The sequence below is a fragment of the Condylostylus longicornis genome, unplaced genomic scaffold, assembly GCF_029603195.1.
Source record: "Condylostylus longicornis isolate FDR11 unplaced genomic scaffold, ASM2960319v2 ptg000110l, whole genome shotgun sequence".
Classification (NCBI taxonomy): domain Eukaryota; kingdom Metazoa; phylum Arthropoda; class Insecta; order Diptera; family Dolichopodidae; genus Condylostylus; species Condylostylus longicornis.
The window spans coordinates 64293-352650 of NW_026578078.1; the positions used below are offsets into that span (position 1 = coordinate 64293).

At 25.1% G+C, this 288358-nt stretch overlaps 6 protein-coding genes across 12 annotated transcripts in view; 3 read left to right on the forward strand and 3 right to left on the reverse strand.

Moving 5' to 3' along the window:
- Window positions 1-20667: 20667 nt before the first annotated feature.
- LOC129614513 (dipeptidase 1) lies at window positions 20668-26906 on the reverse strand. The gene is made up of 4 exons (XM_055529161.1): window positions 26782-26906; window positions 25739-26661; window positions 23482-23657; window positions 20668-22426 (listed from the first exon to the last, which is right to left on the reverse strand). Exons 1-4 carry the CDS (start codon window positions 26813-26815, stop codon window positions 22081-22083), a joined length of 1479 nt encoding a protein of 492 aa, XP_055385136.1. The 5' UTR covers window positions 26816-26906; the 3' UTR covers window positions 20668-22080.
- Window positions 26907-28489: 1583 nt separating this feature from the next.
- On the forward strand, window positions 28490-29669 carry LOC129614511 (ribosomal RNA-processing protein 7 homolog A). 2 transcript variants are annotated; one of them, XM_055529158.1, is made up of 2 exons: window positions 28490-28541; window positions 28845-29669. In XM_055529158.1, exon 2 carries the CDS (start codon window positions 28895-28897, stop codon window positions 29621-29623), a length of 729 nt encoding a protein of 242 aa, XP_055385133.1. In that variant the 5' UTR covers window positions 28490-28541; window positions 28845-28894; the 3' UTR covers window positions 29624-29669. The 2 variants fall into 2 exon arrangements, with proteins under 2 accessions (XP_055385133.1, XP_055385132.1); XM_055529157.1 differs by having other exon boundaries at window positions 28539-28655.
- On the reverse strand, window positions 29632-31270 carry LOC129614510 (integrator complex subunit 15). 2 transcript variants are annotated; one of them, XM_055529156.1, is made up of 4 exons: window positions 30870-31270; window positions 30367-30817; window positions 30190-30298; window positions 29632-30131 (listed from the first exon to the last, which is right to left on the reverse strand). In XM_055529156.1, the coding sequence occupies exons 2-4, from the start codon at window positions 30777-30779 to the stop codon at window positions 29664-29666; spliced, it is 990 nt and encodes a 329-aa protein (XP_055385131.1). In that variant the 5' UTR covers window positions 30780-30817; window positions 30870-31270; the 3' UTR covers window positions 29632-29663. The 2 variants fall into 2 exon arrangements, with proteins under 2 accessions (XP_055385131.1, XP_055385130.1); XM_055529155.1 differs by having other exon boundaries at window positions 30885-31268.
- A 1833-nt stretch (window positions 31271-33103) lies between these two features.
- On the forward strand, window positions 33104-35613 carry LOC129614519 (THO complex subunit 1). Its single transcript, XM_055529168.1, has 5 exons — window positions 33104-33278; window positions 33345-34013; window positions 34070-34344; window positions 34397-34696; window positions 34760-35613. Exons 1-5 carry the CDS (start codon window positions 33201-33203, stop codon window positions 35460-35462), a joined length of 2025 nt encoding a protein of 674 aa, XP_055385143.1. The 5' UTR covers window positions 33104-33200; the 3' UTR covers window positions 35463-35613.
- Window positions 35614-36251: 638 nt separating this feature from the next.
- On the reverse strand, window positions 36252-163059 carry LOC129614498 (homeobox protein 2). 3 transcript variants are annotated; one of them, XM_055529131.1, is made up of 7 exons: window positions 162836-163059; window positions 143752-144022; window positions 142126-142336; window positions 47426-47578; window positions 40791-41442; window positions 37297-37559; window positions 36252-37149 (listed from the first exon to the last, which is right to left on the reverse strand). In XM_055529131.1, the coding sequence occupies exons 3-7, from the start codon at window positions 142201-142203 to the stop codon at window positions 36541-36543; spliced, it is 1755 nt and encodes a 584-aa protein (XP_055385106.1). In that variant the 5' UTR covers window positions 142204-142336; window positions 143752-144022; window positions 162836-163059; the 3' UTR covers window positions 36252-36540. The 3 variants fall into 3 exon arrangements, with proteins under 3 accessions (XP_055385106.1, XP_055385104.1, XP_055385105.1); XM_055529129.1 differs by having other exon boundaries at window positions 143683-144022; XM_055529130.1 differs by having other exon boundaries at window positions 143683-144022; window positions 162832-163059.
- A 25083-nt stretch (window positions 163060-188142) lies between these two features.
- The window catches only part of LOC129614505 (uncharacterized), a 130740-nt gene continuing 30524 nt past the window's right edge, over window positions 188143-288358 (forward strand). The window contains exons 1-5 of one of the 3 annotated variants that reach the window (XM_055529143.1): window positions 188143-188518; window positions 197275-198433; window positions 275293-275340; window positions 282482-282555; window positions 285518-285720. In XM_055529143.1, the coding sequence (XP_055385118.1) occupies window positions 198376-198433; window positions 275293-275340; window positions 282482-282555; window positions 285518-285720 (383 nt within the window). In that variant the 5' untranslated portion in view covers window positions 188143-188518; window positions 197275-198375. Of the gene's footprint in view, window positions 188519-193029; window positions 193096-197274; window positions 198434-275292; window positions 275341-282481; window positions 282556-285517; window positions 285721-288358 lie in introns of those variants that run through there. The other 2 variants (XM_055529142.1, XM_055529144.1) reach the window with 2 other exon arrangements.

The window sequence follows — 288358 nt, forward strand, 5'->3', positions numbered from 1 at the left end:
AATTATAACACAAAGTAAATTTTATAATTTGAATTAGAAAAAAAATTTACAAAAAAAAATATGTTTTTACCTTGATAAGGTCAAGTCTGAGACTAAAGACACATTTAATGTATAATATAAATGTAGATAAATAATGGTCACATACTACATATGCAAATTTTTTTATAATCTAAATTTAATTTGACCAAGAATATTATAAAAAGAAACTAAATTGTATTGAGCATAGTATTTACGATCAGATTAAAATATTTTATAAGGAAACCATACCAATCGAATACATAGTATACTTGCGTTCATATTATAAACTATAAGACCCATTTAAAAAAACCCAATTCTCTTTAAATACTTAAACTATAATAAAGAGAAAATTGAAATATTTCAATATTCTATAAGTTGTTATAAAAAGGATTCTAAGAAAAAGAGACAAAAAAAAATATTTTGCAAATTTTTTTCATGTACAACTATAAAATTTTTCCAAGACTACATATACATAACATGCGTACATTATTTTTATATACACGTACATGTATGTGTAAATAGTACTTGGAAATAATTTAGGATTTCGAATATAATACAGAATATGTCAGGTGTCTATTGATCCTAAGGGATCTCATTTTTATATTTAGTAAAAAAAAATAATTTTTTTTTATATAGAAAAAATTCTTTTTTGATAGTTTTTAGATTTATACAAGACTATATAGGATTAAAAATTCAATTACAATGACAAATGTTATAATCAGTGTCAAAACTATATTGTACTTGTACCACAAAATATTTTCCATATACGGTGTGTATAAATGGTGTACGTTATACAATAAGATATAATGCGACCATTTTATATACAGCTACGTACAACACAGTTGTGTTGTTTATAGCCGAAATAAATAATTTAAGAGAAGTAAGTTTTTAATGCTTATATATTTGTACACAATACGAGTACTATACGGGTATGCATTCAACTATTCTTTATATAAGCAAATATTAAGAAGTGAATATTAAGATATTAATGTAGGTACAAAACTTTTCTCTTTAACAAAGGAATTTTCAGTTTTGTGTACTTCAATATTTTGTTTAAATAAATTGAGGTGTAGAAATGAAAATTCAAGCTTTTTATTCCAACTTTCTTGAATTTTATTTTTATCTAAAATATTAATTCCAATCACAATTTTAAAACGAACGATGACTATGGCTATCTTGCTTATGTTAAAAGCAAATATAATAATAAACCGCTCAATCTTAACACATCCCATGTATTAAAATACACATTTATTGAAATACAGCTGAAATATGATTTCTCTGAATTCCTACTTGAAGTTTTATACAAAAAAACAAATATCCAAATTATTGACCCCTATTTTAGTAAGCAGTTCGTAAGTAATTTAGATTTCCTCTTGAAATAAATCTAAAATTTTTTCAAAAATTTTTATTTTTCGGTAACCATAGTGTTCAATTTTTTGCTACAGTAAGTATATCTATGAAAATATTATAAGATGAACTCTTCGCTTGAAAATAATTATATAACCCATTTCATAACCGAGTAAGCCACGCTAGTTGCTAGCATAACACAAGTTTTTCTAAAAAATACACGGAAATATTTATATAATAAAAATATATAATTAAATTTCAAATATTTTATAGGTTATTATTGAACTATACATAGTGGTCAATCCAATCTTTAAATATTTATTTATAATTAGAGTCAATAACCAATCAATGAGACCCACTAGATAACAATCTAAAAATAATATTAGTATATTTTTTTTTGGTCTCCAAGGAATATTTAATTTCGAATTTAAAAATGCATTGAAGCAAATTTATAAAATTAAAAATATTTACACTACATAAAAATTTTTAACAATATCTATAATATATACATATATGTACATACGTACATAGATAAAAATTTAAAATGTCTCTTAAATGAAATAAAATTAAAAAAAAAGAAATTGTATCTGTAAAAATGAGAAACATTAAAATTCTTTCTTAAGACAAAATTAACATTCTTTAAATATTTTCTTTCCTTAATTTATAAAATATCTTAAGCATTATGCTTTTTTAAACTTCTTAATAATATTTTAGAAGCTATGTGGGTCAACAAGAATTTATTTTTGTTTTTTATTTAGTGTTATTATTTTTTTAATATTTCACTACATATTATTGTATTTTCTCTTTTCAACTTTCAGATTTTTATGGGGTCAAGGTTTTTAAAATAAAAACATAATATTATAAACAAGTACAGCAAAAAGTACAGTGATGAAAATATACTTAGTCCAATATAACATCAAGTAGAACTACAAGTACAATATACACACTCGTTAAGTCATTTTCTGATCCTGTTCTACAAATTTTTAAATATATAGCAAATATACATAACTTGATACACATAATATTTAATCATAATCATAATTACCTAGGTAAGGGGGATTTTGATTTTTTTTAAGAGTATTTCTCCAAACAAATATTATGTGTATGTACGTGTATTCATATAAACTTTTTATACGAATATACATATACTCACATGTGCGTTTGAATTTCATTTTAAATAATTACAACGAGGGAAAGAATATAATAAATTTCATATAATTAAGGTTGATGTTAAAGCTTTTCCCATTTGAAAATCTTAAACAATTAAAAAATTTTTTAAAATTTTTAACAGTATAATTAATATTATTATTAAATTTAAAACTTGTGCAATGTGTTGTGCGCTTAGAACGATTAATAAATTTAGTCATTATTGTTATTATAATTGTATAGTTTCTTTTTAAAGTATGTATTTAAAAAATTTTACTAAATGCTTAAAATTAAATAAGAAGTGAGCATTTTTTTTTAAAAATACATGCATTTTTCACTATTAAAGATTCAGGATAAGTAGGATTGGTTAATTGGTTTCAAAGTCCCACCTGGCCTTTGCAAATTCTTTGTTCTAATAATTTCTTTCAAATTTATAAATTAAAAATTAAATCAGAGTTCTTTAAAAATTATAAAATTATATAAATTTTAAAATATCTATAAGAATTATACAACCTATAGCAATTTAAGGTTTAATTTAAAACCGATGCGTAGCAGGAGTTTTTTTTTAATTTATTCACATACATATACAAAAATACAAGATATTCTAAAGGCATATTTGAGCTATTTTAAATAAAATACATTATGATTTTTTATTTTGTTTATAAAAAATTTTTGTTTCCTATAAACCACATCCTTTTTTAAAAAGGCTAATATAATATCGAAATATGCACCTTTTTTTTATTATATATTATATTAGAGAGCCACAATATATTCTTAATAAAAATAAACCAATATACTGCATTTTTTTTAATAGCTTATAAAGAAAATTAATAAAAGAAAAAAGAATTTTCAAACATGCAACCCTTCAAATATTGCTCGAGGCGCTGAAACTTTAATAATTTGAAATGTTATGTATTTGATATAAAAGTCCATAATATTATAAAAACTTTTATTGATGTATGTGAACGTATATTAAAAATCAAACAAAAGTGTTAAGGTAAGCAGCAAAAAAAATCGATTAATAAATATGAATTTTTCTCAAAGTAAAGATCCTGTTGCTAAAATCTAATATAATATTAAAGTTAATCTATGACAAATTTGTATTTAAAACTAATGACGAATTGAGAATATTGAAAAAAGATACCAAGATTCCTAAAAATTTCATTTTGTGATTACTTATTATATCGGATCCATTACTGACCATTTTTTCGTGACAGTTAAATTTAAATTTCTGGTGCATTATATTTCGGAAATAACCAGTTTTCCCGAATTTCTATAGACGGGAAAAGTTGACGGCAATACGCAACCATTATAATATTATTATTTATCTTAGCTAACACATTCAACAGTCGAATTCGACGATTATATTTTCATTTCTATTAATTTTTTTGTTTTGCTCATCCTAATTGTAAACATATAATATTTTATATGTTTATTTCAACCATGATCACCTTTTGGGATATATCAGGCCTCGGGAACTGCACTTTTTAGCGGGCCTGTATTATATTTTTGAACATTTTAAAGAAAATATTCAACCGATTTATTTGAAATTTCATATATAAGTTTCGATCGACCTTCTGTGAACCCGCCTAACTTTTAAAAAAAAAAAGAGGTGTCAACAATTGGGCGTTTACTACGGGCCAAATATTCATTTTTCCGTATATAAAGAGAAATAAACAAACGATTTCATTGAAATTTAATATTGAAATTCTTTGTACTACAATAAAGAACATATAAATTTTTTGGAAAGATCAGGGCTCGAAAACTTATCTGCGGGCCGATTTTACATTTTTCACCATACCTACGGAACGAATCGATGGCATTTCTTGAAATTTGATATTTGAGTTTTGATGGTTACCGAAACTAACTAGCGAGCATTTCAGAGAATTCGGGTAGCACAAAGCGAAACTCTACTAAGAGCCAAATTTACATTTTTCTAGGTATGTTAACTATAAGCTTACTAATGTCCTAAAAATTGGAAAGAAGTATTTAACAGACATTTTTATATTATTCTGTAACATTTTCACTTAACTGGACACTACACATTGCAGTCGGTTATGTACTGACCAAATCAGATTTTTTTTGTATACGATCCAAAGTAACTTAAACAATGTCACAGATTGTTTTTAGGAGCAGTGTTTGCATTTGTTCAAGGGAATAGTGCTGCTTTACAAGCAATTGGTTTGATTTTTTGATATAAAAATTTAGGTACTATATGATTTCTTTTTGTTTCATTTTTATATATGCCCTTAAGTTATTGGTATATCTCTTAAATACCTTGGTTACATCTAATATATATATCTAAAAATAAAGAATACAAACAAAGATATTTAAAAATGATAAAATTTTTTATTTTTAAGAAATTTGCTTCATTTTATTTCAAAAATTTCCAATTAAAATTTAAACATGAATTTTTTTTTTTCGTTTTTCTGATAATAAAATTATAGATACATTTAATTGGACTGGCCATCGCCCAACAATTATTCTTTGATTATTCCAAAAATCTAATCTGGTACCTACTTTTTCTTTTTAAAACTTTCAATAGTAAAATACCAGCAAAAGAAAAAAATATTTTTTTCTCCTATAATAATTGTAAATTATCTATATAAAAATAAGAACAATATATTTATAATATTTGTTTCAGATATCCAAATATTTTTGAATTTAAGATTTGAAGCCAAAATCTCTTAAAGGTACATATGTAAGTATATTTGTATGTATCTGTACATATATATTCTATTAATAAAAGATGTTTATAATTTGAATTCTTTTTTTGTTAAGCAAAATTCCATATTTATGAATAATGAAATTTATTGGGTTTTGCCAAAGGCTTTTCTCCTTGGTAATAAAATTAAAATCCCATTATAGATTTTCCTCCCTCCCCACCCTGAAAAAAAAAATAAATACTTTTATGTTATATAGGAAAACAAATATAAAAAAAAAAATTTTTTTAAACTTTTCTATCGAAGGTCAAATTAACTTGATTTTTATATATTTTGACTTTTTTTAACTCTCTTTTTCCTTTATACAAGCTTTACCCTTAAAAATTAATGCCTTATTATAATAACTTCTTCATACCATTATATTTGAGATCCTGTTTCCTGGAAGGAAGCCAATTTCATACATTATTTTCCCTTTTCTCTTTCTGTTTTTTGTTTTTCTTTGGTTTGCCATTTTTTCTATGAAATTTTCTTATTTTATTTTATTGGTTGTTTTCTTTTGTATTATTGACCATTCACTTTTTAATACGTTATTTAAAAAAAGAACAAATAGAAAATTCAATAAGGAAATTCAAAAAAAAATATGAAAGTAATAATTTGTAAATTTCCAAGGTATTTGAATAAAAATCAATTCAAAACAAAACCATGGTTTGAAAAGTTGGAAATTATGAAATTTAATATTCCCTTATAATTTTATTGTTTTTTTGTTTTTAAAAAACGCTTTAGAAGCTTCTCTTCACTGCTAAACTTTAAAAAAAAAAAACAAAAATTCATTATAATTAAAATTTTTTAAATATTTTACTTAATTAGTATTAGTTTTCATGTTCCCGGTATGCTATCACAGTTGAAATATTTTGAATTAATTCAGGGGAAATACACAATTAATCCAAAATATAAGGTTATTACTTGTATTTTTTTCAAGTTAAATTTTAAGAATTAAATTTTTAAGAATTAAATTTAAATTCTCCTAGTTATACCAATAAAATTTATCATTAATGATTATATGAGAATTTTTTTTTTTTTTTCCTTTGTTCACTCCTAGAAGGAGCATAGGGCTAGTGCATGATTTCTCATCAGAGGAACGAGTCAATGCAGAAAAATTTATTAAAAAATTGTTTTCCTCGAACTGAACTTGAACCAGCGACCGGCCGCTTTCAAGGCGGACGCTCTACTAACTGAGCTACAGAGTTATAAAGAAATTCGCGGGAAATTACCTTCACATTGCTGTGTACCGTTATACACATGATTACCAAATGTTGGCAATCATATACATCGCTCGTTCCTTTAATTACTTCATCCATCTTTTCAGCAGTTGTCCGAACAAATTTCCATTAATTATTTTAATTCTGCTTTCATTCAAAAAAAAGTGAAGTACTGAATCAAAAAATTTGAAAAATGGTTATTTTAATTAAACAAATTTGTAAATAAAATTTTGCGTTTTAATTATTAATATTAAAAACAGATTAGTTGAAATTTGAAAACGAAATTGTATTCAAAATCATCACTCAAACAGGTTAAAAAACAAATTCAAATAATTTGAATTTTTCATTTTTCGAAATGAGAAGATCTATAACAACTGGGTGGAGGCAAGGATAAGTGAAAAAATTGTTTTGGAGAAAAATTAATTTCCCGCAAAAATTTCCGATCTTAAGGGTACCATTAATGTTACGTATTCCAACGGATAGAGAAAATTCAAAACAATCATAATAAAATGATAAAATTAAATGCACGATAAACACCACCTTGTCTTTAAAGTAAATTTAAACAACAATGAGCCATTATTATACTAAACTGTAATCTCCCATCAAAATATTTTGCAATACAAAATTTCTTAACAATTTTAAAGACTGCTATATACATATCTAAGTATCTCTAAGGAATTAAGACAAAATTTAATCTTAATCTTAACTTTTTTCTGAACTTTTATTACAAAGGTTTATGAGTATCTCAATGTTTGCAATAAAGTGTAATTTAAAAAAAAATTGAGATATAAAATGAAATAAATTAATTTTATAAAAATTCTAGTCACAAATGTTTTAGGTATTCCATACGTGGAAACATAAAAATTTTTTTTGATAATTTGAATTTTTATTATGTAAATATTAAAATGGAAAGGCATAGGTAAGTAGCAATAATACTTTTACTCACACGTCTAATTGTATTCGAGTGATTTATATTTGAATTCACACTCTCTTTTTAATTACATTTCATTCATAATAAAAAGAAAAAATAGGGTTATATGGGTTGCAAGTAAAGACCGAAATATGCATTTACACACATATTTTATCTGCGAATTATTAACCCCAAAACTATTGTTTTCCTGTTGAGTAAGTAATATCTTTGCGCTAAGAAATTATAATAATTTCTTAATAAGTTTATATTTACAAAAATTTGCTATGTCGGGTTACTAAAAAAATTATTAAACAGGTAAATGTAAAACACCTACTTTGTGTATGTGTTCAGTATGACTTCATTTGGTTTCTTGGAAATAATATATTCTCAAATTATTAGAAAATTATAGTGAGCTTATTACACAAAAACAATAATGCAAAGCTATTAAAGGTACTCATAATTAAAAATCAAAAACAGGACACGAAGATAAAATATTTCATATTTGATTCAAACTCAATTTTACTCTGAATTCCAAACATTTTTTAATTTCGTGTTTTCATTATGTAGCTAAAAGTCATGCCATTTGAAAACATATAGATGAACCAAATCTTTTGCTTTTTATAAACAATCGTTAAACTTGCAGAAATTTTAATTTTACATAATGCGTTTACCTTTTCTCCCTCACTTACCTATAACGTTAATATGTACAATAAATAATTGACATTTTTCCGACCAAAAAAAAAAAAACAAACTCCAGAAAAAATGTTCAATTTATTTTACCAAAAAAAAAAAGAAAACAATTACGCGATAAAGAAAAATATTTTAATTGTTGAAAGAGTTCAACCACGGTTACTGCTATTTGTATACATATGTATATACTTATATGTATTTATATTAAAAACAAAAGGAAAATAATACAAAAGTTCTAAAATAATATTCAAAAATATTCATTCTAAAATGCCAAACACAATCTCAAGCTTCAAATAACTCAATAAAATGTTTTATCATCGCTGTATAACCTCCATTAAACAGAACAAAACCGAAAAACAAAAACAAAACAACGCATTTAAATCAGTTAAAATTCTACCCTTAAAACTTAAATGTCACCGTGATAATGTAAGATAAAGGAAAATCAAGTATCATTCTATATGCGTTATGCGTATAAGCTTTAAAATCATGTCTTTAAAATATTAATTTATATACACATACATACATACATGTGAACACGTATATCACGTACATCATTATATAATTGATATGTAATATATATTTTAAATCTTAAAGATAATAAAGTTTAGTGTATTTGTATATTTTAATGTGGCATTTTAACAAATAAATGTGTACATAACAAAAAATTGTTTGTTGTTTGATCATCGGTATACCGCCCTTTTATATACATAAGTATATATATATATATATATATATTTATATAGAATATGTATATTTTATTAAATTTTACTTTTCATAACATTTTGCCATCATAAAAGTTAAGTTTACATTCCTATTACCTATGTTTTATTATTACTTTTATTCTTCCTTTCTTTGTTATTGTATATAAAAGGATATAATAATATTAATAAAGGATATATATAATAATATGTACGTATTATCAAGGATAAAAATGTAAAATATACAAGCAACTTTATTTTTCACGTTAAAAAAAAAAAACATAAAACTAAAGTTGTGTGTACACAATTTCGGGAAGAATTTTTTATTTTTCTTTTACTTTTTATGTATGGCATGTCATTGCGAGTTATTTTAAATTTTAAATTCTTCTATCTAATTTTTACTTGTCATAACCACATACAAGTACCTGTACGTAATTTTTATTCATTTTCTTTTTTTTTTGTTTTAGACTGAAAACATACAAGAAAAAAAGAAAGGATTACAGAACATTTAATCGTATACCAAAATGTTTTAAATAGAATATCTTGAGATCTATGAACTTTAATTAATAAAATAATCTAAATACATTAAGAACAAATATTTAGAACAAAAAATAACTAAAAATTAAAATAGTAAATGACGATTCCGAAATGTTAACTGAGCGCGTATAGATTAATTTTCAAACGCCTCAAAAACTTAAAATTTAATTATTCATCGACTTAATTTTGTGTTAGTTATCATTTAGGTAACTTATTACCGCATCTTATGATCGCTGTTAGAGTTTGTGCAAAAACGCCTATAAATCTCTATGGTTGTGCAGAAACCGTATATACAAATACTACATAATTAAGTGTTAACAAATTATTAACATGGACAATAATTATTGTGTTAGTTGGATTGAAATTAAAAAATAAATATTTAATAACACAATTATTGTTTGTTTTTTTAAGCTAAATTTTTTACAATACACGAAGACACTCTCTAACAAAATTATTCAGATTTAAGTGATTTTGACTTTGATGACAATTGTGAATGAGACTATTAAACGTTAATATTGGGACATGATTTATTAAAGTGTAAGAATGAGGAAAGTGAGAAAATAGAAATAATTTCAAAACGTTTTTAATCAAAAAATGTCGAATAATTTAGAAAATAAAAATTAATATTAAGGAATATTACATCGTCCCTAAATAGCAGGCTTCCATAAATAAATATTCGAATTATTTATTTTTTAAATATAATATTATAAATTTTGATATTTAAAAAATAATAAATTATAAATTTTTATACTTAAATAACTATTCTTGACACTGTGGGTCCTGTTTCTCTTGATGTAAGAGCTAAAAATTGGCTTTCCTATTAGCAGCTTTTCCACAAATTTTAAGCATGTCCTAAAAAATTGTCCTTATATTGTCCTTATATTAGGACGTATTAGGAAATATGATGAAATATATTTTACAGGTTTCTTTTCCACAAATATGACCATTTTATATAATTCAAATCAGCCGAAATGTTTGCCATAATATTTTATAAATTTTCCTAAATAGGAATATAAGAATAATTCTCATATTATTACGTAAAAAGAATGTAAAATTATTGGAACTCTCATTTTCTAAGATAAAACACTTGGAAAGCTTAGAAAACCTATACGTTTCCAGAAATATTTATTTCAGTCCTTAACACTTGGAGATAAAGCGAGAACTCAATTTTTTAAGCGCGCAAAGAATGAAGTGACATTTGATCAATTTTAGAAGCCTCATAAAAACATAATTCTTAAAGAATGAAAAATTTGTTCAATTTCTAATTAGACAGACAAAATATGTACACACCAACTTTAAAATTTTTTTTTGTTTCGAAATTAAAAAAATTTAAACCTTGTTTCTTCAAATTCATAAAATATAAAAAAGATTCATAAAATATATAAAAAGAAAAAAGATCCTCTTTTTAAATCCAATAAAATTAGATTGATGTCGCAACTTTGCGTACAAATTTTTCCTTTCACTTTTAATCATATTATTCTTTTTTTCTTATTAGTGTAACCAGCATCTGAATTCTAGGTAAGTACCTACATATTTTGTGGCAACTTCAATAACAGTCATAAAAAAAATTTGATTAGTATTATAAACTCAAGTCAACGCTCATACACATACACGTATAAGTTTATACCTGTATGTGTGCATTCATATTGGAAAAATAACGGAAACAGATACGCAATATTATTAATAAAAACATTCTCATACATAATTTTTAATAATATTTTTGTTATGTGTTCTAGATTACATCTACTTTATAATATTCCTTCTGATTTAAATTAATGAGTAATAATAATTTTATATATCTTCATAATTTAAAATATTATCTACAAAAAAGGATTAAAGTATCTCAATATCAAAAATTTTGAAAATATTTATGATTAGAATTTCTTGAAATTGTTGACAACCAGTACTTTAGATCAGAAGTAAACTTCATTTTGAACACGGCTGTGAAGAACGGTTATTCTATTGAAGGTATTAAAAAACTCATCAGGTTGAAAAAACGAAAAATTGAGCGGGAGAATGTGAGCACATTATTTAAACAAAACAAAGAACAACCTGGGCATCTTTAACTTATGATCATCACTCTACAAACTTAATAAAAAAAAACTAAGGAAACACAATATTCGGACATCGGAAACCAAAAGTAAATACTAACTTAGGAACTTGTTAAATTCGTCTAAGGATAAATTGAAGAAACATGAAAGATGCGGTGTGTACAAAATCAATTGTAATAATTGCGACAAATTTTACATAGGACAACGAAGAGACCCGTTACAACAAAACTTAAGGAATATTTAAGTGAAGTAAAACGTGCAAGAAGAGTAGGATTTAACAGGAACTTTAATTCAATGGTTGCAAAACACATTTATGAAACGGATCACATAATTACGGAAGATAACTTAAAGGTATTAAAAGTGATAAAAGAAAACCACAGGAGAGAAGTTCATGGAAGAATGCAGATATACAAATCAAATAAGGACTGCCTACTGAACACGGACGAAGATAACGCGGCTACTTGGCTCTTTAAATTAATTATTTGACCAAATAAAATTATACCTGTTATAATTTTAGTTTGTAATTAATAATTATTTTGTTAAATTTTAGATTAAGTCAGCTATAATATTTCTAATTTTAATAGATTTTAATTTTATTATTGTTGTCTTAATTAGAAGAAAATCAGCTTTGATAAAGTGCGTATGTAGCGCACGAAATATATTAGCAAAAAAAAAGTATTTTATTCCGAATAAAAGGGAGTTTTCTTTTTATACACCTAAAAAAAAAATAACTACACGAATTCTCATTGAAATAAATGCACTTAACACCTCTGTAGAGACAACATGCATTTACATAAATAACTACGTCTTCGTATTTAATGCGTGCTTATACAAAAGTTGAAGGAAATGAAATAAAATTTTTAAAAAATACCCAAGAAATTTGATCACTAAAATAGACTGTAAGAAATGCATATCAGGATTTGTTAATCAACTAAATAGCTTAATCAATTACCTTAATTCTTTACTTTTAATTTACTAGAGTGTGATAACAAGGTCATGGAATTCATTATAAATTAATCAACTATCATAGTTAGCTAACTAACAGTGCTATTATTTGTTCCACTCATAAAACATAAAATATAAAAAATCTTATGTCAAATTTTCAGTCAATACTGGATGACTTTAAGACTAAGATCCATACACAATATAATATTTTGTATAAAATATGAAATTAAAATTCTATTAATATCTAATGATTTTAAAAGTTTTAATATTTTGTGTAACTTTTGACTTTTACATACTTAACTATACATATTTTATTTACAAATGCCTGATTTCCTAAATATATATATCAAAGAACCCTTTTACCTTTTTTCCCAAAATTATAAATACATGTATACTTTAATATCTATACATACATATAAAAATATAAAGTATACAAAATTAATAGAATTATGACTTTGAAATTTTATTTATTTCCTTTTGCTTCTTTAGGACGATTTTTTAAAAACAAATTTTAAAAATTTAAACGATCAAACCTACGTTTTGTAAAAAAGCATATAATTCCTATTCTGATAGATTCATCACATTTAAAAATTTAAATCCGGTATACTTAATTTCGGTGTAATATAGAAGTTACTTCAAAAATTAAACAAGTTTGTTATAACGTTTAACAATTCGACAGCGTGGCATTTTCAGAATTTATAAAATTTTCTCTAATTTGGACTCAGTAAATTAAAAAGAATACCTTAAAAATATTGCTCATTCAGATTTTGTTGTGCGGGACATTTCAGTTCTTTCCACCTTCAAAGGAATAGAAGCTTTGTAACCAAAAAGACTTACGATCAGATATAATGAAACTAATTTGAACATTTTCATATTTTTATAAAAATTTTTTTAAATCCATATTTTTTCAATATTTCTTGGAAGAAGAAGATAAAATTAGTGCTCGACATTATTAATGATATGCAATATACATTAATACATATAACATATAAACGTCTATGTTAATATGTAATTAGGGTAGGTCACACAAAATTTGTATGATCCTATATATTATAATAATATAAAAATGAAATATTTTCACACCAATCAATAGTATATCAAATATTGATTAATGTTAAGTGTTAATGAACCCGTTAATGTATTCACAAGTTTTCTATAAAAGCTTCAAATGAAAAGCTGAACATCCTTTTATATAATGGCCTTTCTATTAAATATTTAAAGTAATTTGGTTTCCATCTGACGAAAGTTATAATTAAACAATTCTTGTTTAGTGTGTTTTTGACATGCAACATAAATATGTGTTTTTTGTGTTTAAGTAGCTGGCAGTTTATTATGGGGTTAAGTGAAACAAGTTTTTTATAAATTATAATGGATTCTTAACTAATGTATCTAGGTTGAGCCATGTATTCTTAAAAAACCTTCCGAAGATTATTATTTTGGCTAGATCTAAGACGGTATTATTACAACGCAATCAAAAATTTTAGTTTTTTCCCACTCTAATTTAAAAAAATTCATTTCTAAGCTTTATACATAAATATTAAATATGTATGTGTTTAAGTAAATGTATGCATGTAAATAAAAGTATACACACTAAGTCCTCGAGATGCGACATTTTTAGTTCCAGAAATTCATGTCGTAAGTCGGATTGTCGCTTGAGGAGAAAAAAAATGTATGGAAACAAAAAGTGAACAAAACAATTTAATTTTATAACAAAAATAAATAAAATAAAATATAATTAAGTTGATATGATACGAGTGTTAGATTAGAAATAATTCATTGTTGGAGGTGCTTTAAACTTACTGTATTACTAAATTCGGTATAAATTTTTATTCAAAAATCAGTAAAATCTGTAAAACCCATAATTTAACAAAATTTTTGTTGTCGTATTTTGTAACAATGTCTCAAGTCGAATGAAAATGGTCCAAATTTATATCACGTCGTAACGCAACTCGAAATGTCGTAATTCGAGCACTTAGTGTAATTTATTCATACTTACTTATACTTTATATTCATACAAATTTTGTTAAAGTTATAATATTGTTATTATTGTATTTAGTTTTTATTATTGTTGAAAGAACACGCGCTTTTCATCCCTATAAAACTTTTGTTATTTTGTTGTTTAGAATTTGGTTTTTGTTTCTTAACCAAATTATAATGCTCTTTTGATTTTAAAATTAAAGGTTTAACATAGTCAACCGCAAGTACCTAAATAAAATGTTTTTCTTTAATATTTCAATAATATACCAACTTTTAGAGAAGTAATACTGACGGGTTATGTTTGCGAAGTGAAGTACAAGAACAACAGATTTTCATATTTAATAAAACCAAAAGTTTATATACTTAAATCAACTAACGAGAAAAACTGCAAGTATGTATATAGGGTGATTCAGAAAGTTATACAACACCATATACCATTGGTTAGAAGATCGAAAATGTGTAAAACTTTTGTTCCGGACTGGGTGCGAAATCTCAAGGGTTTTCGAGAAAGAGGGATTTTAACGAATTTTCACGAAATTTCTAGTTATTTATAAAAGAGTTTTTGATTATAACTTTCGTTCCGAAAAAGATAGGACTTCAAACAAACAGTTTCTGAAAAGTCTAGTGAAGGGCTTAAAATAAACATCTTGCTTGATTATGTATTTTGTGTACTTTCGAAATACCAATCGTTCGAACTTTAGGGAAAATCAAATTTTTCCTTCTTTTATTTTTTCAGTTTTTTTCTAACTAAATAATTTCGTAAGAAATTTTTTAAAACCTCAAAATTTTTTTGATAAAATTTTTTTCAGCTGTTTAGACTTTAATTTAACTCCTCAAATATTAAAAAAATTTTATGTTACAGAAGATATAGTACCAAAACCATAAATATTGTGAGCCACGAATTCAATTAAAATCAAACCAGTTGATAAAACCAAAATTAAATTCAATTTAATATTCTTTTATCAAAATCAAAAAATTTAGAAATATACGAGTTCCTTACCCTGAAAGTTTACAAATTTTTTAAAACAAACACCAAATTCTCCTATGCATTTCACCGAGTTCGGCAAAAATTTATGTTTTTCTTCTTTCAAATCTATTTCTATTCAACTGCATATTTAAAGTTAATTGCTTTACTGGAATTCCTCTTTAGTTGCTTTAACCGCATACCAATTTTAGTTTTCGAAAAATTTGTTGAAAATTTATTAATTCCCTAAAATTAGTTATTAATTATTTATTTGCTTCATAATGTAAATAACATTTAGAATATCATTTACATACTCCATTTTGTTCAAAAAAATTTAATTTTCTTATTAAAAAAATTTTTTTTCAATTAAAATAAATGTCAAAATTTGTATGGCATACCTTTAAAAATTCGCTCCAACTGGATAATTTTAATAACTTCATATGGCAAATAGTGTCTAGATTCCGAAAATTATTTTTTTAAATTTTTAAATTGCACCCAATCTGAGAAAAATGCATTTAAAAATTTCAAACCATATAGGTACCATTTCTTATAAAAACTTGGAAAAATAAAAAACCTATCAATTTTTTTTACCAAGAAAAGTTTCGAAAAAAAATTTTTGATTACTAGATTTTGTTTTTGTTTTTAATAATACAAAAATCTAATTTTTACTTTTCAAAAATTTAAAATTTTTTTAAATAAATTTTTGTTTTTCAAATTAAAAGTTTGTAAAAAATTTTGTTTCAATTTTTTCATTATTTGTTACATTTCAATAAGAATATTTAATTCAACGTGATGTTTATCCAAAACAACACTCTCGTCATTCAAAATTAATGATAGTTGATAATTACAGCGCTTAAAATAAGTACAAATCAAAAATAGTGAAAAATAGGGGCTTTAAAATCTTTACATAAAAATGGTTTTTGTGCTAAATTTTCTTTCCAAAAAAATTTTTTTAATGTTTGAGGACTTAAATTAAAGGTTACGCAGCTGGGCAAAACTGTATAAAAAAAGAAATTCAAGGTTTGAAAAAATTTTTTACGAAATTATCTAGCTTGAAAAAATATGAAAATATTAAGGGAGAACTTGGGTAAGTAAAAATTTTGTGAAAATTCGTTAAAATCCCTGAAACTCGGAAACCCTTGAGATTTAGCACCCAGTTCGGAACAAAAGTTTTACCCATTTTCAATCTTCTAACCAATGGTATATGTTGTTGCAAAACTTTCTGAATCACCCTGTATATACAAAAATTTAACGAAAAAAACATGTAGGTACTCTTATTTATATTACATAAATGTTAGAACTTTTTTAATTAATTTAAAAAAAATTATAAATAACTTTATAAATTTCACTTATCACATTTAACACGTTTTACTGGCAAAACTATGAGAGATAAATGAGGGGCTCAGAAGCAGAGTGGCGTAAGCCACAATATCGGTTATGCCACTTTGCTTTTGAAAAATCAAAAAATTTTACAAAATCAGAAAATTTTTACAAAAGAAAAAGTACTTTTGTGAAAAATAAATAGGAAAAAAGCTATTGCGAAACTGGAAACTAATATTACTGATTTTAGAAGATGTACATAACCGATTGCAGCAAAAAAAATTTTTTTTTTATATGTGGCTTACGCCACTCTGCTTCTGAGCCCCTTATGTTATATGGATTAACTTTTAGTTCTCATCGTAGCGCATCGAAAAAAAAAACAAAATAATAACAACAAAATTTTTCGAGAAATTTAATTTTTTAAAAAATAATTAAAAAAAAAACAAAAATTGTTACTTTGACGAACTTAATCGCGAAAACTGTGGTTTAGATCAAATTAATTATAAGACCAATAAGTTTTCTTCTGCACATAAATTGTTGCTTATCAAATTTCATTAATAATCAATTTCCATGCATCTGTAAAATAAAAATATTTACATTAGAGGACATATTACTTATGTAATATTTGTTCCTGCAACTCTACTATTTATAAAAACGCGTAAGATCTATTAAAGTTTTAAAATTTAAAAACCTTTAAATTATTATTTTATTTATAAACTCTCATACGTACTTCTATAACCTTTTTGTACCATTTATGGTAATTTTTTTTATTGCGCAAAAAAAAATTAATTTTCCATGATGTTAAAAATTATATTCTTCTTATAAGTATACAAATTTTAATATTTTCATACCTCTGACGGTTAAAATTAATTTTTTTTCTATATTCCGTCTTTTCCAACATTTTAAATGATTATTTTTTCTTCTTATAACTCCCAAAGGTTAACTTTTAATATGTTCATAGGTTTTCCTTTTCGTTCTTCTTTATCATAAATCTAGAGTTTCCTCTATCACAAACGCATATTTTCATAACCCCTTTGAAATCTGTTCTTTAATAAAAAAAAAGAAACTGATTGCAATTATTTTTTTTTGTACATACGTGTACATATAATAATATTTTAACATTTAAAAAAAATTATTAAAAAATTGGAAAGTTGAATGTACAGATTGTATTGAAAATATAAACATAAAGAATTTAATTCTAACTGGAAATTTATAATGTTTAGAAAAAGTTCAGTTATAACTGTAATATATTATGTCAAATATTTAACAAATTTTCTGAAATAAATCATTGTCAAATGATTTATTTAATTTAAATGTACTTGAAACAGCAACTGGGCTGACTGCGTTAACTGCAAAATTTAATATTTGAACATTTCTTAAAAATTGTTCAAGCCAATTTTCAATATACTGAAGTTACACACAAGTTTATGTAGTAGCAGAGTTTCTTTGGATTATAAATATTTTTATATGTTACAGCATCTCATAACATATACATACATATGTCATTATACCAGTACCATTCACTAATAACAGAATATTTGAAACCATTAGGATTAATACCTTGATTTTTTCATAATTCCTGCAAAATCTCCTAAGCAACAAATTATTTTTTTCGATTTGCGTACCACAGATTTCCAATTAATTACCCTTGTATCTACCCTTGTATTATTGGAACGATGTTACAATATTTTTACCACACTTTGCAATTTATTATTCATAACTGCAAATCTATTTTCATATAAATAATATATAAAAATATCAGAAATCATTAAAATTATGAATAAATGTACGAAAAATTGTTGATCATTTTAACCCACATAAAGATAGAAAATTTAATAAAAATATTTTTTGCTCATACTTATAGACATGAATGCATATATTATATTACAGTGTACCTATACTGTTTGTTGCTATTCGGATAAAAAGCAAAATTTCGAAAAGATTTTGTAACATAAATTGCCGTAATTTTACATTTATAAATCATAACATTGTATACTATGCCATGGTTAAAAAATTTAAAAAATAGATCTTCTTTAGAAATCTATAAATCTAGAAGAAAATTATTAACTATCTGCCTGTCTATAAGGGTTATAGCCCTTCAAACTCTTAAAAATGTCACTTTTTGACTATATTTGACCAGCTTGTATTATAACAATGATAAAATGGGAGTTGATATTAACACTTATCTAAAACCTTTTTTTTCAAATTTTAACAGTTCTTCGAAACTAATAAATATCCACCTTATTTCATTAGAAGAAAATTTTCTTCCACATTCCATTCCTCTCAAACTGCCACTTGAAATTTGCCAGTTTGAATTTGGAAACTGCCAGCTTTTCTAAATTACTATAAAATCAAAAAGCTAATGATAAATCCGATTCAACGTTAACTCTTAACAAATTTTTTTTTCATCCTAAAGTAGACAATAAATTGATATATTTTTGTTGTATATGATTGAAAATGTAGTAAATTCTTTTTAAAAACAATAATCTCACTTGTTCAACGGAATAGTACTCTTTCTCAAATTATGGGTTTTCTCCAATAGAAGTGTGCCAAAACTAATACACCAAATTTTACATTACATACTTTATTTCATCTTTTTATCATTTCCTCAGGCAATAAGAAAAATTTCATTCAGACTGGACTGTCGAATTTTTTTCAAATTTTATTTTTTATATCTTTTTTTGCATAATTCAGAAATAATTATGTTATGTATGTTTGTGTGTATGAAATTTTTATGAAGCTCAAAGAAAAAATATTTTGTATACAAAGTATAAAAGTAATTGAAAATAAAGATATTTACATAAATATTTAAAAAAAAATATGATCCATATATTAATTTTTTTTCATAAAAATAGCAAAAATATTTTTCAAGCATTTTGTTAGTACAAAAATCTTTATTTTATGATATGCATTTTTGTAACTTCCATAATTAAGTTAATAAATGAAAACCGAATTCACCTTGGATAACCATACAATTTTGTTGATATGAGTAACACATTTATCGTTAAGGAATTTAAAATATTTTAAAATATACTTTATTTTCAAAATAATCTCATACCGATATTCTTTCTATATTATGCCTTATCGCACAAGCCTAAGAGAAATGGCAGATATTCGACTTGTTGCCCTTGTAGTGTTCAAATTATTAAGGGTCAAAATTATTAATGAAGCACCAAATGATATAATGGTGCATACAATTTTATTTAATATTTCATTTCAAAATTTTGAAGTTTATTTCGCAACTCATTGTGCTGCATCATCAGGTTCCTTGGGAAAACAGGGATTGTGTAAAACTTGTGTCTTAAGGGAGTAATTAGATATTGTAGATCCTCTTAACTAGTAACGTACAATCTGCTGCAAATTTTAATTTCCATCAATAAAATGTTTGTTTTTTATTCTCTGATAAAATTCTTTAATTTATAATAAATAAATAAATCTATTGGTGATTTGATCGATACAATAATTAACTACATTATTTAATATTTGGTATTATGAAATAACCTTATTTAATTAAAAATTTAAGGAAAAAATGAGAGTAAACTTTTAAATGCACACACATATATGTGAATTATTATATTTATGAACTTATCTTAATATATAAAAGTTAATTAATTTTTTTTATTAATAAGAAATTTTGTATTTAAATTTTTATTTTTTTTAAACTTAAGATATATTGTATAAAACTTAATAAGTACATAAATAATAAAATATGTTATTTACCTCATAAAATTACATGTTAAATTCTTAAAAAAAAAGTACAAATAAATTCTTAACATTTTAAACATCTTTGAAGTTATAAATTGTTTTTGAATCACTAAATTAAAATGTTAAAAAACTATATAATAAAATTTGAATACATTCTAATATGTTTACAAAATGTTAGGAATCTTTTTCATTTCTAAATAAATTAATTTCTATTTGAAATTTTTCCCAAAAAAATTCTTTATTTAAGATGAATTAAACGTTTATTTCAAAATTTCTGTAATTTTAATAGTTTACAGAATATTTGATATTTAGCCATGCATACAACATCTGATTTATTTATTAATAAATTAAACATTAACTTACTTTGGTTTTTAATAAAGTTTGTTAACACTAATATTAACGTTATGTAAAAATTAAATTACTTCACTTCTGTATTACTTCAATTTTGCTTTTATAAAAATAATATTTTTTCAGTAATTGCACTATACGAGTAGAAATATAGAATAAAATACTTTTCAAAATTATTTTAATTGAAAAATATCATAAATATAACAAAAATTACTTTATAAAACTAAAATAATTTATTTATCTACATGTACATAAAATATTCAAATTTATTATTTTAAATTATGTATGTATGTATTATTTTCATATATATAGCATATAGGTACATTCTATTCCAAAATGGCTAATATTGTGTCTAAATACACCATTAGTTTATGAAATTCAGATTACATGTTGAGAGTGCTAAATAGCAAGGACAACACTACACTGAATAATTAAATTTAATTCAATTAAAAATTAGTTACGGCGATAATAAATAACATTAAATGAATAAATTGATGCATTTTTGAACTGTAATGATAGAATATTATTCTTATTAATATTCTAATAACTAGGGAAACTCAATCAATTTAAATGAATTTTTTTCTAATTTTAGTTCAGTTATTTTAGCTCTTATTTTACAATTTTGAGTTTACAGATAAACAAATAGAGTTGCAAGTTTTATGATATCTTAAATTTTTCAAATTCGATTATGTTACGATTGTTTACATTCTTAATTTACAATTTATTTTATTTACTCCCATTCAAATTGACTATTAGCATGTACTATACATACATTGTTACATTCTAAAATTTCCAAAATACTATTCTTTTTTATTTAACTTAAAATTATATAAATGTATGGAATTTATGTTTTCAATTTGAATATAATATTTAAACTTTTTGCCAAGTTTTTATTATTAAAGATATAGACGAACAATAATTTTTTATTGATTACTTTAAACCTTTTTATTATTTATATAAATTTTTTGTTTATATTTTAATTTATACATAATATGAATATTAAGAATGAATATTTTTATGTATTGCTTCATTTGTGTTAAACACAATCCTTATGTACAAAATTTTAATGATATGAGTGAACTTAAGTAAATAAATGTTGAAATGATGTTCGCATCTATTTATGTACTTAATTAACTTTCACATTTCCTTTATTTCTTTTTTTTGTTTTTAAAACAATATTACAATTATTATTACTATTGCTATTATTGTTATTAGTATTACTATTACTATTTTAATTATTATTATTAAGTACAATTGTTATTGTTATTATTATGATTATAGTGAGTAAGATTATTTTCTTGTATCCGCTCTTTAAATTTTGTATTTTTTGCTTTTTAGCACATTTCCAAAAAATTTGTGCTTGTTACTTTGAATATTTTTTATTACTACCAAATATCTTTTTTAAATATGTACACGCATATGTGTAATATATTATATAATTTCTGTTTTATCCTGATTTTCTTTATATTATAATTCTAATAAAAATTTTAATCATAAAAAATCTATGATTCTGGATATCTGCAATACGATTTGCTTTCAATCAACTCATGTGGTATCCAATTTTCATATAGCGGTAAACGATTTTTTAATGTTTCAATTTCACGTAATATTCTAACAATATTACCACCGACTAATTTTTTAATTGCTGCATTACCCCATACACGATCACGTGCTAATTCAGCTAAAAGATAAGTATAACTATTTGGTGCTCCACTTAAACCAATGTGATCAACTCCAGCAATTTTTCGCACATAATTAATTGCATAAATTGCCTCACGTACTGTTAACTGCCGTTCTCCACATTTTTCCATATTTAACATTATAACACCACCATTGTCTGAGAGTAATCTAAATAAATATACGAACATAAGAAATAATAAATAATCATATGAAAATTTTGTTTTTCGTTAAGTAAAAATTCTTTCCATAAGAGAATTTACACATGTATGTATGTAAGTTTATAAGCATGTATGCTAATTACAAAGAAATAAAAATTTAATTTTTTTAATGCATACGAAAATATGTATATGTACGTATGTAAGAACAAAAATTTAATAATTTTAAAATTTAGTTTTTTTCTTTTCATGAAGTCATGTATAACAGAAATTTTTCATTTACATACATACATATGTACATACAAAATGTAATTTAATTTGAAAATATCCATGAGGAAGTTGTTTAATTTAAAATAAACAAGTTAAGAGAAATGAGCGAATTGCGAAAATATTTAAAAAGTGTCGTGAGACACATTAACTATGAAATGAAATCTTTAAACAATGTACGCTTACAATTTTTTAAATGCAGACATGTACAAATCAAAAATTCTTACCATTTTAAATTTGAAAATTTAATAATATAATTTCTATGGTACAGTAAAAATTTTAAAAAAATGTGATTATCTTCTTATTTTAAGAATTTTAAAAAGAACTAGAATAGGTACATAATATTGCATAAAAAGTTTATCATAGGATCATAATCCTTTAGTAAGAGCACTGAAATCGTGTTTGGAATAACTATCACATAAAAATTAATAAAAGTGATACATTTGAAATATGTCTGTAGAAAAGTTGTATCGTACATATAACTACAAACTTTAAAAATTTTCTGTTAATATAATAAATTTATTATAACTAGTTTAAAACGCATTAATATAACAAAAAGTTAACTTTATTTTAACTAAACCTACAATTATTCGTATTTGGAAATACACGCTTGCATATGTTATTTTAAAAACAACCCAATAGGTTAATTAATCATTATAATTATAATCTATGAATTTTAAGTAAGTAAAAATAATATAATGCAATTGTTTAAATTCTACTTAATTAATACTTTTAATGGTTGCAATAAAAATAACAACGTATTACTCATAATAAAAATAATTACGTATTTTGGACACTTACCCCAAAATATGATCAGGAATTGATGCTAAATTAGAACTATTACATAGTGACAATGGTGCCGCATTTGATAGAAGAACGGGTGCTTTAGCTGTTTTTATTGCAATTTCCATAGCTTGCTCCGATAACTGAGATATTTCAACAAGCATTCCCAGACGATTCATTTCAAAGAGTATACTCTGTTATCAAAAAAAAAAAAAATTATAAAAATTAATCTCATTAATTTTTAAATCATAAACGAAAAAACAGTTCAAAATTTTTTTGAATATTTAATTCTAATAATCTGTTAACGCAGGATTTTCATTTTTATTTTAAGGAACAATTTTTTATGTTTCAATTAAATTGATTTTGCAATTAACTCGGATAAAAGAACTAAAGACGACGATTTTGAAATTCAAAATAGGATAATACAGACTCTATATACATAAGTATGTGTATTCAATTCAATTATGTATGTATCTTGAACTAAAATTTCAATGCCGCATAATTTTTCCCACATGATATTATTACCAGGATTTAATTTCTGTAATCCTATTAAGTAAATAATAACCAAATTTTGCTGTTAATCAATAACTTCATAATAATTTATATTATCATTTTAAAGTTATTAAATAAAAAGAACCTAAATAAAACCATTTTCTGAAACATATAAAAAAAATTTAACAAAAAAACCAACGAATTAAAAGGATATTTATGTAAATCTTAATTTATGCATATCAGCTCATCTCCAAAATTATACTCTTCTATTATATTTTTTTTTTGCTTTAAATTTATATTCTTCTAAAATTTGCTTTTTATTATTTCTGGACTTCCAGACAAAAAAAATTTGCATACAAATTGCAATTGTTGTAAAATGAAAATTATGAAAGTAAATTAAATTTTATTTTACAAGTAATATTTGTATGTGGACAAACCTCATATAAGTACAGTTGAACACGGATATAATACATGTATGCACACTGAAAACGAAACACTTATGTGCAATTATAAAAAAACGTACATATATTTACAAAGAAATAAAAATTATGCAAACTTGCTTTTTTTAATTAAACCAAATTAGCTTTTTGCTTTGAATCGCCAAATCTGCAGAACTAACTGCAACTTGCAAAATGCTGCTTTGGTAAATATAACTTCAGGGAAACCTCACATTATCTTGTACATACAATATTATTCATATAACACACTTATTTAAGTAATTTCTATAAAAAGAAAATATTCTACATAATGGTCATAAAAGTTCTCATAAAACTTGGCTTTTAAATTTTCTAATTGTAACTCAGACGAAAAATAATTTTTATATTTAATTTTATGCAAATATTTTAACAAAATAGATCATTGTAATGAATATCATATTTTTAGGGTTTTCTGTCAGAACATGATATCTATATTTTTGCTACATTATTATTAATAACTGGTGAAAATTTAGTGAAGATGGTTTAAAAAGTTAGCATTTTAAAATGTTGCTACTAAATACTACATAGTATTAAAATTTTAACATACTTTTTAAAATTTTAACATACATAATTTTAACATACTTTAGGTATGTATATCAAATAGGATTTACAGTTTTTTCAATTGCAATAAGTATCAATCAGAGTTGAATAAGTTCACTGGTCTAGTTTTAAATGTTTTTAAACGTTTCACTTATATGAAAATAACAAACATGAAAATTTAGAAAGAAAATGTAGAAATGAACATGTGCAGATGTTTTATATATTTCAAAGCCTTCTTAGAAAATTTTACGATCTCGAGAAATGAATAACTGTTGATATCTAATTTTGTCAAAAAAATTTTTTGAACAATTGATTAGTTATAATGTTCTTCAATGACCTTTTTTTGAAACTACTGAAAAAATTATTTTTTTTTTCTTCTATTAGAAAGTGCTTAAAATTTTGCAGCATTCAGAACTTTTTTTTTTCCAAAAATGTAGATATCATGTTCTGATAGAAAACCCTAGATTTTTCAGAAGTAGTTTGCTACTCTATAGTACCGAAAAAAATTTAATTAAATACACTATCCTAATGCAATGTCCACTATCCTATAAATAAACGTTGAAGCAATGAAAAATTTCAACTAAGACTTCCAGGTTCTCAATATTTAATTCAATTAAGAATAAAATTTCCTTTAAGAAGAACTGGGAAACCTAAGTATAGTAAGAACAAACCTTCAATAGGAAAAAAGTGTTTAATGATATAAGTCAACTCATTCGAAACTTTACATAAATTATACATATATAAAATTATACTTTCAAATTAGTTACCTTCCCAAATTCAGTTAGGGTGTTAGTTGAATTTTCTTCAATAATTCTATCGTTTCGAATTGATGCTCCAGCCCAAGGCGTAGTACAACCTAAACTCGTTATTGATACAAATCTGGCGCTTAACATATACATACTCCTTAGTACGGCCAAACTTGCACCTAGAGTATGGCCACCAGCCAAACCTAAAAGAACTGCAACTTGACCATCAGAGTGTGCTGCTTGCATTTCATCAGCAGTTTCAACTATTTTCATAGCTGTTTGACTTTTAGAAAGCATTCGCCTAGCTTCATCAATACCTTCTAAAGCTAACTGAACCGCATCCAAATATTGAGCTTCACATGGAACAGTAATAGGCCATAGAACAGCTCCAACCAAATTACTTTTGACTTCATTTATGCTTACTGTCAAATTAACATCTTTTTTTGGATACCAATAGCCTTCAACTAGTGGCGTTTCAGACAGCAGACGTCTTATAAAAGAAAGTCTGGCTTCCAATAAAGATGAAGCACGTAATTGAAGTGCTAATGGAATACCACCAGCTAGACATATGCAAACTAATATTGCGCTCAGTATTGCTACAACTTTTGGTCCTTTGGAACTATTTTCTGGAATTGGCGTGATTGAGTTTTCCATTTTATAAGATTGAATTGAAGCGCTCTTCAACTTTTCAGTCGAATACTTATTTGTCAATGTAATTTCTGGCGGTAATTCAATATCAGCTATTTCAGTGAACACAAAGCATCGTTGTTTACAATGCGGTTGATGCTGATGGTGGACGGTTGGCAATTCCATAAAATCATGATTTGGCACAGGATTCATTTTATTCGACCACTGATTTTCTTGATCTTCTGTTTCAAAGTACGAAAACTTGTTACTTTGCGCCAGCCTGTAAGTCGAATTTTTTTCCGTTTCGACTGTTTTTGCTAAAATTTTATAATTGAAATTTTCTGGAATTACCTATGTATGCATTTGTATACGTATTTACAAGCATTCAAATTTAAATTTGCAATAGAATATTCTAATTTTTATAATAAAATACTTACCAACAAGTGAAAATATTGTATTTTCGTCACCCATATATTGATTTTTCGATAATCCAAAATTTATTTTTATGATGAAAGAACTTCAAAACGAGAGTTGAGAATGCGCAATATAACATTGAATGAATAGATTCAAGAAATGAAAATTCAATTGTTGCATACATTTTCCATATGATTGTCTTTTTGATAAGGTAGAAAAAAATTTTGCGAATGACTCGCGAAACGTATTGTTTAGCAAATGTACTAAAAATTATTTCTGCTCATTAAAATAATAAAACCTAAAAATTTTTGGCGTTAATTTACCGTTATTAACATCTATCATAACATAACCGTTATAAGATCGTCATATTTAATTTTTTACGTCAAAATAATGCCAAAGATAAACGTTTACAATTTTTCTGTTCATAGAAAAAAATTTTATTTGAAACCTATTTGATAATTTTCTGGCTTTAAAAAAAAAAAAAACGAAAAATAAAACTCGCCTACATTTTTGGCAGAACGACAAGCGTAACTTATGACTCAGCTGTAGCAACTCAAATGTAATAATTAAATAAAACAGTTTTTGCTTTATATTCTTATAAGATATTAGGTTTGAAGGAACTTTAAAAAAAAAAAATGTAACTTGTTTCAAAAAGCAAAAATATTATAATTAAAAAAACACAAACCAAATGGAAAAGTTGAAAAACTTTATAAAATAGGTAATAAACGTCAAAAATATCAAAATATTTATCAAACATAAATAAATAGTTTTTTTTTATTTATGAAAAAAGATTTTTAGTTATAAAAAAAGACAAATTTTGATTTTGAATTGTAAAAATGTGAAATTTAGAAAAACAAAAGCCTGTCGAGCAACGAACAAATTTTAAATTTAATTGTTGCAATTTTTTAAAACCTTCTGACACAATAAAAAAAAATATGTTTTGACAGCTTTACGAATTTAACAGTTTTCAAAACACTAAATCTTTCTTTATAAAACTTGAAGAAACTTTAAACATTGAGAAAATGTTTGCTGTCGTCATTATTTTCTCTCATTTTTCAAACTTATACCAGATTATACCAGACCTTCATACTAACACTTTATAAAGTTATATCAAGTTTTATATTTTACAAAAACTTTTTTGTACCAGAACGACCTATTTTTTGATTCTCAATAAAAATTTTGATTTTCAATAAAAATCTAATATATAAATTGACAGGCACCCTTTTCCTTTTCAATATCTGATCAGGTCAGTCAATTGAAATATATCATCGATGTATATGAATTTGCTTTTTTGCAAGACAACTTTTGCATCAATGGTTGACATACGTTTTATTCCGCTTACCAACAAAATTTTCCTCCAAGGGGAATGAGACGTAATATGTAAATTTGACTCAAAATCTGATATTAAATTGATTTATTTACATCAATATTCAGGCTATAAAAAATTTCGGTTATCACATGCTGTATATAGGCATTATCCATATATCTTAATAATCAAAAAGACAAACTGACTATTACCATTTTACTTCTTGCAAAACAAAATTTTGGATACAGTCTTAATAAATATTTTAAAAGAATATAAAATAACAACTTCCAGTTCAAATAACTTCTCGTTCCCTTCAAAATAAAAATTGTTAAAAATTTTCCTAAAATTTTGTGTAAACGATACTATATAACGAAGCGCTACCCAATTACTATTTGTCAAAATTTCGGTTTGTATCACGGCTAACAGAAATGTCAAAGCTTAAATGGATGTAAAGTTATACCTTTTCTGACAAATTAAGTAAGTAAACAAATCGCACGTGAAATTTTATAAATAAATTTTTTTAGAAAATAACACATTAATATAATCCTTATTGTATTATGAAAACTTCTGAAATTTTTCATGGTTATAAAGGTAAAATGCTTAAATAAATCATATTTCTCTATGATTATGGTACGTGTCAATATTCAATTTAATAATTTGTAAAACACAGTTTTGCATACCAAAATAGTGAGTTTACTTGTTTTTACTTGTTCCATAATCATGCTCAAACATTTTATAACTTATATGTACAGATAATTATAATAATATACAAAATTTTAGTTGTACCTTTGAAAGTGAATACAAAATATAAAAATGGACATCAGATATATATGAAGGAACACTATATTCGTGTTATAGATGAGGAAAAACCAAGAGGAAAAACATTGTTTCTGTTAAACATACCACCGTACATTCACAAACAACATTTGAAAAGTTTTTTTGAGAAAAAAGCAGGTGAAGTAGTTTCCGTAATACTTTCAGAAAAACCTGGTAAAGACGAGGAGGGCACTGCAAAATTTAAAATATCTGAAGATGTATTTCTTGGAAGAAAGAGTCCTTTTGTATTTAAATGTGCATATATTGTATTTAAACTTTCGAAATCTATTCAGCAAGCTTTACAAATCACAGAAATTTCTTTTTGTGATACTGAACTTAAATCGGTATTCAAAAGTGGCGTAGAGAAGTGGGCAGATGAATATATTGAAAGTATTATACCAGAAGATGAATTGCAAACTGAAATAGATTCATTTATGAGAGAATATGATGCTAAGGATGCAAAAGCAATAGAAGCTGAAAAAGCTCAAGAAGCTGACAATGACGGATGGATAACAGTTGGAAAACATGGAAAAAATGTTGGATTTGAACAAAAGGAATCAATTATAAATAAAATTGAGGATAAAATGCAGAAAAATAAGAAGAATCGCGAATTGAAGAATTTCTATACATTTCAAATACGTGAATCAAAAATGAAAAATATTGTTAGTCTAAGAAAAAAGTTTGAGGAGGATAAGAAAAAAATAGAAGCATTAAAGAAATCGCGACGTTTTAAACCATTTTAAATTTTATGAATAGTTATATATTAATAAATATACTTTTTTATTATAAGTTTTTGTTTGTTTTTATAATAATACTCATTAAGTTATTATTAGGTAATGTTTCTAATAAGCACAATAATTGTGGGATGTTACCATAAATACATTTTGAAGCCAAAGCAATTTGAGTAGCTTGAGCATACCTTTCTAAACTTATTTGATAATTTTCATCGCTTTCCGGGTCAATATTTTCAAGAATCAATTTTCTGGCATGGTTTTTAAGAGGGTTGACAACTTGAGCTAAATGTTGGGCATTTAGTGCTGTTGCTGGACCGCTTGATGATGGAATTTGTAGTAACGTCTCTAATAAAGCTAAATGAAGGCGATTGTATATTCCTTTCTGGTTTATAATTGGAGCTAAAACTGACCAGCGTATTAAGCCAGAAATAGGAGTGGAGGATGGCATAGCTATTGCACCAGTTGGTAAAGCCAAAGTTTGTTGGGCAGCCAAGCATAAACTAGGATTGTCCGTAATCTAAAATATATGATGAGTAACAGGTTTATGAAATAAAACATAAACAATATTTACTAACCCACTCCGTAAATAACTCTAAAATCATATCTGGCGGTGCCACAAGTACTTCACTTTTTAAATCATTTAAATATAGATCAGCAACGGTTGTCATAAAGTTTGCGGCAAACCTAAATATCATGAAATAAATTTAAAAAATAACTTGAATACATTGTGAAACATGAATGTTTGTGGCTACCTTGGAGCTACTAAAGGCAATTGTTTCAATTGTTCAGAAGTTATTTTTGAAAAAATTATAAAATCCTTAATAAGACATTGAACCAGCTCACAACTGGGACCAGATGTACAGCCAAGCTGTTGCATCCATGTACCTGCGGCACATAATAAAGGTGGAATAGCAACGGATATTGACACACTGATCAGCTTAACCAAAACACTTGTTCGTCCAGGTGTAATATTTCCACCAAATAAAGATAAAAATACCGCATTCCTTGTGGCGTCAGGGCCCGGATGAGAAAAAAACTCGCTGAGTACAATTACTAACTGGAATTCTTGTATAAGAGACAAATTAGGTCCTTGTTGAAATCCAGTCTTTCGGACATCAACTTCCTTTGACTTCTCTAAAAATATTATTTCAGCTATTAAATCCATTGCAACATCTAATTTATTCCGCGTAGTTATAAAGTTTTCTAAAACCATTTAAATAATTTTTAATAAAATATCAGATTTTTCAGTACATACATATTAATTCCGAACCTATTCGATTTAATGTTTCTTTAACTGAATCTGCGTAATCCATTTTTCGCAGTGAATGCTTGAGCTCTAAGGAAGACATAATTTCATCGTTTCCTAAGTACTCCTAAAAAGATTATTTAATATTTGCTATTGTATTTGCAATTTTTTAGCTTAAATGAAATCAAGTTTGTTGTGTATTTTAATTTCGGTTTTAGATTTGTTTACATTCTGTTGCTTGGCTTGACAGCTTAAAATTATTTAAGCAATAGACTTATAAAACCGAATGCAGACGTATAATATTCATCTAGTCCGCCTATGGTTATAGTTTAATAATAAAGTACTAACCAAAATGAAAGCGGTATACGGCACGCTATTTACTCATATTCTAGCTGCAAAATACTGAAGTTGAACGTTGCAAGAAAACGTATTTGTCTTACGTCAGAGATTGAATATGAACAGATTTAAATTTTCAGAGTACTCTGATTAGATGAAAAAAAAAATTTGTAATCTGAAACCTGTAATGCTCCGTACGCCATTTTTTTAAATTTTTATTCAAGGGTGGTTTTATAGTTTTGACGAGCGCTCTTTCACGTGACGCAAACCATTTTTTCCTATCCCATTTGATCCGGTGCCGTTTGCTCAACAAATCACATTTAAGAGATTTTCGTGCTTATTTGCTTCATTAACCATTTTTTTGTTAATGGAGCACATTTTACATGAAAAAAGCATGATTTATTTATGTAAATTTTAGTACTCGTATGCTATGTAAAAAAAGAAAAAAAGCAAAAATTCATTGAAATTGAAGAAATTGATAATTTTATTGAAAAGGTGAAACATCCATTAGAAAATACTGAGAAAATACTATATAAAAAAGCGAGGTACACGATCATTCCGTAAGTTTCACTTCTAATGTGCTCCATTTGCAAAATTATTTGCTTCATGTGCAAGGAGGTTAGTTAGTATTAACAAGCTCATTAAATATAGAGCAATAGCAAAAATGATCAACTTAAAAAAAAATTGAAGATCTCCAAAAAATCTTGGAAGGATGAATGGAATTTTATTCCGTTGTTCATAAATAATTAATAAACTGCAAAATTTAAATAAAATTGTTGCAACACATTTTTTTAAGGTTCAAACCTTCTTTTTCAAATTTCTCAAATTCGTTTTTGTGGCAAATGGAGCAAATTAGACTCTGCGGACGATTTGTAATTTGACGGTAAAACTTTTTAATTTTGTTTGCGCCACTGAAACAGCGATAGTCACTTGAAATGTCAAAATATTACTCAATCCACAGATTTAAATATGGCAGATTCGCAGATTATTTTATTGCGATATGCGACACTGACAGAACTTCTAAATACATAATTTAAATTTTAGTGGACAGAGAAAACAAACTCTACAAACCAAAAATTCACCTTTTCTTTACCTTTGAATTCGTTGTGAGAAAAAGAAATCGAAAAAAATCTAAATAAACTCGAAAATTTAATTTTTATGTAAAATATTTGTTTTAAATATTTTACATAAAAATTTTCTTCTCTTATTGCCAATTTCGACTTTTTTATTATTGATATAATAGATTATCAAAAACATTTGAGTTAACAAGTTTTGATTTTTTTATGAAAAAGGAATAGAGGGCAAATTCCATTAAAAAGATAATGAAAGATAGACTCTAATGACAATTTATTATAAAAATGCCTACTTGCAATCTAAAACAAAATGCATGTCAAAAACGTGTTTTCACATACATTTTGTCGCGAGGGTAGTTATAAAATAACTTAACTAACATATTACTGAGTTACTTTTTGGCAAATTCAAAGTGTATATTAAAATTATTTTAACTTGTCGAAATATAAGCCATGATTTTCGGTGAAAAAAACGCGAGATAAAACTTATTAATTTTTATAAAGATTGTTGAGAAAATATTTAATACAGTCTACTGAAAACTTGTAATTAATTTAAAAAATATAGTAATTATAAATAGGTACTTATTGTTTATTAAAATTTAAATGAATTATTTTTTATTAGAATTTTTATTTTTTGTCAGAATCACTTTGAATAAAACGTGACATATCAACCGTTGATAGTTGTTGTGTAAACACACGTATTAAATACTGTACAAATTTAAATGAAAAATCAAAATTAATTGTTTGGTGAACAAATGTACTTTTGCTTGATTTTGTAATTTTATGCAACTGTCACTTTAAAATTTGACAGTTTTTTGTTTATTAGGAAAATTAAATTGTAACACTTAACTTTACATAAAATTTGTATTAAAAATATTGCAAATAAAAAATTTAATTTCTTTCACTACAAAAATATTATGCTATATAATTAAATATGAGCAAAATAGCAACCAATAATTCCTCGCCAAAATGTTCTCCTGCAAGTTTTGTGGAAATACATAAAAAATTTAAAGTAAAAAAACATCCCCAAACCTAATTGATACATTTGGCATTTACAATAGCATTCCATTATTTTTAGGAATCATTGGAAATAGCGTTTCAAAATGAGCATTTAAGCTGTGTGAAAATTGATTATGATTCTTTTAAAAACAATAATGATGCTGACAAAAAATCGGCTTTGGATCAAGCTTTTCGAGAGTTACTTTTGCTGCAACTGAATGATATTTCGAAAGTGGGGTCTGTAATATCACTTTCAATTGAAGCGGTGCGACAAGACATTGTCTCTGTTACTATTCCAGTTGTTCTTTTAGGCGATGCATTTGATGCTGTAACTTTGGAAAAATGTGAACAGATTTTTACTTTTGTTGAAGATAGAGTGAGCATTTGGAAAGAAGAAATATTTTTTGTAAATTGCAAAAACAATATTTTACGTATGTGTAATGACTTGCTACGTCGCCTGTCGCGTACACAAAATACAGTTTTCTGTGGAAGAATTTTATTGTTCTTAGCAAAATTTTTCCCTTTCTCTGAACGATCTGGCTTAAACGTCATTTCAGAATTCAACTTAGATAATATAACAGAATTTGGTGTAGACGACAAAGATTCTGAAGAAGTTTTAGCTGACACACTAGAAGATATTCCTGTAAAAATTGATTACAACTTGTATTGTAAATTCTGGGCTTTGCAAGATTTTTTTAGAAATCCAAATCAATGTTATAATAAAGTTCAGTGGAAGGTTTTTGCAAGTGTGAGTTACACTGTTATGTTAATAAGGTTAAAAATTAAAAATATATGCACTTTTAGCATGCAACCGCTGTTTTGTCTGCTTTTAACAGTTTTAAATTAGATGAACAAAGAGGATCAAGTTTGAAAAAAAGGAAACATGGTCTTACCAACGGAGAAGTTCCAATGGAAGACAACGAAGAAAAAAATTTTAAAACTGAGCATTTCTTTGCAAAATTTTTGACAAATCCTAAACTATTAGCTTTACAACTTTCCGACTCTAACTTTCGTCGATCGGTGTTGGTGCAGTTTTTAATTTTATTTCAATATTTGACTTCAACAGTCAAGTTTAAAACGTAAAAAAATTTGCAAATATAATATAATATGTTATTTTAGGTTTATTTTTAGAGAATCATTAACTTTAAACCAAGTCCAATCAGATTTCATTAAAGAAACTGAAGCAAAAATATACAAGCTTTTGGAAGAGACTCCTCCACAGGGCAAAAAATTTACCGTCACAGTACAACATATGTTGCAACGAGAAGAGATTTGGAATAACTGGAAAAATGAGGGTTGCAAAGATTTTAATAAGCCCGATCTAAAAGAAGAAACAAACGAAGAAGAAGTTTCGAAACCGAAAAAACCAAAAAAATCGCTGGGAGAAGCTATGAAAGAAGCCTCTAGAAAAGGACAATTTTTTATGGGAACGTTAGTATTAATAATAAAATTAAATAAAATTACTTAAAAAAAAAAAACAAAACTAAATTTCAGAAATGAACTTACACGTCTCTGGAATATCGCACCAGATAATCTAATGGCATGCAAAAGTGAAGATAGAAATTTTTTACCGCAACTTGAAACATATTTAGAAAATCCACGAGAGAAAAATGATACTTCATTTGAATGGCGTGCTCTAAGGTTACTGGCGCGACAATCTACCCTTTTTTTTACATCAGTTAATTCTCCATCACCAACTTGTAAAGTTGTAGATTACTTAGAAAGTGTCAGGCGTAAAATTTTAAAAGATAAAAATGAAATAACAAAAGTCCAAGAAGCCGTTAATAATACTGTTTTGGAACAACATGAACAAGAAAGTGTTGCATTAGAAGAACAGGATGATGCTGAATTAATGAAGACGGAAAACTTAACTCCAGATGATCATAACGCTCACAAGACGAGCACTGTAACTAAAGAAAATATTGAAGAAATAGCTAGTAAAATTGGTTCAGAATGGAAAAAGTTAGGCAAAAAGTTGGGATTTTCTCCTGATGAATTACTGTATTTTGAAAGTGAAAACTCAACGGTAGCTGCTCAAGCACAAGCAATGCTTACAATATGGTTTCAAGATGATGAAGATGCAACATTGGATAATTTAGCATATATATTGGAAGGATTTGAAATGCAAGCTGCAGCTGAAATTTGTAAAAGCATTATCGATCCACCGACATCTAAAATAGAAGAAGTTTCTGATTAAAATAAGAATTTATATTTCTTCTTATTTTTTATAAGAAGGCAGTAAAACGATATACATGTAAATGAAAAATTTAATTATAATTATAAAATAATTAAAAGAAACGTTTGTATGTGACAAACACAATAGAATTAAAAATGATATTAGAATATAATTCTATAATAATTTTCATTTTGCCATAGTCAAAAAGAAAACAAAAAGAAGAGATTAGCAAATTGACTTATGAATTTTCTGATTATCGACCAAATATTTGCATTTTGCGTGATTTTTATCTATAAATGGAAAGTTTAAAAGAAAGATTAACAGACTAATTTGAATTTTCCAAGAAAAGCTGTTTAACTAAAGTTGCTACTGTTGATAATCACTTTATATGAAAAAATATTGCAGAACTTTGCACTTGGATTAAGGGAACAAGAGAATATTATGAGAACAACCTAGTTAGTATTATTTTCTCTTATAGTAATGACTAAAATTCTGAGTTTTTCCGAACTTCTTACTTACCGGGTCGAAACAAAGTGTGTAAGAGTCATATATTCGTGTAATATAACTTTGAAGTGAGAATTCTTTTCGTATTACGTGACTGAGAATAGAGGCTCATAATGAGGCTATGATTCATAAATAGGAATCAGCAAAAAAAACACTTAAGGCTAGATTTAAAAATTAATAGATTGCAACTAAATTTTTTTTTGTTTTATATTTTATACAAAGTATCACATAGAAAATATGAGATTCCATACATAACGTGTTATGTAAAAAGATTAATTTAATATACATATGTATTTATTTTAAGATATTTAGTAACTTTATAAAAAAAATGGTTAGTATCAATATTTTTATTACATTTAATTTTCATCAATGTTGAAATAAAATGGAACTTTTTTTTTTAAATAAAATTATGTTCAAAACTACGGGAATGTTAAGTAAAGAACCTGAAAAAAAATTATGTGTACATATTTTTATATTATGTACGTACGTATTATATTTTTAGATTTTATTTCATTGATTTAAGTCGCGACATAGTTTGCGTGTAAAAATTTAAGTATATAAAGAATCCTTTATAAATAAATATTTTTAAGCAGGGTTAGTATCGCTTTTTAACAGGTTTAGGTTTTGGTTTATTATGTAGCATATTAGCACATTTGGGTATATGGCGATTAGCTGCTGCTTCATTAAAACGACGTGAACAATGTGGACATTGTATATAATCAGGATTTTCAGATGGTGGTGGTGGTGGTAAATCTGATAGTTTACCACCTTTTGCTAAATGTTTTTGAACTTCTTTGGCAGCTCTAATAGCAGCAATAAATTCTTCATGTTTTTTTCTCCAATTACTTTTTTTAGAATCAGAATTAGAATTGATAGATTTAGTTGGACCTGATTTTACAATTGTTGATGTTACAGGAGTTTTTAATATTGAATCTGATTTAATTTGACCTTTAGCAATACGTCTTAAGTATACTTCTGCTTCAGTTCCTTTAACTCTATGTTTTGTTGAATCAAAAATTTTTCGTTTTTTATTAGATGCTTTTAAACATATTTCTTCATGTTTTTCAACACGATCTGAATTAAAATGACGTCCACATATTTTGCATGCTGCCATCCCAGGTGGTGGTGGTCCAAATGATGGTTTGGCTGTTTCATTTGTTTTAATTATTTCCGCTTTTGAACTCAAAACTTTTGTATTATTTTTCTAGAATTAAATTGAAAAAGAATATAGTTTTATTTCAAAAATATTTAAGTTCAAGTATTTAAAAAAAAATATTTTTATAATGTTTCGCCAATCAAAATCAAATTATTTTTAAGATTTAAATTGTTTTAAATAAAATTATTTTTATACCGGCACATTTCTTAAAGATTTCTCAGGAGTATTAGATTGAGTTCTCCTTGTTACATTTTCAGATGAATTTAATTGTGCACTGTTCTTCTTTAAAGAGTTAGCTGAAGATTGTGGTAATGTTTTGCGTGTAATTACTGGCTTCAATTTAATATTATTTGTTGTTTTTAAATTTCCTTCAGAATTATTGTTTTGTTCATCAATACTTAACTTTCCAATATTCGGTAGTTTTCTGTTGATATTTTCATTGTCAAAATTCATTTCGTCTAAAAGTTTAAAAAAATAAAAGTTTTTTAATATTATTTTATTATGCATGTAATTATGTGTGTACATAAATATTGAGTAAAATTGTTATTAATTTTATTTTAAATTGACAATGAAAATTATGATATCAAATGAATTTTTTTTTAAAAGTTAAAAACTTTCATTAATTACAGAAACATTAGTATATCAAATTAATCAAAAATATCGAAAATAACGTGATTTTTAGAAAAATGTGTTATAAAAAAACATGTTTTAAATTGGTATTTCATTGTTCTTACTGCTGAAAAGTTTAAAATATGATTCATATAATTGAAGATATGGAAATTTCTAAAAAATTAATTGATTTTGCTTTGAAAGATTTTCGATTTCTAATATTTTTATAGATTCCATTATATTTTTATAATTTAACTTGCAATTTTTATAGTGAAATTAGCGTAAATATATATAAATAAATAAGCTTGGGTATGTTATCGAATTTTAATTAATTTTATTACAGCATTATGCTATTTAATATACTTAATATATAATATTTTACACCATAGAAGACAAAAGGAACGCAAATATTCAATCTTACTCGTTATCACCCTTACAGAAAACTGCATTACAACTTGATTTTCTTTATTAGTTTTAGCGTCCTTACTCCTTATATTTTCAACATAATAAACATATATAACTGTTTACATTGTTTAAACAGTTATATTGAATTACCAACAGTTACTTTGTGAACTTTATCGTTAGACAAAATATTATTTTGACAAAATGACAAGGTGTTTTTTTTTAAAAAAATGTTGTAGCAGCAATAATTTTTAGAATTCCTAATGACTACTTAAATTTTCATTAATATTCTGTATGTTTCTGAGCAAATGTAACGGGGTAGGTTCAAATATAAAGAACATAATTAAATAAATTTTTGAGAATGTTAAGTGAATATAAAATATTAATAAGTATGATTTAAATACAAGTTCTTCTTACGCAGACTTTGAATAGAGTGATTGGCTGCGATTTTTATACTCTTGGGCATAGTATAAAATGAAAGCATGGCAATGAATAGAACTAGTAATGGTATTTATTATAATATTGTTATGGAAAATAATAAAAACACAAATTCATATAGCGCTAATCTCCCTGTTCTTATGTTGCTACATAAACACAACATAGTAGATATATACAGGCGCGGTTCTGATGTATTCGTCGCCCTAAGCGGTTCCTAAAAAGTGCGCCCCCCCCCCCCCCCCCCCCCTTCAACCTTTTCACCTATTTTATTACTGTGAACAAAATTTAATAGGCATTGCACATTGTGCATCATAAAACAGTTTCTTGTAACCTTATTGTGCTGAATTATAGAATTAAAGTCTGGAACTAAACTTTCAATTTTTTGTTTTATAAATTCAAAAACAAGGTAATTTATTTAACTGTACGTTTTTTTATGAAGTTATGATCAGATTTATATCAATCACTTAAACTTGATTTTTTGATTTTAACAACCAAAAAATTTACTTTTTGACGTAAGTGAAACTTATTGTAAAAGATTCTATGAAAATTATATCAAATGAACTTTTTCACAGCTTATTTGAATATGGAAAAAAGTAAAAAATTATTTTTATTTTTATTCGTAATTTTATTTTTATTTTTATAATTATTTTTATTTTTATTCGTAAAATTTGGCTTTTTATTTCACAAATCGCCTGAGAAATGAAGCAGCGTATAAAAAAAGTTTCGACTTGCATTCAAAAATTTAAGGAAAATCAAAGTTTCGTTCTAAAATTTGTGACTTAAAAACTAAGCTTTTCATGTACATAGCTATAAGCTTTTATACTGTTCATTATATTTTTTAGATTTTATTAAAATAAATGCATTTACTGGTATTTATAGGCTCGTGGTTTTGAAATTTCAGAATGTCGTTTTGCTTAACTGTTTTAATTTTGGAGATAAATGTGTGAAGCAAATTATGCGCCATTTCATTTTACTCTTATTTTTTGGATGACTTACACTACATCAATTCAGCATAAAAATTCTTAACATTCGCTTGATTATTAAACAACATTTTTTCAATTCAATATAAGTAGTAGATTTTATGAATTAAAATTTAATTCTATGATTGATAACAGTTTTTTCAAAAACGAAAGCAGAACATAGTAGTAGAAATTCATAACGATCATGTAATTTTAAAATTCATTCAAAATTTTTTGTTGTTAAACAAAAACAAAATATTGGTATACACAATCTCAATATCAAGCTATGCTTTCCATCATTTAAGAATATTGTTCTCATTCTCTTTTTCTAATTTCTTTCTATTCTCATTCTTAATTTGTGTTTTTTTTTGTTTTGTTCTTGTTGTTTACTAATGCAATAGTATACAGAAAAGTAATACATTATAATAATGTGTTTGTTTGTTTGGTGAGTGGGCGACAACTAAGCAAAAATAAAATTTTGCATGTATGAAACAATTTAAATATAATGTGTACGAACGAGTGTAGCCACTAAGCATAATAAAAACATTGCTTTGTGATATAATTATATGTGTACGAGCGAGTGTTGATAGGGAGCAATCTCAGCAAAATAAAAATTTTGCTTTATGAGATAATTATATGTGTACGCATGAGTGTTGATCTTATTCATATTAGACAATATAAATTATGTGTACATGTGTATTTTTGAATATTTTTATTTGTTGCGTACATTGCTTCTATATATGTATGTATATTATATGAGACGATTTCACTTATATATATGAACGTTTGAATGTATACAGCTGTGTGAAATAATATTCTGTGTTTATAGGCATATACAGTACATAAAAAATAAGAATGAAAGAGTAGTGTAGAGTAAAGAAATGTATGAGTAATTTTAATTCTATGAACATTTTTTGTTATATGGTGCAAATAGAAAATATGTGTAGGAACAAAATATTATGTTTGCATGTAGGTAGATTTTATTAAGTTAATTTCGCTATAAATTGATGTATAAAAAAAAACTTGGAATCCTTTTTTTTTTGGGTGAAAATTTTTTTTTTTTAAATTTAGGGGTTTTTTAAGTTTTCAATGGCGCCCCTATTTTTTATCGCCCATTGCAAATGCATACTTTGCATGTATGATAAATCCGGGGCTGGATATATATTTAAACATTTATTATTTACCTACACAAACTTATTTATTACGTTAAAAATTAAAGACGTGATAAGTATATGAAAATAACTGTGTAGAACATTCTTATTTAAATTTATATTTACATACCAGGAAAAGTTTCGTCATCCAAATTATTATTATTATTATGATTTTCATTTTGAAAGTTTTTTCCATTATTAATTTGTTGTTTTTTATTATTTGATTCATTCATTATAGTTCCTTCAATAGCAGAAACATTTTCATTATTAATATAATCATTCTCTTCATCATGATCATCATCATTATTATAATTATTATCATTATTATTATTATTATTTTCATTATAATTATAATCAATGTCATCAGGATAATCGTTTCCACTATTATTATTATTATTATTATTACTGTTATTATTACGTATTGTTGTAATATTTCTTTCATTAATTAATGATGCATTTAAGCGACCATTTATAGGAGTTTTCTTTAGATTAGTTGAATTAACAGATTGTTGTTGTTGACTAGAATTAGGTATTACTTGTTTACGTAATGATTTCGTTGCTGCTGTTGACGATGATGATATTTTATTTGTAACTAAATTTCCATTACGATTCGTTGAATTTATTGTCGTTGTTGTTTTTTTTGTAATAAAACCACTACCGCTACTGCTATTACCACTGCTACCGGATGTTGAACGTTGATTATTACTATTCGATAATGGTTTCAATGGATAACTTTTATCAATTCCAGTACCACGACGTCTTTCATCGAACATTTGTCGTACCTTAAACGAAATTGAATCGAAGATGAAAGGAAAAAAGATTATTAAAAATTTTGAATAATAGAAAAGGGAAAACAAAATCTATAGAAATTAAAAATAGTGGCTTTTAATTTATTTTTTAAATTTTTGGTTTTTTTTTTTTTTAAGAGAATTCATAATTAACAGATTAAATTTTGTTTTTGTAATCTGTTTTGTTTGTAGCGTGCTTCATTATATAAAAAAAATATTACAAAAAAAATAGGGAAAAAAATTTTTTTATGTTTTTTATTTTGCATGCAAAAAAATTTCCTTTATTTAAAATAAAAAGAAAAAGTGAAAAATTAAAAAAAAACTTGACGAATTGCACAACAACGTAGAGTTTTTGTTTCAAAACCTTTCCTTTTTTTTTGTATTCTTCTTTTTAATTAACAATAAAGAATGGTGTGGTTTATTTTCTTTTGAGAAAAAAAAGGATAACACATTGCTTTTAGGGACTTTTTTGTTGTTGTTATTGATAAGGTGTTGATAAAAGTATTTTGTTAATTTTGTTTTAGTATCTGAAAGACTATTAATGACTCTATTAAGATTACTTATAAAAAGTGAAACTATATAGGTAGTTTAGGTAAACTTTATCACATAATTAATTTTCACTTTTTAATTAGATTAAAGACTTTAATGATGTGGTGATTTTAGGAAATTAATAGATTTAGGTCTACCTATATTTAAACTAGTTTAAAATTCATTTTAAAAATTGGTTGTCCTTATAGAGTTTCGAAAATTTTATATTATAAAAAAAATTTTGGATTCAGCATAAATTCAATTAGTAAGAGCGGTAATTTAAAATTTAATATGTCATTAAAAATATTTGTTTTAAAAGAAAATTTGGTGTAGTGTAACATTGAATTTAGGGACTTGACTAAATTTTTAAAAAGCAAATTCGAAGAAAAATCTTGAAACAAATATTGAGAAAGCAGTAATTTTTATTTTTAAGTGGTTTTATAATAAGTCCTAAGTAGCTGCTGAAGTGATCATGTATTATGTATTAGGAAATCCTGAACCTGTTTCTATAATTTGTCTATAATTTGAAGTGCTTCACTGATAGTGTCTGAAAGTGAAAAAGATAAAATTATACAAACGTTAATCAATAAATTTAGTATAGATTCCCAAATCCCCTAAATGAAAGCAAGGGTTGAATATTTACAGTAAAAATGATAATGATTCTTTTCCTTCCCATGAAATTGCATCGCAATAACAGTCACGACTTTCTATTAGTGAACGATAGCAACTCGTTTGTACTGTTCTTTCCGAAGGTAATATTTTTAGACCTTCCTTGACATTTTTATAGAGCGACACCATTTTGAAAATTTTTTCGATCATAATAAATCCAAAAATTTATAAACGTATCTCACACATATAACAAGAAAAAACACAATATAAGAATTATTACATTACTATAGTACACAGTTTAATAAAACAGAGAAGTAGGGAGAAAATAATATTATAGAAAATGGGAAAGAAAAATGCCTTCTTATTCCTTATAACAAATTAATCATTGAATACAATAATTATGAATAAGAAGGGAATAACAACATTTATTGCGTGTCAAGGTTACTATATGTATACAATATTAATGTTCAAAAAATTTTCTATTGATGATGAACTTTTTACTTATCAATACAAAGTATATTTATATAATACCGTTATATGTATGTACATATATACTATGCATTACGTTTTTTAAAATTGGGAAAATTTTGAATTAATTATAGAAAACTTTTTACATAAAAATAAAATTAAAATAAACAATAGAGGAAACTTATTTGTGTAACTTTATACTTAACACAAATATAATTACAAATATGTATGTACATACATACGTATATATAAAAAGTTAATAAAAGTTCAAGAATAAATTGGCATTGAATTAATAAAATTTTTCGAAAAATTTCAGGAATTTTATTTTTTTTTATGCAGAATTCGGTTGATTTTTGGTAAAATTTGTTTGCTTTACGAAAAGAAATGTTGATCTCAAAATTTGTAAGGCTTTAATTAAAAAACTTAACCTGTACACATTACTTAGTATTTTTTTATCTTTTGAATATTTTTATGTTCGGATACAAGCTAGTAATTCGAATTTGAACCCGATAAAATATTTTGATTTTATGATTCCGATACATGCCATGAGATATAGAAATATGTTCAAATCAAATTCTATGGGTTTATAAAGTCTTTGTTTAATGTGTCACAATAAAACAAGTTTAAATTTCATTTTAGAAATGTCAAATATAGCTAATAAGGCGGCTTTGAGAAACATTTTGTAAGCCTTTCGATCGGAAAGGTTTGAACCTTTCGGATCGGATCTTACGTCCAACCATTTTCTACTCCAAAATATTTGAGGAAAGAGGAGATAGCATAGAACTTGTTTTTATCGGAGGTATATAACAAACAGGATTGACATGGTTCCTTTAAGATGTAGGTCTCAGTCCATAAGAATTAATCTAATATATGGAACTCCTCATGAATTTCTGAAATTTCGTTAGAGAAATTTCCAATCTACATGTCAAATTTCTTGAGTTCAGTTGATAAAAATCTAAGAAAAAGGAACCGTAGTTTAGGTTTTTAAATCTGTTGCATTGTGACAATGATCCATATTTTTAATATTTTTTATTTCGTGCACCAGTTTTGAAATTATTTTCTTTAATAAAGAAACTTCAACATTTTAATTTTAACTTGTCTTTACTATCAATGTGTGTATATGTGATTATTATCAATGTATGTATATGTCTTTATTATCAATGTGTGTATATGTGAATATAATATATGCTACCTGGCAATCATTTCATCAAAGCTCAATATGAATAAAGTTGGGTCAAACTAATGGTTTGTATTGTAGCAGCTTTCCCTTGAACAATTAGGGAAAATGCTGCCTTTAAATACAGTTTGTGTATATCTACCACACTATTATAATTATTTTCATTCATAAACGAAACTATTTCTAGGCTTGCATATATGTAGGATGAACGATTTATGTAGTCTTTGAAATAAAGCGAAAATTAATATAAAGTGGGGTTAACATAATGCTCGATTTCAAGGTTTAATTGTGTGAGTTAAGAAAAATAATTATATTTTTTAATGTCATTGAATTTACCGTTAGCTTTTTCCGTTTTTAGATAACGGTAAATTTGAACGGCGATTTTGTTTTTTTAAAGTTTAACTATAGTATGCCACGATAGCAAGCCACTGCCTTTCTGCGTTTGCAAAATTTGAAAAATGCTTATGGTTTCATTACAACAAATAGTTAAAAAAGGCCATTTTAAGGTTTTGGAGGGGTATAACTTTTAGAGGGGATGAGAGAGGTAAAAATTTTGTTCTACGGAAATAAGTTTCTAGTAAAGATCTATGTACATATTAAATTTCAGCTTTCTATCTTCAAGGGTGTAGAAATTTTGTAAACAAAAAAATGTCCACGGACGAACTGGCGGACAGAATGAAACTAATAAGCACTTTTTTCGAAAAATTTTTGGAAAAGTGCTAAAAGGTGGATTTTTTGAAAATGATTTTAATTTAAAGTGTTTTTAATTAAGTTAATTAATTTACAAAGCAATAGTTTTTTTTTGCTGCTTGATATTTTGTTTTAGAAATATTGAAACAAAATTAATTAGTTTGCTGATAAATTTAGGTCTTAGTATAATATAAAGGGGAGACATTTAAAACATATTTTGAATGGTGCGGTTATCTTGGTTTTTAAATATTCATTGATGAAACAATGAATCTAAGTAAAATGTTGGTTCAAATTGATTTTATCTTTCTTAATTTTCAATTACGAATTTTTTCTTCTCGCCGTTCTCAAAATTGATTAGGGTAAAGGTTTTTCAAGTATCTATATTTTTCCTTTTCTTCATTAGCCAAGGAACAAAAAAAATTTTGGAAAATTAATAATATACCCGGTAAAATTTGTGATTATTTATTTATTCATCTATAGGAATGAATGCAAAGGATTTTAGATAATGTTAGAGATTTTTTCGTAGAAATTCGAAGTTTCTATGACAGTTCAATGCTGCAAAGTTGTTTTTTGGTATAAAAAATTTATTTTTGGTGCAATGGTTGGTCATTAATTATTAAATGGATTCGAAATTGAAGTGAATTGCATGAGAAAAATTATTTTAACTATTTTAATGAAAATATTTTCATTTTTTGTACTGCATTATGCATATACTTACATAATGTACTAAATCAGAGCCATTTTGTGCTCAAATTTGATGTTTTGTGCTTGAAGTTTCTTAAAAATTTGAGCATATGTTGAGAAATTGAGAAAATTATTTCGGTTTCTTCAAATTATTCTTATCGTTGTTAAAATGTAAAAATACATTCATAGATTATAAAATATTAAAATGGAAATGAAAAAATATTTACAAAAATTTGCACTTTCAAAATAAATATGAGATTTTTTCAATAGTTTTTCCTATTGTTTTTCACATTTCTTGTGGTATAACGCAATAATAGTTTCAAAACCAATTTGAAGAATTGACTTGAATAGCGGTAACAGGACGTGATATGCCTTATATTCATATGACATATAAGATTAAGTTGTAAAACACTGGGCATAAATGAACAATGAAACCCCAATTGAAAATAAAAAGTTATTTTATGATTCATTCGGTGGTTTGAATTTAATTAAAGAAGCGCACTTAGAATAAAACATTTTTAGTAGAGTAAATTTTTGTTTACTCAAATTATGATGCCAGACTAGAAATTTACACAAATTTTACTGACAAATTTTACTGGCTGGAGTTTCAAAAAAACCAGCTCAATTGTTGCTACAAATGTATATGTCGCGATGATTCATATCTATTCATTTGATTGGTGAGGGAACCCTTATGAAATTACTTTCAAAGTATACTATTGAAAACGCAATAGAAATTATACGTACTTGTATAAGTAGATTTATATTTAAAATTACATAGATTTTTGCGATATTTTTATACACAACTAATTGTTATATTCTTAATTGTTAATTGTTATATTCTTATTTGCTTAAAATCGGTTTAACTGTAAAATACATTAGGTAGCTTTTTTAAGTCAAATGAAATTAAACGAAGCAAGGTTTAAGAGCTCCTGGAAGGCTTGATGGGTTTTCTAAAAGATAAGTGTACACGAAAAAATTTAACTCGATTTAATCTAACACAATGTTGTTAAATTGTTTTTTTTTAATATTCGTCCATTTAAATTTTTCAAGTTCTTATAAAAACCGTCAAAGCTGACAAAAAACCAGTTCTTATTTTATTCTCTTATTTTCATTTTATTTTCAACTTCTGAAAAAAATTTTAAGTATTCTAAATAAAAAATCTTTTGATCTCAATTTGTTTAAATGAAAGCAATTTTAATTTTGTTTTCCTTAAAGGCAATCGTCAAAGATTTTAAAGAGTTGAGTGAATTAAAGATTAATTGACAATTAATTTCACAATGTTAACAGTACATACACATCTATAAATAATCAAGTTTCCCGATTAAAAAGATGAGTTTCTTTTCCTCAAATTTTTATGAAAAGAAAAGAAAAAACAAAGTCATTTTTTTTTTTTGTCAATTATTTAGGATTACGATGAAAAATTCTAATATTTCATAAATCGTATATACACAGGGAGAATACAATATAAAATTTGTCTTCAATATAATATCCTTTTTCATATAATCTAGCTCTAGAACCTATATATTATACCTTTTTCTGTATAAAATAGAGTGTAGATTGACATTATTTGAAAATCACTTTAAAAAGACATTTGAGCAATACAAATACAAATTTTTCAAAAAAATGAAAAATCTATTTTACCTTTGTATACAAAATCTATCGAATATACACCTTTAATACACTAATATTTACGAGCACACATATAAGAGCGTTTGTATATAACTTTGTATATTTAATTATAATTCACCTTCAATATAAATATATATATGTATATATATATATATGTATGTAAATACCATAAAATTTTTCTTATAAACATACCTTTCCAGGAGCAATATTCGAATTCACGGCTTTTGTAGAGGATGCTGTTGATATCGTTTCTGTTGTCGTTGCTTCTTCCATTGCCAATTTACTTGATGTCATTTCCACTCGTCGTTGTTCACGTTCCAATTGTTGTTTTTGCTGAAATCTCATCTATATTGAAAGAAAACAAATAAAAAAAAAGAAAGATCAGTAAAAAATGAAATATAAGAACATAAGAAAAAAAAAACAACAAAATAATAAAACAGAAAAATTTATTCGAAGACATACCGGTTAAGGAAAATCGAAAATTCGAGAAAATTATAGAATATAACCTTATAAATTATATTATAATAGAAAAGTATTTTTTTATTATAATATAGTAATTGAAATTCTTATACAATTTTGAAACTAATCTATTTTTCTATTCTCTTACATTTTCTACGGTGAAAATATGGACGAAATTGAGTGCAACGTTTGTCCATTTAAAATGCTTTAGTATGTTAAATCCCATTATATTTTTAAAAAATGTACTTATTACCAATTAAGATAAAAGCAATTCTCGCTAAAGAAGAACAACCTTTTACTGCCGCGATATACGTAAAATCCAACATAAACTTTTTGTGTTCATCATATATCAAGGGCCTAAAAACATTCTTGATTTACTCAGCTATGATTTTTTTCCACCGACGAGCATTAGACTAAACGAGTTAAATTTTGAGTAGATTTCTTAAAATTCCTTATTATATGCATCTAAAATTAATTTTATGACTTTATAAATCGAACTTTTCTATATATTGAATTTGATTCTATTTTCTATACAAAGTTGCCTATTTGTAGTTCAAAACAAGAGCTGCTGTTAAGTTAAATAATCAAATATTTATTACAGTTCGTTAATAAACAAAGAGCTGTAATATCACTATAAGATTGATATTTTTTGAGCTAACAGAATTTCAAAAATTTTGTATTTTCTGTTTATATACCGCTAACCCCAACATCCGCAGTATGATCCGCAACTGCAGATGAAATGCCCTGCTATTATTTCCCGCTAATGAAAAAATGTTCACAAATGTTTCACAGTAAGTTTGAACGGTTCTGCAAATGGTTATTAAGACTACAGTGGCTCTAGTCGTAGAAATCCAGAAGACAAACTTAAAAGCGCAATTTTTTTTTTAATGAAAGTTTTTTGAAAATTAAATTGCCCCATTTCAGATATGAAAGAGACAACACGATTTTTTGTTTTTTAATTTTTTACCGAATTGAGATAAATAGCTTTAAAAAGTAATAATAATAGAAGAAGAAGAAAAAATATAAAATAAAAAAAAAAATTTCTTTTTTTTTTATATCAACATTTTTCCATTCGAGAAAATTAATTAAAGGGAAAACTAAGATAAAATACCAAAAAAAAATATAACATTGGCAGTTAAAAAAATGTTTGTTCTTAAAACTTTTTTTTTTCTCATTTCTTAAATATTCCCGGAAAACAAATATAATATACATAGATACACACGTACGTACATACATTATAAAAATTTTTATAACCTGAATGGAGAAATTAAACCAAAATGAAAACAAAATGATTTAAAAATTTTCATGAATTTCCTTTAGAAAATTTCTATGCATTTTTACATAAATGAATGTGTGTATGTTTTTATATACATATACGTATGTAAATTGTGTATATCTTATATAAAATACTGTAATTTAACCTCAACATTTTAGTATTATCGTGATGATAGCAAGCACTTCTATATCTAACGATCTTTGAGTAAGTGTTTGTACTCAAATATTTTTTGAAAATTTTTCTTTGTTATTGTTGTTGTTCTTGTTTTTTTTGTAGTATATAACAAAATTTAATTGTTTTAAAAAGTAATAATATTAAATATACCCCAATGTGTGAACATAAAAGAAAAAAAAACTTTTTACATAAGAAAATATTATACAGGATTCTAGTGCGGGTAGGTTATCCAATATATTGTACGTAAATAATATAAGATCTGAAATTATTTATAAAAGAATTTCTTAAACATATATAAAATATTCACAGGCACATAAGAGCATATAGAATGTAAACATATAAAGTAAAAATATTCACATACACACATATGCAATTTTTAAAGAGAGCATAATTATTATTGCGATAAAATTTTTGAAATAACGAGATTGTGCTTTATATACATATGTATGTATAATAGAGTGAAATATTTTATATTGTAATTTGATCAGATGACCTTGAAAATTTAAAGTCATGATAAAAGGTAATAAATTTCGAGTATATATGAGTCGCTTCCTTTTGATATTTCATTAATGTATATATATTGATATTTTACACTATACATGTAAATCTGTATGAAAAAATATATATAACATGCATATCAGCATATGTATTGGCTCTGATATACAGGGTTCAAAATTCGTATGTAAGATTTTTTATTGCTTTAAAATGAAAGAATTATGAATAAAATATTTTTATTTGAATTATTTTAATAAATATAATTTAAAATATTCAATGAACTGAGTATCATACCTTATTAATATATATATATGTACATTTTACAAAATTATTTACATAATAAATGTATATATGCATGTTTTTCATTGAATAGAATTTCAAAGATATAGTGAGCAATGAAATTGGATCTTGATTTAATAGTATGAAGGTATTTTGATTTTACAAAATTTATATACGAAAATTTAACAAATATTGGCGCAGACAATTCCAAAATATTGCATTGAATTAAACCTTGAACCAGAAACTATTTATGTTTAGTATAACTGAATATTTTATTCTATATAGTCAAAAATTTCATTTTACAAAGATTTTACTTTTAATTTCGTTCGTTCTCTATGCTTGTATAATATTACGAACGCAAACATGTTATTAGCTGTAAATCAAGAAAATCCCAATGTCAATAAATTCGAAATTAATGAACTTAGAGCTGAGAAATATAATGTATAAAAAAAATTACCTAATATCTAACAAAATACTATTTAAATTCTTCTTCCCTAAATACGAGTAATCCTTATATACAAAGAATATACAAGAAAATTATTGGAGAGAAATGAAATTTAAAGAGAAAATTCCACCCTTGTAATGATTGCTTTTTTAAATTTACTTAAGTTCAATTACAGGCAGGTAAGACAAGGTGCAATTAATGCTTAAAAGTTGAAATAACGAAAGTTAGATAAAAAAATTATAATATTATGGAAACACATGAACTCTGTTTCATTTTTAGTTTTCAATTTCTTTGAAGTGAAAAGTTTTTAAGAGAATGTGTTTACGAACATATCTAAAAATGAACAATTAAGCCCGTATATTAGACATGGCTATGAACATGTATAATAATATATCGCAACGTATAACATTCACGTATAATAATATAAGAAAAACATTTTTATAGTCATAAGACAACGAACTGGAATGCAAGAGGACGAAGGATAAGGAAAAAAAAAGCGGAAATTAAAATTGTATATAGATTGTATGCTATGTCTTGTATATAGCTGTAATATGTGTATATGGGGATAACAGAACTGACATAATGGCTAAAACGTGGGTAATGTTTCTAACGATATAATTGGAATATATTATAAGAATAGGGAAAGAAATTTCAAAATGAAATGTTAAAGAAAAAAAAAAGTTTTCTTTTTTTTCGTATTCTTAATGAGAATTTTGTTTTCCTTCAAGATTTTAATGATAAAAATATAAAAAATTCCTTAATTTTGTAAAAAGAAAATTTTTTTGTCTTTTTTTTTTGGAATTTTTTTTACCAATTTTAATCGTATACTTTGTCACCTTTCAGATTTTCGTTAAAATTTTGGAATTTTAAGTATACAAGAAATTTTTTATTGAAATTACGAATCACCGGTCAATATTAATGATGAAAATTTTATCTATTTATTTACATATACGGTATGTATATGTGTTCATTTATAGAGGGTGATTATTTTTTTTAGTATAATGAGAGGAATATTGTGGAATATTGGGGCGAACTGAATTACATTTGATGTTTAAGTTTGAAATTTACAAAAGTACAAGTGTATTTGCTTATTAATTAACCCCGAATATATTAGAATTAGTTCATTTGTTTTAATAATATTATTGCCAACATGTTTTGGGAAAACTTATAAAAAGTTTAAAATTTTCTAAAATATTAAAAACTTGAGTTTCAAATTTAATTTGCAAACATTAATTTTGATTTTTAGAGCTCAATTTTCTTAAGATTCTGTAATATACGTATATTTTTCTAGAATTTAATCGATTAGTTTTGCCTAATTCTGAAATTATAGATAAAAATGATTAATTCTGAATTAAATTTTCTTGAATAATATTTTTGGTATTTCGAGCAAGTTTTTATTTAAAATCATATAGAATTTTGCAATGAGTTCTATTGAGGTCTTTTAATACAAAAATGCTGACCTTTTCCTTTTTTTTGAGATTTACTACATATACGCACCATTCTATAGGCTTGTGAAAATTCATATAGCCATTGCGATAAAATAAATGTAGGAATAATATACTTCCTAATATTAGGAAGAAAAATATGTAAGAGTTATTTTGTATCTGTTGACAAAAATGCTTTTATTTTTCAATATTTGAAATTTTTTTGCAAACCACTTTGCTTTAAAGAATTATCAAAATTTTCAATATGTTTTTAGTTTCATTTTGACAGGTTTTCTTTAACTCCCATCACCGATTTTATAAACGCAGACAATTTCGAAAATAAAATTTGAAGATTATCCCTATTACCATCAAATTATAACTATATATTTATATAAAATTTACTAACAAATCTTTCAAGAACATCATCCTTTTGCATAACTAAAAAAAATTCCACCATTTTTGAATCTCGATACAGTTTTTTTCTTTTGAAAATGTTTCATACACTGTTTTTATTTACGTAAAATTTAAAATTACAATTTTTTATTTATGTAAGTGTACAATTTTGTATTTATGTACAAAAGTATAGAAAAAAATCACTTATACTTAATTAATTTATTAAAATTTTTTAAAATATTAATTAATATTAATTAATATTTAAAGTTATTTTTTAAAAATTTGAAAAACAATTTTAATCATTTTTTGTCTACAACTTAACATTTACTGGCACTTGATTTTCAATATCAAAAACTTTTAAATAAAAACAAAAATAATCAAATTATATATATTTAAATATTTAATATAAATCAATAATATTATAGAAAAAAGAAACAATACACCAAAAGAAGAAATTTTATGTAAAAAAAAAATCAGAAAAAAATGTCACAATTATTTAAACAGAATTCTAATACTTTTCTTTTAAATTTTCCTATACTTTCTCTCTCTATTGTCCTCTAACACTACACTCTTTCTGTTACGTGTTCTTTTGTTTTTACAAAATATATTAAAAGTATTTTTCGTTTTGTTTTTTTAAAGTTGAAGAGCCGCACATTTGAGGTACCCAAAAAAAAACAAAATGAAGTAAAAAATGAAAAAAATACCAAAACAAAATAAAAGCGGAAAGTCAATAATAAATTTTTTTACTTTTTTTTTTAAATACCACCAATAATAAAATAAAATCCTTTTTGAAGACCATATACACATACACATATACCGCCTATATTATATTATATTGCTATTATTGTATAAGTTGCTATTTGTATTAGAACACTATAATTTAGTTGATTCTATTTAAGGACAACACATATAGTATGTCCTTTAAATATAGTTATGTATATATGTATGTATAAAAAAGAAAATATTTCATTCTGTTTTGTTGATCTTCCGTTGTGTTGCCTTATAACTTATTCTTTTTTTACAATATGTAGTTCATTGTGTATATACATATGTATATACAGTTTTTACATTTTGTTATATATATAATATGTATACATGTATGTATGTGTATTTTTTTCTTTTTTACTTTTTCAATGAATTTCTAATGAAATTTTCCCAAGAGTCCATTAGTTTTCACTTTGTACACGTTCGTCTATTTTCTTGATTTTATGAATATATTTTGTAAATAAATAAATTTAAATGGAATGGTTTGTAAGGTAGCACATTTCCCTTAAAAATAAATGAAACCACTTTTTTTTTAAAGAACATTCTGAAATTACTCTTATTTACCTGCTATTATGTAGTGATTATTTAATAGCTTCGGAATTAGAATATAGATTAAAAAGAACCGTTAACTAAAATATGATAGAAATCGGTGGATAATCAAATAATATGAAAGGAGAGGTAGAAAGAAAAGGTATAAAGAAAAAAATTTTGTCCCGTCAAAATAAAAAACTTCTTAATGTTTATAAATTTATTGTTAAAATTGAATAATTTCAATAACTTACTGAGAGAGAAAACTATATTGAAAATTTGAAAAATGCGGAAGTAAAATAATGACTATTCGTTTAAAGGGTATAGATAAGTTTAGTAAGTAAACACACGGAGAGACAGACAATCGTCCAGTGGACGAACTGACAAATCAAAACTTATTAGAAAATTGCTTAACAATTTTGTTGGATTCGTGCTAAAAAATGGAGAAAAGTATGTATATATATATATAAAAATATTACTGTGCATGTCTTATTCGCATACATATATATTTCTACATTATGTATGCATATAGGCTCCCTAGTCAATAGCAGTAAGTAAAAGTTAGTAAAAAAAAAGGAAAAAGAAAAAATAATGAAAAACTTTTTTATTTCACGTTTTTGATTGTCACCAATCATACTCTACCCCATCAGTTAAAATTGAATTGGTTTCACTTATTTCTTTTTCACTTAAATTTATATATGTACATATATGTATACATATGATTTGTATGTGGGTAGTGCGATTTGTTCATTATTTTTGTTATTTTACTTTTTAATGAGATGTTAATAATGTCCTTTTTCTTTGGTATAGTTTATCATAATATGAAAATATTTATAGCTAGCTCTTTAGTTTTTTAAATTTCAATTTTAGTTTTGAAAATTTAAGAATTTTCTTTAAATATCTAATTGTATTCAGGAATATCAATATTTAAATTGAAAGTTGTATACTATACTTACCTGAAATTGAAGATTTTTCAATTGAATTTATAAAACAGTTAATTTTGGTTCGGTATGACTGGCAAAATTTAAAATTAAATTTTGATAAAAACGAGAAAAAATAGAGTTGGCAGTGTATCTCTGTAATACACTGTAATACCCGTAAAAATTTCTTATCTTATGTGCGAGTTATGAATATGCCATGGCTGACTATAGGACAGATCATGACTTTAAATTGCCGTATTAATTTATGCAAAATTTCAGTACTGTGCTTTTCAAAATACTGTGTGTGCCAAACTACTATTGAAGTTGTACGGTAGCTACCAGAAAGAGCCAAGATATTTTAACGAATTTTTTCAAGCACATCGGCCCTACTATATTCGCTTGTGTATATTCGCTTGTGTAAAATATCAATATTACAGCTTTTATAGTTTCTGAGATATAGTCAAATAACTTTTGAAGTTGTATGGTAGCTATCCTAACCAGTACCTCGATCATATCCAATTTAAATAGGGTTCTGGCTCTTACCATAATAAATCATTTGTGAAAATTTGGTGAAGTTAGCTTAAATAGTTTTTGAGTTATCGTTGGTTATCGTTGGGACGGGAGGACAGGCAAAGCTAAATCGGCTCAGAATCTGATCAAAACGATACTGATCAAAAACATATACTTGAGTCTATATCTCAGACCATTATTTCTTAGCGCTACAATCGGTAAGATAAATTTGGTATAAAACTCGAGCATACGTTCGTACGGGTATAAAAAAAAATCATTGCCGAACTTCAGAATATATGATTCAACAAGTTTCAGCAACTAGTTTTATTATAAAATATAAAAGGAAGAATATGAAATTTTATTTTCTTAAATACGAAATGAATTACGAAAGAACATATTAAATTTTATTTAGTATAAAAATGGCTATTAATTTAAGCAAAAGGCACTTAAATTATATACATAGCAGTTTTAACTACAATTATAATTTAATTTTGTCCATTTAATGTTACAAAATTATAAGTGTATCGCTTTTTTCCCTCCCCAATAGCTAATTGAAAATGTATAAACAAAAGGAATATAAACTTATTAATTTTGCTTTTATTACGATTTTTTGGTACGCAATACAGATTTCATTTTTTCTTTTTAACGCGAAATCATTTTTGAATGTCTCAATATCGCGTTCATTAAAAGCAAAACCCTTCACAATATGTAAACATTGTATAACAAGTAAAATGCGTGTTGCAAATATGTATGACGTACTATAATATAATATACATAAATATATAGATATACTATACAGTATAGTATATAAAAGAGTCTACGATACATATTCAATTATTTTTTAGGCAATATTTTAAAATAGGATTTGGGAATTTTCACTTGTATGCATTTTACCCTTAAATAACATTCCTGTGATAGTACTTTTAGCATTAAATGAAAATTGAATTTACAAATTCTATTAAAAATGCCTTTTAATGGTTTACATCGATGTAATTAATTTTCAAAACAAGTGTATAAACTGTAGTGATTGCTTACAGACAACTTTATTAGGGAAAATATCGTTTTTATAGGGAGAATATTGTGTACATTCAAATTTTTGTATACTTATTTTATATACGAGTATGTATATACTCTTGATATAAGGATATTTTTGATTTTCATTTATTAACGATATTGAATCCTCAAAAGAACATGAATTGTGTATTATATTATGAGTGGTTTTGTAATTATATTTCAGTGTTTCTTTCGTATTTACTACAAATTTTTATTATAAAAAATGACTCACAGTTTTGAATATTTAAAACGAAATATGTATCGATTTTTAATAAATAACTAAGTTATTTAAAACAATAATTATTATTTAAAAAAAAAATATATATTGCGTAGAAAGAAATGAAATTCAAATTTAACTAATAAATTTTTAATTTTGAACGGGGTGGGGAAAACAATTAAAATTGTATTCTTAGTTTAATTAAATTGATATTACCTTTGTTACCTTGGTTCAAAGTCCTTTTCAAATTGTCAAATTAACAATAATATTAGTTAAGTTTGATTAGGACAATTTGTTTAAATTTTTTTTTTGTTCATTATAAAGAGTTTTACTAATAATCATAAAAAGTTCAAATTTAAATCAGAAAAGGCGCTCATCTAAGTGGCGAATTCATTTAAGTTTTGAAGTTCTTATTCAGCGTAAATCTTCTTATAAGTAATTCAGCGTAAATTATGAAAATTGACAATTTTCTTGAATTCGACAAACAAAACCCCTCAAAGTATGCAATTTTTTAAAGAAATAAATTTTTTTTTGTCCATTTATTTAATTGTAGCGTTATTTTCTATCATTCAATAAAACTAAGTTAGTATTTTTAATTTTAATAATTAAAGTAAAAAAGAAATAAAAATCTTTTTAATTGGTTTTTTGCACGCATTGCATAAAAGCAATTTATATACGGTGGCACAAACAATCATTTCTATATTTACCTATATAAATTTTTAATAAATAACAGAGATATTTCAAACATCGAATTTTCAATGATTGTTTAATTGTTATGTCATTGGTATACTACATATATATATATTTATACCCGTACGAACGTATGTTCGAAGGGTATACTAAATTTGCCTTACCGTTTGTAACGTTGAGAAATAACGGTCGTAGATAAAGACTCAAGTGTATGTTTTTGATCAGCGTCGAATTCTGAGTTGATTTAGCTTTTTCTGTCCGTCCGTCCGTCCGTCCCAACGATAACTCAAAAACTAATTGAGCTAAGTTCACCAAATTTTCACAAATGATTTACTGTAGTAAGTGCCAGAACGCTATTTAAATTTAATAATTACATGATCGGGGTACTGGTTCGGGTAGCTGCCATATAACTTCAAAATTTATTTGACTATATCTCAAAAACTATAAAAGCTATGGTATTGAAATTTTACACAAACGAATATATTAATAGGGCCAATGTGTCTCATAAAAGTCGTAGAAATTGCTTGACTCCTTCTGGTATCTGTCATACAACTTCAAAAGTTATTTGACTGTATTTCAGAAACCATTAAAGCTATGGTATTGAAATTTCACACAAACGAATATACTAGTAGGGCCAATGTGTCTGATAAAAGTCGTTGAAATTACTTGGCTCCTTGTGGTACCTGCCATACAACTTCAAAAGTTATTTGACTATATCTCAGAAACTATAAAAGCTGTAATATTGATATTTTACACAAGCGAATATACACAAGCGAATATAGTAGGGCCGATGTGCTTGAAAAAATTCGTTAAAATATCTTGGCTCTTTCTGGTAGCTACCGTACAACTTAAATAGTAGTTTGGCACACACAGTATTTTGAAAAACACAGTACTGAAATTTTGCATAAATTAATATGGTAATACGGCAACTTAAAGTCATTGTCTGTTCCATAGTCAGTTATGGCTTATTTATTCGCACATAGGATAACTAATTCGTACGGGTATCACAGAGTTGACAAGGTCAACTTTATTTTTTCTCGTTTTTTCTATAGATAAAAAAATAGAAAAAAAAATCCACTTTAACTGAATATTTTAAGAGTTTGACACTATTCAAATAAATATCCTTTGATATTTTTATGTAAATGACAATAGGTATATTTTTTTTCCCAAGGAGGGAATTTTTATGTATATGTGTGTAGAAAAAAAAATTATGTATGCATATATATATTATATAAGGTGTTTCAAAATTAAAATGTTAGACGCATAATAAAGAATTCGGAATTAATTTAAAATTGAATGTTATATAAAATATAGAAGGAAGAGATTGTGACAGTAGACGAGATTGTAAATTTTAGGAAAAGAAAATTTTATTTAGAATAATTTTAGAATAATAATTGATATAATTGATTAAAATTTTCAATCTTAAACAAGCATCACCAATTAAAAATTATTAGCCAGTACTAAATTTCTTTTTAAGTTTTAATAGAAAACTAGTTAAAAATTTTCTTTAAAATTTACATTGCCTACCTTTGGGCATGGTCACGAGGCGGATATTTATGAAAAATTTCTTAGATTTATTGATTTTATTTGAAATCCTTAATTCTTTGCAACATTTTTTTATATTCGTAATAAATAATGTCACGTTGGAAACCCACTACACTATACACCATGTTTAGTTTATGTTAAACTTGTGTAATACATAAATTTATTGACAGGTGAATTTTTTTGTACCTACATAATGTTGTAGGAATAAAAATAATAAGAAAAAAAAAAATTTACTGACCCAGTTTTTCTTGTTTATCTTTTTTTTTTGGTTTTTGTTTCTTTTTTTACTCAAATTCCATTTATTTTTTTATCTATTCGATTGTCCCAATTTTTATTTGAAAATTTCAAGTACACTTTTATCCCTTTTTAATATTATTCTATTTATCGTATATTCCTTCTTCTTATATTCAATTCTATTAAATTTTGTATCATACGTGTCATTACGAAAGGATAAAATATAGAAAGAAGAAAAAAAAACGAAGCCCATTATCCTTGAAACTTTTTTATATGGTCTCTATGTATAATATTCATATTTTGATATTAAACTATAAGAAAGAACAATTCAAATATTGACTTTGTATGTTTATATAATAAATAATATTATGTATAATGAATATTTTTTTTATATACTTGTGTTTATATGTACCTGTACATACAGTGGATGCACTTGTATATTATAACGTTATATACTCTAATTCATATACAAATTTAAATAGCCTATCTACATTATGTTTTTTTTATGTAAAGTTGTGTATTATCTACTTATATAAATATACATATATGTATGTTGTATGTAACGGTGTGTTTATAAGTAAAAAAAATGTACTTGTTTTTGGTAATATTCAACTTTTTTGATAAAAATCAGGAACCATACGAATAACAGCATAATGTAAGACAGAATTCTAAAAATATTTTAGAAAGTCAGAATTTTTAAAGAAAATTTTATATGAATATGAAAATTTATACATATACATGAATATAATATTTATTCACTCTTTATATGTTCATATTTATGCAGATTGTAAATGTAAATAAAAATTATATTAGGTTTAAGAATTTACAGTATTGTTTTTGGTATGTTAGAATATGTTTAAGGCAAATAGATGAAAATGATGCACGGTCACATGTACACTACGATACTTATATACGTACTTGGGTAATAAAATTCTGTGGTGTTAAGAAAAAATGTGCTAAAAAAACAGTCGTTGTTAATTTGCTTACATTAAAAACCACTTAAAATTTTTGAATTTTCAGTAACAACATCTAATCTAAGAAAAGTACAAAAAAAGAAATTAATATTTTACTTGATTTTCACAAAAATGGCAAATGAATGACTTAAGAAATTAATTTTTAATTTCAAATTCAATTTTTTATAAGAACAAAATTTATAATTTTTAAATTAATTAAATTACAGTCCCATAATTTTGACTGGAATATAAATTAAAGAATTGAGAATTTGAAATAAAGTAAGAGCTGCAAAAAAACAAATTAACTAGTTCTCGTTTGTAACCATAGAATAATATATAACGTAAATTCAAGTACATTCATATTGTATGTAATATCCTTAAAAAAAAATAAAATTTTAAGATAAGGACAAAAAGGTATACACAAAAAATATTTTTAAAAGAGTTTTTTTTTTATATTTTGTAAATGCTTCGACACGTGTTTAATTTTAAATTAAAATTAAATTTAAATCTCATTCAAGATTTTTTTCAAATTTAAATTAAATTCATATTTTAAAACAATTGTACTCGTGTAGGTTGTTGTTTCTAAAATCTGGAACATTTTCATTTCTATATAAATGTAATATTAAATTTATCAATTCAAATATTCAATATTTGTACATAATTATACTATATGAAAATTCGAAAATCTGATAATGGAATGTTTGTGTGCACATTTAAAAATTTGTGGAAATTGTTGAACTGAAAATTGTTTGTTAAAGAGCAGTATTCAAAATATAAATAATATTTTTATCTAGCATCACCAATATATCCTTTATTATGCAGATATACTCGTATAATATATATGTGAAGTAGGTGTATATTAAATTAAATATTTTTGCAATTTCATTAATGGCAATAAATAGCAACTGCAAAAAAATAGATTAATAAAAGAAGATATATCTGATGCAAGCCTCATTTTATAGTTGAAGAATATTTGATAAAGAAACAAACATTACTATTTACAGTACTGACCGTAGTTTTGTGTGAAATCAAAAATAATTAATTTTTATGTAGTGTACATAGAAAATTCGTTTGAATTACGGAGAAGCTACTTCCTTGATGAAATTCCTCTATGGAAGTGGAAGAACTGAAAACTCCTTTTTTATTGTAAAGAGTTCATTTGGTTTTATTACCACAAGCTTATCATTTAAAAATTCCTTTATCGTGATATTTATTAAAAGATGATTAATTTATAGTGAACACTAAAGATCAAATGATTCAGTGAAAAGTTTATTACAAAGCCTGTAAAGAAATTTCATAGTGTATTGTAATAAGCACGCATACTATGGAAAACATTATACAATTATAACGCTTGATTTACAGTTTTACATTATAGTAGTTAATTAAACAATATTTTTATTTTTTTACCATCTCAGTATCAAATTTTACTAACATAGTTGTTTTGCTTAGTGTAAAAAATATAATTACAGCCTTTGAAATAGTTTATATATGCACGTATTCTATTATTATGATGAATCACCTACTAACACATTTACATATGAAAATTTATGGAAAATGAAGTTTTTCTTTCGGAATTTTCTCGTGTCAGTTTTATATTTCCATGAATTTTGTAAAAATGTTTAGTAACTTTTTTATTTATTTTCTCTTTTTTTGATTATTACCGTAAATTTTACCGCAATACCAATTAATTTAAATAATGGAAATATTTTCCAAAAAAAAAAAAATAAAAAAAGGATAAAAGCCATAAAAAATATATAAAGTAAAATGAAAAAAGAAAACATAAAAATGAAAGGTGAAAACACATGTTATTTAAAAAAAGGATAAAAAGGATATTATTTAGGTCATCAGACTAATGCTTGATGTAATTTTTTTATTGTATAACATAAAACAAATTTTCGCGTTATCATTCTGTATGAAAAAGCGAAATTTGATGTGGTCATTATAGAACCGAATAAAATCGAACAAAATGCTTTATTCAACGGTAGAAATGCAAAAAATGCTTTAAAAAAGTAAGAATGTTATATTGAAGTGCAGCTTATATAATATTCGCAGATTGTGTCTTTCACACAACAATTACCGAATATACTGGGTATCTGAAAAATTCCCGTACTTTTGGAAATACTAATTTTTTTCAATTTGGTTTCATTATTTTTGAATTTGATTGAAATTTAAATTTGTTAATAATAAAAAAAGGTTATTTAAGAGATTAGAATTAATTAAAATGTTAAATTTGCTTGCACGACACAAAAATTTAAAATTTAATAATTGGAATAATTAATGTTATATTAAAGATTTTATATATGTATACAATTTGTACGTAGAATATTATAAATACATTCAGACACTCTTTAACATTCAGACTATTTAAAAAATGAAATTCACTAAGTACAAAAACTAGCTTTGCTGTTGGAATTGGTTAATCTTTTGATAATTACAAATTATATGTAATGCAGCTTAAGTAAAAATTGCTAGTTCTAATTCATAGTTTATGTCTCGATTTTATAAAATTATAACTTGATTAGTTTCACCAGCATTTTTTAAAAAAATAACTAAACAAAATATACCAAACTTAGGAAGTAAACTAACGAGAATATTTATATTTAAAATTAAATTAACTAAAAGTTGAATCAAAAACTGTGCAAATTGTTACCAAAGAAATGCATAGACTACTATGTAGTAACGAAAATTTCATTAACAGAAAAAAATTATGCGTTACTATTTGAAATTGGTTAAAAAAAAAATTTAATTAAAACAAATTTTTAAAATTCATTAGAAAATTTTCTTAAATTTTAAAAAACATGTTCCGGAACGCATTTTTCTCTCCTATTAAGTAGTGGAATGGATTTCCAATTATTTAAAAGTACTGGGATGGCATCCCACTCCATCCCGCCTCACTTCGAGCACTGCTTATATATATAGTTAATTTTATTAATATTTGAATTGTCTTTGCTAATTTTGTTGTTTTCGAATACTTGGGATTGTATTTTATTTGTATATGATATTATTAAATCAAAGCAACCGAATTTGTACCGAATTCATTTTCTGTTTAAGTCGACAAAACATTTAAAATTTTAGAGTAAATAAAATTTTGTTTTATCAAAGGGATTCAGCAATTTTGTTTTCAAACCAAATGCATTAAGGGGTACACAATTTTGGAAATTCATAATTTGAATTTTTTTTGAAATTTTAATACCATTTTCTTATATAAGCGTACGTGCATAATTAATTGTATTAATATAAAAACTATAGCTTATGTATATGTGCCGTAGTATGCTGTATTTATATACAAGAAAATGTCACAAAATATGAATAAATTGAAAAAAAGCAATTTTTTTTTCATATATCAATTACACTTATGGGAATGTACACAAGATGAATAATTGAAGATTGAAATATCGATTTGGGAATAAAATTTCGTACACTATTTTGTATTTAAAACGAACAAAATTTCAATAATATGTCAAAAGTAAAAAGATTTTTTGCACAATGTGTGTATATGAAGCTAATTAATTAATAATATGGATATGAAAAACGAATCAGTCAGTCATTCATAATGGAATTCGGAGAAAACGTGCTTGATATAAAAAAAATTTGAGGACATAAACATAAAGAATTTTAAATGAATAAAGTCCTTTCTTTTTTGCAATCAAGAAGAAAAATTTTTGCTTTCAACAAAGATTTACATAAATATAAGTTCCACTTAGTTAAATTGATTTTACTTTGCATTCTTTCAATTGTATGGGCTTAAACTCAAAAATTACATATATGAAGTTATTGCTATCAGTCATTTTTGATTTACTACAATTTTCATTTCATGAAATTTTTCCATTTTTGAAGGATATGAAATATTATGAAAAAATGGCAACAAGAAAATTTATTTTAATCTCCTCGGAATAGGATTAAATGCTATTTAGTAATTATTATTGGAAATTTTTGTGACGCAGTTTATATTCGGGATACAACGATTGAAAATTGTAAAACGATTTATTGCTTATAAATCCTTCAGTTAACAACCAGGTGAAGAACTCATTCGCGATAACGATTTTAAAATATTGTCAAAGGTATGTATTAATTTGACTATAGAGTAGATAAAATTATGGCCTTCAAACAAAAATTAGAATCTTTTATTTAAATTATACATAGGTATATATCTTATAAAATCTAGAAAAACATCTATAAAATATTGGATTGGATTTTGAAGAGAATTCAATGGCAAAAGTTGATTTTTACTAAAATAATAGTGTGGTTTTCCACGAAATTATTCACTAAATTGTTTAGTTTCTTTAATAGCAACACGATCCGTAATTATTACTTTCAATTGAAAAAAAATTAAAATGCAGACTTAAAAGAGTTGCAAACGGGTATGATTTCCTATTGTTTTTCAATTTTTTGCATTTTTCGCGTTATGTTTTGTTCTGGCACATTAATTGAATTGTCAATAACATTTGTGAGCATTCATCCGCATCAAGGTTGTGTTTTTTTTGTTATTTTTTTTTCTGGTTTTATTTAAATTTACAGCAGAATAATAGAACTCAGGGGTAGATAAAAATTTCATTTCATGTGTACGAAATTCTTCAATAGATTAATATTAAAATATAAGATAAAATATATGTACATATGTACGAGTAAGAGCTTTATTTTGTTTTTATATATAAAATGGATTTTACAACGGATTCAGCCAAAAAGGTATTACAGTTAGATGAAAATATGTTGATCTTTAAGAAAATTTCGTTATCTTCAAATAAGAAGTTAGAAATAATTTATTTTGTTTCCTGTTTTTAAATTTTGCAAGCTTCTGGTATATTTAAAAATTGTCAGTTTATGAATTTTAATTTTTGTGAATTTCTATCACCCACAACGGGTTGGGAAAGTCTGATTTATAGAAGAAATATATGAGTACTATATTTGCTTCATAAATCCTTTAAAGACTCAATATACTTTTTCACAAAAGTCAATTGAAAAAATTCATCTGCAATCATTTTACAATTTTCTTCAATTCTAAATTGTCTTTTCTTTGTTTTTAAAATAAATTTTTCTACAGGAAAATTTAATTTTCAATTAAAGCAAGAAGAAAAACGAATGAAAAACAAGTGATGAGAAAGGAATTTGCTTCATAACAACTATAAGATTTATATGAAATTTTTTTAATATTAAATTTTTTATTTCTGCTATAGCTGCATGAGTCCTGTTAATGTCAACTTTCTAATAATCTGAGAGTCATATAATGTTTGAAAATCATAATCAAGCGAGACTTCTTGAGCTTGGGTAAGTTAAATAATGTACTATAGTAATACAATTCAAATATGTAATATAATTTTAGTTTAAGATAAAATAAATATGAAAGAACGAAAAAGAACTACAGAATGCCTTTTGTATTCAATGCGATAAAATAATAAAATCAATATAATTGAAGTACCTTAAGTGATATTTCAGATAAAATCATCCTTTTTCACTTAAAATTTTGTTTAAATAATCAGTATTTAAACATTGTTCTATCATTTTAGTTGACTCTTATATAAAATAGACAAAAAAATTGAAGCGAAAACCGAACCCACGCGAAAAAAAAATTTCCGATAAAATTATTAGAATTCTCATGGTGGAATTGTGATGGAATTAAGAAATGAAAAAATCATTTTCTTTGCATATTCAAATTGATTCAGAACTTCGCAAGGTTAAGTGAACTTTTTCTTTAACATATACAATAGAATTTTCATTTTATTAAAATTTTTTTTTTTTATTTTTTAAATAATATAAATCAAGCACATTTAAAAATTCTTATTTGGAATAAAATATTGAAATTCTTAACAAAAAATTCTTTAAATCTAAAATTATATCGGATAGCAAATTATTAGCACTATATTTTGTTAATAAATTCCGTATATATTATTTGGCACTGTATTGTATTCTTATAGAACAGTAGTCTTTTTAGCAAATTTCTGTGAAATTTAAGTAATGCAGTACGAACAAATTTTGGGATGAGGTTAAATTAATTATTTAGACAGATACAATATAATGACTCCCACAGTATCCGTAGACTTTATTAATGACTATACAACATAAAATATGAAAGTCAAATTTTTGTGAATTGTAAACAACAGTTTCTTAAACATTCATTTTAATTTCATCACATTCTATTGTCGAAACTAAATTTTATTGTATAGTTTAATGGATTAATGAGCTCTTTGTCAAATTCGTTCATGCAAACATTCGTTTGTGAGAAGATTAAATTTTTTAATTTCGTTTTTAATAATACTGTTTACTTTTAAAACTTTTCATACGTCTCGAAAATTTAATATTCAAAAATTTGTAAAACAAATTTCGATAATAAGGCTATGACAATGCAGAAAGCCTGCATGAGCTCCTATTTTAAAAATCTGACCATGCATTTACAATCAAAACGACAATATGTTTGTCTATATCTTAATTGACTTTATATTTGCCAGCCTTGTAATTTGAATGGTTAATTCATAATATTCCCAGGCCACTTGCTTGTGTAAGTATAATGGAGTCATAATGTAAAGGACCCTTTTTTGTAATCTTGACAAAAATACTTTTTTTGATTGAAAAAATTTCGCTATTGTTAAGATTCTTTAAAATTTAACACATTTTATGCCTCTCTTTATATTATCACGTTCTACTTCTATGACAAAGTCACATGATAGTGAAAAAAATTAATAGAGTCCATTACCACGCCATCATTGTTACATTATAATATGTTCAATTAAAATATAAATGGATTTATTTTAATTTAATAATTAAATGAAATAAAATTTTGAAATGGAAAACATTAAGGAAAAAATAAAATATTCCGAGAAATTTAAACATAATTTTTATTGGCTTTTGTCTAGACATAATAATTAATATAATGATTGCTATGATTAGGATTAAATCATTTTAACAGAACAAAATCTTGAATTTCGTAACATTAAATTTGGGATCGCATTACTTAAAAATGTCATTTTATATGTTTCATAAGTTATCATATGAGTTAAAATTATTTAATTTAAAATTTTGTACAACATTCCTCTGATTTAAAGCTTTATTTATGAAGACACAAAGAAAAAATGTTCTTATATAGAAAATTATTTGAAAAGTGGCAAAGAGATCTACTCAAATATTTAAAAAAAAAAATTTGTAGGTAATTATTGAATTTTTTTCTATAGGTTCTTTCAAGTTTAAAAAACTTTTTGTTCTCAATTCATAATTCTTTTTTTTTTTAATATGATTCAAAAATTCTTTTATACTTACAATATTATATTTCACGTACTTATGTAAAATGTGCACATTACCGTGTGGCATGTATGTAGAATTATTGATCAATTGAATTGGAAATTAAATTGAAATGATTTCTATATCACACTTTTATTTATCTTTATTTCCAATTCAATTCACTTGTGTATTATGTTAGCTATATAATATGTAGCATAGGAAAACATATTTATGTACATACACATGTATTCGGGAAATCTATTGATATCATCGTTTAAAATGAAGTTTGTATATATGTAGGTGCATGTTAGTGTTTTCGTGCATATACTTTGTAATGTGAGGCGTGTTCATTGGAAAATTTTAATTTTTTAATGTTTAGTCTTTTCTTTTTGTATATTCTGATTTAGGCAATTGAATAAAAAATTTTTTAATATAATTTTTATTTATGAACAGAATTAATCGATTAATAGATTAATTAAGCATTTACATTACATTCATATGTTGTACATCTTCATGAGAATTCGTCAGAAATTTAGTTTGCAAAAGATTCATTTTCGATATGATTTTAATAAATTAAATTTAATATTATAACGAATGCAAACTTTGTTCCATCAGGTTTTTTTCCACGGAACAAGGTATTGATTTATAATGAATAAATTTTTTTTTATAAATTCTATAATGAATTTAAAATAAAGTTGGGTCAAACCAATGGTTTGTATTGTAGTTCTTTTCCCTTCAACAAGTGAAAATTCTGCTTTTAAATACAGTCTAGGTATACCTATCACACTATTAAAATTATTTTCATTCATGGACAAAACTATTTCTAGGATTGCATATATTTAGGATGAACGATTTATGCAGTCTTTGAAATAGATAAAAATTAATATAAAGAGGGGTTAACATAATGCTCGATTTTAAGGGTTAATTGTGTGAGTTAAGAAAAATAATTATATTTTTTAATTTCACGGAATTTACCGTTAGCTTTTTGCGTTTATAAAAATTTGGAAAAGCTCGCGGTTTCGGAAATATAAGGTGTCAAAAATTCAAATTTTACGAATTTCAAGAGGTGATAACTTGAGAGAGGGTGGAGATGGAAAAAAATTTTCTTGTAACAAAATAAACTATTTGTTAATGTCTAAAAGCCCTCTAATTTTAAGCTTCTACAGGCTGGGGTCTTGAAGAAAAACGACATAAAAAATTTGGAAAAAACGGACTTTAGATAACGGTAAATTTGAGCGGCCATTTTGTTTTTCTAAAGTTTAACTATAGTATACCTCGTTTGCAAAATTTCAAAAATGCTTATGGTTTCATTGCAACAAATAGTTAAAAAAGGCCATTTTTAGGGTTTTGGGGGGGTATAACTTCTAGAGGGGAGGAGATAGGTAAAAATTTTGTTCTACGGAAATAAGTTTTTAGTAAAGATCTATGTACACACAAAATTTCAGCTTTCTATCTTTAAGGGTGTAGAAGTTTTGTAAACAAAAATAGTGTCCACGGACGGACGGACAGAGTGAAACTAATAAGCGCTTTTTTTCAAAAAATTTTTCGAAAAGTGCTAAAAATAGGTAAGAGCTGACAGATGATTTAAGACATTGAAAATTTGGCTATATGAATGTGTTTCTTTGGGTGGATGTTGTGGCTAAAAACTAAAATCTAACAAATAAATTTTTCTTAAAGTTCAATAAGATCCGCGGCATAATAATCACAACTTTTACGATTGAAAGAATTAGGTATAAGTTGAACTTTATGTACATAACAAAAAAAACTATCCAATTAATTTTTAAATTATGAGTAAATATTGAGTTTGTTAAATTTAATAATATGAAGTTTGCATGTATTTGCATTTTAATAATTATTCAACATTTATACAAATCCTATATTAAATTTTTTTTGTCACAATAAGTTAAATAATCCATGATTTTTTTTTAATATTTAATTTTTCAATTGAAATTTATTGTGAAAAATTTTTTTTTTTTGATTATTGGTAGTTAACCTTTTGACAACCTTTTGTTATCCTTTATCTCCATTATTTAATTAAAATATTATCTTGTAGTACCCTTTTATGTATCATATACTCGTACAATGCTGCCAATAATTATAATAATATTTGGGTTGTATTTAATATACTCAATTATTATTTATTCAATTTATGAATAAAACTTTTTTCAATTATTATTTATTCAAATTATGAATAAAACAATTATTATTTATTCACACAAAACTTTATGTGAATTGTTATAATGTAATGAGTAATATTCATTGTTGTAGATTTGGACTATGATTTATTTGTATTATCATATATGTATGTATTTATAAATATTTTATTTAATATTGAAAATGCATATTAGTTCGCGTTGAAAATACGATCTCGGTATATTCGCATTCCAAACTGTGTAAATTTTTCAACGACTTTTCTGCTTCATTTTTTCTTTCTACACTAGAAATTTATAAATACACTTGGTAGCTTTATTTTATTTAGTCTTATATAAAGTAATTATAATTACATATACACTGTGTACATAACGAAAATGAGTTTTATAAAGAATGTGAAATAAAATAGTGAAATATGTTATTCAAAAAATGTTGACCTTTATAAAAATATTTGAAATCAAACATTTATTGAACCGAAAAGGTTTTATTAAAAAAATGAAAAAAATTCTTACCGTACACGTACATGCAGTGTAATTTTACTATGCTTGAAAATAATAATAATATTTGCTTTACCTAATTTGTAATGCCAAAATTAAAACTTTTGGAGAAAATTCTTAACAAAATGAGAATTTTCTATTCCACTATGCATAAAATAAATGAGATTAAACCTTAAGAGGATTACAGAAATGAAATTTGTAAATCTTAAACTGGACTTCGGTATTAGAAATTGAATTTGCAAAATTTGATCAAATACAAAATATGGAAATTTTGTGCCCGATGTAATGAAGTACATTTCTGAAGCCATGTCTTCTGACTCAAAGGAAAATGTTTGGAAATATTTTATTTATAGGGCATTTAATCAAATTATATTAAATAAATTTATCGACGTAAGTGTGGCATATTTGTTCACGTGTGCATATTAATTACATGCTCTATGTTAATGCATATGCAATATCAAGAGAATTGTCAAGGTTTCACTTTTTTTTTTGATATTTTTTTTTTCATAATTATATATAAAATTTATTGTAATGGGAGCCGTTGAGTATTTTAATTATATGTTAAATGTCATCAACATTTTCAATTAATAAAATTTATTAATATATATAAATATACAACATTAAAATATTGATTTTTGGCAATAATGGGTTTTTATATCAGTTATCTCCGTAATGTATAACAAATACACATGTACATATATCGATTTGGACTATAAAATGTAAATTTATGTAATTGAATTAATATTGGAATTATTTAATGGTGAAAGGAAATAATAGTTTGGACATATTATGGATATCAAAAAAATTCTATATATGTAGCTGAAAAGTAACTTGGAACTGATTTTGGGATTAACTAGAAACAATCTTATTTATATACAATAGGATATATTGTATGTTATATATATATATTAAATAGTATATATTCTAATATATTATATTGGAATATTATCAATATTCAAAGACGAGCTTACTAATTTTTTTTAATAATAGTTTTGAAAGAAAATAGATAAGCTCATCAACGTATTTTAATAATTATTTAAAAAAAATAAAATGAAATTTAGAAAAATAGTAAAATATTTTTCAAACTGATAAGAAAATGTTGGTTGATTAAGAAAATATAAAAAATTCCATTAATTTTCAAAAACGACTTTGAATTACTCGTACGTATATTTAGTTTAAAATATGCTTGAACTACAGTGCTACGGAATTTTTCAAATAATAAATCCAAAACTTGATTTTATAAATATTTTGAGTATAATGAACATTTTATTGTTGCAAACAATTTGCCAGGACTCAAGGACATTTACAAAAAAAAAAGAAAATTATGAATGTCATTAATTTTGTCTAATAATTTATTTATTTTACAAGGTAAAATGTTAACACGCACTTACCCGTAACAAATCTGATCTTTTATGAACAATAAAAATTTGAATTTTTCAATATTTTAGCAGTGAGTTTGTTTTTGATTTTAGCGTAAAACAAAGTTTCATTAAAATAGTATAAGAACTAAATAGATACGAAATCTCGTTGGAAGAGATTTCAAGAGAAGAAGAGAGGCTTCAAGTAAAAGCCCTAAGGTCTCAAGTTGCTGAGTACAGGAATATACAAAAAAATAACGGATTTATTTAATAATTTTATTGTTTTTATTTTTAGTACTTAAATTAAATCTAACTTAAATTTAAATAATATTGTAGTTCTTTATAAAGAAGCACTTTATGCTCCATATATATTTTTTATTTGCCCATGAAATTATTACATGAAAATTGTCGCGAAACAATTTTTGCATATAGTTTTAAAAAATGTGTACCCATTTGATGTCTAGTCTTTAAAATATAAAAATTATTATTAAATTCTTTTAGATATTTAATAACATTAATCAAAATATTTGATTTAATAAAAATTTCGTATATTCACATCATATGTCAAAACTTTTCATAATAAGTATAAATAAAAATATTTTCAAATACGTCATTGACTATATTACCTATTTGTAATGCATATAAACAAACATATATTTTTTTATTTTTCAGTTCTAAATATTAACGACCTTTAATAAATCAAATTTCAAGGAAATTAACAAAAAATTCCCTGAAAATAAATTACATACTGTAGAAATTTTGACTTTCGTTTGTTATTTTTAAAGGTTAAGGATATTTCGTATTAGATGTCATTGAATTTTATATTTACTTTGAACTATACCTATACACGTGTGTAGGGGGCGGCAATTTGTTAAACTGTGCTATTTGAAAACTATTTATAGTAAAGTAAGTAGTGTTTAAAACTTTTTATCATATTTTTGTTTTTTATTTGTGAATGGATGATAAAAATAAAATTTATTATTAATTTTCTAAGAAAATAATTTAGTCACATGTAATATAATTTTAGTATTATCCCGATATTAATCCAAATAATTGGAATTTACTGGTAAATTTTTGTAAGTAAAAATCCCGACAATACGAAAATTCTTTATAATTTGAAGAGATTTTCCGGTGAACATTTTATTTTAAATTGCTTATAATTAATTAACATGAAAATATTATGTTAAATGCGATTATTACATCTCGAATATAATTTAATTTGGAATTTTGAAGTTCTAAACAGAAAATATTTAGAACAGAAGAAAGTTAATTATTTTGCAAGACAATCTAAGAGCCGCTTTGAGTGTAATTAAAAGAATTAAAAATTTTTAAAAATAAGGTGTTGTTTTTATTATTTAACAGATTCATATGAAAATATAAAAGGAATAGAATCAATTTCTTTTAAGGTCCTTTGATTTACTAATGAAGAAAAGAAACGCCAATTAAAGAAACACATTTGGAGAATTCTGTTTTTAAAGATTTTCCACACATATTTTTTTATTTATTTGAATTGTTGACTTCAAACTTCTGTAGGAGAACATGGGTATGTATGAACCGAGCCTCATCTGTATGGCAATCTTACAGCCTCATCTGTATGGCAGAATTTTGTACGATTTTTGCATTTTTTTCCTCACATCCTTTATCGTCTATAAATTGATTTTTCAAATTTGCATTTTAGTGCTAATATTGAATCAAAAACAAAAATTATTTCCGATTCGGGAAATTTGATTTTGTATCTTTATGCAATTAGTTCCCAAGTTTGGAATATTCAAACACATATATATATGGGTATACAAACAAAAAAATATATTGCAAATTTTTCAAGGCTAAATTTTTAATTACACCTTAATATTCTACGCAACAGAGTCCTTTTTTCCCTTTTGTCTTAGATAAATTTGCATAAATAAAATTAAGAGAAATATATTTAGGTTTGTACCAGTATGAATGAATTTCTAAAATTTCAGGGTGATTTTTAATTAGTATTCATTATATATCAAAAACGTAATTATAGAATGCATAGAATATACATACACATTCTTAGATTCTAGAATGTAAAATTATTTCATTTACTTTTACATAACATTATGTTGGGATCACACAAAAAAAAAGAGGACCAACGGTATAGACCGAATTTCTGTTTCTTTGTTTTTTTTTTTGCAACTTGAATATTCGTTTGAAAAAATTCTAGGTTCGCCATATTTTCTATTCTTTATTTTCAAGGATATTCAAGGTAAAGTCTTTGACCAAATTTATATGTATGTAAATAAATTTATAAATTTTTCATGATAAAAATAAAATAATATTAAATTATAAAGAAAGATGAAATTATTCTTTATGACACCTTTTGTACTTTTGAATAGAAAAATTTCTAAAATATTTGTTTACTTAATGGAAAGGTGATACTTGCTTTCAAAAAGGATTGAATCGTTTTGTGTTAAAAACTTTTCATATATATTCACAAAAAAGTTTTTAAGATCAAAGAACATATTAATTATGGTTATTATATTTAGAAAAATTATTTAAATAAAATATTTAAAATTTAATTTGGTGTGCAAAAATAAAACAGGTTATTAAACAAATAAAATTAGGAGAAATATTAAATTTTTCATAATGCTATTATTAAACGTTAAAACTTTAATACAAAAGAATAAATTAAACGAATAAAATTTTACTTAAATTTCTTGTGAATTTGAAAATTTTTGAGTTAGTTACTTGTAGCCTATATCTTTTTGCTTAGTATATAATATGCAAATTAGATAGAATTTTAAGAGAGTCTAATAATTTTATAATCGTTTTTCTTTTTTAAAGTTTTGATAGTTTTTTTAAATTTTAATTTTTTGTAATTTGATATAGAAGCATATTAAATTATAACCTTAATCATAAAGTATGCAGATAGTGGAATCCTGTTGAGTTTTAATAGTTTTATTTTACATTGAAATTCTACAAAAATGTAATTATCTGCTTTTAGTTTTTCTGATGAAATCTAAATGCACAATGTTTGTCTTCTCTTTAATCTACATCTAAATGCAATGCTAACGAAAATCAATGCCTGGTTGGAGCTATGTAGTAGAAAAATTATTAAATCCTTTAAAATCTCTTCAAGGTATTGCATTTTTCCTCATAATAATAATCATTCTATAATGGTATGCTATAATGGTTTTCATTGATGATTTTTTTGGTTTTAGGTAATAAAGCGCAAATGAATTTTAATTTTTTATAAAAATTACAGATTGTAATTTAAAATTTGATTGTTATAAATACTTTATATAATACTTACTGTATTTAAAATTGTAGGTATAGATAAAACAAGTAATTCAAATTATAATTATCTATTCTGATTCACATTGCTTTGAAGCAGAAGATTTATGTGTGTCGATTATCAGTTGGGTACTATACATGAGTCCTTCCATTCAAAAATTATTTAACATTTAAATTATAATTAAACTTAAATTTATTTAACAATAATTTTAATCAAATTTGGAAAATAATTTGCATTATATTTCTATAATGTAAAAGGTAATGAAATGTGAAAGGCCATTTGTGCTGTGCATATTTGTTCCGTAACAAATCAGAAATTTTCTACAATTTTGAAACAGTAAAATAACAATGAAGCCCTTGAAATATTTGCTTATATAAATTTTTTTTTAAATTATTTGTTGATTTTCGTTTAAATTTATAAGGAATAAAAGGAAAAATCAATAATTCCTCTGTGTGCATAATTTAAAACTAAAAATTTAAATGAAATGAAATGTATTTTTTGTTCTTCATTGCCTTTGCTTCATATTGTCAATCATTACAATATTTCTGAAAATTCAAAATCTCTTTCAATTTAATGGAAAATAGCTATAGAATTGGAATAGCTCAAACAATGCGCATATAGTTTTTTTGAAAATAGTTGAACTGCGAAACTCCGTTATAGGTACTCAGTTTTTTGTAACAAAAATTTATATGTGCTTACATTTTTCAAAGTATATATATTTCTGTATGTACACATATTAAAAATGTAATTTGTTGAAAATACACAAAAGATATCCTTGAAAAAGATTTATTTGTATTTGAAATAAATATTATTATTAAAAATTTGTTAATTAACGTCTGATGAAAAATTATTATTCATTATAGACTCACATGCAATGTTTATTTAACACTAATTAATATACACCTATATATACATGGATTTTATACATGCATATTATATTTACATAACATTAAATATTTGTTTCTTTTATTTTTATTTATTCATTACTATTCTCTTTTGTGCCATGATTAATGACTCATAAATCCCAATAATTCATAAAAATTGTTAAATTATATCTTCATATAATTTCATATTACATATACTATGCATATATGTATATAATATGTACATATTTTCCTTTATATGGTAATAAAGTAGTACTTCTATACAAAGTATATTGTATATATGTAAGCATTATAGGAGCTTTTTTGGTTTTAACATTCTAGTAACTATATATTAGTTAAATGTAATTTAATAAAAAAATATAGCAAAATAATTTAATTAAAAACTGTTGTGTTGGGAACATTTTATATTTTATTGAATTAATTTAAAAAGATTGATGTAATGAATTATTCAATTAACGTATACTTGTAATTATTTCACATTCAATAATCCGTATTCAAATAAGTTGTTAAAAAAAAGTTATTACTCTTATTTTTAACAATTATTTTTCTTTTTATTTAATAACATAAATTATTTTTACATTCTAAACAAAATGTTAGTTTTACATTTTTGTATAAAAATATTTTCACAATATTGCAGGAATGCCACCACAATTTAAATGGAAAATTAAAAATTATACTGAGTGCACATATGTGATCATAATCGCATGAAAAAAAAATTCTATAATAATATTTTGAAGTAATTAATAATTTTAATGTTAAATAAATTATTGTATTAATAAAGCTACCCAGCACTTATATGTTGTTGCTCGTTGTACGCAGATGTAAAAGAGTCAAATAGTAGTTCTAATAATCCAAGGAGTCTTCACAGTTCTACAAGTTCAGAGTTTTTATAATGGACGCACGATTTTAAATTATTAAAATGAAAACTTTCTTAGTAATATTTACAACATGCGGACTCAAACAACTACTTCGTAATCATGTATATTACAGTATAGAGCGATATAAAGAACAATTTGCTGGTAATTTTTTCATACCTTTGTAGCTCAGTTGGCAGAGAGTTCCCCTAGAAAGCGGTAAGTCACAAGTTTAATTCGTTCATTTGATTACGTCATGCATCTGTTATACGAAGTTGTATGAACGAATTTCTATTAGTCCTGCTTATTCAAAATCACAGTTATAACATAAATTGAATATTATTTAAGGTTAATAATGACAAATTTTATAATATAATTCAAATTAAATTGAAAGTTACCTATATTAATTGCGAATAGCTGATAAGCGAAATTTGCTTCTCTTCAAAAGATTAAGATAAAAAACAAATCTCTTCATAAGATTAAGATAAAGCCCCTAAAAGCAGGCAATTTTTTACCATTGTGTAGGATTTCGTTACATTTTTTATTGTGACCATGCGAATTTGTATTTTTATCCTTTCGAATAAATTTGTAATTCTTATAATATTTCACATATAACACATATAATAAATATTATCCTTTCCGCTATTTTTTAACTAAAAACAAATATTAATTTAAAAACCCTAAATGTGAAGGATGAAAAACCTTAGATGTATGCACTATTGTGTATGCACTATTTAAAATTTTTTCTCCATGTTTTCATTATAAATCAATTACTTTAGATTGAAATTGATTTCACTTTCACATGAAAAAACGCACATACATATATGCACATATAATAAATGAGATCAAAAGAAAAACAAAAAATTTTTAGATTAAGTGGGATTATTGCAGTTCTGGTTTAATTTTGTTTTTGTATTTTATTTAGCTCAACAAAATAAGAATTCTTGCAATTTGCATCATCATTATTATCCTTACAATTATTATTGTTATCATATTATGTGTAGTTAAGCCAAGTCAAGTATAAAAAATAATGATATAAAGTAAGTAGCATACTTAAAATTTTATCTTTATTTAGAACAGAATACTTATATGAATTGTTTTATGTATATGTATGTATGTATATTTAAATTTATGTTCTCTTTTGGATTAAAGAGTTTGATATTATGTATTTAAAGTATCTACACATATATACTATAGATGCTAGATGCTAATAAATGCATAATAACAATAAAATTTAGTTAGAAATTGCAAAATTGAATATTTTAGCTTGAATACAATTTTTTTTTTGCTGACATAATAATAATGAGAGTTTGAAAATTGATAATGATGATAAGCATCTATTGTACTCGTATAAATACTTGTCTACATTGTATATGGAGTGTTGATTTATAAATCATGTAAAAGAAAGTATACCAGAAATATTCATTTTTACATTTACATTTTATTATGTTTAGAAAATAATGGGGATATACAAAGGCAGAACTATGCTTTGAACATTTTTTTTGTATTTTCCTTTGTATTGAATTATCATAAACCTGGATACAAATTTCGAGATTGTTATAATAAAAGATATTTGTGTGTTTATAAAGGAATATTTGTGCTTGATTAAATTCTGTATTTGTGTCAATTTCAATTATTTTGATGAAGAAAAAATATTTTAGCATAAAAGAATTTTACTTGAATTTTTCTAGCAAATCACTTTAGAGAATTTGGTTTAATATTATACATTACGTTTTTTGTTATATTCCGTAATGTGAAATCATTTTTGTAAATTCAGTATACAGAAATATATTTTTGTAGTATATAGAAATATATATTTGTAAGTTAGAAATACTTTTATGACCGTAAGTTTTAAAAAAATTATTGTTGAAAGTTTGCTTCTAATTTTTCTTTTAAGTGATAACAATTGCACTATTAGCCATTAAATGTTATTGAATACATTAAACTGTAAATTTGAAATTACATAAATATTCAATTCGATTTAGTTCCATTTAAGATAAAAGTTAGGGAACTGATTAGCTGGTTAGCGTAAAATCTATGTAATTTGATGATTTCACTCTTTGAAAACTTTGTTTTTTTTTTATAAAATTAAAAGCAATATTTCAAACCAACAAATATTTTTATGATACTAAAATCGGGACATATAGGTACATCGGATAAATATAGGTCCGTGACTCGTAAAGTACTCCCAAACTAAGTACAAAGAATGCATCTAAACGAACAAAAATTAATAATTTTTTCACCCTGTTTTTCGAATAACCGAATTTTGTAATTCAAGAAATAATAGAGCTATTGAACAAACTCTGTTGACTTAAAGTCAACTTTCCATTTTCGATTAAGATCATCGATGTATTACAGACGTTTGTGATAAATAAAATACTTAAGTGCAAAGTCAAAATTTTAAAAAATTTTTCCAATCATTATTTGCTTTAACCGGCTTTAACACACACAATTACATGTTTGGCCATGCTCTTTAAAAGCTTTGTTTGACAGAGGAAAAAAATTTGGTTGGCACACGAACATATTATTATTATACATAATTGTATTTGCCAAAAATGTTTTGTAAGTATGTATACATTGACAAACTTTCAGTTACAAAACAATTCAATCAATTCTTATCTTGTAAACCTTTTTTTCAAGCGATTCATTTTGAGTCTAATATCATCTTATGTTCTTATTGAATATCATCATAAAATCAATATTTTCACTTATTTTATTTTTATAGCTTTTAGTTCAAGTATATTTAGATGCAAAGATATTCCATCCATTCTATAAAAGAAAAGTTTAATCTATATATGAAAGGATTTACGTGACTTTAGTTAACATTTTCATCTATTTTATAAATTTGTATACTTTGTAGTTTTTTTTTATTACAAACCGCATTGCATTTAATAAGGGAGGTTATGTGATGGCACCGAATTTCACATGTGGAGTTTCCGACGAAAATGCGTTTTTCCATGCTAGGGAAGCATAATTAAACTTTGCGAACACGAAAATAAATACCTAAGTTTTTAACGAAGATAAGACGGTTTGATCAACTTCTTCTGGAATATATAAGGTCTATATATAATCTTAGTCTGATAGTACAAAAAACCACCTAACTTTTGGAAGAAATCTGGTGCTAGCGATTTGACGTTTTATATGTGACGGGCAAATTTGCATTTCTGTCACATATGATGGGAAATAATTAGTTGATTTCCTTGAAATTTAATATATAAATTCAGAGTGTTAAAACAATGAAATTGTAAAATTTTTGAGAATATCAGAGCTCGGAAAGCAAACTAGATGCCGAATTTACATTTTTTAGCATATCTAAGAAACTTTCCAAGAAATTCAGATAGCACAAAGCGAAATTCTACTATAAGAGCCAAATTTTACATTTTGCTAGTTATATTAACTGACACCTTACTAGCGTCTTTGAAATTCGAAAAAACTGGTTAAGAAGCATTTTCATAATCTTATGCAAAATTTTTACTAAACTAGACAATACACTTTGCGGTCGGTTATGTGCTGGTCGCATCAGATTTTTTCGTTTTCTTTTTATTTATTTTTAAAATTACAATTTTTTTACTCTCCATTTTAGTCAAATGGATTTTTTCTGCATATTTTTAGGATAAATTTTGACTAACATTTTCATTTTTAGTTTTCTTTCAAAAAACTATATATTAAATTTTCAGTAAGGTACCTAGAAGTAACAAGGCCTAGTGCCCTAGTGTAGTACATGGTCAAAGCAAATGAACGCTCTTTTTTATTTGCAAATTATAAAGTCGTTGTGTAGAAAATTCCATATTGTGATGACTCCCCTTTTTCGAAACTTATAAAAATTGCTCAACGAATTATTTAGAAGACTTTAGTAGATGCTTTGAATATTTAAAAGTTAAACAAAACAGAAACGTCGTATATAAAAGAAAGGAAGCGATAACTCTTACTAAAGCTTTATTTACCCGTTGGTAGTTAGTTGGTTGAAAAGATTTTACTTTATGGGAATTTAACATCAAATTTGATTTTTTAATAATTTTCATTTTGCTGGGTCTTATTACTACCATGTATCGTATATATGAATACATAGATAGTTTTAAATTAAAATAAAATTAAGAGAAGGAAAAAGGAACGAATAAAATATGTAGTATAATATTATGTACAACATATAGACTAACATATACACATAATATGTATGTTTATATATAAATGTGTACGTGTTTGTTAAAAAAGAAAAAATGAAATGTATTTATTTTCTTTTTGTTATTTTACTCTTACATCTTTCTCTGATCCGAATGAAGTCAAATATTTTGTAATATTATTGTTATTATTATTATTACTGTTATCGTTTGTTGGTGACAGTTGATTTAGTACTTCAATTAATCTTTTGTTTGCACCAGATTCATTTAAATGATAACGTTTTAAAGAATTTTGTTGTTGCTGTTTTTGTAGTTGTTGCTGTTGTCCACTATTAATATTTTGATTATGGTTATTACCACTCGAATTACGAATGATACGTGAATCATCAGATGACTTTGTTAATGGTGATCTTTTATTGTGAATTAAAGCACCATCTGATGCGAAACGTGTTAAAGGACCAAAATCCATATCATGATTCATATTCTTTTTTTTTCAGTACTTATATATTGTAATTTCCATTTTTGCTTTAAATTGCTATAAGGAGTTACAAAATCCACATTATTTTTATGTATATCTATTAAATTTTAACTTTATCTTTAATATTATGTACTACATTTCTATATAAAATTTTAGATTTATGTATATAAACACAAGCTTATTACGATATTAGTTGAAATTTACTGTGATTGCGGTTTATTCATTTAATTTTTTGATAACATTTTAATTAAGGAACATTAATTTTTTCTTGTTTTTTTTCTTTTTTATATAAACAACTTAATTATTGTAATAAATTTGATTGATTGTAAAGAAGTCCGCGGCCACCAATTATAATATTCCCGCGAGATATTTTACGTTCTTTCTTTTTTTCTTCTCATTTAATTTATATAAACCAAAATAGAATTCATTTTGTTTTTAATTATTTAATTGCATTTGTACACTGATATAGAAGTAAAATTTTATTTTTATAACAATAATAAAAATTTCATTATTTAAAATATAACACACACACATAAATTTTATATTATGTAAACGATTAAATATATCTGTATGTGTGTATTTATATAACTTGCATACCTAATTGATTTATTGTCCTTGAAAATTTAAACATACTTTAGTATTCATAAATAATATTATACTTATGCTTCACAAATACATAGAAGCAAAATGTTAGAGTATATTTATAAAAAAAAAAAAGAAAAAAAGAAAACAAAATTTAAGCAAATATTTTTCAGTAATCAAAGGAAACGTGTATACAATGCTTACTCTTTCGCTATAACTTTTGTACTAAAAATGTAATTGTGCTAAAGGAAGTTAAACACCCCACAGTAGGTAATTTTATTATCATTATAAAAATCGTGGAATTTTAACTACAATTTTCATTGTCTATTCACTCCATTTTTACTTCAAATTCCTCTTTTGCTGTAGCTTTGCATGAAAATAACTTTTGTACGACTTTTGTATTTTTTTTTACTATTTTCTGTTTGTTTTTATATCAACATTTCTTTTAATTTTTTTTTGGTCAATATTGTTACAACAATTTTAACATAATAAAACTGTGAATAAAATTACACTGCCATTCCATTGCGTGGTATAAAGGATTGAAATTTTAATACTTTTTTCAAAGTCCAAAATTTGAAAGGTTCGAGTCAGATAAGCTCAAAGTTTAAACTTAAATAAAAAAAATCAAAATTGTAGGTTCTTATACCTGACATGAGTATATTGCAGTTGTTCTGTGACTGGAGATATATTTCCCGGAACGTAAAGTGAGTATTTTAAAAAGTCTAACCGAAATATTATTTAATGCCACCATCTCTCGTATTTGTTTTTCGCTGTTTGGTTAAACCTATAGGTGAAAATCGAATTTACAAATTTAATATAAAATAAAATTTTGCTGATTATTTATTAAAAGTACATTCAAACTGTACTGTTCATTAACGATTGTATTTCATGTTCTTTCTGAACTATATATAACTTGTGTCCATTAATATGATGACGTTAAGAGCGGAATATTTTCTTTTTATCTTTAACCTAGTATCTACTTTTGCTTTATACAAATATATAAACAATTATATTGTGTGTTGCATAGTTGTATTAAATAAACAATATTAAATAAATATTTTTTGTATAATCATTCAGAATATTTAGTGAATAAATTACATGAACGTAATGTTTCACGCAAGGAAAAACTAGGGAGACAATTAATTCAATTACGTTTTAAAGATTTGTTTTGTTTTGTGAGAAACCAAGCAATTCAAACATTTAACTGCACGTCTTTTAGATTACAAATAAAAATAGATTGGACAGCAAATTGGATAAGACTTTTAAAGTTGCGTCCCCATATGAGTTTCCTGCATTTACACAGGTTATGAAGGTAATCCTGCTAGGGTTACCTTCATTGACTTTGGCTAAATAATTCAGAGTTTGTGTTTAAAACTGTAATTAGAAAACGCTTTGAGATTTGTGTGCAGAGCTTGCCTTAATTTTTGTGATAATGCATATATTGCATATTTTTAAATACTCAATATTATAAAAGAATTTGCCTAAATTGAATGTCTTGGATAAATGGAATGGACTTAAAACTACCACCTTTATACTATTCTAAACAGAGTTATTTCTTGGGTCATTCACATTCATAAAGCCTTTGTTTTACGATAGTATAAATTTTAATTGGTTATTTATTGAATTCCGAAAATAATTCGAATTATATTTCTATTTATTAATTGTTTTATATTTTATTTATGTCTCAATTAAAAATTCTAGTATTACAATTTCTAAAATTAATGCCTGTTAAACTTTTATGTGTTGTAATAAATTCCTAATAAATATATTCATAATAATGGGTTTATAAGGAGGAATCTCCTCTTCATTTATAACACTATAAAATCGATTACAAATCTACTGTATAAACAAGAATTTTAAGTTATAGTTGATCTACTAAAGGACATTGTTAAAATATTTTATTGTTTTTTTCTTAGTTACTGACGTAAACCGATTTATCATATTCATAACGTTTGTAGTATATAGAAATATGAAAAATTTTTCTGTTAAATTAAAAAGAAAATACTATTTTAATAATTCTCTTGCAAATTTTCGAAATATAGAATATAAATCAAGACACGCGCTATTTTATTATCATACTTAGAAAATATTTAAGAAAAATATTTTTTATTTTCCAATGAAAATCCTTTATGTACAATAATATTTTGGAATCTGGATGTAGAACAAGTAATTTTATGATGAAAATTTCATTGTGATACAAAAATATATTGTATGATTGAAATAAATTCTATTGATGAATTTAATAAAAAAAGATTCACAAAGTATAGATCGAATTATTGAGGAAGAAGAAAAGTGTTTGTTTCAGTTTGAATTATGTACATGTGTATAATTTCAATTCTGAAATGGAATATAATTGGAATATAATTGGAATATAATGGTGTGTTCAATTTTCAGTCACTTTATATTCAACAAATATTTCAGGTTTCACGAATGTAGTCACTAATCCACTTCACGTGGGGAATGATTCTTTAACACTAGATTACCCAAGGAAGTCATTTTGACTGCTTTTTAATTTCAATTAGAAAAAAAATTATGTATGCAATGATATAATTTCACAAAATTTTATGACTTTTTGTACAACATAAAAATGCATTCATTAGTAATTGTAGTTGCCTCCCCCCTCCTTCATTTCCGGTATATATATGTGTATATGTGTTATACCTATATTGCCCAAAAGCAGTCATTTTGACTGCTAGTGAAATTTAAAATAATCAAATGACGCATTATTGAACTGAGTAAATTTCTTATATGACAAATTCGGCTCTGTATTGAAATAACATTTTATTTCGATGACCGTTACATAATGGCATGCAAGTATATGATAAATTGTCGATTTTAACGTGGTCTAACTAGATAATTTGCAGTGGCTCAATAATTTGTTTTTCGTATATTTATGCAGTTATACTTGTTCTTACAAGTTGTTTATTTTATATCATTTGCTCCCTAAATATTTACTAATAACTTGTTACTTAACTGTAAATAATATAAAAAATATTAAAAATGAATTTTAAACAAATTTTTTCTTACATTAGTTACTCTTACACAATGCAGTCATTTTGACTCCTTTTGGCCAACATAGGTTTATACAAAATTTCAGTCTTTCTAGTATTAAAATACAATTTATTTAAACAATTAGTTGCCTTTGCATAGACCAACACATTGCCATACATTTATTCACACTGATTTTTAGGGTATTATTTGACAAACGAAATCGAGAATCATTTCAAAGAATTATATATGATAAAGACAACGGCATGCCACTATAAATTTATTTTTCTTTCTGTTTTGTGGTGCATAGGGTCCTGATAAATGAATTGCTCGATTATTGACTTTCATTTATAACGAAGTGTGAAGGTTTTGCAATTCATTCAGCTTTGCTTGCATATCTGAATGCGTGTGGGCTAGTAGAGCGATGCCATCTGCGTCATTGTGATAAAATTATAGCGGCCTCTCCTGGATTTGGAAATATTAATTTACTTTTTAAGAAACAATGTATGCACTTACTGTCAAGGTAATCAGAAATAAATTATACTATTAAAAAAGTTCTATGCTCTTTTTTTACATGTAAAAAATTAAAATTTATATTAAAATATAGAAATTAAAGAACCGAAGAATAATGAAATACTTATATAAAAATATATCAGAAATTTAGACTGATTCTTTGAAATAGGTGATTTTTGCTACGCTGGAAATTACAACAACCCTTTTGTAAATTTCTATAATTTTCAATATTTTATTCAGCAACATCTCAACGCTAAAAATAATATTTGACAATTCCTGATGAAGAAATTCAACATGTGTTCTCTCATGTGTTAAATTGTTAAAAAATCATTCTTATTTTTTCAAATTTATCATTTTCAATATGATTTTTATTTTCAGATTTTTATTTTTTTTTTTAAAGAAATTTAGCAAATCATTGACAACAGAAATAAATCCTAATATTATATAAATTGAGATTACCCAATATTATGCACATATAAAGGGAAAAAATCTTCTTTTCAACATTTCACGACAAATTTTCCATATAAAAAAAAGCATTGTTATTTCCTTTTGTGAACACCCTTAAGAAATATGTGAGACATCATGCACTTCTAGATTTTAGATAAAATAAATAAAAAATGTTTTTTGTTGTATAAAATAAAAATATTTTTAAAGAGATTTTGTCACGTAAAAAAGGGAAAATTCTTATTTTTTTTTATAATTTTCTAGTTTTTTACTTTTTATGCAGCTAAAAATATTTATATATGTACAATACACTTCCTATACATATTCAGTCTACATCTATCCTCAATTTCAAACTGTTTTTCAGAAAAATACAATTTCTTTTTTTTTTTTTTTACAAATTGTCAGTTATTTAAAAAGGAAATTCTCAAACAAACAATGACAAAAACCGTTAACAATCCAAAAAATTTCTTAAAAATTGTGATATTTTATTTTTTTCTTACTTTTTCTTATTATATAAGTTTTTCATTACAAGGATGTTAAATGAAAATGCAATACTCTGCAATAATGTATAAAAATTTTGTTTTTTATATTGGAAGGCTTGAATTTCAAATTGTAATAGGAAAATTAAAATGTAAAATCTAATTTAAAACTTTATTCGCTCTTATTTTGTTAAAAAATTTTTGCAAAATTTTTTTAAATTTAAACTATTTGTATTTAAATTTAAACATTTTCTGAAATTGCAAAATGAAATAATCATTAAGCATTTAGCTAATTTTCGATGTAAAGAATTTTTTAGGAAATTCTTTGAAAAATTTTGATTTTTTCAAATTTTAAATAAAACTTTAAATGGAATTTGCAAAAATATATTTGATTCACAAATTTGTTCTAATGCTTATTGAGCCCTAGAGAGGTAATAATGCCTTGCAAAGGTCTGGTTAGAGAAACTAATTTTGGAAAATATTGAATGCTTTGTATTTGTATAGTTTAAATGTTTAAAATGTTTGAATGTCTCAAAAAAAAACAAAATTTTTGCGTTTTCAAAAATTAGAACTAATTTATTGCAAGTACTTATTTTTTAAATCGTTGAATTATTTATTAAAACATTATTCAGTCTCATTAAATTTCAGATTTTTTAAAAAAATCTTTTAAAATCTTTCAAAAACTGCTCACCAGGAAATTCTGCTGCGTGTAAAGCTAACCAACAATCTTATAAATTGAGCCTAATTCCAAAAAAAATCATATTTCTTCTTTTATTACGAAAAGACTATTTAAATCTATAGAAAGATGTTTTAGGTCGATTTTATAACATTTGTTCTAGCAAAAAACTATTTTGGCTGAGTAATAAAATCCATTCAAATGAGAAACATCATAACAAAGGACATTTTCCACATTTCTTCGCCAATAATTGCTTCACAAAATTCTTTCGTAAAAAGTGTCCTGATGCAGGGCCCTCAAAGAAGAGGTCGATGAAGGGCAATGTTGAGGAAAAGGTCCCTGGGAACATTCCTCAACAAAACCCGAAAATGACTTCTTATCGGGATGCAGTAGCACAGGTCAAGGTGGCCATCACTCATAGACTGCATCCAGAGGAAAGGCTATCCGAAGTCCAGATGGGGAAAATCAAAGTAGCCATCATGGATGAAATGGATAGGGTTGTGGACTCTCATCCACAATTCACTGCAGCGTTGCAAAGGGACGGATGGATATCCGTAACATGCAACAATCAAAACACCAGGGAGTGGATAACCAGTGTCTGCAGGAAAATAAAGCCTTGGGACGGTTGCGATGTCGTGGTACTGGATGGCGACAGCATGCCCAAACAGCATGTCTGCGTCACCTACGTACCAAAGGACGAGACAACCGTCAGTCTCTCCAGGGACAAATTTCTAAGTAGGATAGGGAAGCAAAATCCCAGCCTCAAGATAGGTTCCTGGAGGGTGCTGAGGATGGATAAGGAAAAGGACGGGGGCTGCTCCATCACCTTTTCCGTGGATGATTCCGGATTGGAAGATCTACGGAAAGCGGAGTTCCGACTTTTCCTGAATTTCTTCCGTGTTACCGTTCGGGTTAAAGGAAGAAAATCCTCTCAAGGTGCTGGCGGCAGGGCAGGACAAAATAAAAAACCAGTGCCCACCGCAACAACGACGAGCACTTCAGGCCAACCAAAAGAGCCAAAACTCATTGGAAAGTCTGAAGTCGCTCCGAAAATGGCGGCAAGGGAAACGGAAGGACCATCGACCAGCACGCCAAATACAAGCGTCCCGGGGGAACCAAAAGGGCTCAAGCCCATTGCGAAGCCCGGAAATGCTTCGGTATTTGCTGCTGGAGGGGCTAGCGTGGCACCTGGGGCGGCAAAAGAGGCTGTGGCAGGGCAGGCGCCCACCAAGATGGGTAAAAAGGCGACAATGGGAGGTAAGGCTCATGTAAAGCCTTTGTCTAAAGGGCCAAAGCCCATAGACAAGAGCCGGAGGAAATAATATGGCTGTGAGGTGCATCCAAATAAATCTACAGCATGCTAGGGCATCTACTGATGTTCTGGCTCATAGATTTATGAAGGATCACCTCGATATCGCCCTTATCCAAGAGCCTTACATAGTGAAGGATCAAGTTAAGGGCCTAACAGGTGAGCTATTGTATGATAATACAATTGGGGGCAGGCCTAGGGCTTGCATCTTGTTTAGTAAAAAGCTAACGTATTTTCCCATTCCAGATTACTGTTCTAAGGATCAGGTAGCTGCGTTGGTGAAGGTGAAGTCCTGCGGGGGCTGGACAGAGTTCATTGTGTGCTCATCCTACCTCCCGGGGGACTGTGCCCACCCGGACGAGCAACTGAAGGATCTAGTGGACTTTTGTGGAAGGAGGAACTTCCAACTTATAATAGGAAGTGATGCCAATGCCCACCACACCGTCTGGGGAAGCAGCAATATAAACAAAAGAGGTGAGTGCCTACTTGAATTTATATATAGCAATAAATTAATGATTATGAATGAAGGCAATAGGCCGACATTCATAAATGCAATTAGGGAAGAGGTCCTTGACATCACCCTTTGCACTGAATTTATCGGCAGTAGGGTTGGTGGATGGCATGTCTCAAATGAGACATCCATGTCCGATCATAGGCAGATTAGGTTTGATATCATGGTCTCCGGAGGCCTGGCAGAAGAAATTTATCGGGTGCCCCAATCCACAGATTGGAGTTAATTCGAAACGCTCCTCATGGATGGGATTAGATCCGTTCCTGCTTCTGCCAGAACGGTGATGGATATCGAACTGGCCAGCGAGGCCCTGACGGCGGCTATTACTAATGCCTATCACGGGAGCTGCCGTGCTAAGCCGAGGCGGAGCAATAGGAAGTGCCCGTGGTGGAATGAGGAGCTTTCAAGGCTTAGACTAAAGACCAGGAAGCTATTCAATAAGGCCAAAGCGTCAGGTTCGTGGGAAGAGTATAAGGACTCACTCACAAAATACAATAAGGAAATTAGGAAAGCGAAGAGAATCTCGTGGAGGGCGTTCTGCAAGGGCATTGATGAACTCCCCAGCAGTGCGCGTCTTCACAGGGTGCTTTCCAAAAAGTATGCTAGCAGGTTGGGCCTAATGGAACGTCCTGATGGCTCCATGACTGAGAACGGAAGGCAGACGTTGGAGCTTATGGCGTCAACGCACTTTCCTGACTCGGAGATTCTTCGGAATCACTCAAATGCAGTCATCGAACCGGGGGCACCCTGGCCCAGGAGGGATGACTGGCAACGATCCCGTCTAGTCTTCACGATGGGCAGGATTAGATGGGCTGTTTTCTCTTTCAGGCCCTTCAAATCTCCAGGTGATGACGGGATATATCCTGCATTTTTGCAGAGGGGTTTCCAACATATCGCTAGAGCACTGTTGGGAATTTTTCGCGCCAGCTATGCGTGGGGTTACATCCCTCAGGCATGGAGGGTGGCTAAAGTGACGTATATTCCGAAGGTGGGTAAGCGACCAAGCAACCACCCAAGGTCTTTCCGTCCAATCAGCCTTACTTCTTTTCTATTGAAAGCAATGGAAAAAGTGATTGATAGATTTATACGGGACGGTGCACTGGGAAGCAATCCCTTGCATGAATCTCAATACGCCTATCAGTCGGGAAGGTCTACTGTACTCGCTCTGCAGAGTCTGGTGGGGGTCCTTGAAAACTCACTGGAGGTGCGGGAGGTAGCAGTTGGCTGCTTCCTTGATATAGAGGGAGCTTTTGACAACACCCCATATCATGTCATCTGTGAGTCGTTGCACAAACGAGGGATTGATGCGACGACTAGCAGATGGGTCAATCGGATGCTACAGGATAGGATTATTAAGTCCACCATAGCTGACGATATACTCTTCATCTCCGCTGCAAAAGGATGTCCGCAGGGCGGGGTTCTTTCGCCCCTCCTGTGGTCCATTGTAGTGGATGATCTAATAGCTGCTCTCAGGGGCTCCGGGGCGCGTGTCTGGGGATACGCTGACGATGTGGCCTTCGTCGTGCGGGGAAAATTTGAGAGCACTATTTCTGATCTTCTACAGCAAAATTTACGTGTTGTGGAAAGGTGGTGCAAAGGCGTTGAGTTAAATATAAATCCAAGCAAGAGCACTTTGGTCGCCTTCACCAGACGCAGAAGCAGGGACAGGTTAACGAGCCCAATTTTGTTTAGTGAACGTATTAGTTACTCGAGGGAGGTGAAGTATCTGGGGGTAACCCTGGATGATCGTCTCTCTTGGAATACCCATATCGATAGAGTTATCGGGAGAGCTACGGCGGCCTTGTGGACGTGTAGGAGTTTCATCGGGGGGACCTGGGGAATTAGTCCCAGAATAGCACTGTGGCTATATACGGCCCTTGCTAGGCCCATCGTCACCTATGCGTCGATTGTATGGTGCCGTAAGGCTCAGCAGGCGGGTGTGCGGGCCAAGCTGGAAAAGCTACAGAGGCTGGCCTGCCTGGGAGTGACCGGGGCGATGCGGACGGCTCCCACCGCTGCATTGGAGGTGATGATCGGATTGCCGCCACTGCACCTCCATATATTGAAGGAAGCTCGGCTGGTGACTTACCGACTTCTCTCTGGCGAGGACGGGGCAGGGCTAAAGTTGGCCCACAGAACTCACAGAGACTTCATTGAGGGCGATCCGATTCTAAGGATAACCATGTCAGATACCTGTCTGCCGCGGTACAACTTCGACCACAAGTACAGGGTTCTGTTTCCTGATCGATGGACGTGGGATCGGGGTGGTCCGGTACTTAGGTCGGGTTCGAGCGTGTGGTATGCGGACGGGTCCAAAACGGAGTCGGGGGTGGGCTCGGGCGTATACGGTGTCCGCCCGGACACGCGTGTATATGCAACCCTTGACCCGTATTGCACAGTGTTCCAGGCCGAAATACATGCAATAGAAATCTGTCTGAGAATCAATTTGGAAAGGGGGTATAGAAACCGCACCATCTATGTGTTCTCAGACAGCAGGGCTGCACTGCTGGCGCTCCGTTCAGCTCAGGTTACATCCAAGCTGGTCTGGAGCTGCCTTGCTGCACTTATGGAATTGGCATCGGAAAACAGAGTGATGCTCATTTGGGTGCCGGGCCATAGTGGCCATGCGGGCAACGAAGTTGCCGATGAGTTGGCGCGGAGGGGATCTGGGGCTGCCTTTGTGCAGCCGCTGCCTTTCTGTGGTCTGCCTTCTTCCGCCGTGGGGGCCAGGCTTGCCTGCCTACTCGCGGCGGAATGCAGTCGTCACTGGCGGGACACGAAGGGGTGCTCCGGCGGATTCGCTGCGGAGTTGCTGGGGATGAGCAGGAGCCGGGTTCGCACTATTGCGAATTTCTTCACGGGGCACTGCCCGGTGAAATACCACCTGCACAGGCTGGGGAAGTCGGGCTCCCCCCTGTGCAGATTTTGTGGGGGTGGCGATGAGACCGCCGTGCACATTCTCTGCGACTGTCCGGCACTGGCTGTTCGGCGCCGCAATTGTCTTGGACATGGGTCCCTAAGTGTTCGGGAACTATTGTCCAACTCCCTTAGGGATATCGCCGGCTTTGTGATTGGGACGGGGATATTATAGACGGGAGAGTGGGGTGGCTACAATAAGTCAAAAATGGCTGCGGTGGCTTGGGGGGATGCTCCTGTCCCACTCGGTTCCCTTAGAATCTACGATCTACGAAAGTGTCCTGCCTTCTATTACATTACATTACACTATCCCGTTTATTATTTTATGTTAAAATATTAAAATTCGCATTTTATTAAATTTTTGAAAAGGAACATTTAATGGGTGTAGAAAAATATTTTGCAAACACACTCAAATTTGTTCTTAGGTCTTACGTTCCAATTAATAATTTGTACATTTAAGAAACCTTGATGTCAAAATCAATATTCCTAATTAAATTTTTCTTCTTTCTCTACATTAATTTTTTAAAATTCTCAATCATATTGTAATAAATCCCTTGTTAAAACTTTGCATATTGTATGATACTTGAAACATATTTCGCTTTTATAAAGAAACCCAATATTCACTTTGTATTTGTAAATATAAATAAAGTTCTTAATATTATATAGGTAACCTTTTATGCTTATACTACAGTTTAATATAAAGGTTAAATAGACTTTAAATAAAATTCCATGTAAGTTATCGAATGAGTTAAGTTCCATGTGAGTTATGATATACTTTTATAGAAAATAATTGAATTTATTATATGGTTTTAAAAATTGATGTAAATTTCTTGTTAATGCTTGAAAACCTTTCATCCTTGAAATTTAATTTAATTATAACAGTGACATCAAAGTTATGTGCAGAGTAAAATGAAATTATGTCAGGATACATTTAACTATATATTGAGATAATTTAATAAAATTTCTTAGAGCTTGTACTACATATAGAAGTATTAGTTGTATATGTCGTATAAATATCGTATATATTGTATATATGTATATAAAATATGTATAGTCGAATATGTATATAAATAAAGTTGGGTCAAACCAATGGTTTGTATTGTAGCACTTTTCCCTTCAACAAGTGAAAATACTGCTTTTAAATACAGTCTATGTATATCCACCACACTATTAAAATTATTTTCATTCATAAACGAAACTATTTCTAGGATTGCATATATTTAGGATGATCGATTTATGCAGTCTTTGAAATAGATAAAAATTAATATAAAGAGTGGTTAACATAATGCTCGATTTTAAGGGTTAATTGTGTGAGTTAAGAAAAATAATTATATTTTTTAATGTCATGGAATTTACCGCTAGCTTTTTGCGTTTATAGAAATTTGAAAAAGCTTGCGGTTTCGGAAATATAAGGTGTCAAAAATTCAAATTTTACGAATTTCAAGAGGCGATAACTTGAGAGGGGGTGGAGATGGAAAAAAATTTTCTTTTAACGAAATGAACTATTTGTTAATGTCTAAAAGCCCCTTAAATTTCAAGCTTCTGCAGGCTGGGGTATAGGAGAAAAACGACATCAAAAATTTGGAAAAAAAGGACTTTAGATAACGGTAAATTTGAACGGCCATTTTGTTTTTCTAAAGTTTAACTATAGTATACCGCGCTAGGGAAAGCAAGCCGCTACCTTTCTGCGTTTGCAAAATTTCAAAAATGCTTATGGTTTCATTGCAACAAATAGTTAAAATGGGCAATTTTAAGGCTTTGGGGGGGTATAACTTCTAGAGGGGGGGAGATAGGTAAAAATTTTGTTCTACGAAAATAAGTTTCTAGTAAAGATCTATGCACGTATTAAATTTCAGCTTTCTAACTTTAAGAATGTAGAAGTTTTGTAAACAGACACACGGACAGACGGACGGACGGACGGACGGACGGACGGACGGACAGAGTGAAACTAATAAGCACTTTTTTTCAAAAATTTTTTGGAAAAGTGCTAAAAATTTGTATTTATGTGAATAAATAGAAAAAATTTTATTATTGAATTTATGCAATGTTTCTTGTTTTTTTGTTATTTTACGTAACTTCTGTCTCATATTTTCTAATCTTATTAAAATATATATATATATATAAGTTAAGAAATTATCGTTCAATTTCTTGTAAAAAAAAATATTTTCGTGGACTAATGTCCGTTTTATTGAGTTAATGTGTTTAATTGTAATAACAAAACTTAACTGGCCTTAATTACTAATTTTGAACATATTTATAGTAAATAATTGATTATTAAGCAAAATATTACATTTATAAAGTTAAAGCTAAATTATAAAGTTAAAAATGCTTATTAGGCATTTATTGTGGGAATTATAAAAATAGAGTTTTCACAGGTAAATTGCTAAACAATATTCTCATGAAAATTATGCTGACCTCAGCGTCTGATGTTATGCGCGTGTATCATAATGTCTTAACTCTTCCCTCCTTTAAGATCCGCGTCCACGTGGATCAGAAGCTCAATTTTACTGGTTGGAGTTTTGATTCCAGTTCTCCTAGTTCTGACGTTTTTAGAGAGATGTTAATTTTTTTCCGGTTTTGGTATTTGTAGATAGCTGCTGCTAGTAAAATGGCGATGATAATTAAGGTAAATGCGGCATTGAATGTTATGCTAACTGCTGAAGTTGTAGTGAGCTCGCTCAGTTGTTTGACGTTACCCAAGTGCAAATTATGCAGATAATCGAGGTTGAGTTTCATTTTTCCTGAGGAATGGTTGTCGCTCATTATAGGTGGCAAAATGATTTGAGACGATTGGAATTCTTTGTTGGTATAGGTCTCGTTTTTAATTTGGATTGTTTCATTGTAAAATTCTATGACGAAGTTACCGTTTAGGTTTTTTGTTTTGTTGTTAGCTTTGACTGCTCCGTTGAAATTATTGAGAAATATCGTATTTTCATTGATTACTTCGACTGATTCCCTTCTGTTGAACTCGTACTCGCAAGTATTGTTGCTGTTTCTCAGAATTTGGGTGATGCAGTGGTCATCATGTAATTCTTCTATTTGATCCATTTTGCAGATAAAGGTGTTTTTATACTTATTACACTCGTTGCTAATGCCAAAAATTTGTTTGAGGTTTGTTAGTAGACTTTTGTAGGTTAGATGCAACTGCTTATTATTTTTAGTGGTGGCTCTGATTTTAATATAGTTATATTCGACACCGCTGGTTTTGGGTAGTGATAATATGTAGAGTAGAGTCATGTTTTTGACTACTACTGTTGGTGTAGCGTACTCAATTGCATCAATAACATTGAAATATGGTAATGTTTGCATTTCAGAAATCAATTGGTTGATTTCCTCTTTATTTAATAAGTTGGTGTTCACTATTTTCCCTTTGGCTAATTGGACTGCTCTTACGATTTCTTTTATTTCTTCCTTTATCGTATTAATTTGGTTGAAAAGCGTTTGGTAATTAGCTTCTTTTGAATTTTCATCGAACCTTTGAATAATTCTATTATATTGCATCAGAATATGCTTTGTTGTATTTGTTAGAACTTGATTTATATGATATTGCTCATTATTGTTCCGGATCAAATTGTTATTGCTTCTAAGTATTTCATCCCAATCGGTTGCATCAGGGTTACCTGCTAACCATTTCCAGGCGCTGCCAATCCAATTTATCGATCGTTTTCTTATGGCGGAGTGTTCCGTCAGCTCTTTAATCAAATCTTCGGCTTGTTGAATTTGGAAGGTGAGTTGCGTTTTGGTGAACTTGCTGAAATTTAACTGGTTTGCTTCTACTTTTGATCTCTGTAGCACGTCCTCGTAATTGGTGAGGTCGATCCTGTGAACTAATTTTAGATTTCCATTTAATATTCGTCCCACGCCTTCCTTTATAGTCATGATAGGTGACTTGAACTCATATATTTGTAAAGCTGTTGAAACCCTAAATAATAGGCTGAAAAGAAAAAAATGTTTTGTTAGTTGGGAGAATTCTTTATGTGTGCCTTGTGAATTCTTCTTCCGCTTTCGGTTGTGACTGTAACATTGTTATTCCTAGCTATTATTTCCTTTTTATAAAGAGGTTTGTTCTTGCTCTTTATTTGTTTATCGGCAACGAAGATAGCTTTTCCAGGCTCATATGATTTAGGTTGTTTCCTTTTATTCTTTTCTCTATTTATTTTGTCCTTTTGGCTTTTACGAATTCTTTCAGCGAGATCTTCATGAACCTTGTCTTGAAAGTTGGTTAGATTTTGGTAATTGATTCGTTGCGTTCTTCCATAAAAAATGTCTGATGGTTTCTTTCCTGTAACGGAGTGAATGCTGTTGTTGTAGCGATCGACGGCAATGTTAATTATTTCTTTAAATGGTAAATTCCGATGTTCCTGTTGTAGGCATCTGGATATTTCCTCTATTGTTGAGTGGACTCGCTCTACAGCACCATTTGCTTCGCTTCTTTGCGTTGGAGTGAGGTATACCTCGATTCCCAATGTCCTCAAATAATCGACTATAACAGGGCTTGAAAAGCTAGGTTCTCTATCCATTACTATCATTCGAGGTACTGTGTAGTAATGTACAATTTTCACCAATTTTTGTCGTAAGTGCAAGGCTGATCTGTTTCTTATTTTGAAGAATTTTGCAAATTTACTGAATTTATCGATACAAGTGATGAATTTTTCCTTATTTATTTGTATGAGATCTATGTGAAGGATTTCAGATGGATAGGTGGGTACAGGTGTTTCTGATAGCCATGGATTGTTGGGATGGCGGTCATATTTACTGGTGTTACATGTTTCACATTCGGATGTGTATTTCTTAATGAGGCTAGCCATTTGCGGAAAGTAGTATTTCTCCATTATTTGTTCCTTATTTTCCTTCCAGTTCCTGTGTGCTCGTTTGTGTTCATGGCTGATGATTTGGTACTTATTCTCCTCATTGTTGATATCCTGCACGATTCGTTGTGTTATGCGAATTTTGTATCCTTGCAGATGGTTCTTATATAAGTCCTGCAGCAACTGAATTCGATTTTCGGGTATTTTAATGCCATTGATGATTGAAGGTGATAGTGTTCTCTTTAATGCTTCTAATAGACTCGTATTGTTGATATCTTGAAGACCAATATAATGGCGGTGGTAATTTGGATGAGGATTTTCATAGGCAGAAGGTATTGGTCCTTGTGAAACGATGATCTGATTTTTGAACACGTTAAGCGGAGCTTCGCAATGTGGTATTAAGTCGCTGCTGTCCTCTTCCGCGCTGTGCACTGTTACTGTAGTTTCTGTGTTGTTGAGTTCTTGTTTTAGTCTTGAAAGTGCATCGGCAACCTTGTTAGTGACCCCCGGTTTGTATATTAACTCGTAGTTGTATTCCTCTATTCGTGATTTCCATCTCTTAAGCTTGGCGTTGTTGTTTCTGTTGCCTAGGCTGAACGTTAAAGGTTGGTGGTCTGTTAAAATCTTTACCTTTTTTGCTCCATAGAGGTAACACCTGAACTTGTCTAGAGCCCAGACTATTGCTAATAGTTCTCGCTCGTTGGTTGCGTATGCTTCTTCTGTCTTGTTGAGCGCTCGTGACGCATATGATATCGGACGATCTTTGCCTATGTCGCCTTGCGACAGCACTGCACCAAGTGCTATATTCGAAGCGTCGGTCGTTAGGATAAAAGGTTGTTCAAAATCGGGGAATACTAATAACTCTGTTGATGATAAGGCCTGTTTCAACTCCTTGAATGCTCTGAGTTCTTCTTCGTTGAATGTGATGGCTATTTTCCTTGATTGATTAGCCCTTACTTGGGCATTTTTACCTCGAGTAAGGTTGGTAAGTGGTTTAGCTAATTGTGAGAAATCCCTGATAAACCTTCTGTAATATGATGCTAACCCCAGGAAGCCTTTTAACTCCTTCAAATTTTCTGGAATCTTCATTTTTTGTATTGCTGCGATTTTTTCAGGATCTGTTTTTATGCCTTCACTTGTGATAATGAAGCCTAAAAATTTCGTTTCTGCCCTCATAAATTCAGTTTTATCTAAATTCACTTTCAAATTGGCCTTCTCTAGTGTGTCGAAAATTTTCTCAACGTTTCTCAGATGTTCGTCCTCAGTCTTTCCTCCGAATATTATTATATCATCGATGTAAACGTAGCATATTTTCCCAATATATTCTTTTAATACGTCATCGATCATTCTCTGGAAGATCGAGGGTGCATTTTTGAGCCCAAAGGGTAGGCGCAAAAATTCAAATTTACCGTTCAATGTGGAGAAGGCGGTTTTCATTATATCTTCGTCCTTCATCTTGATCTGGTGGAAGCCGGAAGTTAGGTCTATCGTGGTGTAATATTTAGAGCTTCCTAAACTCGCTATTGTTTGAGTAATATCCGGTATTGGATATGCGTCGGATATGGTAACAGCGTTGAGTCTTTTGAAATCTACGACCATTCTGTACTTTCTTGTTCCTGTGGAGTCCCTTTTCTTTTCGACGACCCAAATTGGTGCGTTGTATGGACTTTTTGAAGGCCTGATGATTCCGTTCTCTAAAAGACTCTGGATTTGGTTGTTCACCTCGTTCCTCATGTTTACTGGGTATGGGTAAATTTTTGAATAGATTGGTTCGCTAGTCGACGTTTTAATTTCTGCTCGATTTCTTACTTGCTAAGAAGACTGATGACCTTGTTCCTGGATTCTTGGTTTAGATGATCCATCCTTGTTTCGATATTGTTTACTTGGATCGATTTTTTGCCTCTTAGCGGTATCGTGATGTTCGGCGATATTTTCAGCGTGTTTTCTTTGCGATCGATGATTGCCTCCTTTTGTTTTAAAGTATCGTCGCCGATGATCCCATCGAAGGACTTTAGTCCTGGTAGTAGGAAGAAGTCTAATTTTGTGTTGTTACCGTACGGTTTAAAAAGTCTCGCACTGACTTTTTGTGTAATAGTAATATCTCCTCCAGCTGATCGTATTGTAAATGGGCGTACTGTCGGCCTTGGTCTCTTGGCGTGTTCTGGCTTTATGAAGTTTTTGTTTGCCCCCGTGTCTACAAGAAACTTGAGCATTTTATTGTCGGCTGTGTTGTATACTATGTATGGAATGCTCGAGAGGCTGGGAGTATAAAATTTAATTCGTCTTCTTCTTCGCATTCTGATCCCTCTGATTCGTGCTCGTAATTTGCTCTTAATTGTTCTTCGTATTGTTCTGCGTCTTCAGAAGTTTCCAAGTTATAAAATCTCTGCTGCTTGCGATTCAGGTAACTTGTGTCGCTTGGTCTTTTGAAATTTTGACTGGGCCGGTTTGTATAGTCCACCTGTTTGGTTTGTACCGAATGATCCACTTCCATCGGGACAGGCGGTTTCGGTTGGCTTGGTCTGGCTGGTGCCTCTTCGTTCGTTCCCCTGAATGCGTATCTATTACCGTTGTATGGCTGCTGGTAGTAAGTGCTTATTGGCTGTGGTTGGTTAAATGACGGTTTTTTCCTTGAAAGAGCATTGATTGGAGCTACCACTCTATTGGTTGAGCCCTTATTGTGTATTGGTATGCTACGTACGCTGGCATTCTGGATTTCGAGGCAAGAAGAATACGCCTCTGGTAAGGATTGAGGTCGCTGAATGATGAGCATTCTTGATAGATCTCCGTTTAGCCCTCTTATGAACACATCTAGGGCAGTGTTCCGATACGTTTCGCTTAGTGCTTGTAATGTGTCGATAGTATAATTTTCGGTTTTAATTTTATTGATTATTAGCGACAGCTGATGATTGACGTTGGCGTAGAATTCGTCAATTGTGAGGTTCTTCTGAGTTAGATTGGACAGTTGGTGTACCAGTGTCCTGACATCTCGTTTATCAGCATAATGAAGGGATAAACATGCCTTTATTTCATCCCAACTGTTGTCGAAAATATTGTGCGATATTAGAGCACCATTCGCATTGCCTCGAATCTTCTGGCGAATGTTTTGTAGTATTGCTCTATATATGGGTTTGTGCTTTACGATTGCGTAATCTGCCAGTATGCTCTCGACGCTATGAACCCATGATACGTACTGCGTCGGGTTTCCATCGAACACTTGCAGTTCCTTTACTGCGTCTGGCAATTTACAAATGTCTTTTAGGTCCTGCTCTGTCTTTGGCCCTACTGGTCCTGACGAGGAGGGTTGTGGCGTTGATTTGCTCGAATTTTCTAATGATTCTATTTTTATTTGCAATGCTTTGATCATGTTGAGTTGAGCGTTAATAGCCCCAGTCATCTCTCTCATTGCATTTTGTATTTCTTCGATTTTTTCCTCCATATTTAATATTATTGTATTTTATTTATTTTATTTTATTATTTTTTTTATTTTTGTAAATAATGCTTCGCTACTTTTTAGCTTAAAAAATGTTTGTCACTCGTAAAGGTTTAATGAAGAATTCTTATTCTTGTGTTTTGTTGTACTCACGTTATGAGTAGAATGCTTCGCATTGGGTTCTTTGGATACTTCGTAGTGGTCCTTTTTAGCTTAGAGCGTTGATAATTGCGGTAAGCCTACTGCGGTACGATTGGTATCACTTTTATATGGTCTGCAACTAACTCGTTATGTTCCCACGGTGATAACGTTCTTGTAGTTCCAGGTCCCTGCTCGGGCGCCAGTTAAGAAATTATCGTTCAATTTCTTGTAAAAAAAAATATTTTCGTGGACTAATGTCCGTTTTATTGAGTTAATGTGTTTAATTGTAATAACAAAACTTAACTGGCCTTAATTACTAATTTTGAACATATTTATAGTAAATAATTGATTATTAAGCAAAATATTACATTTATAAAGTTAAAGCTAAATTATAAAGTTAAAAATGCTTATTAGGCATTTATTGTGGGAATTATAAAAATAGAGTTTTCACAGGTAAATTGCTAAACAATATTCTCATGAAAATTATGCTGACCTCAGCGTCTGATGTTATGCGCGTGTATCATAATGTCTTAACTTATATATGTATATGCATACTATGTTTAAATTTATTTAAATTCAAACGTTGTATCATCACCAGCAATACCATAGATAATGGATTACATACAGCATATTTTAGTTACTTAAAAGTTTGTTGTGTTGTGTTATAAAAATACTTGTATACAAAATACATAATATATATATTAATATGAAAATAACAAATAGAAACAAGAAAACAAAATTTAAGATACAGATCCTTACATTTTCACAAGTTGTGTATATATATATGTTTATATATATATATGTACTTGTGATAAATAGATATGAAAAATAAAAGGTCCTTAAGGATTAGATTAGTTTATGATTATAAAATGAACAGTACAAACTTTTTTAATTTGTTGATCAACAAGTTTTTGGCCGAAAATTGGCAGATATTTCGAACAAATTTTTATATTCTATGCAGCTTGTTTCATTTTAGTCTCAATAAAATTATTTACTAAGTGTCCTGTAATGACAGGACACATCAAACTAAAAAGAAAATATAATAAGGATATTTTAAGCAAATCACTAATCTATTATATTGTATATACAATGAAAAATATATGTATTCCTAAAATTATTGGCCTAAGACCCGCTTAATTCTAAAAAAACTTATAAGATGTGCTTAAATCCAGTTTATTATTTTTTGTAAATAATCTTATAAACGGCTATACTATTATTAGAACAATCAGAAATGAAAATCAATTTTAATCATTTCGAGTTTTTAAAAATTTCATTCGAAAATTTTCAAAGTGGTTATAAATTTTATGTCACAAATATTTAATAGAAGTCTATAGTTTTCTTTAACGGTTGAAAATGTGTGAAATATTTCCCAGTTTTTCTTATTTTAAGCTTTTAAATTTGTTATTTTTTTGTTTCTGTACTTATTTCACAGGATTAATTTTTTATATAATTTTTTGTTTTTCCACATATTTAACAATATGCATTTACTCTAAGATAGTGTCGTCATGAAGTCATGCTTGATATTGAATTTTTTATAGAATCGGGTGAGGAAATTGTACTGGTTTTAAGGACACAATACGTACGTGCGAGCATTATTAGATATAGAAAAGTTACTTAGATTTTTTTTAATATTTTATTTTTCTTTTTGTTTTGGTTTACAATTCATGTCCTTTGCATTATATGTATAATAATGAGTATATATTGCATCACCGATTTGAAAATATAACGTAAGCATATTGAAAAAATTACCATTCATATATCATTATTATATTAAGATAAGTAGATATTTACATAGTATTCGTGCATGTATTTGTATATAATTACATCTATGATTACATTTATTAGAAAGTATTATGAAAATATATTGCATATATGTGTGTACATATAGAATATTGTATGAAATAATAATGCAATTTAAAATAATGTAGAAATGGAATAATGAAAATTGTCTCATTTTTTTAAATAAAAAAAAAACCAAAAGTAAGAAATATATATATAAATATATATTTCTACAAATGCATGTTTATGTATATATATTCGAATATTATTTAAAAAAGAGACAGATTTAAATTGCATTACGTATGAGACAACAAGTAAACGATTCAAGGATATAATATAGCACGTTTCACTTGTTGTACTTGTACAGTTGCATATGCATAATGTTATTATTATATTATATATGGATGCACATATTTATTGTTGATGCAACACAATTTCGAATGTTGCATAAAAAATTTATTAATGCATCATATGAGTTTCTTTTTTCCATTCATTTTTGTTGTGGTGAGATTTTCTAATCATTTTTAAATATACAATAAAATAAAAATAAAGACTTTGCTTTCATATATAGATATACAAAACAAAATTAAGATAAAATATTAGCAATCAGGAATGGTATTGTGTGACCAAGCAATATTGTGTGAACTTTATAATTACAATATGGAATAAGAAATTTGTATACATAACCATATGACGTACACTTATAATTAAGTTTTCCGCATTTAAAATATTTAGTTTGCAAGAGTTTTAGAATTAAAGAAATTGAAAAAAAAAAATTTTATAAAATTACAAAACCGGTAATATTTTTAACATGATGCTGTTATATTCAATTTTTGAAAGGGTTTCTCTTTCAGTGCCAAATTTAATAATTAAATCAATAAACATTTTTTTCGATTGTTATTATTTATTAAAGGATTGAGTTGGAAACGGAAGACTATATCTTAATTCGTGTAGTCTGGAAGCGAGGTTTTCTTAAAAGCAATTAATGCCTTTAAAAATTTCATAAAAAATTTCATACTTTTGTACAATTGCAATGAATTTCATTTGGGAAACATTCATAACTTAGATAATGCATTTGAAACAAAGGCAATTAATGATTGTAATAATTAACTAGCGTTTTTAAGATAATCAACCTATAGTTAATTTTGATTAATTTTATTCGATTATCGTGAAACATTAACATAATGAAGTGTTGTAAATGTTAATTTATGTAAATAATAAGAAAAAGTTGAACTAATTCACTATCATCATAGTAATACAATGTTATCAGTTGCAAAATCAAAATTTGCATCCCGAAATGTAGAAATGAACTTTGCTTTTTCTTGACAATACGTTATCATTATATTTAGTTTTGGATTCAAGCATTTTTTTTATAACAAATGCGGTATCAGAACTTTGTTTGAAATAAGCTTGAAACCTTTTCATACTTTAACTCAAGATAATTTGATAATTAAAAAAATATTATCATTTTAAAATTTAATTTATTCTACATAAAAACAAACTACTGGCCTTATTCAAATAACTATTTCTTACACAATAAATGAAAAGCTATTCAAGTCTTATATAACTTAACTAATTAATTTATATTTAACATTGTAATCATATAGATCGACTGAATTTTTCTACAAGTATACTTTTATCATTTATTATATTTTAAATAATTTGTATAACAATTCAATAATAAATCTAAAAATCAGGAAAAATATAATATTTAAGTGTCTATCTAAAAGTTTTGCTTATAAAATTTGTAAAATTCAATTTTTATTATTTAAATTGAATAAAAAGGTTAAATAGGAAAAAATCAAAGAAAATATTTCCTTTTCTATACGATAAGTATAAAAAAGAAAATATTTTTAAAAGTCATTCATAAAATAAAAGTTAAATTTTCGAGATTTATTGAAATTAGATGTTGATGTTGAATGTAAAAGTAAAAAATTGAACGAAATTTAAAAATATGAAATTTTAAAATTATTTTTTTTTTGAATAGTAAAAGTTTATAGTAAATTTTAATTGAAAAGAACGATATTAAGAGCAAAGAACGATTCAATATTTCGAGCAAAGAACAAAGTCAGAATTTTTGAAAAATATAATTCACAACTTTCATTCTATCTTTTCTGGCCATCTTTTTTCTGCAATCTAAAGGAAATAGCCACTTCTTATTTAAGAAATTCAAATATTTTATTAATAAAACAAATTAAAGAATGTTAAGAGTTCTGAGAGAGGGTGCTTCTAAATTTATTTTTGAATTAATCAAATAGCCTAACATTTACATAAATTTTATTTTTGTATAAAATCTAAATGAATTTTCTTTTATATAACATTATTATGTATATACATTGTGTACACTAACAAATATTTAAAAAGACAATATTGATATTTAATTGTATAATAAAATTTGTTTACCCATACAACAAATTTAAATAAATATTAAATATTTTCTTTTTTTTTCATACTTTAATTTAATGGTGAAAAAAGGTTGTAGACCTTTTTGATCTTAGAAATACAATTTGTAAATATTTTATAATAGCTATAATGGCTCATTTTTAAAAGGTTTTCAATTTCAATTTTGTATAATAATAATACCATTTGATTTATTAATAATAACTTGAATGCTATTGAACTGATATAATAATTTTAGGCTTGTTTACAAAGGTATTTGCCATAGTATTTCACGGTTTTTCAATTTAAATTTTATATTAAAAAATTTTTTAAGGTTTCTATATTAATATTAAAGGAGTCAAATTAGAAATCTGAGTTTGTCAGAACAATATGGAATACAATCAGATTGTAAAAGGGTGAAAAAATACTGTTTATGATGATAAGAAAATAAGGTCAATAAATTTTGTTTTAAAAAACATTATTTTAATTTAGTAGTGGTAGTTACACAAGCTAAACGTCTAAAAAAATTTTTGTGTTAAAAAAATAAGTTTTTATAATTGAAAATCGTTAAGTATTCAATTTGATACTATAGATTTTCAATTTTTAATTTTATGCATTATGAAAAGACTTATAAACTGTAATATAATGATGGCAGCTATATAGATCTATAAGAAAACTATATGTATAAGAACCGATTTTAAAGGAATCGGAATTTGCCAATTCGTGCTAAATAATAGTTTGCAATATTTTTCTAAGATTTTGAAATCAAGAATTATGACAGCTGGAAAATATCTTCTTACTAGTTTAGTTATCGTGCAATGCTTATCTTTTGAGGATGAAAGGAATTTGAGCAATATAATTCGAAAACATTCGTTTCATAATTCGAAAACATTCGTTTCATAAAATAATTTGAAAATTTTCAAATACGTTTTCAAAGTACTTTGTGTAGATATTAGCTATATTTTTCAAAATTTAGTTTCTTTTCAACCAAGTGGCGTAATACTAAAAGATCTCAACATCTAACACAAAAACCATGCGTAATAGCAATTTTTTTCCGAGCATAATTTCTTTTGGCAACCTTAAAAAATTAATTTTGGCTTTAACTACGGGGATTTCTTAAGTATTTTTCAAATTTTTTTTGAAAAACTATTAGTTTGCTTTTTAATGTGGTTTAAAGCAATTACTAAAAACATAATTGTATTTTCCTATACCAAGTACTCATGTAGTAAAAAAATTCAATTCTAATATTGAAATCAACAAAAAATTTATCAAATTTTTTGCTAAATCCAATATGGAAGTCCAGCTTGAATTCAATATTGCTGAGATACGAGTACACAATAATTGTATGCACATAATCAATAAAATGTGCGTCTATGAATTGTATCCGTATAGTATGGATTTACAGAAATATCACCAATATCCTTTTTGTGTATTTTAAAAATTTAATAATCAATAATAATTTCTTCATTTCATAATAAAACGAAACCAAAGGATGGAATCGTGGAAAATCACTTGGAATTTTTTAATCAATGTAAATTTGATCCTTTTACAAAATGTTATCAAAATCAAATAAAAAATTTTTTTTTCTGTTGACTATAACCAGATTTTAAGTGTCAAGTTCAATGAAATAACAATTTTTTTTTTAATATTCTTAAGGATAAATTTCAAATCTTAACCAAATTTTATTCGTATGATACACTGGTTTTTAAGTGTTTCTACATTTTGCATATATACGGAGATTTACAAATATTCTTTAATATTAATAGAAAGTTATCTACAAAATTATGTTTAGCGGATTTAAATTTTACTTATATTGGATCAACCAAAATTTAGTTGGATAGCAAATGAGAAAAACAGAAGATAGAGAATAATGTAAATGTGTGTGTCTATATATTATTTATATGTAGTGCTATAGACACTGATTAGGAATCTTTTGATAATTTATTATTCAGACTAAGTAAGAACTTTTTAGCTTTTAAAAATTAAAAACAAACTTTTCTGTATTCCATTTTGTGTTTTTATGGTTTTTTTTTGTTTTAACTTTCTTTTGTCCTTTTCGTGTTATTTTAGTATTCTCAACTAATTTTCGTTTTTCTCATTTTTTTCTTTTTCTTTCCTCAATTATTCTTTTCTTTACATGTTTTACGAATATAATTCAAATTAGGAATCAGGCAATGCAAAAGTTCGTTGCTTTACTTTTAATCTAATTTGCTATATTGTATAATATTGCTTATTCGATGTCACTGGTTTAGGGTTGGTTTTAAGGAAATGAAATTTAAAATTTATTATTTTCTAATTCATTACTCGTAGAAATTTAAGCTGACTGTTAGATCCCAAATTTATTTAAATGTAGTTGTTTGGTAAAATGATTTTTTGTTTTAGTTTCAAAGCATATATAAAATGTTCTACGATAATATACAATTAAATTAAAATTTTATCGCGACAAGGCGGCATAAATTGGAAGAATAAATGTTTGAGTACAATTTTGTGATTTTTTTTTTATATATGAACATCAAAGGAAACTTGTAAAACACCTTAAAGTAAGAAGAGTGTAAATTTCCAATATGACTTAGAGATGATCCATTTCAATCCAAATATGTCCTACATAATGAATTAATTAGGCATTTGAGATTAAAATAGAAATTTTCAATAATAATTGTTACAATAAAACTTTTTAAAGTATGTAATTTCTTTTCAAGGGACCAACTAGAATTAGATGTATTGAAATTTATTAATGGCTTTTATAAAACTATATCGGATCGCTGTAAAATTTCCTATTAAGTAGAAAAAATTCAGTATCCTCAGTTTTCACATAACACTGCCTTTGATTTATATTTTTATTTTATACACATATTTTTTGGAATTATTTATGAAATTCAAAATTTTTTCGAATTTTATTGTTATTGAAAAGGTCTCTTTGTAAAATCGATCTGGAATTCAATAACACTATTTTTATGGCACAAAGGATTAAAGATGTTCTTTCTGTTAAAGCTAACCGTATTTCATTTCTTTTATTTTAATCTTTTAATCTTTCAAACATTGATACGAATAAAGCATTAAAAATGTTCTCGTTTCCTATGATTGATATTTGATAAATTGATAGCTTTGCTAAGACAACATACACATACTCTTGGGTAATTGAAATCAAATCAATTCATTTGCATATTCAAATCACATTACAAATGGAAATACAAACATTTCGATTATTCAAAGAGAAAAGTAGAAAAAGCGTAAGTGCAAAAATATCACAAAAATTGTAAGAAACCTTTTTTTCATTTTTTTTTTACTTAAATGAATTTTCTCAAAAAAAAAATTTTTTTTTTTTTGAAAAAGTTTTTTCTCTTTTCACTGATGAAAAATAGAAATGTAAAGAAGAAGAAAAAATAAAACAAAATTCAATTAAGTTTTCCACAAGTATTTAATACTCAAAAATCTCTGTCGAGAGACATAAAGTACAATACACAAAACAGGGAAAGCAAAGTAAATCCTTGAAGAAAAAACAAAATGAAGAAGAAAAAATAACAAATTTTTTTGTTTTGTCTTTATTATTTGCTTTTCGAGAATTTCGTTTTCAAGGTCAGACATTTCAGAAGATAAAATTGAAAAAAAAAAAACAAATTTTCCGTAGAAAAAATGCTTTATTTTGTTTTGTTTGTTTTGCTTTTTTTTTGAAAATCGTGTAAAATTTTAGGGTTTTGTGCGAGGAATAACACGATCACCGCCTAACTTTTCAAAAAATTCATTTTTATTTATTACCTTATAATGTTATGTATTTTTACCTTAAACAACTTACATAATTTAATATAGATTATTTAAGATATAAATAGGATATTTTTTGGATAATAAGCATAAGAACATTTTGAAAATTTGTCAAAAAATCACATGATACAAGCAGTGCTTTATGAGATAAGCTTATATTTTTCTTATAATCAAGATTCGAACTAATCGTTTACTATTATTTTGTCATAGAGTTGTTTCAAAATTCAAAGTGTTAAGTAGTTGAAAATTATAAAATATTTAAATAAATTGAGAAGATCTTATAATATATCATTCAAATATTAAGGAGATGAGATTAAATAATTCAAAATTCAGTATAATACGGAACTAAACACTTAAGTAACGCAACCAACTAAACACCTAAATTTTTCTTAAAAAGAAGAAAAATTAAAGTTTTTATCAGCGCTAGAATAATTGAGTAAATTTTATTTATTTTTAATTTTATTTTTTACGACATCATAGTACTATATTACTCATAATATTTTGACTCTATATCATAATTATATAATATTTATATAATTTGTATAACTATAAACGTGAATATTTAAATTTTAATAAAATAACTTTTTTGATGTTGAAAAATATCTAATAACCAGAAAGGAATATAAATTCACCATAAATATATATAAAATATATAATATACATATATATGCACAAGTATTTTGAGTCTTAAATTTAAAACTGAGTTTTCTCTCTTGATATTATTATATAGGAGTTCACATTTAGCGGCAATTCAAGCACCATACATAACAATATTACATTATAAATTTAATATAGGTATATATACAAAAATATATATATATTTATTATACATACATCATTTATATATAATACAAAATTATAATATACCAATTTATATACGAAAGAAGAAAGTTAAGAAAAAAAAATTTTGTGCTGTTTTTTTTTTTTCTTAAATCCTTAAGGGTATTATTACCTTCCTATCCCATGATCAACATATAAGAATTCTGTTAATGGAAGACAATATAAATAAAATTTTTATTCAAAAAGCTTCTAAAAAATATATATGTACATGTTTAAATATATATATACACACAAATATATATTTATATGTCATATTGCACTGTACACCTACTCAGACACAAGGTCAGGTTCAACACTGGAATAAAAGAAAAATATAACAAAAAACAATATAGAAGATAAAATTTATGTTTATGTGCAAATATATAGACACACGTTAGATTTATACATATATATATGTACATAAATATACTTGCATATACATATATATATATATATATATATTCTTTATGTAATTGTAGGAGGATAAGAGTATAAACATGAAAATGTAATCTTGTATTGCAAAAATAAAAAATATGTTTCAGCTATACCACAATCACAAAATTTAAATTGATTTTTTATTTAGCTTTGAGTTATACAATGTGCGTATAAATGTGAAAGGAGTTAATTTTAAGATTTTTCACTTTTTTTTTTCTGTGCTTTGTAATTTATTAAATGTTTAATAAATCAGGTGGAAATGATTTAATATGCTTATACACATAATTAACTTGAATAAATGCTTCATAAAATGTAAATAAAAAATTTTATAGACGTACATATGTATATGCGATATTTTAAGTATATGTACGAATGTAAGTTCATGTGTCCAGACATTTTTCTATAGAGTTTATGTTATTAGATTCGGTTTAGCAAATGATTTTTTTCTTTGTTCAAATGCTTGGTTTGGCTTTGATTCCTTTTATTGAATGCATTTTTAATTAATGGCCAAGGTTTTGTAACATTTACTTGAAATATTGTATGACTTTTTTTTTAATAACTAATTGGGATCAAAGTTCGATAATTTTTTATATCATTTGAAATTGCTATGTGTTATATTACCTGGAACGTTTCATAAGCAGATAAACTATCCCAATATTAATTTTAAATATTGTTAGACTTAATTGTAAAACATAAAGCAAGTCAGGTGAGATGAAAAATAAAATTGATTAGAAATTGAATTCATGGCACAATCACTCGGAACTGATATTGTCAACAATTTTTGTTTTTAAATGAACTCATTTTAGCATTTTTTAAGAAAAATTATTTTCTGCTTTTTTATTCATTGTTTTGGGGCTTTGTCAAGCAAATTGATTTTCATTAAAAAATTATTTAGTCTAGAACAAAATTGTTTTAATTATTAAGTAATTAATCTTCATTATTAAGTTACGAACAAAATTCCTTAATTCACCCTTTAGTTGATAACCTTCCGAGGTCCAAAAATGTTAATTATTCGTCGCTTGAAATTACGTAAAAGTAGTTTTTAAATTTCTCAAACAGCCGTAAATTTGAATTATTAGCCCAAAATTTTGACCAGTTATCCTTTAATTTATGTAATTGAATTTTTTAGGCGGTCATCCACGCAAATTTTTCCCACTTTTCTCTTTATTTCCCCTAAATGTACGCAACAAGATTTTGTTAACTAGTTCTTTTCTTATTTTAAATTAAAGGAAATCTTATATATTTAAAAGTGCAAGTTGGAGTTAGATTGAACACTACAAAAACACTGTTTAACACTTTAAAAAAAACTTATTAAACCAAAAATTCATTTGAGGAAGCAAATGTGTGCCGAACATTTTTTTCAGTATCCATTCAGATATCAGAAATAATTAATATTTTTATTATGCTTCACTTCCTTTTAATATCTAACTTATGAGTTGCGAATTGGTGCGATCGAAAGTTGTTTGATATCAAAACAACATTTCAATAGATTTATTTTGATGATCCGCTCTTTTTGTTACACAAAGTGATTTATAGATTTCTCCACTTCTCAATAAATATAAAATAAGGGTTAAAAATTATTTTCATTTTTACAATTCCTTAAACTTGTGTTACTTTATTGAGGCAAAAGAATTTTGAAGTAGATATAAAGGAAATATTAAAAAGGAAAATAATACGGTACCTATTTTATGTTGTGTCAAAAAAAAGAATGTAAATTATGTGTTAGTGTGGTGATCTTTAATACTATTATGTATGCTTTTTTATGTGAATTTTAGTCGCGATGTCTTGTTTTCTAAATAATTTCAGTTGTAACTGGATTCTTGTTTATCCAGTTGGCATTGTTTTATTTATTATGTATACATATTTACATAATCACATATATATTATATTGTACCGAGTTAATAGGGAATATACATACACACATATTATGTGTGAATATTTATATTTTTGAAAAAGCACCTTCCAGTATTCGCTAAGCGTTTATGATTTTAAAAAAAAAATATGTAGCTCCATTGTATTTGTACAAATTTTTTTTTATAAATTAAGCAAAAATACAATTTCTTAAACTATCTAGAGTAATTGAAACATGTAAATAAAGCCACACTCTTTTTGGTACATTGGTAGTTTTCTGCATGTTGTATGATTGCCCGTAATTATGTATGTAATTTTTAAATGATAATCTTGATGTGCAAAAAAAAAGTTTTTTTTTTAAAAAAATATTGGAATTTATTTAACACAAAGAAAAAGTTTAAAAACTTTAATTAGGTCTATGGAAAACATCATTATGTGTAAGTAAATCAACTTATATGCAAAGTTATGAGAAATATTTTAACTTGCATGTTAAAAACACTGAAGTTTATTGTAATTTTGTGTCGACAAAACAATTTTAGAACAGAAAAAAAAAATTTGTTTTTTTTTCTAGGAAAAGTTTTCATGATAAAGTGAAAATAAAATTTTTTCCCTGTACGAATTTTTAATGTGCTTATTAAGCATAAGTTTTAAAGTGAACGAAAAAAAGTTTTCCTTAAATTTTTGTCCCAGTTTTGTTATTTAACTTTATGAAAATAAAATTCAAGAGAGAAAAATTAGCACAAGATTCAAGTTTTAAAATGAGAGAAAACTTACTCTTAATATTTGTGAATTAAAATTTTTTTTTCTTTTTTATTTTACTAGATTTATTAGGAATGTAATTTGTATATGTAGTGTAATTTTTAGTTATTAAATAATATTTTTGTTCATATGTAATCAACAGGATACCGTATATGAAATTTTGTCATTTAAACCCTTTTACTGAACATTAAATACTTATGAAATTGTTATAATATTGAAATAAGAAAAGTTTCGGAAAGGTTGTTTAAAAAAAAAATTGTTTTCAGAATGGAAATTTGTGCCTTTTAAAAATAAGCTGCCAAATTGTAGGAGTTTTTTTTTCTTGAACAATTGCATTTAAATAAGGGAAAAGCCTCCATTATAGCGAAATTATTTTCATAATCTCATAATTCCTTAACAATAGCATATTAGGTGAAGTATTTGTTCTCAAATTTCGTCAGTTCGTTAACGAAAATCTTGACCATTTTGAAATCACCTGATTCAGTAAGAATTTCATGTATAGGAACATACAAAAACTTATTTTTTATCCTATTTTCTTACTGGGAAGACCATAGGGTTGGTGCATCGTAGATAACTATAAACCAGACGAGCCTACCGTAAATATACAGAGATTACAAGTTACTTAATATGTGCGTTTATATGTCTTTCAATCTGCATTTTTAATAAGAGGGCTTTGCATTATACGTGAAATCTATTGTTTTTCAATCAAGTACATTTGACATGACTCAATTAAAGCAATTATATTATTGAATGACTATTAGTGAAAACTTATTTTAGGTTTTTGTAAAAGTAGTTGATGACTGCCCCGCATAAAAAACATATGGCTGTCATTTATATGTCACGCTTTGGTATGAACAAATCACCTTTCTTTATTTATTTCAAATAAAATTTTAAATTGCTTAATAGAAAATTTTAAAAATTTCAATACCCTCAATATATTATTTTGCAAATCCCTTTTAAAAAAAATACAAATTTAACCCCAAAAAATATTTGGCATTTTATTTTTTTATGCTTACTTACTTTAATGTTCAATATATATATACATAAAACACATACATACGGGTCTTAACGCATACACATGCATGTGCTTGAAAGTTTATGACCCTTTTATTTGAATGTCCTTGAACTTAAGGATAGTTTTTTTTTGATTATACGATTGTCCTTGAATTTTTGTTACTTATTTATTGACAACCTTTTGTAAAATTTATGTTTTCATATCTGATACCCATAGTAGTAATTGGAATTTAACTTTTGTCTTTTGAAAATTTTTTCACTTCATTTTGTCTTTATTTCTTTCTTTCTTTTTTTCCTTTTTTATAACTTGTGTATCCCTTTTTTTGCGTAATTTTCTTTAAATATTTATTTTTCTTGAGCAATCTAAATTTTTTATAGTAATTGTTTTTTTTTTCTTGTTATTTTATTTCTTATTTATTGTCTAACGAGAGTTGTTGATGATGATGATAATGATGATGATTTTTTAGATTTTGTGTTTTTGTTTTTTCTTTCTGTGAAAATTTAAAAATGTCTTTTTATTTTTTCGCTCATAATATTCGGTAACATTATTGCTTTTTTCCCTCTTCTTTTGCGAAAATAAAGGGGAAACATTAACTTAGACATATTCGTATAAAAATTGTCCTTTAAAGAAAAGAAAAATAAGAGAAAATATTGCAAATTTTGTGTGCACTTAATGGTGCTATGAACAGGATAAATAATGTTAAAGAAAATGACTTTGTATTATTAAAATAAAAAAACTTATTTAAATAAAAGAGGAAAGTAAAACAATGAAGAGGAAGAAGAAAAATACATAAAGTCATTTATTAAAAATGTCGACATACTTAAATATGTATAGTTGCACTCACACTACACGAAAATAATAATAAGTAAAAAAAAAAACAAATGGAAAAGAAGGAAAAAAAATTAAAAATTTTTTATGAGAAAAATAAAGATTTTAATTTTTCATATTTCAAGGAGATAAGTTCATCCTTTCGTTAAGGATAATTTGACCCGCGTACTTATAAAAATTTTTTCATTATTATTGTCGTATTCTCTTAACTATACACTTTTGTATTTAGTTTCTATAACAAAATTGTCGTCACCATCATGACACATAGTGGCACTATGTAAAAAAAGCGCGTATTAAATTAATTATTTAATAATAATGATTCTCCTTTGAGCCAAGTAAAGGCCTTTCACCTGTATTTATTTGCAATATAATTTACACACAATTTTAAAGTAATCTCAATATTATAGGTATAAGAGCCTTGCAAGTTTTTGAATTACAACTACAAGTATACTTGATTTATGCTTTACTATTACAAGTAAATGATCGTATTAAATAAGACATCCTAAAGTTTCACCGAACAACTTCTATTCTTTATGATAATAAAGTGGATGTAACTAAGTACAATACAAATATTTTTTTTCCCATACAGAATAAATGTTAAACTAAGTATTAAGAGCGATTTGTAAAATTTTTCAAAAACAAATGATACTCAATGAAAAAGTTGGAAAAAAAAAAGTTTTATTTTTCAAACACAATAACAAAAAAAAAATTGAATAGAGTGCTTATAAAATTCACTTTGTTTTCTTGTAAAATGAATCACTACTCTTATTGAAGGAATTTTTTGTTTAATTAAGCGAAACCTTTTTTGGAAAATATCAATTTTTCTTCCAAGTTTTGAATTTAAATAAAAAATTTTCATAACATATAAAATAATTTTTATATTTGTAGTTTTAAGTAAAAGAAATATTTTATTTCAAATTTTTTAAATTAAATTCATTTTTGAACTGAGCTAGCTTCCAAATGAATTTAATTTCATGAGTTTCAGCATTAACGTTTTATGTCATTAAAAATTAAAGTACGTACTTACATTTTTCAAATTTTTAAGCATTCTATTTCATAAATTTGAGTATTTAAAGGATGTGTGAACTTACCTGAAATATAGAAAGGATAATTATATTAATAGTTAGAAAAATAAAATTTTTATAAATGTACAAGTGAAAAAAATTCAAATTAAAATTTAAAATATTTACAATAGAAATGAAAAAAATTAAAATTTTCAATAGAATGTTTGTAATTATTTTGCCATATAGAAGAGTCTTAAAGGTTTAAGGCAAGTTTTAAGTTTTTTTAGTTTAACTATCTTGTTTATGAATTACGTTGTTTTATATAAGACACTACGATTATAAAATTAGGATTAAAATTGTATTAAAATTGAAACTATGTATGAATTGAAAATATGAAAAAAATGTTTAATTATTTTGCATTTGAAAGCTTAAAAAGTTTGATGCATTATGGCAATTAATTCCATTGCTTCCATTAATAAGAAAATTTTTGTTTGAATTTATTTTAATTCAAAATTTCTACTTACTTAATTTTGAATACACAATTTGGCAAATATTTCAGTATTAACAACGTCGCAGGTGCAACGTCAAATAAGTTTTGAACATAACACATCGTCAAATTTTTTTGTTGATATTTCAGAAGATGATAGAGGTGTCTAGTGTGTCGTAGATGTAATTCCGAAGATTCTCATACTTTCAAAACTTTTACAATATGTTTCGATCTACTTTAAATTCAAATAGATGTTGGCTAGTTAATTTACATATGGTAAGACACCTGAATTAATACAATTTTAATAACTGTTTATAATATTTGCTTTACACAAACGTTTTAATAACTTTTTATCCAAGTTTTTGGTAACATGATAATCAAATTTAAGAAGCTCGATGAAAAACCGTGACAAAGGATTATTGGTTCACAAGGGACTCCGTTATTTAGAATTTTTTCAGAACAATAAATTTATTTTTAAAATTTTCTTGTATAATTAAATGTATAGAAAAAGCCTTCATAATAACTATCAAAAATAAATTTATTAATGTGTTAACAAGTAGGTATAGGTACACTAAAATACATTTAAATAACAAAAATAATAATTACAACAGCATGTTTCGTAGCGATATACTTACATAAAAATATTTTCGGTAAAAAAATACCTAAAATAATTTCTCTTGTTGTGATAGAATTATATTCTTATATATAATATATATATGTAATATTGTTATAATAATATAATGTAACCCCAATTGAGAAGTTAAATCTTAGCACAATAAATTTCAATAGAAAAGAAGAGGTTTTAAGAATGATGAATGACTTTTTATTTTCATTCATATCATTTCAGATACGAGAGAAAATTCGAAAAATATACAATGACAGAGATAAAAACAGAAGTATAAGGATAGAGGAAAATCAAGTGAATTTTTCAGATAAATGATTACCACTGAGAGAGAGAGAGGATGATGACAAAACACAGTAAATTGAAGTATATTATTTCTTTAAAAGACATATTTAACATTGAAAATTGTAACAACCATAAATAAAAACGCCTACATTAAATTATATTATATTTTTATATGTATACGTATAATCATTCTTTATTTTTATGTTATTACATATTTTTTATACAGTTCTTTATATAATGTAAAGGTATATTCAGTATTACTACAAAAATATAACAAATTATAAAATCAATTGCTAAAAATGGTGTTAGAATTGATAAAAGTTTTTAAATAGACATAATTTCTCTGCTAAGTATAATATGTATATGTACATATACATACATATATTGTGTATGTTATATGTAAACATAGGCATAGTATTACAAATATTACAAATTTATGATATAAAATTATATTCACGGAAATATTAAACTTTATTATATACTCGTATAATACAACAATCTGAGTTCTTGAACGCGATTTGTGTGTTAAAATTTTCGCTACAATGTTAGCGTGTCAATTTTGATGATTGCGGGTCAAAATATTCAATCGATTTATCTACACTAAATAGAATAACAGTGTAGATTAATATTGATACATTAAGTGATAATATTATTTCTTGGCCCAAACATCGTTTTTATTAATTATAAACAGCTTTCGTATCGTAATTGTAAAGAGTAATTCAAAAAATTTGTGTAATTTATTGCTAAATATTATTTCCAATAATTCTATACCATATTAATCTTTTGTATACAGATTCAGTCGTAGTGTTAAATTGATTTAATATTCCTAAAGAAAATTAGATTTTCATTCTGGGTTCCTTATAAAATGATAAATTATTGTCGTTGAAAAGCAAGTTGATCTTTTCTTTTTCTTCTTCTTTCAATTCTTATGTTTTATCTTACACTGTGTTATGTACAGATAGCATATTTATATTAAGACCATACTCTATTTTTCAGTTTATGAAAAATTTTGAGTTTTGAACCGGATGTACGTATATGCTAAGTTTATATGTAAATTATATTATATTTATACAGGGTGATTCAGAAAGATATACAACAACATATACCATTGGTTAGAGGATCGAAAATGGGTAAAACATTTGTTCCGGACTTGGTGCCAAATCTCAAGAGTTTCCGAGTTCCAGGGATTTTCACGAATTTCAACGAAATTTTAATTTATCATGTTTTTTTTATTATAATTTCCCTTCTGAAAAAAAAGGAACTTCAAACATACAGTTTCCAAAATTCCTAGTAAAGAGCTTAAAATAAACTTGTTGCTTGGTTCTGTATTTTATGTATCTTTGGAATACAAAGCACTGGAACTTTAGGCAAAACCAAATTTTTCGCTTATTTTATTTTTTCAGTTTTTTCTAACTAGATGATTTCGTAAGAAATTTTTTCATAGCGTTTTGCCCAGCTGCTTAAGCTTTAATTTGAGTCCTCAAACATTAAAAAAAATTTTATGGTACAGAAAATTTAGCACAAAATCAATTTCTATGTAAAGATTTTAAAGCCTCTATTTTTCACTATTTTTAATTTGTACTTATTTTAAGCGCTGTAATTATCAACTATCATTAATTTTGGATGACGAAAGTGTTGTTTTGGATAAACATCACGTTGAATTAAATGTTCTTATTGAAATGTAACAAATAATGAAAAAATTGAAACAAAATTTTTTACAAACTTTTAATTTGAAAAACAAAAATTTATTTAAAAAAATTTGAAATTTTTGAAAAGTAAAAACTAGAATTTTGTATTACGAAAAACAAAAAAAAAATCTAGTAATCAAAAATTTTTTTTCGAAACTTTTCTTGGTAAAAAAAATTAATAGGTTTTTTATTTTTCCAAGTTTTTATAAGAAATGGTACCTATATGGTTTGAAATTTTTAAATGCATTTTTCTCAGATTGGGTGCCATTTAAAAATTTGAAAAAATAATTTTCGGAATTTGGACACCATTTGGCATCTGAAATTATTAAAATTAACCAGCTGGAGTGAATTTTTAAAGACATGCCATACAAATTTTGACATTTATTTTAATTGAAAAAAAATTTTTTAGTAGGAAAATTTATTTTTTTTAACAAAATGGAGTTTGTAAATGGTATGGTATTAACATTATGAAGCTAATAATATATATAATATATTATTAGCTTCATAATGTATATATATAATTAATATATATATATATTAATTATATTTATATATATATAAATAATATATACATATATATAATTAATAAATAATTTAATGGAATTAATAAATTTCAAACATATTTCTACAAAAACTAAAATTAATGTACGGTTGATGCAATTAAAGAGTTGTTTCAGTACAGCAATTAATTTAAAATATGTGATTGAATAGAAATAGATTTGAAAGAAGAAAAACATAAATTTTTGGCGAACTAGGTGAATTGCATGGGGGAATTTGGTGTTTGTTTTGAAAGAAATGGAATATGTTGTTATATACCTTTCAGAATCACCCTGTATATACATATGCATATAAAAATTAGTTGTTATTTTCATTTCTATTTATTTAGTTTATAGAGAGTTTTCTCAAATATATGTTATTGTACATACATACATATTTAGATTGTTATATCTTTTTAAATAAAATCTATATATACATATATGTTTTTATATTCGTATATTTACAAATTTATACTTAAATATTACATAAAGAAGGTTTTTCATGTTAAAGATAAAACATAAATTTTTTGCTCTCGTGTATAATCAAGGTTATCAGAAAATTTTCCAAGAAAACAGGAAATTAAAAGACCAATTTTTTTTGGGGAAAAGTGGGAAAAATTTTATATTTATAATTGGAATTTATGTTTTGTGTAACTAAATATGTATGTTGGTATGTTAAAAATAAAACGTATATAATTTTATATTGATTTCCCGATATTATTTGTATTAAAATTGAACTATAACTTCTTTCTATTGTTTGAGAAGTTCCCTTTAAACTTTGATGATATTTTAACGTTTTTACTCTAATTTTTTTGCTTCAAATAAGTTGAAGCAAAAAAAGGTTGAATAAGGTTGATTTAAAAAATATGAAAGTACGCTTAACACAAATGGCTTGTTTTAGCTTTATGATTTATATACATTTTTTTTATGTAAACGGGTATTGAAACGACAAAAGTAGCGAAAGAACCTTTATTTGCATATTTGTTTCTAATGTTGTTTTTAAACTACATTTTCTTATTAAATCAATCCCGTTGAATCAAGTAAATTTGTGAATACTTAACTGTTATTATTAATTGATTCACGATGTCACTGCAAAAAATATATCAGTCCCTATGCTTATCCGGAAAATTTCGTGATATCGTTATTTTATTTATTTTTAAATAAAAATTTTCTTTAACATTATTGTATGTAGACGCAATTTTATTAAAGAAACTTGTTATACTTAAATGCTTGCTTTTATTTCAAAAAAAAAAAAATCCTTGTAAATTGGAAATTTTTTCTTTTTATTTTTTTTTCTTTTATTTCATCATTTTTCTTGTCAATTTCTAAATCTTAAATTTCCATCAATTTTATTTTATTTTTGATCATAATTTCGTTTTGTTTAAAATATTTATTAGGGTATTATTAAAAATATGAAAAATGTATATGTATGTAAGTATGTGTATAGGTACATTTATATCAGACGTATAAAATGAATGAATGTATTGAAATATGGGCAAAATCTTTTGTAAGATTTAAAGGAAAAATTCAATATTTTATTGAATCGGATGGAATAAAAATTATTTTAAATGTGAATTTTTTTTTTTATTAAATTATAAAATAAAGCCGATTTATGAATTTTGTATGGTCCATAAAATGCATTTTTAATAACAGAACAAGTAAAAGGTTTGTTATAACTTATAAGAAACGCATACACAATATTTCTAAAAGATTTTGGTAAAAAATTTTAAATTGATTTTAAGAAACACTGGGCAATATACAGAAGATGGGGAAGTCGGAAAAAACTGTGATTCGCATCAGGACCAAAAACAAGTTTTTTTTGCAACGTTGTTTTAGTTAAGTATAACATTTTTAAATATTCGATTTTATTTTTATTCATGAATTCGTTGACAAGAAGTTGATTAAGATTCTATCTACGGATTACCCAAAGAAAAAAAACTAAAAACAATTTTTATATCTTAACAAGTTTCTCTTTTATTCCATTTCTTATAATTTATAGGGCAAATATATAGGTTTTAAAGATTTTTTACCTTAAAGGTTATCTAAAGGTAATACACCGATTGGGAAAATTATACTACAAAAAAAACAAAGCAAGGGAAAAAATTAAATATTGAAAAAAATCTGATTCAAATTTCATTTTTCCTTTGATTTCATCGTCTGCGTAGAAAAATTGAAATTAAAATTTTGAAATATACTATACCTTATGCACTGCGCCGGTTAGTAATCACAGCAGTGATTTTTTTCAAACCAAAAAATAAATTCAATAGAAAATAAATTAAGAAAAAGCATTATATTAGCAACGATAGCAAATTATATCAGAGTTGACTCAATTAAAGCAGTTCAGAAATTTTTTTTGAAGCGATGGTGTTATACTAACCAGAACAGTGCCTTAAGAATAAATAAAATAAACAACCAATAAAGTATGCTTTAATTTTTATGTTTCTTCGAATTTATTTATTTCTTCAAATTTGTGTACTTAACTGTGTAGGTACTTGTATCAATGTGGAAATTTTTCCATAATTTTTCTATCGGAAAAGTATTTATGGTATTTTTCCTAAAGTACTCGTATGTGCTTCCTTTAAATTATGCTTAAGTTGTTTATTTTTTAATAAAATCAAGTTTGAAAGTAATACAAAAAAATACAAGTTTTAAGTCTTAAAGCATCTCCAATATATTAACCTTTTCAGGCCAAAATTTAATTTAAATAATATTAAATTCATAAAATATAAAAAATTGCCGATATTAATTGACAACCGTAAAATTGTTTTATAAAAATGATATGCGAAATAAATTCAAAATTTTTAAAATCTTCAACATTTTTATAATGATGAATGATTAATTAAATAAAATAGGAAAGTTCAATTATAAGTAAATCTATTTAGTGTTTTAATTTTTTGATTTTGATAAATGATTGAACAACATTTTAATAAAAACATAATTAAGATAATTTAAAGCACCCTTTGTGTGTGTGTGCGCATTATAATTTAAAATCATACAACAAATGTGTTTGTGTTCATAATGTGGAATAGAAAAAAAATAATGAAATTGAAAATTAATTTCATATCTATATTACATACATACATGCATATAATGTACCTACATAAATGTACATTTATAAAATTTATTTTCATCTGACTTTTCATTCATCTTCATTCACAATATTACAAATATATTTTAATAAAAACTTTTATCATGACATTTGATTAAAAACAAAATTGAACTTGAAAATAACTTTTACTTTACTTTATTAATCATATAGAATATTAAATTTTATGACATAACTTTTGACATATTCTCCTAAGATTGAATCTATCATAATAATAAATTAATGATTGTGTAAAAGTTATGATGTTATGTATACACACATTTATATATGTAGGTACTTACATATATTTATTGTGTACTGAACATTATTTCGTATTATATCAAAATATATATTTTTTTTGTTAATTTAAACGTGGCTACCATTATTATATTTTAATACATTAAGGTCATACAAAAAAATAGAGAAAGAACATCAACAAATAAATAAAAAGTATAAGAATAAGAAATAAAACAGGAATTGTATACATTATTTTGATTTGTTTATTGTTCTGCCATCATTCTGACAAATTTGGTATTTCAATCGTATATGTATGTAATTTTTATAAGAAAATATTTAAGGCAATGAATTTTTGTAGAGTAGATCAAATTAAGATTAGTTTGTTTCTTTTATGTAAATTGTTTGCTATAGTATTTCTCTAATATTATTAGAAAAGGCATCTTGTATCACTCAAAGCGATTTATTTGTTTCATTTTGTCAGTCTATGTTTGTTAACAAAACTTGTGAAGTCTTCCAGGTGAAAAGTTAAATTTTATATGTATGTATGTATATAGTAGATCTTTGCTAGAAACTAATTTTTCTAGAAGAAAATATTTATCTACCTTTCTGTCTTTAAAAGTTATGGCTATACTCGTATTCCTAAAATTGACATTTTGTGATAGGTACTGTATCGGAACCACAAACATTTTTTTCGTGCAGAGAAATAGCTATTTGTTTCCTCGCCTAATTGGTTCTACCGCGAGATAGCATAATTTTGTGAGCGATAAATTGAACATAATTTTGAAAGTGCTTTTTTTCAAATTTTTAACATTGTTTTTCTCTAATGTTAATCGCTTTTGCAAGAAAAAAATTTAATGATTAATCTTAACTTACCTAATTGACCATATGGGATTTTATAATATTATGCTAAACCTTTCCTTTTACATGTATGTAGTTGTTCTTTCTCCCGAAAATATGCAATATTTCTTTTATGGTGTAATTTTGACTTTTAATGAATAAATTTTAGTAAAAGACTGTTTTTTAAAAAAAAATTATTTTCACTTTTCAAGTCAAAAGTGCTATTATCGAATATTTTATTGTTAAGTTCTACGGGTGTATCATAATTTTAAGTTTACCATAATAAATACTTATGTATCACTTATTTTTAAAGAGATAAAAACATTTTAACTTAGTGTGCAAAAACTTTAATAAAACTGCGGAATAAAAAAACGATTTTTATACTGATAATTTAACAACCACTAGAAGAATTAATAGATTCTTTAATTACTTGAAGAATTTAATAAGAATCATTTGGAAAAGAAGGCAAATAAGAATTAAAAATTTCCTCATTTGGAAAAATAATTCTTTTTGCAACAATATAATGTTAGATTACACACCACATATTTTATTACTATAAAAATTCGTTAACGATCTAGAATTGAGTATGCAACTGTAAAATTTAGGCCAAATCAAAATTTTCTTTATTTATTTTTCAACTATCAATGCCAGTTAATATTGTAATTTTTACATGAGGTGATATTTTTGTAAGTTAGTTTATAATTTTCAATAATAATAATTTATAATTATTATATAGATGTGGGTGATGAATCTTAGTTTTGTTAATGTTCAAAAATTAATTAACGTCAACTTGAAATTGAAGAGAATGCTGATTCTGCCACTCTTAATTAACTCTTAACTTAAGTGCCACTCTTGACACTTAATTGCCAAAGTATCAACAAGAGGTTGGTGTTTTTGGCGAATTAGAAATTTTAGAAATTTTATTTTCAACTATTTTAGATATAAACATATTAGATGCACATATTATAAAATAAAATTCATAGTCATATTTGGAAAACTAAAGTAACACATTGCTATTCCTTTGGTTCACGTACTAAGAATTCAAAATCGTTGAGAGCTTCATAATTTGTTACATAAGATAAGTTTTCATACGGTACCATGCATGATTGTATAAGTTCTTTTCGAAAAAAAAATTCTTGATATGGTTAATTTGACAAAGATGTTACTAAATCTCACAATCTAAATGATGTTTATATTTTTCTGAATTCGAAATTTTCATCTAATTTCTAAATTAAAACTTAAACAAAGGTAATCCAAAATGCAGTAACTGTAAAGCATAAATGTGTAAAAATGATTAGCTGCTTATATTTTGAATTTGTTTTTGAGCTTTTTATAGTGGCAATCAACTGTTCTTAAATTTGCTACATATATTATGTAGAGCTTATTTACTAATTTTTAGTAAAAGTTGCATGATCATATACATAAATCATACATAAATGTATATAAAAAACTTTAAATCAAATTTATTTTTAGAATTTATAGAATATTAATGAATGAAACTTGATTCATAATTGATTGTGTAATAATGTGCAGGTGTAATGTTTTGTTGGCGGTAAGTTTGTTTTCTTGTTTTTCTATTCGTAGTCTTTTGCTAATATAAATATTGCTTAACACTGTCTGACTAATTTGCATTTGTATTATTTATTACGAGCTATTAAAAATATTAGTTATTGCAATGTTTTTATAATAAATAAATTATTGAAATTAAGATTAAACGGCATTTTTGCCTTCGTTCTTATGATTTGTTTTATCTTTCAAATTATCTAAGCATTATATCTCTATTACAGTACTATTATATACTAGTATTATTAGTGTATATCTAGCATTATCTTCAGTATTTTTCAAAGGTATTATGTCTTTTAAAATAATAAATGCTTAATTATTTTACTGATTAGGATGAGGAGTAGAATATCTTAATGAATTTTGCCATGAGTAATATGAGACAACCGAGTTCATCCTCTGATACTGCGTAGTGTATTCGGATGAGAATGACTTCTACATCTAATGAAACGCGATGTGCTGGTGCTACCGCATTCATGGTAGAAAACCATAAGTGAAAATTTATAAATATGTAATTATAAGGACAGAGTGAAGATAATTCTATTGCTGTATATGAACATACATAAGCTGAAATTATTAAAGTATTATTAAATATTATTTTAATCCGCTCTTTAAAACAGATATATGCTAAATGTCTCAAAGTAACATCATAATTATTTTCGCATTTATTTACTTTGATTGAATAACTTTTATATGTCATTCGTTACAACTTATTGGGAGGAGCTCTTTTAATATATGCAAAAAGAAGAAAAAGAAAGAAACTAAGATAAATTGGTAATTTAATGAACAATATTTTGTGTGCTAATTTTCTATTTATATTTTCAGCAATAATATGGAAATATTTTTATTGAGAGTGTAATTTTTATTCTGTGATATATCTTATACCAAATATGGAAAAATGACTCAGAGCACAACAAATTGTTGAATTTATTTAAGCAAAATGACATAAGAATACAATATTGTATAGAGTAAAAGAAATCGCTGTTGCAAAATCCATACAATATTAAGATACTTATGAAGATACTAAGTATGTATGAAGATATACTTATGTATATATATAAATGATATAAAATTCTATATACGAAGAATAAGAAGCTTTAACAAAAAAACATGTAGGCTTATTATTGAATACAAAAATTAATCCAAGACATTTTGGATTTTATTAAATATGATAATATTATATAACTTTGACTCTTGTATTGTCTATTTCTTAATTGGTAATTTTATAAAATTGTTGTAGAAGATTTCGTAGTATTTGGCCTTAAAAAAATAACTGTCTTGTACGTTACGTATATTTGCAATTAAAAATTTGAGTTTACAAACAATGTCATCTATTTAATCAGTAAACAAGTAAGGAAGTGTGTATTGCACTAGTGAGTCTAATATACAATGTTGGAAATATGCTATTAAACCAGTAATATTTTTGAATGGTATTAGTTTCCACAAAGAATATTTATTAAGGTTTCTACTTAATTGTTCTTATAATAATTTTAAAATTTGGGATTCTATAGCATATGAACTCAATTTCATTTTGGTAATTTTCATGACTTAAAATTCATAAAAATTTTTAAAAATCGATTTGGAATTTCAAGAATTTTAACAAATAATTTCAAAAACAAATACTTTTTGATTTTCTGGATTTTACATATAGGAACTTGAAAACAACTTCCGCATGCTCCTTTCAATATCTCGAAGCAAGTTGAATATATGGCTTTTAATTATTCGTGGAATTGCTATTAATTTTATTGAAAGTTTTCAATTGATTTTTATTTATTATCCTTAATGTTCTGAATAGTACAAAAACCTCAATTATCACCATAGAAGTTAAAAAATTAAAATGTATACTCGTAGTATGAGCTTAATTAAGTAATTTTTATAATTATTCACTTCGTCAATTTTCCCATTTTTTTATACATTTAAACTAAAATATAAAGGCATGATAGCCTTTAACATCTACGTCTACTAAAATAGAATCTAGAAGTGACGATATCATTCCACAAGATATTTGATTGCAATACGACTACCAGAATACGGGTGATAATATTATTTTAAATAATAAGAATAAAATTTATAAATAAATAAGTATGTATGTAAATATATAACAGAAGAACTTACTCTATTTACATATAAATTTTTTTGTAATTTAAATCACATAATCCTTTACTTATGTTAAAGCTTTCAAAAATTTTTCAACATCAAATTGTATGTACATATACATAGATATGTATATTATTTTACAAAAATCTTGTTTTACATAAAATATAAAATTCAAATTAAAAAAAAAATATAAAAAAGAAATAAAATTGTATGTATAATAATGAAAAATATTATATGAAACTTTTATATAACATTTGAAATTTAATTTATTTTAGCTGAAATACAATATACCAAATCCTTTATAATATATTGTGTAAAATAAATATGTAAGTATAATAACATTGTATTTACATTGTATTTACATAATATCAGAAACTCAATAATAAATTCAATAAATCAATATTTGGGATCTCATAACTTTTATAGTGATAAAAAACTGATTATATAGAAAGGGAGGCAATTTGATTTCGAACCCAAATTGTATATGGGTAGATACATATTTTATTATAATGAATTTATATATGTATATATATATATCTTTGTATGGTAGATATCGTATATGTAATATGAACCATAAAAATGTGTACTATAATTGTGTACACAAAATGTCTAATTTTGCAGTGTTAAAAGGAAATTCAATGTCAAAGGATGAAAATAAAATCAAAATATTATCGACAAAAAAAAGAGAAACAGGAAAATTTGCATAAATTTGTTTTTATTTTTTTAATATCAAATCCGATTTAGCTTATATCGCATAATATTATTTTATTTTAGGCAAGAAGTCAAAAGTTTTAAATTTTGTCGCTTTATCGCGAAATATATACGCAAAACGAATAAGTTTAATAAGGTTTAAAAGTAATTTCTGGCTTGAAAATATGCATAACTTAGTAATAAGTTTATAAATTAAGTTAAATACTCAATTAAAATAAAAATTACAATGATAGTACAGCGGAATGGCAATTGTGAATAATATACCGTTAAAATATAAGAAACCAAGGAAAGGTCTTGTAGCTAAATAACTTTGTTTTCTAACAAAGCTGATAAATTTATAAAATTGGATTTCGTTCTCAAATTTTTGTTAAGTGTTCGTTATAGAATGCATTCATTATATAAACGTAATACGTATGTGGAAATTGGAATTTTTTCATTAGTATAGGAGGAATGGTTTGGGCAGAATTCTAATATAGAGTTTTCTCCCTATGAGAGAGGTTTATAAAAATTCTATGCTATACCATACCATGTACGAATTGTTAACTATATACTGATCCTATTGTAAGTATGTCTATGAACTCATTAGAAATATTACATGCATCATATTATATCTATTCTTATGGAACTCCATAAGAATTAATTTACGAAAATTTTATTAATTACTTCGGCTCTGACGTTAAAAATAGTTCTTATACATATTTTTACCGACCGTATTGTGTAAACAATAGGTAGGTTATGTGATGGCAACAAATTTTGCATATCGAGTTTTCGGTGGGAACGTACTTCTCCATAGTAGGGAAGTGTAAATAAACTATTTTTAGCAACCTGTCGGTCTGTCGGTCTGTCGGTCTGTCGGTCTGTCGGTCTGTCGGTCTGTCGGTCTGTCCGTCTGTCGGTCTGTGTGTGCACGCGTGTATCTCAAGTTCGGCTGAACCGATTTTGATGAAATTTTATATGTAAGTTTATTTCCACCATGGGACGGATCGATCAACTTTTGGTATATATCAGGCCTCGGGAACTGCACTTTTTAGCGGGCCTGTTTTACATTTTTGAGCATATTGAAGAACATATTCAACCGATTTACTTGAAATTTCATATATAAGTTTTGATCTACCGGCGATGAAACCTCCTAACTTTTGGAAGAAATCAGGCGTCAGCAACTGGACGTTTACTACGGGCCAAATATACATTTTTGTGTATATAAAGAGAAATAATCAACCGATTTCATTGAAATTTAATATATAAATTCCTCGTATGAAAACTATGAACATATAAATTTTTTGGAAAGATCAGGGCTCGAAAACTGATTTGCGGGCCGATTTTACATTTTTCACCATTTTGAAGAAAATATTCAACCGATTTACTTGAAATTTCATATATGAGCTTTGTTTGACCGTCCGTGAAAATTCCTAGCTTTTGGAACAAATCAGGCATCGGCAACTGGACGTTTACTACGGGCCAAATATACATTTTTGTGTATATAAAGAGAAATAATCAACCGATTTCATTGAAATTTAATATTTGAATTCCTTGTATTAAAACAATGAACATGTAAATTTTTTGGAAAGATCAGGGCTCGAAAACTGATCTGCGGGCCGATTTTACATTTTTCCCCATATCTACGGAACGAATTGATGGAGTTTCTTGAAATTTGATATTTGAGTTCTGGTTGTTACCGAAACTAACTGGCGAGCATTTCAGGGAATTCGGGTAATAAGAGCCAAATTTACATTTTTCTAGGTATGTTAACTATAAGCTTACTAATGTCCTAAAAATTGGAAATAAGTATTTAACAGACATTTTTATAATATTCTGTAACACTTTCACTTAACTAGACAATACACATTGCGGTCGGTTATGTGCTGACCACATCAGATTTTTTTTTTCATGTAAACTTTTTATTTTGAAATTGGCAAACCATCCCATAAATTATTTTGCCTTGCTTACCACAATTTATTGTATAAAAAACCAAAAGAAAAAATGTTCAAAACAATTTTCAATAATATCAAGTATTTATCTTGGCACTTCGTCTAATAAACCTTTCTATAAGTTAGTTGACCACAAGCCAAAATAATTTGTCGTACAATTTGATACAAAAGAAAAAGAAGAAATTTAACAATGTTGATAGATAGATGGGGTATAGAAAAGAAAGAAAGTGAAAGCAATTTTTACAAGTTAATTAAGTTCTTAACAAAAGTGTTTTTTTTTTTTTTGAAAATAAAAACAAAAAAAAAATACATTACTTTGTGTGTTTTTCTTTTTGTTGACTTAAGCGCCAAGCCAACCACTATTAAAATATCCTTTAAACATTTTTGGTAAAAAAAAATATTCATCCAACTATAAAAAGTAATTAAACACGGGTGTTTTAATTTTTGTGTGATGTTGTGGGAGTATATTTTGTGGAAAATTAAAAAACAGAAACAAAAAAGAAAAACATAAGAAAAAGAAAAAGAAAAACCTATAGTAATTATTTGAAGATTAAATTTCTTTCATATTTGTCGGGTTTCAAATAAGGTCGTTTATCTCTTAATTTCGTTATTTCGCAGACGGATGAACAATGGTCAATAAAAAAAAAAACAGAAATGAAAAAGGGACACCAAGCTAAATTATATTTCATGAAATTTAAAATGTTTCGAAAATTATTTTTTTTTTTTCACTTTTAACACTATAAAAAATAACGTTCTTTGAATTTACAAAAACTTGTTAAAAGGATCCTAGATTTTAGGTCATAAATTTTTGTGAATGAAGGAAAAACTGCGTAAAAGGGTTTTATAATATATTTTAATAAATTAATTCATTAAAATATATTTCGGTCGCGACAGTAGAATTGCAGCTGCTGAATAAAGTGTTTCACTTTGTTCTTCATATAAGAATTAAAAATTTCGTAATTATCCTACAGTAGTTTTTAAATGGAGTGTTGTTGTATATGGAAATTATGTTATATGAGAGTAAAACTTATTTTATTAATTTGGATTTAGAAGATTTGATGTTTTTTGGTATATACTAATATAAATGGTCGTAACTGCTGTACTACCTTATACCTTTCTATAGGGTATTAGGTATGTTATAGTCGGAGGTGTTATATTATACTCGTAAATTTTTGGTGTTATACATATGATGTGTTACATGACCGTAAATAAAATACTATTATTTAAATTTTAATTTAGTTTCATATAAATGTGAGACTTGCAGAAAATAGAAAATGATTTCGTTTTTAATATTTCTGATTAGCATCAATTATGCTTATGTAATATGAATATAATACTAATAAATTATTCTATCCGAAAATATATATATAACTATAATATGCCAAGTGGCAATGAAACCTTTCTATGTAATAGTATATCATTATCTTAATGAGATTAAGTTGCAATTCAGAATTTATGTTCGTTACAGTGATGTTATTAATATTTATATAATTTAATAATTAATTATAAACTTTTCTAATTCAAATTTGAATCTCAGAATCAATCTTTTCAATTTGAAATCTACTTTTAAGTTGTTTACCCGTTTTTCTCTCAGTGATCTCAGTGGAACGATTTTGCTTAAGACGGATTTGCCAATATTTTCTATTCGAATAAAAATCAAAAACTCACAATTATCTGCAACCTAACCAATTTTAATATTGTGTTCCTAAAGCCTATAAGTCTTACCTATATTATAAGTTGTCTACTATGATTCAACTTGATACACATTGTCGAAATTGACATAATGCAAAACGAACGAAATTGCACTTAACATATTATGAAAATGTTAAATGCTTTAACAAAATGGCTGAAAAAATAAACGAAATGTGAAATTTATTTATATTAAATATGACAAATAGGGTTCTTAAGCGGTTGAAGTAGTTGTCTCGGATATACAATCTATATATGAAATTGAATAGAATTGTTCATTCATACGAGTATTAAAATTCTAAACATGCATTATTTTTTTAACCATTCTTTGCTGTTCTGAATGACATATTTCTATCACATATGTACATGTATGCATGTATAAATTGTGGTTTTCTTTTTGACAAATTTTTATATTGTAATCAATGGTCAATCAATGGTCAATTTGTATGCTTTTGAACTTTAAAGTTAACGATTATTTAGAATTTTTAACAAGAAATCAATAAAATTTTTTATTTTTCAATTAATCTTATATTATAATACAATTTAAATTGTATTGTACTTATTTTCTTAAGTAGTTTTTAACATACGAGTATTATGCAAATAATATGCAAAACATTCTTCGTGTTGAAGAATTTATTTGATCGGTCTTTTATTACGTGCAATCTTATATTTAAAAGTATAATATTCACAAGGTATTTCAGATATGATCCACCATTTATAATGTTAAAAGCAAATTTTGTAATGTTCGAACAAATAATATTAAGATTAAAAAATAAATTTTTTTGCGATGATTACAAAAACAATATAAAAAAAAATAAGCAAGCTATAATTTTTACAATTTGAGATAATAACACTTTAGAATATAGAGTCTAGAGTCTATATAGAGTATTAGTAGGGAGCAAAGCTTCATTTATAATCGAGTGAGATTGAAACACCAAAGCGATATCGAATCATACTTCTTAAAATCTTGCGATATAATCGTATTGTGAATCGACATTTAATATAATAACAATACTAGATGGATCAATATAATTTGGAGAGTTAAATTCCATTATAGGACAAACATTTCCATTTCCAGCGAGTAGAAATGGTGAGTAGTGAAAATAGGTAAATTATCCAAAATTTTCAAGTTTTATTGAATATAAATTCAATATCTATCATAAAGCGATTTTGTAGGAATATCACTATAATTTTTATGTCAATAGCAAATCAAGTCATTTGTAATTGTTATCATTAATTTATATGTTTAATATAATATATTTCATTATATTAAGGTTACCCCAAAGTTGGGCATACTAATTAAAAATTCACTGTCATTCTGTATTTCCCTATATTTGCACGACAAAATGTTTTCATTTCAAAGAAAATATGCAGATAGTCATATTAATTATGTTTACTAATCATAAATTCCATTGACGTTTCGCTATAATTTGTAAAGTAAAACAATTGAATTTAATATATTCATTTCGTTTTCATTAATATACTGTGGCGTTATGCTCTTGTTCGATATACGTATACATAAGTTGGAATTTTATTATGAACGTAGGGTTAACAACAATGAATTGAATGTTATTTGAAATGTCTCGAGTGCTATACAAATATTTGCATAGTAGGTACTATTATTTTCTTCTATGAATAACAATTATTATTATTTCTTCATTTTGTTTAGTTTTGTAAACATCTGAAATACATAATTATGTTAGGAATATCCATATGCATTTTTATATGCATTCGAAATTGATTGTTTCAAGTGTACTTTGATTTTAATTAATTGAAATTTTTATTGGGAATTTATTCGCTCTTGTTTTATTAAAAAGATCTTAATTTATTTTTCAAAATAAAAATATTTTTTTTTTATGTTACATACAGATATTGCAAATTATTCAATTATATGATGATCGCGATCTGTTTAAATTCTCTTAAAATATTTAAAAACATAACAAGTAATTGAATATTACAATTAATATTCTTTATTGAATATGTTATTTTTTGATATACATATGTACATACAATAATATTTATATACGAGTAACATAAGATTCTCATAAAATGGACAATAATAGGAATTATTATAATTCTTTAGAATTCAATATTATACAGAAAGAAATCTATGTACATTATAACTAATATGAAAGTATTCAAAGAGATTCAACAATTATTTATTAACAATAAGCAGATCATTGTGTTCATTATTCAAGTAGCGCGATTCCATTAAATTTAAATTAAAAGAAAAGAAATAATCATATATGTTTTGTACTTTATAGGTTTAAGTGCGTGTCTGGACTATGAATGATTATAAATTACTTTGAAGTTAAAGTGTTATTGTTCTTTGTTTTGTGAATTTTTTAATAATAATATGAGATGTTACCAGATAAAAATTTTTTTTGCTAAATATTGGATAAACTGGAGGAACATATTTAAGCACATTCATTCAAATTCGTTTAATAAACTTTTAAAATGAGAAGTTTAATAGTGTAAATTAGAATTTGTGAAATAGAATAATGTACTCTAAGTATTAAATCTAAATTACTTACAGATTTCATTATTAACTAAACAAAATTTATATTAGACCACTCAACTTTAATTATTCAGTGTTCATTATAGAATAAGTTTATTTCATTCATTTATTTATTTAAAAATTTTTGGAATCTAAGTATATATTTCATAAATAAATACTATTAATATAAGGAAATTTTTTTTCTAATTTCTTACTTTTGATAAAAACCGCATTCGTTTCAATTTTTATTTTTCTTAGAAAAGATTTATTAACTGGCGATTAAATTAATCTTATTTGCATTTATTCATATATCTATAATTGCTTTTAAAATAATAATATACTTAATGTAGGTAAGAGAAATAAAAATATCATATTATATAATATTTACATATTATACAATTTTTATATCCGTCTGTCTCACTTGCCATCGATACACTTATTTATCGAGTCCTGAAAGTGTTACATTTGAAAAATTTGTTGCAGTGAAACAAAAACAATATTTAAATTTTCTATACGGAAAAAAACTCTCATAAAATGTATAGCTAATTGATGGGCAAGAACCAGATGAGAGTCCTCACCGGAATTTTGACGGGTCACAGCAGGTTTAGGGGACACCTCAGTCGGCTGGGCCTGGAAAATGAGGATACTTGCAGATTCTGTAGGGAGTATGGAGAGACCTCGGTGCACCTCTTGTGGGAGTGTGATGCTCTTGGTCGTGGGAGGTGCTGGGCGGCTTTGCTCTAGCGGTGGCGGAGTTTCAGTCTTCTGGTCCTCACGAGTTGCTTGAGTTCATCAGGAGGGTGTGCCTCGAGCGTGTGTTGTAGGGCATTACCCGCACTCGGTTGGGGGCGCACAATAGATCCTTATACGTGGTCGCGGTGCACTGTTGCCCCGTTGTACAAATCTACAAATCTACAATAGCTGATTGCTTGCTAGATAAACTTTAAACATTTATTTTCTCCAATTCTTTAATTAATTTTTTCCTTAGACGGTATAAGCTTTTGAAAGATTTATTTTTTTATTTTGAAGACTTTATTAAGTGGTTCTTTTTGTTAGGGCCTCATCTTAAAAATTTTTTTCTTGCCTCATCTCAAAAATGAAGAAAATTTAAAATTTTTCCTACTCCCAAAAGTATGCAATTTAGATACATTTAAATACAGCGAATTATCAAACCAGCTTTTCTTTCCCAAAGTATTTTAAAATTGGATGTATTTAAATAAACTAAACGTGCTATTTTAATAGCTAATTTACATAAGAATTTTTAAAACACTTGTAACATTATCTTAAATGATATTAAAATTTGTGTGGTCGTTACTGAATATTATTTAGATATTTTTTTTCTAATTTATGATATATAGGTTTTGGGTGTAATATAACTTGCTGCACTTAGGCTAGACACTATAAATAAATAATGTGTAATTGAGTATATAGGAAAATAGATAAAATTTTGTTTTTCATTTGTTTTTTTTCAATATATAATTATTCAACATTTTTACCGGCCGAATTATATACAATAAGGTAGGTCATGTGATTGCACCAAATTTTGGATGTCGAATTTTCGTTGGGAACGCACTTCTCCATAGTAGAAAAGCGTAAATAAACTACTTTTAGAAAGATGTCTGTGTGTCGGTCTGTATGTACAAGCTTGTATCTCCAAGTTGAACTTTTGGGATGTATTAAGCCTAGGGGACTGGATGTTACTGAAACTAACTGCCGAGTGATTTCGAGTAGCACAAAGCTAAACTCTGCTAAGAGCCAAATTTACATTTTTCTGGGTATGTTAACTATAAGCTTACTAATGCCCTAAAAATTGGAAAGAAGTATTTAAGACGTACGTTGCGGTCGATTATGTGCTGACCACATCAGATTTTTTTCTTATTATATTATACTTAATATCTTAAAGTTAGAAATAAGCAACATTTTTTTTTCAACAATAAAAAAATTATAATAAATATAATTATGATTATTAGTAGGAGCCACATGATAATTGAAATTAATAATAACCCTGAAATAACTGAAGCTGAAATGAATACATAAAGCTTTGTAGTATTCTTATGTATATATAGGGTGTAATTGTACGCAAGATATCACTACAAAGTTAATTTTGAAATAATATAGTGACGTTATTTGTAAGTCGTTATTAATTTTTCTCTTCTTTAAATTTACTTTTAATTTTTTTACTGTTAGCTTACTTATTAATCGGACCGTCATTAAAAATAACAAAACAAAAAAAAAATTATTTATAAATTAATTTATTTTTTAAATTTGAAGGAAAAAAAAAAAACAAATTCTTAACTTTTTAATTTTAAATTATTTTTAAATAGTCAAATAATACATAAAGTATCTATAGATTTGTTATTAGTTGAAATGAATAAACAAACATGAAAAGAAATAGAAATTCACTAGTATGGAATTTGAATTGAAGGTAAAATCTATTAGAAAAATACAATGGAAATATATGTACATATATAATATCGAAAGGTATACAATATGTATATATTAATTGTATGTACATAATATATAAGTAAACTGAAACTATAAAAAAAAGAAAATCTTAAATGTTGCCCGTATATTATGAGTCATTTTTGTTTAAAGTTCAGTTATTTAATTTATTTTTTAGTAATTTTTTTTATAAAATTGTTTCACGTTTATTACTTCATAATATGCAAGAATGTATATACGAATGTACGAGTATGTATTAAACTTGTAGATACGAATGAATGAAATGAAAAGTATTAAAATATTTTATTAGTTTGTATAGAGTAAAGGTATGTAAATAAATTGAAAAAAAACGTGGGCTTATTTTTATTTCACTTTCTGGTTTTATTTTTTACTGGTTTATTCCAATGTTATTTTTCACATTAAAATTTCTACCAAAAATTTTTTAATTGTATTGTATTTCAAGCAAAATATTGCATATCACATTATAATTGTGTGATTTTCATTGAATATACTGCTTAGTATTCACTTAGAATGGATAGTTAAAATATTAAATCGATTTTTAGGAAAGAGAGTAAAGTAAATCAGTAAATGTTTCCACCTTACTATAAAAATTATTCAAAATTAAGATTTGCAAAAGATTAAATGATGTAATGGTTTTAACAAGTGATTTTCATTACAGTTGGAAATTTGTTATTTTACATCTTTTGAGAAAATAAAGGTAATGGAACCTTTATTGTTATTATTTTTATTGTTATTATTCAAAATAAACTCAGTAGCTCAATAACATTTGTATAATAATAACACTTTATTGAGATGATTTCCTTTCTGAATTTAATTTTTGATTCGAAGAAAATCAAATAAATGAATGCAATTTTCTAATCAAAAATAACTTTTGTATGTGATTTGTGTAACATGTATATAATTTTTTTTTCCACAATAAATTAATATGTTAAAGTTTAATATTGATAAATCATATTTTTGTATATATGTTTTTGTAAGTTAAGTAGTAGGAAACCACAAATTATAAATTCTGAAAAGCAAAAGAAAATTTTTCTCTACAAAATTAAAAAAAAAGAAATATTTTTCTCAAATTACTAACTTGGTGTCAACTAATTTATCACTATTATACCCTTAAATTATGTGTACATATAAGTACATACATATATCAATATGGAAAATTTTGTATATATTTATGTATATACATATGTATTATTATTATATTATTATATTTGAGTTACATATTACAAAAGATTACACTTATGAATTGAGAATTCAAAAGAAAGAAACTTGAAGTCAAATTTTATTTTAAATATGATAAATGTTTGTGTATGTAAGTATGTATTTTGTAAATATATAACCCATGTTTTTATACAATAATATCCAATTATAACGTATACGATACGTTATGTTTATACATATAAAGTTATAAACTTTTATTTTAGTAAATTATTTTTATATTAGACAAATAATAGTAATTATGATTTAATTTAGAGTGATTAATTATTACTCTAGTGTTTATAATGAAAAACAAAATCTATTCCTTTTTTTTACAGAATTCATTACCCCATCAACTTATATACATCATTATAGTCACTTCATGGTCTCTTAAAGGAAAATTGAGTAAAGGTTTTTATTTATTTCAGAGAATTGCTTTCTTCTACGATTTTCATAAATTTCTTATACGGTTTATAACAAATTTAGTTAAAGAGTGTATGTGACATTGAAAATTGTAAAAGAATTATTATGTTACATACGTATATGTAATAAGAATAATAAATATTTTGAAATATACTAAATTCGTTACTGAAATTACGGCAACTAGTTAATAAAACAATTTATTTTCTAAATTACGTTAAATAAGTAATTTTTAATAATTTGTACTTTTAAAACCTAAAATATATGACATTAAAAATTATTTTGAATTGACCATTGGAAAATATTTTTCTTCGTAATAAGTATGTATAACAGAAATCGATTTTCACATATGAAATTGCTTTTAATTTTAGTGTAAATTTTTCAAATTTGCTCACATTTGCTCCTGTAACAGTACGTTCGATATTCTAAAGTTTAGAGAAATGACTGTGTATCATTTATATTTTCTTGTTTTACTATATTTTGATTTTTTACTATGTCCTTTTGTTATAATGTTTTGCAATTTATTTTTCCTCAAGATAAATTAACTTTTTCGTAGAAATGTTTTGATATTTTTTTTTGTTGTAGGTAACATATGACCCTATAACTATTTCAAGAAATTTGATACGAAATTTTTCTATTTAACTCTCTCGTTTTCAATGTAATTTTATATACAGAAATATAAATATATATGGATATTTGTAAATATTACTAATAAAAACTTAATACTAAAATAATGATAAATTACTTATACTTTTGCTTTAAGTTTTTTGTGATTTTTTGTGTTAAAAATATTTTTATACATCAAAAATTTTACTGAAGATTATTACTATGAACAGCTCATTGTATTCGTATTAAATTTTATATAAATTATTATGAAAAATATGAAGAATTTTAAAGGGATTTTTTAAAGGCATTTCTTATTTTATATTTTATAATTTTTGGTGCAAAATTTGAAGTTCAAGAGCAAATTTGAACAAAGTTTTAAAAAGCGAAAGCAATTTTATATATTTCTTTAATTTTCTGTTACTTTCATGTTATACCGAATTAACTTAATTTTTTGTTTAACAATATATAAAATTTTTGTGAAAATTTATGTTCAATTGACGTTGTTTCCAATTTTTGCAAAAAAAAATTTAAATCAAAAGTGGAGACGAGGAAGAAATTTTTGATACAATTAAACTATTTAAATTGAAAGGAAATTTTCTTCATAACTAAAACAAACAAAATATTTTGAATGAAGAATGTAAATTGCTTGAAATATTACTGCAAATTTCAAATATATACATATAAATAATAATGAACAGAATACATAAAAACTATTAGGAAAGCAAATATTTAATCATGGAAATATCAAAATTTTCTTGCATATATGAGATTAACGACAATATTAAATTGTATTTGTTATAATGTCTGGACTATTTAACATTGAATTAAGAAAGCTATAATTAAAAATATTATTTTATAATGTACGAATTATGGACTCTCTTGTTGAATAACAAAAAAAATAATATTGCAAATAAAATAATTAACATTAATTCATCATTTTCCTTTAAAAACAAAAAATTGGTATTTTCTTATTGGTAAAGTTATATTTAAAATAATTTACAATATTTTATGTAATACAATCCGTTTATGTAATTTTCTGTAAGGAAACCACTCAATAAATTTGAGAACGAAACCATTGCACATTTATATAGCATAATTGGAACTATTATTGTATATACAAAAAGATGATGGAAAATTTTCATAAGATCTTATCGTCATCATTATCAATCTTATTAAACTTATTATGCAATCAATTTAATTCAATATTTTAATCCTTTACTACTACGTAAAAACTTAATTAAAGAATGCAAAAAATTCTTTTGATAATGATAAATTTTTGTTTTTCTATGAATCAAAAATACTTTTTCAAAAAATTTTTAATCCATTATTTTTAAATATTGATTTTTCTCTTGTAACTTTCAAAAAAATAAAATTTTCTTTTAGCTATACTAATACTCATATACATGCATAATATTTACCAAGTAATTTAGTAATAAGATGGCTTTTACATCATACTTTTATTAGATTTTCAAGAGCAATAACCATTCCTTTTAAAGAAAATTCTAAAATGCAAACTTCATTACTTATATAATTATGTATGTAATTATTTTATACTCGTATACATCAAATGTATATTATCATAGATATTGCAACTTTAAAGGATTTAACCTTGAAATTATCATTTTTTTATAATAATGTTTTAAATTAATTCATGTAACACTTTTACATTATTTATTATCATATTACTTACATGCTATAATAATAAGAATTACAATTTATTATATATTGTTATACATAGAAGAGTAAATACATTTTATATGTACGTATAAGAGAATTTTTCTAAAGAAAGAGCTAATACATACTTACTACCTTTACTATACAAACATGTTATTAAAGTACTCGTATGTGGGTGAAGCTTAGATAATTTTGTATGAAATTTTATTGTAATTTAAGAGAAAATCCTTTTGAATTTTTCGTTCTTTTTTTATAATTACTTTCAAATAAGTAAAAATTTACCCAAGCTAAAGTTATATACATCAAACATATTATATATATATATATATATATATATATACATATTTAAAAGACATAATTACTATCTTGATCTCTTTTATTTTTAATATTTTTTTTTGTTTCTTGAATTATGTATTTTATCATTATGATGGGTCTTTGTCAGCTACAAAATATTTAATGAACTTTTTGAATTATATGATTGTATCACAGAATATGAGCAAAAATTTTAAATTACATGATAACTTAAGGCAAATTTAAAGAAAATAAAAAAAAAAATTGTCAAAACAGTGTACGTATGTTATTATATTTTGTGCTCTATATAAATTTATAATCATGTAGCAGAATGCACAAACATAATACATGTTTTATAATGTAAGTACAATAACATTGTCACCTTTTTGATTTGATCGTATATTAATAATATCTTAGCATTGCTATATAATCTTGCTATATAGACAAAGTTCATTTCATATTCCATTTGAGGAAAATTTCGAATTTATATAAATCAATATAGATTTACTATAATGTAGATTCAAAGCATTTCTCATCATATATTTAAAATTATGAAATAAAAACAATTAAATTCAGTGTCAGATGATTTGCATATACGGAAAATATTCAAAAATTTTTAAGTAAAACTTTGAAATATTCAAGAAATTTTAATTAAAATGTTAGCCACAGGCTGTTTGGGAACATGTTTAAGAAGCTTTTAAAATCTGCTTAACTTTTCAATATTTATGAAAGATTTATAATTAATATAAAAAAGTAATATCATGTTTTTTAGTTGACTAAGAGTTATAAGTATAAATTTTCCTATTCTATTTTACATATCTTCATATTTTGGGAAAGTTTTTCCTAGATAGAAATTATAAAATTATAAATCGCTTGTTTATTATTCATAGGTTATGGTCGTAGATCGAATAAATTCAATATTTTCTGCTTCAAAGCTTTACTATAACGATGAATAAAAGTTATCAGTCAAATAGTCGAGCTTGGCTTAGAAAAATTAAATCATAAGTTGTAATAATTTTATATGAACATCTAGCTACCTCAATTTTATGTAATCACGAATTTGTGCACTTATATAAATTTTGTAATATTTTATTAAAAAAATTAAAAAAAAAAATTTTAGTTATTGAATTAATTGAATTTATTTATAAAGGAAAATGCAAAATTTTTTAATCAAGAAAATTTCATATGGGATTAGTAAAAATAATACAAGAAAATTTTTTTGTCATCTTAAGGGAATTGAATTTATTTTTTCAATTTATTTAATTTTTTCTTACATTTCTTTTTATTTTATTTTAAAAGACACACAAGACATATACATATGCACATATTATATATGTTAAACTATTATATAGTATTAAAATAGTTATTCTAATTCGAATTTTACATATAATTTTTAGTTATGCATGTACATTATGTATGTACTTGAATTATCAATATCCTTATGGAAATACTTAAATATAAATTGTGAAAAGTATAAATTTACATGTATGTACAAACATATTTGTAGACATAAAAATTTCAGTTGAATTCTTTGGAAATTTTTATATCTTTTGTTTTATTGTAGTTTTGTTAAAAAATAGCTACACACGCATGCATAAACATTATTATAATGTTCATAAATAATGGATGAAAGCTCAAGATTCCTATTAAATTTTTCAATTTTAAATTCATACATGTATTTATGAGCAATTTATAACAATATTTTTAATATGACTAGATTAGATGTAAAATTTTTTTATTACATAAGGTCTTGTTGAAGAAATTGTATAATATGGAAAATGGGAATTTATTTTTGGTACCTTGCATATTGGAAATATTATTTTAAATAGATGATTTAAAAAATTACGTTTTCTCTTTGGAATTAAATGTGGCATTTATATTTTGTAAAGGTAAATTATAAGCTTAATTATAATATTTTTCTATATCTTATAGCAAGAAAATAAAGTTAAATAATTGAAATTGAAGTAGTATTCGATATTGTTCAGAATAAAGGTTTGAAAACGCATTTGAATCGTATTTAAAACTAAAACTAAATTCAATTATACTTTGCAGTGCCATACAACAATAAAGTCTTTTTTACATTACAAGATACAAATTTCGATTTTTTGATGTTGGAAATGTGCGAGACACAGTTTTATAAAATTCTTTATTACATGCTTAAAATTAGTCGCATAATTTCGATTTTCTACACCAAAATGCAACATAAAGAGTCAAAAATCTTAAAGACAACACAAAGAGTCAAATATTTAAATACAACATTCAAATATTTAATTTACATGAATTTACACCCTTTTAATATTCAAAAAGTACTTTTTCAATAAAATGATATCATATTGAAAATTGTACACATGCTGTGGTAATTTTTCTATTCCATGAAATCAATGACATCTCTTTGCATTTTAATGAATAATAATTTTTTTTTCATTTTTTTGTTACCATATACCTACCCATGATATACATAGTTAAATAATGGTTAGAAACCAATTCTCTTTGGCACGTTATTATCTTATAGAATCCAAGAAAAAAGCAACAACTTTTTTTTATGGTAATGGCGTTTTTAAAAATACTAAGAAAAAAATAGAAATAAAATAAATAAAATATTAATTCTGCATACATTTTTAACGGTAATATGGGCGTTTTATGTGATTTTGCAATATTAAAAAATATTTTAATTTGCAAAAATTTTAATTTTCAGAAGGTAACAAAAAAAAAAAAGAAAAATACCCATTTACTATTTTGTTAAAAATTTATTGCAATTTTAATTGATTGAAGGTGATATTTTTTGCTTATTTTTTGGAATAAAATAAAATAAATTTTTTGTTTCATATATTTTTTGTGCAAAATTAAAATTGTAGGAGTACCACTTGATGAAAAAATATCAGATATACATATATAAATGCGGATAAATAATCGATTTATGCACATATATTGGAATTTTGGTACTACAAATAAAGGTTAAATATTTAGGCAAAGATTTTAGTCGGTTTAAAATTACATTAAAGCACATTTTAGTTCCTAATAATATTATTAGATCTTAAACTGTCTTATGTCAGCAATTTATCACACGTATCTTAAACAAATGCGTGTCTGTTAAAGAGGAAACGTAATAATTTTAGAAAGAGTTCTTTTATAAGACTAGGGTTAAATTACATAGCACATTAATTTGATTATGAGGTATGGGTATACATATATCATGTTCTTTGTATATCAAATTAACTTACACCCCATATGTCATACAAGTTCATGTTGTTTATTTTGTTATTTTAGCAATTAAATTTTCAGCAAATTTAAACGTTTATTTCATAAAAAAATTTTAAATAACTTTCATAGGAAGAATGAATTTTAAATAAATAATTTACACAAAAAAAAGAAAACATAAACCTACTTACTTTCATTTGAGCCAGCCTTGATGTAGTTTGCGTTGTTGTTGTTGTTGTCGTTGAACTGTCGCTACCTTGTGACGCCATTTTGATTTACTTATTTTTTGTTTATTTTTTTTTTAATTTATTTATTATTATTTGTTTTTATATTTAAATTTTTTTTATAGAGCACAATATTTATTTAAAAAAAAATTATAATATTCCAAATATGGTGGTTATTCTTAATGAAAAAAACCAAACAACAATAAAAAAAAATTAATGAAATATTATTATTAGCTGGCTATTTTATATTTTTTTTTTAATTTGAAACAGGAAAAGAATTAATATTAAAAATCTATACATATATGGAACACGCGATTCAAATTATATCACTTTCCTATTTTCACGAATCATAGAATATTTCATATTTTTAAAAATTTAGATTCATTTCTCTATATGTTTTTTTTTTATAAATATTTAATTTATAGTTATCTATATACATGTATACACATGGAAATAACGTAATAATATGTGGTATGTGGAAGGCTCATTAAAATATCATTGAATTGTTTTATATTTTTGTGTTTCAGAAATACAATGAAATTTTTTTGAATTATGTGTACAAATGTGTATACATATATATTGTATTCTAGTATAAAAATTGGTCTAAACTACATGTATGAATTTTAAAAATCTGTGCTGTGACGAATTTTTAATTAAGTTTTAATTATATGAGAATTAATAATAATATGGTTTAATATTTTATTTTTATGGTATTCAACACATTTCCTCTATAATAAAAAGGAAATATTTAATCTCTGTGAATGACACAATTTTATTAATATTTGTTTAAAAAAAATTGTTTTTATTGCTGTCATATATATTGTGTGTATGTACGATTGTTTTATTTTTTGAATTATATAATTAACTAATTCTTTCTTAAATAGTCATATCGATTTAATATATTTGATTTAAGTATAAAAGATGAGTTTTACTGCATAATAATTTATCAGCACAATAAATTTTGGATAAAACAGCAGTATATTTGCCATAAGCAGTTTAAGTGCTTAGAAAATTTTATTTTTGTTTGAAAAATTTATATAGATTTCGATTCTTATTTCAATTTTAATTTAAAAACATAAGCTTCTAACAAATTCGGTGCGTATTCCAGAAGCTAGGACTGCCTGGCTTACTAATGCTGAATACAATTAATTTTCAAAAATTAAAAACCTTTAATTGTTTTTTAATTAATATTAATGGCAAATGTGTAACAATTTTTTTTGGGCAAAAGAAATGAAAATGATTTTCATGAGAGGGAATTTTTCCACAAATTATTGTTAGCTAAACTAGTATTATCTACATGTGTATAATAATATTTTTAATATAGAGATGAATGTGTACGTATTTCTTTAAAATAGACATTAAATTGTTAGAATAAAAGTTTAGACTACACGCATACATATATGGTAACCTTCCTTTCTTCTTTTCCTGCTCAAGTATGTGTGTATATATTATATAAAATTATAAACACAAATATATCTTATATTAAAATTTTTGTTAAATTATTTATTAATATTGTAAACATACTTATATGTACATGTATATATATATATATATATAGGAAGCGTATATAAACTTTTTAAATAAAATATTAACTTTTATTATTTTCTTATTTTTTGGTTTCCAAACGGAAAATTAATCTAGAACTTTTTTATGACAGTTAAGACTTTTGGTGTTTCTTCTTCAAGTCTTCTTTCTTTATTCTTTTTTTATTCGTATTATGATTATACTTTGCTATTTGGTTATTTTTTTTCAACTTGATTTTATTTAATATTTATTTTAACGTTATTTGTATGCCATCCGAAATACTAAAATTACTATCTTTCGATTATGTTAACTGTTAATGACTGAAGTAAATATTATTTATCTGTAAATAAGTGAAGAAAAAAAAAATGATCAGTTAAAAATTTGTTTTGCAAAAAAATTTTAAAAATTTTTACGGTAATTTAATAAAAAAAATAAATACACACAATTTTTATGTACATAAAATGTGCGAATTTAACTACATGTATAAATGTATACATATATACATAAAAACGTTATTGGGAGTGAATACGTAAATAAACAATTAGATCTTCAGTGAAAATAAGTGCGCATGTTTTGGCTTAACTTTAAGAATAGAGAATATGTGCAAGATCAAACCGATGGTTTGTAAATGGCACATTTCTCTTTAATAATTAAAGAGCCTTTAAAGTTTAGAGCTTATGTTTATACATAGCGTAAGTCTATGTAATGAAAGTGATCTTGCATTAAAGTAACAATTCATAATTTATATATAATTTTGCATAATTTTAGGCGAAATATTAGAATAATGATTTTTAAAAATTCTTATTACTTCCTCATTTCTGCTTTTATAGAATTTTGATGGAGCTTATAGTGCCGAACATATATAGGACTCAAACTGATACTTTATCGGACATTACTTGGATGGGAGGAGTAGAAGTAACGAAAAGTTTTTGTTCTAGTAAAATAAAATTCATATTTTTATTGATATCTGTTAAAATATGAGAAAGTGTTTTGAAATGAGGGTCTATTTGAAGGCTCAATTCGGCAGTCTGATTTTTATTAGTATTACTTACGATAACAGAAGTTATTTTCGATCTCGTGCGTGTTCGAGTACTTTATTCACCGATTACTTTAGGTTTGGATGCAGTGTTTTAACAATTCACATTTACACAATTAGTTCCAACTATAACTTGGCGAGAAGAGAGGGGTATAGAAAAAAATTTTATTCTAAAGATATAGTGCCTTCACTCAGGTCTATTTTGTACTTTAGCGAAATATGTACAATTTTATCTTGTTATCTTGAACGATGTCCAAATTGTGTTAGCAGACGGACGCACAGTGAGACTTAAAAGTTTATATTTTGATAAAACCTTAACTTTTATGGTGAAAATATGTAAATAAATATATGTATATTGTCTCCTTTTTAAGGTTTTCAAAAAATTCCTATGATATTTTTTAGATAATTTGCAAACAAAACATCAAATAATCAATCTTTGAGCATGAGGTATTTATTAATATTTGTATTTTAAGAAAGATTTATAAAAATAAATTAAATATTTTACCAATATCTATATAATAATTCGTATATTATGTAAAATATATGTAGAGATCATTGAAATTTGTTGAATATTTTAATATTTAGATTATGAATAGTTTAGGGTTTACTTTAAGATTACATTGCTATAAAAATTTAGTTGTGAGCGAACTGTATAACAAAACCACCTGTGCATTTTTTTTTCTTTTTATGGTCCATATTAACAAAAATTTAATTTAATATTGATTTTTTGTAGGGATAGATCATTTTTAAATTTAAATGTTCATTTTATTTCTGAATTCGTCAGTTCATTCTATAAAACATAACTGTAGGAATATTAGAAATTATTTCTGAATTCTGTAAACAGAACTTTAGAAGATCAAATTCTCGATTTTTGACTAGAATTTTGGACTGATTTTTTAGGAATTTTGAATATTGTTTGTCAAAACTAATTAGTAAAATTTTCTGCAAATTTGAAAACTATTTGATTTTCTCGAAACTCGGAATAAATGTATATATACAAAAGAAATTTTTAACCTATTTGCGCTAAACTGTAAATATTATATAAAACAAACATATTAAATTTTTTTATTCTCTTAAGAACATTAATACAGTACCTCTCTATATAAAAACAATTTAAAACCTCCTTAATATTTTTTAAATATTAATAAAATACAATACAAAAATGATAGCCCGATGGTAGGTTGCTATAATGTAAGTACATACTTATGTGTCTATATATATATATGTCCATATGTCTATATACATATGTACATACATATCACTACATATTTGCTGTTTAATGAATTGTTAATTTTGATTTTAAGTGCTTTTTCGCAGATTTCACCAAAAATAGGAATTCAAAAAAAAAAAAAAATTCTGCTGGTTGATTTTTATTTTGTAATTTTATAATTGTTGGTACTCGTATTTTATTATTAATTTTTTTTTTTATTTTCATACCAAAAATAAATAATTTTAAACATTTAAGTACGTACAATAAGAAGTAATGAAATTTATTAATAAAAACATGTTGGCATATTGATTTTTTTTATTTCTTACTTAAAAATTAAGTTATTATTGAAAATTGTTAAATAGTTTTTATGAAGATTTAATTAAAATAGAAATAAATCTATACGTACATACATATACATCTTTAAATATAATTGAATATAAGTATGTATGTGTCGACTATTCCGTACAAGTGGGTAGTTTTATATATGTACATACTATGTGTATTCTTTGTTAAAAAACAGTTATTAAGCAATAGGTGTATGTGCGCAAAATTTGTAATCCAATTGTTTTATTAAGTTTAAAATGAAAATAAAAAATTTTGGCACGATAAATAAAGTGTGACAAAATGCATATACATAAGTATGGATATAGCTTTTAATACAATATACATGCTTATATAAAGTTGATCATTGTGGGTTGTTTAAGGCTAATAATTCGAAACGAATATTGAGAGAAACTGTAAAAATTTGTAAGAATTCAAAATTAAAGATAATATTTAAAAGATGACCCGGAATTTTTTAGTAATTCAATGATGTTGACAATTTTTACTGTGTCAGTTATTGTGTGCTCTTTTTAATTTAATTAAAGTTTAATAGTAAGAAGTTCTGTACGTATGTTTAATAATTTCTTCATTTCAACCAAAATTAATTTTATTAATGTCCAATAAAAGTAAATGATGGAATCCCAAAGACAAAGACCAAATAAAAGTTATAATAGTAAATTATATAAGTAATTTGTGGTGGTTTTCAAAATATCTATATAATTAATAAAATTATATGAGAATATTCCAAATTACAGTACGAATGATTTATTATCTTTAGATATTTTATCTATTTTTGAACTTTAAATCTACATATACATAATTCGTTAACAAGGTTAAAGACCTGATATAGTTTTCAAATTTATTTGCTCATTTTTTTTTGGTTTTTAATAAACCTTAAAAAACAAATTGATGCTTAATTAAAAAGTGTCATAAATTACACTTTTGTCAAGAGAACTGCCTTTTTCCTTATTTCTTAATTGCAAAAATCGTATTATTTTAATTGAGAAAAGAAAATTCCAAATTTGGTAAGACTTTTTTTCTACAAGATGATTCATACAATATGACCGAATTCGTTTATTATTGAAATATTTACATATACATAATATAAATATCTATATATACATATTTGTAAAAAACCGGCTTTTTATTATTTAAAAATTTTTCTTGTTTTGGTTTTTTACGTTTATTTTTGTAAATGATTTGAAATTATTAATGATATGAACTTGACAAACTGGCTGAAAACTTTTGAGATGACAATTTATTATGCTAAATAGTTTCTTGAAATTAAAACGGTTTAACAAAATTATCTTTTTTTTAAATAATTTGTTTATTTTTTTTATTGAAGAAGCTTTAAGCTAATTTGGAATAAATTTTCATAAGAATTGCGAATATTAAAAAAAAAATTGAAAAACTTCTTTTTTTTTTTCGCTAACAACTCAAATATTTTGATTTATTGTAAAAATTCACTAATATACAGTTAGATCGCAATTATACAATACTAACAAATAAAACACTGAGCGCTACATATGTATTGGTTAAATACTCTTTCTAATATCAAAATCGTATATTACCGAATAGAAACAAAATATTTAAAAATATTGCCATTTATGGGTAATACAGTATTACTTAAGTTCGAATCTCAGAATTTTCTACACTAATAATTAACAAATGACCTGTTGTTAGAACATCAAACAAATTTAAACATTTTTATTATATTTTGAAAATGTGTCACTTACATTACCACATTTTGTGCTTGATTTCCTTATAGTGACTAAACAGATTGTTTAATATTTTTAAGAGACCCATTCTGTTTTAAATCGGATGAGATGTTTACACAATTAAGTACAATTTAAGCGAAGAAGTGTATTGTATACATACTTGCATAATTTTACTAAAAGAAATAGAATTCTGACATGAAAAAGTTGAATTAGAAAAGTGTTATACAGATTACAATTGCCAATACGTACTATATATTATAAAATATTCATATAACGCATAAAATGTAAGAATACTACATAACTGTTATACTGAATGTACTTAAATTTTATTACACTTTATTAATAAAGAAAAGTGTTTGCTTGTTGCTTCCTTCTACTAAATCTATTATACACGTTGCTGTTATTTAATTAAAAAGCATTGTTTTGATATTAAAATACGATTGCGTGCTAAATATAATTATTAAATAATATTTGTATAAGTAACACAACAATTAAAGTATATTTTTATGTGAGTGGGTTTTACAAGAAAATATAAACCAAGTATATAATGTTATGAATTATTCATGTAAAATTTAATATAAGTATAAATTAAACGCCTAGGTTACAATATATAAAATTTTTTTATTTTATACGTACGAAGTGTTAATTTTTCATTTAATACGTTGAAAACGAAATTTTTTTTTTTTATTTTATAGATTAAATAATTTCTTACGTAAAATTTTGACTTTAATAATAATTTAAAATTTAAGAATTATAACTTGCATTACAAGGTTGTCTATAAACATATAGAAGTAAAAGTAAAATGAATAAACAAAAAAGATTTCTGCAGAAAGTGAAACGAATTTTCGTATTGTATTATGTAATTTATAAATATGTACTCATAAGTAATAATATTTTCGGAATATATTCATACATACATACATAATAAACATTGTTTTGTTTTGTTGTAGTTACAAATTATATATTTTAATCTGCGTATGACGATAGAAGAAGCAAATTCGGTTTTAATGTTTTACGTCATTTTTGTAGTATAAATTTATGTTTAACAGTATAGCAAAAAACAAAAAATATGACAATCTGTAAACAAATCAAGCCCGACAATATAAAAATAATAATTAAACCGATTATAATTCATTCCGGAACTTTAATTTAATTTCAATTTGTTTTTAAATACGAAAAATTAAATAAAAATTTTTAATAGCTTTCATTTTGTTTAATTTTATATTTGAATTAAAATTTTAACCGCAGCAAATCGAATTTTTCATAACATAGAGTAATATTTTATTTGCTACCCACTTGCAAGTGTTAAAAATTTATTTTTCTATGATGTTATTCATCAATTGTTTGAAATGATTTCGAGGCAACAATATTAATATCTTACTATATTTATAATTGTTTTTTAAATATTATAAAAACAAAATATTAAAATCATTACTTTACTTTTTTTACAATAATTACCGTATATTGAAACTGTTAAGTAACCAAGGCTCATGTTTTTTAAAATGAATTAGAAACAATGAAAAGAATTAGGAACAATAAGTTTACAATATTTACATTATTATGTTTAAATGCTCAAATTTTTTAATGCCCTTTAAGGAGCAAACGAAAACGTTACACACATGTGGATGACACATATTACGTTATGTATTTGTTTGCTGCCAAAATTTTTGCGATAGTTTATACTGATTTTTGTTTTTGATTGCATGTACCATAAATCCATGTTGATAATAGACCTTCTCCCTAGCGCAATATCGTAATAATAACGTAAAGTTATCGTAGTATGAATAGAACAGTTAAATGATATGAATAGTTTTGATTTCGTAGAATTGTTACAAATATTTGCATTTAATGTCATAATACTATATTCCAAAGATTCTCAAAATGTTGAGTGTATCTGAATAAAGTAGCGGTATTACACTAATGTCTGTATATTTCTTTTTGACTATTTATTATAACAGTATTATAACTAAATTATTACACTTATTTAATGTTCAATAGATATAAGAGCAATAAAATTAAACTTTCTAAGATATTTAAATACACATAATTCCATTACAGAATTGGTGTAACATAATAGTGGTACTATCATTTTGTTATAAAAACAATATGAAATACACATTCTAAATCTTTGAATTCTAATTATTGTTAAAGCGTCCGTAAATAATATCATTTATTGTGGTTAGAATTATATAATACTTTGATTCTTGTGTGTATATTTTAATTTATATGTAATTAATATTGAAACAAAATTGTGATAGTTGTGTATATGGTATATATGTATATATATGTATATATATGTATATATATGAAATTATATTAATTTACGGAACAGTGATTGTAATGCATTTGAAAACAATGCATATAACAATGTGTGTACTACATTAATGAACATAAATGGTTATAAAATTGATAAATTAAAATAAAGATTGCGTTCATTGAATTGTGAAAAAGAAATGAAAGGGAAAGTATGTAAGTATTATGTACATATATTATATGTAGACATGTAAACATATGAAACATATGATATACATACACATACATACAACTTTTTTAATAAAATGTACATATGTACATATACAAATTAATAAAAGTTCAACAGCATAAAATTTTATCAATTTTTTTCACTAGTTTCAATTAAGTTTTAATACTCGTATAATTTTTTTAGAACTCAAAGAGTATAAAGCTATATACGAAGAACGAACACTTTTGAGTGTAATGTAAAGTAAATTGTATTATTTGTTTCCTTAATTTTAAATAAGTTCTTGAAGAAGATTTCAACAAATATGTGTAAAACTTTCACAAAATTACGAAAAACCGTATTGCCAATTTTCGTAAATTGCTAATAAAAACAACTTAATTTTGAACGAAGCTGCAACTGCATTAATTCTAATGGCTGAATAAATTTGTAATTTTTGTGCAATGACTGTAGCAAATCATGTTCTTACATTAATGGTTCCAGGCAATTTTAAATTTTTGAAGTGTTCGAGGAAACGTTTTTTGAACTTTGTAGATTGAATTATTTTTACTTTATGTAAATACAATTAGAGCACAACATTTTTGAAAAAATGCTTCTTAGTCCAAACATTTTTTAAAAATTATAATAAGTATCTCTGACTTGAAAATATTGTTTAATGTTTAATCACATTTATTTGTTTACTTTATTTTGCACTCATATACGAGTACAACAAATATCTTTATTTTGCGATTCAATTATAAATTTCGAATTTAAAATATTTGAACAAATATTAATATTTATTAGATAGAACAAAATAATTATTTAATTTTGAATTTAATATTCTTAATTATTCTTTTAAACAAATTTGTAAATATTAATTTTCAATATTTGCAAATTATATATATAATATTTGGTTTCATTATTCGATACAAATATTGATCAATACGTTAATTAATTTTGAGAAAATATTTATTTTTAAACTATATGCCATAAATAAATAATATGCATTGAGTATGTATTTTCTTACACACATTCTTAATTACTTGTGGGTATAAAATATTCTTAAATTAGAGGTAAGGTTATATACAATAATTTAATGGTATTTTTTTTCACAGATGTGAGAATCTCTTATTTTGAAATGTGCTAAATAAGTTTAAAAGTAATGAAAACTCTCGCTGTTTTAAAAATTAACTTTCCAAAAATTTTGTAGTGGCGTATTTAAGTTGAAATCTGGACTTTACATTAAGATGATTGCTGAAATTTCAGAATTTATTATTTTAAATCTGAAGAAACATTTAAAGAACTGTGATTCATAGTAAAAGCCACAGTTGAAATTGTAATTGATTTCAACTGACAATTTTCAAGCATATACTTTCTTTGTAAAATAAGTTTAATCAATTTACGCTATTATTAAATTTTCTAGTTATTTTTACCGACTGTATTGTGTAAACAATAGGTAGGTTATGTGATGGCAACAAATTTTGCATATCGAGTTTTCGGTGGGAACGTACTTCTCCATAGTAGGGAAGTGTAAATAAACTATTTTTAGCAACCTGTCGGTCTGTCGGTCTGTGTGTGCACGCAGCACACATATAAACTTACATATAAAATTTCATCAAAATCGGTTCGGCTGAACCGATTTTGATGAAATTTTATATGTAAGTTTATTTCCACCATGGCAGGGATCGATCAACTTTTGGTATATATCAGGCCTCGGGAACTGCACTTTTTAGCGGGCCTGTTTTACATTTTTGAACATTTTGAAGAAAATATTCAACCGATTTATTTGAAATTTCATATATGAGCTTTGCTCGACCGTCCGTTAAAATTCCTAGCTTTTGGAGCAAATAAGGCATCGGCAACTGGACGTTTATTACGGGCCAAATATACATTCTTGCGTATATAAAGAGAAATAATCAACCGATTTCTTTGAAATTTAATATTTGAATTCCTCATATTAAAGCAATGAACATATAAATTTTTTGGAAAGGGCTCGAAAACTGATTTGCGGGCCGATTTTACATTTTTCACCATATCTACGGAACGAATTGATGGAATTTCTTGAAATTTGATATTTGAGTTCTGGTTGTTACCGAAACTAACTGGCGAGCATTTCAGGGAATTCGGGTAGCACAAAGCGAAACTTTACTAAGAGGAAAATTTACATTTTTCTAGGTATGTTAACTATAAGCTTACTAATGTCCTAAAAATTGGAAAGAAGTATTTAACAGACATTTTTATAATATTCTGTAACACTTTCATTTAACTAGACAATACACAATGCGGTCGGTTATATGCTGACCACATCAGATTTTTTGTTTTAGCTTTATGCATGTAATTATAAAAATCATAAAGGAAAAATTTTAAGTTATACCTATATATACTTACATAAGAAAATTTTTAATCCCTACAAAATAATGAGAAGTAAAATAAAATGCATATACGATATATTCGTATATGGGAATTTTTGCGGGTGCATTAAATAATTTCGCATAACATTCTTGTCAGAAAGCGACATATTAGATTTCATTATAATTTCTATTTTACATTTATAATAAGCATAAAATACAATATATGCATAAAGCTGTACTCAAAATATAATTTTCTATTCTTTCAAAATTATATGTATAACGATTTTCCAATATAAAAGAGTTTATTGCATATCTTTGAATTTACTTATAACTATAAACACAGAAGTATATTTTCTATTCAAATCTAACAATTATTATTGTGTTCCATTGAATAATTATATGAAAGAACATACATATATCATATTATATAATAACAATTATTCTATTATGTATTCATAATAAAATGGAGAATTATAAACTACAGCCATACGTGCATTGTATATATGTACATATAATATGTACTCGGTTTTTATCCTTTTACCCTTATAAAACTTCTACAAAAAGAGAATCTAAAAGAAATAAATCATTAAACATTAAGCACATACATATAATAATTTATATACATACATAAAATGTGTACATAATATTATATTTGCCCAGTTAAATTTTCATAAGCATGTATATGATATTCGCTCTTAATTTTATAAATTTATGGTTAGGTATTACATATATGTGTGCATATTATACAATACCATGTATATTACTGTCTCTTTGGAAGTCCAATAACCTAGTGGTATTAATGAATAGTAAATTATAATGAAATTAAAGACCTAGTTTTTCATTTTCATTTCACTTCTTCTATGTATATACATATTAAAATAGCTGTTTTGTTTTTCATTTTCTTTTTATATATACATAATATGTATATGTGTAAGTATGAATATATTAAAACGTATGAAACAAAAATATATACATAAGTGTATGTAAAATATGCATACCGCTATCTAATATAGAAATTGCATAACAATAAGAATAACAAATGAATATCATTTTCAATAGAAATTTATTGCCTTTAAGGACATTTTTATATAACATGCATTAAAATTATTTTAGGTTTAAATCAGTATAAGGGTTATACATATACAAGCAATTTACTATATGATAAATATCACATATATGTATACGTCATTTATTATGTATTTATAATTCCATATGCATATATACAAATATATATGCGCTTTTGAGTTGACTTATAAAATATAGTTAATATGCATAACTCATTTATGTGGGAGAAAATATTTTAGACTTTCAATAAAAACTACTTTTTCGTTTTTACATATATTTAAGTGCATATTGTATATCAACATTTACTATTCTACATAGCACAAACCTTTTTTTTTAATCTGTTTATCGATCTTAAAGTATTAAAGTCAAATTTTGTTATTTTACAAAAAGTAGAGTATATTTGTAATTTATAATTAAAATTTTGTAATACTAATTGTTCACCAATATTTTGTTTTGTCTGAAAGCTGAATTTAATTAATTCAACAGTAGGGCCATAGAATTAATACAAAATTCCAAAATTTAACATAAATAAGTGAATTTCTAAAGAAATGCAACTAAGGTAATTCGAATGAAATGTGAAATAATTTATAGTTAGGAGTAAACAAATTTGATAGTAATATTGAATTTTACATGTAATATTCAAATACTTTAGAGCAATCGGAACCTTGTATAGTGTGATTACACAAATAGTGAAGTAAAATTGCAATTAGATAATATTTTGTAACAATTTGTTAGAAAAAACAAAGTTTATTGAATATCTTTGCTGAATGAATAAACGAAGCCCTTAATCCGTTATACGAAACTGTTCACTGTGTGGAACTTTAAATTTCACTTTATAAGTTCAGTTCTCGTGAACTTGTATACGCATTGTAAATAGTAAATACTATATAATAATATAGTAAATATAATTTACTTTTAGGTTATTAAAACACCAAATTCATGACTCATTTAAAATTCTCGTACATTTAATCATTTATTTTTATTATTGGTCACACTGTATATCGCAACAAATGCATTTTATAAAATTATAATGGTATTATTCTATTATCCTTTCATGGTAAATTTTAAATTAGAAATTATATTTTGCAGAAAAGCAATTTAAAATTGTCCGAAATGATTTGATCTCATTGTTCACATATATTGAATATGTATTTACATGTATTTACATACAAATGTCTGAATATGAATGTGTTTGTAATTTTTACAGAGCTTTTATGTAATAACGGAATATTATGTACATAATATATTATGTATTTATAATGTACATACATATAACAATTCTTCGGGCTATAATGCGATTGCTATGTAGTACTCGTATATTGTAATAATAAAGGAGATATGAGCACGTAATATGTAATTACTCTGTTTATATTTCATTGTTTTACACTATAATGTATTGCATTTTTTGTCATCATGTGCACACTATAATGTCCTGGTTATATTGTATATATACCTACATACATATATATTATTGTGGACAAAATGAAAAACAAGTGTCAAATAATATTAAAGTAAATTCTTTTCATTCCTGGAATTAATTACAAGTTTTCCCTTTTAAGGTTGGGTCTTTTTTTCTCTTTTTTTTTTTTGTATTTTACTTATCTTTTATTTTAAATATTATTATATGTTATATAATAAAAATTGTTGTAGTCTATTAAGAATAATGAACAAAAGGACAATAATATTATTGTAAAGTGTAATTTAAATGTCAGGTGGAATTTAAGGTTAATAAAAATAAAGTTTGAAAATTGATAAAATAACATTAAAAAATTAAAAAACTTGTATGTGATGCGATAATTATTTTAAATGGAATTACATTACTCGTATATTAAAGCAGCAATTTATTAAAAATATTTTGATAGAATTAATAACATAAAAATAATATAAACTTATTTTAAAAATTTACATTGCCTACATACAATATGGAATTACATAAAATACAGCGGTTTAATTTCAAAATGTTGGTTTATTCAAAAATTAAACTACATATGTACATATGTACATACAATCAAATTTTGTGAATGACTTGATACAACATAAACAGCTCGTATAAAATGAAATTGCTGAAACTTTTAAAATACTTATTTTTTTTTCAATATTTAAAAATTTAAATCGATGGTTATTAAATTTAAATTTTTTATAAATTGAAATATTTTTAGTTAATGAAAATACATTCATACATACATACATACATAGATTCATCTAACTAATTACAAATTATTTCTTAACTAAAATGACATAGATTGAAAATAATAATTAAAAGTACCTGCAAACATTTATCAATTGCATGGTAGGCATCACATTTATGTTTCTTGAAATATTTTCAAGTAATTTCCAAAATGCTTCTTTTAGACAATGTTAACAATTATGAGTAACCAAAAATTATATGCATAGACATATGTATTTCATATACCATATATATTTATATATAATATAATATGTAATATATTAAAGAAACACATTATGTTGCGTGACATTCCGTTAATATAACCGAGAAGAAAAGAAAAAAACTTAATTTTTTTAAACTATCACATACATAAATGGGAAAAAATTTTTAGCGTAATTTTTAACACGAAAATAAAACATAGTATAACGTTATAATGTCAATAATATTTTATTTAAGGTTAGGTCAATTATATGGTAAGGGAAATTAATCAAGGAAATTGACGATTTAATATTTTGACGAGCAAAATGACAGGACAAAAATTTGTTACAGAAAAATTTAAATACAGAAAGATAAAGAGTAGAAACCGATTTATAATAAAGATAATAAAGTAAAAGTCTGTTTTTTTATACACTTGCTTCGTGTAATTTCAACTTAAGCAGATACAATTGTGTATTTAAAACAACTCTTCAGATTAAGAAAAATATGTTGCAAAAATTAAGTTTTAATAAAATTCCAGATTTATTTTATAGTAACCATGACAGATTTAAACAAAGTTTTTAAGAAAATATATGAAATTAAATGTTAGAATTGCAAAAAAATTATGATATATGAAGTGCTGTTGTTGTTCCGTTCTGCGATATAATATGTATATATTTCTTTTTACTTTTATGTGACATTAAAACCATAATTTGATACCTAGAACATAAATCATTTAAATATATAACTTAAATTTTGTGAGTCTTAATCTTATTTATTATAATAAATGGCAATATAATCAAATTTGTGAATATAATTTTGCATTAAAATCAATAATGATTGCAAATCAGTTGCTAAAAATCATAATCAACCAATAACTAATAAATTTAAAGCAAGAAACAAGGTCAATAATTCCTATTACTTATTATAAATTTAAATCTTTACATTAAATTTGAAAATATTTTACGTGCTTGTTTGTATGTATGGATGCTTATTTAAAAATATTGTTTTTAAAATGGTTATTGTTAAAGATTGTACCATAAATATTTGTTTTTATTAAATGCTATTGAATATGATTGAATATGATTAAATCAAACCGCTCTAATTTTTATGTATTTTCCTACCTAAACGTATGTAATTCAAAAAGTTATTTGTTTTTAAAAACGAACGTGGTCAATTTTATGTGTAACTTTATGTCCTCATAAAATCTGAAGTTATGAATCAATAACTCAAATAATTCCATTTCTTATATGTATTACAGTCATATGTATATCAATAAAGGTATCTTATTGATATACATATGATTGATCAAACTATATTGTCCATAAGTTTATTGGCAATAAAAATCAAAAACGTTGTAGTGGTGCGATATTATTGCTTTTATTATTATTTTCTCTTGATTTTTCAACTTCATCAAAAACATAAAAGTAAAATTTATTTTATTATCTTTTCTCTATTTTAAGTATCTATGTGTTATTACAATTCACTTCCAAAGTTTCACTTCAATATTACATTGACATCTATTGATAAAACTATCAATGAAAGTATTATTAAAAATCCAAAACAATCGTATCAGTAGCATCATTCTCCCTAAGTACGAAAAAAGATTTCAACTATGTAGAATACTGTGTACTTCAGTGAGTTAAGTAATAATACAAATCACAAATTTTTTGTCTGAAAACTTATTTTAGATATGTTTAACTCACACAGTATTCTTTACATGAGCATTTCAATACACATTGTTTTTAGATATGTGTGTATATATGTATATATTTTTGTATTAAGAATATTTATGGAGTAAGTAATCATTTTTTTAGCAATGTTTCTTTTCATATTGTTGCTTTTTTTTCGATGATATTGGCCATACTAAATAATTTATTGATGAAGGACCCGTTCCAAAAATAATTTTTTTTTTCAAATTAAAATATAAATAAATTGTATGTAAGAATTTATATATGTACACTGAAAAAATTTATAATATAATTTATGTTATGAACGTGTGTGTTTACTTGCGTATTATGCTATGTTATTCTATCTCATATATTAAAAAATTGTAATCGATGTATGTGCAACATGTTTTCACAAGATACAAGAAGCAATTCTTGAAAATGTTTTATTAACGATGAATCAAATACTCAGTTCATGATAGAATAAGTAGATTTAAAAATTATATTTTTGAATTAAATTTTTTTTGAAATGAAAACAGATGTGCTCTTAGTAATGAGCATTGACTTTAACAGTTGCTATATGATGTAGAATTTGTTAATTTAAAGTAATATGTACGGAATTTTAAATTTCAGAAAACAAAAAGCATACCGTAAGGTTGCTGCAATTAATTTTTGCGATTTATATTAGTATATAATCACAATTAACTAATTATAGCTATACTGATATAATTATCGGCAATTATGATTGATTATGCATATATTCGGAATAGCAATTGAAAATCAAAATTTAACTAAGAGTCCGAATATGAATGCTCTAGCTTTTTAACATTGAAATCAATTCATCATATGAATGCAAAAGTTAACAATATATTTTACGAAGTATGCATATGTATTATGTATTTGTACTAAAAAAAATGTACTTAAATTTATATAAGTATGTATGTATGTATTATTTTTCAATGACATGACATATTTTCTGATTACAGGAAACTAACAAAATGTAGGAGGAAATTATTTTAATTTTTTTGTTCGGCATATGAAGTCAATATCTGTCAAAATTTAAATTTATCGAAAATGCTAATAAAATTGATTATTATTAACATATTTATATAAAATATATATACAAATAAATAAAACAATAATACATGTATAAAAACGCAAGTATGCACAGTTGAATCTTAATAACATGAACCACAATTTTGTAACAAAATCAGTTCATTTTAGAGAGAACTTGAATTAATTGCAATGAAAAGTAAAGTGATTAAACCAACTGTGATGAAACCAATCTGTGTACTACATTATTAAAATTAGTTTTGCTCATATACCAAAATATTTTAAATAATTGCATGCATTTGGGATGAGACTAGAAAAAAATTTATGGAGGCGTTAACATAATAGTGAATTCAAGGGTTAATTGCGTGAAATAATATACATATATAATTATATTTATGGCATTATTAACGACATGGCATTAAACGTTTGCTTTCTGCATTCATAGAAAACTTGCAGATTCGGAAATGTAAGGTGTCCAAAATTCAAAAAACGAGATGAAAAATAAAAAAAGGCACTTTTTTCAAAATTATTCTAAAAAATGTTTAAAAGCCATTTTGTGTTAAAGAAACAATAATTGTCATTAAAACGACGAAAAAATTTTGATTTTGGGAGAAGTGTTCGTGTCTTAGGGTCAGGTCGGTAGGTTTGACTGTATATGTACATTTATATTTATATATTATGTTTGTATATATGTATATTATAAATTTAGCACTCAATCAATAATATTTATTTATAAATAAATTAATTTCCTTTATTTAATTTTTGATTCTGCATATACATATACATATATTATACATATATGCATACCGAAATTTTTAAAAAGAATAAAATTTCAATATTTTTCCCCTTCATTTAATTAAAAATTTATATTTTTAGATTAAAAACTCTACCTAAATTCCTATTACATATAATATATTTACATACTTGAATTTTTAAGATTAAATTATTCAAATTGTTTAATGTTTAATGAATCAGTCAAACATGATTGATAACAGAACAGGAATTCATCATTCATATGTTATTTAAACACTTAACATTATTATTATATATTAACATTTATGTAATAAAGTAATTTATATATATATTATGTATAATTTATATTATATATATATGTATAATAATAGTATCAGAGATGGAAATCTGAACATGACTTGTTAAAATTCAAATTTAAAATTGGCGTAGCGATATGGTAATGTGGTTTATATGATAATAAAATAAAATAAAATTTTTTTTTCAAGAATTACTGGATTTCCATAATATGTTTATTAAATATACTATGAATGAGTCTTAAAATAAAAGTGTGAGTCAAATTAAAAGTATGAGTCAAATTTAAGTATTAATATGAAGTTCATCTTCACATACATACATATAATATTGGTGTATGAATAAATAAATAAATATTTATTATTTGAGTTTCATTATTATTATCGCTTACATCCATACATAATTTAAAAAGTGGGGATCGCCTTTAATAATCGAAATAATTTCTATCAAAAGAAATACATACTTTCAAATATAAATTTCAATTAAAATTAATTATTAATCTATATTCCGTTCTATTTACTTACATCTATAAATGTAGATGATACTAATTGTGAATTAACTAATCCTATAATTAATATTATGGGAGAGTTAATTGTTTTAACAATATTATACATATTTATGTAGGTACCACTTGTATACAAAGATTTTATATACTTACATATTTTTTTATGTAAAATTTAATCATAAAGTTAATGAACTCATTTTATGATATTCTAACCAAAATATGTTATGTGTGAATGTGTAGAAACAAATGTACTACACAATACATAAAACTAATTCATTTATTTATAACTATTAACTTTAAAATTTTAGTATCTTAAATTTTAACTGTTATTGCGAAACAAGTTCACAATAGTTGGTCTTTTTATTTCTTTTCGTTTTTTTTGTCATTAACTTACAGACCATAATAAAAATCATTCATACGGGAGTGTTCAAAATGTATTATTATGTAGGTCATACATATTATATTTTTTTGAGTACCAATTTAAAAAGTTATTTATGTTTTTGTTTCGTCTTTTATCAAAAAATATACTATTATAATGTGTACATGCTCAAAATATTTTAATATGTATACGTATAAAATATGTACATATGAGAATATGTATATATACCAATTTATTTAAAAATTAAAGTTGAAAATATATTTATAATATCATTATGAAAATTGCTATGGAAATTGTAAAAAATTATATAGAAAAACAAATGTGTCGCATATGGTCTTTCGAATCTAATTGTGGTAATATAAAAAATAATCAAAAAAAACCAAATATGTTAGGAATTTTTAATGAAATTTCAAATTTATTTTGTGATCAGCATTTTCAGTAAATTGAACATTTTACACTTTTTTTAATATTGGATGCCCTAGTCCTTGTTCAATTACGTCAAAGCAGTGTTTAAGCGATACTAGAATACCATAAATACATGGTCCATAGCATTTATCATTTTGGAAATTTCGGTAAACTTAAAAAGAAAAATATTTAATCAAATCAAAAACAGTCTTAGTATACTCGTAGAAGGTAATAAAGCTTGCAATTTGTAAACAAAAATTTGAGATTTTGAATTTTTAGTTATTATTCGAAAAAAATTTTTAAATCTTCAAAAAACTACCATTTAATTCAAACTTTTTTCTTTTCTTATTCCCGTATAAGGTATTGAACTGCCACTTTATGAAATACAATTTTATGTTTTTTTTGTTTAACAAAAAGTGCTTGTATTTTAAAATTTTGTTTAGCTACTAGAATTATTTTTCAACAAATTTTTCACATTAATTTATTTCTTTTTAAGCAATTCTCCTAAAATTTTGTAATTCATTCGCAAGACGTTTGAATTGTTTTCAGGAATCTGAGTATATGTAAAACTATAGTATAATAATTATAAAAATCATTAATTCTTGCTAAGGCACATTGTCAAAACACAAACGCTGTATAATTTGAAAATCTACAGGTACTTATGATTTGTAATACTGAAAAAGTACTTTAAATTTCTATACTAATTTAAAAAAAAATAAAAATATTTGAGTAGTTTTTTTAACTTTTTTATTGTTATGCATTTGTTTTATGTTTTTAATTTCCACTTGAAATATTTTAATTAAAAATATTCTAAACAATGAAACTACAAAAATATTGTATTTTTTAATGCTTATGTCAAAAATTAGTAATAATATTAAAAATTCATTAAAAACTACTTAAACAGAATTTATATTGTCTTTGACAAAAATCTTTAAAGGTAAGTACATAAGTATGTAAATGGGTATAATCATATTTTAACTAAATTAAATATTTATTTACACATACATAAGTCTGAATACTTGTTGAATAAGGCTAAGAAAACATTTTTTGTATGATTCATTCACCTGTGTTACGTATATAATGCTTGCAGGTAATCACTAATTACACATTAAACAAAAATTATAATAAATTTTTTACAATTACTGTTTTGTAAATTTAAAGAACCAATAACCTAAGTAAGTCAATTTAATTCTGTTTTTATTACACAAAAGTAGAATTTTTCATTTCAAAGTTTAAAAATTATTTAAAAACAATAATTATTTGCAATATCATAATGATTTCACAATTTTATTCTAGAATTTTCATAAAAGTAAAATTTAATCAAAATCACTTGAATAGTTTCAATAAAAAAAAAAAACAATGGTCTAGAAAACGCAGTCGAAACAACAACACATTGAACAGCGTAAGCAGTTATACCGGTAAAATCTTTTCAAAAAATAATCTTCAATAATTCCTTATTTTTAAAATTATTAAAAAACCAAAATTGCAACTTGGAATGATTTTAATCTTTTCAAATACTTGAAAAAAAAAAAACTTATTTACTAATTTTATATCTACTATAAACACAAGCTCACGTACTTACATATTATAAGCATAACACTTAATCTTAGCTACAGGTATATAATTTATAATAATTGAACGGATAAAATCAAAAATATTTACGAATTGAAAAGAAACAAATCTAAAACAAACGTTAAAAACGCGAAAATTTTTCAAAAAAAAAAATATAAAAAATTTAACGTTAATCAAAATAAAATAACCGAAATAACGAAATTTTTTTGTTTTATTTAAAATCAAAAGATAAAACACCAGTACTTCATAACTTTGAACAAGTCAAGAAACTGAAATCAACTGAAAGTGCAATTTTAAGAAGAAAAAAATTCAATATGGAAAAAAAAAAAATTATTTGTTAAATTTTTTTTATTCCTCCAAAAGCTTTAAAGTGAATTGAATGAGTAAAACAAAAAAACTAAAAAGAAAAAGCAAAACTCAACATTTTTTATTTTATCTTTCTTTCTCTTTTTTTTTTTAACTTTATTCTTTTATTTATTATTGTTTGCTACTTTTTTTTTTAACTTTTTCATATTTTTATATTTTTATCATTATTACTCATTTTTCTACTTCAACTTAATGTGTGTAAACCTGCCTATATAATAAACGACATTTATATGAAATGAATATTTAAAGTAATATGGCGTTATTGTATTTTGTCTTCCATTCCACATATGATTATTAATTAGACATTAATACAAATATACATACAAATATTTTTACAGAATATATGTCTACACATGCATATGTTGGTATTATAATTTTTTGAGTTGACGTAATTTTCGCTCTTTCAAATTGATTGCTAGATTTTTATTGTGACTCAAGTTTCGAAAAAGTGTTTTGTTTGCAGTGCAGCTTACACAAATTTGCATACTTATGTGTATTTCGTCAAAAATGAATTTATATAATTGGGTTTTCTATCTTAAAATTATAATCTAGACTAGAGCTATAAGTGTTACGTAATAATTATTATTTGTATATTGTTTTACATAAGTGTTAACTTAAATTTTCAGTAAAATATCTTTATTTGATTAAAGTCCAAAAACTCATATATTGACAATCACAACCTATTCTTGTTCAATATAATTATTAAAATGAAAATCAAATTTTACTTTGAATAACGAAAAACCTTAACGGTAACACTGATTTCATTTCGTCCAAATAACGATACCGCACATGTACGATAACTAAATACCTACAGTGTGAATAAAACTGGTCAAAAGTTTTTCGTTTTACCATTTCTTTGAATGTTTATATCTATATGAAAGCGTATACATACATATATACTTATATAATATGTACCTATAATAGCTGCATATGTTTTTATATAAAAAATTCATAATGTAGTAAATATCAATGCAGTTAGTTCTATGCATGTCGATACTGTATGTATCACGGGTGTATACTCATATACATTGTATATATTTTTTGTGTCAACTTTTGTTCTTTAAATGCCTAAAGTAAAGTCTTAATAAATAAGAAACTAAAAAGAAAATTATTTAAAAGAGAGACACAAAAAAAAAACAAAAATTTAAAAACTAAAATTTTAGCACCCCCACCGTAATGATATATTATAATTCTATGATTTTCAACTTCCAAAATAGTAAAGAAAACGCAAATTTTGATGATGTGCCACGTTTCGTATCGCATCTTAAAAAAATTTTGCAATTATTTTTAATTATTATAATTACTTTACTTTATTATTGCTGTAATTGTATTAATTTTAGGTTTAAATATAGTTTGAAGGCGATTTTAAAACTTTATTTTTGACAATACGGAATAGTGCCATCATTTAATTTTTAGTTTTTTAAAAGATCATTATTGTTTAATAATCGATTAATACAACTAATATTCATTCTTAATCTTAACTGATACAAGAAGAAGAGAGAGATCTAGAAAAGTTAATGGCTTTTCGTAAGACTTGACTTGAATTCGGCTATGAAACTTGGTAGGTTCCATTATAGTCTGTATGTACTTATATTATTTTACTTACTTATTCATTTTAGAGTGTGGTACTTTATATATCAATGTATGTACCTACACATGTTATGCTTACCGCATGCAAATGTATGTATGTTGATGATGAATGATATATTGTTGTTATTATACTTACGTGTAACACATGCGGTAGAATAAATTAAATACATATATATGTACATATGTTATATAATGTCTAGTTTGAATGAATTTATTTGGTTATTTTTGGTATTAAAAGAATAGTTAATCATGAACATACTTATGTATATGCATATTGTTGTATTATAATTATATTATAAATAGGGTTACCATATGTACTCTTTTAAGAGTAAAAGTACTCTTTTTGTGGTATTCCCCCTCTTTTTTTGAAATTCCCCCTTAGAAAAAAGAAAATTATCAAGTTATTGTTTCATCTATCTATAGGATAATTTCGCATTCAAAAATATATAAAACTTTACTTGTTAAAAACTGTATTCTTATGAAATGTTTGCTAGAATATATTTTTCCAATTTTAAAAATGAAGTGTTAATTTTTTAAGCAGATTTAGGGATTGGGTGATGAAAATGCATTCACTGAAACGAAAATGTACCGTAATTTTCCTTCACTGTTGCAAACTGCACTCTTGTGTGTGACAGAAACTTGCATGGCAACCCCAATCATATATTAGAGTTACTTTAATACTGGTATTGATATAATGTTAGTAGGTAAGTATGTACACATGCAAATATATTGAATTAACCGATTGAAATGAAATGAAGTTTTCGTAATTTTCGTTACACACTGAACATCTAATTGCGTATGGAAATTTTTCATTTTGGCTTTCTCTATCCTATCGAAGTGTTTCTCTGTACATCTTAAACTAATTTACAAGACTATGAAAATATCGAAATATCAAGTAAATGAGAAGAGGTATTTAAAATAAAAAGCAATTGACATATTATGTATGAACATCTGCGAGACGTTAAACAATTATAAACGGTTAATATTATCTTAAGTCCAAGTCAATATGCCGTATCAAATTTATGTGCATGTACTTTGTATATTTTATTTGTCCATGTCTCCTCTAAGAAATTCTAAATTCATATGCCTACATGTATATAATAAATTATGTACGTATGTATGTAGTATGGTATTAAAACTATTTTAACGAATATATTATTATACTTTTTTTTTGTTGGTGGCTAAAGTTATTAAAAATAAAAAGTTTTCCATGAAGAAATATGTAAGTATGTACGCATATGTTTGCAAATTTATTATTACAAAATACATACATTTAATTTCATATCTATGGACGCTATATACAGAAAAAATCTTAAAGTTTTTATTCTCTTGTTCGCCAAAAGCGGAAAAGAAAAAAAAAACTTGAAAAGCAAAACCAGAAAAAAGAAAAGAAATAATGAAAAAATCAAATAAAAAGAAGCAGTTTTGAAAATATTTACCATATATTTTTTGACATTAATTGTTAATACAAATATATAAAAATCTCCCATTGGTGATATTCATTGTCGTATACGACAAAACTTTATCTATGACTACAATAGTAATGTAGGTATAGTACATAAACAAAAATAATAACATTAACGGCATTGTATAACTCTTATATGAGTTTTATATAAATACACACTGACATACATATATGTATATATTTAATATGTCTGTAATTGCTTCAAATGACAATTCACAGAGGCAAAACCACAAAAATTAATAACAATAACAATATAATATATTTACATACATACATTTATATTTGTATATATACATATTTACCTATATTATATCAAACATATACATATGATTATACTCGTTTATTGTATTATTGAGTTTAGAACTTTTTCATTTCAACCTACATACGAACATATTAAAAACTGAACAGAACTAATATGGTAATATGGTAATAAAATTACAAATAAACCGAAAAAGAAAAATCAAAAAATATAGAATTAATGAAACAGCTCTACAGTTTTAGCAATATCTTAACAATTAAGGCTATAGTGTTATATAACACATTACATATTATTATACTTACAGTAAACTTTTAATTTATATTAACTACACATTAGGTACATACAAGTGTGTGTAATATGCATATTATTGTAATTTAGTGGTAATATGTTTTTTACTTTTAAAATCACTGTATTTAAATTTATTTCTTAATATGTAACTATAATATAAATATTTTTATCACTTCTTCTGTACCATAATATTAATCGAAATTCATTGAAAAACAAGGCAAATAAAAAATAAATTTACTGTAAATTTTATGATTGCAGAACCATCTTAAAGCCAAACTACATACTCCACATTGCTTTAAACGTATTGTATTTTGTGTAGGAATTAGAAATTGTTTTAAAAATTGATCGTCAATTAATATTTAAGAATTAAAGAAAAATTTGCAATTTTCAATAAAATTTGCAATTTGCAAATTGGAAATTTATTGAATTCCAGCTTTTTGATTTTTGCTTTATCTTTTTTGATTATGTTAAGTACAGCTTGTATAAAATTGCCTCAATTCATTTTTACTTCATATAATTAATTAAATAATTTACATTTAGTTTTAAACATTGGTATTGGTTTAATGGAATAAATTTGCTTAATATATTCAGGAAACTTATATTTAGTTGAAAAAATTTGCCCTCTTTGCAAGTGTACATAAAGTTCTATGTTATCTTTAGTGAAACATTTGATTTAGTTCTGGTTTGGATATTCTGGTTTTTAAATTTATAGTAAATTAATGCAAAAATATAGTAAATTATTGCACTAGTATTTTAGTACGGTGTAACTAGAACGCATAATTTGCTTAGAAATAATTTCTTATATAACTTTGCTTTTACAGCGTTACTTCATAAAGTTTTGTAATTGATTGATTGGTATAAAACAATCTAACACGCAAAAAAAATCCTCTTACTCAAACATTTAATTATAATAATAACAAAAATTTTAACCAGTTTTGATAAATAATTTCATATTCTATTCTGTTACTTAAGACTTCTCTGAAATGGTATACATATTTGCATATTTTGCTTATTTGTTTTTGCATAAAATTTTTCTCTACGATTTTGATAATAGCTAAAAGTAGCAATGCGTTTAAAGGTAACATTACTTGAAAACTTTATAAAAATTGCCTAATTTTAGGCGAACTGGACTGTATTAATAATTATTGGATTTCGTTAAATTCAAAAAATGAAGAAAATATAAAAAATGTTCGTGTAACATATAGCATGTATTTGCAATAAGGTTAAATATGAACTTTTTGCGATCAATTCATATCAACATTTTACTTATGTCACCCAATATTAATTGTAAATTCATACAAGTACGACAGGAGTTCTAATGATTAAGCAGAAAACCGTTTATATTTCTACCAAGAAAAAGTAAAGAAAAAATTTAAATTCCTAAAACAAAATTATTAATATTTTAAATTCCATTTGTCAAATTTAATTTGAATTAAAATTAAGTTTTTTTTTTTGTTTTGAAATTTAAAATTGAAAAATAGCTAATAATCATAATAGTAATTTTTCTACAAAATTTTTCCAAATCTGTTGATCACCTTTAAATAGCACTTAATTGAAATTTTGTAAATCTAATTTTTCCTATTGATATTATTAGTAGTTTTAGGTGTTCTTCATTATATTTCAAAATCTTCTGAAACTATGTCTGTCTAAATTGCTGATGTTCATATGCAGATATTTATCGATTAAGTAGTAGGGTTTTATTATATTATTGATTAAGTTAATTACTAACCCAAGCCTTAATTGTATTTGAAAATATTGAAGATTTGTTAAGTTTTATTTTCAAGCATGAAACAATTTTCATTATTCAATTATTGTAAATTCTGTATGTAAATTCTTAACAATTTTGAAATAAAATTTTATAAATATTTAATTTTTTGTGTTTCTTATCAATTTTAAATTATATTTTTTCAGAATTTAATATAAAAAAAAGATCCATGATATAAACTCGATAGAATCCTATACAAATAATAAATCAACACACGTTTACTCATTCTTATTTAGCAAATTCTAAATACCTATGTAACAGTTGCACTTTTCTAAAAATAACCTTGACAAAATACCTTTAATTATAATATTTCTTAACCTTTTTTTTATTAGAAAATCTTTTACAAATATGCAAAATAATGAAAAACTAAAAAAATATTGAGCAGCATTTATAATAATAATAATAATAATAATAATAATAATAAAGTTGATAATAAATAATCATAATAATAATGAGAACGAGAAAAAAATAGAGTTGACCTTGTCAACTCTGTGATACCCGTACGAATTCGTTATCCTATGTGCGAATAACTAATGTGCCATAACTAACTTTGGGGCAGACTATGACTTTAATTTGCCGTATTACTATATTAATTTATGCAAAATTTCAGTACTATGTGTTTTTCAAAATACTGGTTGTGCCAAACTACTATTGAAGTTGTATGGCAGCTACCAGAAAGAGCCAAGAAATTTTAGCGAATTTCATCAAGCACATCGGCCCTACTAATATATTCACTTGTGTGAAATCTCAATATCACAGCTTTTATAGTTTCTGAGATAAAGCCAAATAACTTTTGAAGTTGTATGGCAGGTACCAGAAGGAGCCAAGTAATTTCAACGATTTTTATGAGACACATTGGCCCTACTAATATATTCGTTTGTGCAAAATTTCAATACCATAGCTTTAATAGTTTCTGAAATATAGTCAAATAACTTTTGAAGTTGTATGGCAGGTACCAGAAGGAGCCAAGTAATTTCAATGATTTTTATGAGACACATTGGCCCTACTAATATATTCGTTTGTATGAAATTTCAATACCATAGCTTTTATAGTTTCTGAGATATAGCCCAATAAATTTTGAAGTTGTATGGCAGCTACCCGAACCGGTACCCCGATCACGTCCAATTTAAATAGGGTTCTGGCACTTACTGCAATAAATCATTTGTGAAAATTTGATGAACTTAGCTCAATTAGTTTTTGAGTTATCGTTCGGACGGACGGACGGACGGACGGACGGACGGACGGACGGACGGACGGACAGACAAAGCTAAATCAACTCAGAATTTGACGCTGATCAGAAACATACACTTGAGTCTATATCTAACACCGTTATTTCTTAGCGTTACAAACGGTAAGGCAAATTTAGTATACCCTTCGAACATACGTTCGTACGGGTATAATAATAATGCTAAAAATTCCAACATTTTTATTAAAGTTGTGATAGAATCCTAACTACAATAATATACAAAATATCTTTTTCTCTTCTTCCTCCGCCACGTTTATTTTATTATTTTTCATTTTCTATAGAAAAGAAAAAGAAAAAAAAACAAGTTCTTATACGAGTATTTATACAATTTTCTCAATATTATAAGTTTGTTTCTAGTTCAATGGACCAAAATATGTTAAAATTGGTTTTGATTTCGAATATTTGCTGAATATGCAGAAAATACATAATATGTATTATGTACGTATGTATATTTCTATAGAACGGATGAATTCAATGCCAGGTTTATAAATTTGATATAAAAGAATATTAAGGGATAAAAATTGTATAGAAAAAAAAGGGAAAAATGATAGAAACATGTGTATATATACATACATATTATAATCCTTTATTTCTCATATCCTTTCTCATATTATATAAAAAATTAAAATCAAAAGTTATTTTGCATTGTACATTGTGTTCATATGGATTCAAAAATATATTCATAAAAAATTTTTTTTTTTACAATTCAACAATTTAGTTCTGCTTCGTCGGATTATTATTAATGAAAAAAAAAAACGAAAACATAAAAATACAGAAAAAAAATATGCAAAAAATTAAATTTATAAACCAGGATAAAAATTGTTATTATTAAAGATACAAAAAAAGTCATCCAGTCACATCAAGTTTAGAATAGCACGTCAATTTATATAAGAAAATATTTTTGAGAATTTTCATTTTTATGGAAGCTGGGACGGCTGTACAATTATTTTTACTCTGCAATTTATTATTAGGGTAAAATTAATATTGATAACTTTTAATGAGATGATGTCAAGTTATAGAAAACGTTGATTCTATAGAGGTTAATTTTTTAATAATTGGTGCATTGCATGTAACGTATATGAACAGCATATACGTTGATCAAAATTTGTAAGATAAATTATCATATAAGATGGAAGAATTGAAAAAATATTAGTTGAATAATTTTTTCATTTCTATAATTGGTATATTGATTTATAATTAATTTCTAAGCTCAAATATAAATTAATTTCAGTAAATATTTCAGCTTAGAAAAATTTTCAAACAGAAGTTCAATTCTTTTAAAAAAATTTAGTGAGATGCGCGATCGTATAATTTTCCGAGCTGTTTAGCTTAAATATAGAAATATTTCAAATTCGTTTTTTATGTATATATACGCAGTCACTCATATATCACTTTTAAACTTACTTTTTCGTAAGAATCATGAAATGGAATTTAAAATACATACTAGGATATGTATATTTTGTTCGTATTTTCTTCTTCCTAATTGAAATTTAGAAAAATCTTGAGAAATTAAAAAAAGGAAAAACGACCAACAACGCCAAATGGGACTAATTATTTGAAAGCCTAATGGTATTCAAACATATTAGTATCTGAAATATTCTGAAGTATAGTTTCTCAAAAGTTTGTTTGAAAAATTAAAGGTACTTATGTGAAAATAGTTATAGAGTTAACAATAATGGAAAGTTCTCATTCATTTAGATTTAATTACCTTAATTTCACATTTTTCTTTAAAGAAACTTATTTAATAAAACATACTGTTTTTTTTTTTAGCAAGAAATTTACGTTTAAGGTATGATCCTTTCGGTATATGGGATTAGTTGTTCCTTTCAGGGAAAAAGTGTATAAAAATTTGAACATTTACTGATTTTACTATGCAATTAAGAATTACTTGTCATGTACATAATATTTGAAGCAATTTGTTTACTAAATGTAGAACATAAACATAAGCTATCCTTATAGAAATTCTCATTATTCTAATTTTAAGTAGTTTAAAATAATACTAGATACCTATTTCTTCTTTATATAACAAATTTTTAGCATTCAAAGTTTTTTAACAAACTTTGAATAGGAATATAGCTATTCTATTTTTATAATAAGTACTAGTAAAAAGAAAAATAGCATGAAAATTCAATAGAAAAGCAATTGAAGAAAATAAAGAAAATTGAAAATGTAAAGAATTTAATTGTAGTGTAAGAAAGTTTGTTCGCTTTTTAACACTTTTCCAAAAAATTTCTAAAAAAAGTGCTTATTAGTTTCACTCTGTCCGTCTGTCTGTTCTCTGTATGTTTACAAAACTTCTACACCCTTGCAGATAGAAAGCTGAAATTTTATATTTACATTGATCCTTACCAGAAACTTTTTTCCATAGAGGAAAATTTTTACCTATCCCAATCTACAAGTTATACCACCCAAAACCTTCAAAATGCCATTTTTAAACTATTTATTGCAGTGAAACCAGAAGCATTTTTCAAATTTTGCAGAAAGGCAGTGGCTTGCTTTTCCTACCGCTATAGTTAATCTTTAAAGAAAAAAAATGGCTGTTTAAATTTGCTATTACTATTTATTTGAAAAAAATGGGTTTTTTTCAAATTTTTGATGTCGTTTTTCTTCTAGACTCCAGGATGTAGGTGCCTGAAATTTTAGCAGCTTTTAGACACTAATAAATTAGTTTATTTTGTTAGAAGAAATTTTAAATTAATTTTTGCTTTATTTCAAAGACTGCATAGATCATTCATCCTAAATATATGCAATCCTAGAAATAGTTCTGTATATGAATGAAAATAATTTTAATAGTGTGGTGGATATATGTAGACTGTTTTTAAAAGCAGTATTTTCACTTGTTGAAAATAAGTTTTTAAAAGCAGTATTTTCACTTGTTGAAAATACTGCTTTTAAAAACCATTGGTTTGACCCAACGTTATTTTTAAAATATTTTTCTAGTACTTAAGCTCAAATAGATTTTCATTTTCTTGTAGTTAAAAATCACTTTTTTTCATTTTTATTTTTTGTTATACGAATAAGAAAAATCCAAAGTACAAGAATATTTTAGATTAAAATTGCCATACTTGTACTAAAGATATGAAAAAGAGTATATATCTTCCGTCGCTTCGCGTTATAGAAATCAATTTTCGAACTTAAAAAAAATTTTTAGCCTAATAATTAAAATTTCATATTAAATTTGCATAGAATGAGTGGAGAACCTATATCTGTTAGAAAAGTATAGAGCTATATAAAAAGTACATCATAGTATTGAATAAGCTCTGGGCCACAGAAATTATCTCCTTCGAGTCTAATGAAGTCTCATAATTATGCTTACGCATCAGTTATATTTGACGTCTTTGATAACATTTTTAATATTATTGTGACATATTTACGATCTGGTGGAAATGTTGCGGCCATATAATTAATTTAAATAATTTTTTTTTTGTGTTATATTTAACACTATCAAATTTTTATAAAACAGTATGGCTAAAAAAAATTAATGATTTTAAAATCAAAAATGATTGTTTTGGTTTTTGGCTTCAGATCCTTATTATGAAAGTAAAATGATGCAGACTATTAAAAATCAAATTTGATTTATAAGAAAATTGTTTTAAAATATAAAAACCTAGAATGTATTTAATGTCACTATATCCGCGCCCCATTATGAATGTAGTAATCAGTATAAGTCTTGCAACCTATTTTAATTGCAAATACTTAATCATTAAAACAAAAAAAAAGTGAGTTTAATTTTGGTTTTTTCTCTTTAAACCAAAAATATTTTCTTTCTTTAATTAAAAATTGTAATATGTATTTGTATATGGCGATCTTAAAATGAACATTATTATATATTTCCGGTAAATTGCAATAAGAATAGAGAAAACTGTAATCAGCGTATAATTAACAAACGTGACTTGAATATTTCATTTTTTTTTTACATTGTTATTGCTATTTTCGTTTTACCAAAATATCCTTATTTTCTACAGATCCTAGAAAATTTTATCTTTATAATGATTGATTGTATTGTATTCTGTAAGAAGATACAATTTGAACATTTTCTCAATATAATATTATAACGTAAGTATCCTACAGAACTAAAAATAAATGTATGGTCTGTTGATTGTATGAAACGATATGAAGGAATTAAGGATTTTTATAATTAATTATACGAGCATTTTCTATGCAAGTTTTTTTTAAAGTAGTAAACAAACGCCTCGACAAACATAATTTGAAAAATAAAAATAGTTTAATATTTATTAAGAAAAAAACAAATGTTGCTATATAGTATTGGTGCCACTCAATTACTATGATAAATGAGAAGATAGTGGTGGTCTTCCAATTATATAGCGATTATTTGTTTATTTTGCCTCAAAGGAATTGTTATCTTTAACCAAAATAAAATATTTTTCTGCTTGTGTAAAAAGTAATTAATCAAATGGGGTTTTCAAATAAAATTTATTTAGAACTTTTCTTTATAACGTTTTTGAATGAAAAATAAATAAAATACACAGCCACAAACCGGAAATGAAACATTTTTCAAAATTTATAATAAGATAAATTAGAATTTTAAAATAAACAAATATTATTTGTAGCGATAGTTATGATTTATTACGTATATTTTATACAAATCGAATTAGAAAACTATTTCTTGTTGTTATTAGGTTTTTAAAAAATTAGCAAGACAGTCGTAGCAATAAGTTTTTAAATTAAAAGAAAAAAATATCTCTAACAATATTTTTAAATCAAATTTTTTAAAATTATTTGAGAGATCAATTGAAATTATTAGCGGAATTTAATTTAGTATTGAACGCCAAAATTTTTCTCATAATAATTAAGTAGCCTAAAACTAAAATTTTTCGTAAATTTTTTTTTTTTGAAATAAAGAACATATTGAATTAGTCTCTATTCGCTAGAGTTTTGCAAATTCAAATAAAAAAATCATTCACAAAATTTTAATTCAATTGATGAGATCGTTCTTTAATATTAGTTTTGGCTATAATAAGTACTATAGCGAAAAAGTTTTGTTGAGTGAAATTAATAATAAAAATTAAAATTACTACTGCAACTTCACAATACAAACACATTTTATTTCCATAAAAGTTAAATCTAAAGCACAAGTATTCAGAGTCTTCAAGATTAAGAGAAATCATTAAAACATAGTAAAGAATCATCTTTTTTTTATTTTCCGTATCCTTGAACCATCCCTTAATGGTCCCTTAAATACGATAAAGAATTATCAAATAAGAAGGAAAAAAATTACGGCGCATACATGCAAAATTTTCTAAAAATAAACATTTTATAAGAATTGGTGGAATAACCACCTTATATTTATAAAGGACTTTAATAAATTCATTCAGAATTTGGTTTCGAATGAATGAAATTTTGTTTTTCCTTTGTTCAAAATTAAAGAATTTTATCTTCTGTTTTCTCTTTTTTTGTTTATTTTTCGTAGAATATAAAAGGAATAAGAAACAAATAAAATAATAATTTCTAAAAATAGTTATTCTTTTGGAATACCTATTGTATGAATAAGAAATTAATATAGATTGCCTTAGAGTTTTCATATTCTTTGGGTAAATTTTCTGAAAAGAATTCTTCTGAAAATTGTTTTCCACAAGTTTATATTTTTTATGGCGAAAATTGATGTTTGCTATGTAAAAATTGAAAATAACTTGCTTTGTTGCTAGAAAACTAATTATATGTATAATATTAAGCATATTAATTAATATTTGTATAGAAAACGATTTTTACTTAAATGATACTGACTTTGAACTGTACACTCTTTGAATGACCGATCGTTAATTTATTATATAATTGAAGCAAATGGTAACCAAATATATGAACGTCACGTCACCCATAATATGGATAAAAAAAAATTTCTATATAAAAGCAAAAGTAAATAATAATCAATTTTATAAATCCAACTTCTTGTAATAAATATACGTAATATATATATATTTCATACACAAATATACATGTTGTTTTCTTCATATTGCGTAGTAGTTTGTGCATTTGTATTTGTATTCATATAAGATTTTCTTTCGTAATAACATTTGAATACATGATGAACTTAATAAATGATATCTTCATAAAGTATCCAACATTGAAGATTTGTACAAACCACTATATACTACGTCATTACACAGCATTAGGAAAAAAAAGAAAAAATAATAGAATGAAATTTTATTGTGCCATAGTCACAGAAAAAAAAATTTCATTCATAATAACAATATTTTAAGTGTTATATAAAGATGTTGTGCGATTGACCATAAGTATATATATTCCACTTCTATTTATGTATAAAAAACATTTCTTATATTTTCTTTGTGTAACAAGTAATAGAGTGGTACACCTACTATTTCTAATATCCAGTGCCTATATACTTTTGATTCAAACAAGTTTTTTTTATTAAAAGTTAAGGAAAAATTTCATTTCGTTCGACTTTGAAAAAGGACTGATAAAGTAAAACAATATGTAAATTATCCAGAAAATAAAATGGTTTCCGAAAATATTACTAGTTAATAATAAAAAAATAATCACTACCAATTTTTTTGACGTATTAAATTGCTAGGAAATTGATTGATTATTTCTCTATATATGTGATGAAAATATGAATGTGTGAATTATTTCTTTTAAAGAAATTAAAAATTTAAAAATTTCCCGTAATAAATTAGTCCTGTAGTTATTGAGAATTGATAAGTCCCAAAAGTTGATCCGGACCTATTCTAAGGAAAGTTCAGAGATAGAAGAGCTCAAATTAAGATAGGCTGATGAACCGGTTATCATGTGCTTTTTGGTTGCAAATTCTTGTTGGTCGAAAACGCAAGACATAGAATTTGTTGCTATTACAACACTTATTGCATGCAATCTAATACGTAAAAAAACATTTCGAATATTTAATATAACAAAAATTATTTCAGTACAACTCAACAACTTCAATGTATTTTAATGTTATTTAACAAAATTTATTTATAAATCAGGTTCTTACTGTAGAAACTAGATTTATGTAAGTAGATGTTAAGTGATTTATGAAAACTTTTTTCTGCAATAAGTACTTGAAATTTAATGAATTTTTATTTAGTTTTAAAAGTTAACAAATTTTCAGGAACAAAAGTTATGTATTAAAATACTCTGTTCAACTAAGAGGATTTCATCAGAAATTTATGATAGATCGTCAGAAAAATTAAACTAATAAAACTTGCAAAAAGAACACTTTATATTTTTAGGTTTAATTTTATATTTAAAACTAAAAGTTTTATGGACAAAATATTCAACATCGGAAATTTACTTCTATTAACATTATTGTACCATATTGCCCATTTGAGTTGTTTTAGCAATATTTTGAAAATATTTTGCATATATTTAGGGGGCAAATTCAAAAAACTTTTCAAACTAGCTAATCATTTATAAATGGATGAAAATATTTTCGAATATTTTGAACGGATCGTAGAAAATTCTATAACTGAGATGGTATTTTCAATTGAAATATTGTGATGTGAAAATTGATAATTAAATTATTTATTAAAATAATTTTTAAAGTTAAGGTTACGGTTATATTCAATGGAAAACGATCATAGTAAGTACGGGGGCTCAAAATTATTATGGTTTAAAAAATTTTAAAATAGATTTTTTTTTGTTTTAATGCTGGTGACAGTGTTATTGGAAGACACCCAACGATTTTAAATTGATTTTTTTTAAATAAGCTCAATTCTTTAAATATGTTAAATCTCTGCAGCCAAGTCTATTTATTAAGATTCAGATATGTAGACGTCATTTATGTCAAGTGGGTGTAAATATTCTCAAAACGTTCACTTCACCGAACGATTTGCGCTAACTAATTTAAGTGCACCATATCAAAAAGCTTATTTTCTGAAAATTTTGAATATTATTAATTAATTCTCTCAAGAAACAAATTTTCCACTTAACCTAATTTTTCATTTGACTTAATATTATTTCCTAAATTTCGATTAAATTTATTACTTTTACTCGTATATTAATTTTAAAATTAATTTTTATATTTTATTAAAGTTAATTTTAATGTTTCTTTAAATAAATCAAATTAATTACAACATTCTGTTAAATAAAAATTTAATAATAAATTTATTTATGAAATTTCTTCTATATTGAAAACAGATTTTATTTATAGCTCAAAATAATTTTAATATTAAAAGAAATACATTATAAATATGAATTGGTGTTATAATCTCTTATATAAAAGAAAATTTATTTCAATAACCTGATTTTGTATAAGAGTAATATAATTACATATTTCTTTATTTTTTCCGAATTATGAGAAATTTCTTTTGAATTTCATTGGAATGTTATGTTAATGATATTATTTAATGTAAATATAGATTTATATATTGTAATTTAAAATGTTTGACTAAATATCGGATTCACAAGTCAGAATTATTTGTTATATAATAATTGACGGTTAATATATGTGAAAATTTTTTGAGATAATATAAAAAAATGAGAGTTATAAATGAAAGGAGGAAGAAAATAAAGGTAATCAATTTGTACTCAAATTATACACCAATATATCATAATTATTATAAGTTAAACATAAAAAACATATTTTCACCCAATCCCATCCTCCAGAAGACAAAAAAGAAAAAAAATTAACGACGATCCGTAAGAGTTTTCTTAGGAATTTCTTTCAGATACGATAACATTAAAGATGAAAAGAAATTCGCAAAAAAAAAACAGCGAAAAAAAAAAACAAACTAAATGAATGTAAAATAAAAAAAAATAAATATATAAAGCGTATAAAAATGTGGGTGTGTACACTATATAGCCCAAGTACATTATAACACAATATTAACAGGCATATGTGTTTGGAATATTTTTTTATATCACGTAAACAAATCTATTTTGTTCCCCTTATTCTGCTTCTATTATTTCTCTCGTGTTGTCCCATAATAGAATAATATGAAAGTGCTTAAGTATATAATATATTAACCTCAAAATTTAATCAAGATTATAATTATTAAACGCTATACAAGTTTACAGTCCATTTCGTTTATTATTAACAAACAAGAGTATATTTGTGGATGGACTACAGTAATACTTTTAAAATTTTTAAATTTACAAATAATGTACTTTGACCATAACATGTTCTGATCTCATTTTTATTCCTAAACGCTTTTCGCCGACTCCGTTTCAGATGTTATTTACACTTAAGTTATTTAAGCTGTACTATTTGATGCCCAATTAGTTACTAAGTCGGACCTCCGAAAGTAATAAAAATAAAAAATTTGTTCATAATATTTACTCATATAATATATATTTAGACTATATACGAAAATGCGTACACGACCGATCATTTTATTATATTATGCATACATATATGATATAGGTAGATGTAATGTAAATAAAGGATGTCAATTATTTTTTTGAATTACTAGAAAAGTGGCTATAAAAACACGTATTAAATACTTATAAGCAAACATATTATACGTTTTATATATGAATAGGATTTAAACCAGCATTCAGAATCCTCTAAGAAACTTATGTTGGCATATAGGATTTTCCTGTTTATAATATATAATATATTATTTTTTTATATAAAATAAAAGGGAAAAAAATTAAAGAGAATATATTCTCCTTTAATATTTTTTCCTTCATATTAAATTTCATATGTAGCATAAAGTGTTATTTTCTATTCTGTCATGAGATATCCTTAATTTTTCTCACAATAATGTGAAACTGTATATAATGAACTCTATACGATTTTTTGCGTGATAAATTATTAACAGTAACTAGTGAGCAAGAGAATAGCAAGAAAAAAAATTAAACAACTAAAAGTTAGGAGCAAGGATGCGAAGGAAAACTTTTTTCCGCCAACATTTTCTTATTCGGTTTATTTTTTTTTTATATTGAGTATTCTAGTAACATTCTCGTTTTTATAGAAACTTAAAAGCAATTTAATCAAAACTAAATTCCGTGCAATCACACATACAATCACAATAATTTTATGGTGAGGCAAAAAATCCTTTAAATTTTGTTGCTCACAGTTTCTATTAATTTTTTTTCACATTCTTTTTTCTCCATAGATACCATTAACGTAGACACATAAATACCATTCAGATAGTATTTATACCCGTATGTTCGAAGAGTATACTAAATTTGCTTTACCGTATGTAAGGCTAAGAAATAACGGTCTGAGATATAGACTCAAGTGTATATTTTTGATCAGCATCGAATGCTGAGTCGATTTAGCTTTATCTATTCGTCTGTCCGTCCGTCCCAACGATAAATCAAAAACTAATTGAGCTAAGTTCACCAAATTTTCACAAATGATTTATTGTAGTAAGTGCCAAAAACCTATTTAAATTATACATGATCGGGGTACCGGTTCCGGTAGCTGCCATACAACTTCAAAATTAATTTGGCTATATCTCGATATTGAAATTTCACACAAGCAAATATATCAGTAGGGCCAATGTGTTTGATAAAAGTTGTTGAAATTGCTTGGCTGCTTCTGGTAACTGTAATACATCTTCAACAGTAGTTTGGCCATATCTAACAAAATATTGAAAACACAGTACTGAAATTTTGCATATATGTTATTAATATGGTAATATGGTAACTTAAAGTGAGAGCCTGTTCCATAGTCAGGTATTTATTCAAACATATTTTTTCAAACATAGGATAACAAATTTATACGGTTATCACAGAGTTGACAAGGTCAACTCTATTTTTTCTCGTTGTATTTAAATTCAATTTTTTCAAGTGATTTTTTTTAAGTACGTGTTGTAATTGTGTTTTGTTAATTTTTACGCTATTACATATTATATTTTGAAAAGGATGCTATATGTTTCAGGATTTCTCTACTTTATATTTATATATATAGTACCACAAAAGTATAGTAGTTTATTCGTTCTCATAATCCAGTATGAGATATATATATAAATCAAATTTAATTTGTGAAGATGATGATATGGAAATGTCTTTTTGACGGAAAGTTTTACCAACAGCATTGCATACCATTTCAACTTATACAATTTCGACAAGGGTTTTAAAAATAGTGATCTGTTTACAAAATATTTTACACTTGATTTAAATACATTTTCTATAAAATTTTGTGAAGTTATGATTTTTATTGAAAGTCGGAGTGTGATAAATTGGTGAGGAGCAGTAACATTTTTTTTTGTTAATTTATTTTTGTGCCTTAACTAATTTTTCGAAAACATTATAATTTTTTTCTTAATAGCCCACGTAATAATTATACTATTGCTGATTTTCAAGATTTCCAACGACCTTAAGGCCTCCGCCGTGATCATGACATACACCAGTGTACAAATTTTCGTTTTTAAGGAAAAAAATTGTTCAGCAATGGACCCCTATTGCAACTGCCTTAGAAGGTATGGACTTTTAAAAGTAAATTTTTATTTTGGGATGATTTTGTTTTAAGTGGTACAACAGCCTATTCGACTTCCATACAACAAACTTTATTAATACGAAAACCATTTTAAGAACAGTAAGAAACTGGTGGACATTGTTGTTGAGCTAGCGGTGCGACCTAGATTCCCGCTTATTTCTTTGTATTAAAATTATTTTTACAATATTTCTTTTATTTTTTTCTAATTTCAAATTTTTAATATAAACCTTAAAGAAAAATAACTTCCAGTATTTATATGTTAAGCGTGGTTTATTTTCAGTCAAATGCAAATCATAATTTTCAATAAAAATTGTATTTGTGGAGGCCGAAAATGTTACTTAAAAATGTAAATTTTTACTCATTCACTTACTGATACACGAGAATTTCAGAAGTGTATTTAATATCCAAGTTATCGTCTTTGACGCTAAATTTTTTTTTACCATATAAAATCACATTCTGAATTAACCATGTTATGTTTTCAATATTTTTCTCTTTCTCGTACTGTTGGTAAGCATATTTCGTTTTCTCTATGTTCCAATATTAAACTATACTCTATCTTGTTAATATATTTTTATAAATATACAAAAATGTATATCTAATAAAAAAGGAATTGAACTTTATAAGAGACCTTTTGAATTTGCTTAAACCTGACAATTTATTTTAACAATACATAAAAAGTAACAGTTGTTTTAATTCATGAAAGCTTTTTAATAACTCCTCCATATGTATATAAATATCTACAAATTTTAATATGTATACAATTTCTTTTACATATGTGAATGGTATTTATTATTTTTCGATATATTTTGCAAATACTTTTATTTCATTATAAAGAAACATTCAGTATATAAGAGTATAATGTACAAAAGTGATATTTTTCACATACACATAAAAGAAAACACCATATCCTTTTTAAATATATAACAATTTGAGAATGAAAAGCTTTGAAATTTTTAAATGTGTGCATGCAAATTTAAACATTTACCCATATGTACATTGTGCTTGTAATGGAAAACTTAACGAAAGTATAATTTTTTCGATTTATTTTCTCTTTGTATATTTAAAATTTGATTTACTTACACATAGGTAAAGTTATATAAAAAAATTTATATCATCTAGATAAGTACATAATATATACATATATACTGAAAAATGTAAACATATGAAAACAATGAATGATATGATTTTAATAGGACGATAAAAGGATGTAATCAAAAATAAACAAAATAGAAAAGCAAAAAAAAAAATTAAACAAAAAAAGAAATTTATAATATGATAAATACATGAAATAGGAACGAGAAAATAAAATAGAAAGAGAGAATGAAAGAGAAATAGAAAACAGGATAATATTATAAAATAGAAATGGAAAAAATACTCCGAATGTTTCACCCGAAATATATAGGTGACAATGTCGGCCTCGATATAGGCGAATAACCTACATACACATATATATACTGTTTTTTTTTTCATTTTATGTTTTTGAATTTACATAATTATTACATTTACATAAACATATATATACATATATACATAAAAGAAAATAAAATTTTTACAAACTATAAAATATGTGTAGAAATGTATGTTTATGTATTTACATTGAATGTTAAGAATACTTGCGTACAATACGCATTATTGCTATTATTTTATTTATCAATAAAAAAATATTATAATGAAAATAGAAAAAATACAAAGAAAGAATACTAAAGGAAGCAAAAACAAAAAATTAATAAAAAAAGTATATGCCAAAAACAAAAATAAAAATGATAATAAGAATAAACGGGGTTTCGTTTTATATTTCGAAAAGAGCACTAAAATAAAAAACAAATGACAATGTTCTCCTATTGCTTTTAATTTTCTTTGTAACTAGAAAACAATTACGATATTTTCCGATTCTCTTTTACATGAATATATACACCATGTACATATGTCCATCTATTTTTAGTGTATACATTTAAATATTATATAAATTATTATTTTGCATATATATACAATGTAAAAAACTCCTAATGTTAAAACTCAGGACTTTTTCCAATTTTACTTAATATTTTTCTTTTAAGTAAAAATTATTATTATTTTTTTTCGTCCTTTTTAGTTTAACCATCCCAATTTTTTGTTTTGTTTCTTTCATTTTAATAATCTCTTTTATCCTTTCGAATATATATGCATATTATGTATTATATATGTTTGCATATTATATACATCGTATTTTGTGAAATTGAAAATATTCTTTTGATTAAAAAGTAGTTTGTGTTCTTGTGGATTGCATCCTTTTTATTTTGTTTATAATAATTATTATCTTTGGGCGTTTTCAAGGCTATCAATTATTATTTTTTTACGTGCATACAAATATAATGTGTATAGATGAATTCATAATTTGGTATATATGCAAATGTAGATGGTTTTATATACAATATACATGGTTATGTATATTGTATTTAAAACTCGTGTATGTATATTGCGTACGTGTATGCAAATGTGTATATAAATAAATAAATCATGTTATACATAATGTATAATATTATCTTTATGCATAAATGAATATAAAATCGTATTATAATTATATATAAAATGTATGTTTTCTATAATATATAGGTACAAATAAAAATATCTGTATATGACGAATATTACAAAGAATATAACGTAGCTGATTGGTATATTTTATACATAGCTTACAAACAAATATATTTGTAATATATTGAAAAAATCTTATACGGTTTTATTAAAAGATAAAATTGAAATTGTGTCATGTGCAATCAAATTTCATATATACATACATATATTATATATTTATATATTATATAGATTACACTTACATACCATAAAAAATTATATATTTTGTATAAAAGAAATAAAATAAAAAAAAAGTTTTTTTTTTTTCACCCACTATTTTAAAATGAGGACAGATTATAATAAATATTAATTCAGGAAACCTTGTAAATAATTGGTATACATACAATATATGTATATATTTAAAAGGATACAAAATTACTCGATACAATTTAAATGTGTACATAATATACCTATATAAATTATTAAAAATAATCTGTATATATAAACAATTTTGTATAATCTATTTATTTATATTTATATATTTATATATTATATAATTGTTCAAAGTCAAACTTATCAAATTATTGATAGCAATAATTAATTGAATTTAAATTAATTATATGTAGGGGATAATTAAAAAAATGAAACGAATGATCAAGTTAAGTAAAAAAAATTTTATTATTTGAAATATGTATATATATTATATATTTGATATACATAATATATTATATTATATATTTGATATATTTGACATATATATATTACAGTTATCTTGAATAGGGTTCAAAATTATCAGAATTTTCTTATTACAATCAGTAGATATTATTATATATACTAATACTTTTAAGTACTTCACTAGAGATTGCTTGACCTCTACAGCACGCGCTCGAGATTCACCGCCCTGATGTACTCGAGCAATTTGTGAGGCGCAAAGGATCGCAACTCCGCCGCTGTTAGAATGAAGTCCCCCAGTATTTTCCTTTTCGCAAGAGGGAGTCGAACACACTCTCCTAGAAGGTATACTGAAGTCTCCCTATCTTCCTCACAGAATCTGCAAGTATCTTTACTTTCCAGGCCCAGCCGACTGAGGTGCCCCCTAAGTCTACAGAGACCCCAAAAGTACCCGGTGAGGTTTCTCACCTGATTCCTGCCCACTTCTATAATTTTTTAAAACACTTTTGGCCATAATCTCCCAGAAGCTTCTTGGGCTGACGCAGCTCCGGAAGATTTCTCCAGCATTCCGACCATTCCCCTCTGATTCCTTTCTTAGTTCCCAACCATCAGTACGCTGTCCGATGCCACAGAAAGGTGCCGGCCCTAGAAGAGGTGTATTAGCTCCCCTCCTCACCAGCGCATCAGCTTTCTCATTTCCTTTAACGCCCACATAGCTTGGAACTCAGCAGAAGGTAATCCGGTTGTGTCTACCCAATTCATTGAGTTTCTCAAGACAGCCCCATATTACCCCGGAGGTTACTGAAACGAATTCAATGCTTTTAATCACTATAGTTTCCTCTTGATTAGAAACATAATTAGAATTTTACGATGTTTGTTAAATTAAAATTTAATCTTAAAGTTATATACCTTGCAATGGTATATCTGCTAAATCTTCAAATGATTTTTTCGTTAAAGTTGGTTTCACAACACTACTTCAAAAAATATTTTAGGATTACAATTTGATTTTATAAATTATTAAATAAAAAAAAGGAAAATATTTTAGAAATGAATTTCTCACTGTCCCAAAACAAATCTTCACAAGGGATAGTCCGATTTTGCCTGCTTATGCATGCGATATTTTACTCGGCAGTGCCCAGTGAAGAAAATATCAATAGTACGAACTCAGTTTCTGTTCATCCTTTACAACCCTGCAAGGACACCCCTTCGTGTGCGGCGACGAAATGCGACCCCGAGCAGGCAGGCAAGCCTGCTTACGGCGGAAAAAGGCAGCCCACAGAAAGAGAGCAGCTTCAGGAAGCCAGCTCCACTTACCTATGCCAATTCAACAAGTGTAGTAAGGCAGGTATATACCGGGTTCGATGTAACCTGACTCTTGAGTCGATGTAGCCTTCCTGCCATTCGAGAGCTCTTAAATATTACGGTTTTTATATCTCCTTTCTAAATTGACACTCAGACAGAATTCCATTGTATGTATTTCGGCCAAAAATACCGTGCAATATGGACCCAAGCTGGCAAATATGCGCGTGCGCGAGCGGATACTACCTGAACCAACATCCGTAATTATCAGTATACACCACCAAAATAACAAATTAAAAATGAAATACTTTAAACTTTAAAATTCCTTTTTGAAATTGTGCTGCTAATTAGAATTCGCTGGAGTTTTGTCCGCCTGTCTTTTTACCGATACTTTTACGAAGGTTTTTTTTTGACGTTTTTGGCCATATGTAAGGAACTTATTAACGAAATTGCTTGAAATTTCATATTTGTGATCTATTCATCAACAAAATTAACTAAAAAATCTATAAAAATCGGATTCTAGAAAATGAATTTCTAACAACAGGTACATATTAATCACAAGACTTACTTCCTTTATAAAAGTTTGAAATAGGTGTGTAAATGTTATTTTCTTTATTTTTACTAAATAAATAAAAAGTAATTTATATAACAATTTAACAAAAAAAACTAAGTCAAAAATATTTATTTGTAGCATCGTATTATATTCAATGGATTGAAGGTTTATAGTCTCGCTATAAAAATGTCCGTTGCCACAGCTTTTATTTCATTATAAATCATGCAAGAAACTTTGATCAACTTACCAATTAATTATAATTGTATAACTTAATTTCTAATTGGCGAGCATGCAATTCAATTGCAAAAGTTGTACATGATTTAAAATTTTTATTTTTGCAAAAAATACATGAAAATTTGTTTCTGGAATTGACTAATTATTGTTGAAATTTTTCATAAATTTAGTGTAATTTATATTTATACAACGGCAAATCAGTATATTTTTAATTAATGTTTTACATTCATTGTTTTATACAACATTTTCACAGCAACTGCACGTTTTCTTGAAGAATATATTATAGAATTTGCCAAAATATCGTATAAAAATTACTAATTACATTTTTATTAAAAAAAATTTTCATAATTCTTTAAATAAATTGTTAAAAATTTTTGTATTTAAAGTCAGGTCTTTAAACTGAAAACACAACTAAAATAGGTATGTTATGTACGAATATACATGTTTTTAAATTTTAAGAATAACTTTAAGTTAAGAAAAAATGTCTCATATTAATATTTCATTCAAGAAATATAGTATGTATATAACAGACATAATCTTATCAATACATTATATAATATTATACAAATATATATATGTACATAATTATTAGGAAAATTACATCTTACAAGTACATAATATATTTTTCTAACAGGATTAAATGTTTATTTAACAGGGTGTCATATATAGGAATTTGATAAAATATAAGTGTAGATACATGAAATTCTACATTGTATGTACCTTGTAACTTCTATATACCTTAAAATTTCATTCATAATAATTTTTATATTGGCATATTAGTAAAAATTGCAATTCATTTTTTTGTTCAACACATTTATATCTTAAATTTTTGCATACTAATACAATAAATTTTAGAAGATGTATTTACTATACAAATACATCAATAAAATTTAAAAGACGGATGATTGTTTGGGAACGAGTCATTTAGTAACTATAAAATTAAAATCCGCGACAAATATTATTTTCTCTCATTATTTACCCCATTAACGTTTCCTTTAATAAAAGGGAAAGATTAAAGAAAATTTTAAAATGTTTTATTATATAACATAATGTATTATTTATGTATGTAGATATACATATAGTATGTAATATATTATATAATATTATATTATATAGGTTTTGAGATAAATTTTTTTTGAACTTGAATTTTAATTGTTAGAAATAAATTTTAATAATATTTAATTGAATTATTTTCAATCAAAATCCATTTAAGGCTAAATTTGTTCTTAAAGAGTCCAAATTCACTTACAAAATTTTATGACCTGCCTATGATTTTTGTAATGTCATGGTCCTTTAATCTGTATACGTAAAATAAGATAAATAAAATATGTATTCTCTCATTTTATTTATCTGGAAGTATGATTGTGTTAGTAAAATTGAACGAAATTTGAACTTGTTTTTGGAAATTCTTGTTCTTTGTTTTCTGCTTTTGATTTTTATGTAATTTTCATCTCGAATACTTTAGAGGATCCTTTTTTTAATTTTTTGGTTTTCTTCTTTTCTTGTTGTGATATTTGAGATGAATTAAAAAAGAATGTATCTCGAGAATCATAGAATGAAAACAGGATGAAAAAAGAGCAAAAATGAAAAAAAAAGTAAAAAACGAAAAATAAAAATTTATCCCCGAAGACGAACTTAAAATTTTCATTCAGTAGAGTTTTGGCCGTTGACGATTCAAGGTGTGACCAAAGAGAAATAAAAAATTTTTTTGTAGTTTTGCGATCCGTGTTATAAATATCATTTTATTGCTTACATATAATATACACATATATATTATAATATACATATGGTTTTTTTTCTAAGTGAAATTGTGTTTCCTTTCATTTTGATGTTTTAAAAAAAATTTCATACAAAATTATTTCGTGAAAAATACACGGGCTAAACAGAGCACTTGGAAAGGAAGAATCATATACAAAAAAAAAAATAAAAACGAACAAAAGTTATAAAGTTATAAAAATTTAACACTCTAAAGGAATATAACAGTAATCACAATACCAAACAAAAAAAAGGAGAGAAATAATAATAACAGTAATAACAAAGCAAGGTTTTTTGTGTTTTTTTTTTTAGAAAAAAAAAACACCGGAAAATCATTTATTCTGATATTAGTGTTTTGCTTTTATCGTTCTTTTTGTATTTTAAATTTCTTTTTTTACAATTTTTTCATTTTTTATTTAAAAGGAAGTTACAGTTTTCTTTTTCCTTTATAAGTTATAATTAGATTACAAGCTGAGAAAAAAGTTCTGATTTAGTAAAAAAAAAATAGAAAATTAGTATAAAATAAAAATTAATTTGCATAATTTAAGGCGTAACAAATGTAAAGGAAATAAGAAAAGGATTTTTTTTATTGATTAGGAAATAGCATTAAAATGAAATGCATATTTTGAATATTTATTTATTTTACAATTTTAGGCTGCTATTAACGATAGTTCGTACATGTTGATTTCAGTAGCATCAATGATGTTGTAAATTTATAAAGGAACTTTGCAAACCAAAATAGTCTTTAGAACATAAAATTAATGCATAGATTTCATAGCCCAAATTCCTCTTTTCTGTTTGATTTTATAGCTTTCAACGGTAGTAGACTGAAAAATATAAAAATTATTGTGAAAAAACTGGGTGAAGTTAATTTGAAAATTACTTAGATTGAGAACACATAGAATATAGTTGAATTTTGAATTTTAAAAATCGAAAATTTTCATATTGTCATGAACTGAAAAATCTGCAAAATTAGTTAAAATTTTTATCGATAATTCTATGATACGAGATTCAGTTGTAAGTTGTTAATTAAGGCGGTTTCAAATATCTCTTTTTAATGTAAAAATACCTGAAATTTAGTAACTCAAAATTTATCATTAATAAGAATTTTTTTTATAATAATCATAACTCGAATTCCATAACTTTTAAATCTTAAGTCGTAACTTAAACTTCCCTTCAAATTTGAAATCGTAACTCAATTAAATTTTAAATTACAACTAAATTATTAAAATACAACTAAATTAATATAAAATATATATTACATTAAATTTTAAATTCTAGGTGTATTCGTTTTACATCAAAATTTGATTATAACAAAAAAAATTTGATTGTGAAAATTATTTATTAAAAAATTAAAATTAATTTTCATTTCTTAAACGGTTTGAAGGAGTTTTCAAAATTGATGAACATTTTCTCAGAAAATTGATGAGAAATTGTAATTTTCTGGGAAATGTTCTTCCATAAATTCCTTTAAAATTTGAAAACTTTTAACAATTTTCATATGAATTTTATTAAACAATCATAATATTATATTATATTCAGTTTTTGTTCCTTCTCTTTAAATAAATATTATTTTATTTGTACGTGAAAATTTTAAATTTTCAATAATAATTCGCAATTTAAGTTCTTCAAGAAATAACTTTTTACCAAAGTTACATTGAAAGAATATTAAGGGTGAAAAATAAACCAAAGTTTTCCATTGAATTATTATTGTAATTTTTTTTTTTTTTGTTTAAATTAGTTTTCCAAGTTACTTTACAAGAAAGAATAAGAAAATATAATGTAAAAAAGTTAAAATTTAAAAATTATCCATTTTTTGTCTGGGCATTTATTTTTTGACTATGCTCATTATAAAAAAAATTCAAGTATCTCATTAAAAGTTAAAATTGAATTGTTTAAAAATTTATGGTCAATTGAAATAAAAAATAAATAAGAATCAAATTTAAAGGATTTTCGAAAAGCACATTTTAATTGGACATCACTAAGCCATCTTATAAAACTTTGAAAAATTTGACTGCTTCAAGGTAAAATAAAACATTTAGATTTGAGTTGTGGAGTTAAACTCAAAAAAAAAGTCATAAAAATGCTTTTCAAAAGATAATTTATGTTAAAGAAAGAAATTTTGCAAAACTTTTATTTTGTATATTTGAAATTATAAACTAAATTTGAAAATACAGCACAAAATTATGTTTTTATTAAAAAATACCCTTTCAATTTAATTTTTTAAATCCTGATATTTTGATGAGTGCTCGAAGCTTAAGTTAACGTAAAAATAAGACAAAAAATTTTACGAAATTAAAGTTTTTTTTTTTTTTGTTTTCATCGAAGAAGGGATGAAAGCATGAATGCTATACCAACATGCCATTCCCCTTAGACCAACCATCAAATTTTCTTTAATATAGATTAAAATTTTTCTTGCAGTATAAAAATATAAGTACGTATAAAATATTTAAAAAATATTGGAAAAATTAAAATTACTCCAAACTTAAATAAATTTTTAACAGAGAATGAATATAATCTATGTATGTACCTCTGGTAAATTGCCAGGATCTTTTGTTTGAAACAACTAAAATACTAATAAATTTATTAGAGATTCTCAAAATTTCCCAAAAATCTATTATTAAATCAATATTTATTGGAGTTTGTAGAAATTCAAAAAAACTCTTACATTTAAATTTTTTACATATTTACCTTATTAGGAAAATTCGGATTAAGATTTTGAAAAGTATTACTAAAACTATGATAAATTGAGAAAGATGGAAGGCGGTTTAAAATTTAAAAGTTTATTTTTTATTTTAAATATATTTTATATTAAAAATAAAACTTTTTAAATGAATTAATACTTTTTAATGTTCGTTCATATATAAAATTACAATAAAATATAAATAGTAGTATACATGTGAGAGAAAAAAATACATGGAATCCAAGTAGAATACAAAATAATGAGCCACATGTTGAATTTATGTATATAGGTGTAGATTTCTGAATACATTATGAATATATTATTAATTTATATTTGTGCTTATATTTAATAATTATTTTAATGTGGAAAGCCTGTAATAACAAGTGAAAATTTAATTAAAACCTTTATTATTAAAACATATTTTTCTCGCAATATTGCATTTTATAACACATAATATTTGTACATATCTAAATAGTATATAATACAGGGGAAAATATTTATACTATTGCTTATATTCAGCTGGAAATAAAAGATATGAGTTAAAAAGGGAATATTTTATTTCGATTTTCTTAGCACATTTATGAGCAAATTGAAAAAAAATCGTCTTTTCTTTGTTGCTTCTTAAAATTTTCGGCAATTTGTTATGATTTTTCTGGTTTTTTTCAAATTTCAAAAATACAGAAGAAAACTGTAGGTACTTATTTTAACTAATATAATTTTCAAACACTAAGTTAACACTTCTTTATTTTTTGTTGTTATTCTAAAACTATGCTAAAGTTATTAATTAGAATATTAATAATCATTTTGAGAATAATATTAACAAAAGATTGTTTTAAAAAAATTATTCTCTTCCCTAGTTCAAAGAAAATGTGCTGCTTTACAAGTCAAAAATTTGATTCGAATTAATTTTTAGGTTTTTTGCTGTTCTTTGTTTAATTGTTAAATTAAAACAGAATATGCGAATTGAGGTGTAAATATACAAAATTTATTTTAATTTATTTTCGATTTTCAATAATTGTTATACTCACCCACATAAAATCATTATAAATATAAAAATTAAATTTCATGTTGTATAGAAAAAATAATCACTGGAATATTATTGAACAAGGATATATGAATATTAACCATTAATTTTGGAAGTTTTTATTAAAAGTCGGTTAAAATCGTTCGTTTTAATAGTTGTTACTGCTATTTAAATATTGTATTCGTAATAATGCTATAGAAAAAGTGGAAATTACCTTTTATTGGAAATTTTTTATATTGCGTTAAAATTATTAAAATTATTGATGTAAAATTATATTTTATGAGTAGTGATAAAAATTTTGTGAATATGACTACTCTACTAATTTAAGAGTTTCTAACTTAATAAACATAATTCATGACATGGTTTAATATTTCGATACCCATATATTTCAACATAACTGAATTATTTAATTTTAAAAAAGCCTATTTCAACTCTGCTAAAATTTAATTTTATAATATTGTTAATTTGACTTGAAAAGGTCGCAGAAGACTGCCACTATATGAGGGCAACAAGGTGCCAACATTTAAGATACTTGTTAATTTCTCAACTATTTAAAATTAGTTTTCTTACTTTTTAAATGAAATTATTGCAAATCTTGTTGGATATTTTAGTAATTTTAATTTTTTTTTTCATTATGTAATGAGCTTCTTATCTTTTTAATCTTGATTGTATCAATATCTTGATTAATTATATCTTGATCTTAGTATCAGTATCTTGATTAATTTCCAAAAATACCTATTTTAAGAAAATAAATTAAAAATAAAAATAATATTTTTATGTATAATATGAAATTTCAGAATTACGCCAGTTTGCAATGAAAATTACCACACAGTAGTCTGTTCCTCTTGCATCTCCTCTTTTAATTAAATTATTAAAAAATTTCCAGTTTCATATTCGGTCATTATCTTTTTTATAAAAATATCTATACCAATTTAATAGATATTTTCAAGTATTATATAACTAAAATAATATTATATTCTTGTTATATACATACATACATACATTGATATTCTTTGTTATATAAGGTTTCATTACAATATAATTTCATTTTTTGTTCTTAATGGGAATCCTTATGAATGTTTTTATTAGCAAGTAAAAGGAATTATTTTACGATACGTGGTTTTTATTACTTGTAATGTCATCTTTTTTGTCATTTTATGTAAGTATAGTGTTTATATAGTATATAATATATATTATATATTAGTATGTAAGAGTATTACGTAAAACGTTCATTATCCTCAGTTAAAATTTGCGAAAATATTCTTTATTACTTTTCTTTTATTCTTTATAAAAGTATCCTATTAAAGTATATTTTTAAATGATTTCTGCTGAAGAAGTAGAAAAAACAAAACACTTTAAAGAAAAAGGGAATTTTAAAATGAAATCCTTATTTTGTGCTTAATGGATTTTTTTACTATAAATTTTTAACTATATGCTATACCTTATGTAATTCATTGAAATTACAAAATAATGAAAAACAAAAAATTTTCTAACTTTATTGTAATTTTTGTTTCCTTTACTATCTGAAAAAATCCTTCGGTTTTTGCTCATTTTATGTTTTTATTTTGTTTTATGTTTAATGTGGCAATTACCATAAAAATGAAAACTATCTTTATTTATATACTCGCACATATAATTTAACAATAATGTTATTGTAAAGTGAGGGCCGGATCGCCATATTAGCAAATAATATACTTACAATGAGCACCTTAATACGCAAAATTTTTTTCTCTAATCTTTTTCACTACGTTTTAAAAATGTTTTTCTTTTTATTTACAGCGAAGTGGGAAAAATAAAATATTACATTTACAATTACGCTAAAAGTGGTGATATTATAATCTGCAATTTCTTTCCACAGATAGAACAATAATTTATGTTAGACTCAGCAGAAAGCAAAATTTTGCAATGTACAATCATCTAGAAAAATAAATTTTTTGATTTGGAATTTTTTTCTTTTGATTTTGATAGAAATATTAGTCCTATAATTTAATAAATCAGAGAAATACCTCTACAGAAATTACTACATTCTGTTCTACTGAATTAGCGCGAAACTACATGTAAAGCGCGAAACTACTTAGAACTTGGCTTGTGGGGTGTTAAACATCATTTTTACCTTTTATTATTCTACCACTACAAATATACTTAAAAAGAAAATTTTTTACTATATGAATTAGTATAAATTAAAAATAAAAAAGTTTCTCATTGTCTGTTGTATTAAATACGATTACGGTTATTTTATTAAAGTAAAAGGAAATCACATAATATGCATATATATATTCAAATTAAGTTGGGAAATTGGAAGTAGGGAAAGTAAAATAATTAAATTTTACGCTCTAGAGAAAATAATTCAACTTGTGGGCACTATACTCTTTATCCGGAATCAAAAAAAAATACTTTTGTGTTCGACTACAAGTTTACATTCAACAATTAAAAAGTGTACTTAAAGAGAAGGCGAGAGGGAATTTATTGGGAAGAGAGTTATTGGGAGTGACTAAATAAAGATGGAGATTGCAGTTCCTTTTTAACTTTGCGTAAAAAACAAAAATTATCCTCTAAATCGATGAAAGTTATTTCATTTTCCTAATTTTGCATATGTTAACATTCGAGTGTAAGGACATTACCATAGTTTCCATCATTGTAGCCAATATAAACAAAATTTTTTTGAATTTTAAAAATTACAATTTTTTTAACAAAAGATAAGCTATTCAGTATTTTTAATTATAGCTGGACCTTCTTATGAAATAATCAATTATTTATTTGTGGAAATCTTTTATATTATAAGATACTTTCAAATTTATGTACAAGTATATTTTACTAGCGCATGTCTAGAAAATAATAAATTCTTACAAATTTGTTCTTATGGCTCAATATGAGACTGTTAATTAGTATATGTATGTACATAAAAAAATCCTGAATGCGCAACAAAATTTCTACAATTTTGTAAGTAATGGTAAGCGCAAACATCCTTTTTAGTAACATAAAACATTGATATTTATTAAGCCAGAGAAGTTTTTTAATGAAACTTTTATAAGATTTAATTTACTGAATATTGCTAAAATTCATCGATTTGTTGATTTACGTCATATTGAAGTTCCATCAAAAGAATAATACAAAAATCAATTTTATTAAAAATTGTCACTATTTTTGATTTTTGCTAAATGATAGTATATGTTAAGGCAGTGATTATAGAATAATTCTGTACATAGCTCTGTGTAGAAGAAATTTAAATCAAATTATAGCGGCTTTTAACAGAAATACATTTCTGTAATTGTCTGTAAGCATGTAAATTTCACTATTGCAATTGCTCAAATTTTCATATGCATTTACGTAGTTTTTCAATGTTATATGAAAATTGCATATTTTAGGGGGTTTGAATTCATAAAATGTTTTGAATACGATAAAAAAATATTAAAAATTTATGTTATAGAATTTCGCTTTCGAATAGCATAAGGAAAATTTCACGGTGATGAAGCTTACTCACCTTTTATCAAGATACATTTAAAATTCGAGAATTTTTTTTTTTATTTCAGATCTATCTAGTTTATTTCAGTCTTATCTAGTTAATTTTTTTGTAGTCTCGTTGCGATTATAACAATATTTTACACGACTCGCTTAAAAAATAATTTTTGTATGTTGCAAATAGCAATGTTTATTAATATTGATAAAAATTACAAAATCTGAGTAGCTAAAGTAATCACATAGGTGTTCAATAAGTTTGTTTAATAGATTAAAACCGTGTGGCTTAAACGCAATCAACTTTAAATGTAATTTATAAAAACATTTCAATTTTTTCTTTATGTTAAAATATTCTTAAAAGGAATAATAATAAATTTCATGGTTCCGTCTGAAAACAAACAAAAATTCAAAAATCTAACAAAATTTTTTTGCACATTTTATTCAAGTATTTTAACATTGTGGACTTATTTTAAAGTATTTACACGCCTTAATTGTCCATTTTTTTTAAATGAAAATTTCAATCTAAATTGAAATTTTGTGAAAACTGTTCAATTTGAAAATTAATTTTATATTTAACCTCTATACATTTTTTATTTTCTTTCATTTTTTTTGTGATATCCTTTTTATACTTGAATGTATACAGTATACTAAATCAACAAATAAATAAAAACCTCCTTTTATTCTATGCTTAAGTTTGTATATTTGTATACATGTATATATTTTCATATTATTGCAAAAGCTCTATTTTACAGGTTCGTAATTCTTCTTTTGTGTTAGCATTTTATTAATTGATTTTATTCATTTCCGAGAGGTATTTTTACTTTTTAAACAAACAGTGTAAATAGTACATATTATATGTATGTATGTATTGAAAAAAAATTTAGGTATAAATAGTGTAAATGAAAAAAACAAACTATAGGAAAAATGGCACGTGTTTTAAAATTGGCAATAGATAATGATAAAAAAAAGTAATAAATTTCATATATGATATATCCTTAGATTTAATAGAGATAACAAAGTTTACAGCTTTGTTATGGGTTAGTAATTTAAAAAATAAAAAATTGAAAGTTTATGAAATATTAAAAATTTTCATATAATAAAAATTTAAAATTATTAAAGTAGAGAATTTTAAAATTTAATATTTCATATAATATAATAGAAAATTCAAGAGGGGTTTTGTGAGACATGATAAAGGTTAATTGGCAGTATTTAGTTCAATTAATAGCAAGCATATCAATTGTTCAAGTTTGAAATTTCTTTTTCCAATCTAATATGAAAGAATTTCTCACCAATCGAGGATATATTAAAATAATTACAAAAGAGTTTTATACAATATTTTGGAAATGTAAACGTGTTTCAAAGAATTTTAAGCAATTTTCGTTGGAAATTTCACATTATATTTTTGTGCAATAAAAAATTCCCAGTTTCACATGAAAAAGCTGTTGTATTCAAACATAATATCATTATATGAGTCCTATAGTTGTAGCATATCAAAATTATTGTTTACCAAATTGACATAAATCAATTGAAAATTTGAATGAATTTTAGCTATAATAAAAATTTTAAGAAGAGTTTCTTACAGTTTTGAACTGATACTTGATGTATCAGTTTAATATACAAGTAAAGTTACGATAGTATTTTTATGTGAAACTAGATGGTTACCTACTTTTTAGAAAATGATTAATGTGAAATATTTAATTGCATCGAATACTATGTAAAGATTTTGTTAAAATAATTTGCCGCAATAAACGGGTGATATAAAACACAAATGCGTTTTTGTTTTATATCAACCTATTAACGTTTCCTATCCTTACCAAAATTGAATCAAGAGTAACACAATAAATTAAATTTATAATTTTTTTTTTCTCTACAATTTTTTTAGGGGATTTTTAAAATACACAACAATTCGTTTTCTTATTGTTATCAGTGCACCAAATTTATTGTAATAAAATCACCATAAATTCTTTAATAAAATGAGAAAACATTAAAAAAAATTAACAAAAAGGATAAAATTATAGCAAAATGAACTCTTCTTTAATTGAAATTTAAGTATTTTATTAAATATCTTAAAATTAATAGGCGAATTTTATTAGTACGAAAAAAAAAGTGTAAAAATCAAAAAAAAAAATTAAGAACCAAAAATACCATATTTTTTTACCACCGTAATAAAATTTAATAGAAAAAACAACAAATTAATCGATTTGAGCAAGAAAAATTACCGTCTATTAAGCAAAAATTTATTAAAAAGAACAGAATATAAAGAGATAAGTGAATTTTATACCCACACAGACATACATTCTACTAAACATACACTTATGTATGTTATATAGTGAAGGATTATAATATTATAGAAATAATTTGATTATTGATATTTGATAAAATTTTATAACATATTTGAGAAAACACTACACATACAAATAAAATAAAATTTATGAATTTGCACACATATAATACATACCTATAAGCATTAAGTGTATACATAATGAAATTAATATAACTGTAAAAATTCAATTGTGTTGACATTGAATTGATTTGTTTTTTTTTTTATAAGGTGAAATTTTTTGTAAAATTATAATAAAATACAAAGCAAGACAGAATTACATAATAAAAATTGTATTAGAATATTGTAGTATATGTAAAGGTACTTATGTACATATATATAATAATATAAAGGCAGTTAAATACAATAAACAAAAACAAAAAAAATAAATAATAAAAAATTAACGATCCTTTTTAGTATATGCGAATTTTTATTTTAACAAAACCACATACACTTACACCATAATAATAATTTTGTGATTCAGTTTATCGTATATGTATACCTTTTTAATAAACAATAATTCAGAATAACTTTTGATATAAATAAATAAGCACATAAAATTACGTACATTATAATAATAAAGGTTATTTTATAAAAAAAAATTTTTTATATATATTATATAAAATATATAGAGGAAATAAGAACCTTTAATCGTTATCAAAAATGTTTTCAATGTGTTCAAAACCAAAACCAAGAACTCCACCAAATATTCATGCGCACGGTAAGTCATTTTTTTTTTCAATTATTATAAAATTTATTTTTTATAAAGCTATATAAATTAACCTATTTTAATATAATTTTTCTATATAATATAAAAATTTTGTATATCAATATAATTCTATGTATCACAACTATGTGTATGAACTATTGTAATAAATAATGTTAATAGCTTAATAAATAAATCAAAGAAGATAATATTAAATTATAATAAATGTAGTAAGTATGTATACAATGCAAATTTATGTATGTTATTATGGCATATACGTTTTAATTGACTTTTCGAAATATCAAGGATCGAGGATAAATTGTATAGCATTGCTCATTATGTTAAGGAAGGTAATTACGTCCCACTTGTTCTTCTTTTAAGTTTTTATGAAGAAAATATAAAAATTTTGCGATAATTTGAGATTTTAATTTAATTTTAGGTATAAAGAATATGTTTCTTTAAATTATAAATATTGTAGATTTTTCACATAAAATTGTATTAAATTATAGATCAAAATGAGAGGTCGATTTGATTTTTTTTGATTTTACTCACAGAAATTGTTTGGCATGAAGATAGATTACAGATTCTTCTTATGTTCTAAACGCCCTAATATGTATTACCATTTTTTTCTACCGGTTACTGAAAAGTATATAGCCGGATTTTGTTATGAAATGTGGAAATTACATTATTGTTTTTTGGAAATCTTTAAATCAACATAAGCTAGCTATTACAAATTGCTTAAAATATTACAGTATTTTTTTAGAAATTGTTTTAAACTCAAGATTTTTGCATATAAAATTGTAATAATAAGTTATTAATGCTTTTGATTCAAAAACACAAATTAATAATTTTAACTCTTGATTCTTTATTATTAAAAAAGGTTCTTTATTGTTAACAAAACATTTATGAATTTTAATGAAAACCTTTAAAAATGTGAGAAGCGGAAATCATTACAAGACTTTTCTACCTGTAAATCCCATTTTTCTCGGTGTGGTTTTTTTAAAACTATTTTCTGAATTTAAATTACAAAAAGATGATAATTTGTGGTTTACAAAATGATTTAAAAACAAAAGACTAAACCAGAAAATTGGGTCACAAACCTTTATTGGAATGGAAAAAAAATTTTTTTTCGCTATGAAAAGATTTTTTTTTTTGCTTCCTTTCCAGTATTTTCAATTCATTTCTTATTATCCTTTACAATAGAATATGAGCGTTTATACTGCCATGTATGTATGAATGTGTATTTTGGTATATATACAAATGAAAATATGTTATGTATTTTATTTGTTGTATTAATTCAATATGAAAATTATTAAATGAATTGATTTTTTTAATATTTGAAATATTTTTAATGTCATCATTGACATTTTATTATGTATACGAGTACTACATGTAAATGTGTGTGTATATAATAGACAATAATTAATGCTATACCATCATTAGCAAAAAATTCATATTGTATAGAGAATTTCTATGACATTTGATTCATAGAATAAGAGAATTTGTTCAAATATTATATCTATGGAATATGTATGTACATACAAATATCTTCTATTTTCAATATTTAATGTTTTATAAAGGGTGGCATAGGTTTATAATTAAAAATTGTAAATTTTTTATTGATTTATTTAGTATACGATATAGGGTGGTGTATGGAATAGCATTTCGGGTAATGCTTGTAAAAACGCACTCTTTTGTTGAAATTATCCATGATTGATTTGCATAAATGTAGCTGAATGTTATTAATACAGCGATCAATTTCCTCTTTCAAGGCGTGTGTAGTCGTGGACTTGTTACCATAGACCTTAGATTTAAAAAAAAAACCCAAAGAAATCCAATGTAATATCTCATGATCTGGGCGGCCAATTCTGATCATCAAAACGTGAAACATGACCAGGCAATGACTCATGCAGTTATTGAATTGTTTCTCAAGATGCATAGCATGTGGAACCGTCTTCTTGAAACCACTTGCCGTCCACATCTATATATTGCAAAAAATCTTACAAAAAACTGGATGTCTGACCAGCTGCATTTTCGAAAAAGAATGGTCCGATGATGCCTCCAACCCAAAATCTTGTGAATTTTCTGAACCCAAAATGTGACAATTTTGTCGATTAACAAAGCCATCAAGATGAAAATGAGCCTCATCGCTAAAGTTGATTTTGTTCGAAGAATCAGCATCCACTTAGAAAATATTGCTCAACAATAAAAAAACGCGTTGTATAGCGCTCCATTTTTAATAAGCATGAACTGTCAGCTGTCACGCTGTATTTCATTTTTTTTTAGGTTGGCAACACTTTACCGCACAAATGGCGTGAAATTCAAATCTTGCGTGAATTTTGGAATACCCTTTAGATGTGATTTTCTTATCTATTCAAACATTAAAAGTTAAATAATTCTCATTATCCATTAATTGAGATTTTTTTATAAATTGTTTTTAGCACTTTTCCAAAAAATTTTTGAAAAAAAGTGCTTATTAGTTTCACTCTGTCCGTCCGTCCGTCCGTCCGTCCGTCCGTCTGTCCGTGTGTCTGTTTACAAAACTTCTACACCCTTGAAGATAGAAAGCTATAGATACTAGAAACTTATTTCCGTAGAACAAAATTTTTACCTATCGCACCCCCTTTAGAAGTTATACCCCCCCAAAACCCTAAAAATGGCCTTTTTTAACTATTTGCTGCAATGAAACCATAAGCATTTTTGAAATTTCGCAAACGCATAAAGGCAGCGGCTTGCTTCCCCTAGCGCGATATACTATAGTTAAACTTTAGAAAAACAAAATGGCCGTTCAAATTTACCGTTATCTAAAGTCTTTTTTTTCCAAATTTTTGATTTCGTTTTTCTTCTAGACCCAAGCCTGTAGAAAGCTTGAAATTTTAGGAGCTTATAGACATTAACAAATAGTTCATTTCGTTAGAAGAAAATTTTTTTCCATCTCCACCCCCTATCAAGTTATCGCCTCTTGAAATTTGTAAAATTTGAATTTTTGGCGCCTTATATTTCCAAAACCGCAAACGCTTTCAAATTTCTATAAACATAAAAAGTTAGCGGTAAATTCCGTGACATTAAAAAATATAATTATTTTTCTTAACTCACACAATTAACCCTTAAAATCGAGCATTATGTTAACTCCTCTTTATATTAATTTTTGCTTTATTTCAAAGACTGCATGAATGCATCATCCTAAATATATGCAATCCTAGAAATAGTTAAATATGAATGAAAATAATTTTAATAGCGTGATAGGTATGCATATACTGTATTTAAAAGCAGAATTTTCACTTGTTGAAGGGAAAAGTGCTACAATAAAAACCATTGGTTTGACCCAACTTTATTTAATTTATTTGTGCATGCAGCTTGAATATTGATGAAAGTGAAGGTTTATATGAACCTTTTATCAGATTGGGGATTATTTTGTAAAAAATAATTGACAGTTTTCAGTTTTACGATTATAGTTTTGATATGAGGGTAAAAAAGAAAGAGTAGAACGTTTTCAAAGGAAATTTAGTTAATCAATTAACTATAAAGAAAAAAGAAAATGTTGAAAATTTAATCACAAGTTTTAATTGATTTGAAATATTTTTTTTATAAAATGTCTATATTTAATTTTAAGATCTAAAAATAATGAAAAAAATTTAGATTATTTAAAATGTAACAAAGTTTTAACCATATACCCTTATCTATACATAAATATGCTACGTATAAGTTATTAATTTGCCATGGATTTTTCAACGAAAATCTATATTACGTAATGAATAATAAAATTACTTAAATGTCATCTAAAAATGTACTAGTTACCAAACTGTGTAAGCTAGAATTATAATTCTAAATAAGCTGAATATAAAATAAAATGTGTTATATCAATATTATGATTTGGAACTCTATACATTGTGTTTCGCATAAGGTGACAAATCATTTCAGGGATGATTCTTTGATCAATTTCCAGTAAAAAATTGTAAGGGTTTGGGGGTGAGGAATATAATCGTTTACAATCTCTGGTTTCTCTCATAGTTTTTTCCAGTAAAACTTGTTAAATGTGCTTAAAAACATGCGAAAAATTTGACTATTTAATTAAAAATAAATTTGATAAATAATATTTTTTTAAATTTTATAAAATATTTTTTATTGTAAAGTTTTGTAAAATACTCAAAAAAAAGGAGTGAGAGTCAAAATCCTGAAAATTACTTATTTTTACAACAATAGGTTTTTTTCGTTTTTTCTCTAAATATTAGTAAACATTTTAAAAATATCAAATGAAGTCATCACCATCCAAAACAAAGGCCAGAATGCTAACAGTATATTTTGTATTTTTAATAAAAAATTCACTTCATTTTTTTCACTTCCGCTGAATTAAAAGGTGTGATACAGAATGGAACCACAATAACGTTCTTAAAAAAACCGTTCATAAAATTTATTTATTATGTTTGTCCTTTTTATTTGATAGAAACTTCAAGGTTAATCTTAGTATCCATATGAACAATAAGTGATCAAAAAATTTATAAAAAATTTATTAACAGAAAATATTTGATCATTTCGGGTCTTTAATTATAATATGTGAAAAAAAAAATAAATCGAATAATCGTTAACACGTCTTGTCTCCAAAAAATTTTATATTGAGCGGGCAATAAGTTTTTTTCTAATCCATTTTTTACACTTTTTTCAATTTTTATTTTATACAGATATATGTAATGGTAGGACTTTTATATGTTTATGATTTACCTTTTTATTCATTTTTAATACTCATACATTTTATGACTTGAAAAATACGTGATCTTTAATATAATATGGGTATATAAGAAATAATTAAATAATGCCGGGTATAAAAGAAATGTGTACTCTTTATGGTAGTATTTATTTTTCATGGAAATTTAAACAGTTTTCATTTAATTTAAAATTTTAAGTAAATTTCGATAATATTTTTGAATATTAAAGAATGGCAGTAAATTTATAATAACTTACAATAATTATTTTTACGCTTAAATATACTAGATAAATTAGCATATTTTTAGTGAATGTTCCTGTTGTAAAATTTATTTTTGAAGGGCTTGCTAAAACAATTTAATGAAACGAGAAGTACGAGCCTACCTTAGCAATAATAATAATCAAATAAATAAAAATAATAGGAACTGAAATTACTTGAACGAGAAAATTACTTGAATAAAAAATTAATTATTGAATAGCGATTAACATTTCATAAAATATAATGAATTGTTTTACTAATACGATAACTATTTTTTTTTTTTTTTTTTTTTTCCTGCTTTACTCCTCTTGGGAGCATAGGGCTTCCACAAAGCTTCTCCAACGAACTCTGTTAGGGGCCATTCGTTTTACTCCTGCTCATGTCATGTTGGCCGTGGCGATTTCTTTCTTTATTGTTCTTTGCCATGTATTCTTGGGACGTCCAACGCTTCTTCTTCCTTGCGGGTTCCACTCCAACACCTGCCTTGCAATTGTTTCGGGTGGTCGTCGTAATGTATGGCCTATCCACCGCCATTTTTTCTTCTTTATTTCTCTTGCAATAGGCTCTTAATGTGTTAAAAATACGATAACTATTAAAGTGTTAATATTACTAATTCAAACTATACTGTTACTACTGTTTTCGATATTGCAATATAAATTACATTGTGATAAGCAATCAGTAAGGATTTCCAAAAGTAAAATAATTTATTCTGCTGATTTAATACACTCATTTTAAAACATACACTAGCGTTTATGATTTAAAATTTATAGCAAAAATATATTCAAATTAATGGCCACCTGTAATTGATTGGAGTGCACGATCACGGCCTGCTGAACACGAGATTATGGTAGCGAAACGAAACATTTGTGCTAGAGCGAACCAATCAACCAACCGTGTACCTATCTACCTTAACCTAATATAATCTAACAAATACATGTACACCAAATATTGCTTCAAATCAACTTATCTTATTCAATATTGAATTTATCACTAGTTTCAAATCTAATATTTTCATTTTATTAGTTTATTTAATATTAAGTATCTAAGTATCTATCCATCTAGATCCTAAGTTAATTTTAAAAAAATTAAATTCTGAGAAATAGGGAAAATTTTAAATCAATGAACTGAAGAAAATTTACTTAAATGTTTGTTTGTATAAACGTGAATGTTTTTTACTACATATTAGAGAAAAAATACTTTTTTCTTTTTTTTTTTAAATTCTTTTGGCATTTTCTACGTTTAGCTTAACTAAATTGAAGTAATTTTCTCAAGATATTTTGTGTATGATTTTCTTTTTACTGTATGTTTATATTATGTGTGTATGATATTGTTCTAATGTTCTCCTTGTATTTCTTTTTATTAAAAAAACTATTTTTTAAAAAGAAATATTTTTATTGCTTTAAGAAAATTTTCCTTGATAATTTTTCTCCTATAAGTTTTTATTAATCTCTTGTGTTTTAATATGATATCCTAGTTAATTATAGTGTATTTTGGCAGATTCTAATACAATATTAATAAATAGAAGCCAGTAAATTTTCATTAAGTGAAAATTTTTATTTTCGTTCAATAGTAATTATAGAATGTAATATATTAAATATATTGGCAATTTTAAGAAACATAGGACTTTTTCGAATATAAAGTTTAAAATGGCATTAATTTAATATTTTTGTAGAAAATTTTTTAGTATAGAATAGAGTCAATAGTTTTGTTTATATTTTAAAGCTTTTGAAATTTTAAAAAACAGCTAGAAAGCTAAAATGTAATAATATTATTGTGGAAAATTATTTCTTTTTAGTGTTCCACATACTATTTTTTGTTGCATAAATTTAGGATGAAACGTAAAATGTTTTCTTTGACATTTAATTTTTCCATTGAAATAATATTCTTGAAATAATTTCGCAGGTGAATATTATTTTATAGAAAATCAAAATTGAAACGTGTCGAGTAATTCATTTTAATAGCTAGCGCGTATAATTTATTTGTAAGCTTACAAAATATAATGTTGCAGTTATTTTGCCTTCAAAAAAATTTTTTTAATGCAAAAATATTCATCCAGCTTTCTTATTATATTCAACAGTTCAGATGCTTGTTATATAATTGCATTCATAAGTATTGCATATCTTTACAAATTTGTAATGTGACGAAAAATTTTGTTTTTTTATCAAAAAATTTTCCATCGGATTCAGTAAATTATTTGTAAACGATCGTATAAGCAAAATGTTCCAAAACGAGATATATAGATCTTTTATTTTTTTTGAATATTTTTAATTCAAGGTTGCAAAATCACACCTGCAATTATAAATTATATTTTAATAATATTATTGTAGCCTTTATATTCAACTTAATTTATTTATTTATCAAGACAAATATTTTATTATGATGACCTTGTAATAATTTTTTGGAAAATACCTACGAAAATTGAAAATAATATTTAAAAATAAATTATTTCAAATGAAAAACAAATTATTTTCATGTTTCTCCTCTTATATTGGAAATATTTTTCATATAAGTAGCATCTATTACAATCTCCAAAATATAATTCATTATTTAGATTGAAAATGTTTAGTAGACCAAAAAAAAATATTTCTTTATCTTATTATGAACACAAATGTTTCCTGGAGCATATTTTATGCCTATTATATTTTTCTAACCTACTACTACTATATTTAACTGGGAACAAGATTTGATGGAAGAGAATGTGATGATTTTAATAGATTCCATGTTAACAAAATTTTTATTAATATTAGAAAAGCATTTTTCTATAGAGTGATTTTAGTTGAATTATATAAAATGTAGGTTTGGAATTCAAAATGTTTAATGAAGGAAACAAAAAATGAGTATACTTTGAATGTTTGTGTTTATTTTGAACAAAAACATCAGAAAAATTTTTTGCGTTTTTCCTGAAAAGTACACATAAGAAATAAGTTAAAGAAAAGAATTCAAAAAATTTGAAAAAGAGACGCTTTTTAACAAAAAGAAAAAAACAGTAACAAGTAACTCGATAAAAGCCAATAACATCAACACATAGACGAGCTATGTGTCAGCTAAAATCAAACAATAGTTAAAAAACAATATTGGGAGCTTTTTTGTATTATTCAAAATTAATGTATCATGTTTACTCTTTCCAATCAGGCTGACACACTGTGTTGAATTGTTTGGAAATGCTTTGAAATTTTATTAAAATTGTTTTCAAAGGAGCATTGCCAATGGTAATCTCCAAGATATAACAAAAAATTTTGATGATTTTACACTAAAACTTTTTAATTTTGGAAGATTCATTTTATAGATATTCAAAAATAATTTTCGATTCTATTAAAATTGAAGATAAGCACTGTAACTTCCTGGAAATAGATGTAAGTCCTAATTCCAATCAAGGTGTTCTTGTATTTATAAAATGTTTTTGATGAGTTTTTTATAATAGTGCCTTTAATATCATGATACAAAAAATTTTATTATTTATTTATTAATAAGTCAGAAAAATTTTAAGGAATTGTTTGAGAGAATAAAAATAAAATACTTGTAATTTTAGTTTCGCATACTTTTCAATTAGAGAATTCTAATACCAAAAATATTTGATCTGAAAATGAGCAACATTTACTTTAATAATACGAAATCTAATTATGTTTGTTATTATGTCTGAAATTGATTTAATTCCATTAATTATTCAACATAATTCAATTTATTTAATTCTCTTATTTGGTTGAACTTGAAAGTATTTAAACTGAAAATCTATATTATTGAAATTAAAAAATCCTAACCAATAAATTAATAATATTTGTGTAATAATCATATATGTATAATTTAAATATTACAGCATATTTGCCACGTAACCAACCTAACTAACAAGTTTATACTGAATTTACAGCACTCATACTGTACATAAAAACTGTGTGGAATGTTACATCGGTAATATATTTTCATTATGTGAAAAAAGTGCTAGAATATTGTTGTATAACATTTCTTTTGTTATTGTATTAAATTACAGACACTTTGGATTAGAAAACTAATAATAATATAGTCGGGTCACTAAATAGCACACATATACTTAAATCTAAAGGATTTCCTTTACAGTTTTTCTAATAAATTTTAATTTTCAATCTATATTTGCAATAACACACAGATTGCTTTTTGTTTCTATTTATTTGGATTGACTTTATTATATTTTTTGAACTGGAAAAATAATTTTATACAAGAACTAAAGAAAGAAAAAAAAGGAAAACTTTAAGAAAAATAATATAGAAAGTTCAGTAAAATAAAAACAAAAATATTCGAAAGGATTCGGAATAAAGAATTATTATTATTGGTTGGTGTGTATGTGCCCTTAATATTTTTCTTTTATTTTTCCCATCTTCAAATTTAGATCCTTTTTTTTTCTTGTGGTTTTGTTATTATTGGCTCTAATATATTATTTTCTTTTTAAAATTTGCCTTTATCATTTGTGGTGTTCAATAATTTCCAAAAATTCATGATAAGAATTTAAATCTGTTTTTGCCAAAAGTTTTTTTCATTTTTAAACACACAAAGCAAAAACAAGAATACCAAACTATCTACTTTCTTCAGATTTTATTCAATTTTTACAAAAAAAAAAAAAAATAAACAAATTGTTTTAATAATGTAACTATAAATGTATGTATGTGTGTATGTACACATATATGTATGTGTTTTAATATATAAATGTTGTAGATGAATTTTAAATGGTTTTGTTTCGAACGAGTTTTGTCCAGAGATTCATTAATTTAGACCTCACCTCCTTAAATATTTTCAATTTTTTCCAGGAAAGAAGCAAAATATGAAAAAAAAAAGAATAATTTTTTTTTATTTGATCCTTTTGTTTTATTAATTTTTCTACCCGATTTGGATAATAATTCTTTTCTTTTTGTTATTTATTGAAATGAAAATATTTACATTTTCAAAAAAAATTTACAATATTTCAAAATATTGTACATCTCGACACATACATATCTACATATTATAATATTATACTGATATACATGATTACTTACAAATCTCCGGGAAAACGATATTAATGATTTCATTTTCTTCATTTTGTAAGTCCTTTTAAAGAAAATGATAAGGAAATTGAAATTGTTATAAAAATTGATTTTAATATTTCAATATTAATTTATGTATAATCTGTACGACATAAATAATATTGATTGTATAAGGATAAAGCAGTTAAACCGTTCTATTTTATTAATTTTTATCATATATAATATTTTCAATATTTTTCCTTTGTCCTTAATTTTATGGAATTTTTTATAATTTGTTTCTTTTATATTTTGCCGATTATTTATTTTTGTTATATAAATATTATATTATATAACTTTATGTTTTGTATTTTATGTATGTATGTATAATATAATATCAAAGGATTTATAGTATGCCCTTGAAATCGATAATAATTTTCTTATGACAAGAATTAAATTTTTCCTTTGCTATCATTTTTATATAAAGGATAATTTTACTTATACAAGTAAATTTATCCTTTATATAAAAAATCCTTTTAAATTCATTTTATTTTTTGAACATTTTTTTTTCGTTTAAAGGATATTCGTCGTGCTTTTTAATTGAAGATTTCAGTCATTTAAAAGATAAACTTGTTTGTTGAAGAATAAACAAGTATGAATGTTTTAAATTTATTTTTTTTTTAAATAAATTTTTTCGAGGACTAAAATTTTTTATTCGAATCAAATGGAATTCAATGTTATAAATGTGGCAGCTGATTTAATTGAATGGCACTAAAGGTGATGAAAATATTTTATATATTTTTTTTTTAATTTGGATTTGTTAGATCAAATTAACAAAAATTATTCTTTGAAGTCATTTATGTATGTATACATATACATATACCTATATATTAGTACTGCATAGGTAAAATTTTTAAAACTTATAAATATTAAGGAGAACTCATATCATATAATAAATCGGAATATACAAAAATAATAGCAGAAAACTATTAGGTAAGAAATTTTATTAAAAATTAATATAACAGAAAATTTTAATTTCGACCAAAGCATTTTCGAAACTAAATTTTAGTAAAAAGTTTCTTTATGAAAATCTTTCACTTTTTGTATTAAATTTTTTATATTTCATTTTATATTTTAATTAAATTTAAAATTAATTGTGGTTAAAAATTCGTTGCAACATGCATTCGATAACATTATTTAACTTTTTAAATCGAAAATGAGTCTAAGTCTAAAATGGATTGCAATATTTGGTTTTATAAGAATCTCTTCTTTTGCAAATTTAATAAGAATTCAATAAGGAGCTTTAAAATTTTCTAGCAGTATTCTGAAAGATTTACAAAACATTGGAACCAGCTATCAATTTTTGGCGAACTTGTTGTTTGAATATAATTATATATTACAAAATCAAGTGTTCGAATGTCTAGTCCATGGTTTCTGAAATCTTTCCTATTAAACGTTCAATTTTTTGTCGTTATTTTTTGTTGATCAAAATAAATTCTTTATTCTGTTAAAATACTTCTTAGAAATGAATTATATTTTGAATTATTTAAGAGTGCAATATTAGTTTTCCATATTATCGTTTTGCTAAAATTTGTTTTGTGTTTAATAATCTTAAATACTGAACTTAAATCAATTTTACTATTTGGATACCAACATTTAACAACCATGAATTTTATATATCCAAATAACAGAAATTTATATTACAATAAAATAAAATTGCAAAGAAAAAAAAAAACAAAATACGAAATAAAAAGTAATAAGAATATTTTTATTTAATATAATATTTCAAAATTTTTACAAAAACAAAAAAAAAATTTATTATTGAAATAAATTGAATTTGTAGAAATATTTTCAATTCATTTAATTTTATGAAAAAGGAGCCCTCAAAAAGAAATTTTGAATAGAAAGGCCACAATAAAACAGAAAATGTTTCATACTATAATGGACTTACAAAAATATTACATTTCTGTTTGGTATTTTAAAAACAGAAAAAACGAAAAAAAAAAATTTATTACATTTATAACAAGGAAATATTTACAAATTATTTTCCTTTACAATTTTATGCTACATATTATACAACAATAAAAAGGACTTTTCTATACAAGTAGTCCTGTACATAATATTTTGAGTTTTTTCTATTTTTCTTTTTTCGATAAAATGTTGAGATTTTCTTTAGAAATACTTAAGAAATTAAAATATGTATCCAGTTTAAAAATAGAAGTTTCAATTTTCTTGAAAAACTTTTCAAGAACTTTTTTTTTTAATTTTAATAACTATACTTGAAAATTTGTTGTTGTAAAGGCGGATTAAACTGTAAAAAGATGTAATGTTAGTCCTTATATAATTTTGAAATTTGTAATTAAATTAATTCTGTTTAATTTTGATTTTTCAAAGCAATCAAATTATTTTAAAATCATAATATTGAAGCTATCTTTAACATATAAAATTTTTAAGAATTTTTATCGATTGCAATAAGTACAGGTAATTGTGTTTAAAGTAGAAAATTTAAGGTAATAGTGAAAACGACATGAAGTTGTTCAAGAAGAAATTAAGGAGTAGTGATGATTTTAATATGAAAATTAAGTTATGGTTACTATACAGGCTGATTCTGAAAGGTATAGAGGATCAAAAATGGGTAGATCATTTGTTCCGGACTGGGTGCCAAATCTCAATGGTCTCCAAGTTCGAGGGATTTTACGAATTTTCATGAAATTTTTAATTATCCAAGTTTTTTTGATTAAATTTCCGTTCTGAAAAAGATGGGGAGTTGAAACAAACACTTTCTGAAAGGCCTAGCGCAGGCTTTCCCTTGTTTTATTTTTTCTGTTTTTTCTAACTCAATAATAATTTCGTAAGAAATTTTTTTATAGAGTTTTGACCAGCTGCTTAAGCTTTAATTAAAGTCCTCAAACATTAAAAAAAATTTTATGGTTCAGAAAATTTAGCACCAAAACCAATTCTATGTAAAGATTTTGAAGCCCCTACTCTTCACTATTTTTAATTTGTACTTGTAGAACTAACTAACTATTAAATAATAATAAAATTGACAAAAATTTATACAAACAAAAAAACAAAAATTTATACAAACTTTTAATTTGAAAAAGAAAAATTGATTTAAAAAAATTTGAAATTTTTGAAAAGAAACTAAAATTTATTTTGTTTTACGAAAAACAAAAAAAAAAGCTAGTAATCAAAATTTTTTTTCGAAACTTTTCTTGGTAAAAAAAATTAATAGGTTTTTTATTTTTCCAAGTTTTTATAAGAAATGGTACCTATATGGTTTGAAATTTTTAAATGCATTTTTCTCACATTGGGTGCAATTTAAAAATTTGAAAAAATAATTTTCGGAATCTAGACACCATTTGGCATCTGAAGTTATTAAAATTAACCAGCTGGAGCGAATTTTTAAAGACATGCCATACAAATTTTGACATTTATTTTAAATGAAAAAAAAAATTTAATAGGAAAATTAAAATTTTTTAACAAAATGGAGTATGTAAATGATATGGTAAATGGTATTTACATTATGAAGCTAATAAATAATTAATAACTAATTTAAGGGAATTAATAAATTTCAAAAAGTAAAATTGGTATACGGTTGAACCAGCTAGAGAGGAATAGCAATTAACTTGAAGAATGCGATTGAATAGAAATAGAAATAATTTGAAAAAAGAAAAACATAATTTTTTTCCGAATTAGGTGTTTAGGTGAATAAAGGAATATTAAATTGAATTTAATTTTAATTTTATCAACATCTGGTTTAACTTTAATTAAATTTTTCTTTTTAATTAAATTTAAAAAATTTTTCTTTAATTTTAATTAAATCTTCTGTACCATAAAAAATTTTTTAATGCTTAAAAATTTCTTACGAAATTATCTAGCTAGTAAAAAAATAAAAAAAATAAAACAAATAAAAAATTTGATTATGTCTAAAGTTCGAATGCTTTGTATTCCAAAGATATATAAAATGCAGGATCGAACAACATGTTTGTTTTAAGCCTTTTACTAGGCCTTTCAGAAGCTGTTTGTTTGAAGTCCCCATCTTTTTCAGAACGGAAGTTATAATCAAGAAAACTTAGATAAGTAAAAATTTCGTGAAAATTCGTTAAAATCCCTGGAATTCGGAAACCTTCGAGATTTGGCACCCAGTCCGAATTAAATGTTTTACCCATTTTCGATTCTCTAAGTATATGTTGTATAAATGAATGTCGTTTTTCCGCGTCTGCCAAAAGGGAATTGAGTTCATAATTGAAATATTTAAGAACCAATATCTGTATTTCTTGTCAAAATAAAAAGAGATAGATTTAAATGTAACAACTATGTGGCAGTCGTATGAATATTTTACAAAGATCATATAACAAACCCAAAGAGGGATTTCTGTTGCTCAGCTAACTTTTTCTTTAATTAATGGTAATTAGATTATTGATTTTTTCACGGAAGTTTTGGAAAATATGACAAAATCGTTTTTGAAATTGAGTGGTATCATTTATAATATAGTCATAAACTCTAATCTTTCTTATGTCAACTCTATCTTACCTCTATTACCAACCTCTTTTATGCAAAATTTAATAACCTTATGATTTACAGTTCTCAAAATATGAGCAAATTACTTTTAAAATTGTATAGCAGCTACTTGAATCGAACCAAAATAATGCTTTACGGTAACTAACCGAGGTCGTCATTTGCGAAAAATTCGGTTAGGCAAACACATTGTATTAGCCTTACCGCTGTAGTAGACAAACAGACAATTAAACGTATTCTGAATTAACTTCAGCAACTAATTAACCTTGAGAAGTTATAAAACCCAAGATATTTGAAGAACAGCAAACTATTAGTCTACTTAGATTATATTATTATTAGAATTATAGTTTCGAAGAAACACCGAAGAGTATTTTAGTGAAATGAGGTTTAAGTAGAACCGTGTTGTATATTGAATTGTACGTAATTTTCGAATTATCTAATCCTTGAATCATTATCATTATTATTGACTACCTTTCGTTTCATACATATCCCATTAATTTGTAGTTACTATGATCGAAATAAAAAATTTACTTCAAGATGTGAAATTCTTCAAAATAATAAGTTTTAATGAATTTTTTCTTTTCTGTTCGTAATTGGAACACGAAATCACTTAACTTTAATTCAGAATTTTCACATTCTATTCTATATTAAAATGTATTATGAATATACCTATATATTAATATATGTATTTGTGTTATATTATAGCAGAACACATAATATTGTAGATTCAAGTTTAAGTAGCGAAATTAGAAAAAAAAATCGATTCTTCCGATATTAATTAAAAAGTTTTCTTAAAGAAAAACACTTTTTATATAATAAAGATTGAATTTTTAATAGAAATTTTATGGTGCTGAATTAATAACAAATTATTATACTTACCTTTTCTTAAATACTCATCCTTATTTAATGTATTCGTTATAATAATGCTATATTTTCTGAAATATTTCACATATCCTTTATATTATAAAAGTTTTTCAACTTTCTATTTAAAATGAACAAAAAAAATAACATTTATTTTTTCTTTCTGTTATTCTTGTACGTGCTTTTCAAACTTATCATACTTTTTAATTCGGCAATTAAAAAAATACAATCGCTAAATAGCAAAAGAAAAAAATATATTGAAGATTTTGCACTGAACAACAAACAATTATGTAAGGATAAAATAAAATGGAAAAAGTCTAAATTTTTATCTTATCGAACTTTTTTTTTATCCCTTTTTAATGAAGAAAGAATTAAAATAATATTTTTTTTTAATTAAACTCAAAAGTTTTTCGAATTATATGTATAACAATAAGTTTATCGAATAAAATAGAATACGAAGGGTAAGAGAAATAAGGAGGAGAAAGGAAAATTTGCTCCCAAGTTTTAGAAATTAAAATTATCAAAGTGAGGAAAATGGAAAGGGTAAATATTGATAAATTTAAAGGATCAATTCAATTAATCCAGTTCACTCTTAAAAAATACAGTATTTTATATGGATATAATAAAAAATTGTATATTATAAGTACAATGGCAATTTATTTATGATGGTTGCTTTTTTTTTAAAAAAGGTTTGAGCCCCCTTTAACTTATTTAAAAAAAAAAATTTGATCGCTATAGTATTTCTCTTAATTTGCTTTTTTGTTCAAATATATTTTAGAAAAAGCATAATCTATGATCGTGTTCATTCGTCCAGCTGCGTAACCGTCTGTTTAACGAAGCTTGATACGGTTGAAATCGGGAAATTAAATTATCTTTCGAAGAAATTTATTTTCATAAAAGAAAACAGTGTCAAAATGACCTCTGAAATTAATTAATATCTAAAATTTCTTTTTTTAATTTTTAATATTGGTTTTTATTATTTGAATTTTCGACACTTTCCGAATTTGTCAACTCTAACTTCAATTGTCTTAACTCACCCATTTAGCGTTAAAATTCAACTATTATTTGACTCTTCTAATATTTATTCTTATGAAAAAGTATACCATAGTTGGGTGGTGCATAAAATGATTTTTGTATATAATGAAAATAAAGGTGATTTTTCCACCAAAGGGAATGTGCTAAAAAATTGTCAGATTTCTAAATAGTAATCTAAACCTGCATCTCACCGACACTTCAAAAGTGTACTCTTTATGTCAATTAATAATGAAAAATTTTAAAGTATTTTAGAATTCTTTAGAAAACGAAATATTTTTTTATACTTTAAATATAATCGATAAAGCCTGCGTCAAGAGTTATGTGTATTTCTTCAGGTTTTCTAAAAGTTAGTTATAATATAAAACTTTGTGCTGTGCTGCAGCAATATTACTCTCACTTTTTAATTTTTATTTGGAATTTTATCCCACTACATAGATGTTTTAAATATTTAAACACTAAGTATACTCTAAATATATCGTATACTTAAGTCTAGTACAGATACATATATAAATTTCCAAATCAATTATTGAAGATTAACCCTTAAGGTTAAATGGATAAGTGTATAATATCCATAAGACAAAAAATTTTTTTTTCTTTTTTTATTATCACTATTAAACACTGAATGCGAGTTCGTATCCCTTTAAAACTTTTTATTATAAAATTTTTTTATGCTTTTTATTTCTTTTGAAAAGTTTCAAGGTTTGTTCACTGTTCTCAACTCACCTCCATTTTTGGTGTTGTTTTTTTTATAAACGGAAATAATATATATTTCAATTTAAGGTACCTGATGTTTTTGGTGTCCGTAACGGAAGGATTTTTGGTGGATAAAATTTGATTTATAATAACGAATTAAGAATTTTTGAAATGAAGTTGAAATAAAAGTAATGGTGAATAAAAAAGTTGGTGAAGAGCAGGGGGACGGTTTTTGTGTTAATTTCAGAATGTTGCAAAAAAAATTTTTTTTTATGACTATATAGAAGAGAAAAAAATGGATTTTTAATTTATTTTATAGACTAAGCCCGTAAAAGAAAAGCACAAAAAAATGTTGATGTAAGAAAAAAAAAGAGGATTAATTTTAATTATATTTTATCAAAAGTTTGGATCTTATAATTTAAAACTTTTGAGAAAAGAATAAGTTATAGAAATTTAGACAGTATTTTTTTTTTTTTTTGGTGGTACCATGTAATTTGTAAATTTTATGATTTCTTAAATTTATTAGCACCAAAACGAAATGTTTGTTAACTAAGTTCTTTAATTTTCTTTAAGAATAATTTAAATTGATTTATTCTAATTCTTGTTTAGATAGCACCTATTTTATTAATCAGTTAAAAATTGATTTTATATTACACCTAAATGAAACATAAATTTTGCTGGAATGTTAACTTTCTAAGCTAGAATTATTCATGCTTGACCGATTCTAATCAAATTTTATATATGACTTTACTTTAAGGGTGAGACGGTTTAATAAACTTTTGCGATATGTTCGGTCTCGGAAATGAGATCTTTAATAAGAAGATATTCAATTGATTAAGTCGAAATTTTCTATGTATGTAAGTTTCGATTGACAGAACGAGAAACCATCTAATTTTTAAGAGAAATCAGGTTCTAGCAACTGAACGTTTACTATGGCCTACATTTATATTTCTGCGTATTTAAAGAGTTTACTTTCTTAAAAATTTATATTCGAATAAATTGGAGCCGAATTTACATTTTTAGCAAATGTATATAAGGAACTAATTGGTTGAAATTGAATATTTTAGTTCTATTTGCTACCGGAAGGGTAGAAGATTTTCAGTTATACAAACATACAAACTTACATATGTACATACATATTTCATTTTTATTAATAATATTTTAAAATTTTTTTTCTTTTTATTGATTTAAATTATGACGATCACTAATTTATATTATAAGTATGCTTAGCATTATTTTTATAGAAAAAATAAATAAATTTTAGTTCATTTTAGTTTTATATGAAATTTTCCAAAAAATGTAACGAAAATGAAGAAGAAAACTGATTTAAAGAAGGCTTCGAAACACGAAAATTTTTATACTTATTTGTTATAAATTTTGTGAAAGGCAAATTTAAAAGTTTCCAATTAGTTGTTCAATCCACGAAGAGAAAAAGTTCAAAATACTGATTTGGCCAATAAAATAGTGAATTTGTCGAACAAATTTTTTATTTCAATTTAATGATTTTCGAAAAGGCGTATTTGGAGTAAAAGTGAATTTTTATAAGATATATTCAGTATGTTCAATGAAAATCTTATTTGCTTTAAAAGTTTGAAGATACACCTACTTATGTATGTATGTATAAAAAAAAAAGGAAAAAACGTGAGTTTAATCAAATATAAATGAAATCAATGAACCTCACCCGGCGGAAACCGTATATTTCATATGTAAGTATAAGCAAATATATTAAATAAAGTTTTTGTTTAAAATTTTGTAAACAACAGTCAAAATTTTGAAAGTTACTTCCGATTCCAATATTAATTGATGATTTTTATAGCAACTGGCTTAAAACAAATCCTATGAAATACGGAATTCTCACTTTATACCATTTTATAGGTGAATATTATTGTAATACATATATAAACTGGTGTAATGCAAATGTATACCGGGGTACAATGTTCAACAAAATTTCAAATTTTTTTTCCCAAATAATTTATTTTTAGTGTTTTTCAAAACTTAACCAAAAAAATGTCACCAAATAACATTCTTTTGAATAAATATTCTTACTCGAACATTTATACATATGCATGCAAGAGTACATACTTATGTATATATTTAAAATAATATTACATAAATAAAATATAGTTGGCAGTATTCTCTTTATAAGTATGTATTCATCCCTATACTTCTTTTCTTGTTAGTCTGGTTATACTTTTAATATGTTTTTAAGTTTCATTTAGTATTTAGATCACGTTTAAAAGGATTTCATGAATTTTTAGTCTTTTTAATTTTATCCTTGACTTATCTAACATTTTTAAAATTTAATTTTTTCATTATGAAAGGTAAAAACAGAAAACAAGAACTATAATATTATGTTAAGTAGGTATGTAGTAAAACAGAAAAATAAAAGGAAAACTAAAAATTAGCGAAACTAGTAGGAGGACATAGAGGTAGTTTTTATGTTTTTATAAGGCTCATATGTATGTATATGTACATATACGAATATATGTATATAAAGCAACAGAATTTTTAAAATAAAATATGCAGTAGGCAAAGCAAGTAAAATCAAGGTATACGTACATAATATTAAATAGCATATAATATGAGACCATATATCTAACTTATAAATAATTTATGCATCTACATTATATACATATTTAAACATAACTTCTATAATATATACGTTAAGGTATGTATAATAAATCTATACAGAAATATATATATATATATACACAGGCGCGGTTCTGATGTATTCGTCGCCCTAAGCGGTTCCTAAAAAGTGCGCCCCCCCCCCCCTTCAACCTTTTCACCTATTTTATTACTGTGAACAAAATTTAATAGGCATTGCACATTGTGCATCATAAAGCAGTTTCTTGTAACCTTATTGTGCTGAATTATAGAATTAAAGTCTGGAACTAAACTTTCAATTTTTTGTTTTATAAATTCAAAAACAAGGTAATTTATTTAACTGTGCGTTTTTTTATGAAGTTATGATCAGATTTATATCAATCACTTAAACTTGATTTTTTGATTTTAACAACCAAAAAATTTACTTTTTGACGTAAGTGAAACTTATTGTAAAAGGTTCTATGAAAATTATATCAAATGAACTTTTTCAAAGCTTATTTGAATATGAAAAAAAGTAAAAAATTATTTTTATTTTTATTCGTAATTTTATTTTTATTTTTATAATTATTTTTATTTTTATTCGTAAAATTTGGCTTTTTATTTCACAAATCGCCTGAGAAATGAAGCAGCGTATAAAAAAAGTTTCGACTTGCATTCAAAAATTTAAGGAAAATCAAAGTTTCGTTCTAAAATTTGTGACTTAAAAACTAAGCTTTTCATGTACATAGCTATAAGCTTTTATACTGTTCATTATATTTTTTAGATTTTATTAAAATAAATGCATTTACTGGTATTTATAGGCTCGTGGTTTTGAAATTTCAGAATGTCGTTTTACTTGACTGTTTTAATTTTGGAGATAAATGTGTGAAGCAAATTATGCGCCATTTCATTTTACTCTTATTTCTTGGATGACAAACTACATCAATTCAGCATAAAAATTCTTAACATTCACTTGATTATTAAACAACATTTTTCAATTCAATATAAGTAGTAGATTTTATCAATTAAAATTTAATTCTGTGATTGATAACAGTTTTTTCAAAAACGAAAGCAGAACATAGTAGTAGAAATTCATAACGATCATGTAATTTTAAAATTCATTCAAAATTTTTTGTTGTTAAACAAAAACAAAATATTGGTATACACAATCTCAATATCAAGCTATGCTTTCCGTCATTTAAGAATATTGCTCTCATTCTCTTTTTCTAATTTCTTTCCATTCTCATTCTTAATTTGTGTTTTTTTTGTTTTGTTCTTGTTGTTTACTAATGCAATAGTATACAGAAAAGTAATACATTATAATAATGTGTTTGTTTGTTTGGTGAGTGGGCGCCAACTAAGCAAAAATAAAATTTTGCATGTATGAAACAATTTAAATATAATGTGTACGAACGAGTGTAGCCACTAAGCATAATAAAAACATTGCTTTGTGATATAATTATATGTGTACGAGCGAGTGTTGATAGGGAGCAATCTCAGCAAAATAAAAATTTTGCTTTATGAGATAATTATATGTGTACGCATGAGTGTTGATCTTATTCATATTAGACAATATAAATTATGTGTACATGTGTATTTTTGAATATTTTTATTTGTTGCGTACATTGCTTCTATATATGTATGTATATTATATGAGACGATTTCACTTATATATATGAACGATTGAATGTATACAGCTGTGTGAAATAATATTCTGTGTTTATAGGCATATACAGTACATAAAAAATAAGAATGAAAGAGTAGTGTAGAGTAAAGAAATGTATGAGTAATTTTAATTCTATGAACATTTTTTGTTATATGGTGCAAATAGAAAATATGTGTAGGAACAAAATATTATGTTTGCATGTAGGTAGATTTTATTAAGTTAATTTCGCTATAAATTGATGTATAAAAAAAAACTTGGAATCCTTTTTTTTGGGTAAAAATTTTTTTTTTTTAAATTTAGGGGTTTTTTAAGTTTTCAATGGCGCCCCTATTTTTTATCGCCCGCTGCAAATGCATACTTTGCATGTATGATAAATCCGGGGCTGTATATACATACATAGAATATTCAAGTAGATTTCCTTTTTTTTTGCCTAACAAATTTAAAAGACTTAAAGAAATAAAAGAATCTATAGAAAAAAAGCAACACATTATTCTGAAAGAGATTTATAAAAACTGGTACAAAATAATGTTATATAAAAACAATAAAAAAAAACGAGAAAACAGAGTTCTTGAAAAGAGTTAACAAAAGACCGGAAAATATTTTAAGGACTTTTATAATTGCAATTTTCTTATATACTTCTATATAGACATAAAAAACCACAAAAAAATTCTTCTAAAACCTTAAGAGTACAAAACAGAATAGTAGCCCGTGGCATTTTTTATAATAAAATATAAAAAATATAAAAAAAAATGGAATCTTCAATATTGATAAAGCCAAAATGTAAGATGCTTTTAAATGATAAACAGATTTTGTATTTTTAATGCAGAATATGACAATATTAACGTCCCAGGTGCGTGTCGTATTGTTTTTCAAGTAGTATAGCTATTCGAAAATGACCGAATATTAAATGTAAAAATTGACGAATTTATTAACAAATAGTAAATGAAATATTAATTTTATAATGTAGCAAAAGTTTCTAGAAAAGCCTCTTAAACTCAAATGAGCTAGCTCAAGCCACTCAAACTTTTATCTTCTATCAACATTAATATAATGTTTTTCTCTGCTAAAATATAAAAGTTTTGTTCTGATCATATACCCAAAAGTTTACAGAAGTTATAGGAGAATCTGTGAAAATAAAATTATATTATAAATATTTTACAATAAGGATGAAATTTTAAATTGAAATTATTAAAAACTTCACGTTTTTTTGTATGAATTTCTAAGCCTATAAAATAGTTTCTGATCATACTATATTACAAAATATTTTGATGCAAAAATTAAAAATGTGATACTCTGTTATTTTATATAGAGAATATGGGAAATTTAAGCGGCTTATGAATTTTTAATAATTTCTAAGTTAAATTCATTGAAGGTTTGCTTACTATTTGGGACCAATATTCTGGTAAGAGTATATAAACAATAACAGCATTATTTTCAAGATATAATATTTTCTTTATGGCATTAAAATAGGGGTTGACTGGCAGACAAGAGGCGTTTCAATATGTTTTCTACCACATACTCATGAAGATATGCAAACCAAAATAAGCATCCTAAAAAAAGGGAAATCGGCATACCCCAAGAATAACACCAACATCACAAAGTGCCTAAGAATAAACATAACAAACAACGTGTTCTTCAACACGTTGTTCTATCTGGAAAGAATCTCAGTAGGCTAAAGAGGCACAAGAGAAGATATAAAACAAAATCTTTCAAATGGTCAGAGGTACTTTTGAAATTATAACAACAAGTAATAAGTATGGAAGTCAGAATATTAAACACATACATATGTATGTGGTATTAGTATTATTGTAGAACTGCACAATATAGATGTTTGAAACACCTCATATCAATAAGACACAAGTACACGTTAACGAATGCCGAAGAATAATATTTTAGAATATTATGGCCCAGAACAATAACAATTACTAAAGAGCTCCGGGAATTACAAACCAAAAACCTATAGCCGTGGAAATAAAAGAAAGGAAATGGAACTGGTTGAGATGCATATTAGCGAAACGAATGTTAGAAATGGAATTCAGACAGATAATGGTAGGCATATGGCAACGAAGCGCAATTCCGATTCGAGGATTTGTTGAAACCCTATGCTGCCACTCGTAATCAAAAAAAGAGAAAAAAAATAAATTTTAATTTAATAATAGGAGTTTTGTGAAATTTGTGAACTTTTTGGAATAAGGCAGAACGTGAACAAAACCATAAAGGTGGTTAAGCTATTAATCGTGAAGACTAACATATAAGTAACGTGAAACGAGTGCTGTTTAGTAAACACAAATAAGTTTTAATTTTTTTCCTTTAATTATCATTTTGCTGGAGTTAAATTACTGTTTAAATTTACTGTAGTAAATTTGTATTACTGTACATAAACGTGTATAGCATAGAAATAAAAAAGAAATGTGAGAAACAAAAGGTAAATTTAGAGTCATTTTTTAACAAAAATAAGAACAAAAAAATTTTAAGTGTAATTTTAAAGTGACTAATCAAATAATTGTTTCAAATTTTCAGTAACATTAATAATATTTTATTAACTATGGAACTGATTGATTAACAAGAAGCGCATAAAATTAAACTAGAAACTAAGTTTAAGATCAGAAAATAATGATATTATTAAATTGGAATAAATTGAATGAAAAATTATAGAACAATTTATAATCATTTCAATTTTTTCTTGTAATAGAAATTTATCATCAAATTCTCTATTAAAATTCTATGAGTTTTCTTTCCAAAAAAATTTAAATTGTGTACATTCTACGAGAAGCCATTTATACTTATTAATTCAAAGTAAGAAGCCCATGTGCATCAATATAGAATCCTTTTATCCTACATTAGATCGCGATGGATTTATTTACAAGTTTATGTGAATAAAATAAATAATTTTATTAATAATGTATATTGAAATTGTGAACGAATTCTGTGTACAGAAGGATCATAGAAATAAATTTTTGTATGAATTAAAAATAGCACGTGCATGATTTTTATAGTTTCTAATATTTTTTGTTATTTTTTTTTTCTACTCTGTTTAATGCTCCAATATTAAAATTTTCTTTTCTTTACCCTTAATAAATTTGACTACATAATATATTCCTTAAAATAAGAACATAAATACTCATTTTGTCTGTTATGTACTCAATGTATATACAAAATATTTTATGGTACATTATTTTGGAAAATGAGAAAAGACAAATGAATAACACCTACGTACGAAATGATATGACAGGCAGAGAAAAAAAAATATAGCAAGTAAAAATTATTATAAATGTAGATTTCTGTTTTTTTTTTGTTTTTGTGACGTGATGTGAATTTTTTTAACGTATCATTCATTGATACGTAATAGAAGTACAAAATATTTTATTACCATATTATTAGTGTTAATAAATGGATTTTGTGAGTATTTTGTGTATGTATGTTTCTGCAATAATATTTGTACATTCATTTATATAATAAGAAATACATATAATGTAGATAATTATTATTTCTGAATTATTTTCTTATTCTGTATACTCTTGGAATTTAGATGACAAAATACTCAAAAACATTACTCAATCTCATGTGTGTTTGAACTTTCAATAAAATCTATACATGTAATATGTACAAAAAAATGTCGTGTGGGAGTTTTATTATAGCAAAGGTATATAGTAAACCTATACATTAAAATAAGTGTGTAAATGAAATTTCCAAAAATATTAATTTAATTTTATACAAATCTATTTGAATTTTATTATGATTGGTATTGTTTTGGATCCCGCTGTGGGGATCATACTATAGTCATCATAGGGCTAAATAATCATCAATTTCAATTTGGAATAAAATTTTTTATTTTATTTTTATACATGAAATTAACTAAAAATATTTTATTTTGGTAGTTTAAAATGTATAAGGGAAACGTGTGCTATTTTTTATTAAATAATTTTTATTTATAATTAAAACAATAAATTTATTTTCTTATTCTCTAATTAGAATGAATTTCATTGACATATAGGATATTATTTAAAAGCTTGTACTTAATTTACAAATTTAAAAGCGTGTAATTTATTTTGTAATTTATTTTGTCACAATGTATTTAAGTAATATCCTAGCATCACAAAGTAATGCATTTACAGTTTTAAAAGTAAGTTACCATCACTTGAACCCTGAAGATATGTTATAAATATTTAATGAAATTTTAAAATCAAAATTCATAATTAAAAATTTGCAAAATAATTTAAAAATTTGATACATTTAAATATTTTTTAATTTTTAATTATTTTGTGTTGGTACTTTTATCGATATTTGCAGTTAATTTAAAACTCAGCTTGTAAACTTTGAGAAATTAATGCTTTTTCTGGAAATCTTAAAGATACATTTTTAGTTTTTTTGAAATTTATTGACTACTTAATGTTAAATAATAAAAATTTTCCCTTGAATTAATAAATGTAATAAAAAATGATATGCAAATTATATGAAATCTCCAAAACGTCTGTACGAAACTAGCAATCAAATTTTCCCATCAATAGAGAAATTATAATAGAAACCATAAGATTAGTTAATTATCTGCACAAAGTGGAATTGTTTTTTTTTAAATGCTTAAATTGAAAGTACAGATGGTACAAATTATGCTATAGAAAATAACTTCTCCTAAGAATTTGTAATTAAGATGAAATTGTCATAATATACTTGAATTATTCAATAGTCCTTGATATTTTTACAGACTCTTAAGAATTACAAAAATTTTTTATTGTACACCTAAATTTCTCTTTATATTGTTATAATTTTTTGTAATTAAGATTCGGATTACTTTATTGCAATAATAATAGACCTTCATAATGAAACACAATAATATTCACAATAATAATATTTTACACTCATGTTTTCCTTTACATATACGTTGTTTTCTTTTTAGACTATAGCTATCTATATAAAATTTTGGTAAATATTATTTGTAACTGCAATTAAATACACTTACTAACTTTAGTAGAAGTGCTTTTAACGAAATAGTCATATACAATGTAGTATAAAGTTATACGTTAAATGGCTTGGTTTAACCAAAGAAAAGGGTAGTTTTACTACAACAAACATCTGTACCTGCGTGTACCCAGCATTCCTGCCAAGAGCGTTGGTTGTTCTTCTGCCATATATTACAAATATGTTCAGGGTAAGTTTGGGCCTGGAGTACGCTCCGACTATTTATAGGCACGTAAAAGCTGTTTTCATCGCGAAAGCGAGAAAATGAGCCTCAACCGAGGCATGCTGTCCAAAGAAGGCCATAAAACCAAGGCTGTCAAGCCCTTCATTGCCTGCAGGTCTCTATTCTGGAGGACCTGGGGCCTGAGTCCCCAACTGGTGGTTTGGCTGTACAAGAGTGTGGCACGGCCAATGGTAACGTATACTGCTTTTGTGTAGTGGCCGAAGGCGCGGGAGGCGGGGGCCCGACTGTACTTAATAGGATACAATGATTGACCCCTCTGGGTGCCGAAGGTGTTCTGAGGACCCCGCCGAAGGCAGGGCGTCGGACTTCTTAATCAAGACGATTAAATGCGAGATGAACTTTCAGGTAGCAATACCTGAAAGGAAATCCGTCAAGGCAATTATAGCCTTCTTGCCAACTCGGCCGTCCGTGTGATACACGGATGGCTCTGAAGGCGATCGCAGCAAGGGTGCTCGTGTATACGGCCGCTACTAAAGGTTCTACGGTATATGCTATGCGATGCTTACGCGGCGGCCCGCGGAAACGTTCCATCTTTATAGTTTTCAACACCTAGACTGTTTTGGCGGCACTGAAATCATCAAATATTAGCTCGATGCTAGTCTGAAGTTGCTTAAAACAATCTGGGAAAACTGAGTGTGAATAACAAAGTCACTCTTATGTGGGCTCCTGGCCATACAGGAATTCGTGAAAATGAGGCTGATTACTTGGCGATGTTGGAAGCAAATGCCTTCTTCATCGGGTCTGGTCCGAATGTAGGCCATTCTATAACTTGTCTTGACCAGGTCGTGACTGCCTGTGTAGAAAGGCGCGTTTCGGAGCTGTGGCGCCCCCGTGCGGGACTCTCGCGATCCAAAAACTTCTTTGACCAACGGATCGCGGGCTTTCCTGACATTGTAAGGCGATGCCGCTGTTCACTGAGGGTTCTATCGTGGTTTGTCACTGGGCAAGGGCGCTTTAACTCGTATTTACAAAAAATTGGCAGATCAAGTATGCAGCGATATAGATTCTGCGACCGGGACACGAAGGACTCCACTCATGTCCTATTTGTGATGGCTTGGCTCTAAATACAGATTTCTCGGGGTCTTAAACTTGGATTCTCATGAATCGTTGTGCATGGCGGACCTGTTAAAATTTATCGGGAGCCTTATGTGGGGGGATGCAGAAAAGACCTGTATGGTCGAGGTGCTGGTTAAATTCGCCCTATACGTAACATAACATAACGTAGTTATTTTATTTAATTCATTATTTTCTGGAATAGCTGCTATCTTACCGTTTTCTAAAACAGTCTTATAAAAATTTTAATTTGTTGTATTGTCGATTTACTAAAGGCTTCGTATTATAACGAATGAAAATTCTTCTCATGAAGAAATGCAAAAAATAAAAATTCTTCTCATTTTACGGGTATTAAAGTTTTCTTTTATACTAAATTTTAAAATTCTATAAAACATAATATAGTTAAATAAATGAAACAAAATGAATGTATAGTATAACTGGTATATAAAATTCGAAAATGTTAAAATTCAAAACATACTATAAGAACAAGATTGTAAATGCATTTCATTTAGCTACTCGTATATATCACAATTTTTATAAAAATTTTATTAAATTCTGAAAATATAATAATATGAAGTTAAGAATATGAACAAGGAAAAATTTTAAATTTGTTATTAAAATCGTAATAATTCAGAAAATCCATTTTATCCTTGAACAAGTTCATTTGTTAATATTAAAGAAAATCCTAAGAACAAAATGAAATAATAAAGTTATTACAAAAAGTCTTTCTCATTTGCATTTTTTGTCCCATAAAGTTTTATAAATTCTTGCTAAAAAGTTTTTAAGAAGTTTCTCATTATAATTTCGTGGATGGAACGAGTATATATTCGTAAAACTTTAATAAAAGTTACTTTAAATATTGTAAGAAAGATCAGAAGTTACATTGTTTTTTTCTTGTTTTTTGGTTTAGTTTTATTTTCAAGTATGGTCCCACACAATAGTATATCCACACAAAATATATTTAAATTTCTCTTCTTATACTTGAGTGAAAAATTAAAATTTTGAATTTCAATTTAAAATTTAAATTTTATTTAAATTTTAAGTTAATTTAAATAAGATGAGAATTTGTAATTCGAATTTAATTTGCATTGAGTTTTAAATTAAATGAGATATGCGAGAAAACTATAGGATTAAGAATTTAATTAAATAAAAGTATGTAGCTCGAAATTTTAAATAATATTTTTTTGCGTTATTTGAATAAAGTACAAAAGTATGAGAAAATATTCACATATTCTATGTAAGCCCTGTTATAAAATCATTTTAAAAATAATAATTTTGTATTTGATACCCCTAAATATATGCAATGTCAAAATTTGCAAAAATTTTTGTTTGGTGTTATAAATGCTTTGATCGTGAAATAAACTAAATTATCAACAAATAAGGATAATCTTTAAAACTTTTACGTTAGCTCGATTTTGAATAAAACTGCTTTACTATAGGGTGGTTTGACTAGGATTTGGCTGTTTTACCAATAACTATACTATTATAGTAGTATAGTTATTGGTATCATAAGTAGATTTCTAAGACAAAATTAAATACCTTTGTTGATAAAATGTTGAATACGCCTTACGTTGCATATATACCGCGTGTTACAATTAACATATTCAAAATTATGTTAAGAAAATAATTGTTAGTTCAACTTATTAGCGAAGAACAGTTTTCTTCATTCACTAACAATCAATATTAATTAATTACTGTAGGCCTTCTATAGAACTTTGAACTATATTATAAATTAATAATTATTATTTTATGCTTCAGCATTAACATTTTCTCATATTAAATGCTGATAAGTTAAATCTCATTAAAATGAAATACTTGAAAAATGCAGAAACTTGTTCGTCCTTCATTTAATTATTATTGATTGTTGAAAAGATCTTTTAATTTTATTATAATCAAAATATAACCTTCTTCTTATATATATATATCAGTAAAGAATATTGAAGGGCCTCATAGAAGAGTAAACAAATTAAATAAAAACTTGATGATAATATGCCTCTTAATTAAATGTTTGATTATTTTTTTTTTCCTTCATCCCTCTATAAGAGCTCCTTAACCTTTAATCTAGATTTTAAGAAATTTTTGTACTGTATAAAATTGTATAGCTTGAATAAATTGTACTAAAGCACCCCCATATAATCTTTATAGAAACAAAATATTTATTATATGGTATGTGTGTAAGAAAGTGAACACAAATTATTTAAAAAAAGACTGGATCTTGTATAATATTAATAATGTATGTATATGTTTATGAATAATAATTATTATAAAAATGTATATTTTATTCATTAATTAAAAAGGATTAATTTTTAATATATTTTAATTTATGAAAATAACTTGTTAAAAAGTAAAAAATTTGCTCATGTAAAGCTTTTTAATAAAAAAAAAAATAAATTGCTAAATAATTTTTGGATTAGTTTTGAAGTGTTATTTTAAGATTTGAGGACTTAATATGAAATAGAGCATAAGTTTTCTTATTACTTATTTCCTGTAGTAAGGAATTTATGTTTGAACAATTTAGTGGAATAATTTATTAATTTTTTTAAACTTCGGAAAATATCCTTGTAGAATTCAGTATCAAATTAATTATTAATTAATAAAAACTCAGAATATGTTCTATTTTATAAATTTTTGATTTTGAAGAAAATTATGAACCTGAAATTATGAAAATTTTGTTTAAATATTTGAGTAATTAATTTGATTATTGGAAATTAATTCATTAAAAATAATTTATTAAAAAATTACATTCTGTTTACATAGCTCAAACTGCAAATTTCTATCGTTAAACAAAATATCCTAAGCCAAGAATTTCGCTATTAATATTAGGAATTAACAATAGAACGTGAAGTTATTTATCTTTATTATTAATTAATTATTAGAATGAATATTATGATGGATGACGTAATCAAAGAAACAAGTCAAAGTAGAAAAATTAAAAAATTTTTCTTATCGAAATGGACTCAAACCAGTAATCTGCTGTTTTCTAGGCGGACGATTTACCAACTGAACTGAATTTTTTTCCACGTAGCTTTATACAGTAGTCATCATGATTACCAAGTATTGTTTACTTATGATCGCTAAATAAAATCACGTAGACATACAATCACAAGAATATATAAATAGGTATGGTACCTGTGACATCAATGATATTATAAATTAACAAGTTCAAATTAAATATGTTATTACAAGTTAACTGGTTCCAGTTCAGTTCGAGTTAATGTTGTTAATTTTACTAAAGTTGTAGTTTTTTACTACATTTTGGCATTCAATACAACCATACTATTGCAAAGCCATTTTTACTACTTTTTTGCATTTATACTAGAAAATGTCATTATTGCATTTATATTATGAAATGTCACTATTAATTTGACATAAAAAAAAAATTATCAGAAAACAGAAAAATGTACCTAACGTTGCCAAAATCGAAAATATTAATGCGGTGTGTAAGCGTGTAGCTCATTTAGGTCACTTGATTTAACATGTACGGGTGTTAACATTTTGACACAAGCACTTCTCACTACGCTTTTATTTAGTCAGGTGCCTTACTTTTTTTTTGGTATTAATGATAACTCCAAATTGCTACGCTGAAGCTCTCCGTAGAATTTTTTTTTGAGCAAAATGCAACTGAAAAACAAATTGAAAATAACAACACTGGTTCGAGTTAGAAATTTTTTTATTTCTCCCACCTTGACTTATTTTCTTGGTTACGTCATCCATCTGTTTTGCAGTTGTATGAAGGAGCTTCCATTATTCATTCAATATTAATATTATTTCAAAATTTTTTAACTTACGCTAAATGCGATTTTTCAACTTAAAATCACAAAATTTATGTTAGTTTTATTATGTATTGAAAACTTGGTATTCAAATATATATTCAATATTTTTAATAGTCTAAGAATATTTCAATAATGAATTCAAAACTTTTGTTATACATACTCTCTCTTTAAGGCACAGGCGATTGGTTAATATCATAAAAATAATTGTCCCAAAATACTATGCCAAAGCTTTTCTACATTAAACTAGTAATTTTCAGATTTATTACATTGTACTCTTTTAATAAGTTTTCGAAAATTGTTTTTAATAAATTTCTTTCCTCTAATTTTGTTTATTTAGTCCCTTTTAATAAGTAGCACACAAATGCTTTTTTTTCAAAATGCAATACAAAAACGTTTTGAATACGGTACATTTTGAACGTAATAGGTATTTTTTCCTAAATTTTTTACCTTTTTTTGTAAAACATTAATAAAAACGAACAAGTTTCCTAATATTTTTAAATATAATGATTGTTATCTCAACAGCAAATATATGTACGCATGTAAATTTTTTGTAGAATATTTAATTGGTTTTACAAAAATATAATATTCTTATACAAATATTGACATTATCCCATATCAAAAATCCTTGTATGTGCTTTAATATTAATGTAGTTTTTAATAATAAAATATATATTTAGCAATTTAATAAACAATTATTTTAAATTTGATACTAGATAAACAACAAAGAGAATAAAATCCACAAAACAAATTTTTCAAAAAAATTTTGGATATTAAAAAAGATTAAATTTTTTAAAAAAGAAAAAAAGGTTTTATTTGATTTTAATTTTATCTGTTTGCAACTTCTTATTAGTTTTTATATTGCATGCTAATACGAATTGAAAATCCTTAAAAAAGGATTTAAATAACAATTATCCACAAACCGTTGTAAGATCTTTTTAGTTGAATTACTTTGTAATCGTTGATGAATTTTTTGATTTGTATATTACAGAAATATTTTTTTCCCATGAATATGAAATTGAACTGAAATTGGAATCTTACTTGTTTCCAATTTGATCTATTGGTTAATATTTTGTGTATTATGGGAAAAATAAAATCAAAATTAGATTAAAAGAGAAACGAGAGTTGACAAGGTCGAATTGAAGGTGATACTCGTACGAATTTGTTATCCTATGTGCGAATAAATAAGCCATAACTGATTATGGGACAGAGAATGACTTTAAGTTGCCGTATTACCATATTATTTTATGCAAAGTACTGTGTTTTTCAAAATACTGTGTGTGTCAAATTACTATTGAAGTTGTACGGCAGCTACCAGAAAGAACCAAAAATTTTAACGAATTTTATCAAGCAGATATATTATTACTACTAATATATTCGCTTGTGTAAAATGTCAATATTACAGCTTTTATAGTTTCTGAGACAATTTTTAAAGTTGTATGTCAGGTACCAGAAGGAGCCAAGTAATTTCAAATACTTTTATGAGACACATTGGCCCTACTAATATATTCGTTTGTGCGAAATTTCAATACCACAGCTTTTATAGTTTCGTAGATATAGCCAAATAAATTTTGAAGTTGTATGACAGCTACCCGAACTGGTACCCCGATCATGTCCAATTCAGATAGGGTTCTGGCACTTGCTACAATAAATCGTTTGTGAAAATTTGGTGAACTTAGCTCAATTAGTTTTTGAGTTATCGTTGGGACGGACGGACGGTCGAACGGACAGACAAAGCTAAATCAACTCAGAATTTGACGCTGATCAAAAACATACACTTAAATTCTTCGAACATACGTTCGTACGTGTATAAAAATTTTCTTCAAGATGTTGTTTGTTCCATTGTTATTTAAAATTTAATTTTAAGGGAACTGTTTGATACTGCAGTTAATAAAATTTTAGAAAAAAATAGGTTCTTATATTTAAATTTAACATTTCCTTTTACAAATTTAAATACAAGATATGCAAGGAATTATGAATATTACTTTGTATTATATTTTGATTATAATATTACTAGTTATTATATTTTGAAGTAGTGGCGCTATTTATGGAAAAGAAAGTGTTAAGTTTAACTGCAGTTAATATTAAATTTTGTTTTTAGATTTGATTTTATTACTATTGAAGTGATTATTGCAAAAATCTCAATAAATACATTTAAAATTTTTTAGAATGATGTTTATATTATGAGTTAAAACCTATTTCGGAGAAATGTCAGTGGTTATTTATACACTCCTTTTGAAGACAGCAAAACATCTGTTGCAGTTAAATTGTAGTCATTTTAATTATTAAGCTCATTGATACCAAACTAAGCTAATGTTTTGAAATGAGCTTTTTTAAACTATATAGGAAAAATTAATGAGGTTGGTTAAATTATAGTTTTTAGCCATCGTTTATATAGACATACTGTTAGCCAGGCAAACATGAATAAATTAATTCACAATTCGAGGTATTATAAAATTATACTTCAGAGGGCTATAGCAGGGTATCGGTTCTAAATTTTATATCTAATGTTTTTACCTAACAATAAATTATAATGACATGTACCTTAATATACTCGTATAAGCATTATTGTATTTTAAAAATATTTCTGTAAAACTAAACTATCATAAATCAAATAATCTTTTATACTTTCGTATATATAAAATGTTTGTACATATTTAATAACAATAATATTGTAATATAGAAATGAATTATTTTTACATTTTAAAATACAAACAAAATTATTGAAAATTCTTAAGTTAAATAAACAACAAACTTTTGAAATATTAAAAAAAAAATTAAGCAAACAAAATGTTCGATCCGATTTCTGTCATAAGTTATAAAGACAAACGATAGATGTATGGATCTTTGACAAGTGACATGGGTCCAGTATAATATATGTAGTATAAAATCTATTAATATTTTAAACTTAACTAAAAACACATAAAATTTTATACAGCCAAAGGGGCATTATAACTTGTTAATGTATATTATATCTACACATTTTCATCTAAGGCCATAGTTCAACGGCAATATAACCTACTATAATATTATTAATATGTATATATGTTTATACATAATGTTTCCATGTGGCATACTGAAACATATTTTTTCCAGAAGGACAATATGATTTTACTTGTAAAATTTACAGAAGGAAAGTTTGTTTGCAAATTGATTTGAAAGCAGTTACAACAAATAGGAACCGACACCGAAAAAAAAAATATATATAAAATGAGAGAGAGAAAGAGAAGGAAAAATATAATTCTTTAGTCTGCAAAAGTGATTTAAGATGACATGAAGTTTTTGTTTGTTTTTCTTTCTTTTCCCCATAAGCACCATTTTAATGGTTTTGATCTTGTAAAATTTCAAAGAAAGCCATTCATTATAAATATATGTATGTTCTTATATATATTTACTTATGAACATTATGAATAAGAAAATTAAATATTATGTGTAGATGTTCTTTAAAAGCACACGAGTAGGTATACTCTACACTAGATTAAACATACATACAAATATAGGTACAGGCATAAAGCGTTCATTTCTATTAATATTTAATCGTTAAATATGCGTGTACTTGTCATATTTTTATTAAAGAGATTCTTTCTATTTAAATATTTGGGTGTATATGATGTTGTTTTTTTAGGTCTAAGAGATTTTATCTTTGAAAAAAAAAACCTAATAAATAACAAGCACTTCTGACGTTTATAAAGGTAACAATCTGTTTTCTTATTTTATAACAATGAAATACCTAAATTACATTTTATATGTGTGTTTTTGGAAAGATTGTAAGCCTTACACGTAAATGTATAGAATGAAAAATTGCAATATAATAATGTAAAATACGATTTTTTAAAGATTGAGGGTTATTACCTTTTCTATTTCTTACACGCGTTAATAACATTGTTTCTGAAGTTCATAAACACATGTTATGTGAGAATAGTAAAATAAAATCGAGCTCCTATCAATAGATTATTAGTTCAAAAGATAACTTTTCGCCTTATATGAAGGGATCTGGCATCATAGATCAAATGACCAAATATTTTTGAAATACGAGTAATGGGCCTATTATAGAATAGGCCACAAATACCGTTTAGAATTTCCAAAGCTTAAAATTTAAAAATTTGGTTATCCTATAGTTCAATATGTTTTTCAGCTACTACTGGAGAAGACGAATACAGACAGCTAAATCGACCCAGAATTCAACGCTGATCACTTGTGTTACTAATTTGTAATTAATGTGAAATACGTTCATACAAGCGTAATTTTAATAAAATGGTAAATGTAGTCCGTCATATGTCATCATTTTCTTATAAATATAATTTTTGTTTAAAAATGACTTCAATTCAATATTAATATTGCATGAGTCGCACCGTGAATATTTTAAATAAATAGTATTTATTCAAACGACTCGAAAAATTCAAATGACTTTTATACGGATTCAATTAAAAGGGCAAGGCTTGTTTCTTATATCTTACATAAACTTATTTTAATAGTTTAAAAATGAGGGTTTTTCTTTTATGAAGTTAAAATTATCTGAAACAAAAATTATTTCTTTTACTCTACAGAGCCTATAGTATACCTACATGAAGAATGTGAAAGACGATCTATCATATTCGTTTTTTAGAATTTTTTAAACGAAATCGAGAAAAGTAGTGTATTTTCAGAAAGATTTCAATAACACTACCAAATAATTGTATATATTCCTATAGTTAAATATAACATTATAGTAAACAATGTTATATAGGGGTGAAGTATATAGTCTGATCTAATTACTGTGTTCCATGTGGCGCATACTAATGATAGATGTGAAATAAATAATTTAAAAGAAGAAGAATTAGAATTACTAATTATAGTAACCATTTTCTATTAACAATTTTTTATTAATCATTTTTGTATAGAAATAACTTTTTCCGAATTTTTGTAATTTCAAATTTGATTCTTTTAAAAAAGATATTTTAGCGTGAATCATTAGGGAATTAAATTGAGTTGTAAAATATGTCAGTCTCATGATTTATGATCTTTCAAAATATCGGGTTCGAATAAAGGAATATATGTATTTTTTTTTATGTACACAAATATGTTGTATGTAGTGTGTATATAATGTAATTAACTTTTCCAATTGTGTTTTTTCTAAATTACTCTAAATTACTTTAATGAAAACTAATGAAAAATAAATTACATTTATAAATTATTAATAGTAGAAAAAAAAACTTTATTAAAGAATGCTGTATTATAAGGCAATACCATGGGTCGTAAAATAAAATTAACGTAATTAGATAATATCTACGTAATTGCTTATTTTCTATTACATAATTAATATTGTTAATTTTCTTTAGCTAAATGTGGAATCATTTTTTTCTAATTTTAATTTTTCAAAATAGTTCCACCATAGAATGTTTTGCACAACTGAATGTTCAAATGCACAATAGTTTTCTCCATTATTCGTATTTTTAGCAATGAATATATCCAAATAAACTCAATTCTTTTCATAATTCCATCCGTCTATCTAAAAAAGAATAAATTTTTTGTATACCATTTCGAATTATTCAATAGCTCCTGTCACTATACAGAGTTTCGCATAAGGTGCGCCGCGTTTTATATGTTATCTTTTTTAATATCATTTAGTACATATGAGCACTTTTTACAACAAATTTTTTGATGGCACTTCAATAGCAAATAAAAAATTGGAATGTATTTAACTTTCTGTTTGATTTCAATTATTGATAAATTACATAATATTATAAAAAACACTATCCATGTGTAGAACTAATTTCAAATTAAAATATTTGAATCTATTCAAATATTTACTATTTATTAAACTATATAAATAACAACAAAATTAAATCGATAATTAGATTATAAATTCATTTTAAAAATATAAGTAAAATACAAATTCATACATGTGTATGTAACTTACATAACGTGAACACATTTCTATTACAAAATAATAAAATATTACAATAATACTGGAAACCTATGTACCCATATACAAAATTTTGGTGTATGTGAAACTAAGTAGTTTTTTATTCGAGAATTTTAAATAAATTTTAAATATTAATTAATATGAAATATTTATTTTGATTTTACTATGAATTTTATGCATATTAAGATAAAATATATTATGTGTGTACATATGGGTTTATATTATATTTCCATTTAAATATAGTAATATATTTTTCATATGTTAAAATTATAGGTTTTATGGAACTATACCTATGATTTTCGGAACTATAACTATAAATTTCGGAACCGATGCCAAAAACATTTTGAAAAATCCTTTCCGATTTTCTAGAAAAAAAAACAAAAAGTGAATAATTTATATTAAAAATCAAAATACTGTAATTTCCTTATTATATCAAAATCGAAATTTAATTATTCAAGTGTGGTATAGTAGCTTTAAAATGTGATCTATAACATATACATATGCACATGTATATTATGTTTTTTTTTTAAAAAATTTTAATACAATCATGTTTATTATTGTAATGTAGGAGTATGGTAATCATGCAGTGGTTGGGAATTCATTTAAAATTTCCAAAAAAATAATTTTAATGCTTCTAGTCAATATTCATTTGCTTCACAATTTGATTGATATTTGTAAAAAAAAATTATAAAACAAAATCAAATGTGCTTAATAAAAATTTACATATTTCGAAAATTCCTTCCTATTCTAAAAGTTTTATGTAATATTTGTACGAAATAAGCGATTTTCTTAAACTCTTCTTTAAAAAAAACTTTTGAATATAATACATATTTTTTCGGGTTCATTACACTGGGACGAAGTCGAGATTGCAGAGCGATTACATCTGATACAAATCCAATAACAATTTGAACGTATTACAGAAATTATGTGAGAAACCTTTTTAATTTTACCTAACATAAAACTTAAATTTCACTTAGATAAAACTATAATAATAGAATCACTATTTCTGATGAAAATAGTTAATATTATTTGAGGTCATATGGTAGTTGTTATGAACATCATAAAAAAATTCTATCATGTCTAAAATAGTTCCAGGCATAAACAAATTCGCAGTACTACTTAAAATTGTGTTAATCAGCTATTTAACTATTGTTCAAAACATACATTTTTGCATATTGCACTAAAATTCTTAGCTTCATTGATTCAGACATTTCTAATCGTGTTACCTCGTATTTAATTGCATAAGCTTATTAAATTCCTAATAATTCTTAAATAATTGTTCTACCAAAATAAGAATTTTTCCTGTTAGATTTACGGAAATATTATTCGAAATTTTAATTTTAAGTTTTAAAATCATAGTTGTGTTGTATATTCAAATATTACGAAGTTTATACTTTCTAGCCATAAAAACAGGTTTGTTTTCTCCCAGTCCATAAGTCCCAGCCCGTTTCATAAAAAATTTCATATTAAATTTTTCGTGTTCACTATTATTGTTCAAATATTATACAGTCTATATATATACGAGTATTTGTAAGCTCTCAATATGAAAAAAAAATCCTTAAAATGTATTGTATGAGATCTTCTTGAATTCTCAAGATATTTTAATTCTCATCATCTTTCTTTTTGTTTTATCTGCTTATCTTTATAACACAATTAACGTATTTTTTCTTCTTTTTACCTTCTCATCAAGGTTACGACATTTGCTAACATTCTAACATATCTACAGTAGTTTTCACCAAGGGACAAAATGTTTAATTTTTTTATTTGGATTTTATTTTTATTTTATTTTACATGTATTTATTTTTGTGTATATGTTCATTTTCCTTCTAGTCATTATTACTATCTAAAACTGACTTTTTTAATATATTCTACTCAAATTTATATATATGCATATTATATTATTTTATTTTCATATACATTTTTATGTGTTATACAAATATTTCATATTATATTGTTTGCTCGAGATTTTTATTCTTACTATATAAATATTATGTATGTACCTTCAGATATAAATACATTTATCTCTAAATCACGAAATTCTGTCAGTACGCCGTCATCAAAATGTTGGTTATGGTTCTTGTACGTATACATATGTATCCGTATATAAAGATATTTTTATGAAGGAGTTTAGTAAACAAAAAAAAAAGTGAAAAGAAAGAATAGTATTGTGTATATATAGACAAAAGAGAAAAATATAAGAGCAGGACATGATGAAAACAAAGTTGTTTTTATTGTTCACACCTGTGTTTTCCTGTCAATTTTGTATAAAAGAATTCAACTTTTTCTTATCTGTTCAAGGAGTTTTCATTGTTCTTTGAATTTTGTTTTCTTATTTTTATGATGATTTCTGTTTTTCAGTTGTATTCAAAAAATATTTATAGAAATTACAAGAAAAAAAAGTTTTACCATGCTGGTACATACAAAATAACTTTTACATAATAATTTTTCGGAATTTAAATAGAAATATCTGAAATTTTTCCTATAAATATATTTTTAGATGAACAATTTTTAGAAATCTTTTATTAACAATGTTCATTTCAAGTTTATATTATTTTCAATACTGGTATTTTCATGTGAAGAGTGTGGGTATGGCTTTCTAAGCAATGTGTAATTTTACCAATTCATTTTGAAAAAGTAAGACTATACAAGTTTTTCAAAAATTTCAAAAAATTCTTTTCTGGAAATCAAAAGATCTCATATAGAATTTAATTTTGTTTTACTGTTTTTGTATTGGCTTTTAATAATAGTTATGAGCACTTACTTTAACTGTTAAGCGTTTGAATAAGGGCATGATATATTATCTTGTCCGATTAATTTTAAATAATCAAAAAGTTTAATTTTATATTAAAAATTTTTTTCTGTCACTAATTTAACTAGTAATTTTCTCAAAAACTCGCATGAACATAACAAAAATGAATAATTGTACAAAAATTTCTTCAAAATTACTCTTCTTCACAAATTACTACAGTTCAGTTCCATTTCTCGTTTCATTATCTCTTTGATATTTTAACACATACTCAACTTCTGCGAAAGCTAATTAATTTTATGTTTATGCGAATTAATTCGAAATAAAATTCAACTTTTTTTGTTCAATTATAATATTTTATATACATATAATATTATTTTTTTGAAAATTACCAGTTTATTGAGATTACCCCCAAATTTATGCAAAATTAAAAATATAAGATAGCCACATAAGTTCTGCAAGAAATGTGATATTAATAAGCATTTTTAATGAAACAAAATCGAGATTAAGGAAACTTTAGAGAAAAAAAAACGCCTTTTTAAAAGAAAACTAATTTGCTGATATTGAGAAAGTCTAGTTTTCTACGAAAATGTAAGAATGTAATACACAATTTCATTTTAAACTAATAATTTAGTTTTTCTCTCAAATTTTGTTTTGTCATTTGTGGGAATTACACAATGTGGCTTAATTGCATCAAAATTTCATGAAAGTTGATCTTGATTTAACCGAGTAAACTTAACGAAGTAATATTTTAAAACCGTATATTATAGGAATCTAAATTATTATTAAAGTTTTTGTTGAAAAAAGGTACTTAAATCGATCTCTAGTTTAAACTCAAATATTGATTGTATTTTAAAATATTCAAAGGCTAATAAATTTTGCTAGCATTTTTGAATGAATTTAATTTAAGTTGTCTAATAACATATATAACTAATACAAATTATTAACCAGAATTGAAAGACGAGGAAATGAAAAATGAATTTGGTTATTTTCTGTACTTTTATACTGATTCTAATATGTTCAGTTTTTATGCATATATTTAGCTACATAAATATTATATAACACATAATATAATAAAATATATAAATTTTTTAAAAGTTTTTATTAAAAAGGACAAAAAGTTTTGTGTTCTTCATATTATATAAAAGTGTAAGAGAATTACATTTCATTTGCAATAAAATTTTTGTGGTATTTTTGACATTTTAGTTTCTTTTTATATATTTCGTATATAGATAATATGTTTGTAGATGTATTCCAGAAAAATATAATCCTGTTATTTATGGTATACATGTATTAAGAATATTCTTATTTACAGATGATTATATTTATAACTTTATATAATAACTTTCTTAAGCTCATAAATTGTTTCTGCTACGAACAGTCGTGACAGTCTTTAATAATAAAATTTACTTTTTATATTGAATTCAAAATTATAATTTAGTGAAACAAATAAGGGCTAAATTACAAATTGTTTAATATTATTTTTATTTCATCAAATATTTATAGTACACAACAAAAACAAGTTTTTCTGCATGGCATGCGTGTATTTTGTTATTTAACTTGTATTTGTAAATCTTCATGAAATTATTCGATATTATTTTAATTGTAACGTATTAGTTTTGGTGATAACAATAGAGTGTAGTTTAAAATTTTATACTACTCCTTTAATTTTTTAAAAAATTTTAAACTGTGCGTAAATTAAAGATAAATTTTTTAAACAAGTTTTTATGACTATAAATGCAATTATCAGTAGTCAATCAGTAGAAGTTCTTCTACATTATACCGAACTATAAAAGATTTATCTATTTGTTAAAATAAAATTGCTTTTAAGATTCAAGGCAACTCTACTTTAATTGACATTTTTAAATTACGAATCTTATATAGGTAAACTTTGTAATTCATTATTTCCGTAATCAACCCCCCCACTCACCCATTAAAAGTTTTCTTCGTTATAAAGAATTCCATACACAATTTGTATGTATATAAGCACATATATGTAGTATTTATTTATATTCTCATCGGAATTTTGCCTGGTTCCGTTTTTATGTATAACTACATATACTATGCTGTGGTATGATGCAGTGTAACATGTAGGATATGAAATATTACACAATCAAAGATGAAGTTTTATTCTTGTTTTTATTGTTATAAATGTGTGCGTGTGTGTAATGGAATCTGAGTGTTATGTGTGGAAATGGAACTTTTCTTAATTGTTTTAGGAAAAAATTTGTTGTTAAGTGTTTTTCTTTTAACTTTTCTCTTTTGTTTATTTTCTTTTTTCTATTTCTTTTTTATTTCTCTTCTATTTTTTTTTTTTTGATTTCTTTACGCTTTTTACACAAAATAATTTCATTTTTAACACAAAACAAGTTTATGTTCGCAACCTCAGACATCTTTTTTTTTTTTGTATTAATATGTGCTCGCATATGTACAGTTAAAAAATAAAAACGAAACTGAAGTAACTTTGAAAAACCTGCTTTATTAATTTTAATGGTTTTTCACTTTATGTTCTTGTTGAGGTTAAAACGAGTAAAAACGGTATATGTATGGTACTTAAAAGACACAACAAAATTAAAAATAAAGAATATAAGAAGTGAAAATAAAAAAAAAAAATATTTTGAAAATATGATGCGACTTTATATTTCATGTTTCCTTTAATTTAAGCCCCATGGCGGCTGTTAAGAATATTCATGACCCCGCTAAAATTTTATGCATATATAAATATACGCACACACATAATATATATATATATATATATACTTACATAATTTAATAAATTGAATTTGTTTCTATAATTTTAATTTAAATAACATAAAACTAAAAGCTTGTATGTTTTCATTAAGACCTGAAAATTTTTTTCTGTTTTTGTGTTGTTTTTTATTAAAAAAAAGTCAGGATTACATGTGGGAGTAGAAAATTTCGTTATAACTTTTTAATAACATTATGTAGGCCAGTGTATATTATATTGTAAAAATATTTTACATATTAATTTTGCTGTATAAAACAAAAAAGTGAAACAATGTGAAGTAGACATTGTTTCGCTTCTCCTTCAATTAAGGTTTTGTGATGTCGCAAACAATGTTAAACCTTCTATATTTTTAAAAATAAATACACAAAAATATAAAGCAAAGATATTTATGAATATAATATTGTACATAAGATAATAGGCTTATTTTTTTGTTTCGGTTTAACAAAATTCAGGTTATATAAAATTCCGATGAAATCTGAAAAATTGTAAGATAAAGATATTTTTCATTTCCAGCTAAATTTTGTAACTTAGTTGTACAAATGTGAGATTTCAGGTTTTCTGTGTCACAGAAAACAAATTTTACAAGCACAATCAATTTGTGTTTACAATATCTTTAATACTAGTGTAAAAGTTGAAACTACTAAAAACATTGTGTGCTTTGGAAAACTTAAATTAATTAAATGGGTACATATTATAGGATTAAATACCATCACATAACATAAAATGTATAATATACAGTATCAAATTTAATTAATTTGAAAATTATTAATAACAATTTCAGACCTTTAATAATTCATTAAATATAAATTAATCAACCCTCTTAAGTAATTATTCATGAAAGTTTTTTTATTAAAAAAAGGGTTCATATTATTTTTATGTTTTGTTTTTTTTTTGTCTCTGCCAAATTAAAATATTTTATTCAATATTCTAGTAAACCAGAATGAAAACTTAATCTTGTCCTAATTACTTAAGATTTTTTTAACCTAAATAAAAAAAAATGGAAAATAAAAAAAAATCACATACATAGTAAAGCGTTTTGTATAAAGGATTTGTTTTTTAAAAAAATTAAAAAATTTTATGAATGATTTCCATGGAGAAATTAAATTAAATTTAGAAAAATATGTGAAAAAAAATTTTTGTTGTTTTTTTTTTTTAATTTTGTAGACAGGCTCGATTAAATTCTCTCATTTGATTTCTGTTATGCAAAATATAGAATATTGCAAATGAGAAAATTTCCCTTACAAATTTTGACAATAGCTGCAGTACACAATCAGAATGTACACATTCAAATATATAAAAAATTAATATCAAAATAAAATGGTATTCTTTAACAATATTGAAAAGAAAATTTGTAATAATGAAATATTTGCATATTTTTAATTAATTTTCTTTATTCTTGAATTTCTTGAAGATTGAAAATTCTAATTTTTTGTTGCTATTATTAATGAATATTTAGAAATTAAAAACTATATAGTTATAAATTATTCGTAGAGATTTATGAAACTCTTAACTAATAAACTACTTGTGAGAATTGAAGTTTTTAGACAGCGAGCAAATTTTAGGGGGCATATTATTATTATTGTTTAAAATTGCATCATGAATAAGAAAAATGGTATTTGACGGAAGCAGAAGAAATTTATGATATTCTTATTTATTTGAAAAATCTTATAAGTACAAGTTAAAATTTATGGTTACAATTTATAGTAAAACGTGTAACGTCTTATAAGGATTTTGTAAATTGTAGAAAACTTAAATTTTATACGCAAATTTTCATTAGGAGTATTTTTTCCAGAAGAAAATTTTTACCTGCCTCCCTCTCATCTAAAAGTTTTAGTTCCTTTAAAGCTCAAATAATCTCATTTTTGACTAATTAGTGTATCGAGACCGCAAACTTTTTTTTAAAAATAATGATTTGTTTCTTGTCCCACAAAACAGCATGATAAAATTTTTCCCGGTTTTGTAAAATTTTTGATATTGCTTTTATATTAGACGTTAAGTTGTAGGACGTTAAGTTGTTAATTAGACGTTAAGTTTTTAATTTTAGCAATTACTAGACACTAAAAGAGACTTTATTTTTTAGAACAAAATATTTTTATTTTTCCAAACAAGTTTACGCATCCATAACGTGAAACTTAAATTTTCGGCGTCATGTTTCCGATATTGTAAATTTTTCTAATTTATATAAAAGTAAAAATAACAGTAAATGCCAAGCCATCAAAAATAAAATTACTTCTATTAATTATATAACTTTATTTTATTGGCAATAATTTGATATATTTTGGTTTATTAATGAAAATAATTATTGAAAAATTGTTGTTTTTAAAGGGCTTTCACTTGTTCAAGGGAGAAACGCTTACATGAATCTATTGATTAGTCAAGCGAAATTAAATAAAACACTTAATCATAGCGATAATCACAAACCTATTAGCTGTTATTCATTTGAATGTGATTAAGGAAAAAAAACAGAATGAAATATGCTCGTGCAATTATTTGCAGGGTACACGTTCTATTATAATATAAGTAAAAATTTAAGTAAACATCTATTAAAAATTAATATATACCAACATACATATGTATATTACACTATTCAGTTTGTATTTGTCTAATTTTTATATATTTCAAAAATAATGTAAATAATAAAATAATAACAAATGGGTTGTAAAAACAAACAAAACGTACAGTTTTTGTGACAATAATATTAAAATCAGGGTCGTGTAAAAGCCATTACACCTATGTAAATAAAGGTATAACAAGTTTATACATTACATACACACCTTCACATTATTAAAATTTGACTTAATTTAGCTAAGTTTACTCGTTCGTTCCAGAAATAGCTCAAAAAATAATTTATCAAAGCTTACCAAATTTTCACATGTGCTTTGTTATGTAATAATGTAAAGATTTTATTTAACGTCATAGTTTGAACTCAATTTCACAAAATATTTGACAACATCTAGAAAATCATGTATTGTAATGAAGTTTCCGATACAATAAGAGCCGCTATAGTGGTGCAAAGTACTTCAGATTCCATAATTTTTTGAAATAGCTGCAATTTTTTGAAATAGCTGCCCTCAAATATTTCAAACTAATCGGTTCACTTTGCCGCAATTGTGTGGGATTTATAAAACATTATTTGTATTACGCTGTCCAAAATAATTCATTAGCTCGCTTGAACAAAAAATTAACCTTTTTAAAAGGTAAAGAGTATGTCACTGAAGTGCTTTGCTAATTGAATAAGTTAATTTGAAATGGAAAAATGATGTTGTTTCGTAATGTTTACATTTTTTTTCTGTTAAATCAATTTAATTTTCAACTCACACATAGCTAGAAGCGATACTTTTATTTTCTGAAAATAAATTAATTATCAAAATAAATACTATAAATTACGCATCCATAATGTATGTTTAGTTAAAATTATATTACAATTATAAAAAATATACTCGTAGTTATTGAATGCAAACATTTTTTTAAATACAAATGCTTTTTCTAATTTAATGAAGGTATTCATTGTCCTATTCACGGAAATTGTTAAAATGCTTTCGGGTATAATTTTATGAATTAAATTCAGCCGGTCATAGGACTATTTTTCGATTTTATTGTGCATTTAACAGTATGTTAAAAATTTATGATTTTTGAAAAATTTTTTAATAATATTTTTCTTCCTGTTTGAATAATATGTACTTATATAAGGTTGTATGCAGTGTTAAAATTATTGCGTCATATAAGTAAAAGGCCACATAGTTTTTGTTTGAAGAAATGTATTTAAATTTATTTTTAGAATAAAATTTATCAAATTTATTCATACAAGTATAAAACAGTCAAAAGGAATGACTCAAGACAGAAAAGTAAGATCTAACACTTATTAGACAGCCAGAGCTAGAGTGAATAAAGAAGTTATCAACAATTTCTTCTCTATGTTGTCTTCTACAGTAATTTGCAATGCATTCTTTATATTCGATCTTTGCATAATCCTTGAAATACACAACTACAAGAACAAAATATTATACAGGCTAATTATATTAACCATTTTCTTCATTTGTGCTCAAAATCAAATGAGTTTTTCTAACATATAAATGTTGACGGGCCCAAACATTCATAAATTTTTCTTCTAACTAATTAGAAATTTATTTAAGCTATATTATGTAAAGGAAAGGAATACATCGTTAATTAGTGTTTTAACAATTTAGTAAAATGTAGAAAAAAAAATAATTTTGTTCTGTTGAAATTGTAATAAATTTACTTAAATCATGCGATATTATAAATAATTTGTTGTAATAATTATATAATAGCTCCTAATATATAACTATAATATATTAAATCTTATATAGTTATTTTGTACTCATATAATGATTTCCTGATCATTCGTAATTAAATTCGATCAGGAAGTTTTAATAAAATAATTTGAATTGAATATAAATAAAAAAATTTCAATAGCAAAAATCAATAATAAGTATATGTATATACACATACATATAAACATAAATGCATTGCTTTTATAAACTTATATCCCATTAAAATTCAATCATGCATTTATTTTTCTCATAAATCTTCATTTAATTGCTTCATATAAATTCCGTTTTTATATAGAGAATCAATCTACCTTAAATTTATTTTATATTATTTATACGACCTAAATAATTTCAATAATCCATTTTGTTTGGAAATAAATCTACCATTATATTTTAGTGCTAAAAAAATAACTCTGGAAATTGATATCTATGTGTATGTATGTTAATAAAATTAATCATTCCACTTATTTTACATAATAATATAATAAAATTAATTAACACTTAATTCAAAATTCTTATTTTTTTTTACCTATAAAGGTGTTATTGTAATTAATTTATTCATTAATTAAACATTTCATTTACACTTCTGAGAATTGTAATACATCAATGCTCGCTTGATAGAAATAATATTATGTACATATAGAAATTATATATTTTACTATTATAAATTTAAATCATAATAATTAAAGATAAATTATTTAATATCCAGTCTATATAGAATGAATTTCAATGTTCAATAATGTGAAAAGTCTTCTTAATTTCAAACACGCGCTTTTATTTGGAATTGTAAATATTAAGAGCATCTATTATAATTATCCGCTTTAGATTCATTAGCCAATTTTTGAAATATTTTAATCAGCTATTAAAAAAATAAGTTAAAATTAACATTAATTATATAATTATAGAATAGATTGTCTATATAATAAATATAATATATTGTAATTTGTGTTGAGGTTTGGAAAAACAATAAGGTTATTTTAGTGATAAAATTAAAATAATTTGTTTTTGATTTTTCTTTCCAGGATTCCATGAAATGTCAAACAATTTTTGATAGAGTCTTTAAAAAATTTATTTTGTTCTAAAAACGTAAAAAAATTTTTAAATTCTAAAATGCTGTTCTAAACAATTGAAGCGATAAGTGAACAAAGGGAATTATATTTGCATTGTATTGTAACACATTTTTTCATTAACAAGTTGTAAAACTAATAATTTTTTTGTTACTTATCTCCTATGTACACTGTCGAGAGTAATTACAGTTTAAAATATATGAAATTTTATGTTGTTCTATACGAAAACCTCAATTTTCGTCAAAATGTTAGTTAGCCCTTTGTCCACTTACCTCTTCAATTTTAAAACACTTTTCTAAGCAATTTTAATTTGAAATTTAAAACAAAAATTAAAGTTAATTTTTACTCAAAAAAACTTTAAAAAAGTGGCATTGTCCACATTCCTTTGGAAAAAGTTTTACAATATGCAATTGTTAATCCAAAAAATTTACCAAATTGTCACTGCATTTTACGAGCAATACACATTATAAACCTTTTCAAGTATGACAAATTACGCAATATTTTTTTGCGAAACATACTAATTGATTACTATGTAGCATATACAAAAGAAATAGACAAAACCTTAAAATTAATCTGAATATTTTTCAAATTTTTCTTTTATCTTTACTTTTCACATATAAAGTTCATAACATTTTAACATTTCATGAAGTTGAACAAGAACTCTAACGACTTTATGTCACCTAAGCTATTAAATTCCATAAAATTATCAAAATATAGTTAAAAACAAATTTAAAAAGAAATATCAAAAATTTTTTAAGGTGAAAACTAACAAATATTTTGGCAACAACCATGTATATATAGAGAAAATTTTCTAAGGTCTCAAATTGCTCATTGTATATGATGATGGTTTGTCGTCTTTGGTACATAAAAGCATTACGTATATGTAAAATTTTACACAGAATAGACAAAAAAAAAAATATTATGTAGTTTTATAGCTTTTATCCTTGAAATTATATTCGAAATGTTTGGTTTCAAAAAAAAAATTCCTTTCTCTTTTTATACTCAGAAATTATAAAATATTCTTTACAATAAATTGCAAGCAAAAACAAAATGCAAACAAGAAGAAAAAAGTGATTTTATTTTTTTTTTTAAAGAAATTTTGTACTCAATGGGAATTTTTTTTAGTTTTTTTAAAAATCATTAAAAATGTGACAAAAATTTTAAAAGAAAAATTCAAAAAAAAAAAAATCCTTTAGAAACAAAAAAAAAAATTGGGTCAATCAAAAAATTCATATTCATGAGTATTTTTGTAAGCAAAATTTATGTTTTGGTATCTTATACATAGTAGAGACTTTTTGCTTAGTAAAATATTGTATGCGTTCATTTTTCCAAATAACTTTGAATGTAAAAATATTCAATTTAATTTTTTAAGAGAAAATTAATACTACAAAGAAAAAAAAATATATTAAACCTTTTTACCTTAATAAATTCAGTACAGTTTTCCTGAAAAATTAAAAAAAAATTGGTTTTTAAAAGAAATATATATATATATATATATATATATTATATTAACAAAAATTTTTATGTAAGGCCGCTAAAAATTTTCATTTGCTTAATTAAAGCGTTTGTTTTGTATTATAAACGAAAAGAAATTCGTAAAAACTTTCACAGGTGTTTCAGTAATAATATTCAGCCTATCATTGGAATAGTTTCACTTAAAATACGCTTACTTAATTGGATATTTGAAATTAAAATTTAAAGCCAAATCAAAGAAGGGACGAGCTTTTTATTATGTAGGATTTTTAATTAAATTTTTAAAGTTGAAGCGAATTTTTAAAATTTTTCATAATTATGTTATAGCCAAGGAAATATTATTAAAAATGTCTTTAATTAAAGAAATGCTTGTAACAGAATTTAGTTTACCTAATATTAATATACATGTAAAATTTACATTAACATTTTGCTAAGGTAAATTTACTTATAAAAAATTTTCAAACAAAAAGTTTTAAAAATGCATAAATGTTAAAATTACAGAAATTATAAGATCAGTAGTTCTTAAGTTTGTTTAATAGATTTCCGATTTTGAATGAAGATTTAATCACTAGTTTGGTAGCCGAAAAAAATAATTGCTATTGTATACAAATTAATTCTGTGGTTGTATATACAGCTGATTTGTGACATATAAAATATGTGTTGGTGTAATAGCTAACATATTGTGACAATTCGGTCAGTTTATATAGCTATCTTTTTCTATTTGTAAAATTTGGAAATGATTAAGTCAAGTTACATAGTTTTAACTAAAATAAATAATAGCTAAAGTAATAAAATTTTATTATGCATCCGTAATAATATATTTTAGCAGGATAAGATAAAAAAATAGCAAGTAATGTTAAGAATGCAGTGCAATAAACCATGGCAGAGAATGTTATTTTTTCACACTATTCCGATTTCTATCATAGTTCTCATCACTAGAAGTATGCAAAACTATGGCACATGTAGTAACATTTTTTTTGAGTTAGATTCCTTCGACATAAGGAGTTTTTTTTTCTTAAAAGACACACCGAATATTTGATTCAGTGTTGCATCTGTAATTGCCAAGTACTGAATTTTTGGAAATCATCACTATAAAGCTTGTGTAAAAAAGAAATCAAAATCAATTTTTATTTCTATATTTCTCTTCTACTTGAAATTTTATTAATTTAGTGAGAAAATGGATGTTGTCAGCGATTATCAGCTCTTAAACGGTTGTATGAAATTTAATTACTTTAAAATTAACATTATACTTAATTTAGTTGCAAAATATATTATAAATTTTCGAGCCAAACTCTTTAATAAAGAAATAATATTTTAAATTAACAAATAATATCAATAAAGTACATATTATACAATATAGCTATGCTGGAAGTATATAACAATATTGATTTATGTATGCGAAGCAGTAATAATAGTTATTTTCCACCCAGACAGATCATCATATTACAGAATATAATGAAGACTAGCATATTATTATGTAAGATAATAATTATTAATGTACACTTACTTTTAAAAACAAATTATAGATAAGTTTTTTAGTATGGTATTATATCCTTTTATACTTCATACATTATCTTACAGAATAAAACAAATTTATATGGAAATTTTATATTTTTCAAACTGATTTTATTTGCAATATACATTTTTAATATATACCATTACGAACGTATGTTCAGTTTGTAATGGTATAAGTTATAGACTATTTAGACTATCGTTCTGCACTCTTATATACGGATATAGTGAAAGAACCAATTAAATAAGGTTGAGGTTATGTTAATTTTTATGATTAAAGCTAGTCAAATTTTAAAGTTTTACAAAACTTATGAAGATATCAAGTTGAAATTTCGCATATATGAAAGTAAAAAGGACTTTGTCTCATGATGGAGTTGTAACGCAAATTCAGGAATAATTTTTCGAAAGGGTATCTAAGAGTCGACACGCTCAAACTCTATCTATTCTTGTTTTTTATTACTTTTAAGAATAATTTATAATTATGAGATCGTTTATGAAGGGTTAAAGTCAAAGAAAAGTTTTTAAAATAAAATTAAAGATGTTTTATAAATTATATAACACTAAGATAATTATGGAATACATTTTTTATATATATATACATATACATACATAACTTAATAAAACCATAGAAATGTAGTTAGAGCTTTTTTGAAGTTAAAATAAGTTTAGGAACAAAAAAGAGAATATTGTAAAATACTGTTAACAAAAGAAATAATGAAACATAAACAAAAACTATAAAAGTAGCAAAAGAGAAAAAATTAAAACAAAGAATATAAAATTAAAATGGGAAAAAAATAGTAGAAAATATTTTGCCAAAATGTTTCCTAACGGATTACATCAAGGACATTGTTATTATTATTAGCAAGTTCCCGTGTATACCATTTTTCCTCCTTATTATACATAGTATTTTTTTGTTTTTCAGAAATTTACTCTTGCAGAAATGCTGAAAGAAAGAAATATAGATACCTATAAAAAAGAATTATCCTATCTACTGTTTTGTGGAGAGGAAAATATTAAAAAAAAAAGAAATTCTAAAGGAAATAATTTTAATTTTTATACTTTTACATTAATAACAATACAGAGTGTAATTTTATTGCATAAGAAATTTAATTCATGTAACTGTAATGTAAAGGTAAAAAGGGTATGATATGAATTTACTTTAGAAACTTTATTATTAGGTCTGAGTGTTCTTGTATATATATATACAACATTAGTTTGTTCGATAACTTTCATATTATTTTTTTCTTAATGAAATTTTTTAAAATGCCAAAAAATATGGCGTCACATACATATTCAATATACAAAGCGAAACAGCTCACATTATTACATGTCCGTCCATTCGCCGTTTTGTTACAGCGACAACTCAAGAGTATATTGACCTAACTAAATGAACGATTTTGCAAAAACTGTCATATATTTTTATAAATACTTTTTCCAAATTTCCAAACCCATTTAAACTAAACCGATTTAAACTAAATAAAATGTTAGTAAGCGCCATACAAAACCTCCTTTCAATCTTCAGACACCTTTTGAAAATCATTTTTATTAAAAAATTTTTTGTTTTTTATATGAACTCCTTTGGAAGATCGGATTCTCGTACTTAGCAATTTTTTGTATAATAACTGCATGTATTGTGTACGATATTGTGGCAATGCGTGAAACTAATGCTGCGACAAGCATACGTACTTTTCAATTTTATATGGCGGAAGCCTAGTCTTGGAAAATCAATTCGTTAACTGATATTTGTTCTTAATCTGTTTTCAGAACTTTAAGGTCTTTACCAGAAACCTTTTTCTATAGAAAAAAATTTTTAATAATCCCATAAATAGTGTATTTCATTAGAAAATTTCTTTTCTACTTCTACTCTCTTCTAAGCTATCGTCTCACAAAATTCGTAAAATTAAAATTTTCGGTGCAAATTTCTATTAAAGCAAAAAATACCGCTAAGATGTCATAATATCAAAAAATATAACTATGCATTTATCTTAACTAACTCGTTTGACGATTAACTTGAACCTTCTTTTAACTTTTTCTTGTCCTAAATGTATGCAATATGTTTTATTTTTTAATTTACTTATTGATTTAGTAAAAAGTACAATGTAAAAAACAATTTGTATTTAAAATATGGTCCAAATAACATCAAATTAGTTATGAATCATTGAGAATATACTATATAATATGTATATATATACATAAATACAAAAGTATTTAACATAATAATGTAACCAAGCCAGACTTAAGTTTATGAATTATTCTTTGAAATTTAATTAAATCGGGTAACCCATTAAAAAGTTTTAAACGAGCGTACATTACCATATTTTTAGAATTTTTCTTTCAAAAAAAATTAAAGAAAAATTAAGAACAACTATTTATTAAAAAATAGTGCTGAATGAAAATTGATTCTGAAAGTATCATTGGTTTGGTTCAACTTTATTTTTAATCGAAAAAGATCCAAAATTTAAATTGCCATCATTTGATGTACAATAAACTTTTTATAACAAAAGAAAGCCAAAACTTAATTTAAGAACTTTTTAAACTAAAATTTTGTAAAATAGGATCTAGAGAGCGAATTGAAACTGAAATATTAAATTGGTTCCTTTTTCGGAATTTCAAGTTTTTTATACCATTCTTTAGCTTAAGTTCAAATCAATTCACAGAATTATTTAAAAATAATATCATAGGTATTTTTACCAAATTTTGTGACCTTAATAGCAGTCGACTACAATGCTCATTTTAATATGAATTCCGTGATATTTCAAAAAAATATGGAAATATCAATAGTAATGTAATGCGTGTATGATTGGTATGTTTACATGTGCTTAATACAAAACGCAAACGCTCGTGCAAGAATATGAAGAATTTACCCACAATTTTTTTCTATTTAAATTTTTAAGTCAAAATTTTAACTATTCTAATGTTTGTGTGTGTTTAAATCTCTTTATATAAAATAATATATACGAATATATTACAGCATTATAAATATATATTCAGCTGATATATTATGTCATGTCGCATACAACTATGTGTATAATTATAATATGTAGACTGTTATCGTATACGTGCAGGATTATTATATGAGAGTATAGATACATTTACTCTTGATACATTTGATAAATTTCTTGTTCTGTTTTTTGTTGTCAACCTTCTTGAATGTTGACGAGATGCGTTCACTTGAAAATCAAAAACGAAGTGAATGATGAAAAATTTTATATTATTGTATGTTGCAAAAACATTATAAAAACCAAAAAATAAAATAAAAAAAACATTGAAGACAAGACGTGCTTTCTATTCAATAAAAGAGACACACACAAGAATGAAAAAAAAAAACCAAAAATGATATAAAATAAAATCCCTGAAGTTAGACGAGAATCAGAAGGCTTTTCTCATATATTATGAAAACAAGGATAACACGCAAAGTATATACGATCAAATATCAATTTCGGTTTTAGTGACTGCAACATAATGTTCAAAAATATTTTTCTAAGCTTTTCTAAATATAGATTGGAATAATTAAAACATATGCAGTTTTAATTATTACGTACTCTTACAATTGCAAACTCTTCATAAAGTTGTCTCTTGTTAACAAATGCAAACCTAATAACAAACAATGTTATAAAGTTGTAAATTAGATTTTTAGGTAGACCCAATTCACTAAATTACTTGACTTCTGTGTGGAAAATTTTACACTACGAAGATTTTTCAAGTTTTCATTATCAAATTCCTGAATTTCTTTTCATATTACAAAAGTGACTAAACCATAAAACACGTACACGACAACGTGAAAATTTCAAGGAATTTTCAAAAAACCCTTATATTTTCGAAGGTGTTTTCAAAAATTTCCAAATAAAATTTTTTTCTATGCTTATATATTTGAGAATTGTCTCAAAATATTTATTTTGAAGTTGATAAAATTATATCCGCTTGATTTTAAGTTTTCTTTTGTATACTCGTATATCTTTAAAATTCCAAACGGTTGGAATGTATGTTTTTTTTTTTTGAAATTTAAATTATCCGTAAAGCATTCTTAACCCCAGAATGACTTTCTTTAAGCAGTTAAATGGCTTATTTGTTTTTAGAAACTACAGAATTTTGCTCACATTTGCAGTGTCTTCTTTATTTTCGGTGTACTTTATTCTCTTACAAATATAGATTCCAAATATAGATTGATTCAAACTGCTCGAAAAGGCAGTGAGTGGGGTGTGTGAGAATTCCAAATTTTCTTATGTAATTATTTTTTACATGTAAATTTTTAAAGAGATTCTTTAAGAGAGCTTTTAAGTTATTATTTTAGGACTGCTATTAAAAAAAGAAAATTGAGTTCACGCAAAACCAAATAGACATTAAAGAATACCAAAAACGTCTAGGGTTAAATTTTAAAATTTTGTTAAAATTTAAAATATTACTAATTTTTAATCACTAATTTTTGCCAAAAAATTCTGCCTGAATATGAAATTGTATAGTACAGAATTTACATTGAATCCCTTAACTCAGTATGCATCTATAAAAAAAATTATTATTATCATGTGCATTATATAAAAAAACCATTACAAAATGTAAAAAGAAAATAAAAATATAAAAATAATTTAAAGAAAATGTGGGCGCGTGAAATGTGACAGCTAACGTCATGAACATTTCTTTCAATGTGTTCTCTATAGTTTGATACTGAAAATATATATTTGAATACATAAACCAAAAATATATTTACATACGTTATTTTTCATTTTTAATATATAAAACTAAATTTCCATTTGAAGAATTTCTTTTAGGGTAGAGACAAAACATTATTGATTTAAAAAGCAAAAAAAATAATTTTAAGTTTTCCATTTTATTTTATAGGATTTTTATCTGCCAGGATGCTTTAAATGATCATTTCAGGGTTAACAAACTTCTCGGTAACACAAGTATAGAAGCAAAAGATTTGCTTCAAATTATTTTGTTCGAGTTATTTTTGCAGTAACGAGGCAAAAATGCTAATTCACGGTTAATAAGTTTCCAAAAATTGAATCAGCCCAGATTACTTATTAGAAGTATTCTTTAACAAAATATTAAACTGAAATTAGTTTTATTCTGTATCTGAATCAAATTGAACTTTTACTTAATAAAATTAAAATCGAGATGTTGTCATTTAAATATTCCAGGGTTGTACAATGCGCTCTTTAAAAATCTTTAACTCGTTTTACATTGACTCTATATTGGATCTTGGGAAATTTAGTTTCGATTTTCGAAATCAAGTACAAGATGTATCTGCTGAACTACAAATATATTTAAACCTTAAAAAATTTAAAAAAATTTTCAAAAATAATTTTTAAAAATCACTTAAGAATTTTTGCAAGAAAATATGGAAATATTTTGATACATATGCGATTTACACGAAATTTGTATGTATTTATGTGTGCCCCCATAGCAACTAAAGGATTCGGATACAATAAGAATACTTTACGTTCTCATAGTTTCAACAAATTTCTTAACATATTTTGTTACAACTGATACACCGTTATATTATTTTATAAATAATGTTCTTGGGTTCTTTCTTTTTGTTCCATTATCTAGAAATAAATTTTGCATTTTTATGTACTCTTCATATATGTATGTATATAAAAGTTAAATAATATACACATGCATACATACATAGATTTCTATGTAGATGTGTATGCATAAGTATAAGTAGATATACCGAAATATTTCAAGAGAATTTTTAATATTTTTGTGTTATTTTTCTTTTCTAAACCAAAAAGACACTTGTAATGCAGTTATACAGTGAACATCATCCCACTTTTGTTTACATTATTCTTTTTTTTTTTCAATCTTTTATATTTTATTTTTTTTTTTTACATTTTGTATATGAATTTTTATGATTGTATATTTTTTTTTTTTTTTTTGTGAGGCCATGATGACGGGAAATGACGTTTATCTGAAAAGTATAAAAACATAACCTTAATTCGATCATTTCTTTTCTTTTTCTATCTTATGCAGTAATATTTGCTTCGCTTTCATTTTGTTTACTGAAGATATTTTTTTCTATGAGTAAACCTTGATCTGAATAGAAGTTTTGTGGCATTGATACTTATACAATAATATATGAGGGTGCATTTATAAATAATAAAAACATAAATAGAGAGAAAAGCAAAAAAAAGGATAAAGAAACGAGCATTAAACTATTGCCATCATAATACTAAGTGCAAAAATGCAGAAGAAAAAGAAAAAAAGAAAAAATAAAATACAGTGTTAAATATAAAAACTATGAAATTCTTTAAAAAATTTTCTATGCTAAGGAAGCAATGTTTAAAAAGTTGAAATTTTGGAAAAAATACTTAAAGAAATTTTTTTGTATAAGGAAAGCATTTTCAACTAAAAGAATTTAGTTAAAAATTGTAAAGAAAAATTCAACCGGTTCTAGTAGAACAAAAAAATTTTCTTAAAAAATTTTTCATGGTTCGTGAAAACAAAGAAAAAAAAAACGTGCATTTAAGAAACTGCCAAAAATCCCAAAAATACGGTTAACAATTTTGTGACTAATAAATTTTTTTTTTTTTTCCTTTGTTCCCTCCTAGAAGGAGCATAGGGTTAGTGCATGATTTCTCATGCACTAGTTTCATAGCGTCATAGGGTTTAACTAGGTAGGTGACTAGCCTGCCGTAGTTTTTATTTATGTATATAAATTATTTGAGGTTATTAATATTTACTGTTTATTTTTCTTAGTTTTTTTTAATATCGAATATTACGAATATTTTGAAAATTACTTGTATAATATTTATTAGTATTGTATATTAAGTTATAATAATATTGAATATAATTTTTATAGTGACCTGACCGGGGTTTGAACCCGAGACCCTTCGGTTAAAGGACCGGTGCCATAACCACTGCACCAATGGTCAGATAATAAATACTCGTCACTTAATTTTTGTTGGAAAGCTACTCAACTGGGTTGCATGTAATACGATTAACATAAAAATAGTCTAATTGAATCTATAAAAAATATTTTGAAAATTATTTAAGTTTTTCTTTTATACACAATTTATACAACCTTTATATTGTATTTATAAATTAGCCAAATTGTTTACGAAAAATTGTACGAAAAAAACTAAAACAATCATCATTTTTAGACGCACTAAATCGATTTTTTAATAAAATCGTCATCATTTGCTGAGAACGGAAAAGTAAATAAAACTGGAGAGTTAGTGAGGGTTAGATTTTATTAGTATGAGAGACACAAAAAAAGTATTCTGGATTAAGGCTCTTAAAACTTAAAACAAAAAACAAATAGCAAAACAAAAAAAGAGTTCAGACACAATACTACTGAAATCTAACCCAGAGTTAAAGACAATTCAAATAATTCATTTTCATATACGGAATAATTGTGATAGTCGAGGCGGAAACACTAATTTTTTTCTTCTTACACTAGATTCGAACCAATGAGCTACCGTTTTTCCAGACAGAAGCTCTTTACAACTAAATTTGAAAAGTGTGAATAAAATTATGAGTAGATGATTCTATATAGTTCTTTAAAGAAATTTTCAATGCAATAAAATGCAAAACACTGTATTTGGAAAATTGTTTATAGTTGTTCAATTGCTTTATCATTATACTTGGAATGAAAAATTTCAAAAATTATATTTATTAATCTTCTAAACCTACTCAAAAGTATTTCAATTGTTAAAACTATTTTGTTTATTTTAAGATTCTGACTCGACAAGCTTTAACAAAGTAGTTACCGATAAATTTAATGCTCCTACTTATACGTGTTTATTATTTTACACAATTCGAAATTGGATTTAATTCAATTTTTATACCCTGCACTTCGTGAAGGGTATATTAACTTTGGTATGGAGTTTGTAACTACTTGAAGGAGTCATCTGCGGTATGGACATATATATATATTCTTGCTCAGCGTAAAATTCTGCGTTGATTTAGACATGTCCGTCCGTCCGTCCGTCCGTCCGTCCGTCCGTCCGTCCGTCCGTCCGTCCGTCCGTCCGTCCGATCGCACGATAACTCAAAAACGAATAATGCAATCGACACCAAACTTTCACAAGTTGTTTCTTTTGTGCCAAGGACGAACCCTATTGTTATTGGATTAATTCGGACAACGGGTTCGGGTAGCTGCCATACAACTCAAAGAGTTTATTTTAAATATTTCAAAAACTAATAAAGGTACAAATATAAAATTTTGTATACATGTGTCCAATTATATTCTACATATGCTCCAAAAATTTTAATAGTATAGCTGCACCGGTTCGGGTGGCTGCCATACAACTCCAAAAGCAAATTTTTTATATTCGGCAAAATAATAAAGTCAGATTCATGAAACTTGGCAGTTATGTGTCCAATTATAGGTCAGATATATTTCTGAAGTTTTAGTGGAATTGCTCTACAGGTTCGGGTACCTGCCATACAACTCCAGAAGCTAATTTTAAATATTTGGAAGAATAATCAAGTCAGATTCATGAAATTTGGCAGTTGTGTGTCCAATTATAGGTCAAAGATATTTCTGAAGTTTTGGTGGAATCCCTTGACAGGTTCGAGTGGCTCCCATACAAGCCCAAAAGTTTATTTTAAATATTTGGAAAAATAATAAAGTCAGATTCATAAAACTTGGCAATCGTGTGTCCAATTATAGGTCAAAGATATTTCTGAAGTTTTGGTGGAATTGCTTGGTAGGTTCGAGAAGCTCCCATACAAGTCCAAAAGCTTATTTTAAATATTTGGAAAAATAAAAAAGTTAGATTCATGAAACTTAGCAGTTGTGTGTCCAATTATAGATCAGATATATTTGCGAAGTTTTAGTGAAATTGCTTGACAGGTTCGGGTAGCTGCCATACAACTCAAAGAGTTTATTTTAAATATTTCAAAAACTAATAAAGGTACAAATATAAAATTTTGTATACATGGGTCCAATTATATTCTACATATGCTCTAAAAATTTTAATGAAATAGCTGCACCGGTTCGGGTGGCTGCCATACAACTCCAAACGCAAATTTTTTATATTCGGCAAAATAATAAAGTCAGATTCATGAAACTTGGCAGTCATGTGTCCAATTATAGGTCAGATATATTTCTGAAGTTTTAGTGGAATTGCTTGACAGGTTGGGGTACCTGCCATTCAACTCCAAAAGCTAATTTTAAATATTTGGAAAAATAATAAAGTCAGATTCATGAAACTTGGCAGTTGTGTGTCTGTTATAGGTCAAACATATCCGTAAAGTTTCTATAGAATGGTTTCACAGGTTTGAGTAATTGCTATACAACAACGAAAGGTGCAGGGTATAATTCAATCGGTTTATACCGACTGAAACGTTTTTACTTGTTTAACAATATATTTGACCTTATTCCATCTATTAATTTAATTTTCTTTCTTTACTTTATTCCAACTTTTTATTCTTGCAGGAAACCAACAAAATTTAATTAGTTATTTATACTTGATAATGTGGGAAAATAATTGGTCTTTTCATACACAATACACTCATTAAATCAAAATTGTATTTTTCTTTTCCTTAAACCAATATCTAACAAATAACAAACACTTTCATGAAATAAATAAATAAATCGTAAGTGACTTTTAAAATTAAAATTCTTGAAAATAAAAAAAATATCTTAAAAAACACATTTTACTTTTATTTTTCTTTAATTTTTTATTTAAAAATAAATGTACATTTCTCCTTATATTATTTTTTTTAACGTAATATAGGAAAATGCGAAAATACAATGAAAAAATCACTTTAACTTGAAATCCCACTTGTCAGAACCAGAAATATTGCGTTAAATCAAATAAAATACATGAAAATATCTACAAGGAATTCAACGTGAATACCTTTACAAAATACAAAACAAAAAAAAAAAAAAATACTATTAAAAATACACAAAATAAATAAAAAAGGAAAAGGAAAGTAAAAAAAGAAAAAAAGAATAAAAAAATAGAACATGCAGAGCAAAAAAATAAAATGGAGAAGAAAAAAAGTAACAATATCCTTTTACGTAAAAACACCTCCACAAATTTAAATTACACTAACAAGGTATAAAAAAAAAATAATAAAAAAACCGAAAAAAGAAAAGAAAAACAAATAAACAAATAAAAAATTGCAATCGCCGCTGTTGTTATTTTTTTTTTTATAATACAAAAAAAAAAAACTGAATTTAGTTGAACGGAATAGTTTCAGGATATTATGATGGAATAAGATGGAAGATAAAAAATGAAATTCAGTATTTTGTATTTACCTTTTAATAATAATCTCGTTTATTTTACGACTACAAAATACCATAAATATCAATTAGTCTCTGAAACAGCGAACTAAAAGTACATTTTGCATTTAAATAGAAAAATTTGTTTTAGAAAATAAGTGAAATGAATATAGAAAATTTTGAATATAAATGAATTTTAAATGAAAATTTATTATAATGGTTCCATGTTAACTAACCGAATATACTGGTACTAGAATGAAAAGCAATCAAGGATGAGATTTCAAACGGCATTTGGCAATATTGTTGCAGATATAATGTCAACTTGACTTATTCAGTAATAAAATTCAAAGGCTGAACACAGTTTATTTTTTATTACGTATATAGTGAGCATGAAGGAAAAATTCATGCCGAACGCAACTATTTTACCTACTTATTTTTGATTTTTATTCTTTTTGTATAACAAATTTCAATTTATACATACTTCATTCTGAAAAATACGAATTTATCTTTAATATTTTGAAAAATTTCGTAGAAAATACGTAGAATAGGTTTTTATACGTTATTCTACTTCTTCTTCGTATTTCAAGTGGTTTTTTTAATCAAAAGTTTTTGATTAAAAAAATATAAGACAGACATTTCATAACTGCAAAATTACAAATATAGAGTGTGTCTAGTTTAGTTAGTTAATCGAAACAAAGCACATCAGAAACTACAGAGAAATTTTGCTTTAAAATTCTAATTAATTAAATATTTAAATTCCCGATTTTTATTAGAATTCCTAAACCCTATGCTTATAAGACAAATTTCTTTCAATCTAGTTAATATTTTCATTAATTAATTTAGACTAGTATGAAAAATACTTTATTGTGCTGGTTTAACAAAACGCCAATCTTTTGTTCAATTACTTGCAATTACTCTTTAGTGTCAATCAGAAACTTAAAAAAACTAATGAAAGTGAAATTACTCTTTTGTCTTACGATCCTGGATTTAAGCAAAATCTATTTTAACTTAAGTATCGCAGTTTAAAATTCTGTACGTGGTTTCTCTACTTTTGAATTTCAAAAATTAAAATATTTCCATTAAAAAATATTCGAGATCCATTTGAAATTGAAAAACAATTTCATCATGTAATTTGCAATTTTAAAATAAGGTCAAATACAAAAATAACATCAAAAAAAAAAACGAAAAAAAAAATTGCTATTTGTTTTCATTTTTATTTTTTTTTTTTTTTTGGAATAATAAATGCGAGCAGGAAATTAAATCAAAAACACTTAAAGAATCGATAAACAAAAATATGCAATTAAACGATGAAATAAAAACTGAAAAAAAAAATAAATAAAATCACAGGATGCACTATTTATAGTTCTAGTAAAAAACTATTAAAAAGGAAGAATAAAGTGTAATCATTTGGTGATTCCGTTGTTCCACAAAACAACAAAATAAAAGTTGTACATTTCAAAAATTTTAAAGCAATAACATGATAGAGATTTTGATGATTAAAAATGATCTCAAGGATTTTGTGTTATAGTTAAATTTTTTTTTATATTTTAAAAATTATAATATTGTTTTTGGAAATGAGATATTTATTTTCATAGAAGCTTGAGAAAAAAACTTTAGTGAAATTTTAATCTTTTACTCAAAAATATTGTTCAAATGATCTTTGTATAAAACGTTTTTACTTTTAAATGCTTTTTAAATCTTGAGAAATTCAATTTCACAAGATTCTAACGATTCGCAATGACACAAACACGAAATTTCTATAGATAATTATTCTTATTGCGACTTTGAAAATTTTTTCCTCAAAATCACTGAAAATATGAAAACTAAAAAAATTAATTCAGAAATAGGAGGTCCTTATAGTTAAATAGTTATATAATCTCTATTAATTTACTTAGTTACTACTATTAGAATTAGAACCCTAGTCAAAAAATTATCATTTATTTACTTTATGATTGATTTACCGTATGATTGTTTTGATTTGTTCGGCTTCGACTTTTCAATAAACTATTCCATTTTGTCAGTCAGTCCTAATAATATAATTTTAATAGTGAAATTCCTGCTTTCCGTTCATATTTTAGAAGCATTTTATGTTTTTGAAACTATTTGAAAATAGTAACAAGATTGATAAGCTGATTAATTTATTGATTTGCCTGAAGCAATTAAACTTCCTCGACTCCTTTTCTTTTGGATCATAGCCTTGCACACATGCCTGATGAGAAATCATAACAATTGTGTAACCTTCAAATTTATTTTCTTTAATAAAAGAAAAAATATAAAAATATATTAAATTATCCAAACTATATGCGTAAAATATCCAATATTCACACATACAGAATCCACTATAAACATATTATGCATATTTTATAAAAAATGTGGTTTATTCTTTGACCTAAATTACTTAATTTTAAATTTAATATTGTTGTCTCATTCACTTCCAGTTTCTCTTGTTTTGACTTCTCAAGTTCTGTTGACTTTACATATTTATACCCGTACGAACGTATGTTCGAAGGGTATACTAAATTTGCCTTACCGTTTGTAACGCTAAGAAATAACGGTCTTAGATATAGACTCAAGTGTATGTTTTTGATCAGCGTCAAATTCTGAGTTGATTTAGCTTTGTCTGTCCGTCCGTCCGTCCGTCCGTCCGTCCGTCCGTCCCCACGATAACTCAAAAACTAATTGAGCTAAGTTCACCAAATTTTCACAAATGATTTATTGTAGTAAGTGCCAGAACCCTATTTAAATTGGACATGATCGGGGTACCGGTTCGGGTAGCTGCCATACAACTTCAAAATTTATTTGGCTATATCTCAGAAACTATAAAAGTTGTGGTATTGAAATTTCACACAAACGAATATATTAGTAGGGCCAATGTGTATGATAAAAGTCGTTGAAATTACTTGGCTCCTTCTGGTACCTGCCATACAACTTCAAAAGTTATTTGGCTATATCTCAGAAACTATAAAAGCTATGGTATTGAAATTTCACACAAGCGAATATATTACTAGGGCCAATGTTTTTGATAAAATTTGTTAAAATTTCTTAGCTTTTTCTGGTAGCTGCCATACAACTTAAATAGTAGTTTGGCACACACAGTATTTTGAAAAACAGACAGTATTGAAATTTTGCATAAATTAATGTGTCCCTTAGTCAGTTATGGCATCTTTATTTGCACATAGGATAACAAATTCGTACGGGTATCACAGAGTTGACAAGGTCAACTCTATTTTTTTTCTCGTTTTTAACTGTATTCAGTTGAAAAATGCAAACACCCATTCATATCTACATACATAGATATATTTTTGTGGTTGTAATTTAAAATATTACGAATGTTTTCATAAGGTTATGTAAATTTTTCCTTATTTGCATTTTTTTTTTCTGAATTAATTTTTCTAGTTTTCATATTAAAAAATGTTTTTATTTTTTTTTTTTATTTTCTTTGACTGATCAGTAGAGTACTTGTTATTCTAACTGCTTATTTAATGCACAAAAAAAAAGAAAAAAACTTTTTGTTTATTTTCGAAACCAAGAACTTTTTGAATCTTCTTTGAAATAACATGAAAAAAAAGTGGTAAATTTGTTATGCAAAAATGCTACGCTTGAAAGCAATTTACATAGAAAAATTGACTGAGTGAAAAAATTTAAAAATTGTTTTTGTTTTTTAAGGTGAAAATAAATTTTCAAATATCCTGTTTGATAAGCATGTCTGCAATTTATTACAAGTACAGATGAAAGAAATTATAATTTATTTTGTTTATTGTTATAGGGAAAAGCTATTTAAATAATGAGGTTGCGTAAATGAAAATTTTATGTTTTTCATATCATACAATCGGAAAATGTTGTTTTCTTTAATGAAGATTTTTAACTTCAAGTTTAAATTGGATTTTGTCGTAATATTCAGTTTTGATCTGTTGATTGAGTAAAACCACATGAGAACATTAACCACAATTTTTCAAAGATAATGTTTTTGCAAATATTGAAAAACAATTCACATTTGTGTTTCACGGAAAAATAAAATAATGATCACAAAAAGAAAAAAAATTTAATCACGGAAATTAATTGCGCTTGAGCAATATCTAGTTCTAAAATTGGAATAAAGCAATTTATTTGCTCAAGAGATGTGCTGTACAACGAAATCTTTGATTGAATAGCGAAGTTAATGTTTGTAAAAAACTGAAATTAAAAATTTAAATATTGTTATAGATTTCTGGACATTTAATAAATTAAAAATTGCATTTAAGCGGGTTGTTTAATTAAAGGGGGCGCAATTAAACAATAAAACTTATCTATTATAGTTCTGAATAAATACAAAATACATTAATGTTATATTTTATCTAAATTGTTTTAAAAATTTTGACAAACCTTGTAGACATAAAAAATTTATGTTACTAAATTTATTCAAATTTTATGATTATAATCTCAAATGGGTATTTATGAAAATATTAATCTGTTAAATTACGATAACGATACATTAAAATTCCTTCGATTTTTTTCCAAGTGTACATATTTTATGAAACGCACACAGAGGCTATAGTGTATAATGAAAATTAAATAACAATATTTTCTGAAATTAATGAAATCGAAAGTGTTACTAATTTACGATATTCATGACGGTTATATCAAAATTTATTATATAATATATTAGAAATGCAATGAAAATGTAAAATGCCAAAAAATAGTCAAACGAGAAAAAATAATTATGGCTGTGTCAACTCAGTGATACTCGTACGAATGTTTTTCAAAAGCTCTTCGGCACTTAATATAAAAAAAGATTTAATTCTAAAATTTTTCAAAATGTTTCTGCAACTAAATTATCGTTTAATTTGTGCACGTATTTGTAATATGTATGGTTTAAATACAAATTATTTCTAAATTTTTATGGCAACTATTACAGGAACTTAGAGAAGCGCAACCAAATTTTATTAAACTGGTGGCCAAACAATTCTAGTTATTTAAGCAAAATTTGAGTACTATACGACTTATAACTTTCAAGACGTGTCCAAATTATTTTTAGATTTGTGTGGCACCTATTCGAATCAGTCTTTTTCTCGGTAAATATTTGATTACTGTAACTTACAGGGTTTTTGAGTTATCGCAAGGACGAATGAACCTACGGACGGATGATGGACAGACGCATGGACAGACAGAAATGACAAAATTAACTCAGAATTCAATGCCGAATAAACCCTCTATTCTTAGCCATACAAATTAAGTGAAAAATTACGAAATTTTATTTTGTTTGTACAAAAGTAAAAGCAAGAAATTATTTAAATTTTTAAAATTGATTTTGAAATCATTCTTTAAACATTTTTATTCCACCAATATTTTTATTATGCTTATATAACATAGCAATTTTATTATTCATTTTACTATCCTCAATATTAAAATTAATCTTTAATTTAATCTATGAAAATAATATTATGTGATTTTTTCTTCCGAAAAAGAAATTATTTTTCAATATCTATCAAAGTCAGGAAGTTAATTCTCTCCAATATTTCAAAAAAATATACAACAAAACATAGATTAAATTGCTTCATATCACTTTTATATGAAGAAATTAATTTAAATAAGTGAACAAAGAAAAAGGATACAATTTTATTTTATAGTAACAGAAAATAAATTTATACAGTTAATTATTCTATTCTTTTATTATAATATCCTTAATTATTTTCATAAAATATTCTTTATCTTAATTTCAATATTATACCTGTAAATAAAATATAATTGAAATTAAAAGGACATCATTTTTCACATTTATTACGTTTGTTTTGCATAAAAAAAATACAAATTTATTAAATTTTCACAAGGATGAGTAAGTGTACGTAAATAGAAAGAAAATAACACATTTTTTATGCCTTATTGTTTGATATGAAATCAATTGAATTTAATTAAGCTTTGTCTTGTGTAGCAGTATGAAATTGTAATTTATATTGATTTGAGATATTAATCTTTTTTATTTCAGCTGAAAATAGCTTTATAACTAACTTAAATGACAGATAATTGATTAAAAATTACTATACTATTATATGTTGAAAATAAAGAATTAAATTATTTCTTTTCTATTGTTATCCCTAGAAATCAATAAATTCATAGCTGCAGTAATATATAAAATATATAAATTATGAAAAAGTAAGCAATTTTTCTATTTGAATAACAACATTTAAAGGTATTCTATTGTATTATTTATTTATATTTTATGTTAAGAAAATTAAATTAATTTCGTCTTAATTTAGATCTATTAATTTTACTTTATTTGCCGATCATATAACATAATGTAACAAATGTACACATCTATTATTTAGGAACAAATCTTATATTTTAATTCATTGAAATTTATAATATATCAAAATAAATTAGCTTTCGAAGAGTACACTTCCTCTTTCGTTTGTACCTCTTTTAAAAAAAAGTTTATGATGCTTATCTGCTGTATTATTTACATGTCTGTCATTTTTATTTTCACTTGGACTTGTAGCGGAAGACGTGTAAGTTCCTACGCAATATAGCGCCACAAATAGGATATTCGATTATTTTAAAATTAAAAGTTAATTGCCTTAAAAACATCATAATTCATTTAGTACAATTCTAAAAAATTTCGTAAAAATGTGTCTATTTTACTCTGTCAGGTCTTTCATTCCCTAGAATAAAGATTTTTTGTATAAATTATTTAAATTCCGTGAAAGCAAAAAGAATGCACCGGACATTACATCTTCTTCCACAAACAGAAAAGACCCTTCAGTAATTTTTGGAGGAAATTTTCTCCCAAAAATCAGATACATTTAAAAATTTTACGGCTTGAACAGAGTGTGTCCTTCATGTAGGTCTTCATTTATAAGAAACAAAATTGTTCTACAGAAAGCCTCAATCATTCAGTTCATGCTTTTTATTAGCATAAATTTTTCAAGAGTTATTTTTCTAAGGTTTTTTTTAGAGATTTTTTGCAAATCATGGCATTTGATCGACTACACTTTTCATATTATTATTATTTTAATAATTAAATTAAAATATTGAATAATTAAATTTTCTTTTCAAGACTGGTTCACATCCACTTTAATAAATAAAAACTAGAACCCTTATTTATTTTAAATGTAAATACAGAAAATTTATACTGAAAGTGGCTGAGCTTATATAAAAAAATAATATATTATGTGATCTTTTATCTTACTACAGAAACTACCGAAATATTACGTAAAGCAAAACTTGTGTTTTATAAAAATATTAATGGCAAAGAAAATTCAAATTTAATTCTGTATAATAAATTAAAAAATTTTATTAAGAAATGTAAGAAAATTTTTGGAACTTGTAATTAGACTTTATTAAAAGTTTTTGTTTGTAAAACAAAGAATATTTTTATTCCACTTTTTTTTTTTACAAAAAAGGTAAAGCGCCATAATTCTGTATTTCTGTATGATATTCTTTAGATAAATTATGAACATACATGAATCTCTTTAGTTCTTTCCTTGAAAAAAAAAAACGAAAAACTTAAACAAATAAAATATTTAAACATTTTTTATAGTAATGTAAGTATGTATGTATTTTATTTATGATACTTTTAAAACGACCTTCACTTGAAGTTGAATTTTCATTTTGTAAAATCTATAATGTAACAAAAAGAATAATAAGAGTCAAACTAACAGAGAAATAAAGTATACAAACATGTATGTATGTATGTGGGTACAGAATATTGTTTGAATTTTTAAGAAAACAAAAACAATGTATAATAAAAATCTTAGAAAGCATATAAAAACAACAAAAGAAAGCAATGAACTTCCTTGACATAAAAAAAATAAAAAAATAAAAATAAAAAAAGAAAATTCTTTTCGTTTTTCTTTTCTTCATTGTAAAAACAAACCATTATAATTTTTAGTATTATGTTTGTATATAATATTTATGTAATACTTCTTGTATGTATCCGTATACAGGATATTGTATATATATAGAATAGTGTATATTATTTATGAAAAGGATTTTTATAAGGTGCATTGCAGAAGTCATTCAAAACAGGAAGAAACATTCTATTAAAAATTAATTTACTTGTTTTGTATTTATTTTTGTTGTTTCTGTTGTTAATTTTTCCTCACAATACACGTATACTCTTTCAATATTATTTGTATTCCTTGTTTTAAGATTCTTATAGCAGTATTCCTTATAAAATTTTATTTATTTATATTATGTGATGTCGTTGTATATACATATACATTATATTCGTCTTATTATTATAAATATGAATTTACTTAGATATTTTTATGTTCGTATTATTATATACAATATGAATTTATGTATATTTAAATAAGATTTGTTATTTTACGTATACTTTATATTTTATTTTTCTGTTAAGAAAACAAATAACATAAAAATATTATACCCGTATACAATAAACAAAATAAACAACATAACTAACTATAAAAAAGAAATTTTAAATGACAACTAACAATACAAAAAAAAAAATTCAAATTCACATATAGGGTGCTTTTTTTCAATTCATTAAAAACGTTATTTGAATATTAATCGATATTACTACAACTTTCAATAACTTTGTCAATAATGGAGAAATTTTACATATTTTTTACCTTCGATTGGATAATTTTTCTTAAAATTTCGATTGGATAAATCTTTAGAATAGAGATTTTATACAATTTAGAATCAGGAGATAAAATCGACGCAATGATCAAATACTGTGCTTCAGTATATTAATAATTTCAAGTCGAATGCAAAACCGTTGTACTGTTTTGTAAAATTGCTGTTTGATATTGTTCTGTTATACTTATGAATTTATAGAATATTATGAGCTGTAATTTACTCTTATGTTCGATTTTAGAAAACAGTAAACTACTAACCAAAACCTATAGTGCATTAATCACTTTTAACTTTTTTTTAATTAACTTATCAAAGTGTAGGTCTGATAAAAGGTTAAAACACTAACAAGCATTACGTTACTAAAAAACATATTTTTATAATTGGTTTACTAGAAAAAAAGTAAAAATTGGTTGTTGAAATAGAGACTTAGCGTAATAGTAATAGCGTACCTAAACCAAATAATACCCTTATGGGTTTTATTCACTCTAAATAGTACAATATCGTTTATTAATAAAATTATTCAATAAGATACTTAATAAAATTCTAAAATTTTGAAAATTTTAAAAATTCAAAAAGAAACACCCTCTTTCTATAAACACATACATACATGTATTAAAAATATACTTTTAGATTTTTAAAATTCTTGTTATTTCGAAAACTTTCTATACAAGCTGTTTATTGTATTATCAATGCATATAATGTTATAAGATTTCGTAAATATTTAAACAATGTGCACAGTAAAGCAAGGAGTTGCTTTAAGGTGAATTATTTTGAAATATACAAAAAAAATATGTACTATAATAAATTTAATGTTAATGATTTCATCCTGAGTAACTCATACCAATTTATGAATTTATGAAATTTTTTATACTTGCATTAAAATTTATGCAGTATAATATGATATATTATTATGTATCTAGCGAATTTCATAATGGATCCAATAAATCTTATAATGGATCTAGTATAAATTTTATAATGGATGTTATTCAGCAAAATTTAGAAGAAATATATTTTTTTAATGTTGCAATGATCAGCATAATCTCGCCTTCAATTTAATGTTAGAGTTATATGTTATATCTCTCATAAGGAAAAAAAAATCTAGAATATGGGATGGAAAATACATTTTTCAATTTTTTGTATAAATATATTTTGCAATTTTAAAACAAAAAATGATAGATGGTTGAAAGATTTTTCCTTGATGCGTTCAAATTTTATTAAACGTATCTAAAATCAGAAAATTTTTCTCAGTTTTCAAATATACACGTTTGTAATTCAGATATCAAATTAAAATTTTGGTTAACCTCTTCTGTCTAATTCAATAACTTTTGAAGAAAAGTGGACGTTTTAAAAATAAAAAGAAATCGGAAAACTAACAGGAAAACTTGTGTGGTGGACGAGATATGGAAAATGAGCATCGGGGATTTAGATAGATTTCTCAAGATGTGGTTATATCAAAAGGGCACATTTGCGTTAATTGGGGTGCAGTGGACATGTTGTACCTGCTACGTCAACCAAATAACTAAATAATAGGAAAATATTTAAATTTTCTAAATAATACCAAAGAACAACCAAATGTGTATATCCATTTGATTGCATTTCTGCGTTCAATTTAAGAATATTTTTACTTATTACTTATTTTGAATTTAAAATTATCGTCCACACAAAACCTTGCTATAACCAAAGATTGTCATTGAGAAATAAGTGGGAAATTATGGGTATAAATATATTTTACCAAGAATTCTCACTTAAAAATATCGAAAAATTGGTGAATAAAAATTTTGTGCAAAATTAAGTAAATTGTCAAAATTTAAAATTAATAAAATAAAATTTAATAATATTGTAAAACCAAATTCGCTTTTTTTTTTGTTTTATCATATTATTGATAATTTTGTTAAAAAAAAATTCTCAAGGAAATTAAGAATACCATGTTTTCATTAAGTTTCGTTTTCCTTTTTATATTTAAATATGGAGTTTCGAAACAGAACACAAATTCTTTTATTCTTATGTTTTGAAAAAATTTACTACCATCACTCCAGCAATGATCTAACACCTTAAAGGAATAAATTTCACTTTAAATCAATAAATATACATTTTCGTTCTTTAAAATGTCATTGCATATGTTACAAAAAAATATAATTACATGAGTATATCATGGTATACAGGATATCATGCAGATACGTCTTCAAATAAACAAAAATGCACAAAAATTGTTGCCTTATTGTATAATCCCTTCTAGATTTCAAAACGTCACATTTTGTTTTTGCTTAAAAATTCCAGAATTTTTAATTTCTTTTTCATATTTTTATTAAAACTTTATACGTGTGTATTGTATGTACAAATAAATAATTTAGAAAATGGCATTGTTTTGAAGATTCTTTTGAAATATCGTTTCAAAAAAGGTTAAACATAAAATTTATTATTTGAAAAGAGAAAAGCAAATACTCTTGTTTAATAATAAATAAACAATATTTTTATTTGTTCTTTTGTTAGAAAATTTTATCATCTTTATATTTCTACATTTTCAAAGAATTGAAGCAATAATAACGTTTTTCATATGCACTTATAATATTTTCATTTCACTAAAAAGTGTTATTATATTGAATTTCTCGCAAAAAGGAAAATTTTGATATAAGACTTTAAAATGAAAAATGCATTTTTCTTTTCAAAAAGAGTGTTATTCGAATTAATTTAATACCATACGAGTATAATATTGAAGGTTTGCCTGTAAGTATGCAATGTTTTTATGAAAAATATATTCACAATATTACTTATTTAAAATAAATGAAAGTATTTATATTATTTTAAAGTTCCGTTTCTATTAGAGGTAACTTTAGAAGATAGAAAATTACAGTATTTATTCTTCATTTAACTTTGCATTGATTTGTTTACTAAACGCAAGGTAATTTCAACATGGTTCCCTGATATCTCATTTTAAACAAAAGTTCTACATAATGAAACTTGCATATTTTAATATGTTTAAAAGTGTAATCATACGATACATTTCAACATTTCATCATTATTGAAATTCATCATTGCACATTTCAACATTATAGCACCACCATAACATTTCATCACTGAGATGCCTGTGATCTTATGATCACAGAAAAACTGGCCTAACAAAGAAATTTCTTATCAGATTATGATTTGCTTTACCCTCAGTGCACAGCACCAGTTCTCTAATTCTTAGCTAACTTTCGAACTGACAACATCTCTTATAGAGCATTTTCAGGTAAAGTGATTATTAAAGCTAAATTTATATAATAATAATCTGTAGTAATTAGTCTAGACAATTTTTTTTAAATTAAAAAATAAAAGTTAATTTAAATGCTTTAGTCACTGCAAACACACAACAACAATTTTTTTAACTGGAAATTGCATCAACATGTCACCGAAATTGGTCAGTATATTCATAATAATATTAATTAACACCTACATGCACTTATGTTTGCAAAATGCACTTTATAGTGATGAAGTACTTTATAATGATGAATTGTTATAATGTTGAAATGTACAAGGATTAAATGTTTTGTATGATGACACTTTTTAACATATAATATGCAAGTTTCATTATGTAGATTATTTTGCTAAGATTTCAAAATTTAGTTGCGTTGCAAAATTTAGTTTTTCTAGATTATTTTGCACATTACACTTACATTGAATGTCGATTTTATAAAAATTTAAAACAAAAAGCTTATAAATATAAAAATATTTTTATTCCACAAAATTTTTAATTTTATCTTCCTTCTATATAATAAGAAGTACTCCTGAGACTTAAATTTTCTATATTTCTTAAACTCTGCCTCATTTCGTTGAAAATAAAAGACCATTTATGAGCACAATTTCTAAGATACATAATTAGTAGTAGATTTTTCGTCTGTGTCAAACCACAATCTATTTGAAATGATAAACACTAAAATAATTATTATCTGTTTCTTAGCAAATTAGTTATTATGAAACACTAGCGTATTTATTAACTTAGTTCCAGTTTTAAATCAATTATTTTAAATTATAAATTTCACAAAAATATTTTGTTTAACATCAACTTGAAAATAATTTAATTTTAACAATAATAAATTTTTATTTTTATAAGAAGAAAATTGCACTTTTTAATTGATTTTCCCAATAATTTTAATTTTCTTTATGCACTTGAATCTCTTGGAATTTTTCGTAATTCACTTTAATTAGTTTTTTTTTTCTTTAGAAATTATAATAATTAATATGAGTAACTTTTTATAAAATGAATGAAGCCAATGAGTATTCTTGTTTTCTTTTTGTTTTTTTCTTAATGAGCCATTATTTTTTTTTTAAAGAAATTTTACTTTTAATTTTCCGTCTAAAGTTTTTATAAATTAGAAATAATTGCAAAATTTAAAAAAGTTTTTATATTTTCTAAGGTCTTAAGTTTCTTTTGCTTTATAGGGAAATCCCATTAAAAATTATAATGAAATAAAATCTAAAATTATTTAAATTAATTTTAATATTTTTTTCCTACACGTTTTTGGAATTGAAAAATACGAAATTTTGTTGAAACTTGGTGAAATAATTTAACGAAATTTCAGAAATTGTATATTTGTACTTAGACAATAATAGCGCAAGGAGCTTACTACATAAAGCTATGCCCACAACAATTTGGTTAAGAGAAGTAATTACATACAAATGTTCATGTATGGAATTCCTTTATAATATAACATATAATATAATATAACAGAATATCTATACAAAAAAAAATATAGAGTTCTGAGCCTCTTCGAGCTAGTCTTTTTTTATAAGTAAAATGCAAGCGTTATTCGGTTATAAAAGATTTTTTCGTTTTTGAAACTTTTTTAAAAATACTTTGCAATTTTTAATTAAAAACTAAAATTTTGAAACGTTCAAAGCAATAACTGGTATACTGAAAATATAAACTAATACAAGGCATATAATGTTATTAACTAAATATATTTTTTTAAATTTTTCATTTTCTATCTGTTCAGAATAGCTCGAGTGAACCGAACCGTAAAAACTATTAATATCGATTGGAAATTTTTTAAATTTCAAAAAATTTATAAAAAATATTTTTGTTTATTTTTTGGTTTTATTCAAAAATTTTTTCGTAAAAACAAAAATTAATTTCCATTTCCCTTTTTTAAGCAATTAGACTGAAAAAATGTTGGCCATAAGTCCCTTCCGACTTTAGTGTATAACAAAAAATTTTATTTTAGACATTGTTTTTATTATTGACATTTATTTCGAAGGCACAATAACTCAAACTTTGGCAAACCAAATGTGCAGTGTATAACAATAGCTGTTGAAGTAGTTAAGTACATTTAATTAATATAATTTTGAAAATAGTTAATTTTGAAGTTCCAGAACCAATTCGAATGCGTAGGTATGGGAAAATTTGTAAAACGGAATAAGTAGCAAAACATGCGTAACAAAAAAAGCTTAAATTCGAAAAAAGCAATAATTCCTGCAAGAAATCAACTTGTTCTGCAGAATTTTATTTACGAGTGGAAACGTATATGGCAATATTTTTGCAGGTAAAAGAGGACTTCTTTCTTTATATTCTAGGATTCCAATAAATTAAACTGAGAATAACGAATTTCAGTTGTAACCAGAATTTTAGTAATCATCGCTTTTATTAAAATAGAAATTTCGACTGTTCATGCTAGTTCCTAAAAATTTTATTATTGTAATTTATCAAAAAATTTATTTTAAAAATATTTTCATACCTTTCAAATTTTTTTAATTTTAAACGCGTAAACAATTTATTTAATCCTTTTTTAAATGAAATCTACATTTTTGCGGTTTTGTTGCAAAATTAGAATTTTGAGGAAAAATTCTGTAAAACTTTCAGCAAAAGTAAAATCCATATTTATGACTTAATTTTATATGATTGTATAAAGAATTAAAATAGTTATTCTCTATAGTATACACATATATATATACATAAATCAAATGGACACTATTCTATAAAGTATATAGATAAAAACTAGAAAAGCAAAAAATGAGAGAAAAACTGGGTCAATTCAAGGACTTCATCAGATGATAATAAAAACGCGAACTACAACAAAAAAAAAATATTTTTTTATATTAAAAAAAAATAAATGAAAAAAATTAAAATTGAAAATGACAGCGAAAATTTTATATTTCCTCGATTTTAATAGCGAAAAAATAAACTAGAAAAATGTGGGCGGAAAATTTACTTTAATCAAAAGTAAAACAATAGCAAAACTAATATCTACTTACGTTGCTTAAAAATGGCTTGTACCGAGTGTTATATAAGCTATGACTTTGTATATATGTATATGTATGTACACTTATTTTTTTTTGTTCTTCAATAATAGCGTAGAATTACTTGAAAAAACAAAGCGGCGAGTGTTATGTATAATGTTTAAGTGAATGTTTAAAATTTTCAACGAGAAAAAATATAATTCATGTAATGAATAAAAATGTATATTTTCTCATTCAATATAGTGTAGGAGCAGGATAATAAAAGAAAGGAAATGATAAGAGAATTTTTTCCCCATTTTTCTTTTAAATGCTTATAAAAATCTATAGAAAGTTTTTTTTTACGCTCACTTATTGAAAAGAATGACCTTATGACATAGCCGCGTCCAGGAAATTAAACTTACTCAATAAAATGATTGCTATCGTTTTTAGTTCATTGTGTTAGTTTTGCATTTAGAATCTACTGCCAATACGTTTACAATTGAAAAGGATTTTTATTGCTGAGTTTTGAAAAAAAATAGAGTGTATTAAAATTATATAAGTAACAATATAATATTTTTATTAGTATCGGAAATTAAAGTTCAATATTGTTATCAATTTCTATTGTTTTTCAAAAATAATTTGAAATAGTAAATTCTCTGTGTAGATAAAATGCTGCCAACTTAAAGAAATTTTAGAGGAAAGTACTCCTTTGATAGAACTTAAGCAAATCTCAATTATTACATAAGTTGCCACAATTGTGCTCAACTTATAATTTATTAAAACCATTAACCTATTGAAATCAAAAAAAAATTTTTAAAGAAATTTTTTTATTCCTTTGATAACTTCAACTTTAAAAACTATTTTTTTTTTTATTTCAGGTACTGTTGGAAAACAGATCAAAGGCGGATATTTACTTCGCTGGAAAAGTAAGTATGGCTGTAATAATATTAATTTCAATAGAATTAAAATGATTAGCCCATTTTTATTTTAACAAGAATGGGCTAATTTAAATAACATAAATTATTATCTATATTAGCACAAAACTTTGAAAAAAAAAATCAATTTGCTCTCTAGAAAAAACTCAAGTATTGTAACCAATAATAAGCAGACAGTTTTATTTTTAAATCACCTTCAGAAAATCCTCAAGCTAGTGAATGTAATGAAAATTTTTTGTTAACCATTGAAAATATTATCTTTAATACTTCAATCTTTAATCTATAATACATTTGCACTATATCACTCAACGACAATTTAAAGTGGCACAACACATACTAATATATTGAGAAAAGATGTAGATTGTTGTAAATATTTCATTGGAAATATTTTAAATTTCAAAAAACTATTTAATTTCCTGACTGCCTAAAAATGCCTAAAAATGCTCGACCATAGTATAGTAAAGGTTCAGTTGTAGTAATGTGAAATATTTTAAAATGATGTGATTTCTATAGAATTCATTTCATATTATGTGTCAAAATCAAAATCAAAATCATGATACAGGTCTACATACAGATGTCTTAGCTTAATCTTAGCGAATCTAATTCTGTGGTAACTGGATGCCATCATAGTTCGTCCCATAATATAGGCGATGGCGATTGGTAAAAAAACGCTAATATAATTTCAAATTTAGTTGAATTTCTTTTCCAGCTTCACTTGTAATTAAAAAAAAAATAAACAGAAAAAAGTCTTGATATTTAATGTTGTTCAAAAAACTCATTAGCAACGAATGACAAAATTATGCTCCTTAAATTTAATGGTCCTATACAATATGTTTCTCCTTCGACCACAATTATTTTTTTCTATTTTATCTCACTCGCGCTTTCTCTTTTTCTCTCTCTTTCTTTTTCATTTATTTATTCGTTAAAATTTTTTTCTGTTAAATATGCAAATTATTCTAATAAAATTAAAGTTTTTTTTTATTTCATTTTTACAATAAGTAAATTTATTCATTATGTAAAATTTTGTTATATACATTATAATATTAGACATATATAATACAATATGTATATAATATTATATACTAAATATTAAGTATTAAATTTTAAGAGAAATGTACAAATATACTAAGACTGTAATATTATATTATATAGGGTGTAAAACTGTAATTGAACTTAAGAAAAGAAAAGAAGCAGAAAAGGACAATTTCAAATTTTATGCTCAAAAGACTAATCAAGCAAAATTTAAGGAAATTGGGAAAAAAAAGAATAATTTTTTTTTTCTCGTAATATACCATATACAATGAAATTTTATGATGAAAATTGTACCATCGTCAGGGGAAAGTTATAAGAAAATCAAATAAAAAGATAATGATATTTTCTTGCCTTCGAAATCGTTTTTTTTTTCTTCTTTTATTTTTATAACAAGATTGAAAGTTTTTCGTATTTATAAATTATAAATTTCTATTAGGAATTAGGAGGTTTTTTTTTTTGTAGTACATGACATAAAATAGTTTTCTTAAATCCTTTTGAAATTTTTCAACTTTTTATATTATGGTTTTTTTTTTTTAATACTTGCGTCTATGTATTGAGAATTTTAAGAGTTTTGTGTTAAATTTATTATCAAGTTTTGAAATATTTTCTAATTTACATATGGTAATAATTTTCGAAAACAAAAATTATTAAATTAATTAAATCATAATGATATTGACTAAATTTTATTGAAAATTTTTAAATTGAAAATTATTTGAAGTTTAAGAAGTTTCACAATCATGCCATGCTTTATAAGTATGGTTTGGTATTTATTTTATTGCATTTGCAGTTTTAAAGTTCATTCTACGCATAATATATTGCCACCGTATGATGTTGAACCTTCAAGATTATATCGCTTAAAATTAAATCCTTACACACAGTTCTTTTTCAATTATGAAGGAAAAAAGCAATTAATATTATATTGGAAAAACGTGCTCTATTTATAATAATATTAATTTATATATTTTTTCTCAAAAACTCTTTTATAAAAAACCTTCGTATTCATAATAAGACGTGCAAGTATGGCATATACAGTATATGAAATGAAAAACATTCTTCGTCAAAACTACATACATATGTATATTTACATGAAAACACAAAGCGAAAAAAAAAATAAAAAAAAATTAATTGAAATTAAATTAAAAAGTTTCTTCATTAAAAATGAAATTCCTTTTTGTGCCGCCAATAATCACTTTTTTTTATTTATTTTATTTAGGTCAATGATTTCAATATGATTTTACACATGTATCCATAGTAAGAGTTTTCAAATTTAAAATATTCTCCCAATTTTAAAATATGCTTTTTAGAGCAATATTAGCAGAAATAGAGGCAATTTTAATTTATTATTCTTCACTGTTACAATTCAATTATACTCACAATTAATTATACTCACACTTGAAAAAATTAAAATTTTAAATTTTAGTGTTTAACGCATTCACTGCCAGCTACGAGATATCTCGTAGTAAAATGCTCTTAAAATATACCACTACGATATAGCTCGTGGTTAAAACCAGGAATGTTTCTTCTACTTAAAATTAATATGGCACAGCTAAATTAATTTATTTTTGTACTTTGGCACAGGAATAAGTTCATTTTACTTGAAAGAAAATTTTGTTAGTTTGAGCATAAAGGGAAAGTCCCGAAAATTTATTTTGTTTTGGAATGCAATTTTGTTTGTAATGGAATTTTATAAAATTTAGTAGTGCTCAGTTTTTCGAGATTAAAGGTTATTTGAGGTTCGAATCTATATTTTTGTTTATTTTTAAAGAATTTCCTGTAAATTTTGTATTTACTGTGGTATTATTCAAGCAAATTAAATTTATTCGTGTTCAATTGATGGAGTTTTTGATAAAAAAAATGGGTAACCATCAAGATACAGAAGAAAAATATTTAGAAGATTTTTTTGATACTGTTAACTCATCAAGTGACAACGATTTTTCAGATGATGATGATGATTACATTCTAGAATAAGTTCTAAAGGTCCTTTGTAGTTCTTTTTAGAATTTTACTTCATAATTTATAATACAAGATAAAAGTTAAGAAATGGCACCTGGGGACAAAATGAAAAAAAGCCCTTGACAGCGAATGAGTTAAGGTTCTTAATTGGCATATCGGGCTATTAATTTATTAGTTTAACATTATGTTCTTTAACTTCAAAATTTGGGCATATTGCACTAAAATTTGATATTTTGTAAGTAGTTTTCCAACATTCTCAATGAAGAAAACTTGATCTCACAAAATAACCTTATTTCGTATACAAATAAAAACTTTTAAAGCATTTAAAACTATTTAAAATTGCAATCATCGTTTCATATTTGGCAAAACGAGAACTGCTTTTAAATACTTTTAATATGGTGTAAAATAAATTTATATAGTGTTTATGAATAAAAGGCAAGATAAAAGTTAAATTACAAACAGAATATAAAACAAAAAGTTGCTAATGTAAAAATTTTGTTTATGGTTGCATAATAACTTTACTATAACTTTAATAAAAATTTCAAATTCTTTGAAAACAAACTTTTATACATTTTATTTAAAACTTTTAAAATACATCATAACAATTTTCTCCGTCAGACTTTCTTAATATCTTCAAAGTTTTCTATAACAATATTATTTAGTATTTCTATTTCTATATTTTGATAATGGTACGCCTTAACATATGCAAGAAATTTTTATGTATAGCACATACGTTATACAATACATAATATACCATATAAAAGTTATTGACGGTTTTAATAATATTACACTTTTAACCAAAACTAAGTTAGCTCTTTCTACAATTTATAAATATAATTGCTGATGAAATTTCCTCTTACAAAATTATTAGAAGATTAAAAAATCTAACTATGATTATTTAAATAAACTCTAACCCTTACTTACCCTCTACCATTTGCTTTTCCATTCTCATTAAATGACGACGGTTTTGCCAGGCAATCTGATGTTGTATTTTTGTGCGTTTAAATAATGGTTGCTTCTGCTCTTTCATGCAATATTAACTTGCATGATAATTGATGCTTGGCCTAAGCAATTCGTTTTATATAATAATAAAAAATAATAAAGCATTTGTTACAAATTAAAATTTAACCACCAAATGGAAGTCATAAGTTCAATATTGAAAAAATTTTTATTTTTGATTAGATTTAAAAAAATTTTTTTAGCTAGCTATTCAATTTTTTTTTTTTCAATGTTAATTTAACTTTTTATAAAAATTATTTTGAAACTAATAACACTCTTTTTTATTGGGCATATTGTAAAATTCTATGGTAAACACATAATTTTTTTTTTCTTCTTTTATTTTGTCGGAAAATTTTTTTATAGCTTTAAGGGGCAATCAAAGAATCAAAAAAAAAAAAAGTAAAAATAAAGAGAAAACACAAAAGAAATTAGTAAAGTCTTGTTTAACAGTGTGTTTTCAGTTTTGTTAATTTTAGTTAAAAGAGGAAAAGCATAAAAGTTTAAAATTGTTACTGCATATTCGTTGATTATGAAAATTGTTGTATTTTGTTGGAAAAAAAAAATGTTTGCGAATAAAAAACAAAAAATAGAAAAATTTGTATGAAAATATTTTATTAATTTAAATTTAGAAATCGTCAGCAGCTGTTCTTTTATTATTTTATAAAATCATTAAAAAAAATTGCTTTAATTTTCTCTTAAAAATTTTAAAATTTTTGTTGAAAACTAAAATTACGAGTAACAAAAAAATTAATTTTTTTTTAATAAATTACTAATTTTCTTAAATTTCTTATTTTGGCCCAAAAGAGTACAAAACTTTATCATTTTTAAAATAAAGATAAGAAAAGCTGCTAAGACAACAATATACTCGAAATTTGTACTCGTACATTATAGGTGTAATTACTTTTGCGATGATGAAAAATAACTTTCTGAAATTTTTTTGACAACTATTATAAGCGCTCAACGTAAGGTCTGAATAACTTTTACCGAAAATGTTGTGTTACTATATTTGTTTATACAAAATTTCATACTGTACGTAAAGTAGTTTTTAAAATAATTACTGATATTTTATGGAAGCCACCGAAAGGAGTTAATAAATGTCGACATTGTTTTTAATTACCACAATAATATTATTTGCTTATGCGAAACTTCACTGTAATATCTTTAGTAATATTTAATATATAGCCAAATTATTTTTAAGTTGTAGGACAGCTAACCGAATCACTGCCTCGGTCAGACCCAATTAAAATTGGGTCCAAGCATTTACTAGTATTAATAAAATTTGTCAATATTTGGTGAGATGAGCTCAATTAGATTTTGAGTTATCGTTGCGATGGGCGGACGGAAGGACTTCATTATAATATCCTTTGAACATACATTTGTACGGGTATAATCAAGGGATTTTGGTTAAATATTTGTAATCCATCTTTATAATAACATAATATTCTTATCCTATTATAATATTTAAAAAAAAAAGAAAATTATTGGTTTTTCTCACTAATTTTGTATTAAAAGTTAAAAAAAAATTTTTTTTAATTCAATTTCAAATCTTTGCGGAAAAAAACATATAGTTTTACTCATGATAAAAGGGGAAAAATCCAAAAAGAAAATATTGCATTTCCTTTGGGAATAATACCTATCCTTCCAATTAGTCAAATGAAAATTTATTGTTTTAATTAAACCGAAAGGATTTCAGGATATCAGGCACAATTCTTATCCAGATTATTATCCTTTCTTTTTTATCATTATACATGATTTGTTTAAGAATTTTTATGGAAAAATTTATTACAAAAAAAACATTCCATAAAAATACTGTTATGTGCAAAGGTATATGTATTTAAAAATACAGACATTTCGAATTATAAACATATACATACATATAAATATTTATTTTTAATGAATTGCAGTTGGAATTTAACAGAATGTGAATTTTTTTTTAATAATTACATATTATTATACTCGTATTGTATCGAATAAAGTAAGAATGTGAGGCAGAATAAAGTAAGAATGCTAACACTTCGAACTTTTACAACTATTCGATATTCTATTTCTATTGCAAAAAAATGTTTGCACCGAATTTTTTAAAATATTTTCTACAATTTGGTTTCCCTTCTTATTATTTTTGGGAAAAATTCAATTATATTAGCTTGCAAGATAATAGAATGTTTAGAACCTAAATCGACCAGAACAAAATACTTATTTTTCCAGGATACAAACTTTTTCATTCCGTAAAACAAAATTTGCATTAAAAAATCGATTGGCTCATTATTTTACTAAATATGAAACATAATTTCTTGGCTATAATGCAAATTTATTACATATCTTACATTTAATATAAATAATGCATCCTTGTATTTACCGCTTATGTTCAACCAGTTATTAGTATTTGTGCTCAACAAATTGCCTATTTGTCTCATTAGTGTTAATAATAATAAATTATTTGTAATCAAGGTTAAAATTTTTGCACAAAAAAACCCAATAAATGTATTCATACGTGAGATATTTAAGTTAACTTCAATTAACTCCAAGTAAAGTACATAATATTATTTTTTTGCGTAAAATTATTATACTAAATAAATATAAATCAAATTTTTTGAAATATTTATAAATAAAACGAGATACGAGTAAATGTGAGTGCTTTTTTTACTCTTATTATAATTTTAGCCACAGCAAAATTATTTTCCAAAAATTCATTTTTCATTTTCCTCAAAAGTGAATTATGATTTATTATTCATTTTTGAAGAGTCAAGGTTAATTTTCTAAATAATATTATAAAAAAGAATTTATGTCATTTGAATAATCGTTTATCTTAATCCTCTGTATTCTTTAGGAAATTGTTCCCAACATAAAATGTCTACAGAATTTGATTATCCTCATTTTTAATATAATATTATGTATGTAGAAAAATTCCACGTATGAAGCAACAAAAAAATAATATCATAAAATTTTTTTTATAAGCCTATATGGAATTTAATAATGTGAATAAGTAATTTGAAAATGTTTTTTTCTTACAACTTTTAATTTTGTTAATTTATTCTGCGTAAATTGAAAGCAAATGATTCTTTTAGATCTAAATTTAAATATTAAAAACCACATACAAATTTGTATTTTGGTATTTTTTTTATATGTTATTATATTTTTATTATTTTAGAGCAACTTTTATGGAATCGATGGTCAGAAGAATGGGTGGTCCTCTACGATGACTCTACCATGGCCTGGTTCACGGTAAGTTTCTGTAAAAGAATTTTATTATTACGGTTACTTTATACGATAATCAACTGTTATACATGTAGCTATGCTTTAAGCAACAATTTATTGACTTTACAGAATAGAAACTTATAGAATTTTGAGCTTAGGCTCAAAATAATTTGGAAATACTTTAGCCTCAATTTTTTTTTTAAATTCGGATGCGGAAATATTTAAATGCTGCTTTTTTACCATAATTTTGTTTAAATTTAAGAGTCGTATAAAAAACATTAATTCGCCGGCGTCATTCGGCGTCGCTACACTGTTTATTGTCGGTTAAATAACGTGCCAGGAATTTTCTAATTAATTAATGCGATTAATTGCTTAGTTATGGTCCAATATGAAAATTTAAGTTGAATGATTAAAAATTTTATTAATTTTCTTAGAGAATTTTATAAAACATCACATAATAAACATACCTGTGTATCTGTATGACGCAATTAAAAATTTTATCCTTTAATTTCAAAATTTTTCAAGTCTAGTAATTAATACAGGTGCGGTGCGAATATAATTTTAATTTTACGAAATTGTTTACTTTGTTTTCACGTTCCTTTTCTCTTTTTCTTTTAATTTCATCGTTTATGTTAATCCCTTCTCAGATTCCATCAATTATGAACTTTCAACATAACATACATTTCTTAACATTATGAAGTATATATATGTATGTATCAATGCATATATGAAAAACCATTTTATTGTATTGGGTATGTTGATCCTTTTTTTTTTATTATTAAAAAATTTCTTTTTTATTTTTCGTTTTTTTTTGGGAAGTAAAACTAAAATATTAAAATTTGTTGTCGAATATTTTATAAAATATTAGAATTTCGGGACTTAAAATTTATATAAACCAAAAATTCGTAAAGTAATTTAGGTATTCCGATAAAAACAACAAAAATGAAGTGTACGGGAAAAAAATACTTTGCAAAATATGTTTGATCCCTTGTGTATAAAGGGCAATTTTGTGCAAACATAAATTTATAAATTTTCTCTAATAATTTTATTTTATAGGTTTCCTTTTTTCCAAAAAAAAAGGTAAATGAAAAAAACGAATGAAGAATTAATGTTGTTAACACGGATAATAATCGGTCTGACAGCTTTATATGACAAGAACAGAAAATCACAAATTAAATGTTTCCTGGCAAAAATATTTTATTCAATTTTGAATAATTTTTATAAAAAACTTCTATGTTTCTCTGCAGATATTCGAATTAATAATTAAATATGAATAAAAACAACAAAAGGTCAAGTTGACCGTGTTAACTCAGTGAGATTGGTAAAATAACATACAGCTACTGTTATTGTTTTCGGCAATGAAAATTTGATCACTAACTTCTACAATTCTCGAGATATGAGAAAATTATCTGCTCCTTGAGATTTTATAAAATTAACATATATGATGGCACCCACAAAGCAGTGTGATTTGTGAACAAAAAATGAAAATATTTTGTCTCTCTTTCGATTTAGTAGAATCCTGCATGTTCTTGCATAATGCTTTGTGAATAGTTAAAACTTTTTTCACAAATCATGTCTATTTCTTAGCTTCAATTTCTTTTTATTAATTTTTTTACTTTACAAACTTACGGGTTATTAAATTACATTTTAACTTTAGAATAAAATTTTGCATCATTCTATTCGCTTGAAGGAACCGTTCGCAATGTGAACCTATATTGAAAATGTTTATTTTTAAGTAGCATAAAATTTTATATTAATTTAGATATATCCCTGTCCATCTAAACGTCGGGACGCATGATAAGGGAAAAACGGAACGGCTAAAGGCGGAAATTGTGTATTTTGGACACGCCATATTTTACAAAGAGATAATTTTTCTGATAAAGAGATCAATGCGCACTTTTATGAACATGCATGCAATCACAATTTATCTTATACATAACCCCAAAAACTAATATTAAATATTTGGAAAATTGTAAAGCTAACTGCATAAAATGTTGCAATCTTGTGCTTAATTACAGCTCTTAGGATCTAAGAATTATAACTTCACGGACATTCCGAAAAGCAAAAAGCTTAAATATTGTAGTATATAGTTCGTTAATATTAAAAATGTAGAAATAAATACAAATATTTACCTTAAATTAATATTTTAGATTTGATATACAAAGACTATATAAAAAATTTATGTTTTAAATATCGTTCGAAATTGATGTGAAACAACTGGCATTTGAAAGAATAAGATAGAAAATAATGTTTTAATAAGAATTTGTATATAGTTTTATGTAAATGAAATGTAGATACCCATACATATAATAAATAATATATCGTCATATACTGTTGTTAAGCGTTTGAGTTTAATTGGGTTTTAAAAAACGAATTAGAGTTTTATATGTATGTATGTGTATTATGTAATTTTTTTCCACTTTTTAAATAACCGTCACCTGTGTTTTCTGATGGTTACAAAATAATACCAGAAAAATTTAAATTAATTGAATAAAATAAAATATGACCCTTTTACAGGAGTATAACCCTTAATTATGCATACATACATGTTATATTATATATAAGAATACTTGTATAAAATATAAACTTTGCATATGAATTTTAATAAAAAATATTTTATTATGAATTTAATATAAAAATTGTTTATGAGTATAAAATATATATATATACACATACATACATTTGATGAATTCCCTTTTGAGTAAAATGAAAATTAAATTTACAGACAATTTATCATTTTTTCCTAATATCCATATTCTTTATAAACATTAATAATTATTTCCAGTATATAAGCATTAATTGCAATTAAATAGATAATAAAGGGTCATAATAGTATAAAATATATATATACATATAAATAATGAAATTGATCTAATTATTATCCAGAGGTTTGCAACATTATGACAAAGGATTTTTTAAAAAATATAATTATAGATTTCACCAACATCTTGTTCAAAACAATCTCTAATTTGTTTATTAATTTTTATAGGAACCAGGGCGTTCATCACCTTCTGGAAAAATATTGGTTAAGGAAGCACCAGAAATGTTAGCAATAGCACATTGGACTGGACAAATTCCAAAACGACCACCATTACCTGAAGGATGTAGTGTATCACAATTAATAGCACTCGGTTCTAGAAGAAAACGTTCAAAAGTATATTGGATGTTAGCAAAATCCGAACAAGAAGTGAGGTACGTTATGTTATTTTCAATTAAATAGTATAACGAAACTTCATTTGAATTTATATAATAAAATTTCATATAATAAATATTTACCTATGTATATTATGTTATTTGAAAAGTAAGTATGAGAAACCTAAAGTTAAATTCTTATTGTCAGCAACATCAATCAGAAAGAATTTCACATTTCAATCAATTCAATAAACTTTAATTTTGCTTTTTGTGAAAATTAAAACTTTAATTATACAATACAATTTAGTGATATACAAAAATACTTACATACATAATATACTAACATATATAAAGTATTTAAACAACTAATTCTACTTATAAATTTTCATAAGCTGCTCTAAATTTTTTTTCTATGGGTGAAAGAAATTTCGCAAAGAAATTAAAAATTAACTTTTTTGTCGTTAGTCTTTTTTATTTATTGACAAAGCAAAAAAGAATTTTCCTTTTTTTCTTGTTTTTGATAAATTATTGAATTTATTATAGCCAAGAAATAAAATTTTTATTAAAAAATCTGGTAATTTTCTTTCTGTTCTTTCCTCTACATATACAGTATATAATATGTAATATAAGTACATGTAAATACATAACAATATTACAGTCTAGCTGTAAAATAAAGGGAAATCATTATCTTACAAATAACTTTTAAAATAAAACTGATAAAAATTGTGATTGTGATTTTATACTACTATTCGTCTAGCTGTACAAAGAACGCGATTCAAATTCATTATTAATTATTAACACCCTATCAACAAGAAGTTTTGTTTGTGCGAGAATGATATATATAGAATAGAAAGAATAGAGTGAAGTCTGAGAAGACTATTAAAGTACAGCAGGTCAAGAAGGCTATCAGGTTCTACTATTTTACAACGTAAAATGTAACTCTCACAATTCTGACAAGTTTACGGAAATAGACTTATAGAATATTGTATAAATTTTCAAAATGTTATAATATAAATAATATTCTAAAAAATTTGTTCAATTTTTTAAAATCAGTGACCTCAGTAACACTCTATTCGCATAAATGTACTCAACTCAAACACTAAACTTTTAAGAATAACTTGTTTAAAAATCCTTTCTTTAGATACTTTAAATATTTGATTTTTGTTTTTGTAAGTTTATTTAAACAAACTCAAGGAGACATTTTTCTTTATTCTTTATTACTTGAATAAAAAACAAAAAATCAAATAATTTTTATAACATAGGCATAATAGCCAAGTAGTCTTAACAAAAAGTACATATTTAAATCTCAGTCATTTTTATGACAGTTCGGTAGAATTAACAATTTTTATTGCTTCCCTTTTTGTCAATTTCTCTCAACTTTATATCGTAAAATTTTCATAGTTCAAATTTTGATTTTCTAAACAACAATTTATTTTATATATAATAATATTATTATTTGAATATATTGTAAATATTCATTATGCGTGTATACAAATAAGTAAATAAAGAGCATTAAATATAGGAAAAGAGAAAGGCTTTATTAATAATAATTAATACGAGTATATGTATATAATATGTAAATGTGTAATCTATTATTACCAAAAAGTATGTTTATATATGTCAAAAGTCAACAAAATATTAACCTATTGACCTCTGAAATAATATTGGCAATAAGAGAACATAATGGTTTCCTTAATTTTGATAATAAAGAATTTTTATAAGTTTAGGTTTATTATTGATTTTTCAATATTAATTATGAAAATTTTTAAGTGATAAAAATTTTTTTGGCTATAAATATTTATAAAATTCATAAAAAATAAAATAATTATGTGATCATTTTATTCTTCATTTTGTGAAAAAAGTGTTACAGCAAAAATTTTCAAGAATTTTCAAATTATAACTATTAAATAAAAGGCTAATAAAATTTGATGAATTATTTTAGTTTTGTTATTAATTTTTTAGGGATAAGAGTAAACTTTATTCAATTAAAAATTTTGGAATTAAGTTCACACAATTTAATGGTAAATTTACTCGAAGTGAGTGTAATATTGCTCAGAGCGAGAAAAAAATTTACTTTGCAAATTTTGCTTTCATCGTTCATCGAAGAATACTTAGGTCTTGTAGAGAAATTTTCGTAAATAATAATAATTAGTAATACGAGTATCGTTTTTGTGTATGTACTTCAGAATTAAAAAAAAAAATTTCTTTAATTTAAAATTTTTTATACTCACATTTTTACCGACCGTATTGTGTAAACAATAGGTAGGTTATGTGATGGCAACAAATTTTGCATATCGAGTTTTCGGTGGGAACGTACTTCTCCATAGTAGGGAAGTGTAAATAAACTATTTTTAGCAACCTGTCGGTCTGTCGGTCTGTCGGTCTGTGTGTGCACGCGTGTATCTCAAGTTCGGCTGAACCGATTTTGATGAAATTTTATATGTAAGTTTGTTTCCACCATGGCACGGATCGATCAACTTTTGGTATATATCAGGCCTCGGGAACTGCACTTTTTAGCGGGCCTGTTTTACATTTTTGAACATTTTGAAGAAAATATTCAACCGATTTACTTGAAATTTTATATATAAGCTCAGCTCGACCGTCCGCAAAAATTCGTATGTTTTGGAAGAAATCAGGCATTGGCAACTAGACGTTTACTACGGGCCAAATATACATTTTTGTGTATATAAAGAGAAAT

Excerpts from the sequence above, each read along its gene's own strand:
- LOC129614498 (XM_055529131.1), bottom strand. The coding sequence starts at position 142,203 with ATGGCGTCACAAGGTAGCGACAGTTCAACGACAACAACAACAACAACG. Across the intron at positions 47,579-142,125 it reads CAAGGCTGGCTCAAATGAAA|ATGAGATTTCAGCAAAAACA; the intron begins GTAAGTAGGTTT and ends CTTTCAATATAG. Across the intron at positions 37,560-40,790 it reads GGATGACGAAACTTTTCCTG|ACGAAATGAATTTTGACAAT; the intron begins GTATGTAAATAT and ends TTAAACTTTTAG.
- LOC129614513 (XM_055529161.1), bottom strand. The coding sequence starts at position 26,815 with ATGGGTGACGAAAATACAATATTTTCACTTGTTG. Across the intron at positions 26,662-26,781 it reads TACAATATTTTCACTTGTTG|CAAAAACAGTCGAAACGGAA; the intron begins GTAAGTATTTTA and ends ATAAAATTTTAG. Across the intron at positions 23,658-25,738 it reads CCCTAACTGAATTTGGGAAG|AGTATACTCTTTGAAATGAA; the intron begins GTAACTAATTTG and ends TTTTGATAACAG.
- LOC129614519 (XM_055529168.1), top strand. The coding sequence starts at position 33,201 with ATGAGCAAAATAGCAACCAATAATTCCTCGCCAAAATGTTCTCCTGCA. Across the intron at positions 34,014-34,069 it reads AGTGGAAGGTTTTTGCAAGT|CATGCAACCGCTGTTTTGTC; the intron begins GTGAGTTACACT and ends ATGCACTTTTAG. Across the intron at positions 34,697-34,759 it reads GGACAATTTTTTATGGGAAC|AAATGAACTTACACGTCTCT; the intron begins GTTAGTATTAAT and ends ACTAAATTTCAG.
- LOC129614511 (XM_055529157.1), top strand. The coding sequence starts at position 28,622 with ATGAAAACTTCTGAAATTTTTCATGGTTATAAAG. Across the intron at positions 28,656-28,844 it reads AATTTTTCATGGTTATAAAG|TTGTACCTTTGAAAGTGAAT; the intron begins GTAAAATGCTTA and ends ACAAAATTTTAG.
- LOC129614510 (XM_055529155.1), bottom strand. The coding sequence starts at position 30,963 with ATGTCTTCCTTAGAGCTCAAGCATTCACTGCGAAAAATGGATTACGCA. Across the intron at positions 30,299-30,366 it reads TTGCCTTTAGTAGCTCCAAG|GTTTGCCGCAAACTTTATGA; the intron begins GTAGCCACAAAC and ends CATGATATTTAG. Across the intron at positions 30,132-30,189 it reads TAGAGTTATTTACGGAGTGG|ATTACGGACAATCCTAGTTT; the intron begins GTTAGTAAATAT and ends CATATATTTTAG.